Below are 288,358 nucleotides of genomic sequence, written 5' to 3'. Positions count from 1 at the left end.
ACAACAAATCATAGGATTGCAGCACTTAGGTTAAAACGCAGTAGGTGGGGAAAATGAACAGTTCGTTCTGGAGTGCGTAGATAGGAAGGGCAAATGTATCTTCCTCAGATGGAACATCCATTAGAATTTATAAACATTAAGGAAGACGGAGTAGGATTCTACGCTGTCTGAAGAGAAGTGAAGAGCTGAGCCAGGGTCCCAGGCTGGGCTCCGCAGAGGAGGCGTGACCGGCGGCCTGCGCTTGTCCTCGATGCGCTCTGTTTCCTTTGGAAGCAAGCGCTCATTTCTTGTTATTTTCCATGAAAGTAGCACCACTGGGAGCAGCCTTTCCTCCCCCACCATCTCTGCCCCCCTGCAAAAATAGGTCTTTCACCAGAGACGAGGACAATGAATTTGACAACACTGAATACTCAGTTACTTTGGGCTGTCCACATACGCTTCCATGTTGCCACCACTCCCAGGAAAGCTCACGGAGCTGGCTTGCTTTGCACTTGGACATTTGAGACCATCACTTTGTGTGAGTCCTGCAGTCAGCCCAGCCCAGGCTGCCTGTCTGACTGAGCTCATCACAGTTCTTCTTGCAAAGACGCTGCCTCTAAGGTTCTGCCTGGTTCCCAGGAGCTCCTGCTGGGCAGCTGTGTTGTTTGCACAGTCAGTTTTGTCCCAGGACACTGGCCAGAGTGCATCCCAGACAGCCCCACGAGGCTGAAAATCAGAGGGTTTCTGAGCATCAAGACCTTCAAACCATATTCTGATTCTAAGTCACTGGAAATGGCTCCGTTTCCCTGCAAATACAGTGGGTGAACATGGAGGGAGGGTTTGTCACCTCTCAGAGCAAAACTGAGGGTCAACAGCTGCCATATCATTGCCATGAGTCCAAGGATTATCACAGTAAGCTTGTGACAGCCGACACAGGGCAGTGAGACCAGCATTCAACAAGACCCGCAAGGAACAAAGGAACATATGTGCATAGAACAGAGACGGGAAAATGCTGGAAAAGGTAGGATTTGATCTTCCCGGCCAAAATGAGGTAAGGGCTATGGAAAGCCGCTGGGATCTTTCTGCCACTGAAACAAAAGAAAATACAACTTCTCCCCAACATCTGTCTCCTCCATTTTCCCAGGGACCGAGCTACGTGTGTAGGTGCCACTCTGAACGGTTAGGGCAGTACTCACTCTGCAAATGTTCACAGAGGACCTGGTAACTGTCAGCCATCGACCAAAGCTGTTAACTTCCAAGATCTGACCTTTGGTTTGAGACAGTGACGGGCCAGAGCCGGGACACCTGGGGATGAGCCGCGAAGGCCCATGGAGCTTCACACTGTCATAACGACACACTACAGGAGGTCTCGTCCCAGAGCTTTCCAAACTGACTTCTTTTTTGCAGATATACAGTGTGCTTTTCAACCTCTGTAATCAGGAGTTGCAAGGATTCAATTTCAAAAGTTGCTTCAGACTCATTTCTATGTGTTTTCTGGCATAGAAATTGTGGGAAAATGTACAACAATCTTTAGAATGCTGCATGAAACAGCATCATATTATGACAGTGGCCTCTACTACTGATACCTCTTGAGATGACTACACAAGACGATGCTATCGTGTCTGTAAAATTATTCTTGAGTGAAAATTGCCTTATCTTGCTGCCGTCAGATGATGCCCTCTTCTCAAACGGACCACACAAACGTCCTGTCTGAGGAGGGAGGCCTGAGAAGAAATCCCATAGCTCCACGCCCACGTCTGTGTATTTAGAGGACACCCCCTTAGCAAATTCTCCCTGAAAGCACCTGGAGTCCAATACAAGCAGCTCAGCATCGCACAGAATCCGAGCCCGTTAGCAAGGTGCAAAGTGCCATCACACTTCAAATTAGGTTGACGTGGTTTTCAGTTGGTGATATTTTAAGTCATTTCATGGAATATGGGGCATTTTAAACTGAAAATAAATGGAAAGACCTAGCGCTGAGAAAGGTAGCGAGATTAGAATTCCGTCTTCAGCATGAATAGAACAATACTGATAAAATCATGACTCGATTGCAGTGACATCCTGTGCATTATTGCCATGGATCTTGGTGAGAAGTCTACGTGGTGAACCTGTGTGCAAATATTTAATAAGAGAAACTGACTTAGGAAGTTGAGGCTCTCCCAGACTCACTTAGCAGTTCCATAAAGTGTCATCCTGACCAGACCTTTGTCCCTAAAGGTGAGGGTTTTCTCTGCAGGACGGTTGCTTTGGGAACAAAGGAAAACAATACTTCCAAGACTCAGGACAGACACGCAGATGTGAAGGAGGTTGAAAGAGGGAGATTCTCAGGGGAAACCTTAACTCGGACGTCACGGCCACCACGTGATGATGACAGCACCCACGGAGTTCCACAAGAAAGCAAACGGGTGTGGAAGTGTGAAGCTGCAGGCAGTTCCCCATCACACATGGAGTACTGAGCGCGAGGAAAGGGTGGTGGCCCATGTGCTTGTCGGATAAGCCCGCGAGCACGGACATGAGTTTACTTGACGAGTTAGTACACTCGTCACTTGTCAGAGGGCACTGCCCTTTAGGCAAAACACTGACATTACCGTTGTGTCTCATCACCTGTGCTGAAGTACCCTGAAAATCCAAATTGTTTTTGAATGTTTATTTATTTCTGATACAGAGAGAGACAGAGCATGGTGGGGGGAGGGGCAGAGAGAGAGGGAGACACAGAATCGGACGCAGGCTTCAGGCTCTGAGCTGTCAGCACAGAGCCCGACATGGGGCTCGAACTCATGAAATGCGAGATCATGACCTGAGCTGAAGTCAGACGCTTAACTGACTGAACCACCCAGATACCCCACAAAAGTTTATTTATTTAAAAAAAATATTTTAACGTTTACTTACTATTGATAGACAGAGAGACACAGCGCATGAGCAGAGGAGGGGTAGAGAGAGGGGGAGACACAGAATCTGAAGTAGGCTCCAGGCCCTGAGCTGTCAGCACAGAGCCCGACGTGGGGCTCGAGCTCAGAACCAGTGAGATCACCACCTGAGCTGAAGTTGGTCTCTCAACCAACTGAGCCACCCAGGCACCCCCTGAAAATCCAATTTAATGTGCTCCAATGAGAGTGCGGGAAAGAGGGGTGAAAAGGAGGGGGAGAACAAAGGAGGAGGAGGAGGGAGGGAGGGAGAGGGACAGGAGAGCCAAGCTGTTTGAGCACACTAGTGATGGATAGTTCTCTCTTCCATTCTAATCAATCAGGTTTTTTTCTTTTTCTTTCTTTTTTCATTTATATATATAGAGAGAGGCACAAGTGAGTGAGGGGCAGAGAGGGAGAAACCCACGAGGGACAGAGGGAGAGAGAGAGAAGCAGGCCTCACCTGAAGTGGGGCTCGGTGGGACTCAGACTCATGAACTGAGAGACCAGGACCTGAGCCAAAGTCCAATGTTTAACTGACTGAACCGCCCAGGTGCCCAATCGGTTTGTTTTCTGAAGTGAATACGAGGTAGGAAAAAAATGCGGTGTACTTAAAAGGCAAGAATAAAGCATATGAAACAAATTGTGGAGGATTACCAAAAACATTCCAAGAAGTAAGACTCGGCCACCTTGCAGGTCCCATAATTGGTGCCTGACATTGAGGAGAGATGTACTGCACTGTCTGGGAGGTTGTAACATGAACGTTCTGAACCTCCAAGACTTTGCTATTCAGTGGTGTCTGCTATAGACTTCTGTAGGCTGTCAGATGTCTTTCATGTTCTGTTTTTTGTTTAGTGGTTATTTTACTTTAATGCTCGACGCACAAGCCTCATGTCAACCACTGCTCCCAGTTGATGAGTCTCGTTCTGCCTTTTGAAGGGAGCAAAGACACCGACCATCAAAGCGGTGTCCATCCGGCCCCTCAGGAGGCAGTTCCGTGGCTCACGGGGCAGCCGTGGAACGGAATCTGGAAGCTGCTGTTTCTTGAGCCGCGTTCATTAGCACGTTAGTTATGGTGCAGACAAGCACGGGGGTATGTCGTTCACATGTTGGCGACTCAAGAAAACCGCATGAGGTTACGTGTTCAGTGTGGGCTGCAATGTGCTTGTCATCTAGCGAACATTTCTTAAGCCGTTTGGGAGGAAGCAACTTTGCCCTTTTCTGAAGAAGGAGAAACTAGCGGCCAATATGGTCTAGCATGCTGGTGATACGCAGACATGCAGGCTGAATTCCTTTAAAGCTGATGTGAAAAACAGAATATCATCTGCATCCCAGACTGTGCGTGTGCTAAAATGTTGGGGAAAGACACACAGTAATTGGACAATAATTACTAAAAAGCCAGATCCAAATTATCTGTCATTATAATAAAATATAATTCAGAGAAATTGTCTGAAACCTCCCCAATGTGCAAATGAGTTTTGGAGGTGTGCAGTGTGATCTGAATGTCCTCATTCTCATCAGAACTGTCCCTGAGCTGAGTTCCCTCCTCTTCCAGGGTCCGGGTGGCCCCCGGTCTGGCAGCGGGGGTGGGGGTGGGGGGGGTGGTCTCGCCAAGCTCCAGAGTTGGGCCATGTTCCCAGGGTCTCCTGTGTGCTGCCCCGGCTCTTGCTGTTCTGACGTTCTGTCCTGTTATGCCATCAAATTTTCCTCACCGAAGATCTGTTCCAGAAAAACACATGGCACTGAAAGTAACAGTCAAGGTGTTTACAGAAATAAATAAATACAACAAGTCCCACCAGGAAGGTTTCCTACTACCAGTTCAGTCACTAGAAGATATAATAAAAGAAAACAAAGCTTGTTTCTCAGCACATTTGCCTCTTTGTCGAACTGGACATTAACAAAGACATCCAAACATCTGGTTTTAACTTTTGTCATTTTTTTCCAACTCATTTTCTGCTGAAAGTCTAGTAAACCAAATACTTTGAGGGAAAAAAAATAAGCCTGACCAATGGAAATTATTTGAAAACTAATTAGCTATTTAGAATGTTTCAGCTCCGGACACTTTGATTTCCTTCTGGCATTTTGAATACACGTCCAAAGCACAGAGAAAGAATAATAAATTCTGTGATTTTGCTAATGAGAACCGGAGCAAAACAAGGGCGAGCATTTTGCAAGTGCCTGAATAATCAGAGTGGTTATCGAGTATCGAGATGGCCCTGTACCTGTGGTGTTTACTTCTACAGAAACCTCAGAACAATGAATCACAACAAAGTGAGGAACCATGAGAGGTCAGCCAGACCCTTTTCTGTTTCTCTGAGGACTGGGCCCAACTCCTCCACCAACAACGAACACACACGTGCATGTGCAGAGACGCACAGGTGCACAGACACCCTGCACACACAGAGATACCCACACACAGACACAAGTCCACACTTGTAAACTCCCTTTTGCTCCTCGGGGCCGTGTCCCAGGGACACTAGAGTAGAGCTGCCGTGTTTAAGGCCAGGCACAGACAGTAGACTGCAGACCCCTGGTGCTCTGGGGATGAGCACGCCTTATGGGGTCTCACATGGACAACAGACCCCGAGTCATGACCGATCTGTCGGCTTTATTCCAAATGCAGGAGGGCGAATTTGCATTTGTTGCACACTAGATATTGCTCCCAAAGGTGACCCACCCTCCCTACGTCTATGTCCAAACCTCTGTGACTTCTAGGATTTGGGAAGGGCAAGTGTCAGAATGCTGCTGTGCCAACCGAGTTCAACCAGGAAATAGTGTCTTCGCCAGCCTCTGAGGGCAGGGAGGAGGGTCTCCCAAGTACCCGTGTGCTGAGGGATGGGTGTTCAGTGCAGATGCAAAATGTTCCATGACCTTAGGAACATGGTTGATCATCAGATTAGTTCCTTTTTTTTTTTTTTTTTAATGTTTTTAATGTTTATTTATTTCTTTGAGAGAGAGACAGAATGAGCAGGGAAGGGTCAGAGAAAGAGGGAGACACAGAATCGGAAGCAGGCTCCAGGCTCTGAGCTGTCAGCACAGAGCGCCACGTGGGGCTCGAACTCATGAACTAGGAGATCATGACCTGAGTCCAAGTCAGAGGCTTAACCGACTGAGCCACCCAGGCGCCCCCAGATTGGTTCCTTCTACAAAGAAGGCCTCGATCCCATCACCAGGAACACTGGGAAAGTCTGGCCAGGCAGCGATGTGTGATGTGTTTGGATTCTTGAAAAATATCTGGAGAGCTGGACTCCTGAGTGGACTCCCTGCCCTTGTTCAGACGCGGGTGCTTGTCATCTATGGCGCATGCCCCATGTTTCATGCACCCTCAACAGATCAGAATCACTTCTTGGTTATTCAGTTTCAGGCTACGGACAAAGGAGGAATGATTTTTGGGAAACAGGGGGCTCTATGAATTTCTCCAGCCCTTTGAGATGCCCTGCCTGGTGAGAGCAGAAATCTCCCAACCCTGGAGCCCAGGAACGGTCTTCTGCAGTAGGGATACACTTCCGGTTTATCAGGGCAGACGATTGTGAGGTGGTCAGGGTTCACTTCCCCTTTATCAGGCCGGACGATTGTGAGGCGGGCACGGGTCACTGTGGCCCAAGTGGGTTTTTCCAATTTCAGGTTCTGCTCGAGTGAAACGTGCTGCAAGGTGGCCCGGCAGTCCTGCGTGGCTGTGCCGTGGCAGGTCCCGGGGACTTTCCCGGGGACGCTGGGATCGTCTCCTTTCCACGATGTTGAAAGTGTAGTAAGGACGTGTAAGAAGGCGCCGGCCTTACTTCCACAGACGGTCAGTTCTTGAGTTCGAGCCCCGCTTGGGCCACTGCTCCGCGTTCCCAGGACCTGGAACTAGGACTGAACACGGGGGACGCGTTCGCCGAGCGCTGGGGGCACGACTGCTCGCTCGCTCGTGGGGGTCTCCTCGCCAGGAGGCTTCCGCTGTCGCTTTGGAAGGAGGAGGCCGATTCGGGCCGCGGTGACGGGAGCGGAGCGCCCTCGGGAGTGGCCTGCGGCCGCAACCCCAGCTACGAAGGGGAAATAGTAGCGTCGCTGTCAGGGCGAGGGGCCGACGGGAGGGGACACGCAGGTCTTTGTGGGCACAGGATGGAGGCGAGGCCGTAGAGCCGCGGGCCCGTGACGACCCCCCGCGCCGCCTGCTTTAAATGCCGCCGGGAGCCTATCAGGCCCACGGGCCCGGCTGCAGCAGGGTGACAAAGCGGCTGCGACCCTGCCACGAGACCCACCGAGGGCACAGAGGGGGCGGTGGCGGGCGGAGATGAGCAACGGTGGCGGCTGGGGAGCAGAGCGCGTGTGCTCGGAGCCTCACCGAAGCGCCGGCCGGGACACGGGGGCCAGGCTCGGGCCGCTAGCGATGTGCCCAACACCTTGGGGCGGAGAGGGGTGGAGGAACAGCCTCTGCCCGTGACACTTCCACCCATGGAATGCCCCGCTGACAAGGTGTACTTCTGAGCCAGGTGATCCTCACAGTATCTTCCTGGTTTCTGGGGATGGTCACAAGCGGGGATGTCGGAGTTTGCATTCTGCAGACAAAGTAGCTCGGGGCAGGGGGTAAGGGAGCCCCCTAACCGGGGGCCGGGCTCTGCCGTCACCTCTGCCGCCCTCGGCCGGGCCCCTCCCGGGCCGCCCTGGCGAACGCGGGGTCGCAGGTAGGGCATGGCCCGATGCTCCGCCAACGAGCCGCACGCTCCTGATGACATGCGGGCTCTGGGACACGCGCCGGTTCTTACCAGTTCCGAGCCTTTGCTTTGTAATGATGAGCCTTCGCTTTTGCCCGTAATATCTATCCGGGGCTTTGTTCACACGCGTGAACACACGTGTGCAGACATGTGAGCACGCGCCGGCCGGCATGCAGGCACGTTCACACCCACACCCACATGCAGGCCCGCTTACACCTACGCTCACATGCAGGCCTGCTCACACCCATGCTCACATGCAGGCACACTGACACTCACACTCACATGCAGGCCCACTCACACCCATGTGCATGCACACTCACACCCACGCACACATGCAGTCCCGCTCACACCTATGTGCACGCACACTCACACCCACACGCATGCCCACTCACACCACATGCATGCGCACATACACCCACACACACATGCAGGCCCACTCACACCCACGCACACATGCGGTCCCGCTCACACCCACATTCACGTGCAGGCCCGCTCACACGGACACACACATGCGCTCCCCTCAGTAAACATTGGGCCAGTTTTCTCTTCTCTTGCACCCATGGTGGTAAAACTAACATGATGATTAGTAATTTAGCAGAAAATGAATGTGTAGCCGAGTTATCTACGGCTAGTCTCCACACGTTCACAGTTTGAACAGCTGCCGCTTGTCCCGTAGAAATCTTCTCTGAAACCTGTGCCAACGCACCTGGGTCTCAGGAAGTCTGCTGAGGGGATCAGCCTTGGCCTGACACCTTCTCCGACAGCCCTGCAGGGCGTCCCGATTGTCCTTCTCACGGACGGCATGCCAGCACACTGCAGTTGCAACCCAGTGACCGGGCTCCAGGGAGACAGACCTGGGAGTCTTCCCTACGCAGCTGTCAGGTTGGGCCCAGCCTGGATCCGAGTCCTCAGACGGACAGCAGGCCCCGTGGATCGGAGGGCCTGCCTCACGAAACTGCTTCAAGCCACACGCACGTGGGTGGCACACAGCACAGCCGGGCACCTACTCCCGTGGCCCCTCTGCAAGCAGATGCTTCACCAGGGGTGGGGTCACCACGGAGTCGAGGGTGATGTACAGAGCCTGGGCCAAGCAAATGAGCTGGCAACCTGTTCATGTCACAGAGCAGCCATCCTGTGGACCCCCTGAGAGACTCTGGGCATTTGGTGCCCAGATGTTTGGCTATTTTTCTATTTCCAAGAACAAAAAAAAAAACAAACAGAAGAAAGCATCTCTGAGGAATGTCCAGCCTTGTTAAAGAAACAGATGAGCAGTTTTCTTAGTAAGTCCTCATTAGAAAGCACTTTCAAAGCAGCCACATGCCCACAGCATGGAGCTAAGCACCGAACTGTGTTCTCCAGAGACCAGAGCTGGAGGGAACAGCAGTCCCGAACGCAGGGCCAAGTTCTCATTGAAACCAGGGCCTGAACTCATGAACAACATCGTGGCTTTGAGTGTGAAGCTTCCTGCCAAATCTTTGCTTATTTTGTGTCCTCAGACAAACTTACTGACAACTCAGTTTTTGGACCTGCTTACTTATGAAATGCCAGCTTGGGTGCAGGAAGGAATTGAGGCTCCCTGAGAAAGCACAATGACCCTCCACCCAAGGAGGGTGGGGGCTCAATGAAAAGATGTAATTACTCTGTGGAAATGTCAAACGTTGTAAAACAGAATTAGTGATGAGAAGAAGTGAGAAAACCCCCAGACTGCAGTGGAGTAGGTCTTCCCTCATCAAACACATACTCAGACGGGCCACCTTGAGAGCGTCAGTGACCCTGGGTATGCTTGTCACCTTTAGTCATTACCTCTTGTTAAAACTAGGCTCCCCACCCCATCAAAAAGATGCTTATCTGTGCTCTGCTTCCTACTAAAAATCTAAAGTCAACTTACAGAATTGCTGAATAGTTAGCAAATGCTAAAGTTGTCTCTCAGAAACCCTCTGGCCCTGGCCCTGTCCTCCGTCCCCTTTCTGAATGTAAGTCGGGGCCACCTGCCCTGCGGTGCTGCCTCAGTCCTGCGACACTAATTTATCAGGCATTTCCCATGAATTCATTACCCCAAGAAATATTTATTGAGTGAATATTCTGTACCAGGCACTTCTCTTTCAGAAATACCCCTAAGTGAACAAAGACACAAATTCCTGCTCTCCTTGACAAGACAGACAAAAACATGCTAAATGAGTGAAAACGTGTGAATGCTAAATAGTGATAAAGTGATCATGTGGAATGTAAATCAGGAAGGGGAGAAGAAAACGTACAGGGCAGCATTTCAGGCACATTTTTAGGATGGAAAGGCTGTGGGAACAGTCAGGGTCAGGGGTGCGACCTGAGAGATGTTGAGGGAGAGGTGGTAGCTTGATGTCCAAGGTCAGTTTCAGCCTGTGTGCGGAGTTGATGGGCCGGGCGACCTCCATGCCTTGAGAGGCCGGCTACAGGCCTGATTTTGCAGCCCTCAGCACTCAGGTAGACCTGGAAGGCTATGGGACACCACACCTGGGGACCTGGAGGGCCATGGGACACCACACCAGGGGACCTGGAGGGCCATGGGACACCATCCCGGGGGACCTGGAAGGCCATGGGACACCACCCCGGGGGACCTGGAGGGCCATGGGACACCACCCCGGGGGACCTGGAGGGCCATGGGACACCACCCCAGGGGACCTGGAAGGCCATGGGACACCACCCCGGGGGACCTGGAAAGCTATGGGACACCACCCCAGGGGATCTGGAAGGTCATGGGACAGTACCCCGGGGGACTTGGAGGGCCATGGGACACCACCCTGGGGGACCTGGAAGGCTATGGGACACCACCCCAGGGGATCTGGAGGGTCATGGGACAGTACTCCAGGGGACCTGGAGGGCCATGGGACACCACCCCGGGGGACCTGGAGGGCCATGGGACACCACCCCGGGGGACCTGGAAGGCCATGGGACACCACCCCCGGGGGACCTGGAGGGCCATGGGACACCACCCCGGGGGACCTGGAGGGCCATGGGACACCACTCCAGGGGGACCTGGAGGGTCATGGGACACCACCCCAGGGGACCTGGAGGGCCATGGGACACCACCCCGGGGGACCTGGAGGGCCATGGGACACCACTCCAGGGGGACCTGGAGGGTCATGGGACACCACCCCGGGGGACCTGGAGGGCCATGGGACACCACTCCAGGGGGACCTGGAGGGTCATGGGACACCACCCCAGGGGACCTGGAGGGCCATGGGACACCACCCCGGGGGACCTGGAGGGCCATGGGACACCACTCCAGGGGGACCTGGAGGGTCATGGGACACCACCCCGGGGGACCTGGAGGGCCATGGGACACCACCCCGGGGGACCTGGAGGGCCATGGGACACCACCCCGGGGGACCTGGAGGGCCATGGACACTACCCTGGGACCTGGAAGGCTATGGGACACCACCCCAGGGTTTGGAGAGAGAAGAGAGTCTTAGGTCCAGCCTGTGCCACACCCACCCCAAGAGGCGACACTAGGGAGGGTGAGGCTGGGAGGAAGCTGGAACTGCCAGTGAAGAGGGAGCAGGCCCAGGATGGCTGGTCCTGGAGGCAAGTGACAGAATTGCTCAAACAGGACAGACTGGCACACGGGGTCCAATGCGGTTGATGTGCACAGTGAAATAAAGATTAAAAATTCTCCATTGGATTTTCTACCACCGGGCCTTTTGTGGGAGTGAAGGGCAGTTTCAGGGAGTGTGGAGGCCTGAGTAGATGAGAAAATGGAGGAGAGGAAGGAAGAGGTGAGAGGCAGAGCAAATACATCATTCTTCAGAAGACTGGGGCGTAGTTGCAGAGGTGTGTGTCATCAAGTTTTCATCTTAAAGACAAGGAAAATTATTTAAGTTTGTGGATGGAGATTATCCGATAACAAGAAAACATGATGACGGAAAATAGAAGGGGTGCTGGGTGGAGGACGGTCCTAGGGTAGCTTGAAGGGATTGATTCGCTTGCGCGTGGTGAGAACTTCCCCACCGCAGCAAGGTGGGTAGAGCGCAAGGCTACAGGGGCAAGGGCTTTGTTTCTTCTGTGAAGGGGAAGCATGGAGAGGGGCATGAGCTTCTGCAGGGGTGGGGAGAGAGAGAAGGTCCTCTGGGAGGCCAGAGGCCACACCCATTCCCCCCGCAGGGACGCCGCCGCAGGCTCCAGAGATGTTTGCCCAGGAACCTGAAGGCTGGTCGGGCCTGGGGTGGTTTTCTCCACCCGTGTTCAGGGTCCTGAGAACAGGATTGAAGACACAGGGAGGTTGGGCCAAGCAAATTTGTGTGCAGGGAAGAGGGCTGAGAGAGCCAAGGAGGACACAGATGACAGACGACATTTAAGCTGAGCGGTTTGGGGACAGAGGCTGAGACATGGGAGTAGAGAGAAGGTCAGTGGCTGAGGGTCTGAGTCAGGAGGAATGTGCTGCAGATGGAGGCCCTTCTTCCTTGATTTCTCTGTTCTGCCCCCTCCCCCTTGGAGCAGAACAGAAACGCCCTGCATTTTCTGTCACCCCCCTGAGACCCGCCTCAGACGCCCTTCCCGTGATCACTTTCGAATGTTCAGTTGCCGTGTCTGTATTGGGTGTTATAATTCACTGTCACAGTCCATCATGGATAATATTCTTGTCCCTTGTTTTCCTGTATTAAACCCTCATGCACTGCATATTTAACCGATTTGAACATCTGCTACATTTCATTTATCTAAAACCTGATCATTGCTCTAGGGTTTCTTGAGACCTAGAAGTGAAATATCAGCATTTTAAATCCCACTAACCAAGATAAAGATTCCCTGCTCTGAGAAAGAGGGAGAAGGAGGCAGGAGAGGTGAGGGAAGAGGGTAGGAACAGAAGAGAAAAGAGAAAGACGCCAGAATGCTAATTTATCCAGCTATCACACAAACAAGTTTCATTCATCCAGTTAATTGGAAACACAACTGCTGTCAGGGATCAATTATCACTACATGTTCCTTTAGTTAATATATATTTATTTTTACAAAGCAATGTCTTGACTCAAGGAACACAAAATTTAACCAATTTAATGTTCCAGAGAAAATCTTATTATACCAACAATGGATGATATTCAGGCATAGAAAAGCTAATCATAAGACATGTCACTCAGGAAGTAGCCCCTGCATTGCCCATCTGATTTTTTTTTCACTAAAAAACATACAAATTAAAGACCTACTACTTGTCAAATACTTGCCAGGTGAAAGGGATATAAGCCAGATGCTATTTGTGCCCTCAAAGAGTGCAATAAATTTCTAGTGTAAATATTTTATTAATGCCCAGCTATTATGAACTTAGCCCAAGGAAAGAATGTGTTTGTTACTCAGGTCAACAGTGGGGTCTTATTGCCAAATTCAAATAGAATATTCCACATTTCTGACTCGAGCTCAGGTAGGCTTCTCCACTCATGCTCCCTTCTCAGAATTTTCTAAGAGTGTCTCTCTCAATGGGGTGCATTGTAATTCAACTTCTCTGGCCATTCCTCCTCTGACCTCATGTTACTTTCTTCTCTGTCTATACTTCCAGTATATTCAGAGAGATATTCAGTATATTCAGTATATCCAGTTATTCAGAGAGAATTGATCTATTGTTTTCTGTGCCTCACCTTCTATACTTACCCTGGATGACTCATCTTCTGATGATTACTATTATTAAATTTCCAGCTCATATACCTCTCCTAAACCATGGTTCTGTGTGTGCACCAGTCAAGACCACACTCATGCCGTCAGCATTGTCACCATCACATCACCATCATCATCATCACCATCATTACCACTGTCACCATCATCACCATCACCATCACATCACCATTGCCACCATGATCATCACCATCACCATCATCACTATCACCATCAACAAAACCATCATTACCATCATCAGCACCATCACCACCATCATCGTCATCATCATCACCATCACCATCATCATCACCACTGTCAATCACAACATCACCATCACCATCACCCTCACTATGATAATCAATACCATAATTATCATCATCACCACCACCATCATCACCACCATCATCATCACCACCATCACCACCATTATCACCATTATCACCATCACCACCATTATCACCATCGTCATCAACAATACCACCATCATCATCATCACCACTGTAATCACATCATCATCATCACCATCACCACCACCCTCACCATCATCATCATCAATACCATCATTATCATCATCACCACCACCACCATCATCATCACCATCACCGTCATCATCACCATCACCACCATTATCACCATCATCATCAATACCACCACCATCATCATCACCACTGTCAATCACATCATCACCATCACCACCACCCTCACCATCATCATCATCAATACCATCATCATCACCATCACCAGCATCATCACATCGCCACCAACACCAATGTCAATATCAGTATCACATCAACATCAACATCACATCAACTTTATCACTAACATTTGTAAAGTAGTTTTAAGTTTTTTAAGTCATGTTTGTAAACATTACCTCATTTTATGCCCCTAAAAATTCTGAGGGGTAAATACAATTTTCATTTGACTCTTTGAATCAGTAAATGTTTAGTTTAAATGCTCTAGGATGGAATGAGAGATATTAAATGACACCAGCCCTGTGGTACAGACAAGATCCGACAGATAGCTAGTTGGAGAGATAAGCACATACACAGATAATTATAATAGAATGAAATGAGTACAAAGAGATTTACAAAATGTAATGGGGCCACGGAGAAGGTGAGTCTGACACAGCTTGTTAGCAGGCTGTGAAATGAGTCCTCTGGAGCTAAGCTCCAAATACGAGTAGGAACTGCCCGAGTGTGCAGGGTACAGAGGAGGAAGTAAAAGGCATTCAGGCAGACAGCACAGCATGATCAAAGGCAAGGGAATGAAAGGCATCAAGAAGAAGAAGGCAATTATAAGTGGTTTGAAGTTATACATTTCAAGGTGTGGAATGGACGGGTAAGCATCAGGAACTTTAGGGAAGCCTGCATGACCCTGCCAAGGAGCTGAAGTTGCTCTCAGGTGAGGAGGGGGAACTGTCAAACAACTTTTGGCAAAGGCTTGCTAAGGTCTTAGTTGTGTTCTAGGCGACGTGTTTGGTGACTGAGCAGAGGCTGAGTTCTATAGACACAACCCCAAAATGTGGAACCCAGGTAGATGCTGTTGGAAAAGATGGTGGAACCTGACCTCTGGCATCCATATTGGAGCTAGCTGGGAAGGGGCATCACTGAGGCATATGTAGGAAGTTAAGGAACAGGGATCTGATGGCTGCAACTCAGATGATGCACTGGTAGTAGACGAGAGGTAAAGGATGAAGACTTCATTCCCATGTGAGTGGGTGTGGGGTGGCACTGTGGCAGAATGTGATGGAGGAGTGGGGAGCAGTGCGGGGGAGGGGGGAGAAACTGAGATTCACTTCCTGCAGGGTGCAGAGTGCCGTGGGTGTCAAACAGAAGGCACACCTGAGCTGGAATGGCGACTCTCCGAGCTGGCGACGACTGCAGCCTAAGGGTGCTGGGGAGAGAAGCAGGGGGACGAGGGGCAAGATCACAAAGTAGCAGTCAGCAGTCAGCAGTCCGGCCAGAGAAGAGTTTCAGAGATTGAACCAGAAGTGGAGATCAGCATAAACATTATCAGAAGAGTCATTTTGGTGAAAGAAATGGTCTGAGCAAAGGTGTCATGGTAAGAGAATCCAAGGAACGTTTGGGAAATAATAAGAAAATTCAGCTTGACTGGAGTAAAGCTGTATTAAAAAGTGTTCTAAGGTAAAACATAAAATATAAAGAATAAGTGTAGTGGGACTTGACTAGACTTTCTGTCAATAGATATTAACTATCTGCTAAATGTCTAACAATGTGGAATAAATGATGTAATGAATAAATGAATGCTAGTTCCTTCCAACTAGGTTAGTCATTGTGCACACCACTAAAGAGACAAATGACAGCATCAGCTCATGGGACAGTTTGGGCCCCAATGTAACCCATTGGAATGTTACTTAAATAGTAAAAAGAGCCTGTTGTCTCTTTTCTAGCAAAATAAGTAACATTCCGAATAACTGTAGAGCCCCGAGGGCATTCTCTCTTAGGTTTTTGACTTCTGTCAGGGAGCTGTATGTTGATTTTCCCTAATTAATGTTAGTCTCAGGCCACTGGGAATAGTACGTCCATCATCTCCCAAATGAATCTCTACCTCACCCAATTCCTGCCACTTGTGGCCACTCAGAATTGAAGGCAGCCACTGATCTGGCTGGCAGCTACCACTCAACCTCCTTCATTCATAAGCCCCCATACACGTCATCATCATCACCATCGTCATCACCACCACCATTGTTTCTTTGTCAGCTGGTAAAAAAGCCCTTGAGGTTGGACATCCAGAATTTCTTTTCTATGACAGACCAAGGTTAGCCACCAGCTGTATTCTCCTCTTGGTGTCTCCTCAGAGCCCAGTATGTGTGATGGGTCAGTGTAGACTTTTGAATAATTAGCTTGCACTAACTATCAGTGTTCCCCATGAATCCAGAGACACTGATGCCACTTACAGGGGCAAATAATTTTCAGGACTGCACACGCCCACCTCTGTTCTGTGTTATGACTGAGAATCATCATGAATCATGATTTTAAAGGCATGTAACCCTCCACATTCCTCTTCACGATGGACATAACTTTCCGTATTTAAGCGGGAAGGACCTGATTCAAAGAGTGGGTAAGTCGCTTGTACCACATTCACAGGTTTTGGGAGATGAGGCTGGGATTCAGGCACAGGCATCTGATTTCAAAGCCCATCCTCCTTCTGTGGCTTCTACTCCTGAGGGGACTCTGTCGATAAGAAGTAATACAGAGGGGCACCTCGGTGGCTCAGTCAGTTAAGTGTCCGACTTCGGCTCAGGTCATGATCTCACAGTTCTTGGGTTTGAGCCCCACATAGGGTTCTGTGCTGACAGCTTGGAGCCTGGAGCTGCTTTGGATTCTGTGTCTCCCTCTCTCTCTGCCCTTCCCCCACTCACACTCTCTCTCAAAAATAAATAAACATTAAAAAAAATTAAAAAAAAAAAAAACGAAATAGTACAGTGTGCATAGCAGTACAACAGCAGCACGAGAACTGTAAATGCTGTGCCTGAGAATAGGCCGGGCTTTACAGTTGCAAAGGTACTTGAGGTGAGCTCTGGAAGGAATGGTAGGAGGTGGGCAGCTGGTGTGGCGATAGAAGAATACACATGGAGTGGACAGAGGGCCTGGGACCGGAATGAGGGACGAGTCTCATAAACCTGTTAAGTCACGTGTATGACAGGTGGGCCAGTTTGGTGAGGCTGAAATGTGACTGGAAAGGCAAGTAGGACCCAACGGTCCCACGCCTTCGGTGCACCAAAGTCCCGACACTCCTGCTCTCCGTCTCTTCCGCTTGATTTTACCTCCTGACTGCTTTGTATTCTGCTAGCCTCTCTCTCCCCACACTAAAACTAAGCTACATGACAACAGATCTTTCTGTCCACTTAGCACTTCGAATGATGCCTGACCACAGCAGAGACTCAATGAATGTTAGGTGAACAAGTGATTTTGAAATGTAAGAATGGAGATATCAAGGATATTTTAGGGTGGGAACAAAATACGAAGCTGTGTGCTCTGAGTTAGTGGACCCAGGGGGCGTGGCAGAAGCAGGAAGAGCACCCAGAGGTAGAAACACAAGCATCCAGAAAGGATCGAGGGTCACAAATTTGAGGAACAGCCCTGATTTGGCCTGGAGCTCAGCCAGAATCACGTTCCCTGGTTTTGGTCTGTCCTCAGGCCGGCCAAGAGAGTACTGTGAGAACTTGTGGATGTGCTCACTGAACATTTTGATGAACTTTGGGTTTTGGTGGATAGCAAGAGAACAGAGACAGGCATATTCTTCTGTTTTCTGTAAAGGCAGTTTCTGGGTCAAGGATATAGTGCTAGAAGGACAACTTGCAGGCAGGTAGTGAGGACTGAGCTCTGGGTGCTGAGATTTGCCCACGTGCACCGAGAATGTTAGGCTGCGAGTCTGGTCGTCCTCCATCCACCTTAACCAACCTGGTACTCTGAGAAAGCCACTTAGCTGATCGTTAGTTAGCATCTGCCTTGCAGGATGTTTTTGAATATCAGATGCATTTCATTTTATTTAACTTCAAGTTTTTTTAAGTTTATTTATTTTTGAGAGAGAGGGAGAGAGAGAATCCCAACCAGGCTCCATGCTGTCAGCACAGAGCTTGATGCGGGGCTTGATCTCACAAACCTGGGATCATGACCTGAGCCAAAATCAAGAGTCAGACACTTAACTGACTGAGCCACCCATGCACCCCTAATATCAGATGTATTTTAAAGGTAAATATCTGTTGTATAAATTGCCACTGCACCACTTCCAAACAGCAAAACCGCATGCATGTATATTTACACGAGTGGGCTGAGGTCTTACAAGGCAGGGGAGGACAGAGGCATGGCGACTATAGAGACAGATATACATAAATATGGGATACTCCCTCAAGGATCCTGAGAGCGTTTTCTCGAGAGAAGCATGGCACAGTGGTCAGTACTCGCACTCTGAGACACACGCCAGTCACGTTTTGTCCAAACGACAAAACACTCACTCATCGGGCTTCAGTTTTCTCAAGCATGAACGGAGGTGATGACAGTACCTACCTCACCGTCTGGTTTTGTTTTGGATTAAACCAATGAGCATCCGTTAATGTGCTTAGGACACTCCTGGGACATGGAAGTGCCTGAACAAGTGAACTCTGACTACCCCCACCTGCAGAGACTCACAGCCAAAGGTGTGTTTCTTGTCTCCTGACCATTCACTGTGGGCACTTGGCAGACAGACTCCACAGGACGATCCAGAAACTGGCGGTTCCAGGGTATCCTAACACTCGATCTCTCGCCCCAGATTTCTTTTTTTTTTAATTTTTTTTTCAACGTTTTTATTTATTTTTGGGACAGAGAGAGACAGAGCATGAATGGGGGAGGGGCAGAGAGAGAGGGAGACACAGAATCGGAAACAGGCTCCAGGCTCTGAGCCATCAGCCCAGAGCCTGACGCGGGGCTCGAACTCATGGACCGCGAGATCGTGACCTGGCTGAAGTCGGACGCTTAACCGACTGTGCCACCCAGGCGCCCCATCTCGCCCCAGATTTCTACAGGCCGCCAGCATAAAGGACAAAGAGCAGAGCATGAGGAACTCATTTCTTCTTGACCATTGGGACCCGGAACTGACACACATCACTCAGCTCACTTCCCTGGGGAGCCCTGTCTCACGGCCCCACCTCGATGCAAAGAGGGTCTGGGCAGTGTCCTGGTCTGGGCAGTCACAGAAGCACCATGGCTCTGCAGGTGTGCAGATAGCAGTGTGACTCTTTCTATTATGCCATTTTGGAAAAGATGAAGTGTTAGCTACATTTTCGTGCACTAGCGTGATCTCCTAACTGAGTTATGATATTCAAAGAACATGCTGTGACTTAATTGATGAAATTATAGACTAATCATCCCCAAAGGAAAAGAAAATGCTATTTGTGGGATCATCCCACACTTTTCACCTCACATGCAAAAGGTCCCACATTTTCATTACTGAATGAGTATGTTTAGAACATGCCTCCAAAAATGTAACATACAGTCCCTCGTCCTAAGTATGCATTACACCTGTTTACGAGTACCTTGAAGATGACATGTGAATCTAGAAGTTACACACATTTAGGCCAAATAAAGAGTGGTCTAAGCGTAAGCTGGAGCCTGCAGGACCCCAGCCAGCTGGAACCAGGGGAAGGAATTACCAAGTGACAGGGTGGGTCCATGGAAGGTCCACCATCTGGTTTCCGAAAACTGCAGTTGAAGAAGTACCCGGCCTTACAGAGGTATTTATGACGAATATTTAAGAATTTTATTCAACACTGGAACACTACTCAACTATCAAAAAGAATGACATCTTGCCATTTGCAACAACGTGGATGGAACTGGAGGGTATTACGCTAAGTGAAATAAGCCAGTCAGAGAAAGACAGATATCGTATGATTTCACTCATATGTGCAATTTGAGAAACAAAACAGATGAATATAGGGGAAGGGAAGGAAAAATAAGATACAAACATAGAGGGACGCAAACCATAAGAGACTCTTAAGTACAGAGAACAATCCTAGTGGTGATGGAAGGAAGTGGATGGGGGATGGGCTAGATGGGTGATGGGCATTAAGGAGGACACGTCGGGACGAGCACTGGGTGTCCTATGCAAGAGGTGAATCACTGGGTTCTACTCCTGAAGCCAAGGCTACACTGTATGCTAACTAACTTGAATTTAAATAAATAAATTAAAAAAAATAATTTTACTCAACAAGAATTCAATATGGCAAGTGCAACATTTGAGTAACAGTTCCAGAAAGAGAACAGAGGAAGTGCAAAGAGAAAACTATTTCTACAAAATCAAAAGATTTCCTAGAAGAGAGGCCATCCACTCCCAGAGTTAGAGGTCTATCTGATGTTCTTAGAAAGGAGTAAAAAACCTCAGACCCAAACAAATAATCATGGAATTTTGGGATAAGAGTAAGTTTTTAAACTTCAAAAGGAAACAAGAGGACCATGTGATTCAAAGGGAGGGAGGTGAGTACTGAGATTCGCAGCAGCAGTAACAGAAGCCAAAGGAAATGGAGAAAAACTTCTTTCTGAGGGAAAATCCTTATCAAACTAGATTGACACCCTGTGCTGTGCCGTCACTTCGCCAGCTCGTCCCTGGGCCAGGCCCATCTTTCCGCTCCACTGCAGGACGTGGGGCACTGGCTTCGAGCAGCCGGATGTCTGTTAGGTTCTTTCAGTGAGAGGTGCCAGAATGTTGGAATTGGGACGTGAGCAAAGGGGAGTCCTCCGCCTGTCCCTCACATGTGCTCTTGGACTCAGGAGCAGGTGCTGGGTGCCAGCTCCTCCCTTCTCCAGCACTGCCCACACAGCCCACCGGCTCAGGTGACATGAGGGGCCAGTCAGCAGCCCTCCTCAGATGCTCTACAGAATCCCTACCTGAACCTCTGGGTCCACTTCCCTGGACTGAATGCCTTCTGCTGAAACACCTGTTTCTGTTTCCCTGACAGGACTCCTACGTGCTTAGTAGCAGAGTTGCGATCAAACATAGGATTCGGGGATTGGTTTAACTGTCCTTGGAACCTGTTGTGCATCAGAGTGATTTTTAAAAGCTCATGTTTTGTGGAGCACAGAGAATTTGGGGGGCAGTGAAACTACTCTGTATGATGGTGTAAAGATGGCTGCCTGTCATTACCTACCTGTCTAAACTCACAGAATGAACAGCAGCAGTGAGCGATAAAGTAAAGCATTGACTGTGGGTGGTCATGCGGTGTCCACATGGGCTAACCAGTTGTAACAAGCATACTGTCTGGTGCGGAAGTTGAAAATGGCCAGGCTGTGCAGGTGCGGGGGCAGAGGCGACGTGGACAATCTCTGTGCCTTCCTCTTATTTTGATGTGAGCTTAAAAAAATAAAGGCTTTTAAATAAAAACTAAAGTCTGATAAAAACATGTCCCTAACTGGGACTTCTGGCTTTTGTTTGTTTTGTTTTCCAGTAGGTGTTTTACCATTAACTCATTCCATTTCCTTAGTGGATATAAGTGTATTCAGTTTTGTATCTCTTCTTGAATCAACTTTGGTAAGATATGTTTCTCTGGAAAATTGTCTACCAGATCTACATGTCTATATTAAATCATTAATAAGTGGATAATATAAATGAATAATTTACTGTTAAAATTTAATATGAAAGTGCAGGTTATCCATTTTTTTTTCTTGATTAACATTGCTAGAGGCTTGTGTAAGTCTTAAGTCTTCTCAAAGAATAAATTTTATATCATGCTGAAATAACTTGATGCTCTGGTTTCAGAAAGAAGGTCTTCTGTGTCTATTGGCTCTCGGTTGTAACATAGGCCCTGTCCTTTCTTCACAAGATAATTTTCTCATACTAAACTTGTAGGTAAAAAAACTAAGGATCAGCAAAAATTACTCATTATGGGGAATATTACTCAAAAAAGGACAGAGAGAATCTACATTTTCATGTTAAAATTTTAATAGTAAATTATTCATGAGCAGTGAGTTTGTCTATTTCCAAACGAGTGCACTTGTTATTGATCAGAAAATATCATTGGCCAACCTTGCATATGGTTTACATGAATTTCAGAATTAGCTTTTCAGAGCGCCTGGGTGGCTCAGTCGGTTAAGCGTTCGACTCTTGATTTCAGCTGGGGCAGTGATCTTGTCATTTGTCAGTTCAAGCCCTGCGTCAGGCCCCACACTGTCACTCCGTACTCTCTCTCTCCCTCTCTCTCTGCCCCTCCCTTGCTCTCACCCTCTCTTCCCTTTCTCAAAATAAATAAACTTTAAAATAAAAAAAAAGAAACAGGTTTTCAAGTTCCACCAAAAATTCTATTGAAGATTTGATATTTTTTAAAAAAATTTTTTTTTCAACGTTTTTATTTATTTTTGGGACAGAGAGACACAGAGCATGAACGGGGGAGGGGCAGAGAGAGAGGGAGACACAGAATCGGAAACAGGCTCCAGGCTCTGAGCCATCAGCCCAGAGCCTGACGCGGGGCTCGAACTCAGGGACCGCGAGATCGTGACCTGGCCGAAGTCAGACGCTTAACCGATTGCGCCACCCAGGCGCCCCGAAGATTTGATATTTTTAATTGAAGTAATTGGATATTTTAATTGAATTGATTTAGTAGATTATTTTGGGGATAGTTGACAGCTTCGAAATGGTGAATTCTTCTACTCAGTATGATTATCTCTTTAGGTATTTTCAACTTTTATGTTCTTAGGCTCTATAGTTCTGCACAAATGTATTTGTGTAGTTCTGCACAATTCCGGGTAAGTTTATTTCCAGATACTTGGAGGCATGTTTCAGAAAGGATTCTTTTGAGCCTTTAGAATTGAAAATGAGTTGCCTGGTTAATCTTTGGCTTTACCGACTTTCATGTAAGCCTGGATACAGCATATTGCCTGATTAGGTGGTAATTACAAATATTCCAGCATTTCTTTTCATTTGGGCAAATTTTCCCACAGAGTAACCATATAAGCTCTTGCATAGAAGCCTTGCTGGAGAAGGAGATTAGAGGTCACTTTTCCGTATGTAAATTCTCACTACTCTCCACTTACAGTCTGGAACACTTACCTTCTGCTGTGCTACAGTCCAGCTTCAGAGCTTGGTCATGCAGGAGAATCACCTGGGGAGCTTTAAAGATCTCAGCGCTCAGGCCACACACCACGCCAATTAAGCAAACACTCCGGGGTGGGACTCCGCGTGGGCAGTTTGCAGATGTCCCCAGGTGATGGTGGTGTGGCCGAGACTGAGAAGCACCATTGATGCTCAGTGTGGTCCTCAGGCCAGCAGCAATGGTGTCCCCTGGGAGCTTATTAAACATGCATGGCCTCCAGTCTCAGCCCAGACCTATTACATCACAATCTGTGTCTAGCAAGAATGTGTATGCACATTAAAGTTTGGGAAACACTCCTCTAAAAACTGGATCTCCTGAGTACTGTATCTCCGGACTTCTGCTGAGCTGGGGAGACCGTGGCCAGGCTTCCGTGGGTGGAAAAGGGCTCTGGGATTCCAACTTTCTCACACAGCAGCAGGGCTCAGACTTGACTGTGCTCAGAAGCACATGCAAAGCCTCTGGGCTCTATGCAGAGATTTCTGTTTCTGATTCGGGAGATTTGGATGGAGAATTTGGAGAATTTGCATTTCTAATGCATCTCAGGTGACATCCATGCAGCTCGTCGGGGACCACACTTCAGGATGCAGTGATACAGACTCAGACAATACCTGTGTTCTCAGCCTAACTTTGCCCTCACACTCGCACACCTATGACCCACCACTCCCAGGTCTTCCTCAAGACTTAACTGGGAAATGCTTTAACCACAGACTTCCCGAACGTGGCTTCTCCAGTATGTTCACTCTGTTACACCTGCCAGTCTGTTTCCTGTTTCCCAGCTTCCTGTTTACCCTTCATTTCCCATCTGCTTTTTTGTCTTGACTTGAATTTCCTTACCTAGTCACATCTTTCATTAGTTTTGTTGGTTTCCCAAATGTTTTCATGTATTTGATCTCTCGATTTCTAGTCTTGCCTTGTGTGTCCTACCTTATTGCAAGCTCGGGCTGTATTTTGCTCTTCTTTTTTCTAGTTTCTTAAGGCAAGAACTTAGATCAGTGCCAGGCATGGGGAGCCCTGTCCAGTTCTGCACAGGAGGGACCTTCCGCATCCTTTTTGTTCCATCCGTCTGCTCTCTGCCTGGAGCCTTCCCTTGAGGGCTCTTACCTCTGGGGCAGTGTTTTATATGGACTTGGTGCTAAGCACTGGAGTTGCCCTAGGACTTATCCTCTCCGAAGTTATGACCCTATCTGTTTTTCAATTTGGGAGATTTCTAAAAAAAAAAAAAAAAAAAAAAATTGGTATGTTGATGGCTGTTTCTTGCCTCCCAGAATTTTCCTGAAATTAGTTTATTTTAGCTTCAATTGTTTTCTGACATCTGTTTGGGATCAGAGGCAAAGGAAGATAGATGTGCGTTCAGTAAGTCATAAACTCTTTCTTTAAAGATTGTTATATACTTGACTGGTGAATGGGCTTATAGCCAACCCAGATTCTACCTCTGAGACATACAGGAAATACTCATGTTTCAGGAGACAACTGAAACACTACAACATAAATATGTGTTATTTGCTCATTATTAGGGTCCTTCAAGAATTTCCCCAAGCTACAGGTACATAATGAAACAAGATTGTCATTCTCAACACACACACACGTATCCCAATAAACTCTGATGTGGCATTGTCTCAGTAATTGAAGTATCTAATCAAAGATGTATAGTGCAATTTTATGTAGCTTTCCTACCAAGGAAATTTTTTGAAGGAAAGCATGAGAAGAAAAAAATTAGCCAATCAAATAGTCAAAGTACACCACTGAGTTTGAGGAACATGAATCAAAGAGGTACTTTCTTACCATCTGGCCACATGCAAATGGGCTCAAGCCTTATTTACATGCATCATTTTTGAAATTTGGGAAGATATTCATAAGCTTTACTATAAAATTTAGTACATTAAATATGAATTTTATAAGACAGAAAAATATACGACGATCATGTCTATTCTGGTCATTTTACCTGAAGCATTCAGCTCGCCCAGATGCACCCTGAGGACAAACCACCTGAGTAATCACTACAGTTGCAGACAGGACCAGAAGAACAGAGTACCAGCACCCTGGAGGCTGTGCGAGGGGATTGCATGCATGAACCAGAGGAAATCTGCTCATTTCTGTGTGTCCCCAAGCTCGGGACTTCACTTGGCTCCATAGCCTTTGCCAACTGCCCACCAAGGGAATTTGGTCACAAATTGTTAGGAAAATTCATAGTCATTGTAGGAAAAACAATACCAAGTGTCGTATGAGCTCATTCTTCACTAGGGAACAGTGTGTTGAAATCATACATATACAGAGCTTTGCTTATGGAGCCCAGTCGTTACAATCTCTAATACCCTAATACTCTAATGCTTGTAATTACTAATGCAGGGTAAACGTTATTACAATGGCCTAGTGTACTAAGAATAAACATTTAAACTCGTGAAATTTCTTCTTGTAGAAAATAGAAATACGTGAGGTTTACAACACAACATGACTTAACCTCCTCTCTCCTGCTGTCTCTTCACCTCTACCGAAAAATAGTTACCTACCAATGGAGGGCAAGCAGCTGAGTCACCGCCTCAGAACTGGAGAACTCAGAAGCCACCCTGTATACACCACCAGCAAAGGTGACTGTGGACGGCTGACTTCCCAGGGCCCAGCTTGGCCCCGGCGGCCCAAGGGGCACCGGGCACCGCCGCCTGCCTTCCCGACCGGAGCTCCGAACTAATGCCAACTAATGAAGTGCTGAAATTCCTTCCTGCCGCAGTTTCCTATTCAAGACATCAGACCCCACATGAGGTCACTGCCTTCAGAGCTGCAGGCCGCGTCTGGCTTCCTAACTTCCTGCCTAATGGGGCCGGCTGCACAAATTGGACTTTCCGGGTTTTATTGTCCCCCAAGGGGATTACTGCTGGATTATGTTCATTTATTCTTTTTCACTCTTTATCTATTATTTACATGAGGAAATATTCCTGTTTTTCTTTCTGAAAATCTTCAGTTATTCCTGGCATTAGCAGAAGAATTTTTGTCAGTTTTATAAACGGCCTATTACTGTACGTTTCTTAGCCAGAGCTCCACGTGGACCCTACTGTAAGTTAGAATTTACGAGGTACGGTAATTGAGGCTGACAGTGGTGATACAGGATATTGCCTTTTTATTTCCCCGTTTAAAACTCTCTGCGTGGAGAACTGACCCTGGAGCCCTGAGAACAGGAGGGAGGGTGAGAGCTCCGCAGCCAAGCCCACGGGGTCCCAGGCGCCCCAAGGTGACCTCCTTCCGAGGAGGGTCCCCCCCGCCGCGAGTGCGCACCCCGTTCCCGAGGAGGGGGTCACCCCACTGCGTGTGTGCACCCAGGCCCCGAGGAGGGTCCCCCCGTGTCGTGTGTGCGCACCCCGCACGTGGCCTCCAGAAGTGTCCTCCAAGAGGCGAGGGGACGGCAGGAGGGCCGCTCTTGTGTTGACCCGGCCTCTTCATTCTGTGTGGTGACACAGAGGATGTGACCTGTCGCCTCGGTGGCACGCAGGTGTAATGCTTAAGTTAGTATTTCCAGGTTGGGGGGTCAGCTGAACAGGAGAGCCACGCGGCCGGGGTGCTGATACTCACTGCTCTCCCGCGGTGCCCAGCTCCTAGAGCAGCGTCTCCACTGGCGCCGTCTCTCCAAGTCCCGGGCCCCGACCCCGCGGCTGTGCTGTGACTCGCCCCCACTGCGTGTCCACCACCACTTCGCCATCTTCGTCTGCTGGACCCCTTCCTACCTGTCCAGACTCAGCTTTCGTGTCACGTGTACATGTCCTCGCCCACCTCCTCGCGCCAGGCCTGGGGGGCCCTGCCCGGCGAATGCGCGTTCGCCTCGGTTGGGGGGCGGGGGCCTCCTCGCGACAGGTGGTTCGGGAGACACTTCAGCCCTGCCTCCAGCATCACGCACACACACTGGGCCAAAACAAGCAAACTCTCTGACTCCCTGTCCTCCCCCGGGACCCTCAAATGGGGACGAGTGTCCCCAGGACTGCGGGTGAGGAGCGTGCGCTGTGACTCTGCTGTTCCCCACCGTGTCCGCCCGGCCCTCTGCCAGGAGGGGACCTTCTTGGAGCATGGGCGCAGGCGTTATGCAAATTTGACTCTCCTGGGAAGTGTTGGGCTCCTGAACATACACGTGAGAGAACAGGCAAATACTTCACAGGGAGTGTTGATTCTGGCCACTGCTAAGCCCAGAGGTACGATCTGCATTGCGTTGAAACCGTGTGGAGTGGCACAGTGTCTGTACAGGCATACCTTGTCACTCTCTAGGTTAGGTTCTGTGTGTAAATGACACTTCACCCCTAAACATCTTAGAGGAAAGCCCACTTATTTTTACTGATGGGCAGTCACTGCTTCTTTGAGGGGAGTCCCTACCCTGCTGGGTGGACACTCAGTGTCCCAGTGCCCGCCAACCACAGGCCACCTGCCATGTGTGGGACAGCAGACCCACTGCAGGAGGGACACGCACCCAGCTCTGCTAGGTCCTGGGCAGCCACTTCCCCCTAACTTGTGAGCAGGAACAGAAGGCACTGAGAAGGCCTGCAGGGAAACTCAGTTAAAACAACCCAGGTAGAAAAGGATGGCTTTTCCACGAAAGTTTCCTAGATTGATTAAGAAAACTCAGTCCAGGAAGTGGACACCAACCCCCCCCCCCCCCCCCCCGACGAAGACGAAGTGCCAGCTCCTCCATGCCCAGCAGAGCCAGCTGGGTCAAGTCACTTCCCCTCTTGGGGTTTTAGCTCTGATGGCCGTGCCAGGAGGTGCTAGCAGGGCTCCCTGTGCGGCCGTGTGAGGCTAAATGCAGGCACGACTCACTTGGAACAGCACCTAGCAGCTACCGACCTTATGTAATTGGTGCCTCTTACTAGTTTCTTGCATCTCCTCCCAAAACCTTAAAATAAAATACTTAATCTAAACGGTAGACATTTTTGTGGTGTGAGTTAGGGATCCAGTCACCTGCAGAAAAAGGTAAATTCCATTTCCAGAAGAACAGAGAACTTAATCGTGAAACAGTCTCACAGTGAAGGAATTGTCCAATGGTGAAAATTCCAGAAGCGCAGCTGGGTGAGGGTCAGTCAGTGCAGACATTCTGGGCGAGCCAGGGAACCGGTCCTGCCTGTCCTGAGTCCCCTGCAGCAGACAAGAGGTCACCAAGCATGACCTGTCAGGAGCAGGTGGATACAGAGAACGACTCCAGGGTTTGGTTCTGGAAGTCCCAGGGCTGTGAGGCCCACGCTTCCTCAGCCCTCATTAGACTCCGAGTCGGGACCCTACGGGACTCCTGGAAGCTTTCTTTCTCCTCTCTGGCGTGGACATGATTAGGATATGCCTGCCTGCTTCTGAAGGGGGCCGTGTGGCCCCACCGAAATTGCTAGAGGAAGAAATCTGTGAAGCCAAATGCAAATGCCAATCATTCCTGCTATTTTAAATCCTCGACTAGAACACAGGTGTCCTGCCTACCTCCTGCCTTTCATGAAACGATTAAAGCAGTTGTTTTAAAAACATGGAAAGTTCAGGATTAATTACGATGTTTCTCGCCATCCTAAGGGGTAGGAATGTGTACAGAGGCTCCTACGTGAAGTGGCACATACGTGTGCGTGCATATGGTGGGACGTTGGCTTAAAAATAAAAAGTGTGCTTATGAAAGGTACGAAAGCCAGAACAACTTTGCATTATATATAACGAAGTGCTATTTTCTCTACTTGAAGTAAATTTCAAAACTGCACTCTTCCTTAGATAGGCAGGTAGCTGCGTGGGCCCCACACTGGGTAGGGACTCACACACCTGAGCAAGTGTGATTTCCTAAGGCTGTGGCTTCTTTGTTCTAAGTGTCTAAATTGTGGTGGCAGGGACGGGTCCTCTTGTGAGCACACAGACGGCCACGGAAGAGAAGCGTGGTCCACACTTTGCAGCTAGAACTAGTAACTGGCTTCAGCAAAGCCCTCTACTGTCCGTGCACTCTCTCAACACCTGCTTTTGAGCACCTACTGCTGTAGAGGCCCCCTGAGCGGTGCCAAGAATGCCCGGGGGTGGGGGGGACAGAGTGGGCCCTTTTTTCAGGGCTCCGATACAAAAATCGCAGTAACCTAGGTGTTGAGTCAACCAGGGGCCAGACTCAGGCACCAGACGTAGAGTTAGATCATGTCCATAATAACAATTACAGACAAGGGCAAAGAATGTGCTAAGTGCCAGCAAGGTGCTGCTCACCTTCTGTCTCATTCGAACCTAACACCAGCCCCGCAAACTGAATCCACTGCCTTTGCTCTATGCCCCCGCTCCGAGCTGGGGGCCCTGTACCTTGCACACTTCTGTCTTTGCTGTACCCCCCCCCCCAACGCAGCTGGGGGCCCTGTACCTTGCACACTTCTGTCTTTGCTGTACCCCCCCCAACACAGCTGGGGGCCCTGTACCTTGCACACTTCTGCCTTTGCTGTACTCCCCCCCCCCACCGCGGCTGGGGGCCCTGTACCTTGCACACTTCTGTCTTTGCTGTACTCCCCCCCCCCCACCGCAGCTGGGGGCCCTGTACCTTGCACACTTCTGCCTTTGCTGTACTCCCCCCCCCCACCGCAGCTGGGGGCTCTGTACCTTGCACACTTCTGCCTTTGCTGTACTCCCCCCCCCCACCGCAGCTGGGGGCCCTGTACCTTGCACACTTCTGTCTTTGCTGTACTCCCCCCCCCCCACCGCAGCTGGGGGCCCTGTACCTTGCACACTTCTGCCTTTGCTGTACTCCCCCCCCCCACCGCAGCTGGGGGCTCTGTACCTTGCACACTTCTGCCTTTGCTGTACTCCCCCCCCCCACCGCAGCTGGGGGCTCTGTACCTTGCACACTTCTGCCTTTGCTGTACTCCCCCCCCCCACCGCGGCTGGGGGCCCTGTACCTTGCACACTTCTGTCTTTGCTGTACTCCCCCCCCCCCACCGCAGCTGGGGGCTCTGTACCTTGCACACTTCCGTCTTTGCTGTACCCCCCCCACTGCAGCTGGGGGCTCTGTACCTTGCACACTTCTGTCTTTGCTGTACCCCCCCCCACTGCAGCTGGGGGCTCTGTACCTTGCACACTTCTGTCTTTGCTGTACCCCCCCCCAACCGCAGCTGGGGCCCTGTACCTTGCACACTTCTGTCTTTGCTGTGCCCCTCCCCCACCGCAGCTGGGGGCCCTGTACCTTGCACACTTCTGTCTTTGCTGTACTCCCCCCCCCCACAGCTGGGGGCTCTGTACCTTGCACACTTCTGTCTTTGCTGTACCCCCCCAACGCAGCTGGGGGCCCTGTACCTTGCACACTTCCGTCTTTGCTGTACCCCCCCCACTGCAGCTGGGGGCTCTGTACCTTGCACACTTCTGTCTTTGCTGTACCCCCCCCCAACCGCAGCTGGGGCCCTGTACCTTGCACACTTCTATCTTTGCTGTACCCCCCCCCTCCGAGCTGGGGGCCCTGTACCTTGCACACTTCTGTCTTTGCTGTGCCCCTCCCCCACCGCAGCTGGGGGCCCTGTACCTTGCACACTTCTGTCTTTGCTGTACTCCCCCCCCCCACAGCTGGGGGCTCTGTACCTTGCACACTTCTGTCTTTGCTGTACCCCCCCAACGCAGCTGGGGGCCCTGTACCTTGCACACTCTGTCTTTGCTGTACCCCCCCCACTGCAGCTGGGGGCTCTGTACCTTGCACACTTCTGTCTTTGCTGTACCCCCCCCCACTGCAGCTGGGGGCTCTGTACCTTGCACACTTCTGTCTTTGCTGTACCCCCCCCTCCGAGCTGGGGGCCCTGTACCTTGCACACTTCTGTCTTTGCTGTGCCCCTCCCCCACCGCAGCTGGGGGCCCTGTACCTTGCACACTTCTGTCTTTGCTGTACCCCCCCCACCGCAGCTGGGGGCCCTGTACCTTGCACACTTCTGTCTTTGCTGTACTCCCCCCCCCCCCACAGCTGGGGGCTCTGTACCTTGCACACTTCTGTCTTTGCTGTACCCCCCCAACGCAGCTGGGGGCCCTGTACCTTGCACACTTCTGTCTTTGCTGTACCCCCCTCCCCACCACAGCTGGGGGCCTTGCACACTTCTGGAGTGGCAGGGCCACCACGAGAACCCGGGGCAGGTACTGCAGAATATCCTCTGGTGACTGTGAAGAAAACAAGTCAGGTGCATTGTTCACAGTTACTCGGGTTAAGTGTGGCTGAGTCTCTGGATCGAGCGTGTGATCTGAATACCATCCCGCAGGCACCTCAGGCCAGGGCGCCGTCTGGGAGCGGGTGGAAGCAAATGCAAGCCTTTCACAAACCTGCTGCCCATGAAGGGGGCGTACAGCGATGCCCACCACGCAGCGGGGTCCGCGGGTGACAGTGGGGGGCGACTGCAGGAAGCTGGGGGCCCTCGGGCTATGGCGGCACACGCGCACTGAGTCTTGCAGCCGGGGCCCCTTAGGAGCAGAGTGACCTCGGGGCCGCCTGTGGTCCTAAAGCCTGCCGAGAAAACGGCTCCCTGGCCGGTAGTGTTCCTGGACACGCAGTGGGGCATGGACGTCCTGCAGTGACGGTGCAGGTTCTTCCTTGGGGCTGAGACTCCCTGGCGCCCCGAGCACAGGAGCACTGACCTCTCAGGAGAGGGCGCTCCCAAAGGGTGCAACCTGAGCGGGTGGAAGGGGGGTGGGCACAGGGTAAGTGGGGTGCGGGGCTGTGGGAGGGGGGAGGGGGGACGGGGACATGAGGGGAAGACGGTGTGAGGGGGTAGAACCGTGTGAGTGGGGCGGGACTATGTGAGTTGGGGGTGAGGCAGCGTGAGTGGGGGGTGGGGCGGTGTGAGGGGGCGGGGTGGTGTGAACAGGGGGGCAGGGGAGGCGGTATGAGCGGAGGGTGGGGCGGTGTGAGCAGGGCGGGGTGGTATGAGGGGATAAGGGGGTGAGGGGAGGCAGGGCAGTGTGAGCAGGGGGTGGGGCGGTGTGAGGGGGGAGTGAGGGGCAGTGTGAGCAGGGGCGGAGTGGTGTGAACAGGGGGGCGGGGAAGTGTGGGCAGGGGCTGGGTAGTATGAACAGAGGGGCAGGGCTATGCGATGGGGCAGGGTGGCGTGACCAGGGGGGCGGGGCGGGGTCAGTGGAGGTCGGCCACAGGGCAGAGCAGATACAACTTGTCTTGGACAGAGAATTTCCCTGACAAAAGTTTTTCATGCAAAGTTAGGCAAATACGTGCAAATTAAAAAGATGCAAACAACGGATTTCATACTCACGTTAATTTATAAAACGGATTCTTGGACCTGAAGTGCATTAGGTGGAAACAGATCCTGGGTCTGACCTGGTGCCTGCTGGGGGCGGGGGGGGGGGGGGGGGGGGGGGGGGGGCGCACAGCGTGCAGACTTCCCACCCGCGGTCTTGAGACCTGTTCGTTCGTAGGCTGCGGATATTTTGCTAATTTTTGATACACCACGACTTTCCAGTAATGTGTACAGTGTCCAAGTGATGTGACCTGTCTTCCTGTCCAATGACGAATAGTAATGCTGTTTGAGATAAATGAACAAATTGGGAATCGTATTTATCTACATTTGGTAAAGGTTGATATATGTTTTCATTTAATTGAAACCCTGTCTTCTGTCCACAAAGACTTGCTCGGGAGACCAGTAGGATGATAGGAAGTGGGAGATGAGCTTCAGCACAGAGTGGATCCAAAGTCAGTCCCACATCCTAGAATCCCTACAACCCCACGGCGGGAACAGCTGCGTAGCTAGGATTTCATATAATTTAAATGAGGAAATAACTTTGTATCGCTTTTGCATTTTAATTGCATCGTTTATAAACAAACTGCCATGACCCTTTCTTCGAGACCATAAACTGGGAAGGTTTTTCAATATTGCCTTTACAACGTTTCAAAGTGGTCTGAGCACATTTTGGGTAACAATTTTGGGCACTGAGATTTTAGTTTATAAAAAATTATTCATTAAAATGTTAGCATCAGAACACCTTTTTATCCTCATAAAACTAAAAAAAAAAATCATTGTATTCCATTAAACATTAAAGAAAATGCATGAAGTCATTTGAAAGAGAACTGTGATTTTCCAGTTCACTGCCTGTCCCTAAAGGAACATATCTTTAGGAGCACCTGGAAAATACTTGATGGTGTGTCGTTTCTGCCAAAACAGCTTCTACAATTCCAGCATCAAGGGATTCACTTTCCTCCACAATAAATGCTGGCTTATTAATGCTCAAACTAATTCAAGGGAAGAGATTCTGAGACACAAAATGAAGGGGATTTAATAAATAAGAACATGAAAATATACATAGATAGCCAGGCATCTGTAGAATTGATATACTTAATCTGGTATTTCACTCGGTGTTAATAAATTATGATATGTATAGGTGTGAATGTTGCTTCATAGACACATTATTAATCATTGTTTATTATTAACCGTTGTTAAAATTCCTTCTAAAGTCAACCTATAAGAATATTTCAATAAGCCAAAATTAAATAAACGAGTAGCTCAAGGAACTGGCACCATTACCCTTTGGGAAATTAAAAAACCAGAAACACCACGTCAGATAATTATGAAGAGATCAACCAGCCTAGCTTGTCGAGCATATTTATCTCAATTTGAAATACCTACAAACATAAGTGACCAAAATCCGTCTTTAGCATGAACACTATAATTAAAGACGTAGGATCTTCAGTCCCCTGGGTGGAGAGGGACGTGGGCGGAGGCATGTTGGAGGAACCGGATCAGGGGTCAGACGCTTTTCACAAAGACCCAAATGAAAGAAGTCAGGTAGAGAATGTGGGCTTACACAACTTCTTTTAAAAACAGGCAAAACTAAAATATTTGTTTTTAGAAATGCAGCTTTTATAGCTATAATAAGAAATGAAAGGAACATTTCTTTTAAACGGAAACAAAAAATATTCAGGTTATAAGACTTAGAAAAAATAATCCTCAGCACGTGTTCCCTGGATCCCATTTTCAGAGTAACTGGGCATAGTTGTTAAAAATGCAGATGCTTGGGGAGCCTGGGTGGCTCAGTCGGTTGAGCATTTGACTTTTGATTTCGGCTCAGGTCATGATCCCTGGGATCAAGACCCTTGTCGGCCTCCATGCTGAGCGTGGAGCCTCCTTAAGATTCTTTCCTTCTGCCCCCTCCCCGCTCGTGCTCACTCTAAAAAAATATGCTTTAAAAAATGCAGACCCTTGGTTCAACCAAGACTCTGAATCACAAACTCATGGGTGGGCCCACGTTCCTTGGTTATTTATTAGACTCATCAGAATTATGTGTTCTGAGAGTCCTCTTTTATTTGTACCTTAGAAGAGTTGCAAAAGACTGGGATTTTCTTTCAGCAATAACCTAATTTTAGATAAGAGGAAATATGGAAAAGAAAATATATCAAACCTGCTAACAAGTTTGAAGAACGCAGAAGGGAGGGTGGTCCATGAGGAGCAGTGCTCATTGCTCCGTGAGCCTGTGGTGAGCGGTGAGCAGGGTAAGAGCACACGGGAGCACGTTTAGGGACCCAACGTCCTCCTCCCTGCTGCAGGAGCGTCATCCCGGAGCCAAGACAGACTGCAAGTCAGAAATTCATTGCTAGCAATGTCATGAGATTTGTTTTGTGACAAATAGATTCGTGATTTTTAATGCCGACCATGGCTGCTAGTAAATGAAAAATCTTCTTCAGTTTGGCACTCATTGATACTTAAGAAGCTAGAGTTCGTAAATCACAAGTTGGACATTCCTTAATTAGTGGGTAACAATTCCTTAGTTAGCCAAGAGGCTTCTTTTCTTTCTGAGAGAGCCCTCATTCCCCAAGATCCTGACTCATCACATCTGATCCTGGATGCCTGCCTGCAGAGACCTGCCCGCCCCTGTTTCGGGTACCTGGCCAGTCCTCCTGAGCCCTCCCATCACTGGCTTTGAGACCACCAGCCCCACAGTATACGGGAGACACAACTTACAATGACATACGTGAATCTCTAGTTCTCATTATCTAAAACCAGTGATTTTTAACTTCAAGCACATAAAGTTAAACCGACACCCACCGTCTCCTCAAAGCTTCCCTTCCCTAATGGCCTCTGATTTTGCATAGTAACATCGTTAAATGTTGCCCTACAAATTTACACCATGTACTTATTCTCTAAGATTTAACTCGAGCTTTTAAATTCATGTCCAAAATTCTGCCTTGACAAATGCCAAAATTGGCACAGCGGTGCATTTCTTCTCATTTTTCATCTCATTTTTCCCTTCACAGTTTACATAAATGGGGCAGGTGTAAGCTATTTGACTAGTCGGGCTCTTCGAGAGCCTTGAAGGTGCAGCCGCGGCTCCTCCCGTGGGACCAGGTTTCCCTTTGCCTGGTGGCCAGACGGATGCGCGGCTTCTCCTCTTCACCCAGCAAGCCTGCTGCCTTCCCGGGCACTTTCGTCCTGTCCGGCCCGCCCAGTGGTGAGCGATGCACACAGGACCCCTCACGTCCGCAGTATCTGTCTTTAGTTTTCATAGCTTTCCTTTGGTTTTTATTTTGTCCTTTCCTGTTTCAGAGACGTCATGCCTCGAGCCCTGCAGATCCCAGGCCGTGGGCAAGGACTCCAGCCACGGCCCCTCCTCAGGCTGCTTGCCTTCTGGGTTGGAGTGGAATGTGGCTCCTCCAGGATTTCAGACACATTATTTATAAGGATATCAAACACGTGTAAGCATTGTTCTTTTTAGATCACTTTCATGGCATTACTTATGAACTCCCAGTTTGGGACCCTGACCATCTGGCAATCATACAAAGACTACATTTCGTAGGATGGGATACTGGCAGACCCGTCAACTTTCTTGGTGGTTTTGCTCCCCGGTCACTGCCTGTCCTAACCCCGCTGGAACCCTCGCTTTCTGCTGTCAGGACACCCACCCAAGATATGAGAAGTCACCAGAGGAGGAAGGGGCATTCCCACTCAGGTAGTGCTAAAGAGCACTGGCTCCAGATTTCTAAGATAAATGGACTCTGTTCACAAATGCACCCCCTTCCAGGGCACATCCAGTCACTTCCCAGACTGCAAAGAAAAGTTACTGTAATCCGAGTACGTTTTCACCCGGCTTAAACGGAATTGCCCCACAGCTTTTCAGGATGCTCTCTGACCTGTCATTGAACTCCTGCAGGATGACTCAGGCATCACTCAGAAATGGGACACCAGCAGGCTGCAGAGGTCCAATGGTTAATTTAATTCATATTTACTATATATGTTAAACATAGATTAAACTTTTTCTTTTAACTTTTAATTGTTCTATGTTTTCTAAACTGAAAATAATCCAATTAAAAATTTTTTGAAAGATATCCCCCAGAAATACACACCAGGCATATGATATTCGAAATTACTCCGCAGAGATAGCATTCCGAAGGTAGAAACGTGTGGTACGTGGCAACAATTTGCAGTTTGCAATCCATTTTGGTGAACGCAGTCTCCAAAATGAATTCCTTTACACACATTGTTCAAGGGTATTCACGCAGCCCCTCTTCTCTACCACGTCTAGTCTCCTTCCTGCTCCTCACGTCAAGTTCCTCTTATTATCTGCAGCAGTGACCACAGACGAGCCAGATGCGAGTTCAGGAGCCCCCAGCCTCAAACACAGGGACCTCATGGGTGGGGATGTCATGCATGCTTCGGATGGATGCGTTGTCTTGCTCAGGGAAAGGATCTTTCTCAGGAAAATGGGTGTCTGGACAACCATCCACACAAGGGGTATCGGAGAGAGCTTCCTGGCACTCACTTCCCACGCTCACAGTCGACTCGACGTCTCCCGGCTCGAACTGTGTTAGTAGATGCACCAACTATCCCTTTGCATCCAGCTGCTCTCCATGTGTTTTTCATCTTTTCATTGCTTTTTCTTTTTTTAAGTTTATTTATTTATTAAAAAAAATTTTTTTTAACGTTTATTTTTTATTGAGAGACAGAGAGAGACAGAGCATGAGCAGGGGAGGGGCAGAAAGAGAAGGAGACACAGAATCGGAAGCAGGCTCCAGGCTCTGAGCCATCAGCACAGAGCCCGACGCGGGGCTCCAACTCAGCAGCTGTGAGATCATGACTTGAGCTGAAGTCGGACGCTCAACCGACTGGGCCCCCCAGTGCCCTAAGTTTATTTATTTATTTTGAGATAGAGAGAAAGAGAAAGAGAGAATGAGCAGGGGAGGGGTGGAGAGAGAATCCCAAGCAGGTTCCACAATGTCAGTGCAGAGCCTGACGTGGGGCTGGATCTCACAAGCCCCAAGATCATGACCTGAGCCAGATGCTTAACTGACTGAGCCCCCAGGCGCCCCGCATCGCTTATTCTTAACACAAAATACAGTTCACACATGAGTAATCCATGGAAACCCAGTCATGAGACGATGGGGAAGGACCAGCCCGGAGTCGCACGGCCTGCAGCACGCAAGAGCAGGCGGCCACCAGGGCACCGCATTGGGCACCAGGAAGCCCCTCGCTGCAGCGGCAAGGGGTTGGCGCTCCCGGTGAGGTCCCCGCCGACCATATAAAAATGCAATCTTGGAAAAGATGTGGTTTTGTTGGTGCTCATTGAGTATATTGTACTTTTTGCAATTTGGAGCCCAGCATCTCTGGGATCTCGATTATTTTAAGTCAATGCAACACAAACCTCTTATAATTAAAAAATACAATTTTGGCAGATTGGAAAACTGAAGAAACATGATGCAGTGCACTGAAGCAGCGCTGGGGACAGGCACGTGACAGACGGGACAGGATGGGAGCCCTTCTAACTCATGTCTTCCCGGTAGGACCGTGCTAAAACAATTCTCGCCAATTAAGCCCTTAATGAGCATGATGTTATTTCTAAACTGCTTAGTTTTTAGGAGATCTTTCAAATGTACATATGCAACCATGACTGCTCGTCTTAGTTTATGAAAACCTGGTTTTCCTAAGTCTCTTGGGAATAACTGAATAGTTCTTATTGTATTTAAAAACTCTTATCTCAGGGGTGGAATTAATTAGAATTCCATAGAAAATTTTGGTGTCCGGCGTATCCTACTTTTAGTTCTAACTATAAATTAGGACAAGATCATAATACTTTCTTTATTTCTTTAAAACCTTAATTTCCTTTTAAAAAAGGACAGTAGGACATATATCACAGTATTATTGTGAGGATTAATAAGATACATACAAAGCACTCGGAGACGCACGGACACCATGATCATTGTTTGAATGGCGCCTCCTCTGAGTCTGTGGTCCCTGTGACACGGTCACTTGAACCCACTCTGGTGTTGCCAGAGGATGGCCCTGCATGGGAGAGGTCCTTGGTGAAGGAATGAATGAATGAATGAATGAATGAATGGTACATATTTGTTTGTGCTGAACACGTAATGTTTGAAACGCTTTTACGTGATTTGTTATACCTGCTGGTATTATCATCCCTAATTTACAGACAAAACCAAAATAAGATTGCAGACCTGACTTTTCTAGGGTCACAGGCTCTGGACAGCAGCCGTGGGGCTTTCCACAGGCACCGCGTGGATCCTTCACTTAGCCCGAATCAGGGCATGCGACTTCTTGTCGCCACCTTAATCCACAGGGTCAGCTAAGTAATTCAGCAAAGTCGACCTTAAATTAACTGGAGCGTTAGGAGGTCTAAGGCGGCTGTGAGATTGTTGACATATTTACTAAACCACGTAACTGGAAGTCTGTATACCCAATAAGCAATTCTGCCAAGCACCGAGGCCTCTGAAATGTACCCTCCTAATGTAGTATTCTGCAAGGGTTCCAGGATTGAAAACATTCTGCTACAGCCAAGAGCCCAAAATCACAGATGGGAAGGTTGCATTTTGAAGTTCGGTTCGCGCTTTATTTACATGGCACACCCAGACTGTGTCTTGATGTTCTGGGCCTTCGATGACCTCACTGAGAAACCCTAAACGGGCCAGTACTCTCCTTTAACACCGTGGCTGCCTGTTGCCTCTCAGCAAGCTTCTCATTTAGTCCGTAATCTGTGGGGCGCACAATGACACCAGCTGCCCTCGCCTCAACTTGCTTGTATCGTGGGCGGGAAATTAAGAACAAAGCACAAACTGATGGAGGCCATGGGTGGAAAGAAGTGACCCTTCGGGGTTACAGCCCCACAGGAAGGAGCAGAGGGGCCCCGTGGACCCGGAGACCTTGCTCGCGGCTCCTCCTGCTGCATCTGTACCACGGGCTCCAGAAAGAGGTGCAAGAAGAAAACACTAAGTGTTTAAAATAAATTCTTAATTTCATCATTTAACGTTTTTTTCTCTCTGTGTTGTTTTATAATGAAAATTATATTGGAAACCACCCCAAAATAAACACATCTACAAATAATCAGAGTGTGCAGTCAAAAAAATGTTTGGCAACCACTGATCTGTTGGGTGAGAATTAATAATAAATACGTACCCTAACCGGTGTTTCCATCCAGTCCACACGCTGTGGCCGTGGCCACGTGGGCGGACGAGGCGTTCTTCACCAGGAGCAGGCACACCGCCGCTCACGCTACGCTCCATCTGGAGAAATGCCATTTTTACTCTGAAAGCAAACCGGAAAGTCGTTTCGCTCAGGAGTGCTCTTTGGTTGCGTCTGTCTGTGGTGCTCCTCTCAGGGTGCTGCCGGACGGGGTCCCCGCCTGCAGAGCACGCCCGGGGGGCGTTCCCATGCTCCCTTGCAGCCTCACGCTCCTCGGCCGGCCACACCCCAGCTCCCCACTCCCACTTTCCAGCCTGTGTCTTTTTCATCCCAAACCGTGGATGGCTTAGTCTCTGCGGCAGGTTTCTCAGGGCTCCTTCTCCTCATAGGCATTTGTTTCCCAGACGACACACGTCGCAGCGACTTCCTCCTTTCTCTCCGCACCTGAGTGCCTTCTGTCCTGGAGGTTCCTCAAGGGCTCCTCAGCAGGGGTTCACAGACACTCGGGGAGCGTCGGGGTTCTGCCGTCCTGGGCCTTTCCGCACCTCCAATCAGCACTCGGAGCGTTAGTTTTACCGCATTTGTATGAAATTATGTTTACACATCTGGCTATATAAAATCACATTCGTCTTAATATTTTCAATACTAATTTATAATATAAACCTCATAAAAGTGCAAAAGTCATGTGTAAATACAGATATAAAGAGATATAAAAACGTGAAAATGTTAAAAAGGAGTTACCTTTGGTTAATGAAATTTATTTTTCCTTCTTTGGTATTTTGTTTATTTTCTACAAATCTGAAAATGAAATACATTAACTTATAATCAATGACTGTAACGGTGAATATAACTTGTAAAATGAAAAACAAATACATTGCACAGGGCATTCTTCCGGGTAGTCGTTGAAAATCAAAAATCATTATGAGTGACTAATCTCAAGTATCTGGAAAAGAAATACTAGCAGAGGAAATTAGGACAAATTCTCACTTATTCAGAATGATTTGATAGATCCGTTTAATTCACAAATTTAAAGGTACAAATCCTAGAGTCAGATTTGGTGGCCCTGACTTCCCACACGAGGAGACTGAGGCCAAGGCATCTGTCAACTGCACACGGGGTCCAGTCAGTGCTGCCTGGAACCAGCTGTCCCTGCACTGATGCTCTGGTGACCCCACACCCAGGGGCGCCCATCGTCTAACGGCACGCTCCTTCTCCCTGGATTCCTTCCACAGCCACCCACGCTGGGCTCCTCTGGGCACACACAGAGGACTGTCCCGGGGCAGATCCTGAGGCTCATCTGAGCTCAACGGGAGAGCACCAGGCAGACCAAGAAGGAGCAGACCGACGCCGTGGGCCTTCCCTCGCCACCCTGGTTGGGTGCTCTCTCTAGAAGCTGAGTGTTCCGTCAACCACAACCGTTCACCTGCCATACCCACCTTCTCGGCACCCTCCGTGCCCGCATCAAATCTTCCTCGCCAAGCCTAGCTCAGCTTCCACCACTCCCCACACCACCTGATCATTGATGTTTGCTATCGCTCGTACATGCCACATCCAGCCTACTTCATAAAGATGGCAAATGTGCGTTGGTGTGCTTTCTCATGTCCTTGGCTGAGATACAATAATCACTCATGCCCCCTCCTGTGGAACGTCACCATGTACACCTCGTGACGTGCCCCTGGCCACCCCCTGCCCGCAGCAATTGCACCTTTGTGGACATCTGACCCAGAAAGGGTGGATCCCATTCTAGACCCCAGCATTTACGAGTGTAACAAAGAACTCATGAGCAAACAGGGGCAGTCCAGCCAGAAGGCCATGTAAATCTGTCCTTTTATGAATATCTGTTGAATGATCTCCATACCACGTAGTTGCATCTAGAAAGGAAAAACAGAAAAATGAGCCTATGCAATCTGCAATCTTGCCCTGCAATCAGATGAGGCAAGCATAGGAAGAAGAAGAAAGAAAGAAAGAAGAAAGAAAGAAAGAAAGAAAGAAAGAAAGAAAGAAAGAAAGAAAGAAAGAGAGAGGGAGAGAGGGAGAGAGAAGGAGGGAAAGGAAAGAAAAAACTCCCTGCTCAATTCTGTCTAGCCAAGAGGTGAATATGCAAACACTACCGTGGTGAGTAAAGTGGTTTGTCAGGAACAGGGTGGGGGAGCCCGTAAAACCTACATTCATTCAATTTAATAACGTCCTGAACAGTTCATGCACTATTGCCACCCACATGCCACAGATGGGCAAAGAGCATGTGCCCTCTGGCTGTGGAAACAAAGTCCAGGGCTCTTGCCTTCCTCATGGTGTTCCCAGCCCCCGAACTGAGCCTGCTAGGCGGTTGGCACTCTACGTACGTGACATCTTTGGCTGAGAGGGAGGGATTATTAATGCAGCAGAACTATATTTGTATCCAGAAGAATGTACAGGTAAGAAGAAAATTGCCTTTGCTATAGAGGTGTGATGGGAAAGCTGTTAAGAGCAAAGAAATACAAACTTAAGGTCTAACTTCACCAGGTTAAGTTATAAACTGTGAAGTGCACACATTTTCAAGACAAAGTTTAAAGATAAGTTTGGGCATTTGTATATACCCGGGTAACCACATCTCAAAGAGATATGGGATATATCCCTCACCCCAAAAAGTTCCTGTTCTTTCTTCCACTCAATCTCACCACACAAACAGTGCTATTTTGGTTTCTAACACTGCAATCTGTTGGTCCATTCTTGAATTTTATATAAACACAATTCTACAACATAAGGTCTTTTTGTCTAGTATCCTTTATTTAACACAGTGTCTGTAGAAGTCGCCCATGAATGCTGCCCATGCCAGTACTTTGCTCCCTTTATTTCCGGGGAAGTGTGGTTGACTTACTTGCTTGTTGATGGAATTTTCATGTGTTTTGGGCTATTATGAGCACGTTTGCTGTGGATAGTCTTTTACAAGTCGTTTGGAGGCCATGAATCTTCATTTCTCTTTAGTCAATATCTGTGAAAGGAGTCAGCCAAAATGTAGGTGTGTGCTGACTTCTAGGAACTTACTAAACCCGGGGCATCCGGGTGGCCCAGTCAGTTCAACGACCGACTTCGGCTCAGGTCATGATCTCACAGTTCATGGGTTCGAGCTCCGCATCGGGCTCGGTGCTGACAGCTTGGAGCCTGGAGCTGCTTCGGAGTCTGTGTCTCCCTCTCTCTCTGCCCCTCCCCTGCTCACGCTCTGTCTCTCTCTCTCTCAAAAATAAATAGAGACATTAAAAAGAAAAAAAGAACTTACTAGACCCTTTTGCAAAGTGGTTGGACCATTTCAGCCTTCCACCAGAGACGTGTGGCGGTTCCATTTCTCCGTGCCCGTGCCACACTAGCTGTTGTCAGCTTTTTTAGCTCACCCACAGCAGGTGCAGTGTCTTCTCTGTGGCTTGTCAGTGTTTCCCAGATCTGCTGTTGGCCCAGGAAAGTCACTCAATGAGGAAAAGGGGTCCTCTGCCCAGAGGGAAGTCCCCCAAGTCCTCGTGAAGAAAGATATTCGTGAATCTGAGCAGGAGGGGGCCGGCGTCAGGAGCCATGGTGGGGTGACGGCATGGCCGTTATCTCGGCTGAGAGATTGGAAGGAAGCAGGACAGAGGTGGGTCCCAACCTAGAACCTTCCTCTTTCTGCAGAATAGCTCTTCAGTCAATACTGAAGAACGACTAAGCACTGAATTTCTGATAAGTGGAAATTGTCTGCAATGAAAGCTGCTGTGATTGACTTATTTTGGCATTTTACTTTCCAAATTCCTTATCCAGGAATCTTCTTCTTTTTTTAATCAAGAAAAGATTTTTAAGTTGACTTATTTGTTTTGAGAGCAAGTTCACACAAACTGGAGAGAGGCAGAGAGAGGGTGAGAGAGGGAGAATCCCACGCAGGCTCCACACTGTCAGCGCAGACCCCGACACAGGGCTCAGACCCACGAACAGCGAGATTGTGACTTGAGCGGAAAGAGCTGACGCTCAACTGGCTGAGCCACCCAGGTGCCTCTTATCCAGGAATCTTCCGTCACTTATCTCCTCAGTAAAGTAGAATGACAGCCTACAAAAAGAACATCTTTTTAAAGTTCATTACCATTTGCATTTGCGATAGATGTAGAATGTATGTAAATTTGTGGACGGTTGATATGTCAATAAGGGACATGCCAAATGCCCAGGTGACAGTCTTACTGCCGACACGTAGCAGATCCTGATTTTATGTGAAATTTGTCAGCGCCCTCAAGGAGGTACTTCAGACATTGGGCACCGGCCACAGAACGTGGAAGCCGGAGACCGAGGCCAAGGCGGTGCTGGTGGCCCCATCGCTCGAGACAGTATCACCCCCTCTGCTGGTTCCGGTGGAGGCGGTATGACCGTGTGGACGAAAGGATGACGGTGCCCAGCGTTATGTCCTAGGCATACGGTGGGGCTCGGAGACCTAAAGACAGTGGCGTCAACAAAATCCCCCGAGGCTTCTGGAGGGCTCTGTCTCTGCTCCCACCTGATTGCAGCAGTCAGGAAAGAGAATTGTAGAGAAGGAAAGCAAACAGGGAAGAGACTGATGCAAGAAAAAGACAAGCAACTTAAGTCTCTGCAGATGAGAGTCCAGGTGAGTGTCTCAGGCAAGTGCCCCAGGTGAGTGTCCCAGGTGAGTGTCCCAGGCGAGTGTCCCAGGTGAATGTCCAGGTGAGCGTCCCAGGTAAGTGTCCCAGGTGAGTGTCCCAGGTGAATGTCCAGGTGAGCGTCCCAGGCAAGTGTCCCAGGTGAGTGTGTCAGTGAGGGTCCAGGTGAGTGTCCCAAGGCAAGCCATCCATCTCGCAGAACATCACGGTCACATTCTCCGGCCGGTTCAATCACTAACTGTGGATAAAGGCCTAGCAGTGAGCCTATGAATAGCATGTTTTAGATTAATGGCAAATTTCTAACCTAATAAATAAATACTGGTTAACTACTGTGCATTTGATTTTCAAGAAAGCCCTTCGTCAGCTGTAGTTATGTCAGCACTTTGTCTCCTGCGCCTGCACGTGGGGCCACCAAAGCCTTCATCAGCTTTGGTGCCAGATAGAGACTCAGCTCCCAGGGGTCAGCTCCCTCTCACCTACGAGAGAGAAGCACAGCGAGGGAGGCCGGACACACACTAACAGCTGCTGCCCCTGCTTCTGCTCTCGTGCACGAAGCTTTACCCGTCGCGTTTCTTATTCTGTCATAGTCCCGTTTTACAAAGTACAGATTTATTTTTTAACAGTTTTCAGCAAGTGACCCTAGTTGTTAAGCCGACAAAAAAATTCATCTGCTACTTTCACATTTTTATAATGTTTGCTTTATTTTTGAGAGAAAGAGTGTGTGCAGAGTAGGGGCAAAGAGAGAGGAGGACAGAGGATCCAAAGCAGAGATACAAAGCAGAGAGGACAGAAAAGAGCCCGAGGCAGGGCTTGAACTCACGAACCCGTGAGATCATGACCCGAGAGTCACCCTAAGAGTCGGATGCTCAACCTACTGAGCCGCCCAGACACCCCTACTGTTACATTTTTTATCTCTTTTTTTATTTTTAAGTCTTTCTTTAAAGTTTATTTATTTATTTTGGGAGAGAGAGAGAGAGAGAGAGAGAGAGAGAGAACGAGTGGGGGAAGGGCAGAGAGAGGGGGAGACAGGATCCAAGGCAGGTTCTGTGCTGTTAGCAGAGAGCCTGACGTGGGGCTTGAACCCACGGACTGTGAGATCATGACCTGAGCCCAAGTTGGACACTTAACTGACTGAGTCATCCAGGTGCCCCGTACATTTTTTCTCTCTTTAGACTCCAATGTCATCTTTTCAGCCTTGGCTGTAAAATGAAACTAATGAAAACTGTGGGAGTATCACAGATGTTGACTACAAACCGTTGCACTTAAATTATATCAGTATTTTATTCACTGTCTTCCGGTGTTGACAGAGACTATGCTACGTACAGTGAAGTCAGAACGAAATTGCCTTTTTCTACCTGTTTTCACGGCCCTGTTTCATATTTTCCACGGAGAAGCAGCCTGTGTTCTGGCCACTGCAGGAGGCAGCATGCCAAGTTCTGGAGACTCCTGATAAGTAAGTCACGGTCATGGCCCCTTGGGAGCATAATAACCATAAAACTAACTATAGATGAATTTACTAGATTTGCATCTTTTTTATTATGCGCTTATGTGGACTGCATACTTACTAAGCCCTCAGATGTTAGATTAATTAGGTTACGTTGGGATAAGACCAACAACTGCCAACTCCGAGGACGTCGTTCTCTGACAGGAATTTGCTCGAGCGGGCCGGGCCTGTCATCAGGAAGCCCATTTTTGGTAAAGACCGAGTTTTGCGATGGCTAGTGCAGTCCCATCAGCTGGAATATGAAATGAAATGACTTGAAACTCATTCCATCATCTGTGAGATACAGTCTTGGATGTAACTCACACTGGGGAAAGGACATAAACCTTTTATTAACTCAGTGTAACACAAACACGGCTTGTTACTGGTTTTGCAATATAATGAGAATTCATACTCGGTACAATAAGCCTATTTTACAGCTATAAGAAGATTCCTGGTGGGAAGACAGTTTTTAATTAGATAAAATAGAAAACAGACCCTCTACCGCCCTCCCTGCATTCTCCTTGGCATCAGCTTTGCGCTCACAGGTGCCGTGCAGAGCAGGGGTGTTATGTGCAGAAGGCAGGGTGAGGGTGAGGCGGGTCAAGTGTGGCATGAACTTGGGGCACCAAGCGCTGGCCATGCTCTTATGGCATCAAAATTGAATCGTTTTTCAAGCTCTATAAAAACCACTCATTTATGTGCATTTTCCTCCAAAAAATGTTCCCCCCCCTTGGGTAGTCATGGATTTTGTCCAAGGCAAAATTATGTTTAAAAATTTATGTCCACCAATAAACCAAACTTACTTTGGAAATGCACATCAACCAGAGTGGTAATATTCTGCTGGAGACAAGACAGCGTAGGCCTCTTGTAAACGAGCCAGACAGGCCTGCCGCGTTCACTTCCCCGCTTCTCTAGTCCTCGCCTCTTTGTCTCAACAGCCCATCCCCTGAAAAAATCAGGAGGATCTCTCAACAAGACTTGCCTTGAGTCAGAGGCAGGATATCCGGAGGCCAGAATGACCTTCATGTGACACGCTCTGAGGGTCCCCACACACTGTCCTGGACAACAGACCTGGCAACTTCTCATTCTTCAAGGCCTCCAGCCCACTTCCTTGGGTAGATGAACTTTAGCAAAGGAGCGGGACCTCGAACACTCGCTTCTGAAGAGATTTGGGTATTTGTACACAGAGGTTAGGAAAGGTGGGACAGGGGTTATGGGACCGTAAGCATTTAGGGAACTTTGGTGCACTGAGTGAGCCCAAATGTGCGATGAAAATACTGAAAATGAAAGCACCAGGAAGCAGTGTGGACGTCAGGTGGCTGCGGACACGTTTTCCTTTCAGAGCGTGGATCTCGCCATTCCCGTGTCCACGCTGGTTAAGTGAGGGTCACCGAGACTGATAACTCACCATCTCAGGATACCTGATAGAAGCAGAAGGTGAATCATCCCCAGAGGCCCCCAAAGCTGGTGCTGTCCCCCAGAAGGCTAGTGCGGTCTCAGAGCAGGAGAGCGGAGGGTGCTCTCGGGTCGGGAAAGGCCCACTCTCCATCTCGATTCTGCCGTGTGTTACCCACACCTGCTGTACCTCCCGGGGGCTGTTGTCGCATCGTCTTCAGGGTTGGGGGGGACACCTCCTTTGCGGTGGGAAGCAGAGCTGAAATGCACATGTGGGTGTGCCAGGAAGCTCCTGAGGGAACACGGGCCCCCACCCAGCCACGGCTGCCTCCCCCTGCTGCCACTCCAGGACAGGGTCCCCGGCCAGGGGAGGGGCTTTGCCCTGGAAATGCTGGAACGAGGCCAGTGCAGAGGAAACATGAGGTTCTCCAGCCCATGTGCACAACCACAAGGGAGGGTTTGGGGTCCCGCTGGTCTGGGTTCAAACCCTGGCCCTGCTATGGATGAAACAGGTGATCCAGACTGAGTCACTAGAACTCTGCAGACCTCTGCAGTCCTCCTCAGTCAGAAGAGCATCCTGTACATCCTAGGCACTTACAGAGCCCAATCAGAGTTGTTCTAAACAAGAACACAGCAGTTTGCACAGAGCTGGTGAGCCTAGAATGTTAAACAGACGCTAATTGTTATTTTTTTTAATCTTTATTTTTGAGAGAGAGAGAGAGAGACAGAGTGTGAGTGGGGGAGGGGCACAGAGAAAGGGAGACACAGAATCAGAAGCAAGCTCCAGGCTCTGAGCTGTCAGCACAGAGCCCGACGTGGGGAACTCACGGGACTGTGAGATCATGACCTGAGCCGAAGTTGGACGCTCAACCGACTGAGCCACCCACCCAGGCTCCCCAACAGACGCTAATTGTTATTATTCATTTAAAAGTATTTCTTATCCCTGAGCTTAACTTAGCGAGGAGGACAGCAGGTGCCTCCTGTCCCTGACAATGGGGAGCCCAAAGGCCCAGAGAGGGGAGGGTGGGCGCGGCTGTGAGGCTCCTGGGGGGGCGCCTCCCGCTTGCACTCACCACTTGCACAGGTGCATGGGGGCGTCTAAGTCTATTTTGCAGACATGATCTGTTACCACAGAACTACTCTTGTTACTTTTACGACACTGACGTTCTCCTGAGTATTTCCTAGAAGAATTTCACTAAACCATCAGGAAGACTAGCGGGAAATGCCCGCCCACTCTCTGAGCAACAGGAAATGAGTTATCACAGTGGTTTTTAAGTTGGCCATAAGTGTGAGGTCTGTTTTGAAAAGATGCACAACTAAAGACAAAACGATTCACTTGAAATTGTAAAATAATGTACATGGTTTCCTAATTACCTTCGCTGTTGCCTCAATCAATTTGTCTTATGTGTGCACTTTGAGAAAAGTCACTTGAGCAAGGACAAACGAGGAGTTTTGAACACACGGTATGAATTAGAAGCCTGAAAAGAGACTGCACGGAACTGACCCAGGTTAGGCACCGACGGTCCCTCCAAGGCCCCGGAACTGATTTGGCACAGGAGGAATTTGCACACACACACTCTACAGTGTGGGGCACAACCACATGGCCGATGAGTGCCCGAAAGCAGTGCCTCCCAGCCTGAGTGTGCCCTGGATGGTCAGCTGTCCCAGCACACCGTGGCCTCTGACTGAGCACACCCAGCCTGTCCCACCGTGCCCCCAGGAGCACTGTCCCACCGCATCCCTGGGGGAGCGCAGTCCCACTGATCTAGATTGCAGGTGATGGAGACTCTGTAAGACCCTTTTCTAAGATGGTCAGTGGTATTTTCTGCATCACACTCAGCCGCCAGTCCAGTGACAGCTTTCCCTGTGGCCTCCCCTCTAATTCAGTCCCGTTGGGTCGGCGGGAGGGGCAAACAACATAGCTGCTCACGGAGCATCCATGGGCTTTTGCTCTGAGCCTGGCCTTCTGGTGGCTACACCATTCCCCAATGGGATCACCGTAGCCCCCAGTAGGATCTTGGGATGAACTCCCTGGGCTCCAGTAGGGAACTAGAAGTCTCCTAGAGGACCTCCAGTCCCATGATATTTAATGAGTTGCTCGCCCCCATTTCTTCCAGCCGCCGCCAGAACCCCATGCTTCTCTGTCTCATTAAGAATCTGATTAACAAAAACATTATATAATTTCCAGGTGAATTCAAAAACATACTGTCTTATTCCAAAAAGCCTCTATGTATTTGTCCCGATCATCAGAAAATTTCCCTAGATCTCCTTCTATCCGTCTTAAATCTTATAATGAGAAGGGCATTCGTATTCTGACCATAGCAGTGCCCCCTGGTATTCCAGGTTCCAGGCCAGGGAAACACGCCTGCCCTATTTCCAAGGGGCCTGGATTAGGTGGGCAGCAGGGAGCAGAAGTGCGTGTTTTAAAACCTGGATATATGGGTTGAGGACTCGAGGAGGAGGCTGACGTGGAAGGCTTCCCTTCCTCCCTCTCTAGGTCTGCTGTGGGCACAGGGAAGGGGCCTCTAATGGGTTCCCCTCCTGATCGCTGGACCCTGGAAGGGGCTGCAATAAGCCAGGGCTGCCCTTGCATTGCATGAACACGTCCCGAGTTTCTCTTAAAGCCCAAAAACATTGAATGTAGGGGACTTCCCCCACTTCCCCTCACGTTTACAGAGTAAGTCCACTTGTAGGGTGGTATTATAATTGATACTTCCCTCTGGCGGCCAGGTTTCCTCCTCCGATTTGTATTGGGGCCAAGTCTCGGTACAAAAGAAAATGTGTTGTTTTTTCTTCAGGGTTTGTGGATCAAAATCCTGCCAATTTTTCAGAATGCATCCGAAAGGAGTATTGGCTCTGGTTGGGGAACTGCCCGTCTGTAGGATAAAGAGGAGAAGGTGTCCCTTATCTCCATGTCCGAGAGCCGGCCAGGAGAAGCCTCATCCTGGCCCCGAGTTCTGGCTGGCTACGTGACTGGCAGCCAAAAGCCCGGTCAGTCTCGAGGTTCTGGGAGTCGTCGCTGTTACCAGGCCTGACCCTACCTCCTAGAGCTGACCTCGTCTCCTCCGATTTCTCATACATCTCTGTTTCCCGCTTCCGGGACTTTGGGGGTATCGACTGCGACCAAGCAAAACTTCCCTGGTTGTAGAAGGATACGCCGATTTGATTTTGGCCCAACAGTAATTAGCATAACGATAATAATGAAATTGCTTCTCTTTATAAATACAATTTAAAAGGCTGGTAAAAACCATTATTTGTAAGGATAAATTCAGCCTCTGGGGAGGCTAATGGGCCAAAATCTAGGTCCATTCCCTGCCTTTCTCGGCAATGCCCACATAGATATGTTCCGGCCACGTGGGCGTCCACTGTGTCTCCGCCGTAAAGTGTCTCCTGACGCTGCCCCAGGACCTCACACGGTTGTGACTACGGAGTAAAGAGTAGACGATGGGGTGCCGGCCCACAGGCAAGGCAGGAGACGGTATTAAACATGGAAACCAAGCTCATATCCATCCACGGGATGTCTAAGTAAACTCACGCACCCACATGAGGGAATGACGCGTCCACGGGGCCACTGACAAGAATGAGCCGAAGGCCGTGGTCTCAGGCGGGCAACGTCTGTTACAGGTCTGAAGTGGAAAACAGCAAACGCTTACCGGTCAATGTTCAGAGCATCATCTCTTTTTGAACCAGAAGTACATGTGGAGGGAGGCCAGAGCGCAAGTACAGATCTGAACACAGCACAGACAGGTTGGGAAGGTGCACGCCGACCACTAACCGCACTTATCACGGGAATCTAACTGGAGAAGGACACGGATGCCTGTGCCAAGTCTCTCATGCGGACACAGCACACAGCGTGGCTTCTCGGTGCTTCTCGGCTGTGGCACATCCTGCCCCTGCACGGTGTTCAGCAGCATCCTGACCAGTCGCCCCCCTTCCACAGTGAGGACGAACAAAACCATGTCCAGACATTGGCCAATGTCCCCGGGGGCAAAACGGCCTCCAGCTGAGCCCCACACATGCACATGTATCTGTGGGATCTTCTGTAATTTAAAAATAAAATGTAAGGTGGGCACCTGGGGGGCTCCATCGGTTGAGCGTCTGACTTCAGCTCAGGTCACGATCTCACAGTTTGTGGGTTTGAGCCCCCCGTTGGGCTCTGTGCTGACAGCTCGGAGCCTGGAGCTGCTTCGGATCCTGTGTCTCCCTCTCTCTCTGCCCCTCCTCTGCTCGTGCTCCGTCTCTCTCTGTCTCTCATAAACAAATGTTAAAAATAAAATGTAAGGTAGTGTGATAAATTCTAAATGTACAGAGGCACAAGGGGGAAGACATCAAACCCACCAACTTCCCTCCTTCTCTGTCTCTGTTTCTTCATCCCCCAAAACTGGGTAATGTGAAGTGATTCACAGGAATGGTAAGAAAATCGCTTGGCATGTAGCAGCCTCCTAAGGACCGCCAGTTCCTTTCTGCCCCTTGAATCTTGGGTCTGCCCACCCCCTGGTGCTCTCACTCCTCCTGCCTCCTGCTGGCGCCAGGCACACAGTAGGTGTGCCATGCATGTGCCGGTGGGGTCAGTGGGTGGAGTCGGGACAGCAGGAGGAAAGCCGGTGAGCTCATCACAAGCAGCAGAGCAGAGTGGTTTCTGGGGGATCGCAACCTTGTGACCATAAATAGAATGAATACAGTGAACATTGAGGAGAAACTATGGTTGTTTTATTTATGGAAAAAGTGTCCCACAAAAATAGATGGGATGTTTAAAATTAGCACTAAGTAACAAGAATTTGCTAATTACCAGTATGAAATATTAAGTGGTCTGAAAGAACAACGAGGAGGGAATTACAAAGCAGAAATCACATCAACATCCAGAGGGGACACGTTAATAGAGTTGCACTTTCCTATAAAGATGAATTACTAATTAAGGGTAGGTTGTAGGAGAGGCAGACGGGGCTCTGCGCTGGTGGCTAAGGCACAGCTTGTGTAATCAGAAGTTCATTGAGAAACTAGCTGCGTGATCAGGTTAGGACACACATTCCTACGCCTTCTCCCACAAAAGAAAGTAATTTGGTCCGAATCTCTCGGGTGCAGGGGAAAGACTCTCATCTGTTTGCAAAGTGAAATGGCGTGAGCCAGAGGCGGAAACGTAAGATAAGAACCCAAACGTAAAACTGTCGGCGACGGCACGCGAACACCCCTGCTTTACAGAGCTCCGGCAAACCTTCCGAAAGCAAGTCGGGAGTTGTGTCAGTTTATACGAAGAGCACGGCACACGTTGCCCCGCGACTTCCCGCACCGAAACAGACTCTGGGAAAGAGGTAGAAAAGCCGCAGGCTCCCCTTCCACACAGGCCCACGTGCCGTTGCTTCCGTGTGGTGCGTAGCCCGGTGCGGGGCCCGCTGCCCAGGCTGAGAGCAGTCAGGAGCCCTCTGTAGCCCATCTGGAATAATCACACCAAGGAAAGGCAGGCTGCTATGTCCTTGCTACGTATGCGCCGGGACTGCAGAGAATGTTAAGAATAAAACACTCTTCTCCAAAAACGCTTTTTGTTGCTAAGTTCTAAATAATTGCTGAGGTTACCGTTGAGTTTAATAATAAATGTGAACTTCAGATTAGCATATTTTGTTGTGTCCTCTTTCATAAGTTGTTCTCACACGAACATTAATTCTGAGAACTCGCAGAATTGGCTCCTGTGCACGCAAACCCAGGGACACGTGTTCCTGCCTTTCCCGAGGCATGCTCGTCAGGACTGGATATTGCCCACCTGGAATCCAGTGGGGCATCCCTGCGTTTAAGCAGCAGAGTCAGAGTAGGCATGGTGACCGTGGCTGTAGATGCAAAAATAATAGAGAGCTGGGGTCTATCTGTCTGACGATCGGAGGTTTTGTGTTTCAAATGGGAAACAGTGAAAAAACTGAACTTAAAAACGAGTGTGAGCTGCGAGGTGTAGTGTCTGTCTGGGAAGTGCGGGCTCTGACCAAGCAGTGAAACCCTTTCCTGATTTGAACCGTATCTTGAAAACTGACATTTTTTCTTTGCTGAGTATGAGATGCTGCTTTAAAACAAAAGAACAATTCAGAAAATAACCATTACCAGTGATGACTGCCTGAATATTAACAGCGTGGTTGTGTGACAAGAGAGGCAGGCCACCAAAGGGTCCCGAGCCGCGGCGCCCAGCGCACTGGGGTCAGCACCTCGGGACACAGAGGACAGTCTCACAGGTGCACCCAAGCAGCCGGGGGTCAGGTGTCCATGGAACCTCGAGAGTGAACGGAGGGCGAGGGCAGAAGAGAAAACACAGAAACACAAAAGGGGGAGCTGGATATTCCCCTACACTCTCAAAGGACACGTGTCTCCGTGTGCCTGTTACCTTAAAGCAAAATTAAATTGTAAGCATCCTAGTAAGAGGCCACGAAAGGATCAATTGCAAAGGTGTCTGTGGAGAAAAAAGTGGTGAGCATTACATTAAATAATTCTTTAATAATTACATAATTCTTTCTAGAATTTCTACTTTTTAATTTATTATTGGTACATTATAATACTACAATTACAAATTTATATGTAACATAATCAATAGTTGTTTCTGTGACCCCTATTTTAAAGATTTTGTTATAAAAAATTAAAATATATACAAAAGTACAGATGAGGCGAGATCATGTCCGCAATCAGTAGAACTGTTCTCCCCCAAAAGGCACATTGAAGTCCTAGCCTCCTGTGAATGTGACCTCGTCTGGAGAGGGGGTCTTTGTGGATGTGATCGAGTTAAGACGCAGTCCTACTTGAGTGAGCGCTAACCCTGTGACCGGTGCCCTCATAAGAAGAGGGAAGTTTGGCCACAGAAGACACAGGGGAAACAACCCCTGAGGAGGGAGCAGAGGCCCTCGGGATGGGTGTGTGAGCCGAGGAGAACACCGGTGCTGGAGACCGACCTGAGCCTCTCCCCCCAGAGCCCCCGAAGGAACCAACCTCTGACCCCTGGCTTTCTGACGCCAGCCTCCAGAGCTGTGGGAGGACACGTTTCTGGTGTTTTAAGACACCTACTTGGTGATTTCTTACCGCAGTCCTGGGAAGCTGATACAATACCTGACATTTGTCTACAAAGTGCCGGGGAAGGAGGGTTACAGATAAGATTGGGTGAGTTATGAATTAGTAACTCCTGATACACGGTGTGATACGCTCTCAGGAAAGCAGTATACGATTTGCCACTTGGTTGTTTTTTTGTTTTCAAAACAAGTGAAATAAGCACTTTGTTCTCCTGCTTTTTTCCTTAACATGCACTGGAGATATTTCTCATTCGTTTTTAACTGCACCTTACTTAGTCCCCTGTGGTGAAACACCAGGCCTCCTTTCTTCGGTCAGGCTCGTGATGGTCACTGGGCTGTGTTTCCAGGGTGTCTGCTTCCTTGGGCTGCCTTGCGAAGAGTGTGGACTGTGTCCCCCAGGATCTTGCTTGAGGGGCCAGATCCCTGGAAGTAGAACGGCTTTGTCTGGTAATAAACGATTTGGTGTTTTGCTGGACGCGGCAGACTTCCTGCAGCATTCCACCATCAGTGCGAAGGGCGCCTTCTCGGATCACCAGCAGCGCATTAATCTTTTCGGGTGAATGATTGTATTCTAGTTTAGTTTTAATTTGCGCTCTCCTCCAATGAATGAGGTTTAACATTGAGAAGCCACGTAATTTCCTCCTCTGCGAACAGTCTGTTCATACACCTAAGTGTGTTTTCCTAGGTCATTGCTCTTTATGTCCTGTGTTTTTAGCAGTCCTTATATTTGGGGAGTATCAATGCTTTCTGTGTAATGTAAGTCATAAATATTTCCCCAGTTTGTCATTACAGCATGTTTTTACCCGGCAAGCAGCTTTCATGGAATCACATTTCCCTACTGCTTCTGTATTTGGCACATAAATTATAAAGTAAGTCACCGTGCTTTCTCGTAGCGTTGTAGGAGTCTATCCCCTAAATCTGGTCCATTGGAACTGATCTTGGTACACGGTGGGAGAAAGGGTCCAGGCTTATCTTTTTATGCAAACATGTCCCTATTCTCAACTGGAGGTGGACTACAGCTGCCATCCCCTGCAGACGTCCTGCAGCCTCGGTCCTCGGGGGCACCGGGCCAGCACCCCTTGCCAGCTGGCTGGAAACGCAGATGCTCAGCGCCACCCAGACACTCGGAAGATTCTGCGGTTAGAACAGCAGATTCAGGCTTGAGAAGGACCGATGTTAAAAACATAGTTTATCTTTCTTTCTGAGTTTTTTTCCTGAAAGAATAGACAGATTTAAAAACATTATTTTCCGTTAACCCGGCCATACGGGTACCCCACACTCACACACTTGAAACTTTGAGGGCCCTACTATGGCTTTACGGGGGGATTTTAGTGTGTGGGGGGAAGTTAGAGTGGCAACGGATGAGCCACTCAACCCAAGGATGACAAAATCCTCAGTGAGCGTGAAACCACGTGCGCTGCTCTGACCGCCACACCCCTACAAGTCCAGATCACCCTGTCCTAATTATTTAGCTTTGTTTCAGTTTCTATGTTTAACTTTTCAAAGGCGCTATACCGTAACCAGGATCATGTGACAACGTCCCTCGATATTATGTGTCCGACCTCACACACAGCCTCCTCCACTGATGCAAATATGACATTGTGTAATATATAAAATTATCTCTGTGCCCTCCTTTCAAACTCTGAGGTCATCATTACAAATGATGACAATTCATGTTTCCACAAGCAGTTCTCTTTAATTTTTTTTCCTTACAAAAGTATGCCAGAATTTCTAGGCATAGAAACTGGAAAACTTAGTGTGAACACATTCGATTCCACGCTGTAAAGCTCGCCCGTTTTTCAGAGGGGCTGTGCCAGCCGAGATCCTGAGACAGCTGCACATGGCCACCTGCAGCTGACACCCCGCCTCAGCCCGGCCGGTGACTGCCCGTCCTGGTGTGAGGGGACACCCGTCACCTCGTCCTAATCACCCTGATGAACACGCTCATCTGTGAAGCGGCCAGTCTGGCCTCTGCCCGTTCTTGTCTTTTACTCATTTGGTTGTTGTCCTTTAGCTGGTTTGTGGAGCCCTTTACACATTTTAGATACTAATTCTTCACACGTGAGATATTCTCACAGTTTGCAGGTGTGTTTTTATTGTCTTTATGTGTTTTATGAGGATTGGTAGCTTTTAACTTTGATGGAGTTGAATTTATCAACTTTCTGTATAATTTCCAGTATTTTTGTCATGCCAGAGAACTCCTTCTCTAACCTGGGTTATAAAACACTCCCCTGTACACATTTATTTATTTAAAGTTTATTTATTTGAGAGAGACAGACACAGTGTGAGTCGGGGAGGGGCAGAGAGAGGGGAGAGAGAATCCCAAGCAGGCTCCACACTGTCAGCACAAGCCCGATGCGGGCTCGAACTCACAAGCTGCAAGATCATGACCTGAGTCAGACGCTTAACAGGCTGAGTCACGCAGGTGCCCCTGCTTTTATTTTAAAAATGTCAGTGGTTACATTTACATTTAAATCGCTATCTGGATTTATTTCGTTGAATGGTGCCGAATCTAGATTTATATTTTACTTCTCCAAACAGATTTTCGGTGGCTACCCCTGAAATAACACACTGAACGCCCCTCTGTTTCCCCGGTGACTCTCATCATGACTCTCACAACCAGCCCCCGTGCAGGTGTGGTCGGCCTGCCATGCTGTGGCCTGAGCTCCTGTGGTTGTAAAGCTTGGTGGGATTTTTCACGTTCACTAGCTCAGAGCACGTTCACAAGCGCTCTGATGATGTGAACTGTACCTTTCGTGACCACGATGTAGTGCTTCATTTATTTAGGCCTAATTAAAGTTATTTTCAGTGAGGTTTTAAGTTTTTCTCCATAATTAAAGTGAAAAAAATAATTTTTCATGTTGCTGTTGTAAATGATACAACTTTTACTGTTTTATAACTGTTCCTCATTTCAATAAGATTAATTTTCAACTGTTGGTCACATATCTAGCTCCCCTGCTATCACCCCTTCTCCATTCTCACCTCTGGGCATTTCTGCAATTACCCAGGTCAACAGCACAGAAATTCCAAGGGTCGTGAAGGTCTTTCCAGACTGTTCTCCAAAAGCTCACATAGATTTTCACTCCTACCACCAACGACATGACCATACGTGAGATATTATCATTTATAAAGCATGAATTTAATTAACGAAAGAGGCACTAATTCTCCTGTGTATGTTTCTGTGGTTTGGACGCTGGGTTCCTGGACTGCACCCGCCCTGCCAACATGACCTCCTGCCCGAGGGCAAGGCCAGGCATTCTGGCTCCGTCCCAACCTCCGCTTCCCTCTTTCCTCCGTGTTTTACCACAAAAGCAGAAGAAACCAGACTGTACCCTCCGCGCTCTGGCTGGAGACCTCAGCCCGCTTTCCCAGAAGGTGGAACACGCTTCCGCAGCCTTCTGTCCCCTCTGGTGCGGCCGCGTCCTCCCCCCTCCTCCCTGAGACCCTCGGAGTCCTTGCTTGTCCGTGTGCCCACTGACCATCTCTTTGGAATGTTCTGGGCTTTCTCTGCCACGTGCCCCAGACGCTTGAAGCCACTACCCGCTGTCCACCCGCAGCCTCGTCCACACTCACAGGCCTGTGACCGCAGTAGCACTCCTCCCCGCTGCTGGACCTGGGATGGTTCGCTAAGGTAACAGGTCCACAGACCCGGGACTGAGAACAGGAGGGGACTGTTACCACGGAGCTGGAGGCAGGAGTGTGGAGGCAAGGCGCCGCAGGGTCTAGGGAAGCACCTTCCTTGCCCAGCGGCTTCAAGGTGGTGCTGTCCTTGGCTCACAGCTGCCCCAACTTTGCTTTCGTGGCCACAGTCCTTCTCCCTGGTCTCCGCCTTCCTATAGGACACCAGTCATACTGGATTAGGACCCACCTGAAGGCCTTGTTGTCACTCCAATCTCATCAGCAAAGACCCTCCCTGTTTCCAGGTTGGGTCCCAGTCCCAGCCCCCAGTCTCGTGAGTGAGACATTTCTCAGGTGGTAAGAGGACATCTTTCCACATGTTCTGCTCACTGGTATGGCTTCCAGCAACTACCCGTTTGTATGCTTTACTCGTTTCCCTCTGGTAGTTTAAGCCTGGTTTATGTCAGAAAGTCTTGGGGCGCCTGGGTGGCTCAGTCAGTTAAGCATCCAACTTCGGCTCAGGTCATGATCTCACGGTTTGTGAGTTCGAGCCCCGCGTCGGGCTCTGTGCTGATGGCTCGGAGCCTGGAGCCTGCTTCCGATTCTGTGTCTCCCTCTCTCTCTGCCCCTCCCCACTTGCACTCTGTCTCTCTCTGTCTTTCAAAAAAATAAATAAATGTTTTTTTAAAAAAAGTCTTCAGCTGTGAGTTTGAGGAAAGAGTTTGCTGCTTCTGAAAGCAGCGAGGTTATTATTTGGGGCTGGTTAACTCACAGCCTCCGCCTTGCGGTCGGGCTCTGAGGTCCTGCACATCTCTGTCCTCTGCCATCACACTCACTTCTTGGAGGTCAGCTCCTGTCAGGTTCCAGAGCAGTTAGTTACAGGATGTCCAGGCCCCAGGGGTCGGCCAGAAGCATTAGCACGATGGGGGGATTAGCTCCCAGGGCTGGGGAGAAGTGCTGACTGAGCCTGTGGTCTGTGCAGCCGTACCCAAGAAATGCCTCAGCTGAGGACCCTTAGGAGGCTTCACAGAGCAGGTGCGTGAGGCGGTGCCTAAGCACGTGGCCAGCCGGGGTCCCTGACTGCAGCTCCCCCAGACACCACACCCCACGGCAAGTGCCTGTGGCTGGCCTGGAGCAGGTGTCCGTGTGCAGACGCTGCCTGAACCAGCCGCCGTGGCCTTGGCCGCTCTCACTGCACAAACGGTCTGAACGGCGGGTGTGCTTGAAAAAATTGACGTAGAATTAAATTTTAATGTAGTCTAACTTATGACTTTTCTTATCAGATTATTTCAAGTGTTACTGTTATATGTGTTTAGATTTAAATGGTTTCATTCATTCTATTTAATACTTCCATTTCCTTGAACTACTTGGGAATAATTTCAGCCTCAAGGAAAAGAAAACCCACCTGACAGTATGTTAAACACAGAGGGATTCTGGTTTCTTCCGGGAACAATCACCGTATTATTTCAGTTGTGCGGTCTCAGGCAGGTGTTTCTGTCACTTCTGTGACCAGAGCCCTCCCCTCTGCCCCTCAGTGTTGGGGGCTTTAAGAGTAAAACAAGAGGGTTTTGGACCCAGAGGACATTAAGCTCAGTGAAATGAGTCAGAGAAAGACAAACACCTAATGATCTCACTTGTATGTGGAATCTAAAATAGAAAGTAGGAGCAGACTTGTGGATACAGAAGCAAACTGTAAGTGCCACAGGGGAGGGCATGGGGGAAGAAACACACACTCAAGGTACAGACTCCCAGCCATGAAATAAATAGGTCATAGGGAAGAAAAGGAACAGAAAAGAATAAAACAAGAAGTTGCTGTTTTTCATGAATCGAAGCCCACATAATCCACGAAAAATTCTATTATCTTTTTATTTAATGGGAACTCCTGTTAGATATTCATAGCAGCTTACCTGACAAGTTTAGTTTTCCATGCGGTAAGGGTGTTTTTTTTTCTGTTTTCTTAGGGTTTTATTAACAGGTTGGGGTCACATCCTGGGCTGGCTGGGGACTCAAAGCATCCACACCTGTGGGTCCCGCGGAGCCCCGTCACCCTCATCGCTGTAGCTCAGACACAGGTGGGTGAGATGAAGTTTTGAGAGTGTAACAAACAGAGGGAGGTGTTTTGGCCAGAAAAGGGGAAACCAGGTGTGATGCCTTCTCCTTCCTCCTGTTTCGACTGGAGAAACCAGGTAAAGACACCAAAGTGCCGGCTCGGTTATGAGGAGCTGTTTTTCCTAGAACCCATCACCCCGGCCACCGGCACCACGTAAGACAAGCCGTGGGACGCGCAATGAGGCGACCCCGCCTGGGACACAATGTTCCCGGCCGCTCACCTCACGCGCCGCAAAATAAATTGAGGAAGTGATTCTTCTCCCACGACGACAGCCCGGCCTCTGGTCGAGCGCATTCTCGTTTCCTGTTTACTCCGTGGCCTTCGTCACCTGCATCTGTCCCCGGCCGGTGCGGCAGAGTCTGCTTAGAGCTGCTCCGGGGAGGCTTGATGGGAAACGTTTTACTCTATTAAGGGATCCTGTCCCTTCACTCCAGGCTATTCTCCTTTCGCTGATCAACCGTGTCCAATTAACCCGGCTCGTGCTTCCTTCCTGTGTCCCCTGGTGGCTGTGCCCGTGGCCCGCGCACCTGTGCACTGGAGGCGGCCAGGGCGGCCTCGTAGCTGACCCCGCCGTGCGGTTCCCTTCCCGGCCCGTGCGGCTTCCTTGCTCCTCTCCTCACCAGCACCAGACACGCTGCTTTCCGCTGTCTTCGCGGAGTGGAATTAAAATCCAAACAAAGACCTAGTGATGATTAGGGGCCACTTGTCACCGAGAGGGTGGCCTGAATGCAGCGGGTGTGTCTCTGCACCGCGGCCCGCGTCAGCAAGGGGCGCAGGAGAAGCTCCACTTGTGGTGCCGAAGCCGCCTGAGGACCTTCAGATTTCTGCAGGGCGGTGTGGGTGGACCCCAATGGCGGAGCCACCGCGCCAGGACCCTGTGGCCCCCTCGGCACGCCAGAAGCCACCTCTCACCGCGGGTTGGCAGGGTTTGCAAGCAGCCGGAGGAGGAGGTTACAAAACCCTGAACCGAGCCGGAGTCTGCAGGGCCTGCCCAGGCAGGACACGTGGGAGGGAGGCAGGCTCATGGTCAGGGAGCTTTGACCTCACTGTGCTGTGCTCGTGTGCGGTAGTCAGCCGGGGATGCTAACCTTGTCGTTCTGGCCTCCGGCTCATGGGATGCAGCTCAGAATGTATCTGTTACTTTTCACCATTGGGTCTTCCTTCACGTGAGCACATATGGGAGGCGCTTGTCCAGATGCCGCTGGGTCCCAGGCTCCCAAAGGGCCACCAAACCTCTCTCCACCCTCAACATTGTCTTCTCAGCTCCGCCTCTCGTGCACGACAGGCCCCTCCCCCCAGAACTGTCACCCAGCTCAGCAGGGGTCGGGCTGAGGAGGGAGAGTTTTCTCCGGGGGGTAAAGCGCCCACTGAGGGGTCAGGTAGGTTGTGGTGACGCAGCCCTTTCTCCAGCCTCCCTCCTGAGTTCTCCAGAACTCAAGACCCAAGGCTATTGTCCAAATAAAACGTAGCCCTGAAAAGTTCTCTAGCAGTCGGCAGGTAAACTGCGTCAATTTACAAGTGAAGAAACAGTTTGGAAAGAGTAGATATACGTGTGGTAGACCCCCTCCAGGTAGGATGCAGTTACAGGTATGACGGGTGTGGACGAGGGTGCAGGTGTGGACATGGGTGCAGGTGTGGACGCGGGTGCAGGTGTGGACGCGGGTGCAGGTGTGGACGTGGATGTAAGTGTGGATGTGGATGTAGGTGTGGACGTGGATGGAACTGTGGATGTGGGTGTAGGCATGGAGGCAGGTGTTGGTGTAGACGTGGGTGTAGGTGTGGACACAGGTGTAGGTGTAGACGTGGGTGTAGGTGTGAACGCAGGTGTCGGTGTAGACTCGGGTGTAGGTGTAGACGCAGGTGTAGGTGTGGATGCAGGTGTAGGTGTGGAGGCGGGTGCAGGTGTGGACGCGTGTGTAGGTGTGGACACAAGTAGAAGTAGATGAGATATGCCCAGACAGACCGAATCTCCCTGAGTTCCCCTGATAACCGCGCACGGTTTGTGTCACCGGGTAAATGTCACGCAGCGGGTAGGCGGATCTGCGTGAGCGTGCGATTCTCTGTCTCCAGGCCCGGGAGTGTCCACCTCGCGGCACAGCTGCGCCTCCCTCAGACACACAGACGTAGTCAGGGCAACACTCCCCTTCCGTCTTTCGTTATAATCAAGGGCCCTCGCTGCTGTGGAAATGTGTGTCTGGAGTGTGCCTCGAACCCCGTCCTGCACGGCTCTCCTCTCAGGGCGAAGAATGGACACACAGCCATTGAACTGAGAGCTGTGAGGGACAGCCATCGTGGGAAATGACAGAGGGAGACACTCTCGGATGGACAGAGGGCCAATTCCCGCAACGGTAAAACACGGTACCTGGGATTGCAAAACCAACTTAGCCTGTTGTGTCGGCCATGAAAAATGTGCCTCACGGACCTCCCAGCACAGCAACCCCAGGGCACGACCTGGCCAGGCCCTCGCCGGCGCGTTCTGCAACCCACGGCCTTGCTTTGGGGAGGCCGTCAGTCCCGCCGCTGCTCCAGCCGGGGTGGTGCATCAGGCTCCGGAGGAAGACACTGGTCGGCTGCGGCTCAGGGTCCCCCACAGCACCGCGGAGCCTCCCCGGGACTCAGCCTCTGAGGGCTCGCTCTCCCAGACTTGGACCCCCTCCCAGTGGGGCGGCGTCTCCGCTGATGAAACCTCTGCACGCGTAATTGTCTCGGCACCTGCTTCCTGGGGAGCCTGCGCTGACACACAGGTGTAGGGCAGACGCGTGAATTACAGAGCGCGTGCAAATGTGCAGACCGTGGCGCTTGGGGCTGACGGTGGTGAGCCTGCAGCAAAGTGAGGGGCCCGTGTCGCCCGAGGACCCGGTGCTCAGGAGCTGAGCTGGGAAGGAGGAAACTCGGCGTCACTGGAGGCCAGGTAAGGAGAGCAGCAACTTTCAAAGGAAAGACCAGGCAGGCGGAAAGCATTTGACCTTCCCCTCTAGGAGAGGCATCGCGAGGCGGTGGAAACTGAATGAACTTGCTTGCTGGACAGACCCCAATGCAGACCACCCCAGGCTGACTCCTGAACTCCACAGCCCGTCCATGCGGCCCACAAGCCCTTGTCTGCATCTGTTCAATGTCCCGGGATTGCTGTGAACTCCACCATGACTTGTGTCCGGAAGGTCTGTCTCAGCCACGAAACAGCCCTCCACAGAGACGTTTCCTCTTTTCCTGACTGGAAGAACTCTCTGAACACCTACAGTTTCAGATACCCATGCAGACTCTGTGGCCTCTTGCTTTTTCGTACGTGATGGGCCTGGACTGGAAAAGCCCGGTGTCCTGGTCCGTTCGGTCTTAACCGAGCGGGACAAGGGAGCAGCTGATACAGACATTGATTCCTCAATGTCTGGAGGAATTCCTCATTGAGGATTCTTCAATGTCATGATTCCTCATGGTTCTGGAGGCTGGACGTCCAAGACCACCGGTGGGTTCCGTGTCTGGGGCGGGGTGGGCTGCCTCCTGGTTCATAGACACATTGTCTTGCGGTGTCTCTTTGTGGGGGAGGGCGGGGAGCTCTCAGGGTCTCTTCTATGAGAGCTGTGTGGGCTCTGCCCAGGCCCCTCCCAAAGACCCCAGCTCCTAACACCATCACGTGGCAGGGGGGAGGCCAACACATGAATCTGGGGGGGCTCAGACACTCATTCTATGACATTCTACCCCTGGCCCCAAATCCAAGCCCTGTTCACACGTGGCATCCGCTCATTCCACGCCTGCAGCCCCAAAGTCTTAATTCACTGCAGCATGCAGTGAAGGCACGTGGTGCAGACGTTCTGTCCACAGCATCTGGCTCCAAGTGCTCCCTGTCCTACGGCAGGACTGGCAGAGGCCGCCCCAGCCACTCGGGAAAGCCCGGCCGTGGCGGGGACCGGTAATGGGGGCGAGAGCAGGGAGTGTCCCCACTGCAAGGAGAGGACTGAGTTTTGAGCCCCAGTTGGCCTCAGATCAGAATGGAAGCAACCCTTTGAGACCCCGGACTGGCCAGAGGGGCTCCAAGGTGCCAGCACCACGTGCCGGACTCAGCCCTAGGCCTCAGCCCCAGCTGCACGTGCCACAGAACTTCCCGTGTGCTTTGGAGCACCTTTCTTTATTCGGCTTTCTGGGCTGTGTGCCCCTCAGGGCACAGATCTGGACGCACACGCTCTGTGTCCTAAGCACCTGTCACAAGTTCTAGAGACTAGCAGGTGCTCAGTGGAGTCACTGAAGGAACTAGCAGTTCCCGAGGACTCAAGTCCAGTTCCTTCAAGCTCTGCAAACCCACCCTCCCTTTTAGGGCCCGAGAGGCCTGAAAGCATCTGTATAAACAGGGTCATGTTGTTACTTTTCACAAAAGTAATGAACTTCAGGCTTTAAAGTTTTATGGCTGGCGAAGTTTTAAATAGTTAAAAAGATTTTGCACAGTTTTAGATAATATCCTCTGATAACAGTATATCTGGGTGGTATTCGATTAATGGGTAAATCACATGCGGTCGGATAGAAATCCAAATCTTCTAAGTCACATAATTACATTTCATTATTCTGGTGCATTACTCGGTAATACGAGGACGTCCCCTGCTCGTGACTATTTAACCTAAGGAACTTTCGCTGAGTCTATTATGCACCAGGCGCTGCTCCAGGAGTTTGGGAAGACAGATGAACGGCATTGTCCCTGGCTTCAGGGAGCCTCAACAATGAAAGGAGAACACACCATTGGCTGTGATCGCAGTGGGTCCTGTCCGAGCACAGACGACAACTACCTTCCCAGGTGTGCTGGGAGCACCTCACTGTGGGGCCGCTGGCGTTCATCTGTGAAGACACATCAGACAGTGACCCGCCTCCTCCCGTGTTCCCACTGAGCCCCTCGTTGTAAAACCCGTGGCACCGCCCGCTGCGTGGTTCTGGGCTCTTCTGTTAGTCTGTGTGTACTAGAAGCTTTATAAGATTTGGAAAAAAGCACGATAGACTTTAACCTTCAGATGAAACTGTCCAGCACTGAGTCCTCAAAGGGTGTCATGTTGGGCATGGATAGGAATTCACGTACTTCATCTCTACTGGCTCTTTCGGCCATGCAATGACACAGACGTGGAGTTGGGTTGGCAGTCATGTAACCAGCACACCACAATGATGCCAGATGCCAGTAACGGGGCAGTGTGTGCGCTTGGGTAGAGGAGGCAAACCCTGCTTCCGCTCAGTTTTCACTCAAATTTTGAAATGCTTATTTTAAAAAGTCTAATTTTTTTAAAAAAGAAAATTAGGGGTGCCTGGGTGGCTCAGTTGGTTGAGCATCTGACTCCTGATTTCAGTTCAGGTCATGACCCCAGGGCCATGGGATCGAGCCCTGCATCGGGCTCCATGCCGAGCTTAAGATTCTCTCTCTCCCTTTCTCTCTGCCCCTCTCCCCTGCTCTCTCACTCTCTCTCTAAAGTAAATAAAATGAAAAAATTCTTAATTAAAAAAATAAAAGGAAAACGGAAAATTAATAACCAATTCAACTGCGACACTCATTTGAGGCTTAAATCCAGCTAGTGTGTGGCTAACGGCTGAAAGACAGTTTGGGAGAGCTGGCTGAGGCTGTTACCCCTTCAGTTCAATGCCACAGTTGGCTGAGACATGCTGTTTGTAAGGTTTAGTTTCTTATAAAATCCCTTGGCTTCGGTAAATCAATTTATTTTAAAGGCAGTCTAGTGATGAGAAATTATGTACATTTTACATTCAAGATCCAGATTCCAATTTATATTAATAGTTATCTGACTGGTGAGTGGGAGAAATAAATTTCTGCTCTTTGCTTTTATTAGTCCATTTTGAATTTAGAGACCACGTTCAAGTTTCACAAAGGTCAATAGAACCACTTTGCCACTGTGTTTCGTGGTTCGCGGAACATTTATTTTTTACGGGTCCGTTAGGCCTTCTGCACCCAAAAGCTGCACATACTACTTGGGAAATGACAGTCTGAGGTGCGGAAGCCTGGTGGTAAGCTCTGTGGCACATGCGTGGTACCGTAGCAGCTGAGGGAAAGCAGCACAGAGATGATTTTGCAGCGGTTCAGGGGGACAACATACCGTGAGGAATGAGCCGAGAACACGCTTTCTCGAGATGGGTGTCTGTCCCGGGGAGGTGACACCCCAGTCACCCCAGTGCACGCGGGCTTGCACGGCAGTGTCCAGACTGTCTACACCTCCCCTTCCTGGCACACAGCCAGACTTCGAGTCCCAGCTACTCTTGCTTTGAGGCCTTGAGTGCAGCCACACAAGGGTTCCGGCCGGTGGGCTGAGTGGGGGCCGTGCCCACACCCCGAGCCTGGACAGCACATGCTCACAGTGACCCAGCTGCCTCCCCACTGCCTGTGTATATTCTGCACAAAGCAGGCCTCGGAAGACTCGGGGCCAGGGATCACAGATGCCTGGACCGCTGTGTGGACGGCTGTGCCGGGGAAAATACACCCTGGGTTGTGGAGTCACTAAAGTTTTGGAACAGTGTCACGAGAGCGGCCTAAAGAAGAGCCAGAGGGTGTGTGGTAGTGAACCTGAAACGTGTTCAGGTCTTTCTCGGTCTTAACAATGGTCACATGTATGTCTTGCAGCTCCAAAGGGTAGAATTAGGGCCAATATATAAATATTGCCAGGAAACGGATACTCACTACTGCTGTAGCCAGCATAGAACTGAGTAAAAGGTGGGGAACATTCCAACAAGTTGGTCTCCTGACAGGGAAGTGTCCAGACAAAAGCCGAGCCCGTGGCCAGCTGGAGGACTACGGCGGGTTAAATTACCAACATCGTGGACCCTGTGCCACAGGGGCGGTCCGGGAACCACCCTCGACAAAATGCTTGTCTGTAGTCATAACGATGCTGAAAGTTATCGATAGGCCCGCGAGCAGGTCCCTGCCCGGCATCCGGACCGCCTCCAGTGTCAGGTGCTAGACAACAGGTCCAGAAGGCTTGTGTCCACTCCCGTGCAGTGTGCCGGGAGCTGGGACAAAAGGCCAACATAACTGAAATAAAACTAAGCGATTCCAAGGAGGAGAGGCCGTTCTAGTCTGCCTCTGACCTCAAAGGCCATGCAATGTTCTAGAAAGAGGTCTGGCAGCAAGGACCCAGTGAGGCCTCAACGCCAAGAGTGATCTGGCCTCTCTTGGCCTCTCACCAGTAGGATAAATAGAAGTGCAATGCTCACCCTTCCATTTTGTGAACGTAAGCTGATGCCATACATGTGGACACACTTTGTAATCTGAAAACTCGTGCACACACGAGGCCCGGTAATTACCCTGTTACACCAAATTCCTGATGTGAAAGGTCTGTGTCGTTCACCCCTGAATCCATAGGGACTGGAAGAATTCTGGCCCACAGTGAGCACTCACAAAGTATTTTCCGACGTTAAATAAAGGATGAACGAGTAAACAAACCAAGCTTTTCCCATTTTTAATTAGGTGGAGGTTCTGGTGAGATGAAAACATGAGGCTCGTTCAGCGATAAGAATCCCCCCTTCTTGCTCCCTTGCTCCTAGACAGGCCCCTCAACACCAAAAGTCATTTAAACCACATCCAATTGCATGCTGTGTGCGGTGGTGCCTCTGGGCAAAAGTTTTTAATTTTCTTTGGTTTTGTGATTTTTGTTTCATGCTGATCTGAGTAATTCAGTGTCAAGAGGCTATTCTCCAACAGGTCACAGTTCATGGAAAGGACGCAACGGACGGAATGGGAGAAGATATTTGCGAACAATGTATCAGATAAAGGGCTGGTATCCAAAATCTATAAAGAACTCACCAAACTCCACACCCGAAAAACAAAGAATCCAGTGAAGAAATGGGCAAAAGACATGAAAAGACACTTCTCCAAAGAGGACCTCCAGATGGCCAACAGACGCTTGAAAAGATGCTCATCGTCGCTCCTTATCAGGGAAATACAAATCAAAGCCACACTGAGATACCACCTCACGCCGGTCAGAGTGGCTAAAATGAACCAAGTCAGGAGACTGTAGATTCTGGCGAGGATGTGGAGAAACGGGAACCCTCTTGCACTCTTGGTGGGAATGCAAACCGGTGCAGCCGCTCTGGAAAACAACGTAGAGGTTCCTCAAAAAATTAAAAACAGAAATACCCTATGACCCAGCAATAGCACTGCTAGGAATTTACCCAAGGGACACAGGAGTGCTGATGCAGAGGGGCACTTGCACCCCAATGTTTATAGCAGCACTTTCAACAATAGCCAAAGTACGGAAAGAGCCTAAATGCCCATCAACTGACAAATGGATAAAGAAGATGTGGTTTATATATACAATGGAATACTACTTGGCAATGAGAAAGAATGAAATCTGGCCATTTGCAGCAACATGGATGGAACTGGAGGGTATTATGCTAAGTGAAATAGGTCAGGCAGAGAAAGACAGATATCATATGTTTTCACTCATATGTGGAACTTGAGAAACTTAACAGAAGACCATGGGGGGGAGGGGAAGGGGGAAAAATAGTTACAAACAGAGAGGGAGGGAGGCAAAACATAAGAGACTCTTAAATACAGAGAACAATCTGAGGGTTGATGGGGTGTGGGGGAGAGGGGAAAGTGGGTGGGGGCATTGAGGAGGGCACCTGTTGGAATGAGCAGTGGGTGTTGTATGTATGCGATGAACTAGGGAATTTACCCCAAAACCCAAGACCACATGTACACACTGTATGTTAGGCAACTTGACAATAAATTATATTTAAGAAAATAGAATGTGTCTGGGTCCCTATGGCTGGAAGGTTGCTCCTGAACATGACACTTGGGTCTTTCACTTAAAGCTGTGCAGCCTTTTCTGGGGCACAAGTGTCTGACTCTCGGTTTTGGCTCAGGGCATGATCTCACAGTTTGTGGGTTCAAGCCCTGCACTGGGCTCTGTGCTGAAAGGATGGAGCCTGCTTGGGGTTCTCCCTCTCTCTCTGCCCCTCCCCTGCTCATGCTCTCTCTCCCTCTCTCAAAATTAATAAATAAACATTTAAAAAATATATTTAAAAAAACCGTGCAGCATTTTCAGACTTGAAAGCAAGTGCTTCAGAATTCGTTCTTATGACTCCCCCCGTCTCACGGGGGGCATGGAAGCCTTGTGGGGGTCATGGGGGTTATGCTCACTGACTACTTGTTTTCATTGTGAGCAGTAGCATTTTCGGAGAAGTTGAATATTCAAATGGAAACAACACAACAAGCGGCAGGCAGGTCCTCTGGTTTCAGAGGAGTCATTGACGCATCCCAAGCTAGTCCCACCCGATGTGATTTCTCGAGGAACCAGCTGGCCGTAGTCACAGGAACTGACTTTAAAAGTGAAAACCTGGGGTGCCTGGGTGGCTCAGTCGGTTAAGCGGCCGACTTCGGCTCAGGTCATGATCTCGCGGTCCGTGAGTTCGAGCCCTGCGTCGGGCTCTGTGCTGACAGCTCAGAGCCTGGAGCCTGTTTCAGATTCTGTGTCTCCCTCTCTCTGTCCCTCCCCCGTTCATGCTCTGAATCTCTCTGTCTCAAAAATAAATAAACGTTAAAAAAAAAATTAAAAAAAAAAAGTGAAAACTTTAGGGGACGCCTGGGTGGCTCAGTCGGTTGAGCGTCCGACTTCAGCTCAGGCCGTGATCTCACAGCTTGTGAGTTTGAGCTCCATGTCGGGCTCTGTGCTGACAGCTCGGAGCCTGGAGCCTGCTTCCGATTCTGTGTCTCCCTCTCTCTCTGCCCCTCCCCCATGCATGCCCTGTCTCTCTGTCTCTCTCAAAAATAAATGAAATTAAATTTTTTTTTTAAAAAGTCAAAATTTTAGTTAATTCTCTAGGGATTCTTACCATGGATGTCGAGGCAATTCTTTGAGGTCCCGGGGCAGTTGATGGAGCTTTTACAATTTTAACTACTTATAGGATAAAAGCAGCAACAAAGACACAAAAGGCAGAGGAAAACTAAATCTTGAATGATTAATGCAAATACAGGAAGAAGACAGAAAACCCAGATTTTCTCAGGGAACGCCACGGTCACCCACACAGGGCACTGCTCTCCGAGGGCCACCCAGGGGTCTTGGGGCCTCCTGACCTCACTTGCACGGTGTGCCCTAATTTACTTTTGAGTGTGTTTTCTCCCTACAGAGCCAAAGAAATCTTATAAAAGTCAGAGGAAAATGTTCCTCAACATTCCTTTGCATCCTAAAATAGTAAATTCTGTATACTATTCTTTCTATTGTGAGCTTTTAATGTTTTTCATTGTGAAATTATATGTATCCACATAAGCTACAATTTACACTTAACTTTTTGTCAGGGAGAAGACTCTATAACTCTGAGCAGAGAGAAAATGAACAAATGCAGGCATACTGTTTCCCAAAAAACAATAATGACTGTAAGAAAATATGGTGGGTCCTGAAGGCACTGATCGTTACAATTCTGACCACGTGGGGAAACCCAGAGGACAGTTCTTACAAGCAGGACCCTCACAGCTTCAGACTCATGACCCTCAGGCGAGGGACCCGTCTGCAATGTACCTACAACGCACCTGTTCCCAACAACTGTAAGACACGGCCAGTTGGAAAACCCCGAGACCCCAGTGCCTCCCCCAGTGTCCTCACCTCTGCTAACCCCCGCTGTGGAGTCCCAGGCCCCTGGTGTCCGTGATCTCCAGGCACCCTTCACAGTTTTCTTTGCGGGTTTGTTTCTGTCTCTGCAAGCTGGCGCTGAGGTCTGAAACCTCATCCCTGGAGCATCTGTCTTCTTGGCATTTGAGAACTGGTTTCCTGCTCTTCTCCACAGAAAGCACCACTGTCCCCAGTTTCTTGTATGAAGCAGTGCTGTAGACCCAGATTCCTGGTCTTCCTGTGTCATCTAACGTTCAAGGCACCAAACGTGTGTGTGTTTGGGACCAGCCATGCCGCCTTATAAGGCTCCTGGAAGGATAGCGTGTAGAGATGTGTATTTGGGTGCCGTGCGCACCTGTCCGGAGATGGGCAGGGCTGTGCGCACGTTCTGGGCGGCGTGGGCAGCGGCAGGGCTCTGGCGGGGAGGTTCTGCTGTGTGAGCTGCTCTAAATTGGCACAAAATCTCAAGAATCAAACTGCTCGAGACCCAGACAGGCTCAAAGAGGAGATCGGCAGTGGTCGGTGTGCACCAAAGCCCCACTGTCTGCCCCACCTATTAGGAAACCGTGTAAGATTTCTGCAGCTGTCAGTGACTAAGACGGAATTTCCCTGCAGAAAGGCAGGGTCATAGCTCAGAGGAGAACTGTTTTGATTTGGCAACAAAATAATATTCATGTCTTGCACTGGGTGTTCCTGGTTTAAATTTCTTAAAAAAAAAAGTTTTGACTTTTTAAATTTTTTTTTTCAACGTTTATTTATTTTTGGGACAGAGAGAGACAGAGCATGAACGGGGGAGGGGCAGAGAGAGAGGGAGACACAGAATCGGAAACAGGCTCCAGGCTCTGAGCCATCAGCCCAGAGCCCGACGTGGGGCTCGAACTCCCGGACCGCGAGATCGTGACCTGGCTGAAGTCGGACGCTCAACCGACTGCGCCACCCAGGCGCCCCAAAAAGTTTTGACTTTTAATGTTACGGCATGAATATGTGGGTGTGATCTAAGACCTGTTTTTGCCAGAATTATTTATCCTATCTGTTCTTCTCCTGTGAGATTTGCTGAGGAACTTGTAGCTCTTAGGACATGGGCCCCAATTTGTCAGCCTGTCTCTTCTTCCTTTGCCCTCCTGTTCCCTGTCCCTGTCCATGCATCGCCTGTCCCTCATCACTCCAGTGCCTCTGCCGAGCCCCACGTATGCATGATTCTGGTGCATGTTTCGTCCTCCCTTCAGACACATTTGTCTTACACATAGAAACATTCATTCATTCATTTAACAAAATATGTTCCATGAAGAAGAAAGAAAGGCATGTAGTCCCTGCTGTGACCTAAGACTCCTACAACAGTGACAGACCAGAAAACAAAGTAATAATAATAACAATGCCAACCATGCAAACAGAGACAACCTTTGCACTGCCCCCTGCTAAGGAAGGGAAATGTCCAGTATTGTAGAGGACAGACGTCCAACAAGGACTTGGCTTAGGGACAGTTTAGAACAAGTAACACTTGAGCTAGATCATAAAGGAAATAAAAACTTTGCAAACTCCAAGGCAGATCAGTGGTGTTCTGGGAAAAATGGAAGGCATTTTTGAGGACGCAGATTTATGCAAATGCGTGGTGTATTTCAGAATATAAAGAAGTTGGAACGAGTGGAATATAGTGAATTAGAGAAGCATTAGCTGAATCATATAAATTCCACCTGAAAGACCAAGATGAACTTTTACAAGAGAATCACTATCCAAGTTATGACTTAGAAGATTCACTTAGGAGGCAAGCTGGTTGAGAAGGGGAGATCTCGGGTGGACAGTGAGGGTGGCTGCACTTGTGGGGACAGAAGGCCTGCATCTCGTGTCAGTTGGGGCATTTGAGGGGGGGCAATAAGGGGGAGGGCTGCATCAACGGGGGCTTGGAAAGTATTGGCAGGTTTCATATCCGATCTGTGTCCCAAGGAGCACGTCCGGGAGCAGGCAATACTGACCCCAGACCTTTTGGAGAAAACAAGGAAAGGAGACAAGAGGCGGCCTCTTCTCTTCCTAGGTGGTTTTCCTAACTGCCCCGAGAAGCCCAAGACGAAACATCTGGTCACTGCTGGGTGCCGCAGCCATCAGCCTGCTGTGACGGGGCCAGGATGCCCGTCTCACGGGCCTCTGGAAGGAGGCACCTCATTACCTGTGGAGCAAATGTCTGCTGGGGAAATGAGACAACGGGTGAATTCCCTCCACGTTGTCTGCACACTCACAGGGACATCAGATGATGAGCCTCCTGTGTCTCAGGTGACTGAAGTGAGCACACCCACCTCAGGACTTAGGTCTTCTCTCTTGGGGCGTGCCTCACCCCCCTTCTCCTCTTTCACACCAGTTCCTGCACCTGTTGCTTTCCCCCATGGACGTGGCTCCTGCCTTCACTTGCCCATCCCTCCCAGACTTAGGCGGGAGCCAAGGTGGCCCCTTCAGTCTCCATAAAATAGTGAAGTGTCCTGTGCAGTGGCCATGGAGGCCCCACGGGTAGACGTGGTTCTGGGAGGGTGTTCGCGTGCTGTCAGACACACCCCAGACCCGCCTCTTCTCTTCTGTCCTGAAAAGAGGTGAATTAAGCAGATGACCTCTATTTGTGTGCATTTCTCAGTTAAGAGGTTCCATTTACAAAGCAAATCAGGAGAAGGACATTTTTGCTGGACACCCTACTTTATTTTAGACGACTTAAGCATTTTCAGTCCCTCATTAAAAACACTCTGTGAGGTAGATATTTTTGTCTTTATTTTGCAAATGTAGGCAGTGAAATCAGTGAGGAAAGCAACTCAAAATCAGAATTAAAACGTGAGAATATAGTAAGAAAGGCATTTGTACCAAAGCCTTTGAATTCACGTACAAAGCTTTCCCACTGAAAAGAGAATGGGGTTGTCTTTCTACACTTCACATACAACACGGGTGTTGGTCAGGGGATGAAACAATCACAAAGCCCAAACTCAGCATGTGTGAAGGGACCATTTAAGACCAAGACCCTCGGGGCGCCTGGGTGGCACAGTCGGTTGAGCGTCCGACTTCAGCCAGGTCACGATCTCGCGGTCTGTGAGTTCGAGCCCCGCGTCAGGCTCTGGGCTGACGGCTCTGGGCTGACGGCTCGGAGCTTGGAGCCTGTTTCCGATTCTGTGTCTCCCTCTCTCTCTGCCCCTCCCCCGTTCATGCTCTGTCTCTCTCTGTCCCAAAAATAAATAAAAAACGTTGAAAAAAAATTTTTAAAAAAAAGACCAAGACCCTCAAACACATCCTGCGCCCTTTTACAAATGAGGTGCCCGGAAGATTCGCAGCTGGTCATGAACTACTCCATCGACAGCTTCTCCCTTCTCAATGAGAAAAAAAAGAAATACTTAGAAAAGTTGATGTGCGGGTAAAACACTTCAGGTGACAGAATCCCCTTTACAGCCAGCACCTCGGAAGAAAGTTCCAGAAAGCAGCACGTCCGTGCGTTCTGCAGCAGTTCTGCGTCTCAGCAAAATCGTCATTTAGGTGATAGAAATACTAATGTCCCATTATTTTTAAAACTATGAGTTCTTCAGAGGGTGCTGTTGGCCATGGCCTCTCTTGGCAGGTACCACCCACCTTCTTACCCAGACACCCACTCAGCTTTCCGTTCAGCGATCACCCGATGGCAAGCCTGATGGGCTGGGCACCAGTCAACAGGCAGAGGACCCTGAACAATCAGGGGGCCGCCTTGCGGGGGCGCAGGCAGCCAAGCAGTCCACATAGTGCTCTGACTCTGGGGTTGGATCGGATGGGAGACAGGAATCCATGAGAGAGCAGAATCCATTCTGTGGCGGTGGAAACAGCTTTCCGGGGGAGTCTGCGTCAGGACTTGACCTCCGAAGACAGACAGGACCCTGACACCGAGGACCGGTGCCAGCACCACCAGGGAAGCTACGTGTGGGAACACGCCGCTGCCTCTGGTGAATGGGAGCGGACCGCCCTGCACACGACAGCCAGAGAGGGAACGCTGTGGGAAAGGCAACACCGGCAGGACGGAGGGGCTCGGAAGTCGAGCGCAGCGACAAGCTTCGGGTCCCACAGCCAGGAGGGTGTGGACGCACTGGATGTGGGCTGTGAAGAGAAGCAGGGGAGGAACTTCTCAGGTTTTTAACCCTGGTAGGCAAGGGAGTTGCTTTTTTATGTTTATTTTCATTTTACTGAAGTACAGTTGACACACAAGCTCTCTATTAAGATCGCAGGTACAGAAGAAAGTCCAAGAAACTCCATCTTGGACATCGTAATGAAGGGACTACAGGATACTGAAGACCTGTTGGTGGGATCAGGTTTGGCATAATCCGAGGAGCTCTGAAGGGCTCTCCATCGGAGACATTTTCCTTATGAGTTTGCTTCATCAGTGACTTTCCGGGATCCGTGAGATGGAACCACTTGAATTCAGTGGACACCTGATAGGGGTAGAAGACACCAATGTCTAGAAAGATCCCAGGGACCAGGCAGAACGGGCAGCTTTGGGACAACCCGACACACCAAACCAACCTGTCATGATTCCATCCACCTTCACTATTTTCTTGAAAACCAAACATATTGGTCACCTGCTATGGCAGATGCTTTAAAAATATCTATTCAATCTGTATTACTTATTATCCATATTGTAGTTAATAACAGCATTTCCCCAAAATACAAGGATTGAGGTAACCTGCCCAAGGTCAACTAGGAGTGTGGCATAAAATGTAATTACCCCATACACAGACAAATACCCTTCGACCAAAAATTCTAATAATAATTTACAAGGGATTTTTTTTTTATGGTCGGTGACTTCTGTCCATGAACCACGTGACCGTCTTTTGTGTCTTCCCTTCTAAAGTTAAGTCCTCTGTGTTCAAGCTGACATCTGTCGAGCTTCCGAAGAGATGGAGCTGTTTGGAAGGCTGCTCCATACTGCTCTGGTGGCTGTAAGCAGCCTAGCACTGGGAATTTTAACAGCAAGGATATGCCTGTGGAGGCTTCTCAAGGGTGAGAGAGCCCCCTTTACAGATGGTCAACTGGACCACACCAAGTGTTTATTAAAGGATTCTTCAGGGAGTTACTTCATCATTTGCCTACTTCATTCCAGTTGAAGTTTTGAAATCTTAGGAAGTGTTTCCACAGGCAGACAGACTGTAGTCTCCTTCTCAATCCGACTTGTTCGACATTTCCAACAGTGACCTGGATTAGTAACAGGTGATATGATAAAGCACAGATGCGTCACAACTGAGAAGAAAAGCACATTGTTAATAACTGAATCAGGATCCAGGTTATCCTTATAATCTGCAGTTAGCTGAGAAAACATATTTGCTGTCATTAAGCCTGTGCGTTTAGGACTCTCTGACGGTTCAAAACAACTTTTACAACAGGACAATCTGACAAATTCCCCAAGCAGGGGTGCCTGGGGGGCTCAGTAGGTCAAGTGTTTGACTCTTGATTTCGGCTCACGTCATGATTCCAGGGTCATGGGATCGAACCTCATATCGGGTTCCAAGCTGAGTGTGGAGCCTGCTTGGGATTCTTTCTTCTCTCTCTGCCCCTCCCCCATGCTCACTTGCTCTCTCTCTCTCTCTCTCTCAAATAAAAAACAAGAAGAAAAAAGAATTGCACAATTAAAATTAAGAATTTGAACAACAATAGATATGACTATTAGCACTAAATTAAAACCATGAAAATTCTCAAGGTTTCCAAAGAGTGGTGGGCACACACAGTGTAACCAGCCAGTAGTAAAGCAGCATTTCGTTTTCTTGTGTGACTTCCTTTAGAAGTTAAATGTTGTCCACAATTTATATCATATGAAACATCAAATTAACAATCTGGAAAAATAATCATAAAAGCTATTCTGTCGAACCCTTTCCACATCCTCATGCAGCAGTTAGCTACCACCACATAAACTCAGAACTTAGTAACCTAAACACAGCTCTTATGTTGCTCTGAGTCTGCAGGTCGGCTGGAGCTCCCTGGTGGAGGGCAGACACACTCATGGGCCCAGTAGCCCATCACCTACAAAACCAGTCTTATTTTTAAATTCCAATTTATTTAAAGTAAAAAACAAACCAAAAAAAAAAAAAGCAAAACGTTCACCCATTTCTTCCACCACCTCCATATCCCTCCTCTGGCAGCCACCAATCTGTTCTCTATATCTTATGAGGTTAGTTATATATATTAGAGTCCATTTATAAGAGAAATTATACAGTGTTTGTCTTTGTCTGACTTATTTCACTAAACATAATGCCTTCAATACCCATCTCTGTTGTCACAAATGGCAAGATCCCATTCTTTATGACTGAGCAATATTCCAGTGTGTGTGTGTGTGTGTGTGTGTGTGTGTGTGTGTGTGTGACATCTCCTTTACCCATTCATCTGTTGATGGACACTTAGGTTGACTATTATAAATAATGATGCAACAAACATAGGGGTGCACACTTCTTTTCAAAGTAGTGTTTTCATTTTCTTTGGACAAATATCCACACGTGGAATGGTTGGAACATCAAGTAGTTATATTTTTAATTTTTGAGGAAACTCCATACTGTTTTCCACAGGGGCTGCAGCAACTCACATCCCCACCAACAGTGCACAAGCATTCCCTTGTCTCCGCATCCCACCAACACTTGTTATCTCTTATCTCTTTAATAATAGTTATTCTGACATAGTGTGGGGATATCTCATTGTAGTCTTGATTTCCATTTCCCTGATGATGAGTGATGTTGAGCATCTTTGCATATCCCTGTTGGCCATCTGTATTCTTCTTTGGAAAAAGGTTTATTCAGATCTTCTGTCCAATTTTTAATTAGATTGTTTGTTGCTATTGAGTTGTTTAAGTTCTCTAGTCCCCTATCAGATATATTATTTGCAAATATTTTCTCTCATTAAGTAGGTTGCCTGTTCCTTTGCTTTTTTACTTTGATGTTATGTCACTTGTTTATTTTTGCTTTGGCTGTTGGTGTTAGATTAAAAAATCGTCACCAAGACCTACATCAAGAAGCTTACCATCTATGTTTCTTCTAGGTGTATCATGGTTTCAGGTCTTATGTTCAAGTCTTGAATCCATTGTGAGTTGATTTTTGTGTATGGTGTTAAGATAGGGGTCCAGTTTCATTCTTTTGCATGTGGCTGTTCAATTTTCCAAACGCCATTTACTGAAAAGACTGCCCTTTCCCCATATCCTTGGCTCCTTTGTTGTAGATTAATTGACCACATGCACATGGGTTGATTTCTGAGTTCTCTACTCTGTTACATTGATCTATGTGTCTGCTTTTATGCCAATACTACATTGCTGTGGTTACTATAGCTTTGTAATATAGTTTGAAACTGGAGAGCATGATGTCTCCAGCTTTGTTCTTGTTTCTCGAGATTGCTTTTGCTATTTGGGGTCTTTTATGTTTCCTTCCTTGTAAATTTTAGGATTCTTTGTTCTATTTCTGGAATAAATGCCATTGGAATTTTGATAAGGACTGCAATGATCTGCCTATTGCTTTGGGTAGTAGGGACATGTTAACAATATTAATTCTTCCAGTCCACGAGCATGGAGTGTCTTTCCACTTATTTGTGTCTTCTTCAGTTTCTTTCATGAGTGTCTTGTGGTTTTCAATATACAGACCTTTCACCTCCTTGGTTAAATTTATTCCTGGGTATTTTATTCTTTTTTGATGCAATTGAAAATGGGACTTAATTTCTCTTTCTGAGGGTTCATTATTAGTGTATAGAAATGCAACAGATTTTTGTGTATTGGTTTTGTATCCTGCAACTTTGCTGAATTCATTTAATAGTTCTAACAGTTTTGTTTTGTTTTGTTTAAACAGAAAGCTGTCTTGTTGATCTGGCTGGGTCCTCACACATTGGCTGGCAGGGGCTGGTACAAGTCATGAAGCCAGTGACCCCCACCCCCCACCAAAGCCCGTGCCGGGCTTTACCACGTGGTGACCCCAAGGTACTGAGGAAGAAGAGAGAAGCATGTGAGGCCTGAGGCCGGCACAAGGTGCTCCTGTGTCCCCTGAGTCTAGCGCCAGTCACAGGCCCCGAGTCCACAGGGGTTGACGAGACAGGGACTGATTCTTAGCTTCCGTGGGAGGGGATGCAAAGCCATTGCAGGAGGACAAGAGCTGGATAACGTTGCCAACTATCTGCCATTTGTGAGGTCATTAAAACCAGTTCTTTAAAAAAAATTTTTTTTTTCAACGTTTATTTATTTTTGGGACAGAGAGAGAGCATGAACGGGGGAGGGGCAGAGAGAGAGGGAGACACAGAATCGGAAACAGGCTCCAGGCTCTGAGCCATCAGCCCAGAACCTGACGCGGGGCTCGAACTCACGGACCGCGAGATCGTGACCTGGCTGAAGTCGGACGCCTAACCGACTACGCCACCCAGGCGCCCCTAAAACCAGTTCTAATAGTAACAACGAGCATTATGAGTTCCACAGTCAGAACGGACCCAGTGGCCACGCTGAGCTGTGTGTGCAAGTGCCCCAGGTGTGCACTCGTGGGCACTCTTACCACCTGCTTGCTCACCCCTCTTGAGAAATAAGAAATTTGAGAATCAGAAATTAAGCCGCTTGTCCACTACCATTCCGTCTTAATGCAAATAACTGTACCCTTTTTAAAATACTACCACAAACATATATAGATTTTATATATCCTGTATATAATGAGCTCAAAATGTATGTGGAATAAAAATGATAGATGAAGTAAACATGTAACAATTGTTGTCTAAAGGTCTGTCACATAGTAAGCTTGGTCATTATTTCAAGCATATGGAGTCCACATGAAGAGACCGTACACACACAGGGATGGTTTGACACGCTGGGAAGCTGGACAGCAGGCCCCGAGTTTCTGTTGTCACTCGGAGAGTGGAGAAAAATGTGTATGTGGCACGTCTGTGCTAGAACTTGGGGCAATGACACATGTCGAGTCACAAGGACTCAGCTATGGCTCCGCACGTGTACCGCGCATTTGCCCGTGGGAAACAGGTGTGGCCTTCCCAGTTTGCAACCAGCTTGCCTCAACGTATCCACACCTCCCTCTCCTGAAGAGCGAGTTCTGTGAGCAGAGGACCCCAACCTTAGAGCATATTTCGCTTTCTCGAGGAGCGGGTGGCCTCTAGGGTCACAGCTATGGGTGAGACTGAAGTGAGTCTGCTTGCTCACTCTGAAACGTTACGTGAAATGTTTTTCCTCTCAAACCAGCTGTACAATTAGGTGGATCAGGACCCCAATAAAAAACAGATGCTTCAGGAACAAGCTTTTCCTGGGAACGTAATTTCAAAGTCCGAAGCACGGATTATTTCCCCAAAGCAACGTGATTGTTGATCACATTTGGGTTCCCAAGAACGTTGTTTGAAAAGGCCTGCTGACGAAATAGATCCATGTACTTTGGCTGTGATCAGTGCCTCATGAGACTGGCTCTCCTTCCACAGGGAGCACAGAGTCTGAATCTCCAGAGCTCCTCGGTCAAATTAATTCCATCCCGTTTACATATGTCGACCTGCTAATTAAGACACTCATACACATTAGTTAACATACAATATATTAAGATATATGAAGTCTTACTGAGTTTTGTTTTCAGTTTCAATCTAAGATGCACTTTGGCTTTGTTGCTCAATCTGTTCTTACAGCAACACAGCCTTGTTGTAATACAACAGCTTTTTAATATTTTTAATATATTATAAGCAAACTCGGATATACTGTGCCTATTTTACATACAATTTTTACCTATTTCTACACTCCTGGCCTTAAAATACTAACTTTAACAATAATTTCAAGAATCCACCTTTAGCAAAGACATGAAATGCTTATTTATCTGGAAACTTTATGAAAACCATACACGTGCTTGCTCATAAATGTGAAATGCATATTTCACAATAAGAACTCTGCAGAGCTGACTATTTTCAGGTAGTAACCCATGAATCACATGCACAGATTCCAATGTCAGTGTCTAAGTTCTCCTCACCAAGAAACTGATGAAAATTTCCTGATTGGCTACAGTATGTTTTTATAAATGAATCGGTGGGAAAACTTATTTAGATCACCATTTTTACCATGTGGAAATAAAAGCCAGATGATAAAAAAGGGGGTCCCAGAGGCCCCTAGCAGGGAGGGGAGGGCACCAAACACCCTGGAAGGGGAATCGCTCAACAATTGTGACGGATGCTTCAGTCAGTGCTCCCCTGGGGAAGGTCTCAAGGATGGACGGATACTGGTCCCCAGGCAGGAACCAGCAGTATGAGAATGACAAGATGGGGGGCACATAAGAGGACAGGGTGGTGTGGACGAGGAGGACAGGGTGGTGTGGACGAGGAAGATGGTGTGGTGTGGACGGGGAAGATGGTGTGGTGTGGACGAGGAGGACAGGGTGGTGTGGACGAGGAGGACGGTGTGGTGTGGACGGGGAAAACGGTGTGGTGTGGACGAGGAGGACAGGGTGGTGTGGACGAGGAGGACGGTGTGGTGTGGACGGGGAGGACGGTGTGGTGTGGACGGGGAGGACGGTGTGGTGTGGACGGGGAGGACGGTGTGGTGTGGACGGGGAGGACGGTGTGGTGTGGACGAGGAGGACAGGGTGGTGTGGACGAGGAGGACGGTGTGGTATGGACGAGGAGGACGGTGTGGTATGGACGAGGAGGACCGTGGGGTGTGGAGGAGGAGGACTCTGCGGGATTCATAGGCATGTTGGGTACAGAACTGTAAGTCCTGGTGACAGATGGGGCACATTTGAGTCATGAAAGAGGCACAATCCACGGAGCTGAGGTTCTGTCTAGGAACGCGATGCGATACACCCGCTGCATGCGCCTCCGAAGAGAAAGGAGTCCACGCCTCTGCACACGTCCCTGGGTGCTCCTTTGTTTGAAATTCCTTCTGCGCTTTTCAGTAAAATTCAGGGCTTTTTCAGGGCTGTTTCAAAGGAGATCCCATAGACGACCACGTGCATAAATTCACTCTCCCTGACTCTCGTGACCTCAGGTGTGGCACCAGACTGCCACATCCCACATTCCATCAGGGTGAGCTGTTAATTCGTCCACCACTGTGGCCTGTGGGCTTCCAAGAAAGGAGAAGGTGTCCTTTCATCTCTGACCAAGCGTCTCACATTTTCCTGCATAAAAATACTGCATGTTGAATAAATGCTGAATGAACATATGTTTATATGTATCCAAATGTATCATAAATTTATATACACAGATGCTGTTGGGTACACCATCTCTTATATTTTAGCACATTTCCTGCCTGAGAACTTGCAGACAATGTTCATTCTGGCCTCAGTTTGCAGATAAGCTCTGCTTCTCCAAACACATCCCTTTCTCTCATCATCTCCACTTTCGTTCCTGTTGCTTTCTCCTCAGGAATTTAGTTCAAAAAGGAAGAAAGAAAGATCACATTTGGCTTTATGGACTGAATGACTGTGGGTGGGCTTTCGGGAAGTGACTAGGTCAGAGGGGGAGAACCCTGTGGAGGGGACCCCTGGGGGCTCCCTCACTCCTTCCCTGTGCTGGGACGCAACAAGGAGAAGGCCTCTGGGAGACAGGAAGAGGGCTCTTGCCAGACCCCAAATCTGCGGGCATCCTGACCTTGGGTTTGCAGCCTCTGCTGTGGGTACCAATGCCTGTTGTTTAGCCCCCGTCTGGGGTCTTTGTTACAACAAGCAGAGCCGGGGAAGGGCCTTGGGCTTCCTGATGTCAATCCCCTCCGGCTAGATGGGATTTCCATCCACCCAGTCCGACCACCAATGAAATATGCTTCTAGCCACACTTCCACATTTAAAACTTGGGAGATTTAAAAAGGAATTAAAAAAAAAGTCAGGGAAAAAAAGAACAAGATTCCATAAACTCAGCAAGAATTCTATTTTTAAAAAATCTCTCATTTACAAGAAATTGAAAAGATTTAATTTCCAGTATCATCAAAAGATTGCTTCAATAATTAGAAAACTGTTTCCTTTGGAAGCACTTGAGACCAACATGTAATTTAATTGCTGTCCATTACATGAGTGACAGTGTAGGCAGCAAGTTTTTAAAATGCAGCTGCATTTCATCCACAGCTTTATGATCATTAAAACATGGCATTTCATAAGCTAGTAGATTTTTTTTGTGTGCGAAATCTGCATTTAGCATTTTGAAAGCTTAGTTTTGTCCTTCAAATTCATCACGGACGTACTTCCCTTCCCGAGCCCTGAAGTCCTCACTGCAGTTGAACTTGCGGGACACTGATGGCCACCCGGGAGACACTACCCACGAGGTTCCCTTCCAAACCCCAGGCTGCACACCCTCTGGAACTCTCCAGAAGCCCACCACGATGAGTGAAGTTCTTCACGGTCCCCCAAACTGCAGTCTGAAATGCACACCTGTCCCCGTGAGTGATGCCCGTCTAGACTCTCGCCTGACCCCTTAGCAGCTGGTGTGTGCAGCCAACTCCCCACCGGCTGCTGCCAGATAAGCCGGGACAGCGCCCGGCAGGGCTCTCTGGAGGCCTCTAGCCTCTCCTGGCCCATTTGTGACACCCTCATGGTCATGCTCCTCGCTGCCCATGATCCATGTCATGTGACCTCCTGAGAACAGAGCTGGCCAAGCCCCGCTCGATCTCATTGTGCTAACCCACCCTTACTCTCAAGACCCACACTCTGGTGGGACCCAGAGACATGGGGCCGGAGATACAGCTGCAGTCTGTACAGAGAGAGGGAGGCTGATATACTGGATCGTCTGTGATGTCTGCAGGGGGTATTGGCCATGTCAGCTACCAAAGTAGGCATCTGGCGGCATTTCTCAACAATATTAATGCTTAATGCTATTGCTGTTTGCATTTTGTAAAATGACATCATCACTATCAAGTCAAGTGTGGCCACTGAAGCAGTGACTGAAGATTCCAAGGAGCTTTATCACCTGTGCTTGGTGGAAAAGCAAAACTATTTTTATAGGCTCTTGCTTGATCAACAACAAGTTTCTCCTCAACAATGGAACTTACACTTTTTCTTAATATTTTTTAATGCTTATTTATTTTTGAGAGAGAGAGAGAGAGAACAAGTGGGGGAGGGACAGAGAGAGGGAAACACAGAATCTGAAGCAGGCTCCAGGCTCCGAGCTGTCAACGCAGAGCCCGACCCGGGGCTCCAACTCACAAACCGTGAGATCATGACCTGAGCCAAAGTCGGACGCCCAACCGACTGAGCCCCCAGATGCCCCTGGAACTTATCCTTTTAATTTAAACTCTAGCAAGGAACAGCTACATAAATTTAGGACGTGCTCTCTAGCATATTATGTATAACAGAATCAAGTGTAATTTCAGTTCTGTTACTGTTGACGTCCTGTAGCCATATGCCTCAGGAACACACGTGTACAGGAACATGCTGGGCCTATGGACGGGCACACCGAGGCAGGAGGCTCACCCAGGCACCCACTGGATGGAGTGCTGGAAGGATCTGCTGTTGGAATTGGCTTGCTTTAGGTGAATTAGTTTAAGGAAGCAGGACTTTGCCGTGTGCAGGACACTCCCAGGAGCCGGGTGATTTTCCGGCTGGGCCCCAGTAATTCTCGTGCAGAAGGAGGACGACTGAGGTAGACAAGCAGCTGGCACCCACTCTGGCTGGGAGAGGGGCACTCGGCAGTTTGTGGCTTGGACGCGCCCGGGCCAGCTCCTGGAGGTCAGGGCGTGCTTCTCCCATTCTTGAAACTCCCAAGTGCAAATCCTAACCCCTACACTCTGCTAATTACGGAGTCACGGTGGCCAAGAGAGGTGAAGTGACATGTGGAAGGTGAGACCTCACACCTGAACCTGGGATCCAGGGCCCTTAGCAGGCAGTCCTTCTTGCATCACTGTCCTCACTGACCCAGACAGGAGGACGGCCTCTTCCGTGTTGGGGCCGCCGTGACCGCTGGTTCCGTTAGGCCCTTCTCATTACTGCCCCTTCATGGCTTCACCCCCAAAAGCCAGCCCAGGGACAACTCTGAATCATGCCCTCTGGGTCTGGGTCACACCCGGTCACTGGCTTAGGGTCTGACCTTTGAAGACTGGCTCTGCTGACTTCGGCAAGCTGCCTCCCCAGTGAGTACGCGGCCCGTCTGTGCCACCAGGGCTTGGGAGCCTGGACTCCGGCCCCTTTTGCGAGGTGGAGGTGGAACTGAAAGAGTGTGAGAAGCTGTCACGTCGGTCCTGCTAACACGTCACTGCGACTCTGGCCCAGTGCCCACTTCCGGCTCTCTGGCTCTACCAGGGCTTGAGGCGGCAGAATCGGCCAGTGCCGGGGACGGGACGAGCCTGGACTCTGAAGTGTTCTCAAGCTTCCAGAAGATGAGGACCAGTGTCCCCATGCACAGCGTGGTCCCCAGCCATCTGTGGACAGGGCAGGAAGCTTCCCTGCCAGGCTTGGGCCTGTCCCCCAGCTCCTGTGCTCCAGGGGGGCCCAGCCTGTCCCCGGCCACTGCCCGGGTCCGGCACGGAGGCCACACCGGTAGGGGCTCAGCGGCGGCCGTGCTGGGTCCAGAAGGCCCCTGAATGAATTTGCTCATGCAGGGTTGGGTTCGGCCAGTCTCCCAAAACTTGTTCTTTTCTCCCTCAATATTTAAAATTGATCAGGTAATACACACATGTTTTCTGATCTTCAATTTCACTGAAACTGGTGAATTATACTCTAATCAGAAGTATATTTTCTCTCTTCCCCTCTCTCTTGGCTTTCTGAGGATTTTCAGGGAAATCCCCCGTGACTATTCCCAGAATCACAGGGCTATTTTGATAACCAAGTACAGTGTTCATTCAACAAACATTTGTGAAGTTCTAAAGGCCATGGGTCCCTGCCGTTCTCATTATCTTGTTGACAGGAAGGAGCCATTTGGGGCTCTTGTGAAAACATAGGCGACGCCTCCCGGACGCCGCCCAGCACAGGCTGCAGGGTTCTCCAGACGCAATGCTGGGAGAACTGTTATGCCCAGAATTCGTGATCCCCAAAGACCACCAGGGAGCCGAGTCCGATGCAAAAGCAAAGAGCCTTTATTCGAGCTAGCTCGAGCTCAATCACCTACCTGCACTGGCGCAACAGTGAGATACCGGAGAGAGAGAGCGAGTTTCAAAAGCACAAAGGTTTTATAGGGATCATGGCCTTAGCCGATTGGCTGGGAAAGGGTCGTGGACTCAGCTGATTGGCTGCCAAAGTGTGGTCCCAGATCAGCAATTATCAGCGTCACCTGGAACTTGTTAAAAATGCAAATGTTGGGCCTGGTGGTCACAGACCCACTGAATCAGAAACTCTGGGGGTGGGGCTCAGCAATCTGTGTTTGAACAAGTCTTCCAGGAGATTCTGATGCACCTGAAGTGTAAGAACCACCGTGTCTGAGGGTCTCTAACATGTTTGGCCTCAGTGTATACAGAACGTTTCTCACTGGTCACCTATTAACCATTAGCTGTCAGCCTTGCTGTGCTATATAAATACCTAGCACCAAACACCATCCCCAGAGACTCTGATTAGTTGGTTTGGGGAGGGGTAAAATGCTCCCAGGTCATTCTAAGCCTGGACAGGGTTGAGGGCTCCTGCCTCTGGCCCCTACCTGAGAGAAGCCCTCCCTCTTCCACTCACACTTTCCACGCCTCTCACACTCCCCTTCCTCCCCCCTCAGACTTCGGAAGAATGCATCAATCGGTAGCCTGCTTTCTTAGAAAACATAAGTTACTCAAGGGGAGGAGGCATGTTCTGAGGTTTGAGCGGGAACCTCTTTCTGCGGCCATGTTGGGGACATAGTCACTAGTCAGCCGGCCTAGGTCTGCTCTTTCAAGAACGTCTTCCGTGGTTACTCCCAAACCTATGGAGTAGTCCTAGTTTGACCATCATGGCGAAACATGGGCGTATTTCTATTTCCATCCGTGGGTTTGACTCTCCCTTTGTGGTGTTAATAAATGTGTTCCTGTGGGTGCAGGAAAACAGGGAGAACCTTGGCCCTTAGATGGTTGCCATATGTCAGGACCCCGTGTTCACACGGGGAGGCTGAGGCTCAGGAGGTTAAATAATTTGCCTAGAGCCGCACATGAGGAAGTGGCGGACGACAGTTTGAACACAGTCCGTTTCGTCTCCACAGCCTGTGACATCATAGTTGGATTTTTCTAATACACGGCCTCGTGGTCCCTGGTGGAGAAGTGAGAAGTCAGAGCTGCCAGTGCTTGTGTTAGTGAACTTTGTCAGAGATGACGAACATACGATTATGTCACCATCTGCTTGGCTCCTTCTTCACACCAGGTATCATGCCGAGTGGCTTCTCAGACACGGGCATTTGAAATCCTCTTGATTAGTGCACATTACTAGCCCTACTTTATTGAAGGAAACTGAAAACAGCCCTGGTTTGTCGGTGGGGGTGTGGACGGCCGCCGGGAGAATGTCTGAGCCCCCCGTGGTCTCACACCCTTCCACCCGCCAGGCTGACACACAGCTGAGAATCACGGTTTCGAACCCGAGCCCACATCTGTACGTCTACAGTGCATGTACGTGTGCTGTCTGTGCTCCCTCTCGTGACATGAAGCACATCTGCCCACACGGGCACCATGCAGGATGGTCTGCGGAGAGACCTTGTTCTGGTCCCACTCCGGCCTGGTGACCCAGGGGCCTATGCTTTGGACCTTCTCAACGTGAGGGAGAGGCACGGGGTGACCGTGACCGTGGGAAGCCTCGGGCGAAACCGCAGAGAATGTGAGCTGTGGGAGGGCTCGCAGGCCCGGCGTGACCTCTGGGCTGTGTGCTCGTCCCTCCACTGCCGGGTTCCAGCGCCCCGCAGGCTACTGCTCCTGTTTGCACAACCTCCATCCCGCAAGGCACCTTCTGTGGCTCCTTCTGGGACAGGCCGGGCGGCTCCCTCGGGCAATCACTTGTCGGTGCGCCCAACACCAGGTCCCAGGGGCCGCATGACAGGACCTTTCCTCCAAATCCTGCACCTAGGCCACTGCCTAGAACGCAGTGGACGCTCATGTCCTCTCTGCTGAATGAATAAGAATTGAAAAGACCAATTGTTTTCATTCAGCCTTTGGTCAGTTGAATGTATTATGGCTTGAGTTTGGACTGCATGTTTCCTTGGTTGTGTTGAAAGCATCAAAAACTTGGAAACCTAGGTCAACAGAAGTTCTGAAAGACATTCAGGAGAATCGAGAAACCACCCAAGCCTTCTGGCTGGATGGGATCTGATTCACTAACTGAGAATGGGGTCAAAGGGTGCATCCTGTCACCGTGAATCGAGTGTTAATTTCTGAGCATAAAAATATCCAAGCACAGCTACTGCATTTTTAAAACGCTTGGCAAAGTGGTGTGTTTCTTTAATTGTAGTACTTCTCCCCAAATTAAAGAAAAATTTCATAGCAAAAGCGTGACATTACAGAAATGAAGAAAATATTTTTGTCCTCTGTTTTTCTTTTTTGCCCTGAAAACCCCCATCTCCTGGCAGGTTGATTTACTTGCCCCAACCCTTCACCACCAGGATGCACCAGCAGGGACCCCGGCAATTCCGGAGGGAGCCCGCCGACAGCGACTGTCCTCAGTGGCTTCCGCCAGCTTTGAAGAGAACACACCAAACCCCGTGATTTGATACATCACAAAACGCTGTAGATGTGGTTTCTCAATTCACACGTATAACACAGAAGCCTTAGCAGAGAAAAGCATTTTAACATGTAATTCCTTTCCATGTCCTGGGAACAGTTCAATTCTGAAATCAATGACAAACCCTTTGTGTGACCTACTAAGTAAGGTCCAAGCATGAAATTTGAAACCCCACATTTTAAAATATTTATGCCACTCACATTGAAAACCTTTTTCTCATTTATTCCTTGAAACAAATTTTGATTCAGTCATTATCCCCGTATTCTACAGATCAGAAACAAAGACACGGCAGAAGCAAGACCCTCACAAATCTCCCAATTCAAATCCTCCTCCCTTCTTCCTCAGTTCTTACTGAGCCAAAGTGATGGGCGCACCATCGCGCTGATTTATGTAGAATAAGTTTACGATTAAAATTACATTTATTCACAGGACATTTTATCAAAGAAATTCCTGCCTTCCAAAGCTCAATGATGATTTCTGTCTCTAGGATGAAGTACTTTGAAATTCTATAATTCCTTACAAATTCACAGATAAAATGTATCTGTAGCAAAAACATTAAAGTGTAGAAATTACATGAAATGAGCCTTGACAGAAGAGAAAGAAGGGTGTAAGACATAGGGCTTCACAGCTTTTATCTTAACTCCCAGGGTAATGGGAAGATCTTATGTGGATACATCAATTCTTTTGCTCAGAAAAAAAAGGCGGGGGGAGAAATGTGAGAACTAGACCAAAACTATATATAAACATCTGAATGAAGGGATCAGAGAACCTCCAAGACAATGAGTGATCGTGGGGCCCAGGGAGGCCACCTCTTCCCCTGGAGGCACCACTGAGGCCCAGAGAGCATGTGTCCAGGTCCGCTTTCCCCAGACTCCTGTGGGGTGAGTCTGTCCAAAGTTCTGCTCTGCCAAATCTTTGCACAAGTTTTTGCTAATATTTTTTTTCGTCATTTGGCACAAAATTGGGAGTCCATGACCTACCATTGATGAGGGTCCCTGCTAGATTCCCAGGCTGTGCACAAAATGTACATCATCTTCCCAGAAGATCGAGGAGCGTGTTTAACGAAAGTCAGCATTCATTCATGATAACGGAAAAAACAAAACAAAACAAAGCAAAACTCGTAGCAAACAACAGATCAAAGAAAGTATAAAAATCTGTTCAAGGATGTCATAAGGAAAGAAAAACAAAATACTATCACAAGTGATGAAGTTTTGGGTAGTGGGGGTGCTCAGAGCCGGCAGCCAAGAAAGAATTCTTGGAGAAGTGATTTTGTTAAAGCACGGGGACAGGACGTGGGGGCAGGAAGAGCGGCCCTGGGGTTGTGAGGAGAGACTGGTCATATACTGTGGAGCTGGGGGAGGTGAAGGCCAAAGGGAGGCCTCCAGAAGGACGTTCATGTGCGAACAAGGACTCAGGACATGCTGGAGGCCCCGCTAAGGTTGTTTTCCTTCTAGTGAGGCATTAACATTATGACAGTTTGCCTCAAGTATTTGTCAATGCACCGAGGGTTATAACTTTAACTTTATCTGCCATTTCCTTCTGCCTTGTTCCCCACATCACTATGGAGGGTGTTGCTGCGGCTCCAGGAAACTGAGTCCACAGGTTTCCGGAGATTGGGCTATTGATAAGATTGCCTTTGCCTTGTAATTTACCAAGACATTTGTAAACTGATGGAGACTCAGGTCGTGTATGACTGTGATCTCTGTCAGTTAGACGTTTGTTTTCTGTCCTCTCCTTTGTCCTTGAGCACCAGGAGTGCCTGAGGAATGTCACACACATCCCACCTGGGTGGGGGGGGGGGGTGGTGCTAGCTTGTGCTGGGCCCTCAGTCTGCCCTATGCTCCCTCATCACAAGTGTTATTCATGTCAGTGAGTTGGCAAAAGCCTTCTGTCAGACTGACAGTGACGCCACGATATCCACTGTCACATCTATACTCAGCACTGTCCTGGAAGTCCTAGGCAACTCAAAAAGGCAATAAGAAGTGATGAGGGAACATAAGGCAAGCTGACACCCCACAAAAAGGCCACCCCCAGGTGGAATATGTGTGGTATACCTCAGGCTCTCCTGGCTGCCCAAGAATAAAGGAAAGTGGAAAACCAATGGGTAAGTGATAGAGGTCACAGTCCCGCGGGACAGTCTCCATCAGTTTACAGCTGTTTTCATGATTTACAAGAAAAAAGGCAACCTCCAGAAACCTATAGACTGTGTTTCCTGGAGTCCCCAAATCACCCACCCCTCCATGGTGATGTGGGGAACAAAGGCAAATTAAATTCCCTTATAACCTGCAACCCATGAACAAATACTTGAGGCTGGCAGAGTAAACCCCCCTCCATGAACTCCCTACTGTCTTAATGTTAATGCTTTGCTAGGGAGAAAAGTAAGTTCAGCTCAACAATAGCCAGGCCTCCAACATCTAGTGAGTCTTCTTTAGCATATGAAAGTCCTTTTGGGAATGACCCCTTGACTTTACCTCCCCCCCCCCCACCGGCTCCCAGGTCTGTGACCAGACTCTCCTCACTCACAAGCCCAGTGCAGCTCTTTCTGCCCATGGGTCCTGTCCTCGTGCTTTAATAAAATCACCTCTTTTGTACCAAAGATGTCTCAAGAATTCTTTCTTGGCTCTTGGTTCCCGACCCCACCACCCCTCCAAAACCACATCAGCCATTTATCAGAAAGTTAATAAAATTATTTATTTAGTCAAAAATAAATGGAGGGATAGCTCCCCCGTGGTCTTTCAATAGCTCCTACAGGAGCCTACAGGTGCGGGAGAGACAAGAATCACGGATCACATCACGGGTCTGTCCTAAACTAGAGCAAAGCTGGAATTGCCATTGGATGAAATGGGACAAGTCTCGTCCAAACAGATTTGCGGGGGTGTGACAATGGACACCTGCAAGTATGAGCTGCCACTTAGTCAGTTGGGAGCACATGCTGAAGAGCTGCTGGCCGATGTGAGCCTGAGGACGTCTGCCCGGAAGTGCAAATACAGAGGAGTCTTCAGTATGAAGGTGGTATTTGACACAGTAGGAGATGAGATTGACGTAGGGAAATGTCACAGAGGAAAAAAGGCTCGTGGATGGGACCCCATGAACCCCATCGCTTAGGGCCAGGAAGAACGAAGCTTTGAGTGACACCCTGGAAATGCAGAGCAAGATGGAAGAGGGACGCTGGGAGAAAGTCTGTTGTGGGGGTGCCCTGAGCTAGATGCTACCCACAGGTCATGCAAATTGAGGGCTGGGGTTAACAGGAGGGTTTAGCAACACCAGTCATATATGTAGCATTGATTGTAGGTAAATATACTAGAAGCTTTCCAGGGATTGCTCTAGGGTGTGAGTTAATTCATGGCTAGTTTTCCTTTCTATGTTTCTTTTTCTTCTCTTTTAATACATTCTGAATTTTCCAAGTTTCACATAGAGATGAATTATTTCATAGTTCAAAAATTATGTTTCACCAAGAGCACTTACAATTAAAGTGTAACTTCTTCTTTGAAAAGATACGGAAATAAATAAATGGAATGTGTATGTATATGTTCACGCAATGGAATGTACATGTATATGAACACGCAAACAAGGTGGGGATTAAATGTCTCGAAAGAAACGGGTGTAGGACATAAAACATGTAATAGATGATCACTATTTCTTGTGGTCAAAAATTATTTGAAACATCCCAGCTAATTTCTGCCACCAGGCTAATGTCTACATATGCGTATTCCATGCAACCAAGTCCCCCTTTAGTTGTCACTGATAGGGTGTTCCAAGCAATGCCAAGGGGTTGTGATTGGGCTTCCGTGAGCAGGAAGAAGACGGGGAGACAACATAAAATAAGAAAATGTGGGTTCCCATCCCCACTACTCTGTCCAAAGCAGCTTTGGGCATGTCACCCACATTACATTCCGTGGTCTCTTTATGTATAAAGCAGAGATAGCTCTATTTGCCTTATTTTATCCAAAATTTATGAAAGAATCAAGATAATCAAGTTTTGATACTGTATCTGCAAATGTTTTGTTAAATTGAGTAACACACATGTCATTTTATAGAGATCATTTTAATTTTCATGGTTACTCTTTTCATTCAAAATTGTAATGAGAAACTTCCCAAGTTATTTGTCACAGAGAGTTTGGGCTGACATAACAAAATACCATAGACTGGGCAGCCTAAACAACCAGAAATTTATTTCTCACATTTAGTTCTGGATGTGTGGATTGGAGTCCACAATCCAGGTACTGGAAGATGCGTACTGTTCTGAGGCCATCATTCTGCTGTGTGGTCACCCGACCTCTTCCTTGTTCAGGCAGAGGGACACAGGGCTCTCCTGTAAGGACACTAATCTCGTCACAAAGGCCCCAACATCATGACCACATCGAGCACTCATCACTGCCCAAAGGCCCTGTCTCTAAATACCACCACTCTGGAGGGGTGGGGGGGGGGGCGGATTAGAGCTTCAACTTATGAACTTGTTGTGGGCGGGGAACACAAACATTCAGTCCACACATACTTGTCCACTTAAAGACAGAGTTTCCTTCCAGTTACTCATTCATTGGAAAGAGAAAACTTTTTTTTAATAGTAAGAGGATAAAAATCTCTGTCATCTCAATTGACCCAGGGTCTTCAAAAGAACAATTCTATTAAAGCAAAACTTAAAATCTCAGTTTTTATTTTCCATAGTTCCTCACCAAACTCAGCTTAAACCCATGTGACTCTATGAGGGTGTTCATTCCTTTTTTAAATGAGTTTTTGACTCTCTTAGGACATCTAAGATATTAGCATTAACACTTTTCAAATGCCATTTATTGTCACTCCAAAAATACATTATTTGCAGAGCTACTGGATGACAAGCTGGAATAGCACATCCTTAATGGCTTAAGTAAAAGAAAAATATATCAATTAAAGCACAGTTCTTTTATAAAAAGACAATAATTAACCAAATGCCCACGTGTTGGCAGATACTGTTAATTCACAGCAGATTTAATTTGGTGGCAACACCACTGATTTTGGAAGCGAACATAATTGGTGCTGCAGACAGGCTGGTACTAGAAATAGGGTTTTCTTATGTTGGAGGCTGAGATGTACTGTTGACTAAAAACATTCATTTCTATAACCAGCAACCCTGAAGGCATTCTTCACAGAGAGGATCAGAGAACATTCGTCTCCATGGCAGCCCAGCCTAAGCATCTGTTCTTGCTTTTAGATGCTGGATATTGTTCAGCTGAGAGGCCGCTGAGGCACAGCTCTGTCACCAAGACATAAGTGATTGACTTAATATCCCAGCTTGGAAGTTGGGTATTTGAAATGTAGCAATACAGATAATTAAGCATAGCTACTCTTCTCCCAAAACGGTGAATGAGACCAAAGTCACAGAAACAACCCATTTAGTCCAGCTTGCCAATCCCACAGGGCACTGCGCTGGGTGCAGAGAACACGTGATGAAAAGAGACTGGTTCACAGCTGCCATGGGTCCAAAATAGAAAGTGCCAGGTGAGGTAGGACAGGGCCGGGGAAACTTCGTGAGGGGACACATGACCCGGCCTTTGAAGACTAAGTCAATGGAATATTCCCAAGGAGGGATAATGCTGGAGGGGTATATAGATGTGTGAATAGCTCCATTTAACTGAGTGCACGGTAGTTAAGGGGAAGTGGAGGAAACATCAGTCCAAAAGGTGGCTAAAGCCCCTGAGAAGGATTTTGGAGTCAGGTTATACGTATATTTAAAGCAGATTGGAAGTCAGTAATGTTTTGAGAAGGGAATGATATGATCATAACTGTACCGTGTGTATATTTTATCAGATAAACTAGAGGGAGCTGAGCAGCCAGAGGACATTGGTGCCATTTGGGGACAGTCCAGGCAAGGGGTGGTAAGGGCCCAAATAACTGTAACTTCAAAGGGAGTGCTGATCAAGGAAACTTGTGGGCAGTTCCGCAGAGCTTGATTTGACAGGACCTGGGGTGTCCACCACATGGAGTTTCCATCAGAAAGGGGGCCCGGACTCACAGTGAGGACTTGGGCCAGATCAGCAGCAGAATCGAGGAACACAGAAGGACTGGAAGTGAGATGAGTAGGCACGTAAGGACAGTAGCAGCAGTCGCTTGGTGATGCCTCTGCTTGGGAGATAGGCTCCTCTTGAAGGGGAGGCTGTTCGTGGCAGCAGGAGCACGGGAGCTGCTTTTCGGAGGGCTGGGGTCTGGCCCCTCTGCCCCTTGGAAAGAGGGCCTGAGAACACCTGCTCAGCTCTTTCAGAATGGAGAAAGGAACGTGATGAAGTTTCGCAGTGATGTTGGGGTTCGGAACTGGTGGCCAAGAAAGCATTCTTGAAGATGTCTTTGGTGCACAAAGGTGATTGATTAAGGCACAGGGACAGGACCCGTGGGCAGGAAGAGCTGCCAGGACTTGAGGAGACACTGGTTATATACTATGGGGTTGTTGGAGGTCAAGTCCAGGGGAAGTTCCCGGTGAGATTTCATGCTAAAGAAGACTCTGGATATTGGAAGCCTCACTATTGTCAAGCTTAGGTTGATTTTCCCTCTAGCAAAGCATCAGCATTGAGACAGTGGGGAGTCCCTGGGGAGAAACGTTTTCTCTGCTTGCCTCAAGTATTTGTCAGTGGGCTGCAGGTTATAAAGAAATTTAATTCTATCTGTCATTTCCTTCTGCTTTTGCTCCCACATCATTCCCCCCTGAACAAGTTTGACCCTTAAAATCTTCAGGGTTGCCAGGGCTAGAAGGTCTTCTCTTCTGTAAGTTCTTCCTGCTGAATAAGGGTGTAGAGATGTCCCCGCCTATGGGTCGACATTGGTCAGTTGGGGAAGATATAGGGGAGTTATGAAAGGCAAAAACAGCCAGTTCAGGGGAAACAGCAGATACAAGCCTTCTTGAGTAGAAAGGTTCATCTGTCTTCTGGAAGTTATGGCAGTGGAGCAGTCCTGACACCAGGCAGGGAGACAATGGAGAAGACAACAAAATGAAGTTAATAACAAGAAAAAGCTTGAATAAAAAACCTTTGTCAACTCCAGTCCATTACTGTCATTTGAAGAGAAATTTGAGATCTTCCACTAGTTCACAGGAGTTAGAACATGTGTCAGCTGGCCTACTAGATTCCTGTGAGGAAGGTCCGGGTTTAATTCTTGATACGTGAGCCCATGAGGAAGGCACCTCTAATTTTACTACAGTGGGGGTACATAATATGACCAGTGGGGGCCCCTCCATTTTGGAGTTAAATCCCCCGCTGTATTAGACTTCCAATCCTTTAAATAAACCAGGTCTCCTGCGTTTATATGGGGTGGGTTGCTAGTAACTGTCAGATAAGGTTTAGCGAGGATACAGTTTGCATATTCATTTAGAAATATATGAATTAACCCGGCCTTAAGTGAATAATTTAATAAAGCAACGTAGCCTGTATCTATTGACAGGCCTATGGTGAGAAAAGGCTTCTCCAGGTACCACTGTTGGGGGAATCCGTCCCGTTTTATAGCTGTTTAGCAGCTGGTTCTCACACGGAGAGACGGGACACCGAGGCTCTTCCTTCCAGGAAGCGGCTTTGTTCGTGCCGGCTCGGGCTCAGCAGGTTAAAACCCCACAAGGCTGAGCCCCGGCGCAGTGCAGTGTTGCCTTCTGTGCAATTTCTACTTCTTTGTCTCCCATATATGGTGACACATAGAGTCTGATTGGTCACAGTCCACGTTACTGAGTCGTGTCAGAGTTAAGCACAGGAGTTGATTGGGCCACGTTGCACGTTGCCTTCCTCTGTTCTGAGGAGGCTTCGTCCACATTCCTTAGGGAGGGGACCCTACCAGATTCTCCCCTTGGATGCTTGGACCCCTTATGTTTGGTCAAAAAACATCATCTTGGTAAGAGGTTTATATTTCTGTAACATCATCACACGCGTGGCCATTCTCCTTTTGACCATTACCTCAAGGAGGCTGGAGACGGGTTGTATAACCAGGGAAACTAGGCAAAATAGGACTAAGCAAACTCCCAAACTCCCAAAATCAAGAGGATAATTCCCATGAGGGTTTCGAATCCCCTGAGAGTTGAAAACCATCCTCCAAATACCTCCCTGGGGTCCCAACCTTTCCAGGTCAGGACAGAGACACGAGCAACCTTTCTCATTCCATCTGGGATCTCCTCCATGACTTTTCCTTTATCACCTATCTGTAGGCAGCACTTGCTCAGGTTAAACTTTCCACAAACTCCTCCCTCATAAGCAAGCAGGTAATCTGAGGCCAAGCAATTTTGATGGATGGCATTGAGCACTTTGGTTTGCTGCTTGGCTAGCAAGTTAAGAGCTCTGGCCGTCTCACTGGTTACAATTCAACAACCGCTTGAAGTCTGATTAGGCGGTTTAGCATGTAAATGGGAGTGCGGTAGCCCCAGGACACATCCTCTGCCCAGGTGGCAGGGTCATGATACTGGATTCTATGCCCCGGAAGCCATTCATCACCTCTCCAATTGCCAATTTGTAGGGCACGTCTCCCTGTCCCCATACACTTGGACTCCCAAATGTTCCCCTCTGGCAAGCGGGAGCAGGAAGGAAGATGGACGAATAGTTCCCGGCACGCATGACCCTGACCAGCCTGAGGGAAGTACTGTATAGGCTGTCCTTCCACAAATCCAGTACAGTCCACCTGGGAGGATGGCTGCCATTCGATGGCTGCATGGACATTGTCCCAGGCCTCTCAGAGACAGGAGAAGTTAGACAAAGGGTGGGGATCTGGTTCTAGGAGATCTGGGTACCCCCACCATTTGCCGGGAGGTTGATTACAAAATCTTTGGCCGAGGCATGTTAAGCTTCCAACAGAAATGGTGAACTTTCTTCCCCATGAGGCAAGGCAGTTTTTCCCAATAAGTGAGGTTTTGAGGAGCCAAACCTGGTAGTAGGACAGGGGTATTCTGTTCCACTATCAGGTTCATGGGGATCTACTTCTCTAGCCTCCCATGGCCATTGATCTCCCATGTTGGTTCCCCCACATACACAGCAAGAAGAGCTCTTCAGGGTCTGGGCTATCGGTTCTTCTAAGACAAGGAACAGGTTTCCTGTTGTGGCAGAGGTGGGGGGAGGGCTACTTTTTATTTACTCATAAAAGGAACGAAAGACATCATGAGTTGAGGCTCAGAGACCGTAACCGTCTTGAAGTACAACACAGTTCCTGGGTCAGGGCCTCGCCCACATATATATACACCAATCCTGAGGCCATTTTCCCATTTTGGGTCTCCTGGGTTAAAGATAGTAAAATTAACGGGCTTACAGGCTCCCAGCCTACAGCTGGAGGTTGCAGCCCCCTTTTGGAGGAGTGCTACCTTATCTTTACCTTTCCAAGTGGCCCAGGAGACACAGCTCCAACAGGAGCCGTAAGCCCAGTGCCCACCGTAACACGTGGATGGGGGCAGGAACTGTTCACACATATATTTGTCATTGAGCTTGTATTCTCATTCCCACAGTAGACCTCTGCAATTGTGAACCAACAAAGGGTTTTTTGTTATTAGCCGAACACACATTAAAAAGTGCAGATACTGGCAGGTGGGGATTAGTAACCTGGGTCAGGCTGATAACCACCCCCCCCCCCCGGGGAGTGTCGAACCTCCAACCATTCCTCAGTTGGGGAGCACTGCAGGTCAAAACAAGTGTATCGACCCCCAGGTGGCTGATGGAATAGGTGATCTGATCGTGTCTGCAGGGCCCCAGGATCGTTCCCTGGCACGAGAAGTGGGTGTGGTAGAGTCAGGTGCAAGCAAGTCCCTGACCTCACCTGGTTGTGCGAATACATGGGTCACATGATGAGGAATCTAGGTGTACAGAAGGGGTCCAGATGAGAAGCAACCAACACCAAGGAGGCATCCTATCCACCAAAGGAAGGTGCGTGCAAACAGAGACCTCTCACCACACTCCCAGCCGGCTGGGGCGGCCTCGGCCAATCCCACGGTGAAGAGTAGAGCAAGAATCACAATGACAGTGAGACACAAGGGTTGACAGTGCATCACAGTAAGGAACAGATATGGAAAATAAGGCCAGTCTTTTGTTTCTCCGCACTGTTGTTTCCTCAGGCTTCTGCCGTGCGTACATCAGTCAGCTTCCGAGTGACTAAAGCAGGGCCGCAGTCTCCTGGAGCCCCTGGAGTTGCAGATTGCTTCTTCCGTGTGGTCAGCTTGCCCGGCATTGGTGATCAGGAACGCACTCCCAGTTTCGAGAGGCTGGTTTCACTCTACTGTGGTGAATCCAGGGACCCATCTCAGCTACCTTTACTGTAGTAAGGGTGGACAAAATGACAGTGAACAGCCCCTCCAGAGGCGTTTTAGGGGTTGGATATTCTACTCCTTCACCCATACAGCATCTCCTGGTTTAAAGGGGTGAGCATCTATGATCAGACTCACGGGTAATCGGTCCCTAACCCAGTGGTGTAAGGTGGTTAGAGTAAAGCCAAGGGCCTTCATCTGTTGCCTTAGGGTTAGATTGCCTGTCTCATTTAGATCCCCCCTTATGCCTTGATAATGGCAGGAGGGTGCCCAAAAGGGATTTCATAAGGGGAGAACCCCATCTGCTTCTTCAGCCTCCCAACTGCAGCTGTAGTCTGCCTCCCTGAAGGTCCCTTATCTCTCCCTGCCTAATGTTAACGCTTTCCCCATTTATTTCTCCCCTGGAACAGGCCTGTAACTGGTTAGAGAACAGGGATGGAATTCCTGGCTTCTTCAAGCTGATAAGGGACGGTATGGGGGTACAGCAGTTAGAGTCTACCCAAGAGTCGGTCGAGTGGCCCACAGAACGGTTTGACAGGAAGGTTGGCAGGCATGAGACCGCATAAACACCTTTGCAGACACAAAGAGAAAAACACAAAGTAAAGATTATACTGACCTACAAGATGGCATCTTAAGATAATGTCCCCAGTTCCCAAACCAGTCAAACAATCCAGGAGAGACCCTGACTTTGTCCAGTTGTGCCTGAATGTCATCTATTGGTTCTAAGACTCTGTGATAATTATCAGTAATATTGAAACAACACATGTCAGGGGATCTCTCATAACACAGGTGATGGAGAAGCAGTAAGGAATCAACAGTGGTTCCATTCTCCAAGAGTCTGGCCCTAATGTTATTTAATTTTTTATTTAAAGCATCTAATGCTTGTGAGGTGTTATTTAGAGCTTTGCTGAATATAAACAGGCAGTTTGCTTTATCTCGAGGTATAAAACGTTTTCAAGACCCGGGAGTCCTACCAGAGAAAGAGTCAAGGCAGCTGTTTACCATTATTAATTTGCAAATGTTTTGGTATGCTGAACCTGGGTATTATTTTATAAAGTAGAGTTTTTATTGCTTCTTGTGCCTTTTCCATTTCTTTAAAGGGAAGGCTTCTACCCAATTAATAAAAGTATCAACTCATACCAACAGATGTTGGCATTCCTTTGACCTTGGCACGAGTGAGACCTAATTGTCACTCTTCCCTGGACAGCCTCCAGTTCCTTGATTGCCTGGGAGAGCAAGTTTGGGGTGGAGAGGATTATTTTTAAGACAGACTTCCCAGGCTGATACTACTTGCTGAAATGTCCTTGACAGATTCTTCCCAGTAAACATACTTTGGGCCGTTTGATAAGTTGTATCCCCCCGCTAAATGAAAGGCCTGATGCCGGGCTTTAATGATCTTTTAGCTCTGTTAGCTCGGTAATTGTAATTGCCCCTTCTCTGTTTGTAACCATCCGAGGGCTGGAGACAGCGTCCAGGAGTCAGACCCCAGTTTATTTCCTTGGAAGAGTAGGTGGGATTGAGTCTCCTTTAAAAATTGATATAGCAGGCAAGCTATTTTCCTGAAGCCTGGTATCTACAGCCTACAATGTCCAGTAATGTCCCAAAACTCACACAATTGTTTATCTATCCTGGAGTTAGTAGCACTATAGTCTCTAATTCAGTTATAATGTCCCTTCCTAGCAAGGGAGTAAGGGTCTCTGGCGTTATCAGGAAAGAATGAGAAAAAAATTAGTTTTCCCCATATGCATTCCAGGGACAGAGAGAAAAATTTAGTTATAAGTTTTCCGGAGACAGAAAATTATGTTGTATTTGGATGGCTGGCCAGGAGTGGAAAGGAGGACAGAGAAGGTAGCTCCGGGATCAAGAAGGAAATGAACCGGCCTTTTAGTTACCTGAGTTTTCCAGTTACCCAAGGTTACGGGCTTCCGATAAACAGCTGGTTCTGGGGAGCCACCCTGAGGAGCCCCAGGCCCCATGAGTCCCTTCTGAGGACACTGGTTATCTGAGCCCTGCAGATGGGGATCCCCGAGGGCCTTCAGACCTCCAGGGACTGTCTGCACACAAGGGGCGTGGCTTGCGGGGCCTTGACTTCTGTTGTCCCTTCTGAGGGCAGTCTCATTTCCCGTGCCCTCACTGGCCACATAAGTGGCATTTGGTGCCAGGACATCCAGAAGTCTGGTCTGACACAGTGCATGAGGCCGAGACTAAGGCCTCAGATTTTTCTTAAGCCTCCTTTCCTGTTTTCTTTTTTATTTTGATCTCGGTTGTAACCTCCCCGATTGGCAGCTCCTAAGAACTCCTCCAGGGCCCCTTCGGGGCCAACAGCTGATTTTTGCATTTCCTCTGAATATTTAAGACTGATTGAATGAAAAATTTGTCCTTTAAAATTGTCTCAGCCTCAGGGGTGTCATATATTTATATTTAAATATATGTTTATATATTTAAATTTAAATCTCATATATTTAATGAGAGCCTCCCTCAACCTTTTCAGGAAGGCCCTCAGGCTCTCACTCTGTGTTTGTAAAACAGTGGCTTAATTCAGCATAATTTAAGGGCTTAACCTTAGACCTCCTTAACGTCTCTAAAGCACAAACTTGGAAGTGGGGGCCATGCAATTTCTCAATGGGATGGGCATAGTCCCAATTAGGATCTTGGGATGGAACTTCTTGGGCCCCAGTAGGAAACCGGAAGTTCCTTATAGGACCTCCAGCCCCATGAAAATTAATCAGTTGTTGTTGTTGTTGTTTTTTCTCAGAGTTTATGGATCAAAATCATCCCAATTTTTCAGAATGCATGCCTGAGAGTATTGACCTTGGTTGGGGAATTGCCCATCTACAGGAAAAGGAGGAAGAGGCATCCCTTATCTTAATTTTCCATAGCTGGCCAGGAGAAGCCTCCTGTCCTGACCCTGATAGTTGGACAGCAGAAGAAGCCTCATCTCCTGGCCCTGCATTCTGGCTGGCTGTGCGACTGGCAGCCAAAAGCTTTGTCAGTCTTGCAAGGTGCTGGGAGCAGTCGCTCTTATACAGGCTTGACCCTACCTCTGAGAGCTGACCTGGTCTTCCTTGATTTCTCCTATCCCTCCGTTTTCCACCTGCAGGACTTTGGGGGTACCGACTGTGACCAAGCAAGACTTCCCTGGTTGTAGAAGGATGTACTTTTATTTTGGCCCAACAGTAATTGTCTTTAGAAACATATTTTAAAAGGCCGGTCAAAACCATTTTTTGTAAGGATAAAATTGGCCATCAAGGCGGGGCTAAATGGGCCAAAGTAGAGATCTATTCCCTTGCCCTTTTCAGCAGAGCCCACAGAAATATGTTCCAGCCATGTGGATAAACATGTATACGATGTATACATATTATTACAAATTGGCAGACACTGGGCTAAGCGTAGCAAAATGGCTCCTACGTATTCCAGTAAAAGCCCCCTATATATCATAGTTGTTGATCCCCTATGTGGCACAGGCATCCACTCCCATGCTAAACAGAAACAACAAAACGTGGAACATTTGGAGTCCGGCAGTGAGGACATTGTCACCGTCTCCCCAGGCTTTGGATCAAAGCAGGGGCAATTTCAACCAAGGCTTGAATAAAACAACTCAAAAGGGCGTGCGGTCCTGCCCTTTCAGTTAAAATCATATTTTTCCCCCATCTTTTTAGGCAGACAAAAGGGGGAAAAAAGCTTTTGTTTACCTCTTTTTTTTTAAATCAGAAGCTTACCAACAATCCAAGAGAACTTTGCTTTTTTAACAGAGAGTAAAGCAGAATTTTAATCTTATACTAGTGTATTTTTAAAATCCATTTATTTTAACCTTAGTCCATCCTGACCACATATAAAATTTCTTTCCAAAGATTTCCTTTCACAAACCTTCTACGACTTTGCTTTGCTTTGAGATTGTGACCTAAGCCCTTTTTTCTCCAAACAACCAGTCTCATTTGGGACAAAATTACTTTCTTTAACGTTCAACAGAAATGTATTCCCATTCCTTATATCTTTCTTACATATCTCCTACTTTTCTACATATGAGTTTCTTTCCTTATTTTTATCAGTGTTAATTACATTTAGCAGAATTTTAACTCTTAGAAACCTTAGTCTCCAGTGAAAACTAAGTGGTAACCAATTGTGGACTATCTGTTACATTGGAATTTTTTTAGATGGCAAACTTATGAATCCATTAAACACAAAGAATTTTTGTTACAGATCTAAACATTCTTAGTTAGTTAGTTGGTTAGTTGGTTTTTTAGCAACCTGGGTAAGGTTTTGGAACACTTCTATATATTCATCAGGGTTATCTGAAAACTTGCCCAGGTCCTTTTGATTTGCTTAGAATCTTGCAAGGAAAATGGAACCTTTATGGGGCCAAATACACCCTGAGGCATTTCAGTCAATAGATACTTTGAACAGGACTTGATTTTAGGGGGAGAATTTTTTTTTTTTTTTTTTTTTTTTTTTTTTTTTTTTTTTTTTTTTTTTATCCCTGGCAATCCTGGATAAGGAGGGCATGAGGGTCTAGCAGGTGGCTCTTCCCGAGGAGAGGCCTCAGGGGGCGAGTCTACAAATTCTTGCCTTTCTTGGCCCCTTGAAGGCAAAGAAAGCCTGCACATAAGGAACTTCTGACCATTTACCCTCTCCTCTACAACATAGATCTACCTGTAAGATAGTACTGTACGGGACACCTGCCTCAGGAGGCCAGGGCTCTCCATCCTCCAAGAGAAACTTCAGACGCCTCTTAGCATTGGCGGGTTCAGGATTAAGCCCTGGCCTGGATCAGACTCCCTAGGAAGTCTGATGCTGCCGTAAGCTGAACGAGGTGACAACAGAAGCACAGATTGGGGCTCAACACTCACTTCAGCCCTTTGGTCAGGTAGGAACCTTTCCTTCCTTTGTCTCATTCACACACAGTCCACACAGCAACTCCAACCTGCTGCCCAGCACCCAGCACCTTAGAATTGGGGCTTTGTTCCTCACTCCTTATGGAACCATTCAGGCACCTCTGGGAGGTGATCAGGCTCCCTTTCTTCCTCTTAGGGGCAGATCAACCAAAATGAACCTGGGTTCTTACCAGTCTGATGGGTGGCACTTGCTGAGCTGGTTCCTGGGCCTCACAGGTTCCATTGCACACACACAGGGTCCTCGTCCCAGAGCGCCAGAAGGCTAGTCTCCTTTGGATCAAGTGATCCGCTGGTGCCAGGTGAGGTCACTTCTCCCGGGGCTCCGAGGTTCACACACCGATGATGAAGGAGGTGGAAATGCACTGTCTCCAAATCCCCAACGTGAGCCCCCATGAAATGTAGCAGGATTCTTGCACAGAGAGTCAGGATACTGAGGCTCTTCCTTCCAGGAAGCCCCTTTATTTGTGCAGGCACGGGCTCCGTGGGCTAAAACTCCAAAAAGGTTGATCCCCAAGAGCAGTAGCCTTTTATGCAATTTCTATTTCTTTGTCTCCCATATATGGTGACACATATAGTCTGATTGGACATAGTCCAAGTTACAAAGTTGTGTCAGAGTTATGCACACGTGGATAGGTGTTGATTGCGCCATGTTGCCTTCTTTGGTTCTGAGGAGGCCTCAACCACATTCCTTAAGGAGGGGCTCTACCACAGTTTAAATAATCCTATGCTCATGGGTTCCTGTTATCCCCACAGAATAACAAGCACAAAGGTTGTGCATACCTGTGCTATTGTGACAATTTCTCTGAAGTTTACCTCAAGTTGTCCAGTTTAGGAAAACAACATTTAAAGACTATCAGAACTAGAATTTAACATCTACAAAGGTGCATTATTAAAACATAATTTTTCTCTCTAACAACCCTCATTTCCAGAGATAGCCAAATATAGATTAGTTTGTTTGTAAAACAAGTTCAGTTTTAACAGACTTGGCCTAATTATTTACATAAGCTCAGCAAGAGTAATGACTGATCATGTAGATCTTTTAAAGTTTGATTTGCTGGAACTTTTCATAAGGAATCTACATTGAACTTTTTAGTAGCCTCCCCAGGCCAGAAGCCAAGCCAAATATTTGCCATCAGACATGCCTGCAACATCTGTAGATTTGGGCGAATTCATTCTATGAGGTCCCAAAGATATCCTGGGTTCCTGCACCTGCCAGGAAGTGACCTTCTTTACTCACCTGGTGAGGCTGCTGGGAACTCTGTCAGCAGGTGTCAGGCCAACATTTCCAAGGGGCTTTATTGGCATCAGGCTTCATAAAGTCAATCTTAGTTCTTTAGAGTTGTCTGGTCATTTCTGAGTCTATGCATGTATCTCACATTTGACGTTCCAGTCTGGGTCTTGGTAAAATAACCAATGTTTCCAATGGTGTCTGATTCCAAGGAGAAGATTCTCATTGAACTTATGCAAATAACTGTAATTGCCATGGAAGAAAGAACACTCCCGGAGTTTGTGAATTCCAAAGTGTTTAGGTAGAGAAAAGTTAAATGCTTTAGTATGTTTACAGAGGAATATGTTATCCTATTATTGTATGTCATGGATATCTTGAGAAAGTTTCCTTAATATGGAGAGCACATATTGGAGCACCGGTAAGATTTCCAACAAAAGTCACAAAACTGTAAGAAAAAGGCTCAAATATGGACATGATTCAAGATCTGATGAGAGTTCCTTAGATGCAATTGACAAGGAAATTCACTTTCTGTGGCACACAACACTTACATAATTGGAATATTAAGTGATGACCTTATATCAGAACATGTTATAAGTAGGAATTGCATATAATCTCTAGAATAGTTATAGCATTTACTCAAATGTAACCTAAAGTTTACCATTATTTGACAGGGCTTTCCACTTAACATACCAAAGAAAAAGTCCTAATCGGTCAAAAAGGCTTCATTTATAATATAAGTCCTAGTAAGGCTTGTTAAAAACCTTAGAAAGTTATAGAGCACATTCTAAATAGTATTATCAATCATTATAAATCTTTACTTATTTAACCAGGATGGCAATATGAGATTTCTGAAGCAAATATGTAGGGTTAGATAGCGGTTAGCAAAACTTAGCTCCTTTGACATTGAGAAGTTTTAACTAAGCAATCAAAGACTTGATAAAGACGAAATCTAAAGCTTTTGTATTTCAGATGGGCAAAAGAGAAAAAAAATTTTGCATATTATTTTTTATTAAGAGCAGATCAGGGTGCCTGGGTGGCTTAGTCAGTTAAGCATCTGACTCTTGGTTGCAGCTCAGGTCATGATCTCAGGCTTCGTGGGTTTGAGCCCTGGGTCGGGCTCTGCACTACCAGTGAGGAACCTGCTTGGGATTCTCACTGCCCCCTCTCTCTCTCTGCCCCTCCCCACTCATGTCTTCTCTGTCTCTCTCAAAATAAATAAATAAACTTAAAAAAAAAAGAGCAGATCAACAATCCAAGAAAACTTTGTCTTTTGAACAGAGAGAAAAGCAGAATTTTAGCCTTATACCAGTGTATTTAAAAAATCCATTTATTTTAACCTTAGTTCGTCCTGACCACAAATAAAATTCCTTTCCCAAGATTTCCTTTGGAAAGTCTTTTGGACTTTTCCTTTGCATTCAGAATTTGTCCCAAGTCATTTCTCTCCAAACAACCAGTCTCATTTCGGACAAAATTATATTCTTTTACCTTCAATAAAAATGCATTGCCATTCCTTATATCTTTCCTACACATCTCCTACTTTTTTACTTATGGAGTTCCTTTCCTTATTTCCATCTGTCTTAGTTACACTTAGCGGAATTTTAACTCTTAGAAACTTTAGTCTCCAGTGAAAACTAAGTAATAACCGATTGTGAACTGTTACACCAGAATTTTTTAGATGGCAAGTTCATGAGTCAATTAAGCACAAAGCATGTTTTCCAACAGACCAAAATATCCTTAGTTTCTCTGCAATGAGAAGTCAAAAGCAGATAAGCCTCATCTTTAGTAATCAGTGCTTTAGCACTTCATCTCATTTAGGAAAGACCTAGATGTCCAATGAATTTAATCCCATTTATCATGCAAGCAAAACTTTAAAGTTTCAGGTTACCAAAGATTTTGAAAACTATCTTAATTACCCATGAAAACTTTGAGACAGAATTAACTATTATTCTAAGTCATCTTTTTGCTAACAAATTACAACAGAGATAGCATGAGCTTATTTGAACTTTAGCAAACCTAGGTAGAATAAAAGTTTCATATTTAATGCTAATAACTCTAAAGACACATCTATCTTAATTAAACCAACAAGCTTGAATTAGTTTAAACACCAAATATTTTCCACTTGGGTCCACTTAAGAGACAATCAACATGTTCTCCATTGTCAGTTTTTACCTGGGACATCAGTGGGGGAATCTGAAGTGGGTGGTCCAAGGGGGTGCTCTTCACTCCTGATGCGGAGGGTGGACTCGGAGGGTGGGAGGAGGAACGATGGTGCCCAGGGCACTGAGGATGGTAGAGGAACCAGTTATGCAGACCACCCCCAAGGTGGTGCAGACACAGGAGGAGGGGGAGGGGAAGGCAGAAGAGATGAGGTGCTAGCTGACGGCAGAGAAAGAAGATTCCTGGTTCTAACCTTGTCAGCTGGAACAGAGGGGCACATACCACATTTTTGTTTTGTTTTGTTTTGTTTTCCACTGGCTAGTGGGATTAGGCAGTCCATGTCAGGGTGGAGAAGACCAGGAATTTCCCCAAAACAAAGAGAGTTTTGGCAGCTGCTCTGCTTGGGAATATTCCTTAAAGTCCCCATCCTGGGGTAGACTAACCAGTTGGCTCCAATTAGAGCCATTAACCTGGGAAATGAATGAGGGAGAAGCCACCACTATTAGTAACAGTGAGAGAGTTAGCACCCCTTCATTAGGGATGGCCTTTTTCCTCCAACAACTGAGTTCTATCAGGAGGAGGCCTGCTAGACATTCAATATCAGGAGGGAGTTTACTAGCCAAGCATATTCAGACAAAAACATTCTGCAAAAGGCCTTGATATATGGGTCCTGATTTAGAGCCATGAAGTCCTGGACCAAGGGTACATCTGTTCACTTGCCGTTTCCTGCAGAAGAGATCTTACTGCCAGATCCTGTTATGGGCATGCAGTGTTACAGAAGATCAGTCCTTTCCCAAATTTTGCAGTCCAAATTGCAAATCCAAAATTGTGAGTTAAAAGGCATCCCAAGGGAGAGTTCCTGGGAACTGAAGAGAGAAGATCCATTACCACAAAAATCCCCCTGCCCATGACTCCTGAGTGGCATCCCACTCACAGGATATGTCAGAGGTTCCTGAAGTGTCAAAGCAACCCAAGGTGGCTTTAATTCATTTATTATATGAATAAATAATTAATTTATTATATGAATAAAATCCATATGATCACCGCTGCCATTAGAGGCCCATGTAGGAGGCAGGCCTGCCCTCCCCTCGCTTCCCCACTGCATTCTAGACTATAAATGGGTGCTGGTATATGGAGCATGTGTGCCTTGAGGCAATGCTGCGTTGTACTGTGGCTTGCCTTGCTGAGAAGGCCACAAAGAACCCACCATTTTTAACTCATGGAAAGCACTGGAAAAGTTTTAAAAAACCAATTATGTAGTTGAGGACAAAGATGGAAAACAGTAAAGCTAGAAATCCATCATGATCTAAGCAACATTCCAACACGTGTAGTCCCTACAGTCAACTTCCTAGGAAATGGTCCCAAGTTGGGTTTTAATTCAGTCAAGTACTGGTTTTGGCTGGCTCTGAACAGAGGTCCTGTGGCCAGAAACAGCTAGACCAGGGATGTGGAGGGGATCGTATTACATGAATGAGGAGGAAACCTCATACAGGAGTCTTAAGATTGGGAGCCATGATAGTGCCTTAGGTGATTGTCCCATGCCCAAGACAGACAACTTTGTATAAGGACAGGAATGAAGAGAGGGGATCAAGTTTCTGGGTCTTATTACCATTCCGGCCAGGGTACTAACTTCCAGCCAAAAGGCAGGCTTTCTCCTCCCCATAGAGTAGCCATGGGCTAGAGGATTGCAGCCTGAACAATCGACATGAAAGCATTCCAGTAAGACCAAACTTCTCAAAAAGCCCCTGAAATGAGAGTAAATGAAGAGAAAGTACTCACCAAGACTGCACTGCTCAGAGTCCAGATGAAAAGACTCATAGCCCCACATTGGGCGCCAAATGATGAAGTTTTAGGTGATAGGGTTTGGAGCTGATGGCCAAAAAAAGAATTCATGAAGATGTCTTTGATGCAAAAAGATGATTTTATTAAAGCACAAGGACAGGGCCCATGGGCAGGAAGAACTTCCCTGGGACCATGAGGAGACTATTTGGGAGTTGGGGTAAATAAAGTCCAGGGGAAGTTTCCAGTGAGATTTTCATATGCTACAGACTTCCAGGACACTGGAGGCCTGGCTATTGTCAGGCTAAGGTTGTTTATGCTATGCTATGCTCTATGCTCATAGAGTATATGCTCATAGATATGCTATGCTATGTCCTAGCAAAGCATTAGCATTAAGACAGTAGGGAGTTTCTGGAGAAAGGTTTTATTCTGCCAACCTCAAGTATTTGCCAATGGGCTGCAGGTTATAAGGAAATTTAATTTTATTTGCCATTTCCTTCTGCCTCTGTTTCCCACATCAGAAGGCACATGAAAAGGCATTTAGCACAGACTCTGGGATGAGAGGATCAAAGACAGTGATGAACACATCACACAGGCTGGTCAGTACGAGCTTTGGAACATGAGTGTGACTACAGGAGTCACGAGTGGGTAACTTTGGCCAGCTACATGCTGGGACACACACCTACGATGTGCCAGACACTGCATCCATGCTGACTGTCCAGGAGTGACCGGGAGAGAGACAAACCCTCCCCACTGGACTTGCAGTGGTATGGGACTAGACTGGAAACTGGTTTCTGGAAGCATTTAGAGAAAGTGCTCACCGTGAGACAACTGCCAGATGTTTATATGAACACACGCACCTTTGGTCCCTGCAATGGTGATGCTTCCCAAGCTCCTAGATGGCTCCTGACATTAGCTGTAAGATGCTCAAAAAGTCTTTGCTGATTAATTTCCTTAGAACAGAAACCTGAATGTCTTGGGGTATATGCTCTCCTGACTTGACTAGTTCACAGTGCTAATTGGTGGCCTGTGTGGAATTCAAACCTACGTGTGAACCTCCAAAACACAACTCATAACCACTAAACCTCCACCAGCCACACCTCTGCCAGCCACACCCCCAGGGCCTCTGGGGTGTATGCTGCCCACACCACGAGGCAGCTCGAGCCTGGTTCCACAGATACAGCCTGGGAACACTGGGGCTTCATCAACTTTCTCTGAATGCCTGGGATCACAGGACGCTTGGCAAGCAGAGGCACACGCAGGTCTCCGCACACCTTTCCACCTGCGAGTGGGAAAGCAGAGGTGGAGGCATGGTGTGTAACTAATCGAGCTCAGAACTATCATTAGAATCTTAGTTTCTCGATTTCTACTGCTCTTTGCCGCTCCTGGGATGGTCAGTACTTGTTTGTCAAGGTGCAGAAACCAGCCCACAGCAGGGAGCACGGAGAGTGAGGAAGAAAGAGGGTGTGCTTGGCACTCCCTGGAGCCTTCAGAACTGGGTCTGGGCAGGTGGGACTTTTATTTGGTCTTACACAGTTTCAAGTCTTCTTGGGCTCAGCACAGAGAAGCTATGTACATTATATGAAAAGGAATAGTCTAGAAGGAGTAGGAGCCTCTGCAATAGCGACTTACATTTTAGACATTTCTTCAATATTAGGACATTCTCACCTGGGTTCATCCCACACCCCTTCCCCACCCACCTCAGGGAGAGCACCCCTGAGCGGAAGGGCCTGGAACATGACACTACACCCAGACCTCCTGATCGTCCTCTTCTGGCAGAGTAATTGTTTCCACGGCGCTGCCCCTCAGAGCCTCACGGGAAGAAATCAGCTGATTTCCACTGCCTGGTAATAAAGGTGCAGGTCTCCGCTGAGCCTCGTGCTTGTGGGAAGACGACTCTCATGTTTGCCCAGACCCGCCTGCAGCTTGCTCTGGGATGATGCCTCCTTATGCACTCTCCAATTTATTCCACGCCCAACACATTTCTAGGAAGCATGAAACACTAAGGAACTATTGGTGCAACAGAGACTGCCTAGAAGTATGATTAAACTAGTGTGTTTTTTCCCTTTCACTCTCCGCACTTGTGATCTTTCCTGTCCTTGGGCAGAAGTAGACACAGATATACACACGCACACACACATCTACTTGCAGACACGTATTTGTCGTCAGATCCCTTAAGTTTCTCTTACTATACAAAAATGCCAGACCTGGAAGAGTTTCTGCAAAGTGATGGGCTCAGGAGACGGTAGGTATGTGCCCAGAGAGGCCTCTGCACAGGCAGAGCCGTGGGGAAGGAAGTCGCAGGACAGGAGTTCAAAGCCTGTTCTCCCCGCTTCTGACTCTGCAGGCCAGGTGCTGTGGGGGTCCCAGCAGCGTGACTGAGCCCTTGTGAGCCACTGTACCCAGCCTGGCAACCACAGCAGCTGCCTATCAGGGAGCTTCAGGGACACAGATGGATGTTCCTTGGCCTCTGCAGGTAACTGGGGCTCCTGCTGTGGTTGAGCCGAGGGCTAAGGAGGTGGGAGAGCCAGGGAGGGAGGCCTGCAGGGGCCCTCAGGTGGCACCTTTGCTGGCTCTGGGTCCGACCCCCCGTGACAGCCCAGAGGAGGGGAGGGGACACCCAGAGTTGACTGTTACCTCCCAAGAAGCTGAACCAGCCTGAAACCAGAAGGATTCAAGCACTCAGTCTGGGTGTTCGCCCCCCGCCCCCGCCCCGTGGGTGCATAAAAGCAAAGTGAACTGTGTTTGTGAGGCAGGCAAGAATAATTATAAAAACCTCAGTCTCCCTCCGTCGCAACCAAAGCTTAAAACGTATGTGACAATACAGAGGTAAGCTTATAATCAAGCTTTAAGTACAAAACACATATCACTGTCTGCACAGTGCAAATATGACCGTATAGCCACGTAACATAGAGAACGGCCCAGGAGAATTTACACTGGGATATTGGTGGTGGCCACGCTGATGGTGATTGTATTGTTCAAGGTGATTTTTGTCTTCTTTATTTTGCATACTTTTTGTAATACAGTCTCATTACTGTGGTAAAAAAGGTACATGTATAGGGACAAAGTTGCTTTCAGCCTGCATTTTCTCTTGAAGATCAGTTTCATACACTTACAGTTGTTTGCTTTCCTTCCAGAAATTTCTTGCTATTCAAACTAGCTATCAGCAATTTTCTCTACCCTATTCAGAGACATTCACAGAATGGGAAATTCAGAAATTCCATGTATCATTTTGGTATGCCTGAGTAAACACCCCTTTTGGTATTACGAAATAAATGTGTTTTTATTCAGTGGTAGGTGATGATTCATCTAGAATTATGTCTTCTTTTATACTTTGCATTTTACTGAAACATCTGAGGATCATATAAGCAGTTGCCTCAAGGTTAAACAGGTGAGATACAAAAACTGTAACACTGAACGAAATCTTCCGATTAAAAGTTCAAACATTAAATACAATGGATCCCATGTGAGAGCCAATTCAACTCCGTATTCTGCATTTTGTAAATAAAAGACCGAAAATTCAGGTGAAGAGATCATTACAGTCCCAGCTTGTTCTATTACTACTTTAAAAATCGCCGTTTGGAGAAATCGATGTCAGGCTGCAGAAAGGCCCAGACGAGAGCCTCAAGCCGAGGGTCGCGGGAGGCGGCTCCGTGGGTGGAAAGGTAGCACAGGGGCCCTGCACAAACAACGGCACCATCACAACTGTGTTACATCCAAACGTGGAGGCGGTGTTTGCAAGTCCCGCGGAGGGTGGGACCTAAACCGAGCACCAGGCCCAGAGCCCTGCTGTCCCGGGGGGCCGTCAGTGCTGGGGGGCCACCTGTCTTTTGGCTGTAACGAGAGGAAGGACCTGCCCCCGCCCAACTCCCGTGGTAGGAGACCCGTGTGCCGCCTGGGACAGTAGCACAGTGACAGCTCCACACACACGGGGCCACCGCGGTGAATTGTAGCAGCAGCTCACAGTGGAGAAAGTCAAGAGGTGCGGAAACGGGGACACCTCGGGCCGTGTGTCGGGAGTGGCAGGAAACGGGGGGCGGCTTGGAGACTCAGAAGCAGGGACGAGATCTGCGGATGTATCGGGGCACGGCTCACTGGGACTCATCTCCTCGACATACTTCCTCTTCAGGTAAAGGTGACATTGAAGAACTTAACCCAGGAGAAAACAGAAGGCCAGTGACACGCTGTGACAGCTGAATCCTGACACTGTGTCCCTTGTGGAGTCAGGGGAGGCCGCCCTTCTCCCCCAGGACACTGTGCACGGCCGAGCCTTCCCTGCGGCCCCTCCAGGACCTAAGTGGTTCTCTTTTCTCCCCCGCCCCCCCATCCCTCTCTCTTGTCTTTGTGTCTCCTTTCTCTCCTGCTCTCAGGCCTTCTCTCCTCTTCCGCATTCTCATCACGTAAGTGGTTTCTCAGGGGACTGGTACTTTGGGGATTCCGCCCGAAAGCAGTCCTCGTCAGTGGAGGGGCTGGATGGCTTCACTCGTGCATTTCGATTAGCCGAAGGGAAGGGAAAAAAGTTGTAGGATATGCACTTCCTGGAGTTGCTATTAAACACGGTAATTACCTTTTCGTCCAGAAAGAGCACTTTGCAGCATCTAACGTCCAGTAACTGAGGTCCTGGGAGCAGTCGGTTCCCCTGTGCAGCAAGGACCCAGCCTCTGCTCTCCCTGTGGGAAGAAGCGGGATGCTGACAGCTACACCCTGGTTTTGCCCTTTCAGCCGGAGCCGATGGCCTCACCCCAGCTGAGCCTCCAGCCATGCCGACGCAGCGTGTAAATGGCTATACGACTTTCTAAATAGTTCTGTGGCCATATTGTCTCTGAGGATAAATTCTTAGTCCACTTTTGCACTCAGTTCCTAGTTAACGTTTGTTTCAGAGAGACAAAGACAGCATGACAGAAAAGTCGGACTTCCAGGCTTTGGTAGGCAAAGAAATAGTATTTTTTTAAGTTCTCAATTACGATAAAAACCCACACACTTCCAGAGTGACCCCTCGAAGGGATTCCATGAAGGAATTCTGGTAAGTTGCAGACCCTTGACTGGCAGGGCTCTCTCCCTTCCGTGGACAGTCCTCTCTGGCTGGCGGTGGCACTCGGGAGGGACACTCACAGGACAGCTGCCTGCTGTCCAGAGCAGGGCGCACTGTTTATTGACCATCTGCACTTAAGCCCCGAACCGCGCATCCTGTGGTAGCAAGGTGAAAAAGGCCAGTTCCTCCTGAAGGAGAGCCAGAAGCAGATCCTGGGTGCTCGATGCGTTCAAGGGCTGTTCTTACTCAACAAGCGCTGTATGCGGACGACAGGGTAGAACCCAGGGTCTGGTGGGGGTGGAGGTGGTCATGGCTCTAGCGTGGATGCTGTGAGTGGAGGGAACAGTTCCCCGGCACCTGTGCTCATAGTCACGTCCGTGCTGGGGCTCGGACTTGAAGGGCTCCGACTCCGACATCCAAGACGGCCCATCTTAGCAGATGACGGAACTAGACGCTCACCAACAACCTATCACTACAGTAATTACGCTTTGTTTTCAAGGTTTTTTTCCTAGCCTTTAAGTTGGAGGGACACCTATATATCATTTCAAGGAAAACAAAGACAAAGAAAGGGTTTCTCTCTGGCTTTACCTGGTATTTATACCACTTGATTTGATTAACTCGTAAAGATTGATTAGTCTCCTAAAATCTAACTAACATGATCTTCTGTATTACGTTCTGATTGCTTCTTTCAAAGCCACACCTCAAACAGGCTGGAACCAAAGTTACGTCTGTGGTTATTGCTTATATGTACTTATTTCCATTAAATCACAAGTCCAAATACCACACCTTATTATAATCTGTTGTCAGAACAATTCTGGCCAGATGCTGAGCCCTCAAAGCCTCCTATTTCCTTGTGTGAAATGGAGAGTAAGAGAACCAGAACTTTAGCAACACGGAGTTAGTGACTCTGAGACCTCATCTGTTTCCTATGAAGTCTGCAAGGATGAAGCATCGCCCCAGCCTCCCTGTCCTGGGACCCCGGGATCGGCCACGTCCCTGTCCTCCATCCTGGGTCTGCTTCTGCCTGCATGGACATTGTGGTGTCCCTGGGGGTCAGCCCCCTGCCCTGATGGACACTGTTGTGGCCCCGGGGATCAGCCTCCTGCCCTGTTGGACACTGTGGTGTCCCCGGGGGTCAGCACCCTGCCCTGTTGGACAAGGTGGTGTCCCCGGGGGTCAGCCCCCTGCCCTGATGGACACTGTTGTGGCCCCGGGGATCAGCCTCCTGCCCTGTTGGACACTGTGGTGTCCCCGGGGGTCAGCACCCTGCCCTGTTGGACAAGGTGGTGTCCCCGGGGGGTCAGCCGCCTGCCCTGCTGGACACTGTGGTGGCCCCAGGGGTCAGCCCCCTGCCCTGTTGGACAGGCTGATGGTTGCAGAACTGCTAACCCAGGCACCTGTCAGGCCAAGTCTGGAAAAAACCCAGGCCCTCTTTGGAGAAAGAGTGAAAACTTTGTTTCTAATAATTTTATAACTCTCTACTCACTTTTTAAAGGACAGAAACACTCTATACGCAAGTAGAAATTTGCATGCAGCCCCTCACTAGGTGTGGCACAAAAGCACATTTCCTGATTTTCCTTTTCAGCTCAGGTTGCCCGAGGAGGTGGTCATAACCAGCACCAACAGCGTGACTTTTATTTGCAGTGGAGAGCCGTTAAAAGGCTTTCACAAGAATCGAGTGTGTGCGTGTGTTCCAGGACTTTCATTTCAGTCCCACATATTAGACTTGCAATCAATATTTGCCGAATGCTACATTGAATGACACAGAAAGACATTTCAGGGTGGGAAAAAAAAAAGGCTAAGCGTACAAAAGCAAAGCCAAGAGAAGGGTGTTCTCTTTCTTCTCACAGAGCATAATGTGCCACGGAAAATACTGCTGCTAATTAGGAATAGCTCTCAGCCCATTTCCAGGGGTGGTGCTGCTCTCCAGCGCATTGTGGCCGCCAGGGGACATGTGGGGCAGAGGGCCCCCCACCCGGGCCCTGAGAGGTGGGGTTGTTCTGTGAGGTCAGGGCGCCTCAGCCAGTGTGTCTCATGCCATGACTTCATAGAGCAAAACGTCCACAGGTCAGTTCTATCTTCGAAGAGATATTTTCTCTTTCATTTTATTGCACATCTGCCTCTGGATTTTCTTAACTGTTTCCTCATACGTGTTTTTTCTGTCGTAGGGGAATGGTTGGAATCTCTCATCCATATCTGCGTGCTATGGATGGGTATTTCCTGTGTCTTCTGCTGTACCTAGTCTCCAGATACTTATCAGTGCCTCTGTAAGTCACTCTTCTGTGTTCTAGGAAGAACAAATCCCTGAAAAGCGGTGTGGCTTAGTGGGAAGCGCACAGTTTTTGGTGTTGAACAGACATTTGGGTCAGACCCTTACAATGTCACTTCTTACTCCTGGGTCACAGTCAGTTTACATGGTTTTCCAAGGTTTGGCTCTCTCCTCTGAAACAGGAGGCAAGAGTAGTGCCTGACGGACAGGACAGGGCATCTCACGTCCCTGCACACTTACCTTCTTCTCTAAGGAACCAAGGGAGGCCATCTCCAGGGTTTGAGAGTCTCTGAGGCACAGGACAGGCAAAATGGGTGCAGTCTGTTGCCTACACCAGGACGAAGGTGCTTCTAGAAGTTTTCAGTGACAGAATTGGCCTCAGAGTTACTCTGTCCATGAATACAGCTGAGCTGAGGGCCACAGAGACCCTGGAGACACTAAGCTCTACTAATGATCTTGGATTAGTTTTGTCTTAAACCACGTATTTACATTTAATTATCGATAGAAAGCTGTTCATGGTGTTCATGACCGACAGACATGCGTGTGTCGCTGTGCGTCTGTTCGCTGAAGAGCATTTGCTCGGAACCCCAGGGAGTGTGGCACCCCCACGCGGTCATGACACCAAAGACAGCCTCGGCCCCATCGGTTTTCCCGCTTTGCAGAGCTCTGGACTCTCCCCCCAGAGGCTCTCTGCCTATTCAGCCAGACTTTGCTGTTTGTTTTTTATTAACCATGCATGTTTTGGTCTGTCTGTAACTCTGCATTGACCGCTGCTTCTGCGTCTGGGGACGTGGGCTTTGCCCAGCCTTGCTCCGTGGTGCCACACAAAACAGCTGCAGGGGCCGACACGTGTCCACAACTGACTTCGCGTTCACGCACCCAGCTTCACGCACATTTCTCTTAAGAAAAAGTGACATGTGATGCGATGTCATGTGCTTGGACGCATAGGGAGTTCCCAGGACGAGGCCGATGTTAATGGAGGGAGGCCCCTGGGATCCGCCTTCTTCGCTCCCCTCCTCCCCACGGCAGCACCCGGCTCCCAGATTTGGTGAGCAGACCTGCCGGCCGTGGGTGCGGCCTCGGGGCCATGCCTGGGAACCAGGGGCTGTACCTGCTGGCCCCACGGACGGAGAACCGGCGGGCAGGTCGTGCCGCGGAGAGCAGAGGCACCTCTCTCTCCAGGCAGCTGTGTTTCAACCCTCTGTCTTTAGAATTTGTTGGGTTTTGTTGTAGAACTCACCTGCATAAACCCACTTTCTAAAATGACCAAATTATCCTTAACTAAGTTCTGGTAAGAATCTTCCTGTTTAGAGAAGTTCAGAAAATTTACGTTTGATTTTCAACAATGGTAGGGAACACCCACCTCACAATCACCCAGCTGCCAGAAAAGTGCGGCATTTCCTCCATGAAAGTAGAAAAGAGTGCGACCAGGCCTGCCATTTTTCAGAATCTTCTTTTCATTCTGGTTTTTCATATGTTTGGCGTATATTAAAAAGTATAGTATTCAGGGGCGCCTGGGTGGCGCAGTCGGTTAAGCGTCCGGCTTCGGCCGGGTCACAATCTCGCGGTCCGTGAGTTCGAGCCCCGCGTCGGGCTCTGGGCTGATGGCTCAGAGCCTGGAGCCTGTTTCCGATTCTGTGTCTCCCTCTCTCTCTGCCCCTCCCCCGTTCATGCTCTGTCTCTCTCTGTCCCAAAAATAAATAAACGTTGAAAAAAAAAAAAATTAAAAAAAAAAAAAAAAAAAAAAGTATAGTATTCAAAAGAAAGCCAAACATCAACAGGCAAATCCATATCTACGTCAGAAACACACCATTTATAAGAGCACATATGTCTGATAATGTGCTCTTTAAGGGAAAGATGATGTTTAAGAGCTAAGTGACAAGCAGGTGCTGTGATGGGTACACCATCATCGTTGTCTGTCCCACAGAACTGTGTATATTTAGGGGCACCTGGGTGGCTCATAGGTTGAGAATCCCGACACTCATTTTGGCTCAGGTCACGAACTCACAGTTTATGAGTTCGAGTCCCGCATTGGGCTCTGTGCTGATGGCACGGAGCTTGCTTGGGATTCTCTCTCTTCCTCTCTCTCTGCTCTCCCTCGCTTTCTCTCTCTCTCCCTCTCCCTCAAAAATAAATAAACATTAAAAAGGAGTTTCGCATACTCGGTTTTGGTTTGGGTTTTCCTTTGTTTTTATTGTGGTGAAATACACAACACAGAGTTCACCGTCTTCACCATCCCTGAGAGTACAGCTTAGAGGCACGAGATCCGTTCACTGTTGCGCAGCTGTCTGTCCCCATAGCTTTTCACCTTGTAAAACAGAAACTCTGTCCCCATTAAACACTACCCCCCTCCCCGCCCTGGTGCCCATCCCACCTCTGTCTTCACGATGTTGACGACCCTTGGTGGCTGTGTAAGTGGAATCTCCTTGCAGTTCTTAGGAGAGAAGGAAGAAGAAACATTCATTACAGGAGCTTTTCATTTTATCGGAGCCAAAACCAGAATGATTTTCATGATGACAATGAAACATTTTAAGTCTGATTTTGTAACACTATATGAGTACATTTCAAAATGGCTTTTAAAGTAATAATAATAATAACTTTAAAAACCAAGTTTTCACTTTATTTTTAGGTGTCTAAACTTAGCCTGAGCCCTCTGGCTGGTTTTCATAAGCTTGAAAGGAAGCCAATCTCCTTATAAAAAGATTTCTTTTTTCTTGGGGAGTTTATGGCTCAAGGCATCAGTGACAGGAGCTGGAGATGTTTTGCGTGCTGCACTGAAGGCTGAACATACCTTAGTCTGGAACTTAAGAGGACCGTGTGGTGAACCGAACACTGGAAGCTGGCTACGTGTGGCCTGAGCCGTGACACTCAGCACGGTGGCTAATATCTCACATCAGCACTAAGTTACGGTTTGTCAGAGAACTCGTGAATACTGCAAATCTGAATGCCGTCAGACTCTAAGAAAATGCCTAACAGCTGCCCTGCGTGCAGGTAAGCGGCTACTGTGCGGGACAGCGGGTCCCGGGAGCACAAGGCCCTTCGGGGTCTCGTGCGGTGCCCGTGATGGTGCCACAGTGGTGGTGACGCTTCTTCTGTAGCCGCATTAAAACCCAAGCATATCCTGCATTTCCACTGTCCTCAGACACACAGGAAACAGAATGTGTTTTACTTTGAATGATATCAGAGGGTGCGAGGGAATTTTAAAAAAGGAAAGTAAAACAAAATTCCAGAGCCCCACGACACTAGGACATACAACAAACTGGAGAGAATCCACAGATACACGTAAAAATAATTTGGCCTAATAAAGCTTGCTTGGTCTAAGAAGACCGTGAAAGCCCTCTCAGCCAAACAGCACAAATAATTCTAATCTCATCTCTCAGAACTGTATTTTTGGACAACGGAACATCATAATATTGGATAGAATCCACAGTAAACTGATTCCGCCTAAGGCTTTAGTGAGTGTGTGGTCCTTTACCATGTGCAAAACACACAGTTTGGTTTGTTAGGGTTTTGTAATTAAATCAAATCTCTAAATACATTGAGCAGAATAGATATGTGTGCAAAAAACACTAATTAATGTTCAGAGAGCATAAGTGTCCGCTTGGCTGTTATTCAAAATATCTCAGAATCGGCTTACATTGAGAAGCCCAATATAAACATGGTATCTTTAATCTTTTCTACAACAACTCTTTGTTTTCCAAAGTGACTGCCCTTGTAAGCTGCCTTCCATACCCATGTGTGAGCAGCCCACGGAGGGAGCCAGCACGGAGGGGAACCAGCGGAGGCTGGAGACTGCTGACCACCCAAAGCAAGAACAGCAATGTTTTAGAAGAAAAACACTTCTGTGGTCTTTGCTCCGAAGCGTAGAATTGAAACATGCAAACTCAATCAGAATCCATTTCCCTGAGGAGAAAATTCTCCAGCTCGGGAGGCGACTACCCTGTGGGAAGCCGTAATTTCCAGGGAGGCACTCGTCCTCCTCAGCGACACTCGAGGGAAGAAGATGTTAGTGGAAGGCAGAACCCCAGGCTGCTCGGGCATGTGGTTCTGCAAGGTATGCCAGCTGGGGCTGGGCGTTGAGAGGAGCGGATTTCCCAGAGGAAGGGAAAGACTGGTTTCCCGTCAGCCGGCTTGAGGGCCACGTCCCAGAAGCTGGGGAGGGTGTGCACAGCCAGATAAGGGATGACTGAGGATGTGGAAGTCCTTAGAGGGCAGAGTAAGTTAAGGAGGGTGCGTGTGGGTGGACAGGCGTGTCCTTGTACACCGTGTGGATGGGATTAGACAAGGACTAATCGGATGTCATGGAGTCAGTGTTTCACCTCATTAGTTCTCAAGGGCCAAAAGTTTCCAATTCACATATTTCATTATGTTCCTTTAAGGTGATTTGTTTCTGTCCTGCTTTTTACTTGTTGAGGCCCTAAGGCCTGTCTCATAGCAATGGTGGCTTTCCAACCTCACATTCACCTATAGTCACCATTGCAGAGATTATGGAAAAGTAACAGGCCAGAAGTTTTAGATGCCGCATCTTGTCTCGTTTAATAACTTTGCGTGCCACCCACACCCAGGGGCCACGTCAATCTCTTCTGTGTCTTTCCAACTGTATGTGCTACCAAAGTGAGAATTGCTCGATACTTTTAGATTGGTCTGTATGTGGATTGTGACCTATGGGTTGCGCACTAGAGCTGCAGCTGCAGCTCTGTGCCCTCGAGGAGATTCCCTCGCAGAACAGGCGCAAGATGGCCGTCCTCCGCCATACCGAACCTGTTGCATGGGAACTCTGTCGTCTAACGGCACAGCTGGGGCGGCTTCGCCGGCAATCCTAATACGGCCATAAAGTTCACAAGGTTCATTTATGACTTGGAGGCAGTCACTGAAATTCCTGGTCTGCCCTGTGGTTGTAAAAAAAGGAGACTATCTGTCATTTGTTTGTCAGAAATGCAAAAATGAACTACAGTTGAGCCATGTTCTTGTCTAGGTTAAAAAAGCAGTAGTCTCACTCATTGCTATTACTCAATATAGTAATAAAAATACACTAAGTTAGTGTTAACAGGATGCTTACCTGAGCACGGGCTTCCCCACAATGTCAGAGAACATTAGCAACTTGGCAGACAGCATTTCTGTCTTGCACAGAAGGTAGAGCAAGACATCCAAGAAACCAGCTTGGATGTCTCCAGTCCACCTCAGCTCAGACTACTTATGTTAGAACTCTCGATCTTTGCCTCTTCTCGGTGGTCCCTGGCTCTCCTGTCTACAGATTTCCCTGCTTCTGTCAGTGCCCCCTCCCCATCTCCAGTTGGACACCACCTCGTCTGCCTTAATTCCATCATTGGGTTTCCACCTAAATATCCCTTGACATCGTTCCTTTTACTCCACCAGCACCTCCACACCATCATCTCTTGCCTATATTTCCTCAGTAGCCTCCAAAAATATATCCCCACACCCATTTTTTCCTCCACCCCAACCCCATCTCTATGCTTCAGCCAGAACGACTTTTGTAAACATAAACTTGAGTATGTTATGCCTCAGCTCCACCCCCATCAGTAGCTTCCTCCCTTTTTTGATCAAGCTCAAAATCCTAAGTGTGGGTTTCTTCAGTTCACCAGGGAAACTGGGCAAGGTGGCACTCCTCTGGGTGGACGTGCCATCTGCCAGCCGCATTTGTGTTACCCTCTGGCAACGGCAACAGCGCCAATGACATGGGACACGCCTGTCACGAGCCACCCAAACTCTGCCCCATTCTGCCTTTGCCCTGAACGCACAAGCTGAAGGTATGATCACACATGGGATGTCACCACTTTTGTGAGATGGCAATAGGGAAGATGGTGGACCATGAGCTGACTCTAGAGTATTCTGTTCAGAAGAGATACAGGCCAAGTCTGACACCCACAGAGCAGGAAATACAACTTCCCACAGGGAAGTGGGGGGGGGGCAGATTCGGCGGCATGATGACACAAGATGCCACATTTTCTAAAGACTTTATCTTCCAATCCAAGGTGCTCCAATCAAGAGCAGAAATGAAGGCTCGATGCATGAAATAACTGTTTGAAGTCCAGACTGATTCTCAGCAGGGTGGTCTTTCGCTTGACGATGAAATGGGGACCCACAGTGTGCACTTCCACAGCAACAGCTTCTTGGTCAAGAGCCTTAGGCTCCAGTTACACCCCCAGCATCCAGTCATGGTCCGTATGATGATGGAAAGGGCCACAGCAGAAAGCACCCAGAACATGTTGAGTCTGCCAGGTAGGTCCCTGCAGGTTGAGGGCTGGCATCTGCCACAGCTGATCGCCCGTCTGTGGCTCAGTCTTCACACTCGTAGAGGACACAGCAGCCCTGAATCACATTTGTCACCTGAATCCAACATTAACATGGTAAGTACTCCTCTGCACATGCAGGTAACAATAGAAACAATTATGTGAGCACATAAATGTGCTTTATTGGGGAAAAGTCTCACTTTTCAAAATAATGTAATGTCTGTTTATTTTTGTGTTAATATATAAGCACGGTCAACAGAAAAAGCCAAATGTAGGGCTCATACAGAAACACAGCTCTCCTCTGAACCGTTTCTGCCTGTTCTAGTGAAAGACTTCTCAGAAGTAATGACCTTCAATTGTAATATTTATCTCAATATTTGGAGTCAGATGTCTCAATGTTATTTCTCGCGATATTCTTACGATGAGTCCTGGTGTGATGGCTTGCTCCCTTCGTTGTCTTGAAAACCCAGTGGATGCTTTCAGTGTGGGAAGTCCAGTCCTTAACTTCTAGACATTTGTTTCATTTTAGTCCTTTGATGCATAACTTCTCTGTTTTCTATTTTCGAGCTCCTATTAGTAGAATGTCGTAGCTTCTGAAAAGAGCCTTTTATTCATTGCTTCGGGCTCCTGTGACCCGTCGCTGTGACCGGGAGCCCTGAACGACAGACATCCACCTCTCACGGCACCAGAGGCTCCGAGGCCCAGCCCGGGGCGCTGTCTGGTGTGAACCGTCTCTGGGTCTGCCGAGGGAGGTCTTCTCACGACAGAGAGTGGAGTGCTCGCCCACGTCCACACTGTCACCCGGGCGCTGACCCACCACGAGGACCGGCAGGCCCCCAAACACCAATGTGCCGGCGATAGGGTTCCAACATGTGAATTTTGAGGGGACACAAACCTGTAGTCAACGCAGGAACCTGAACATCGTGTGTTGTTTTGTTTGTTTTCACTAATATTCTAAGTCCTTGTTCTTTTTTCTACTTTCTGAGAAATTTCTTCAATTTTTGCTGCCACACTTCTACTCACTCCGACTTCTGCCGTCTTCTGTGTTTCAGCTCTCAGAGGCTTTCTCTAAGTACACTTTTAGAACATCACTTTTCCCCTTCTGAATGCAATGCGTTCTCTTTTCGCTTTGAGGGTCGTCATTTTGTTTCGTTTTGTTTTGAAGCTTCTTCTGACTTGCCGATTCTGGAAAAATGCCAGCAACACTGGCAGAGTCTTGGAGTCTCTCCTGACCCCACGTCAGAGCAGACAGTCCTTCCGACAAAAGCCAAGCAGCAAGGTGTCTTGCGGGCCGCGAACCTGGCAGGCCAGCGGGGCCCGGCCGCGGTGAGCGGGGCTACCCTTCACAGCTCTGTCTCCTCCGCGTTTATCACCCTCCTTTCCTTGTGTGCGTTGTTCTTTCCTTCCATCTCTACCTTCTGGGTGTCGTAGAACAGTGACAGGGGCCGGATCATTAGGCGAGCTACCCCAGATCCTCTTGAGGCCTTCCCTTTTTTCAGAGTGACCCTCTACCCTCCCGCCTACATGGTCACCAGCTCTGCCTCAGTTACCCAAACTGCTCGGGGAAGAGAACCAGCATGAAAAAGTCAAGCAAATCATGCAACGTAATGAAGCCGGGAAGGGTTGAGGGCAGGATTTGAACCCCAGTCTATGCAATACCAAACCCTGTGTTCTTTCCATTGTGCCACAACGGGACATTATTTTGTATTTAATTTGTCCCAATTATGAAGAGAAGACTCGAACCTGAACACGCGCAGTCAACCCAGTTGGCGGCTCCTTCAGAACGAACCATTTCACTACAAACTGTGGCAGAAGGTCCAAAGCCACGGGAGTTCTGGGTTCTCCGACACCCAGGAGGAATCTTCACACAACAGTCCCCCCCACGGCCTGTGCTGAAGAAAACAGCCCCACGTGTTTGTTCCTTCACTATTTTGAACAAAGTCAAAAAAGCTGAGAACCTTAGGAGTAACATTTTAACGTGCAGTTTGTGTTGTCCCTGTTAAGTTTGCATTCTGTGTCTGCAAAGCAGGGTTCATCAGATTACTAATTTGTATGTGAAACTGGTCATTTTTCCCCAGGTACTTCGTCTTGATTCTGAACAGTTGCCATCTATCGTCCCGGGTCACTAGGTGCAGCTGGAATTGCCCGGTTTGGAGCACGTACACTCTACTCTCTGTACTGACTGTGTCCAGCCGTTCACGAGCCAGAGCCGCCTGGGAACCAGCCTGGCACAGGACGGGGCTCCCTGGGAGCCTGCGGTGCAGGCGGCTTAGGTTACGTCCAGGCTGAGCCTGCAGGGACCAGAGGTGGGAAACTCTAGGTACAGAGACGTGGCAGGGAGAGAAGACATGGAGGAACTTCTGGCAAGAAGAATAATGCTACCTGCCCACCTCACAGCCGCCCTTCTTCCCTGTTAAGTGTCGCCTACATTACGGGGCCCAGCCATCTGCTCAGCTAAAAACCATTCCCCAGCCTCCCTTGTATCCAAGGTGGCTATTTTGTTAGTCTCTGGTCAGCGAGACCTCAGATGGAAGAATTTGGGAGGGAGACCAGAAAGGCTTCTTGAAGGGGTGACGGGAAGCTAAACAAAGCTGTTTGCCACCCTCCTCCCTCCTCCCTCCTCCCTCCTGACTGGAGGCAGATGCAATGGCTGGGGTTAGCAGCCACCTTGTGAGCTGGAGGATAGAATCCGAAGAACCGGAGAAGCTAAACCCAGCCTGGGTCCCGGCCAGCAGCCCATGACTGCCCTCTTCTGGCTCTGCCCCACGAGGGAGTAATCTTGGTGCCTCAGTCCCTGTTGGTTTGGCTCCTCTGCTGTTACAGGGGAACCTGCAGTAAAAGTGATACTTTGTGAATGGCAGTGGGTATCTGAGTAGCAAGGCACCCATTGTGCTGTGAAAATTGACACCAGAAAGAGGGAATCTTGCAGGGGCCATCCTCAATGCTTCTCAAAGAACCGAGTCTGGGTCCTCTAGCGGCTGCAGACACTGGAGCCACAGCCCTGGTGTGGGTGGCGGTGCCTGGGGCCAGCAGACGGTGGCCGAAGCGGCAGGCTGGGTGGGGACGGAAACAGGACTGAGGTCCAGGGAACAGATGCCCACCCAAGCATCCGTCAGGCCCTCGGCACACCGGCCAGCTCCAGGAGAGCTGTGTTTTCTTTCCCACAAAAGAGCGAACACAGATGTTTTCCAGCTGTTGAGGAACATTGTCAGAGTAATAGTAACATATGTTGGGTTCAAACATATGAAATTGCCGATATTTGATTTTTCCATGCCCAAAGTATGAATTTCATAATATCCAACTCTGTGTTTTTGACATTATTTTAGCATTTGTAATGTTAAATAAAATTAGTTTGCTCTTGCTTTCATATTTTACATTGTTTATATTAATTACTAAATATTTATTTTTCAGGTTATTAATTCTTATTTTTATTTTTGAAATTTGTGTTAACATATTTATCTTTAAAATAACTTACTCCCTTGTATATTCAGTCATTTTATGAATTTTATATTTCTAAAATGCTTATTCTCTAGCTCTGACTCACCTTTGTTTTGTCACTTCATGCTGTTTATTCTGTCCGTGATGATCCTGCCATGGACCAAACGGGTAGCAGGTACAGGGGGTCAGCAGTGGGGGGACTGTGAGCCTCCTCTGTCTGCCCACCTGCCTGCTCTCTCCACGACCCCGCAATCATCACGGCCAGTCTGAAAGAAAAATGAGATCTCAACATGGGAAAGTGCATATGTGAGCTCTCTAAGCACATCTATTCCCTCCACGGATGAGAACACGCTGGGCTGCTGGGTCTGCTCTGGACACTGGACAGCCTGCATGGTCCGCCCTCAGGCCTGCAGGCTCCCGTCCCGATGGGGGAGTCCGAATGGACTGGCTTGTGCAGATTCCTGCCGACTGGACAGACGCGGTACTGGAAGGGCCCCAGCGCCCAAGTTAGTGCTCAGACACCAGTGTGGCCTGCGGTCCAGCCTGGCCGGATCTTCCTACTTGCAAAGCAAACTGGCAACAGCACTTTTTATGTAAACTTTACTGTTAGCTTACTTTCTGATGCTATGAGGGCCAAGCAAAATGTGTCTGTGAGCCAGATTTACCCCCAACGGCACTGCTGGGCCTGATGAGAAATCACAGCGTTTGCACTTTGGAGTCTCTCTTCTGCTTGTGGAGTCCTTGGATGGCGGCTGAGCCTGGGAAGGAGGCCCCAAGCCCCCGGCAGTGAGCTCACGAGAAAGTCCATGGACAGACACCTGCCTGTCCCCATTGACTGAGCTGTCTTCTGGTGGCTTACCCTGCAGCAGAAGACAGCAGCACCGACACCGATTAAGTAGGACGAAATGGCAGGGGAAGGAAAGAGGTAAATAAATACAATTAGCATTTGTGTGTTTCTTCGGGGTAAAAATGCACAGAAACAGGACAGCCAAGCAAATGCATACTTTTTTACTGTTTGAGGACTGGACTCCAGGTTGTAAGCTATCCCTTCATGTGCACTGAACTAACCCACAGGTAAGTCCTGAAACTATTGCTATTTTTGTTTACATCTAGTTAATAGAAGTTGGTCTAAGTCACCTGCCTCCTGTGTTTTTCCCTTGGATAAAATGATGTGGGCAGAAGCCTAACCAGCTTGGATCCATGGAGACTGTAGAAAGCAGAGCACAGAGGGCATGTAGAATTCTAGAAGGGATGTGGGTGTCTGTCTGCCTCCAGCTCTGCCCACCACCCTCTCCACCTTCCCTGTGCTTGCCAGGCATGCTGGGCAAATCACGCCTTTAGAGCCCACCTGGGCCTTGGTCCGTGGCTGAAGGCAGCAACAGAGAATACGAGTAGAGATTCACCTGCTTCTCTCATGGAGGCTCAGCCCATGTGAACACGCCCTGTGGGTCTGGATTTGTGGGCTGTGCTGTGAGCAGTATGGCTGAAGGTACTTAAATCACGAGAGTGCTTATTACGTCTTCTTAGAATCTCACTTTTACTCAAAGATATCGGGGACAAATTGTTGGGTTTGTATTTTTAAAGAACTGAAACGTTCTTGAATAAGTGATGGAATTCATACACGTCTAGTGTGATTCGTGAGACCTGAAGCGATCGTTGTAATGCTGCCCCACTGCCTCACGGTGCATCCTGGGTCCCGGGTCACACAATGCATTCCAGGAGCACGTTACTGTCTGTGGGAGGGATACTGCAGGGAATGTGTCGGAGTCACACAGAAGTCCAGGTGTTTGGTTTCATTTACATGAGGTCAGGCTCATGACAGCATGGCCTCTGCCTGAGGTCCTGCCTGGACCATCTCCTTGGTGTTTGCTCAGATATTGAACTTCCAGTTTTACTCAAAATGCCAAATTCGATCTCTTAACTTCTGTGATTTGGCAATTCTCCTTGCATTTCTTAGTCCCCCGAATATGAGCATGGCTTGGGCTCAAACACTAGAGACCTGTGTACTGAACTTTTATACAGGAAGACATTGTACAAAGGTTGAACATACCTCGTTTCTGGCCATAAAAGAAATAAACAAGGAAGCAAGAAAAAATATAATGGGCTCTGTGAGAGAGTGAAGGTTGCCCCAGGTTAGCCCAGCCCCAGAGGAGTCGCCTCTCTGCCTGGATGTCCCCACCTATAAAGTCTGGGATCACCTGCCACCTCTTCCAGGACAAGCCCTGCGTGATTTACGAGACTCCAAATCATCTGTGGACCTAGCAGGGTTTTCAGATGCCAGGCAGTGAGTAAGAGTCTACTGAAGATCCTGTTGGTGAATCACATTTCCTCTCTCTGTCTCTCTGTCTCTCTGTCTCTCTCTCTGTCTGTAAACTGAGGACCCTCATTTTCTATTTGTGCCCTGTCTCCATGATTAATTAAGATTACGATCTTATTGATTAGGGCTCAAAATGATGTTTGCTACAATGTCTAATGTACCGATGGAGCTAAGAAATGTCCATTAGTCATTGATATCACAACCGTGTTCATAGGGCTGTGCCCATCTGCTGACATCAGCCCCGCACAGATACCGCACCACTAGTTAACTGGGTGACCTTGTAGAAGATTTAACCCCTTTCTTCAGGTCAAGGTTGTTTTATCCAGCAGGAGTCATAGACACAGTTATCCCTGGAGCCATGAGAACTTCAAGGTTTAAAAAAATGGCTCCAAAATGTGAAAAGAAACTACAGAATCAAAAGTAATCAATCTGTAATTGTATGACATTTTTCATGTTCACCACACAAGCCGCAACACAACTTGCATGTTCCTTATTCAGTTGTGCTCACTGTGTGATGCTGGTGAACCATAATGTCCACCCTGAAGTAGGCTGAGCGCCTGGGGTCCTGGGGCCTTCACAGCAGCGGCACTCCCCTGGGCCGGCCTTCCTCCCCCTTCTCGATATTCTAAGTCAGCCTGGGTGGCTCAGCTGGAAAGTCAGCCACTCGGCCCTGGCCCGAGGTCCTGTGGTATCTCCTTACATACTTCCATCCATTTGGAAGCAAGTGAGTCACTGAGTTAAGGTTCTAAGATGACGTTGCTAATATTCTCACTGTTCAAAGTTGAAAGTCTGCACTGACAATGTAGGTAAATTCTAAGGTAAGAAGCATCTCTGCCTGCTTTCTATAATCCGAGAGCTCTAATCTAGTCCTACTTGAAAAGAGCAGTGTTCAAAACCCGGATAGGAGCACAAGCAGTGTGCTACAGTAGAAACAAGATGTTTATCGGTTCAATCATGACAGAAGTTTCTCTCTTCATTCCCTTAAGGGGAAAAACATGAAATCGTAAAATAGGATTACCAACTAAGGTGGATTAGGAATTTATTTGCCAAATCACGCTCTAGACCAATGAGTTTCAGTAAATTTTGGTCAACAAAAATCATCATTTTAACACTGAAACAGTGTTTCCCAGCAGATAGCAGAATTGTACTATAAGAAGGAATCACACGTTTCAGTGCTTAACTCTGCAAACTCGTGTCCTCAGCAACTACAGGACAAAAATGGGATGGTCTGTACCAAATCCCATAGAGCCTGGCAGTCTGGGAGCCAGGTACACTTCATGCAAATACTAAGTTGGTAAAACAGAAAGGGTCATGAATGAGCAGGCTTTGATGTCTGTGTATGGAGGTTGTAAAATGTGAATATCCTGCAAGTTAAAAAAAAGCCTCCAGCATGTCTATGTGTCTCAACCTTGACAAGTGGCTTCTATCTTGATCTTTGGTTCTCTAACATTTGGCGAAATAGCATCTTCCATATGGGGTGGCCATGAGAATTCAACATGACCTAAAACTGGCACCTGGTGGAGGTGAAAATACTTTCAGCTACCTTTTTTTTTCCCTTCCATTCCCATCATTATGTTGCATTTCTTTCAATATGTCCCATAGTCTGTGTTAGAACGGTCTAAGTCAATTCCTCTAAAATGGAAAATTTTCTAAAGATTTGGATTATTTTATCTATACAGTAGAAAAAATACAGGAGGCAAACACAGGCAGAAAGAAGCCAAAATGTCTGATATCACAACCTTATATTACAACCTTGAAAATATAAACTTTATGAATTGTGTAATGTTGAAAATATTTTTAGAATTGTTGATAATACTCATCAGAAAGTCCTCATTTTTATTGTGGTAAGTATATATAACATGAAGTTTACCATGTTAGCCACTCATCCCGGTACTGTTGACTGGCATTAAGCCCATTCACGTTGTTGTGCGGCCATCTACACTGTCCCTCCCCAGGACTTTCTTATGTTCTCAGATTGAAACTCTGTGCACATTAGACACTAACCCCCCATTCTTGCTCCTCCCAGCCCCTATTCTATTTTTCAATCAACATTTTATTTTCTGTCTCTATGAATTTGATCACTCTAGGTACCTCATGTAAGTGGAATCGTGCGATATTTGTCCTTCTGTGACTGGCTTATTTCACTAAGCATCATGTCCTCAAGGTTAATCCATGTTGTAGCAGGTGTCAGAATTTCCTTCCGTTTAAAGACTGATAATCATCCCACTGTATTTATGTATCACATTGTGTTTATCCATTTATGCATTGATGAACATTTGCATTGTTTCTGCGTTTTAGCTATTGTGAATAATGCTACTATGAATATGGTGTGAGAATATCTGCTCGAGTCTCTGCTTTCAATTCTTTTGGTGGATAGGTCATACGATAATTCTGTATTTAATTTTTTGAAGAAACTCCATACTATTTTCCATTTTCCATTCCCACCAACACACAGGAATCCCATTTTCTTTACATCCCTGTCAATTGTTGCTATTTTCTGTTTATTCAGTAAGAGCCATCCTAATGGGTATCTCATTGTGGCTTTGATTTGAGTTTCCCTAATGGTTAGTGATGTTGTAAATCTTTTCATGTGTTTGTTGGCTATCTGTATAATATAAACAGATATTTTTATATTTGTGTATATTATATAAACTACTCGAATCTACTAAAGTCTTTTGCCCATTTTTTAATTGATTTGTTTGGTTTTATTATTGTTGTCGAGCTGTAGGAATTCCTTTTGTATTCTGGATACTAATCTCTTATCAAGTATATGATTTGCAAACATTTTCCCCCATTGTATGGGTTGTCTTTTCAAGCTGTTGGTAGTGTCCTTTGATGCACAAAAATTTTAATTTTAATGAAGTTCAGTTTACCTATTTTCCTTTCTCTGCCTCTGCCTTTGGTGTAATATCCAAAAAAATCATTGAAAATCCAGTATCATGAAGAGTTTTGTAGTTATTACATGTAGATCTTTGATCCATTTTGAGTTAATTTTTGTGTATGATGTGATGTAAGGATCCAACTTCATTCTTTTGCATGTGGATTTCCAGTTTTCCCAACACGATTTGTTGAAAAGATTGTCCAGAATGTCCTCATTTTAAGAAAATTGATCTTAGAAGGAAACATCGTGAACATTTTTCAATTTAAGTACTAATTTTTATATTAAAACACAAAAATGTTTGCCATTTTTCGAGCACTTACGCCATCCGTGCCACGTAGTGTACCAGAGCCTTTGCACACGTTGTCTGTAACGCTCTGAAGAGCCCTGTGAGATTTATACTTTTAACAAATGTCTATTCAATGTCCAATATACTAGCTACTTTTCTAAGCGCTTTTCTAAGTGAAAAAAAAAAAAAGCAAATGAAAATCCCTGGTTTCATAATGATTAATTCTAGTGGAGTAGACATATAATAAATAAATAAACAAAAATGTGTAGAATTACAGGTAATTGGTATGCTGAAAAGAGTAAAGAAAGGGTATAGGGTTTACTGAGATAACGAAGGGCTGCAATTTAAATACAAGGACCAAGTCTTGTGAAGACGATGACTTTGAGCGAAGACTGAAATTGGTGAGGCACTGAGCCCAGGGACATGAGAAAAAAGGACATTCTGCCTTCCAGCGTCACTCATGCAAAGAGCCTACGGAGGCCAATCACATTCCCGGTCCCTCTGGTAGCAACAAATCACAGAGGGTGTTGGAATCCAGGCCAGCCCCGAACCTTTGCTTTTTATCACTAAACCACACTTATCGGTCCATCCTATGGGAATATTGTGAGTTTTTCAGCATGCTGGTTAAGTCAGTGTGTTCAACTGATGACAGAGTGAAGGAATAACTTCTATTTCCCAGCAGCAAAACGGCAGATACCACTACTCCCTCTGCCTGAAATAGCCCTCCGACCCACTTTCCCTGAATAACCCGTATTCGTCCTTCCAGTGCTGCTTCCGCAGAGGCCTTCCCTCCTTGACCACCCAGCCAAGTGGTCACCCCGTTAGTGCCTCTAATAGAGACTGACCCCTGCCTTCTTCTTCTTTAGCATCTTCCTCTATCCAGAGATTGTAAATGCCGTCGGAGCAAACGCCAGACTCTGACATCTTCTCACTGTATCCAGTGCTTGCCACTGGCCCAGGGATACAATGGATAATCTAGAATAATGAAGGAATTTAATAACATGCACAGAAATACACACCAGTGAAGTAAGTCAGCATAATGAAACCCTGTTGAAATATTAACACGTGGGTGTCTATTCCGTGACATCACGATCGTTCACCTATCAGGGTTTTATTCCATGCTGTTGCCGTGCATCACATTGTGAGCCCCACCAGGTCAGGACAGTGCTTTCTTCTCATCTTGGATCGCTCGTTCTAGCACAGTGCCTGGTGAATGTGGCACTCGCAATGAATGCTTAGTGAAAGAAACATCAGGGACAGGGTTTAGGTAACTTACTGCATCCTTACAGTGGTAAGCCACGTTCCAAATTTTACTACCTCTGATGTGAAATTATATCTTCTCAACAATCAAGTCTTTTATGTTTATACTGTAGATATGATATAAAAAGATAATGTGGATTGTTTTAGAAAGAGGTAGAAATGAGTCTGCTTCATTAAATGTTTCTCTCACCAACCACTGAGTAGATGAACTGGCTTAGTGCAGATGAAGGTGACCCACTTGCCCAGGTGACACAGCCCCATACGTGGGGGTGGTCAGGGCTCACCTCCTCGGGCCTCAGATGTCACACCTCACATGTGGAGACAGTCTGGCTGAACATCTCAAATTTTAGATGGCCCCTGAAACTCATTCCAGCTCAAAATTTCTACACTTCTAATTATACTATTCTTCAAGATTCTTGGGAATATTGTCATTTGAAATATGATATTGGTAATGTCCCAAGCCAACAAATATTCATGAAAGATTCCCACCCCCCCCCCCCCACTTCCATGTGGACCATATGGATTTAAAATCTCTTTCAAGTGCAGTATTTGGATTTTGGAACAAATACAGCATTCGTTTTTGGAACTAAAGCACTTTCATTATATGTACTTGGAGCATTTGTAGGCAAAAAATATATGTACTTTAAAAAATGAAATGGTGTTCAGGCGTATTGAAGCTTTGTAGCTACATCAAGGATAAATTCAAAGGCATCGGTTGTGCCGTGAAATGACAGACAACTAACATCATCAAAGGCAGGAAGAGCCACATCACAGTTCAACAGCACGGGTCTCGGTTTGTCGGCCTTGACACTAGTGACATTTGGGACTGGATGGTCCTTCAGTGTGAGAGCTGTCCTGTGGATTGTAGGATCTTACTAGCAGCCCTGGCCTCCACCCACTAAATGCCAGCACGCTCCCCCAAGTGTGACCACCAAAATGTCATGGCAGAAATCACCCATGGGTGGGAACCCTTAGGGTACATGGAATGACCCCAGGACACATGACATTGGAGAGAAGCCCCCCACTCACCCTCCCATGAGCTCACAAAAGTGAGCATAGTATATCCCCCAGGAACAGTAAAAAGACCATTCACAGTCACAGACTGTTAGTGAAATACTTCAGTACCCGTCTCCCAGGGAACTGCGCCACACCCATATGAATAAATGAATTGCAGCACCCTGTATCTGAGATTTAATTAAATGTCCAGAGATGTTGATATATTTGCCAAATGTCACACAGTTACAATTATTTGCATAACCTATGGAAATTCTCATGGTCTCTCTGGATTATAAAATAAACCCCACATTTTAGACTTCTAAAATTGGAACAACTAAAGCACTTTGTTTAGACGACTAAAATTTAGTGAAATGTAGCAAAAGTCTTTCTCTTATCCTTTGGAAATTAAAAATGTCACTGTTCCTACACACTAAAATCTCTATGCACTAAAACATTTAAAGGGTTTAAGTTCAGTCATATAAATTGAAATTTGGCAAGTAATCTCCTATCAACATGGTGTGCTAAATATAAAAGGAATTTTGACAGAATCTCGTTATCTTCCTCCTCCAAGTTGCCCTGGCCCTAAGCAAGTTAAAAAGGATGTGGACAGACACAGTGAGCAGAAGCAGGGTGGGAAATCTCGGGGGGCAATCCGAACACAGCTACACCTCTCCAGCCGCCCCTGATGCATCTCCTTCTCCCCATGAAGCCATAAAGAGAAGAAGCGGAAAACGCACCGCGCCCAAAGCCAAGACAGACTTCCCACATAAGCCTGGCCTGTGCAGAAACTTTTCTTACTATATGGTAGAGGAAGTCTGGGTACAGAAGTGTGCCCAGGCTTGGCTACACAAGACTGAGGAGTCCCTCCGCAAGAGAAGAAAGAAACTTGGGAGCTCTTGCAAAATCTCCCCCTGCATTAGGAATGCAGAGGAAGTATTATCCAGAAATTCTCCCTGTCATTCTGCAATATTTACAGGGCTCTCAGCTGCTGGCTTCCTCACCCACACAGGACTTCTTGGGCTATTTTCATGAACAGCTGTCTCAAGCAAAACTTTACATTTTCAGGAAATTGGTTGTTAAAGCCACAAGGGTAGGAGTTGGCAACAGGAAGTTGACCCCTGGGAGGTACAGTTGTCACAGAACAGCTTTGTAAAGGGGCAGAGAAAAATCTTGGTAACAGTGCATGCAGGCAACTGCTAGCAAGAGTTGAGTAATCATTCATAAACACGCTCTGGGATGTGAAGGGAAAACTGAGAAGAAAATCATGGGAGCGAAATGGTATTTTTGGAGAACAGAAAAGAGAGGAACTTTATAAAGATCACTAGTGATACAAAGAAAGCTTGCAGGAATATAGAAGCACAGTAGGAACAAATTATATAAGACAACTTCTCTGAACTGAAAAGCAGCATATGCAGTCATTCCAGACAAAAAACTACCAATGAGAGTGACAACAGATACAGGTGTGTGGACAACAGGAATAAAGAAAGAACCTAAATTTTACTGGTAACAGGATGAGAGGGAATTTGCCCACTCAGCAACTAAAGTATAATTTTCCCTTTGATGGTGGGGTTCTGGGCTGGTGGTGGGGGTTCTGGGGTGATGGTGGGGGTTCTGGGGTGATGGTGGGGTTCTGGGTGATGGTGGGGTTCTGGGTGATGGTGGGGGTTCTGGGGTGATGGTGGGGTTCTGGGGTGATGGTGGGGTTCTGGGTGATGGTGGGGTTCTGGGGTGATGATGGGGGTTCTGGGGTGATGGTGGGGTTCTGGGGTGATGGTGGGGGTTCTGGGGTGATGGTGGGGTTCTGGGGTGATGGTGGGGGTTCTGGGGTGATGGTGGGGGTTCTGGGGTGATGGTGGGGTTCTGGGGTGATGATGGGGGTTCTGGGGTGATGGTGGGGTTCTGGGGTGATGGTGGGGGTTCTGGGGTGATGGTGGGGGTTCTGGGGTGATGGTGGGGTTCTGGGGTATGGTGGGGGTTCTGGGGTGATGGTGGGGTTCTGGGGTGATGATGGGGGTTCTGGGGTGATAGTGGGGTTCTGGGGTGATGATGGGGTTCTAGGGTGATGGTGGGGATCCTGGGGTGATGGTGGGGTTCTGGGGTGATGGTGGGGGTTCTGGGGTGATGGTGGGGTTCTGGGCTGGCGGTGGGGGTTCTGGGGTGATGGTGGGGTTCTGGGGTGATGGTGGGGTTCTGGGCTGATGGCCAAGAAAGAATTCTTGAAGTGGTCTTTGGTGCAAAAAGGTGATTTTATTAAAGCATGGGGACAGGACCCATGGGCAGGAAGAGATGCACTGGGTTTGTGACAGGTAACTGATTATATACCCTCAGGTTGGGAAGGGATTAGGGATAAAGTCTCTAAGGTATTTTAGAAGCAAGGTTTCCAGGACCTTGAGGGGCTAGGTTAGGAAAATGCCATTTATTACTGTTTAGTAAAACCTCAGGCGTGAGACCCTCTGATGTATCAGGGGCCATAAGCTTGGAGTATAATTGCCAGCATATATCTTGGGGCAGTTGAGACAAAGGAAGTTTCCAAAGGAATTTTTATGTTACAGTAGACTTACAGGGTCCTTGAGGTTGGAGTAATGTCAAGCTAAGATTCCTTTTGGCCCTAACAAAGTGTCATCCTTGAGGCAGCTGAGCTACTAGAGGGAGGTCACTCTGCAGGTTTCAAGGACTTGTCAGTGGGCTGTAGGCAGTAAGGGAATTTAATTTTTCATTTGCCTTAGTTTCCCACATCGCCATGGCAAGCACTTAAACCCCTTTCTTTGTTCTTGGGTGGCCAGGAGTGTCTAAGGAATATCACAGATATTCCGGGGGGAGGGGGTAGGGGTGGGGTGTGGAGGGGGTGTTGGCCTGTACTCTGCCCTCAGTTTGCCACAGGCTCCCTCATCACTTTAAAACCTTAAATGTCTGGGGCGCCTGGGTGGCGCAGTCGGTTAAGCGTCCAACTTCAGCCAGGTCACGATCTCACGGTCTGTGAGTTCGAGCCCCGCGTCGGGCTCTGGGCTGATGGCTCAGAGCCTGGAGCCTGTTTCCGATTCTGTGTCTCCCTCTCTCTCTCTGCCCCTCCCCCGTTCATGCTCTGTCTCTCTCTGTCCCAAAAATAAATAAACGTTGAAAAAAAAAAATTTAAAACCTTAAATGTCAAGATATAATGGAATAGGGCCTACCAATGTCTGAAAGAGAACATATGACTACATGACGTCTTCATCATCAAGCTGTATTTGATCTAATAAATAGAAATAGATGAGTTCAAAACAATCCCACTCATGGACCTGTCCTGAAAAATCTCTCCAGAGAGTAATTCCAATCCAGCATGACATGAATCAAAGTGAAGAGTTCAAGAACGGAAAAATTATGACAAGACTACCAGTAAGTATGGATGCCAATTAAACATACATGTATCCAAAGAAATCTGTTCACAAAAACAGACTCATATCAAACATATTTTTCAATCACAAGATATAGAATGTGAAATACAGTGATGTATGTGATGGATGGAACTGTGTATTCCTCAAATCTGTAAGTTGAAGCCCTAACCTCCAACATTACTGGATTTAAAGAGGGCCTTTCAGGAGCTAATTAAGATTTTTTTTTTCAATATATGAAATTTATTGTCAAATTGGTTTCCATACAACACCCAGTGTTCATCCCAAAAGGTGCCCTCCTCAATACCCATCACCCACCCTCCCCTCCCTCCCACCCCCCATCAACCCTCAGTTTGTTCTCAGTTTTTAAGAGTCTCTTATGCTTTGGAGGAGCTAATTAAGATTACATGGGGTCATAGGGTATGGCCCTACTCCCAGAGGGCTGCTGTCTCTACAGGAACAGGAAGAGCCAAAGGAAGCACTTGCCAAGGCAAGACGTATGCGGACACAGCAACAAGGCAGTGTCCGCTCACCAAGACCACTCAGCTCACCCAAAGCTAGCCCTGCCCCCGTCTTGACCTCAGAAGGCTAGCGTCCAGAACATAGAGAAACACATGTCTCTGTGCAAACCACCAAGTCTAGGGCATTTTGTTACAGCTGCCCCAGCAGACCAATACAATGTACCATAAAGTGATTTCTAATTTTAAACATAGATTTTAAGAATAGAATATTGTCAAACTAAATGTGACATTTAGAGGAACATAGGCTGATTTTAATAAAAATAGACAGTAGTATAATTACACAGGCAATAAATAGCATCTAAGATGTTGGTCAATAATGTTTTATTATTAACTTTAAGAAGTGGAAGTAAAGTGGGGCGCCTGGGTGGCCCAGTCGGTTAAGCGTCCGACTTCAGCTCAGGTCATGATCTCACGGTTTGTGAGTTGGAGCCCTGCGTTGGGTTCTGTGCTGATAGCTGGGAGCCTGGAGCCTACTCTGGATTCTGTGTCTCCGCCTCTTTCTGCTCCTCCCCAACTTGTGCTCTGTCTTTCTCTGTTTATCAAAAATAAATAAAATGTTAAAAAAAAAAAAGAAGTGGAAAAGGTGGAAATAAAGCAAGCATGTACTTAATAAATTATGGGAAAAAATAAGGATAGCTGTCTGAAACAAAAACAAAGAATTAGAAAACAGAAAACTAACCAAAGTTATACAATTCAAATGTAAATTCTTTAAAATAAGCAATAAAATAATTATTTTATAAGAATATTCAAGAAGTAAAAGAAAATGCAAAGTCACAATACTAAAAACACAGTTAGGAAGAAGAATATTTTCTATTTTAGAGATATAACCCCATATATAATGTATTTGCTAATTTAATACTGGGTATCTTAATTTAATGATACATTTTGACCAAGTAGTATTTATATCAAAAATGCAAGGATAGTTTAATACTAATATATGCATTATCAAAATTTATTACACCCATTGGTCAAAGAAAAACATATTTATAGATCATAAAACTGCCTTATAATAAAACCCATCATCTATTTATAGGGGAAAAAATCTCCTATTTATACAAAAATTGTGTTTAAAACAAATCAATTACAAACCATCATCAAAAACCTTAATTCAGACTAATACAAGAAATTCATTCTTAAAAAATAAGTAAGCAAGGGTGTTTATTCTTAAAATCAAGAATAAACAAGGATGCCCAATATTATCACAATTAGTATAAGCAATAACTACAATGGAAAGTATGTTCTAGCCTCTGAGCTGAGGTAACGACAAAGAATAACCCTAATCCTCACATTGACCAGTGAGGGTGACTTTATTTTCCCAATTTAATGGAAACAAGGTGGACGCTTTTCCAGGGATGTGACTTGTAAGGGTCCCGCAAACATGCAGTGTGGGACTGTGTTTGAACTTGGTCTTTGTGAGTCTGCTACTTTGACCACTTGTTCTGATTTCATTGCTCTGGGCATTCTACTTGATTAAATAAGACCAAAAAAAAAAAAAAAGGGAAGAATAAAAGAAGAAGAAAAAAGAAAAAGACAAGAAGAAAGAGGCAAACATGGAAAAACAAGAGACAGGTTACTGCTACTTGTAGATCATGTGACTATTTACCTGCAAAATCCAAGAGAGCCTATTGGAAATTAGTAATGAAATAAGGTGATCAGACATAAACAAATGTGAAAAATCACAGATTTTTGGTATCAACAAATATAATGAAAAAGATTATTCTGTAACTGCAACAAAAAACATAAAGTACCTAGGAATGCACAGCCATAAATGTGAAGGACCTATATAGAAAAATCTGTCATTTGTTAACAAGGAAAACTCTAAAATAGACTCAAGATGTATACAAATGTTCTCCACATGATGAGTGTTTTTCCAATAAGGACCATGAATTAAAGCATCAAGTGCAATAGAAAGACATAAGAATCTCTAAAATTATTTATGTCTTTAGGTATAATTGGCATACAACATTGTATTAGTTCCAGGTGTACAAATTAATTATTTGATAGATGCGTGTATTGCAAAATGATCCCCACAGCAAGTCGAGCTAACATCCATCACCACTCAGTGACACATCTTTTCTCATGATGAGAACTTTTAAGGTCTGCTCTCTTAGCAACTTTAAAATAGTCTTATCAAGTGTGGTCACTCTGCTGTCTAGTACATCTCCATGATTTACTTATTTTATAACTGGAAGTTGGCATCTTGTGACCACTAAAGGATTAGATTTTAAGTAAACGCACTGATAGTGGGGTTTTAGGTGAAAGGCTATATCATGCAGTCAGCGCTGATGACAAATTTCTCAAGTACAGAATATCCACAGATATTCATAATGCTAACCTTGAAGCAGGATGCTGAATTGTTTCTGAATCACCAAAGATTAAATTACGTACTATAATTTGTGTTTCCTGTATTTTAATAGATTTAAATTCTTTAGAAACTGATGAGTGATGAAAACTAGCTGGTAACTTCAGCCAGTGGCCTCTGTTGTGTTCTTTCTTTGCTGCATCATCTGCTGTCCTGTTAGAGTTCATATAAAATCTATTCTTCCTAAAGAATTATTATATTCCTGATTAATCAGGTAATTTCTCTCCCTCAGCGAGACTTGGAAAAAGATTCTTCCCTGCTGAGATATGAGTAATGAAATCTGGATACTTATTTCCAAAAATATAGATTCCATTTTGCAAAGTATATTTTTATGAAGGAATTTAAGTCTGTTTCAAAAGACTTACGGGTGGTGTGTTTTCACAACTTTGCTAATTTACACCTGACAGAGTAATGAAGGTATCGAGCCTGAACCCTTAGAGAAGGTGAGTGGGGAGTCTGACACGCAGTCACCTCCAGGTGCCAGTGCAACTTCTGACATTTGAGGTTTGAAGTGTCAAGAACCCTTTCTAAGAAGCAACCTGACAGAGAGGAGGGAGGTCTCCCAGGCACTGAGTAGTTTTTGAAGATCAAGCATGTGTCACACAGGATCCCGGTGACCAAAGTGGGTGTCCTGGACAAAACATGCTTCTTGGCTGTGACACTCTTGGGGTAAAGCTACAGAATTCCTGAGAGTACATACTGTTTGAAGGTGTCTAGTGCATCCTAAGTGCCCTCTTGGGTGTGGGTTACTTTTACCGTTTTCTAAAAAATATGCCTAAAAAGAGAATTTACATGAATATATATTTAATTTTCAGTATTAAAATTATTCTAATAGCAAAAGTTGTATACTATAATAAATCAATTTTTATCGATGGTTATCTAAAATAAAAAGAAATATAAAAGCCTTGGATTTTGTTTGTTTTTTTAGAGAGAGAGCGCATGAGCAGGGGAGAGGGACAGAGGGAGAGAACAGAGGACCTGGGGTTCTGCATCTACAACCCTGGGATCATGACCCAAGCCAAAATCAAAAGTCAGATGTTCGACCAACTGAGTCACCCAGGCATGCTGGATTTTTATGTTTTAATAGAAGAGCTCATTTTTTAAATGTGAAATAAGAATTTTGCCTTCTAATATCTTCAAAAGCATATGAGGAGAGAAGAAAGACATGAATTTCAAAAAATAGATATAACTACATACAATATATCATGATTTTGTAAAGTACATCTTGGAAAAACATAACAATTATTTCAAGAATTATACCATTTTTTTGTAAAAACCCTATATATTATTGACAAAGGTGTAACTTTAGGAAATTATTACTTCTGGAATTGAAATAAAAATTAAAAATTAACACCAAAGAGAAAATAACTCAATAGCTTGAGGCAATATTACAGAGAAAATGCAAGTCAGTGAAGAGTCAATGAGTTATGCATTTGATACATACCAAATAAAAACATAATAATCCTTTGGAAATATTTATTTGAAAATAAATAAAGAAAAACTTGTCAAAGTTGATTATAAATTGATTATAAATTTGATTTGATTGCAAGTCACTATTGGTAAAAAGAAAAAAAAGAGATACTAAGGTTGTATGAAATCAGATTTCATACATCCCTATGTTCTAAATATGAGGTTAGATAACAATGACAAATGTTTTACTCTTCTTTTTTTAAATTTTTTAAATGTTCATTTATTTTTGAGAGGGAGAAAGAAAGAGCATGAACAGGGGAGGGGAAGAGAGAGAAGGAGACACAGAATCCAAAGCAAGCTCCTGGTTCTGAGCTGTCAGCACAGAGCCTGATGGGGAGCTCGAACTCACAAACTGAGAGATCATGAGCTGAGCCTAAGTTGGACGCTCAACAGAATGAGTGACCCAGGTGCCCCTATTCTTATTTTTCAAATTTGGATAAATGTGATAGTATCCAAAATCTATAAAGAAGTTATTATACTCAACACCCCCCAAAACCAAATAACTCAGTTAAGAAATGGGCAGAAGACATGAATAGATACCTTTCCAAAGAAGACATCCAGATGGCTAAGAGACACAAGAAAAGATGCTCAACATCATTCATCATCAGGGAAATACAAATCAAAACCATGATGAGATACCACCTCACACCTGTCAGAATGGCTAAAATTAACAACACAAGAAACAACAGGTGTTGGTGAGGATGTAGAGAAAAGGGAATCCTCTTTCACTGTTGGTGGGAATGCAAACTGGTGCAACCATTCTGAAGAACAGGATGGAGGTTTCTCAAGAAACTAAAAATAGAACTACCTTACAATCCAGCAATTGCACTATTAGGTATTTACCCAAAGGATAGAAATATACAGACTCAAAGCAGTACATGTATCCCAAAGTTTATAGCAGCATTATCAACAATAGCCAAACTATGGAGAGAGTGCAAATGTCCATCAACTGATGAATGGATAAAGAAGATGTGGTATCATATATAAGATATATATACATATGAATATTACTCAGCCATCAAAAAGAATGAAATCTTGCCATTTGCAATGACTTGGTTGGAGCTAGAATATATTATGCTAAGTCAAGTAAGTTAATTAGATAAGAAGAAATACCCTATGATTTCCACTCATATGTGGAATTTAAGAAACAAAACAGATGAACATATGGGAAGGGGGGAAATAAGAGAGGGAAACAAACAAACCACGAGAGAATCTGATGATAGAGAACAACCTGTGAACTGATGGAGAGAGGTGGGTGGGAAATGGGCTTGAGGGCTGATGGGCACTAAAGAGGGCACTAGTTGTGATGAGCACTGGATGTTGTATGTAAATAATGAATCACTGAATTCTACTGAAACCAATATTGCACAGTACGTGAACTAACATTTAAATAAAATTTAAATAAAAGTAAAATAAATAAATAATAAAATATGAAAAGTTAGCAATAAAATAAATTAAATGTGGATAAATTTGCTTTGATTCCATTGCAGGATCATACACTAGCTGATCAGGCATAGTTAATGATCTATTATGGAACAGAAAAAAACCTCCTACAAACAGAAATCTACTTTTTAAAAAAGTTTATTTATTTATTTTGATATAGAGTTAGAGAGAGAGAGAGAGAGAGAAAGGCAGTGAGGGAGGGGCAGAGAGAGAGGAGAAAGAGAGTCTCAAGCAGGCTCCACACTGCCAGCACTGAGCCCAACATGGGGCTTGGTCCCATGAACTATGAGATAATGACCTGAGCTGAAATCAAGAATAGGATATTTAACCAACTAAGCCATCCGTCACCCTGAAATCTACTTTTTGTATGCTAACCGTAATATGATTAATTTCTACTTCTCTGAAATATCCAACTAACAAAGGTGTAACCAAAAGTTTTAGCCAACAATTAAGGTAACTCCAGCTGTGGGTCTTGACCTGGACTCATCAAATAAAGTTCAAGCTAAGTTACATAACAATATGTGAATACTTTTAAAGTAGCATTGCCTTTTAGTATGCTGAACCCAACAAGCCATTAAAAGGATTATACATCACACGAGGGCTATACAAAGTAGGATTTATCCCAGCAACGCAAGGATAGTTCAATATAAGAAAATCAATGTCATACACCATATTGATATAATGAAGAAAACAACACACACCCACCTAATCATCTCAATAGACACAGAGAAAGCATTTGATGAAATTCATTACCTTTTCCTCATTACAAAATTCTCAGCACACTAGGAATAGAACAGAACATCTTTAACATAATAAAGGGCAATTGAAAACCACACAGTTAGCATCATACTTGTTAGTGAAAGACCAAAACTTTCTCTCTAAAATCAGGAACAAACAAGGATGCCCCCTTTCACACTGCTATGCCATGTAGTCCTAACCAGAGCAGTTGGTCAAGAAAAAGAATAAAAGGCATTCAAATTGGAAAGAAAGAAGTAAAACTATCTCTGTTTGCTGATGACATGATTTACATATAGAAAATCCTGTAGAATCCACATTAGAAATAAACTATTAGAGCAAACAAAAAAATCCAGCAAAGTTGCAGGGTACAAGATCAACAACAACAAAAATCAATTGTGTTTTTATACATCAGCATTAAATAATCTGAAAGAAAATTAAGAAAGTAATATCATTTACAATAGTATCCAAAAGAATAAAATATGTGGGAAGAAATTAAATCAAGGAACTTGAACACTGAAACTACAAAACATTTCTGAAAAAAAATCAAGCCTTCAAAAATGGAAAGACATCCCATGTTCATGGATTACAAGACTCAATATTATGAATATGTCAATACTTGCAAAAGTGATCCATAGATTTGAGCAGTTCCTTTCCAAATTCTAATGACCTTATTTTGCAAAAATGGAAAAGGTGATTCTGAAATTCATATGAAATTATAAGGAACCCCAAAATAGCCAAAAAAATCTTGAAAAAGAGAAACAAGGGAGGAGGACTTACACGTCCCAATTTTAAAACTTATTTCAAAGCATTCATGAATTCACCTACTCACCAGAATTTATTTGTAACCTTGAGTCCATACTTCAGCACTTGCTTCAGGGCTACTTGCAGATATGCACAGAGAGGCAAGAAGTCTGAGCTGCTTGAGGCCCATGTTCACAGCTGAGGTCAAGGCTGCCCTCTGCCTTTTTGTTTCAGCTCCTGTCTTGGGACAGTGTACTATTTACAGCACATATAATGTCAAATCTTTGCACTTTTTTGTTTTTGTTGGTGATTTTGCTGTTTAAATGGCCCCAAAGAATAGTACTGCAGTACTGTCCAGTGTTCCTGAGAGCGAGAACAGAAAGTCCATGTTGAAATAGCCCTGGCATACATATTCTAGGAGCTCTATCACGAGCATCTATATCTCATCTTTACTAGTTGTTAGTTTTATTCGTTATTTTTATTGAGGTTATTCAGGCACAGAGCAGCCATTTTTTTCCCTCTCCGCTCACACCGTTCTACACTAATTTCACATCTCTGTATCACATGCGTGAATGTGTAAATTTGAAACTTTCAGATTAGACAAGTTCTGTCGTGTTCCCACTGCTGCACCATCAGCACTGACCCTGTTTCCCCCTCTAGACATCAGCATGCACTGCCCATCTTCCTCAAAGATGTATCTTGCAGTTCAGGCCAGATCAATATTTAGCATTCACATTTTGGTGACAGCAGATTCACTTGACATAAGACATAATAAACTGTGGTACTGTTTAAAAAGATTTTGTGGTTTCTAGAGTTAATAATTGCCTTGTTTTTTATTTGGTTTACTAGAGTAATACAATACTAAATCTTCCCTCAAGGCTTTCAGGCACATCGAATTTTCTCCCAGTTACTTCTTGGAGACAGAACTATCCACGCTGGGTATCCTCTAAACTAGACACACAAATGCTTTTCTGGGATGGACCATACATCATCCTGGGAATGCCTTTTCTTCTCTCCTGCATCCCTGCTCCCCTCTTAGGAAGGGCAATGAGATGGCAAGTATCTTTGTCTGAACATATTTGATAATATCTGAAAATACTTACATTCTGCCCTTCATTTTGATAGTTTGACTGGTATGGTATGGAAATAATTTCTCACGAAAACTTGAGTTGCCTTTCAATTCCAGTGTTGTTTTGTGAACTATAAATGGTTCTATCGCTGGCCTTTTGTGGTTTGTCTTAGAGACTTCAGCTTCACCACCATTCTGAAGTTTCCCAGTGTTGTGCTTTCATTTGGCTGGATTTTCATACCTTGTGGTGGGCCCTGAGTTTTTTTATTTCAAACTATCTTTAAGTTTTGGAAATCTGTTTTTTTTGTTTTTTTTGTTTTTTTTTTTTTTTTTTTTTTAACGAATTCAGTTATTTTCTTCCCTCTAATTCCTCTGCCTGCTCATTCTGGAATTCTGATTTGGTAATACAATGAGCCTCCAGGACTCATTTGAATTTTGTAGTTTTTCTGTCGTCTTTTCCATCTCTGCATTTTATCTGTAGCTTCCAAAGATTTCCTCAATGATACTTTCCAACTCTTTTACTGAGTTAACTTTTGGTTATATACATATACATACATATGTACATATATATATGTATATATATGTAAAATCTAAGGGTTCATTGTTGTTCTCTGAATGTTTCTGTGTAATGACATCTTGTTCTCATTGAGTGGCTCTGATACTATCTCCAATCTCCCTCAAGATGGTATTGATTATTTTCTGTTTTCTTCTGCTTACAGTCTTTAGACATGTATCTTTTGCTTATTGTCTATTTGTTTCCTGCCTTTCCTGCTAATATGCCTGGTAACCACTGAGTTCTTTCATAGTTAAGAGACAAATGTTAAACGTAGAACACCCCATTCCATGCCACTCACCATCCCTGCAGTGGACTCAACCCAATCCCAATCTCAACTCAGAGGTCAAGCTCAGATTTTTGTTCCAGTTGCTAATAAGGGCTCTGAGTTCTAGGAATGTTGTTTCTCTCTGGGCATCTCTAGGGCTAGCTATGCACCTGCCCACTTCTGTCCTCCTCAGGAGTGAAGACGCCTGAGAGATAGGTGTCTACTTCCCCCAAGTTTATCTGTCCAGGTAAAGCTGCATCAATGGCTCCAGATCCTTCCATCCCAATGTAATGTGATATAGCTTTCAGTCTCTCTTGCTAAAAAAGGAAAAATTACAAGTTTAACCTTGTAAACAGAATGGGTGTAGTGGGAAGAAAGAGGAAGCATATGGCATCAAACATCTCAGAGAAGGTTGGCACCTCCAGGAAGGGGGTGTCTGGACTTTGCCTGCCCTTCCAAGCCCTGGGCACTCACACCACAGAGCCCGGGCAGCACCTGCATGTAGATACTCCCTACAGGAAGATTTAGAAACTTGGCCTGCTTCAGGGAAACAAAATAAGAAACTGCTTAATTTTACGTAAAACTCAACATATACAAAGAACACAAAGATACAGGGGTTTAAGAATCACAGTCTGGAGGTGAACTCCAAGTGTGGATCAGACAGCAACATTTTATGTTGTCGGGTGATCATTTTGACTCATGATGGGCACCAAACGTGCTTGCCCTTTATTCAGAGTCAATGGAGGGATGTCAGCTCTGAAGTACAAAAGTGCTGGCATTTAGCAGAGCCAGCTGAGAGCCACAGATTGTGTATCCAAAGCAATTATATTTTTAAACATGTTCAAAGTTATTTTTAACCTTTTATAGTCCTTTCTGGTTTTCACTGTTCAGAGACTATTTTAAACCCTTTCTTTATTAAATTTGGAGATGTAGATGAGGACACTTATGGCAAATTGTGAATGAAAACCAAAGGGGCCACCCCACAAGAAGAGAAGCCTGTGGGCTGAGAAGAGGGAGGGCACACCTGAGGGTCAGTTTCCAAGGACAGATCCCACCCACAAGCATCTACCCAGCCCGGGACCCTCTGCCTGTGGCTGATGTCTCGCCCTGCTATGACCCCTTGGTGTCCTGTCTCCACATTGAGTCAGCCACAGGAAACCCCTTTATTTCCACTCACAGTGAGTGTGCCAGTGTGAAACATACCTAACAGAGCTTGGGGGGTTGTACGCTCATCTTCCTTTCTTGCCCTGTGAACTGCCTGCCCATCAGCAGGTCTCCTGGCACCTTCTCTCTGTGCATCTTGGCCCTCTCTCTGGGTACCACTGAGTACCTCTGTGCACCCCTGCTCTTCTCTGTGCACCCCTGCCCTCCTCTGTGCACCCCTGCCCTCCTCTGTGCATCCTGCCCTCCTCTGTGCACCCCTCCTCTGTGCACCCCTGCTCTTCTCTGGGTGCCCCTGCCCTTCTCTGCACACCCCTGTGCTCCCCTGCACTGGGGAGCCCTGGCTGCACTCGGACTGCTCCAGTCAGCTCCCTGAAGCTTCCTCACCGCTGATACATGGCTCACTCTCTATTTAACAGCAGGAAGAGGCATCTTCCTCTGGACTTTCCTTGTGGGCATCTGGTCCCCTTTGCACTTCCTGGTCCTGGGCACGCAGCCTAGTCCTCTCCCAGTGTCCCTTTCTCTGGAGGAAAAGTCTCTTCCCCAGGAGTGCAGTCTCCCTTCCTTGAGCCTGCTTTCATTCTCCCTCTGCTTCTTCTCAGTCAGCTGAAGGAAGAAGCTGTGGATACGGATCACAGTGGACTGAAGGAGGGGCGGTGGGGTGGCTCTGTGGGAAAAGGGATGAGGCAGAACAGACATGTCCTCCCAGGGTCCTGGGGGCAGGGGTTCCCCAGGTAATGGAGAGCAGGATCAGAACTAGCAGAGTGGAGAAGTCTGGAAACTGACTCTGCTGCATTGACTTAGAAGAAATGAGCTTTGACAGGTTCTAGTGAGGATTCCCTACTTAAAAGAATAAGAATCCCACAAAATATCCTATCTGAATCTCTTCCAGAAGAGCATATCAAATATGAACTCCCATTTCATGTGTGTGTATATTTTTGTATCCAAGTGTGGAATAGATTTAGTTTTCTTTCTGTTGTTGTTGTTGAGGGTTTTTTAAGTTGAGGTAAAATTTTCATACAGTCAAATTCACGGATCATCAGGGTACATTTTTAAAGGACGTTATGCTTTAGAACAGTGTGGGTTACAGCAAAACAGGAAGGAGGCCTAAGTTCCCATTCACCCCGTGGCCCCATCACAGACTCTCTCACGGTCAGCACCCCCACCAGACGGTACATTTGTGACCAAGGGTGAAACGACACCGACACATCGACATCACCCAGAGTCTATAGCTTCCATCATGGTTCAGACTTGGTGGTGTTCATTCTGTGGGTGTGGACAAATACAGAGCGCTGTGATCGGACAGTATGGCACCACGCAGGGTACCTTACTGCCCTGAGGATGCTCCGTGCTCCACCTGTTCACCCCTCTTGCTGCCTCTTGACCCCTGGCAACCACTGACCATTGTCTTTTTCCCCCAGTTTTGCTAAACATGATTTTGGTGTTTTGATAAATGCATACAGCCCAAGCCACCGTGCTAGTGGGTTTGCTTCCTGATTCTGCCGTGCACATTTATCCTCTCACAGACTGGCAGCCAGAAGTCCAAAATGGGCTTCGCTGGGCCAGAGTCAAGGTGTTGACAGGGCCTGGCTCCCTCCAAAAGCCCTGGGGCAGAGTCTGCTTCCCTGCCTTTCCCAGGTTCTGGAGGCTGTCCACGCCCGCAGCTCACAGCCCTGCATCCCACTGCCTTTCTCCCCTTCTTACAGGATCTCATCCACTTGCCTTCTGTCTTCACACCTCCCTCTGCACACCTCTTGTACGGCACACCGATCCAGAAAGATCACATCTGCAAAGCCTTCCATATAAAATGACATCCACAGGCCCAGGGATTGGGACTTGGATATCTTTGCAGGCTGCCATTCAGCCTACCACACACGTCGAGATATAAAAACATTTCCATCACCCAGAAAGCTGTATAATTCCTACCAGAGATGGATACCGACCTACCCAGGCAACCATGGTTCTGGTTTCTATCAACACGATTGCCCATTCCTACTCGGCTGTCCTGGGCATGTGTCCTCCAGCCAACACAGTTTCTAGGACTTATCTATGCTGCTGTGGGAATCACTGGTTCATTCCTTTTCATCGTTGAGCAGTATCTATAGTGTGATTACATCATAGGTTTTCAATCTATTTTCCTACTGGTGGGTATTTGGATTTCTTACAACCTTTGGGGTTATGAGAGAAGTTACTATAGACATTCTTGAGCAAGTCTTTTTGTGGACACACTTTTTTCATATGTCTTCAGTAAGTACTACAGTGGTACCACTGAGTCATATAGTATAAGTATATTTTTACCGTATAAGAACCTGCCAAAAGTTTTCCAAAGTGATTGAGCCATTTCTCGCTCCCTTGGCAACGTATGAAAGTTCACGTTGCTCCCCAACCACTTCCACATTTGGTGTGTTTAAATTTTTAACTTCAGCAAATTGCAGTATCACATTGAGATATTAATTTATATTCCCTGATATCTAACACTGTTAAGCACCTTTGTATGTTTCTATTGCACACATGTATATCCTCTTTAGTAGAACATCTGCCTAAGTCATTGAATCATTTTTATTTAGTTATCTATTTTTTACTCATTCATGTGAGCAGTTTGTATATTCTGTTTATGAGACCTTTGTTGGATATATGTATTATGAATATCTTCTCCCAGTCTATGCTTTACCTTTGTACTTTCTTAATAATATATTTTAAAGAAAGATTTTCAAATTTTGATGCAGATTGATTTTCCAACTTGTTCTTTATGGGTTAGTGTTTCTTTTTTTCTCTTTAAGAAATCTTTGCCTTCTGAAAGGTTGCAGAATATTCTCCTATGCTCTCTTCTAAGAACTTTATAGTTTTGGCTTGTATCTGGAATGTGAATCATAATTTATCTATATGTGTAGTGAGAGGTGGGGATAGAAGTGGTGGGTTATTTCCATTTTTTTCTCCTGTTGTTCCAACATCATGCAAAAAATACCCTTTCTCCATTTAGTTTCTTTAGAAATTTGTTGAAAACAATTTATCATCTACTTGGTGTCTGTTTCCGAGCTATCTACCTGTTGCCTTGATGCAGTTGTCTATACCACACTGTCTTTATTAATGTGGATTTTTAGTAAGTCTTGGAATTAGGTAGGATGGTTCCTTTTCTTTATTCTTCCTAACCAAAAGTATTTGGGCAAATCAAGGTCCTTTGCATTTCCATATAAATTTTAGACTTAACTTGTAAATTTTTATAAAAACAGCCTGTTGGTATTTCAGTTGGAGTGTGTTGAATCTAAATAATAATTTGTGGATATTTCAACTCTTAACAAAATGAGTCTCTAAATTAATGATAATAGTATTTTTCTCCATTTACTTAAGTATCTTTAATTTCACTGTACAATTCTTTTCCACTCTGATAAAATATGCTTCTGAATATTTTATATTTCTTAATTCTATTATAAATTTTCATTTCATTTTTCACTTACTTGATGCTAGTATGTAGAAATATAATTAATTTTTATATTTATTTTGTATTTTATGGCCTTGCTAAATTCATTTATTATCTCTAGTAGTTATTTTGTATATCTCTTAGAATTTTTTACGTAAACAATTGTGCCGTGTGTAAATAGAGCCCGTTTTATTTCTTCTTTTCCAATTCGTATGCCTGTTTATTTCTTTTTCTTTGGTTGCGCTGGCTAGTTGCTCTGATGCAAGGTTAAATTTAAGTGGTCAGAAAGAACATCCTTGTCTTTTTCTTCCTGATTTTAGAGAAATAGCCTTCAATATTTTACCATTAAGTGAGTTGTAGGTTTTTCATAGATGCTCTTTGTCAGAGTGAAGAAGTTGCTTTTTATTTTTTTGTTGTTTGTATTTATTTATTTGTTGTTTGTATTTGTATTTTTATCACAAATAAGTGTTTAATTTTGTCAAATATTTTTCTGCATTTATTGAAATCATATATTTCTTTTTTATTTTGCTAATATATTGGTTCATACTGATGGATTTTTCTTTTTCTTTTTTTAATTTTTTTTAATTTATTTTTTATTTTTTTAATATGAAATTTATTGTCAAATCAGTTTCCATACAACACCCAGTGCTCATCCCAACAGGTGCCCTCCTCAGTGCCCATCATCCACCCTCCCCTCCCTCCCGCCCCCCATCAACCCTCAGTTTGTTCTCAGTTTTTAAGAGTCTCTTATGTTTTGGCTCCCTCTCTCTCTAACCTTTTTTTTTTTTTTTCCTTCCCCTCCCCCATGGTCTTCTGTTAAGTTTCTCAGGATCCATATAAGAGTGAAAACATATGGTATCTGTCTTTCTCTGTATGATTTATTTCACTTAGCATAACACTTTCCAGTTCCATCCACGTTGCTACGGAAGGCCATATTTCATTCTTTCTCATTGCCATGTAGTATTCCATTGTGTATATAAACCACAATTTCTTTATCCATTCCTCAGTTGATGGCCAGATCCTATTGATGGATTTTTCAAGTGTTAAATCAACCTTTGGATTTCTGGAATATATCCTACTTGGCAATGTTATATTATCCTTTTATTTTACCATGTTTTGATATCAGGGCTGTATGGGCTGTGTGAATAAAATCAGTGGAAAAAAATATGAAAGTATTTATTCATATCTTATTGTTGTGGAGTTTAAGTTAGTTTCTACTATTTCTTCCATCATTCTAGAATTCACCATTTGGCTCAAAGTTATCTTTTTGGTAAGGTTTTTTAATAGTCTTCAGTACAAAAGTTCAAATTTTAAATTAGACATACGGCTATTTAAATTTAAAGACTATCCAGACAGACTATTTAAAGACTGTCCATTTCACTTAAGTTACCAATTTTATTGGAATAAGTTTGTTTATAACACTCCCTCATAAACTGTCTAAATTATGTAAAACTTGCAGTGACATTCTCTCTTCCATTTTTGATATTTTTTGTTATTTTTTTCTTGATTAGTCTCACTATAGATTTATCCATTTACTCGACTTCACAAAGAACCAACTTATGGTATTTTGTCTTCATGGCTTGTCCTTCTCTACTTATTTCAGTTTTTTACTAATTTCTTTCATCCTATTTATTTGGTTTTAGTTTACTTCTCTTTATCTAGTTTCTTATGTGGAAATGCAGGGAAAGTTTAAATTGCTGTCCTTTTCTAATATCATCATTAGAAGCATCATTAAATTCCCCTGTAAATGCTGCTATTATTGTAGTTATTTTCATCAAGTTAAAATGTTTTCTAATTCTCTTAGTGTTTTACCTCTCACCAATGAGTTATTTAAGGTGTGTTGTTTAATTTTTAAGTATTTGCAGGCTTTTCTAAATTTTCTCATAGTTGATTTTTCATTTGATTCTCTTTTGATCAGATAACAGAAACTATAAGGTTTCAGGCTTTCAAAAGGTACTGAGACTTATTTTATGACCTCACATATGGTCTATATTGGGAATGTTTCTGCTGCACTTGAACAGTACGACTACTTCCTAGTTGTTGTGTGGGATGTTCTATAAAAGTAAATTGAGGGGCGCCTGGGTGGCTCAGTCGGTTAAGCGTCCAACTTCGGCTCAGGTCATGATCTCATGGCTTGTGAGTTCAAGCCCTGCGTTGGGCTCTGGGCTGATAGCTCAGAGCCTGAAGCCTGTTTTGGATTCTGTGTCTCCCTCTCTCTGCCCCTCCCCCGTTCACACTCTGTCTCTGTCTCTCTCAAAAATAAATAAACATTAAAAAAAATTAAAAGTAAATTGAGTTGTGTTAGTTGATAGCATTATTCAATTTTCCATATCCCCACTGTACTTTTTTCTAGTTGTTCTATCAGTTACTAAGAAAGAAGTGTAGGGGCATCTGGGTGGCTCATAAGTGTTCAACTTTGGCTCAGGTCATGATCTCACAATTCATGAGTTAAACCCCACGTCAGGCTCTGTGCTGACAGCTTGGAGCCCGGAACCTGTTTCAGATTCTGTGTCTCCTCTTCTCTCTGCCCCTGTCCTGCTCATGCTCTGTCTGTCTCTCTCTCAAAAATAAATAAACAATAAAAAATTAAAAAAAAAAAGAAAGAAGTGTTAAAAATCACCAATGGTAACTTTAGATTTTGTCTATTTCTCCCTTTCATTCTGTCAGTTTTCTTTTCATACATTTTGAGGACCTATATTTAAATATATTCACATAATGATTATTATGTCTTCCTGAAAAACTGACCATTTTATTATTGTAAAATGTTTCTCTTTATCTCTGGTAACAATCATTATCTTTAAGTCTACATTGTCTGGTACTAAGGTGGCCACATCAGTTTTCCTATACTCGTTGCATGGTATATCTTTTTCCATAATTTTACTTTCCATCTTTTTTTAATATATTTAAAATCTCTCTCAAGCAGCCTATATAGTACGTCTTATTTTCTGTTCAGTCTATTTAGACAATCTTTGCATTTGAATTGGAATATTTGGCCCATTTACATTTAACATAACTACTGATACGGTTTGATTCACATCTTAGAACCCTAAATCTGTCATGCTAATGAGGCTAAACTATCCTGATAAATGAAAAACTATGTAAAAAAAGCCAAAGAACTTCAGCTTATCATCAGCTAGCCCTTGGTCCCCAGCAGACCTGTCATCCATCCACAGATGAATGACAGCCCATCAGAGACCAGCTGAACTACCTCATATCAGAAGAACCACCCAGCTAACCCACAGAATTGTGAACTAAACAAAATGGCTATTTTTTAACTGCTAAGTTTTGAGGATTTTTGTTACACAGCCCAAACTAACTGATATATTATCTCACTGACCACTGTTTACTTAGTTGGTTGCTCTAACTACACCTTCCTCTCATTGTCCCATCTCCACCTTAGTCCAACTGTCTCTCTGAATGGCACTTCTCTCATGTTATATCTATAGAAAATCTGTTAAGACCAGTTCTGACAAAACAAATGAAAACAAAACAAACAAAAAAAAAAACTTCTGCTAAATTTTATTCACTGAATGATTTCATTTAAGTGTGTTCAACTTCTAAGATCTCTGCTCACCTTCAAGCAATGACATGTTTTCTCATGTCATCCCAAATCACCCACCTAAACTTTCATTTTAATCATTAGGAGCCTATTTTTACATATATTTACCCATTGTTGACTTTTCCGCCTTCTTGCAAAAATAAAGATTTCCAATAATCCATCAGTTATAGTACCTTCTCTAAGCAGACAAAAATATCACCTATGCTTATTTTTGAATGCTATTATTGAATCAGTATATAAGTAGAGGTTATAATGTCCCTGTGAAAAATTAATAGTGCTAAAAATAAAAATATATAGAAATACCTGTGTATTTATATATGGGTGTCTTAAAGTTGCTTTCACAAAGAATAAAAGTATGCCAGGGAAAGAGTGAGACTGGTCAAAAACATTGTTGGTCATCAATCCACCAATATCTTAAATGTAATAAGTTTTTTATTTTTTTATTTTATTTTTTTTTTTATTTATTTTTTTGGGACAGAGAGAGACAGAGCATGAACGGGGGAGGGGCAGAGAGAGAGAGGGAGACACAGAATCGGAAGCAGGCTCCAGGCTCCGAGCCATCAGCCCAGAGCCCGACGCGGGGCTTGAACTCACAGACCGCGAGATCGTGACCTGGCTGAAGTCGGACGCTTAACCGACTGCGCCACCCAGGCGCCCCTAATAAGTTTTTGTATATATCTCGTGGACACACCATCATCAATATGTATCATTGATGTAACCCTGAAGCTCACTTCATCATACAGCTGGGTCACAGTATGAATCCCGACTTTGCCACCGTCTGTGCAGAGCGCACCAAACTGTGGTCATGTTACCAATACTTGTAGGAGTCCCCATGCCCTTACTTATTACTGCATGGAACAAGAAGATTTTGCACATAAATATTTTTAATACTTCATGTGTAAATAAAAAAGAAATAAAAAGTCAATTTAGTAACCTTTTGGAACCCTAAATTATTTTCTAGTGTAAAATTCAGGGTCCCTAATAAACAACCCAGGAGACTAGAATATTAGGTACTGCTTTTGGCTAAACTGTATCTGTTTTCATGCCCTCACATTCTCAAAACACAAAGTTTTATTTATGGGAACTCTATATAAAACTTGCAAAATTGAACAAAAATAAACAGATATGGTTTTTCTTTTGAGTCATGAGAGTTCAAAACTTAACAGTTCAACACTGTGTTCACAGGACCTTCTAAAAGAACATCAGGGTAGACATGGCCAAGATGGAGAACACATGCCATCATCACTCCTTACCTGAGTCATAGAATTGTTGTCTTGGACCTGTCACAATTAGAGACTCTGAGTTCCAGTTTCAGCAGGAGGCATCCCAAGGGTGTGGAAAATAAGATTTCTGGCTTCTAGGCCCTGAATCCACAAACCGTGAAACTCAGAACATCTGGAAACATTGAGTTGCGTGTTGCAAGACAGAGGTGGCTTGGCTCTGGGAAGGGCTTGCACTCCATCCATCTACTCGTGATAGCTGTTGGGCACAACCACCGAACTCTAGGACCTAAGCCAGAATTAGTAACCAGAGATTGTTTTTCATATTTACCTTCATTGATTCTGTTCTGAAGTTGCTAATTACTTATGTAACTCTGGAAAGTCTGGAGACACGCACATAAGGACGGAAGGTAGTCACAATTTCCCTTAGACAAGTAGGGTCAGTTAACACCATTTTTAGAGTCTAGTGCTAGGAGCAAAAGACTGAGCTGCAAAGCTTATAAAGAGTGTGAGAACTCATGGTTAGTCAACAACCAACAGCACAAAGAAAACGAAAGCTTAATTTAAAGCAAAAGAGATTCCCAATGGCATACTGTCTTCTGAGCCGGACTGTCACATTCCTCGATGCCATTTTCCACTCCCTCACTCATGTGGTTCGCCCTTTTCTGAACACCTTTTTCTTCCTCCATTTCTTTTTAAGATTTAGGGAATGACAGTTGGCATATTAGACAAATGTGGACTCTGGGAAGTGCAGAGGATAGAAACAAAAATACTTCATCCTTCACACGAATCACCACAGATTTCTCAAGTTAGATGGCTTTTTCATACTGGCATCGCAGTCCTGGTTCCAGACTAGAAGTGGCACACTGTGTCAGCAGTGGAACCGCCATGAACTCCCACCCCCGCCAAAAACTCTGAGTATCCCTGGGACCCCAAAACCGCTGGTTCTAAATGACTAGACTGGAGGTTTTATGGTTCCTTTAGGGCTCTAAAGGCTTCTCTTCTGAAATGTAATTGCTTCTCCCCAGCCTTGGACACAGGAAGAGCGTGGGAGGAACCAGAGTGTGGCACCCCATGGTAAGACAGAGGTCTGGTCGCCCTTTCATGACAAACATCTCATGCAGCTTCATAACTGAAAGACCTATGAGATGGCTTCCCTGTCACTGTCACCCAATCGAGAAGCGGCCTCATAGGTCCTTCCCATGAAGCGCTGACCATTAGAACCTGAGAATTCTGGCTGAAACTCATGGAACCAACCTATGAGGCCCCTGGTGCTGTGATTTGAAAAAACAAAGGTCCACGGTGGCCAGCGATGAAGCACAAGGAGACCCACAAGTATCCAATTCGAGGACCTCTGAGCACATCCCTGGGGTCCAGTGGAAGTGCCTGGTGAGGGGCAGGTACGAGCGATGGGTGCTGGCACTCCCCAGGCTTGGCCCACGGGACGTGAGCCAAATGCCGTCACTCTTCATGTCCCACAGCTAGAGACACAGCTTCCTAGGGCTCCCAGTCCCCTTCAAAAGAGACACCTTACAGTAATTCCCTCCACGCTGGGATTCTCATCGGTTTTCCCCAATATCCCAAAGTAGCAACATGTTACTCTTTCTTCTTTGCTTCTTGGGATTTGAAAATCAAACATCACATGCTAAGCTCCTCTTCTTTCCCATGCTGAGGGTCAGGACCCAGAGTATTCTGGATCAGCCACAGTGTTGTCTGGACCTGTCAGCCTTCTTAGATGGTGCTGATAACAGCCAGCTCTCAACCTGCCAGGTGCCTCACCCATAGTTGCCCGGCCTCTCCTGCAGGGGACACGGGTGTGACAGAAGCACTTCCCCTTTTTAAAGGGGCAGAATGTGTTCTAATCTTGTTGTTTTAGATCCAAATAAATCTATTTTATTAACGTTTATTTATTACTGAGAGGCAGAGCATGACCAGGGGAGGGGCAGAGATAGGGGGAGACACAGAATCTGAAGCAAGCTCCAGTCCCCGAGCTATCAGCACAGAGCCTGACGTGGGGCTCCAACCCACAAACCGTGAGATCATGACCTCAGCCAAAGTTGGATGTTTAACTGACTCAGCCACCCAGGTGCCCCTAAAGTAAATCTATCTTAATATGTAAAAAATAATACTATTTTAGATTCTTAATATATTTTTTGTTTTTTGAAACAATTTTCAGCCTTCCTGAGAAACACCAACCTATGAGTTATGTTGAAAAAGAGGATAAATTAGCATTAACCATCCTTACATCAGAGACCGTGTTCATCATTTTTCATTCGTGGGCTACCACTCACAATAACCCTATGTGATAGGGATGTTGCTCCTACTTTATAGAGGAGGAAACTGGGAACTTAAAACTTGCTGAAGGTCACACAGCCAGGCTATGGCCCAGAACACCCTGGGATGCTGACCCAAAAGCCAGCACCCCACCGCCCCAGCCTTGCTCCCTCCTCTGTCCTAGGTGAACGTGCAGTTACGCTCATGGCCATCTTGGATCCGGGAACATAAACCCCTGAGAAATGAGTATTGAGAGATTGACCCCACACATTTCAGCCAACCTTTTCTCACGACCTACCTGGGGTTGGGACGTGTGTACACATTTCCAACCCACAAATGCAGAGGACAAGAGACCTGCCCATGTTGTCTGTTAGCAGCGAACCTAGGAGTCTGTGACACGTGTCTGTATGATCATGGACAGACCACATCGTACTGCAGCCAAACAGAAGGTCTGACATCTGCACGTGAACGAGAGCACGATTTCCTTTGGAAATGATACAAGTATTTGCATGTATTACTTAAATGAAGTTTCTATAAACCACCTTTTACTTTATCAGTTTAAATTTGTATATAAATATAAGAAAACGTTCTACGGAAAGTGTACATTATACAATTTATGATATTCCTCACTTAAAGCTTCGGCGACAGGTGGCTCCGGGTGCACACAGGGCTGTGGGCTCCAGCCACTGTGCCCGTGGGGTGAATTCTTCTGCTTCTCCGGGGGTCCTGTGCCCAGCACCAGCCAAGCACAAGTGCAGTGAGGTTGGATCGCATCTACAGGGGCTCAGAGCTGCTGTGTGCCCTCAGGGTTCTCCCTGTGGTGTCTCCATAGTGTGCGGAAGAGGTTCAGAGGCTTGTCTTCCAGACGACCTGCTCTGCTTTCGGTCCTGCTCTGGCCTCTCTCAGCAACGTGTGGGGCTTCTGACTGACACTTCAACAGAATGACGTGGCTTTGAAGGAGCCACGTGTTTGTCTCCGGTGGCTGGGTCTCATCTACATCCTATGAGTCTCCCATAACAAGTGATCAGCATCCTTTAGTTGGAACCTATCAACAGGAAGATGGTATCCACTTTGGGCCCGCAGGTAGACTAAGTACGGCTCTTGATGGCCAGAGCACGCATCCCAGTGTGAAGCCCCACCTGGAGAAACAGCCGGGATGAACAAAGGAGGATGGGAGGGCGTGGTCGTCCAGGTTGCTGGCTGAAGTCCAAAGATGTCTGCTTGTCCTGGGAACAGATATGTATTACCCCCAGGCCCACAGGACAAATGACTTCTGAGCAGAGAAACAGGAAACTGAGACAATCATTTTCTGCCTGTGTTTCTTTCTTTTATATGTTCTGCAAACGGGAAAAGAGAGTCACCCAAGTTTATAGAAAACTTTGGGAATGCTAGTCTCAAGAGCGTATAAACTCCTTTTTCTTTCTTTTATTAGAAAAAAAAACGAAGCAAACTTTTTTAAACTGTCCGTGGCATGGAATTCACAAGATACTGCATGGTGTGGCAAGAACCCCCAGCACCCACCCACGGCGCCAGCCCTCCGTCCCCAGAGCAGCCCCACTGCCGTGCTGCACGTCTTCCCAGCTGGTTGGCTCACAGACCCTTGACTCCAGCAGCAGCAGCAGCACCCGCAGTGCAGTGTCCAGGCCGGAGCAGTGGGGGTTGGATTTCCCACCTGGATTCTACTTATTAAAAATTTAAACACTGTGTTACTCGGAGATTTCTCCTTCACTGAGACATGGAGAATTTCTGTGCAAGACGGAGTGAGCAGCCTCGCCTGCCTTTGGTGAGATGCTCAGTGCCCCTGGAGAGCAGCCCAAGTCCGACCTAAAGCAAAACCCAGACTTTAATCACGCTCTCATAACCAGCACGTTCTGCATTGATTGCATGTGTCCATGAGCAGCCTGGATTATGCTGGGTCAAGTCAAGCGATGCTGTGTCAGGGCCCAGGGCGAGGCTGGCCTTTCTCCAACCTCCCTGCAAACACAGTGCGGGCTGTTTATACCCTAGTGCTTTTTCTGTCACTTCCTAAGCCACTGTGGGGAAGATGAAAAATTCTAGCAGCAGTGATGCGTAAGTAATTCGGCCAGATGCCAAGGAAGTGGCCAGTGGCCCTGCCGGCAGAACTGATGGTACGATTTTGCCTTTATTTGGTGCCAGAGGAGGAGAGAAAACCAGCAAGCAAGATGAACGGAGGCTAACAATATCTTTCTCGATGAAAAGCTCACGTTTTTTTTTGAATCTTGAATCTGGTGGCTAAGGACCGTATCCTCGCATTTTGTTGCCGGCGAGAGAAACTGCTCTAGCTGTGCCGCGTCCCCGGGTCGTGCCCGTGATCACGTCCCACAGGTGAGGGCAGGAGGCTCACGTGAAACACGGCTCGTCTAATCGGCGTTCGCTAAACAAGGACATCGGAGGGTGCCAGGCGCAGGGCCACCCGACCCTTCCTATCGGCCACACGCCTCCTCTCTGATTTACACGGCAGCCTGTGCCCAACACCACCTGCCACCGGGTGGGTCTTCCTCAGAGAGGCAGGAGAGGGCTCACATTTTGTTAGACCTGCTCCTTGAAACAAGCCTCACAGCAGATTCCACAGGCATCTGTTTGTTGTCCTTTTCTGAAAACAATATAAAAATTAGGTTCCTTAGTCTTTTTCTCCTCGGATTATCACTATTGCAGCCATGACTTAGATTCCAACGTGAGGGTTTCTCTCTTCCAAAACAAGCGGATAAGTTGCAAGGCAGTAGGAAACTTGAACCTTAGAGGATAAAAAGCCAAAAAGAAATTTCTTTTTCACAAAGATGAGAAAACGTTTTGTCCAAATGACAGAGATGCGTCCCCTTGCCCTGACACGGACGGGGTCAGGCACCAGTCTGGTGCAATTTGCCGTGGGCTCTGACTCAGTTGACATCTCACAGCAGTTCCTAACCTGAACCACGTGATGGAGGCCACGCAGAAGTGCTTCTAGAAGCTGCCTGCACCCAAGAGGAGGGCTCTCTTCTGCAGCCCCAGCCGCCCCCCTGCCCAGGCCATTCCCACCCTCTTGCTTGCACACGCAGGCCTTGGTGGCCCCATGGGACAGGCAAGAGTCCAGATCTCATGCCCAGAGGGCCCTCCAGGGCCTTCTGGCAGCAGGAGCTTCCCACCGCGGGGCTGACGGTCACCACTCTGGTTTTGTCAGTCCCAGTACGCAAGTCAGTTACACTAAAGCCTCCCGTCGTGTGTGGGTTGACAGGTCTGACTAGAACAGAAGGTTATTTAGTTAAAAAGTGAAAAATGCCATTTACTTGAGTGAGTGATGAGTCATCCGACGATGCAGCTGAATTTGCATGGAGATGAATGGGTCCTAAGAGGACTTCTGATTTCACTTTCTTATTCCACAGTAGAGGCCCAAGAGGGTTAGCTGCTCAGCAGGGTCAGAAGCTAATTAGTGGCCCAGGGACCCACACCGGGCTTGAGTGTGACGACCTCTGCGGGGGCTGTGACCCGAACCTGAGACGGGCCAGCTCGGAAGACGTGGACCTCGTCCCCCTTCACACCCAGGCTCCTTCCCACTGACATGATGTGCACAGCTCCACACGCTCTTTGCTCGCTGCGCTTTTCGGTGTTTCAGACCAGAGACGGGTGGTTTAGGGACATCCAGTTTCCTCAGCCAATCTGGATCTAAGTTTCCTACTACGCTCTCAGATGAGGGTGGCTGGTGAAGGGACATACTCCTTGAACACCGACCACTCCCACTGTGTGAATATCTGTTCAGTGAGGAGTCAGAAGCCCGTTTGAAGTCTATTAGATAATATGCAAAGCATAAGCCATCATTTAGACCCTCAGTATTCATTCAGTATCGGTGCAGGGTACAGTGACAAATACAAAAATCGGGGCATATAGTATCTTTTGAGTAAGCACTTTCTGGTAGTCCCAAACAGAGAGAACCCTCCTCTTGGCATACTAACTGCTAATTTGATTAATTAGGCCAGTTGGATAACCTTTCTGTGATAACCATTATGATGCTATTTAAATAGCTTCTTATATTGGGGTAGCACTTTCAATATCACCTATGCAAGTGGTTTTGATTTGAAAAGAATTAAAAGTCTAAAAATGTCTACGTTGGTGCAGACATTGATCCAATCATTCAGAAATAGTTATGGCGTGTCTCTTACGCTCCAGTATCCAGCCAAACACGGAGCCTACAGAAAACAAAACAGATACATTCTTGCTCTTGACGTGCACAGTCTAGAAAGAGTAACCAGAAGGCTTTTCCGAGTGCATGCCTCATCAGAGGTCTTCACCAGGCAACCCCAAGCTGTGGGCACTTGCGTGTGCAAGCTGAATTGAACACGGCGTCCTTTGTAACACACGTGCGCACCTGGGGTGAAACCTGAGGGGCCGGAAATACGAACAAAGAGGTGCTCTGATGGTTTGGACCTGCTCCCTGCACACCCCAAAGGGTCACTCTGCTCTTCAGAGATTACTGGCCTAGGGAAGCATACCTTGTACCTGCTCACTAAATTGAACAGCAGGAAGGGGCCATTTTCTGCCATGCGTTGACTGCATCCGCACGAGCTACTTGGGGCAGAAACTGACAATGAGATTCGCATTGGATGACCTCACTTTTATGTGCGAAAAATAGTTATTTGTCCTTCTTTCTCCTCCCCTAAATTCAAAAACATCCTTTTCATAAAGCACAAGGGGAAAACTCAAGTAAATGCTAAACAAATGCACTTAGGAATAAAAGCTGTGAATGGAAACCAAAGTGACGTCTGTGCGAGATTCAGGTAGCCATCCTGGGGAAGCAGCAGGCTCGGGGTCAGAGAGGCCTCTGCGGGGGAAGGAAGGGGCCGGGTGGTGGGAAGAGGCGAGCGGGACCCCCCACCCCGGGTGGGCTGCCAGGCTGCAGACAGACTAGTGTTTTTTAGTGTGAGGGACGGACACTCGCGGGAAAGCTGGGAGTACGTACTTCCCTGGCCACGCAGCGAACCCACCTCTGGACACCCTTCAGGGCGAGAAGAGGTTCTGAGGGAGAAGCAGGTTCCAGCCTGGCTGCAGCCCCCGCCTGAGGGCTGGCTCACCCAGACCTGGTCACAGAGGAGGGAGGCGTCGCCGGGACCTGGTCACAGAGGAGGGAGAGGCTCACCCACAGCCCTGCCCAGAGGAACAAAAACACATTGTCTTTCTCCTCCTGACCCTGGGCCTCAGCTGTACTTTGTGCTTTTTCTGTTTTCTCTGGACTCATTTAAGTGGAGGGGCATCAGGCAGTTTTGAACTGCACTAAATGCTACTTTCAGTCAAATTCTCCACGAGTTGCTGAGGCTCAGCAGCTGACTGTCCAACAAGCCCCTAAACTGAATGTGGCCTAAATGTGTGTCTTCTCCATGTGAATTAAATTCCAGATGTTCTACAAGCACAAAAGATCTGTGTTGTCCCCGGGTCAGAAAAGGGGCAGAGCTGGCAGTGAGGACGTGGGAGCCCTGTGGCGCCCGTGCGCTGACCCCCTACGAGCACTCGCCAGCTCACTTTCTGACCCCGGGGGCGACATAGCCGGAGCGTGCACTGTGTCACCCTCCAGTCCCTGTGACATCTTCCTGGACAAACTCACCGCGTCGCTCCCAAGTGATACATCTCTTGTTAAGACTCACAGAAGGAAGTTTCAGTCCTGCTACTGGCTCCTTAAGGCAGCAAGAAGATGTCATTAAGGCTCCAGGACCGGATCTTCATGTCTGCAAGCACAGAAAATCATCACACACGTGACTCGAGCTGTGATGGAGACCCTGTGACCCCATGTCAAATTGCACACACCCCTCCGTTTCTGTGCTCACGGCATTTCACCGTCTGACACATTTTGTATTTACCTGTTTATCATCGTTCCTTCTCATTAGCACGCCAGTCCCCAGAACAGGGCACCACATAAGTGTTTGCTGAATGAAGGAGCATCTGTCTCTAGCTCAGCACAGCCATTTGTGTGTAGCACACACCTGTGAGTGTTCATGGCTGGGGAACTGGCAGTGGGTCTCAGCCCCCGGCAGGCCCCGCAGCGGGGCTCAGCCCCCGGCAGGCCCAGCATTGGGGCTCAGCCCCCGGCAGGCCCCGCAGCGGGGCTCAGTCCCCGGCAGGCCCAGCATTGGGGCTCAGCCCCCGGCAGGCCCCACAGTGGGGCTCAGCCCCCGGCAGGCCCAGCATTGGGGCTCAGCCCCCGGCAGGCCCAGCATTGGGGCTCAGCCCCCGGCAGGCCCCGCAGCGGGGCTCAGTCCCCGGCAGGCCCAGCATTGGGGCTCAGCCCCCGGCAGGCCCTGCAGCGGGGCTCAGCCCCCGGCAGGCCCAGCATTGGGGCTCAGCCCCCGGCAGGCCCCGCAGCGGGGCTCAGTCCCCGGCAAGCCCAGCATTGGGGCTCAGTCCCCGGCAGGCCCCGCAGCGGGGCTCAGTCCCCGGCAGGCCCAGCATTGGGGCTCAGTCCCCGGCAGGCCCAGCATTGGGGCTCAGTCCCCGGCAGGCCCAGCAGCGGGGCTCAGTCCCCGGCAGGCCCAGCAGCGGGGCTCAGTCCCCTGCAGGCCCCGCAGCGGGGCTCAGTCCCCGGCAGGCCCAGCATTGGGGCTCAGCCCCCGGCAGGCCCCGCAGCGGGGCTCAGTCCCCGGCAAGCCCAGCATTGGGGCTCAGTCCCTGGCAGGCCCAGCATTGGGGCTCAGCCCCCGGCAGGCCCAGCATTGGGGCTCAGCCCCCGGCAGGCCCAGCATTGGGGCTCAGCCCCTTGCAGGCCCTGCAGCGGGGCTCAGTCCCCGGCAGGCCCAGCATTGGGGCTCAGCCCCCGGCAGGCCCAGCAGCGGGGCTCAGCCCCCGGCAGGCTCAGCATTGGGGCTCAGTCCCCGGCAGGCCCCGCAGCGGGGCTCAGTCCCTGGCAGGCCCCGCATTGGGGCTCAGCCCCCGGCAGGCCCAGCATTGGGGCTCAGCCCCTCCAGGTGCCTTCAGACTTCGACTGCACCATTCACCTTGCTCGTTACGCCCTGACATACATCATCGTTGTCTGGCTGGAATGCTACACTTGTAATCGTTCTCCGGATCCAGGTAACCCTCCTGCATCAGTCACAGCGCCAGGCTGGCTTAACGGGGCCCAGGTCACTGGTCGAGGCGGCTTGCCTGAGGCTCTCTGTCCAGGGCCGTCGGAGGAAGCAGGGACTTTAGTGCCGAGATGAGGGGCCTTCAGGCGGGAGCTGACGCCCACATGTGCCGTTCCTGCTCCCCAACATGCAGCAAGATTGGCCGGGCCTTTCCTCACACGAAGAAGGACAGGCTGGAGGGAGGTCTGTCCGCTCAGACCTCCAGTCTGTCCCTGCCCAGCTTCCTGCTTCTGTGTCCTCCGCCCCCAGGGCTGCTCTGCTTGGGACCAGCTGGTGTCTTGCTAGGGCCCCGGGGCACCCTTGTGGCCAGCCCTCCCCAGGCACACCCCTTGCTGCTGCCCCACCCGTGTCTCCCGGGCATCTGACCAAACAGCCTGCTCTCTGCGGTTGGAGGTTTATCCTAAGTGTATTCCTCAACTATCATTTCAGGGGAAACCAAAAAGAAAAGAAGATAAATACCCATGTTCATCTGGCCGTCTTAAACCAAAGCCACACCGTTCATTTCTCTAAACTGTATTATCGGTATAAAAATAATTATCTCAGGGCGCCTGGGTGGCTCAGTCGGTTGGGCGGCCGACTTCAGCTCAGATCATGATCTCGCAGTCAGTGAGTTTGAGCCCCGCGTCGGGCTCTGTGCTGACAGCTCGGAGCCTGGAGCCTGTTTCAGGTTCTGTGTCTCTTCCTCTCTCTGCTCCTCCCCTGCTTGCTCTCTGTCTCTCTGTCTCTCTCTCTCTCAAAAATAATAAACATTAAAGAAAATTAAAAAAAATAATTCTCTCTTCTCATATTCTCTTGTTCTCTCGAGACAGATAGAGACAGAGATGTAGATATGTAGATCCTTCTGTCTGTCCAGCAGGGAAGAGTGCATATATTTGAATTCACTGTTGATAAGAAAGCTATCTTATCCCCTTTCATATCATTTTCAGTTTACATGGGAAGCAACTGGCACACTTATTTGAAAAATACAGAGTTCTGGGCTGCACCCAGACCCTGACTCAGGGGCTCTGGGAAGGCCTGAAAATCTGCATTTTAAACCTCTGCCAATTCATCTGACACTAACGTTTCGCAGGGCACATTTTGCAAAATAAGCTCCAATGTTTTGCGCAGAAGATAATAAATACAGGTTAACTGTTTCACATTTAAAAATACCATTCTTTGTTCCTATTTACAAACAAGAGAATAGAATGTAATTAGTTGAAGCAGAAAAGTAGCTCTTCAAAAGGTGTAAGATTGTAGAAATATCTCCCAGACAGCCAGGGTCAGACGCTAAGCTGCGCATCAAGCCATCTTGAGGCTCTTGAAAAGGTTGTACTGCCTGCAGCCACTTGGCATCCGGGAGGCTGGGCCTGGGTGCCACCCCCGGTGGGTCATGTGGGGTCTCACTGACACACAGGAGACAGAGGGAGGCGTTGTAAGACGCCTCACAACCGCAAGCAGTGAATGTCTGCCACAGGATCTAAAATTACCCCAGTGACGTTTTCCTCACTTTGCAGAGATCATGAGGCACTTCACGCTATTGACACGTGTTCAAAATGGTGATCGCAATCGCTGCCTTCTTACAAGGCACCTGGTTCTCCGGTAGATTCCATCCATATTCACAGCCAGAATGTATCATCAAACAGCCGGCCACTGGCCATAATATTACATGTGTACTGGGAAATCTAAGGAAAAAAAATCATCCCAGTAAATTATAGTAACTATTTGTTGCTAAGGTATGGCAAGAGGTATCTGTTTCCCAGCAAGACTGGCCATCCCCTCAGTGGCACTGAAGGAAATAAAGCTGAACACTTTGGGGGCGCCTGGGTGGCTCAGTCAGTTAAGCATCCAACTTGGGCTCAAGTCATGATCTCACGGTCTGTGGGTTCGAGCCCCTGTGGGGCTCTGTGGTGACAGCTCAGAGCCTGGAGCCTGCTTCGAAATCTGTGTCTCCCTCTCTCTCTGCCCCTCCCCTGCTCGTGCTCGTGTGCTCTCTCTCTGTCAAAAATAGGTAAACATTAAAAAGAATTTAAAGCTGAACACTTTGGGGTGGTTAGAACTTTAATAAAAATGTAAAGAATTTTTAAAAATATGTTTTTAGAGGGGATGTCTGGGTGGCTCAGTTGGTAAGCATCTGACTCTTGATCTCAGCTCAGGGCTTGATATCAGGGTCGTGAGTTCAAGCCCTGGGTTGGGCTTGGTGCTGGGCGTGAAGCGTACTTAAAAAAAATTAAAATATCTTTTTAGAGGCATATTTACTTTCATGTTTGCAATAATATTAGGTCTTTAATAACTATGAGCATTGGATTAAAAGTATCATGGGGTGACTGGTGGCCTCTGGTTGGTTATGCCTCTGACTGTTGATTTCAACTCAGGTCATGATCTCATGGTCATGAGATCGAGCCCCTCGTCAGGCCCTGTGCTGAGTGTGGAGCCTGCTTGGGATTCTCTCTCTCCCTCTCTCTCTGCCCCTTCCCTGATTTCTCTCTCTCTCAAGAAAAATAATATATGATAAAAACAGAGAGGTAGTCCATAAGAGGCTCTTTTTTTAATTTATTTTTTTAATGTTTATTCTTTTCTGAGAGAGAGAGAGAGAGAGCACAAGCAGGGGAAGAGCAGAGACAGAGAAAGAGAGGGAGACACAGAATCCGAGGCAGGCTCCAGGTCCTGAGCTGTCAGCACAGAGCCCGTTGCAGGGCTCAAACTCACAAACCGCAAGATCGTGACCTGAGCTGAAGTTGGATGCTTGACCCATTAAGCCACTCAGGCGCCCCCATAAGAGACTCTTAAATACAGAAAACAAACTGAGGGCTGCTGGAGGGGAGGAGGCTGGGGGATGGGCTGGATGGGTGATGGGCATTAGGAGGGCACTTGTTGGGATGAGCACTGGGTGTTATATGTAAGTGGTGGATCACTACATTCTACTCCCGAAACCAATACTACACTATATGTTAACTAACTAGAATTTAAATAAATTTTAAAAGGAATACACACACACATAAAAAGTACACAAGCCATAGCACAGAGACTACCCCGGTCAGTGTGGCCACACAGTGCTGTGGACTCAGGAAGCAGAGATCTAGTTTAAATACGTGGTACTTAGATACAGTAATGCAACCCATTCTCTAGATAGAGATGTTACATCACAGGCTCAAGGTTTCCATAGTTGAACTGATATGGATACTGCTGATGTGTACCTAGCAGGTCAAGTCTTAAGACTAACACTGGCAGGTTCTAATCCACTTTAAGGAAAACATTCTCTTCTCTCATCATTTGGGGGAAGAAGGCTGACATTTCTGTTGAGACCAAACTGCTTTCTGTGACTATTGACTGTCTGAAATAAATTGAGATGTGAAGCAAAGCCTACTAGACCCTTGAACATCATCGTGTTTTCAAAGGAATCAATTCACTTCTTCAAACCCATGGAATTATATCAAATCAACTATTAGCATAAAGTAATTAATTTAATGCACGTTTCATTTTATTATTTTGAAAGGGTTATGGAATTATTTAAAGAGATGTTTTAGCCTCTAGTAGAGGAAAATCTTGTACATCGAAGACATATTCTTCAATTAAATGGCCAATCTCATTCAACATGGATTTCAATCAGACTCTGAGTGACCGCCTGCCAAGGAAATATACTGATCTATGGATAAGCAAGAAATTTTCAGGAGAAACCCTTAGGCAAAATAAAGGAGCTGTGTTTTATTTAAAAATGTATAAAGATTCAAGAATCTATACTAGAGACAGCAGCAGAGAGAGCCAGGGACAGAGAGCAAGAGAGCTGTGTCTGCCTCTCAGTTTATATGAAGTGTGTCAAAACAATCGGGGGCTCTCCAAACTATTTTGGAGGCCAAGTGGAATGGGGAGGGGCTCCTGATTTATTCTATATAAACACAAACTGTGTTTTTTTCACAGTGAAGAGCAAAAACAGATACTATATCATACTGTACTTTTAGATGGATATTAGTGGATGTTAGCCATTCATACTGTAAAATAAATGTTTATCTTGAAAAAAAAAAAGAATCAGGAGGAAAAATGCTAAACAGAGGAATGCCTGGTGATAAAAGCCCAGACTGAAGCCTCCTGGCCAGCAGAAAGACTGAAACTGAATGCTAATTAAAGCTCCATTTAAAGGGAGGATAAATTAACAGAGTGGTTACCATAGCAACGGAGGGAATCTAAGGATCAGTGTACCCGCATAAAAACAGGTAACGTTGTGGTTGGTACACTTGGCGAGTGAATTTATCTTGACAGTTCACCGGACAGACTCTCACCTGATCACGTATCACTCTGTCTGGGTAAGACTGGGCCACACAGGACCAATGCATTTTTCGCCAATTACATTAAGAAATAAACTAAAATAAAATGGTCAATACGTGTAAGACAGATTAATTTTGTTGGCCACCAATGGGCACTGAGATTTCCCAGGCAACCTCAGTCCAAAGATTCATTCACTTCACTGAACGTCAACGACACCAGTAGGCCCTGGGGCCTTGGGTGACCTTGCTCCTGACCAGCCTCCTTCACTTCCCAGACGCTGGGTCTCGGACGGCCCTGCTCAGGCCCCAGCAGTGGCTCGACCCGGGTGGCTTCAGCTTTTACCTTTGCCTTAGTGGTCCTGTGGATGGCACAGCTCCTCCTCTGTCTTTACCCAGTTGGTTCCCCAGGAATGCTGTTAACCACTCAGATACCCAACTCTTGTTTTTGTTTCTTTTTTTTTTTGTTTTTGTTTTTGTTTTTTTTATAAAATAAGTCTATTTATGTGGTTACCTTTAAAAATTAGCATAAGAAACTATGGAGCCTAGTGGAAGAGGCTCTGGACTACACATCAAAAGCCTGAACCTTGGCTTGATTCTGCTACTTGATAAGCCGTGTGATCTTAAGAGACTTAACCTGCCTAAAGAAACCCTACAAAGGGGACGGCATGAGAAGAGATCAGTAATTCTCAACTTTTATTAAGCAGCGAAACTTCTACATTTTTTTGCTAAATGTAAAATCAAGCAGAAGCCCAATTTGAAAATGAAAGCAGAGTTGTTCTAACTTAAGCGAGGGGGATTGGGGCCCTAATACCAGAAGATGCAGACTTCCCTGGAAATCATGTGGTTCCTTGGGGCACTCGAGACACGGGCACCAGCTGCATGCAGTGCCCTATGATGATCAGTTAACTCAAAACCACGAGTGATAAATGGAGGTTTTCACACAAAGACACGTCAAGCACAAAAACCCCGGTTTCTGTAAAATGGAGGTGCCTCAGTTCTTGATGAAAGACGTAAAAAGACAAGAGTAAGCTGTGATCTGTGTGCGGAATAACCTAGATTCACATCCACAGTAGCAGCCCCCAATCACCCCAATTGATTGGCTGGCAGGTTGGTTCACTGATGCATTAAAGTAATCTCTGGTAAGGCCAAGTTTGAATGAAGGGACCAGGAAGGCCAGTGGAGAGGTGGGGAAGTATTTTTGCGTACACAGGCTGGCCACGGCTGTGCCACCACTCAGACGGCAAGCCCACACCACCACCAAGGTCCTGCTCCTTTTCTGCTTCACACATTCCAGGTTTCACTTTTGCCTTAATGGCGTCAACATGGCTTTGCTTGGAGCATAAGAAACCGTGTGTGTAGCTGATCCACAAGGCACCACCTCCTTCACATCTCAGTGTCATTTACTGAAGATGCACAGGAGATGTGTCCTGCGGGTAGAAAACAGCTTCTCTTTGGCCTTCTGATAGGCTCTGCAGACTTTCCCCATGTCTGCTCCAGTGGACTGAACATAATCCACCTTATGGTCCCTTCCTTCCAGCCTCTGGTGCCGTCCAGCCATCGGGAAGCCCAGTAGGACATCAGACGGAGGAGGAAAATTCGGGTAGGTTACTGTCCCCCTGCTCCCTCCCCTTGAAGTCCCCTCGGGCTGATTTGCCTCTCACCTAAGTTCATACCCTTCTCATTGTTGTCACCCTCAGCCTTTGGGGTGCAGGGGTGGGAGAAGGCCCTGGGTACTGCAATCACCCTGTGATTTCCCTATAGCCTGTCCATAACTTGGTAAATAATCATGTCATCAAACTCTCCCCTCCTTATTCTTTTTTTTAATACTTTAAAAAAAATGTTTATCTGTTTGTTTTTGAGAGAAAGAAAGAGCATGTGCACGTGTGGGAGGAGGGGCAGAGAGAGAGGGAGACACAGAATCCGAAGCAGGCTCCAGGCTCCGAGCTGTCAGCACAGAGCTGATGCAGGGCTCGAACCCATGAACCCTGAGATCATGACCTGAGCCAAAGTCTGAGCCACCCAGGTACCCCTCCCCTCCTATTCTAGTGGTAAATAAGAGAGTAAGTAAATAGCCATCTCTAGCATAGTGCCCCCTATTGACTGACCAACTGGCCCTCATGAGCATTGCTCTCCAAAACCTTTACCAAATTCTCACCTGCATGTTGCTTTCAGTTCAAAGTCCTCCTGAAGACCGTGGGGCTCCACCAAGCCACTAACCTTTTAGCTTAAAGGGCAAAACTGCCCTGGAAACGTATCCAGTACGCACTGGGGGCAGGGGCAGGAAGTGCGAAAGCACACAGGGAGCTCCCAGTCTACAGAGGGGGCTGGCCACATGCTACAGACACTCACCAGTACCCCATATCAGATCTCGCTTGAGACGATTCTCTACCTGAGAACGGGGAGAAAACAAGAAAACACCGTCAGTCTGAGGCAGCCAGCTTGTGGCCATGATGAAATGCCCAAGGGAATGACACCCTTGAGCCACTGACTAAGGCCAGAAGCTGCTAACCTAACACCTGTGGGTGTGGAAGTGGGTGTGTCTGTAATCGTATGTAAACATAGGTGTGGAAGTGTATGCATGTGTGTATATGTGTTTCACATATGTACTTTCACGCTGCTTTTGAGTTTTCTATACAAAAATCATCGCTAAATCGTTCACTGTCAACTTTTGGGTCAGCTCGAGCCAGACATGATAGACTCATTGGTGATTTGATCAGAACGTATGAGTTGCCAACTTTGAAAGTAAAAAGTGGAGGCCTGGACGCCGAAGTGGGGAGGAGAGGGACAGGGTGGAAGGTCGGGTGTGATCTGTACCGAATGTAAGATCGAGGCGCACGTGTTGTAGAATTTCCGGTGGCACCAACGGAGGAGAAAAGACAAAGAAACACTACGTTTGCCTTGAACAGAAGGGAGGCGAGTTGGTGAGGATCTTTTGCACACCTAGAAATCAACAGACAACATTTAACACGGTCTAATGTCCTGAAAACAAGGTAAATTGGTGCTTCTAACCTTTCATGTGAATGAGATGTTACTAAAACACAGACTCAGACTCTCTAGGTGGGTGGGGTTGGGAGGTTTCCCAGAGGATGCCAAGCTGGTCCAGGAGTGCGAGGAAGCAAGGTCCCGACTGGCGTCCGCAGCAGCCGCAAGAGAGGGGTCTCAAGAACTGAACAGCCTCTAAGTCACATGTGGAACGTAAACTGAATCAGGGTATGTGTGTGTTGGCTTAGGTCTCTTTGAGACTCATTGATTTGATCTGACCGATACAAGTCAACAGTTTCTGCAAAGGGCAGCATATGCATAGACAATGTGTGCATGATGTGGACGGGGTCCCTCCTCCAGAGAGGATGTTACAGAAAATGATGGTGATGATGATGATGGTACGGGTGCATCTTTCTCGAGCAACAGAAAGGAGGTACAGTAGACTTTTACATATTTTTCCCAAACCCCTTACCCTCACTGTCCTAGTCAAGTCTAGCTAGAGTCTGCTTGTGGTGAGGAGGCTCGAAAATGCAGAATTCCACAGCAGTGAACACAACATCCTTGTTCATCTGCAAATATCACAATGTTCTTATACAGCTTATTATAGCTTAAATACTAGCTTTTAAATAACTACTATTGAAATGTCAAGACATTATCAAAATAATTCTAAAGTGTCCACAAGTGTTTTAAAAATCCATTTCTACAGTGACATAAATTTAAATTTACCAAAAAAAAAATGAAGTGATTTTCCTTATGAAGTGTTTATTTGCTTTAAAAATTAGCCACAGATTCTTTAAATGACAAACATCCTCAGCATAGTTAAGATTCAAGTCAACTTAAATTTCACCCATATTCTCAGGAATATACATTAGCAATTACAAGCATATTCTCAGGGTCAGCCCCACAAAAACACTTTATAAAAAATTGAACCAGACATTCAGATGGAATTTCTGCAGATGCCAAACATTTGGAAGCATCTGAGTGATTGACTCCATTTTTCACTTTTCATCTAAATGTTTTTGCCTTTTGCAGAGTAGATATTACCATAGCATATATCAGTTTCTCAAAATTAAATGCATTGTAAAAGATGGAGGGAATTATAATCGCCAAAACCTACATGTGGGACTGTTCTTTGACAAAGCTGCTAACGTAAAGGTTCAAATAAAAGTCAAAACTGTAAAGAGCTCTTTTACTTCTTGTACATGCAGATTATACTAGAAAACAGCGGGACCCAGGCAAGGCCTTGGGATTGGCTTATTTTGTACCCACTGTATTCCATCAGTCTGATTTCAGTGTGCTGACAATGAAACAGCGGTAACAGCAGTCATGAGGTCTAAGACCTGCCCACTGCTTCAGCATCTATATGCTAGTTTTAGCAAAACAGATCCCTTGAAACTGTGTACTGCTAACACTCCAACTAGAAATGCCTTTAAAATGACAGCAATCGAGCCCAGGAGTGGCTGTGTCAACCTAGACCTTCATTGGATCAGTTATATCTTCAGGAACATTATGGTTATTGATAACATTTGATAACATTTAGTGAGGGCCCCATCTGAAGAAAGTCAGATATCAAAGATTCTAAATAATGACAATTACATTTGCTTTCTGCTATATATACATTCAGCTTTTATTTTATAATATAAATGAGATACAATATCAATTATTAAAATGTGCAAGGTTTTGATCTTAGTAAAGTCAAAGCAATTTAAAGACCCGAAAATAAAGTGCCCTTTTTAAAGATGGGATCTCTTGTCAAACTCAAATGTTCCCACTCTGTGGGGAGAAAATAATCACCCATTGCCATCTGCCAAAATCCTGTTGTACAAGATAGTGTTTACATTTTTGCTAGAACACTATTAGAATAGGCCCTTCTTACCCTACTCTGTTTAATGGGCGCTTTTATAAACAGGTACTAACAGTTACGTGCGAAATGACAACAGTATAACACATTGTGTTGCATACATAGCAGCAAGAGTCATTATCACAGCATTCGGCTTCTCAGTAAAACTTAGCAAGAAAGTCAGGACGCCAGTGAAAGCGCATCACGCCCAACTCATGAACCAGGCGTCCACTAAGGATGGGGGGGAAAACCTGTTGGCCTTTCGACCCTTTGGACCTTAAAGCCTTCGAAAAGGATCCATCACAGGCACCGTAACTACCATCTGACTGAGGTCGTTTGTTCATACAGAGGAGAACAGGGTCTTTTCTGAACACCCGAACGCGAGCTGAGTGGGGCCACAGCACACCAGTTACCAAGATTTCGGATCCACGTGACGGCAGAAGTTCCAAGGACTTAGGAAGACCTCTCTGTCTTCACTCCTCTCTGACACCTGGGTGTTGGAAACGTGCCACGTATGCCTGCCGGTCCCCTTCCCATCCGCACTGCCCTCCACCCTGGGCTCACCGAGAGGCAGCAGCACCCACACGTTTGTCACCCCGATGACATGGAGTCTTAGAAGACACGGATTCTCCCTCTACAGCCTGCACATCTAGGAATGCAAACCAGCGGCAGCTGAATGTGTGAGCGAATCGAGGGTTCTCAGCACCCTGCTTGGCAGAGAATAGAGCTGCTTCGGTTTGACGTCCATTGAAACTCGAAGTTCTGTCAGAAACAGAGCTTCACCTGTGTCTGAGGGCTGCTGAGTGTCCTGAATCCACTTTGCCTACTGGATCGCACGGCGACAGTGGCAAAAAGAGTCAAATGTTTCCATGATCGTCAGAGGTTCTTACGAGTTCACATCCCTAACCAGCCATACATATATCACTTCACCCAGAAGCAGGTTGTGTTCTGCCTCACATTCCAGCAGTAACCCCCCCCCCTCACTGGTGTGAGCCCCCACATGCTGCTCTGAGCCCTCATACTGGTGTAACCCACTTCACTGGTGGGAGCCCTCACACTGGTGAGAATCCACACTCACTGGTGTGAACCCTTACCAGTGCTCTGGGATCTCACTACTCTGATCGCCAGGTCTGTGGAAAAGCATATTTTTCTTACTCACACCGATTCCAACCTACCTGTTGTGATAGAACGGGCTTGCTGAGGGGCACTTGGCTGGATGCTGACCAGGGGAGCACAGGTCTGGGTGACACGGGCCATCCCCAGCCTTGGCCTCCAGGCCTTAAATAATTTTAATTTAATTTAATTTAATTTAATTTAATTTAATTTAATTTAAATAACCTTCCCCCCCAGGCCAGCTGCAGAGGACCCATAGGGACCTCCAGGCCCTTAGAAAGGGCAGAGCCTGAGCGACAGCACAAATAGACCCCTCCCCACAACTAACTTAAGGGAAATTAAGTTTTATTTCATGAAGCCAGTAAAATGTATGAATTGGTTGATAGAGTAGTTTTCTCACCCCCAAACAACTATGACTTGCTTTGAGAATATCTTTGGAATACAGCACTTTTATGGCACTTTGAGAGTGCCTACATGACACCAGTCATTACATATGTCACTTTTGATCAGGATATTACATGCACAGAGAAAAAATATATGGAAGTGGGTACATTGGTGTGTTCCTCGGCATATATGACTCCATTTTGGTCATATATTCCCAGAGGCCACTTGGTCATGAATTTGAGATGGGCTGTTACCAAACAGGATGCTCTGTTTTCCCATGCTGGTGTAGGGTGTGGACATTTAAATGTACTCCTGTTGTTGCCACCAGAAGGTGTGATATTGGAGCCTCAAATGGCAGGTAAGTGTCACTAAGCTTTAACACCTCTTCTCTAGCTGGGTTTCGTGACTAAACCAGCTCCAGGAACAGTCAAGGCCGTGCTCCCTTAAAGCCTCCCCGCTAATAGTCTCTTCCTCTTGGCCATGGGACAAGAAAACTGAGCAAGAGTAAGCCAGTCAAGTTATAGAGCACCCCAAGCCTTCATACAAGACCTTTGGCTCATCTCTTGTGGACTTGCACTGCAGTGTGGTTTTGCAGACGCAAAAACGTGCATCGGAAAATGAAAAGGGGGGGGGTGTGCTTCCTCTAGGTACGAGGGAAAGAATTTAGTAAAGGGCTGAATTCCATTCATCCAGAATAAATTGCTAGAGAGCACGCACACACCATAACTGACTAGAGATGACACTGGTTACACTTGCACCAGAAGGATAGGTCCTGTTAGAGATCTTGTCTTCCGAAATGCTTCATATGCTTTCTAGCACATTCCTAGCACACTAATAACGTATTCTATAACAGCAATAATAGAACACATTACATTTTTTTATAGCACATAAAGTTAGCCTTTATTAAAGATAATTGTTTTTCTATCTAATAAGATCTTAGTTAGACTGTTAAATGATCAACATAATAGTTCAATTCATGTAATAGCTCATTTAAAAACATGTGGTTAATATATATCTATTTTATCAGTTTTGAAGGCAGTTAAGGGTCATCTCAAATTTTATACCTTTTCAGGAAGAAAGAAAAGTCATTGTGTTGAAACATTGGAGCTTTTTGCTGTTTATAAACTGAAAATGTAACTTGCCCCCTCACAACATAGATCTACAATAAAAGTAGGTTAAACACAACTCTTCCCTCTCTTGTTAGTTTTCTTTCTACGATCCAACATACTTTTGTCAAAAAGGAAACAAAACTAAATCAAATGTAGCAAGAGTTACTTTGCCAATGATGCTTAGAATACAGCGTTGCTGTCTTGTCTTTTGGCTCCTTCATGATGGAAAGTTGTTCACCTGCTGAAGTAGGGAATTAGATTATTTAATATGAATATATCACCTATTCTTGCACAGAAGCAAATGATAAAACTCATAGTGAATATTTCAGTGAATTGTCTTTAACTCTTTGTAGGAACACTGAATTTTTTGTTTTCAGACTATTTTTGGTAACAATCATAGAATTTTACAGCTTCAGACTTCAGAGACCATCCAGTCCAACCACTTCATTTTACAGGAAAGAAGTAGAGAGACTAAGCCATTTTTCAAATACAACTTCATATTTTCTTCTTCTTTTTTTTTTTTTTTTTTTGTAATTTTGATGTTTTTATTTTATTGTTGAGAGAGAAAGTGGATGTGCACAAGTGAGGGAGGGGCAGAGGTGGGGTACAGAGGATCTGAAGCAGGTTCTGTGCTGACCTCAGAGAGCCCGAAGTGGGGCTCAAACTCAGGAACCAGGAGATCATAACCTGAGCTCAACCAACTGAGCCACCCAGGAACCTCACAGCTTAGCATTTTCGTGTAAATCAGTTTACATGTATTTTGCCTTAAACAGCACAATTAATTTAGCCAATCAGAATGTGTTAACAATGGCTATAATACCCATAATTCTGGTGAGTGAACTCCAAGGAGTTCTTACTGACAACACCATAAATTGAACAGTTCAGTAGACCTTATAAATCAGTGCACTTTTTTATTAAGTTGAGAAAGTCTGTAGAAGTGATTTATACAAAATCAGTGGTTCCTGGAGTCATTTCAGCACAGAGCTTTGCAAAAATGAATGAATTAAAACATGATTGTCTGATTCTTAATTGCCAGATCTCACGAAACTAAACACCAACCAGGCACCAGTTCTCCTGCTGTGGTTTATGCATGTAAGTATCTACTGAGATGAGCTGAAGTGTTGGTGCATACAGTTGGGCAGTAGAATTGAGTCATTCAGGAAATCCATTTGTCCCATTGCAAACCACAAAGAAAAAAGGATAATATTAATTGCTAGCAAGGCCTCCTTGGTTGGATGGTCGGTTGGGGAGGGGGAAATAATCCTAACAGGAATTATTTAGAAAAATCTTAATTTTAAAAATTAATTTTAAAATTATTTTTTATTTCTAGAAGTGTAGTCGACATGTAATATTAGTTTCAGGTGCACAACACAGTGATTTAACAATGACATACATTAGAAAATGTTCACCTTGATAAGTGTAGCCACCATCACAATATAAAATTATTACAATATGATAGGCGGCATTTCCTGTGCTGTACCCTTTCATCCCCAGGACTTATTTATTTTATAACAGGAACTTGTACCTTTTAATTCTCTTCATCGATTTCACCTGATTTTGTAAAATAGTATTTAAAAGGAAAGACGCTGTATAAATTTAAAATAATATGTGACTGAGCTAATTTCTTGTTTTTTTTTTTTTCATAGCATTTTTTTTTTTTTTTCCAAAAGCAGTTTTACACCAAAATATTTTACAACAGAGGCTTCACGCGCTCCTGCTGTTAGGCGGGTCTGGGCCCCTGCACCCCGGGCCAGTGCTGAGTGCACACAGAGGGAATTTTTGTCACTAGGCGGCGCTCCTGCAAGAGAGTCACCCCCGACTCCAAGGGAAAGGCAACAAGGAAACAAAATCCCATTTTATCTGCCTAAGAACTGTTTGGTATGAGTTCTCTCTCTCTCTCTCTCTCTCTCTCCTCTCTCTCTCTCTCGTATATCTTAAAAGAAACGTTCACATTTTAGTCATAGTGCTTGCCAAAAAAACAACACCCTATTTCCTTTTAAAGAGAGAATATAAACACATCCCCCCAAGAGATGCGGGTGGGGGGGGGGGTGGGGTTTAGATGATCACATTTTAGTATCTTCTGCGTCTATTCTATTTACCCGGGGCTCACTTGTGTTCCGGAGGAAACAGAACTAGTGACGGGAGACAGAGACAGACGGAGAGATAGAGACAGAGACACACGGAGACAGACAGAGACAGGGAGATAGTGACACAGAGACAGAGAGACAGAGCCAGAGAGCCAGAGAGAGCAGAGACACAGAGAGACATGGACACAGAGAGACAGAGAGACGTGCCCGGAGACCCGGACGCAGGCAGAGTTCTGGGGGGCCCGCCCCCGCGACCCCCCAGGCCGGCCAGGGGTCCGCCCCCGGTGCCCCTCCCCCCGCCCGCGGCATCTGTGCGCAGCGTCCCAGGGCGCGGCCCCGCGGGTGGTGGGGGCCCTTAATCCCTGCGCGCCCTGCCTTCGGGTTCGTGCAGAGAACACCTTCCCGGTCGCATCGCCGACTTGGAGGGCGTCCAGCCCTTGCCCAGAAAGCGCCAATAAAATGGGAAAGCGCGCAATTGATTGATAATACATTTTACAAGAAAAATATTACATTGTTGAAGCCTCCCCAAAGTGCCTGTCTGTCCCCAAAGAACCCGAACTTTCGGAACGACCTGGCCTGGGGGGGGGGGGGGCGGTGCCCCGGGGGCTCCTGCGGGCGTGCGCAAGGGAGGGGGCGCGCGGCGCGGTCCCCCGAGGGAGGGTCCCGGCAGGTGCGAGGCGGGGAGGGGGCCCCGCGCGTCCCGCCAGGTGCACCCCGAGGTTCCTTGCCCCCGGGGCTGCCCCGCCTGGGACGGCGCAGGCCTGCGGGGTCCCGAGAGTGGAGCCCCCAAAGAGGGCAGACGCTAATCGACTTATTAAATGTGAGGCGATCAGGCAGCTCGTGTTTTAAGCCCAAGATCCACATTTAGACAAAAACAGAGCCGAGTTCCTGGTAAAGGCGTTTCTTCTCATCCTGTGACAAGTGACAGGAACGGAGGGGAACAGACTGGGGAGGGAGGGGGGCCGAGGGGCGGGGGAGGGGCAAGGGAGGGGCGGGGGAGAGGGGAGAGGCGGGGAGGGAGTGCAGGGTGGAGGGAGAGGGGAGGAGAGGGGCCTCGGGGGGGGGGGGGGCCCGGACGGCGGGGGGAGACAGGAGGGGGCGGCAGGGAGGAGGGGGGGCGGGAGGGAGGGGGGTATCTGACGAAGATCCGCACGGGGGTTCGAACACTCGAGCGGCTTCTAATTAAAGACCCGCGCGGAGCCCTCGGGGACCCGCCTGACGTCGGCGCGGGGATAAGAAGCGGCGGGTCCAGCGCCCGGGGCGGCCGAGCCACCGCGTCTGCGCCCCGCGCGTCTGTGCGCTCCGCCCGCCAGGTCTGCTCGGGGCATGGAGTAGCGGGGCGCGGGGACAGACGCGGGGACAGACGCGGGGACAGGCGCGGGGACAGACGCCGGGACAGTCTCGGGGACAGACGCGGGGACAGGTAATCCGGCCGTGCTCCGACGCGCAGGTGGACTCCCGGGCGGCGCCGGCAGGTGTGGGCCGGGGGTTTCCCGAACCCGACCCTGCGGGCGGCTGGAGCGGGGGTCCCTGTCGGGGACTCCTCGTCGGGGTTCGGGGACGTCCGGCCGGGAGGAGGGGGCGACGCCACACAAAGGCGCCGCTGGGAACTCGGGCGCGGCCCCCACTCGCCGGAGGGCGCGGCGCTGCCCTGGCGGGAGGACCCCAGTCCACGGGCCGAGTCCTCCCAGGATCACCCCTCACTCCCCGCGGGCCGGGGTCCTCCCGGGGTCCTCCCGTCTCCCGTGGGCCGGGCCCTCCCGGGGACCCCTCGCTCCCCGCGGGCCGGGCCTTCCCGGGGTCCCCCCGTCTCCCGTGGGCCGAACCCTCCCGGGGTCCCCCTCGATCCCCTCGGGCCAGGCCCTCCTGGGGTCCCCCCGTCTCCCGTGGGCCGAACCCTCCCGAGGTCCCCCTCGCTCCCCGCGGGCCGGGCCTTCCCGGGGTCCCTTCGTCTCCTCGTGGGCCGAGCCCTCCCGGGGTCCCCCTCGCTCCCTGCGGGCCGAGCCCTCCGGGGTCTCCCCCACCCCCCCCCGGTCTCCCCACGGTCTCAGAGGTTAAGAAAGTTGCGCCGATGTCTCCCGCAGCCAAGTGCAAGCGGAGGTGCCATTTCTCCCGAAAGTTGGGAGGGCGGGGGCAGGACCCGGGGCGGGGGCGGCGCCCCGAGTCTCAGCTCCCAGCATCTCCGCGCCGGGGCCTCCGCGGGTCCCGGGGACACCGCGTCCCAGCCGCCGCCGCGGGCTCCCATCCGCTCGGGGTCCCGGGGGGGGCCGCGGCCTCGGGCTCTGCCTGCCCCCCCCAAACCCCCGCCGACTTTCTTTCCCGCCCCCGCCTCCCACGCCCTGCCCCTGCAGCGCGCCGATCTCCCTGCGGCCGAGCGAGCGCACGATGCGCGGGCCGGGACGCCCCCTGCTCCTGGGGCTGCTGCTGGTGCTGGGGGCGGCGGGGCCCGGGGTCGCTGCGCCCCGGGAGGCGGCCGACGGACAGACCCTGCTGCGGCTCATCGCGGAGATCCTGCAGGAGCTCCGGAAGGGCCAGGCGGGCGAGGCCAAGAGGCTGCAGCTCGCGGGCCGCAGGGAGGCCTCGGACTCCGCGCTGGACCCCGAGGAGCAGCGAGTGGGTGAGTGCGCTCCCGGGGTGTGCGCGGGGCCCGGAGGGCCCGGGGGTCCGGGGCGGGGCCCGGGGGGATCCGGGGCGGGGTCTGGGGGGGTCCCGGGAGCCCCGGATGGGGGTGGGGACCTTCCGCACGTGTGCGGGTCCGCCGCGTCTCCGGAGACACTGAGTCGTGTTTGCTGGGAAATACGGTCCTGGAGAAAACGTGTATTTTAACAGGATAAACCCATTTCTGTTGTTTGGGGGAAAACAACTAGACAATGTGTTTTCATAAAGAGAAGCAAAGGGGACTTGGGTGACCGACAGCCCTGCTCCGCTCCGCTCCAGGCGCGGGACCTGTTGCCCAGGTCGGAGCTTGGCACAGAACTGTCATGTGTCACTTCGGAAATGGAAATACTTTCAGCAGAGCGCTTTCAACTGAGGCAGAAGTGCTGCAGAGCGGCCCCCCCGCACCCCCGCCAGAGGCACAGCCTTCCCAGAGTGCCTGCCCCGTGGGAAATTTCCAAAGAAAGCTTGCGAGCTTTTAATGCTTTCATGACACAATTAGGTCAAGTGTGATAAGGTCAGTTTGATAGAGGCTGACGTTCAGACCAAGTGGGCAGGGTCCGCAGGGAACGTTCCCCCCGACCAGGAGTATCTGTGAGAAGACAAAGTGCAACCACACGCCCTCCTAGCAAAAGTTACCACCCAGAGCGGACGAGTGAAAAAGCAGAAACCAAGCCTGGAATCAGAAAGAGTGTCAGTGGGGCACTGCCTGTTCCCCCAGTGAAAACTGACAGCTGTCTTTCCCCCGGAACTTTACCTTTTACCTTATAAACCGAGTAAATGGCTATTTCCATGCATGTACACCAGCCTTGGCAACAGGTGGTTTTGAAAGCATCTAGTCCTTTTCCTAAATAGATACCTAGAAAAAGAGAAGTTTCATGACATTGTTTTTGGTTGCTGTTTGAAGGACTGGGTTTTCGTTTTAGAACTTTGAGAGCTCGTGGGATTTGGTTCCCAAGCTCTCCAAAATGAGAATGTCTAAAGCGATTTGCTGCGGGAAACTAACCGCCACCCACACACATTTCTTCATCCTGTAACTTCGCGGTCACTGTCTTTTCCATCAGGGCAGAGACCAGACAAATAATATTGAAGCTTTGTGAACAGTTAATAGTTTATCTGGAGAAAAACATGTCCCTGATTACAAGTCTTCACACAGCAATCAAGGGGGCTCCGATCGGCTTTATCTAGTGCAGGGTAACCTGCGCTTTCCAGCAACTTTCCTCAACTTTCGCTTAGATCACGTGACAAAAATGCTTCTCTCAAGCGATGCCATAATTACCTCCTTTCCCTTCAAACAGAAATCGTCCCTCGAGATCTGAGAATGAAGGACAAGTTCCTAAAACATCTCACAGGTGAGTGTCCTCACCTCTCCCCTGTGCCCCATCCCTGGCGCCCTGCGAGCCTCATGACATGCTTCTCCTTCCGTGTTCCAGGTCCTCTTTATTTCAGCCCAAAGTGCAGCAAACACTTTCACAGACTGTACCACAACACCAGAGACTGCACCGTCCCCGCATGTAAGTGACAGCATCCGGACGGCTTTGGGAAAACCAGCACATGTAGATACGATTCTCATGTCCTTCTGTCTATACAGTCCCCTCCTTCTAAATCTCCTGTGTGCGAATATATTTCCCCCTATTAACTGTGGAGTTAGGGCGAGCAGACCACGGAAGAAGGTAACTGCGTTCTGCAGCAGCTAGTGCCAAATGGAAAATTATTTACATTCGCTGGAATTAATCACCTCTTGGAACCGGCTGAGCTCTTCCACTCACATTCTTGTTTTGTATAGGAATTCTGGCATGATGTCTGTGTTTGTGTCTACTCAGTATGACAAACGAGCGCTAAGAACGAGTTGCTCAGATGACTAGGGTGTAGTTCTGTGCCCTGGGGCATAAAGAATGTGTGTGGGGCCCCCTACCCTGACCAGAGACTTCCTTGTTTCCGTTAGGGATTACAGCCTCGTTATCTAAGGAAGGACTTCATCGCTGTTTTAAACTTCTGCTCTTCTGGCTGGCCTGTCGCTAACCCACAAATGCAGAGTTCGCGCCTCAATCTAGTGCTCGCCATAGCTTTCCGATCATTCGTCTGTAACAAAATGTATTCTGTTTCTCCCAAAGTGGCTGCTAGTGCTCCTCACAAAACATAGAGTGATGGCAAGTGACTTAGGAGCTAGTGACGTCTTCGTTTGCAGGGACTGCACCTTGATTTCATGTAAGGCTCACGGGAGGGAAGTGTGCAGACATCAGGTGTCTTACTGGCTGCTTTCGGAGACTGTCCGACCAGACTTTCCCGCCCTGCCTTCAAAAGACAAAATGTAAACACATAAGCCACTTTACAGGCAGTGGAAGTTTTTTTCTGCTTAGGCAGCAAAGTTTGCCCCAACAACAGAGCTGCCAGCATGGAGGTCCCCGTCTAGGCACGCGTGACGCGGCCAGTAAGACCAGGAGCATCACCTGATGCGGGAGGCTCCCTGTTGAGGCGGCGGGTGGCGCCCGGGGCCTCACGGGCTCAGCCGAGGCAAGCAGCACGTGGGCACGCAGCTCTGACTTACTTTCCAGCTCTGTCTCAGCCCACCCATCGTCCAGGCCATTTGCAGCTGGCACGTGTTCTTTTCCCAGTTCCTTCCTCTGAAACGGCATCACCTTCCGTTTGAGAGTAGTTAAGTATTCCAGGGACCAGAAAACCTTCTCGTTTTTATTGTTTAAATGTGTGTATATTTTTATATTAAATCCCATCTTAAAATCACAGGGTCACAGGTTCTAAATTTGCAGATGGCCTCTGGGGCGGTCACTCCTGATCTTTCTTTCATTTATGGACGCACAAGCAGACGACCTGCTTCAGTTGCTTGCGCCCTGACACAGAGACGCCACCGCTTGACCTGAGGACAGTGTGTCCACACCCACTGCCTCCTTTGGCTCAGAGCAACTCATCCGTTCTGCGAGGTGGCCGCCAGGGTTTATCACAGCTCCTCTGGGAGGCGGGGGCAGGAGGCGCGAAGCCCACAGACGCGTGCACTGGGCGAGCAGCTGCTTGTGCCGATGTGGCTTGCACCTCTCTCTGCCCACACAGAGCTGGAGAAACGAATCCTGGGAGGTCAGGACTGAAAGGAACCAGAGCCTTCTTACTCAAAGTGTGGTCCCAAGGGGGCGGGGGCTCTTTGGAAGAGCAGAACATGAAGTTTCTCCAGACTGCACCCTCATAGGACCCCCAGATTATTTTACGGTTGGAGAACATGTGGGTTGGTGGGAGGCGGGGGTGGTGGTCAACCTCATGGCCTCTAGATGTGCTGCAAACGGGAGCCCTTACCTTGAGCACACACAACACTGCATGCACGTGTGCTGTATTTGGGAATACTGCACCGGAGAGGACTTGGTGTGCGAGGGAAGAGGAAAAAAATGCCAGGAACCCAGATGCCCCAGTCTCCAGCTGTTAGACCTTTCTTTTTTTCCCCCTTTGAGCACAAACTATCACGTCCTCTAAATATTTAAGAGCGTATTTGTAGGGGTAGGTTAACCGCTTGTCCAACACGTTGTGTAAATTCATTGTTGTCAGTTTACTTATCAGAATTTCAGTTAAGAGTATGAATTCCTCCATTTCTAAGTAGGATTTTGAGACTCTTGAGAAGTAATTTATAAACTGCTGTAGCTTTTCCACATAACTTCAAGCTGAGGAAAGCCCTTTACGGCCATGGTCACTAAACCTCACTTGGTCCTTCTGAGGTAGCACCTATGGAATAATTTAATAGGAAATTAAGTGAGATATTATGGAAAATCAGCCTGTACTCAGAAATTAGCTCACTGCTTCCTTCTGTTATCCAGCCCAGGTCTTTCTGCTCTGTTACTTGAGTTTTGACCCACTGTCTTTAAGTAAGAGGGTTTTGTGTATGATGAACCCAGGTGGGGACCCAGCCTGCACATGCCCTGGAAGGAAGCTGCACAAAACCAAAGCCATTTTGAGGAGCTTGGGAGCCACCGCGGGAAGAAAATGGGCAGAAGACTCTGCATCTGGCCTCCCACAGGCTTCCCGTTCCATTCACCTCCTGCCCTGTGATGCTAAAGCCCCTGAAATACCATAAAAGATGAAATCAATGACTTAGAGCCCATGATTTCACATGACAGTCTCTGTATCACTTCCAGGGAATTCAAAATATTTAAAGAAATGGCTTTAGCAGCGGATATTCTTGTTAAAAAAAATGCTGTAAGGGTTGTTGACGTAACTGACAAGGGTCTGTGATTTATTTTCACTACAGACTATAAAAGATGTGCCAGGCTTCTTACCCGGCTGGCTGTCAGTCCTATGTGCTTGGAGGGATAAGGTAAGCCGACCACAGAGTCACTGGCACACACACCAAGGACCGGAGTCCAGTTTGCGATGTGAGAAATTCAGGGGTGTTTAGAAACACCCCCCCCCCCAACCTTTGGCCTAAGTAGCCTTACTTTGAGTCCAGTGACACTCAGAATATCTCCAAATAACGGCCATCAGTGTAAGGTACTCCGGCTACCTGCACACAGTACCCCAGGCAGCTGTTGTGAATTTTTCCCGTGAGGGCTCCGTTGGCAGAGTGCTAACTGGAAACAAAACCCATTAGTGGACTAGTTTCAGCATGTTAGTGCATAAAACAGGAGGCACGTCTAAAATCACGCCTGTTCACTTTTCGGCTTTCACTCATTCACTTACACTCATAAATGAGTGTATGACTAACCATATCCATGCAACTTTTATAGACATTATCTGGCAAATGTTTGAGTTGGAGTCTATCATCATGCCAGTTAGCTTATAAGGAATAGCCAAGAATAACTATTCTCTTCATATGTTTCTTTCATAGGCTCCAACGGTAAAAATATAAATGCACATCAAGAGCTTATGAACTAAATTTTTTTACCTTGGCCTCTTGAGGGCTGATGTGCGACCTGTAACACCAGCGGTCAGCCACACAGATGGCTGAAAGGGCTTATTTTCCTGATGCAAATACCGTGGGTTTCAGTCGCAGAATCTTACATTCACCGTGCGTCTTGTGGGTGCTGGGCATTTCAGAAGCCAAGTCTACCCGCACCAGACATGCTTCTGGTCCTCACATGGCTGTTCCCAGACAATTTATCTGCTGTCCAGAAGCATTAATAAAAAGGGGGTAGGATGCTGTGTTTGTCCAGGGTTACCCTCATTTGTCTCGTGTGAGGGGAGAGAAGTCCTGACGCTCGCTGTGGAAAAGCCGGTGGTGATAAGTTAACGTCCAGACAGTGCGGAGTGGCTGAGCCAAACCTGGGAGCCGGGACTGGCCAGGCAGGCACAGTCAGCCCCGTCCCCAGCACCACGTTGTCCCCGCCAAACGCCCACGGTAACGAGAGGAGCAACATGGGGGTTGGGTGGAGCATGGGGTTGAGCGGGGGATTACGAGGCCACGTTTTGTGCCGGTTCACGGACACTTGTGTGGCACTCTGCACTTGGGGAGAAGGAAAAGCATGGTTTTGAATGCCAGAGCTGAGAAATGTCGTGCCCTAACTTGACCTCACCTTCACTTCCATCTGAGTCCTATCTGGTTTCTTCCACTGCCCACAAGGCATACAGAAGAGGCTTCTTTTTTAAAGCAGTGGATGGACTCTCCTGTCTCTGCAGGCGATATGCTTGGGAAGAGGATGTTGTTGTTCGTATTAGGCCTTGCTTCATAGTGAGACCACCAGTGTTTGCAGAGATGAGCCAGGCACGTCCTTGGAAAACAACTTCCATTCACTTAGGGGCAGGGAGACCAAATGCCCTGTGGCCATCTAATCAGGAACATGCTCCCGGTCTCTACACCCATTAACTGTGCCCCCCCACAGTTGGTTGCTCCTAGAGGGGCAGCAGGGTGTCCTTACTAGATCAAGAATGACTGTCACGACCTAAGGAATGACGTGGGTGTGGAACTAGAACCGAGCGTGGTTCGACCCCTGCATCAGTCCCGGGATGGGCACGTCAGGGCTTTGGATACTCATGGAAACACCGAAAAGGGAGGGAGTCCTGGCGGGAGGCGATGTGGTCTCGGGAAAGGTGCTGATAGTTGGTGCACTTCCCCACCCTGACCCACCGAGTCAGGGTCCGGCTGGATGGTGGGACAAGGGAGACGAGGATGGTGTGTGCCCACAGGTGTGATGCCCAAAGGCCACTGCGCCCACTGTCACACTTGTCAGGCTGTAACTGTGTTCATTTTGGTCAAGAAATGGGTAAAGTTGGAAAAACACAGACATTTCTGCTAACTATAATAATTTCCTAATATTTTTTAAAGATTAATTTCTGCTAATTCCAGAAGTTTTAAACTGCAAGAACAACGTTGGTCACAACAACGTAGACAGGCAGGGCCCTGCGGGTTGGGTGAGGACATCAGTGAGACACAGGAGGGCACTCGCAGAACACAGCTGCTCTGGTGTGGAGGAAGCGGGGCTCAAACACCTGTCTTCTGCTGCCCTGGCAGCTGCACGGGACGGACACGGCTGCAGAACAGGGTTCCTCGTCCGGCTCCAGACCGAAGCCTTGTCTTCTCCGAGGCTGAGCCTGGAAGCAGCCAGTGTATATGGGGTCCGAGCACAGGGACTCTTCACGTTTGTGAGCTGAGCACAAACCCCCTTGCCTCCTTCTTTCTGAAGCTCACTAACTGATCCCCTCCAGCCAAAGGGAAACCACAGGCTCCCAGCCACTCTCCCTCATAGTCAGAGACCCACTCGAGACGCTCCCACACACACTTCATCACCTGGTGCTGCAGCTCAGGGAAGCTAGAACCCTGAGCTCTGGAGTGTTTCCAAGGAAATGTAGTTCTGAGCAACAAGGACCTAGTTCAGTCTACAAAATGCAGCCTACTTTCAGTAACCCTGAAGCTTACCATTATTTTTTAAATTAACGAATGATACACCAGTGGTTCGGGTATACTGCATGGAGTGCTAGAATAAAGAGTTTATTCTTGGTTATCGGTTTTGCAAATGCTCATGAAGATGGAAGTGTGAAGGCCAATCGACCGTGTCTCAGGACTGCCACCAACTGTCAATCGGAGTGGTGGCCCCAGTTACCGAGGACTTGACAACACACACATCAGGAGTTAAGGACTGTCTTCAGACTTTAACAAGCGTTTGGTCGTATTTAGGGAGGTTTTCACCCCTTAGCACAGTGAGCATGTAACAACTGTAGGACCCGGTTATTTTCCACAATAAATGGACTATGCTTTTTGGAACAGCGAAATATACATACATGCAGCCCTTGATCCCTTGTGTTTATAAACACATTATGTTACATAATTCAACATCTAGGTCTTCTAGAAGCGCTAAATGTGGATGGTTATATCTGAAACCATGTTTTTCAGCCGTGAACAGAGGGCAGAGGGACGGCAGCCCGTGAACCATGAGAAGTGCCTTGGGAACCAACAGGGGACAGAACCTACTACCTTCACGAACACATCCCCTTGTGAACAAGAGATTTATTTTTGCAGACAGACTCTTCCATAATTCCTTTGAGTTGTGTATGTCGACACTGTTGGCAGATATGTATTCAGCAAATCAGCGTACCTGACGTTAATACTGGCCACTTGTGATTTTGGAGAAAAAGAAGGAAGGATCCACGCCTGATGAGCAGGGCTACAAAGTGACAGAGAAAGCGATTTCCTTTTCCTAATTAGGTGAAATCTCAAAGAATATTTCTTTAGAAACATAAACAGAATCCGAAACTATATTTTCATACAGCATATGGTATGATTTAATATTTTTATTACTTTTACAATTAAATTCCCAGAGTATTATTTGGAATTGCATGAAAACCCACAAAAAAACGTGTCACGTTTTGGAGACAGTGGAGTGTAAATCTGTGAACATACCCAGGCTCATTTCATTTGTCCTTTGTACAATAAATGTAAGATAGTATCCAGATATTGTGCAATATGTAAATACTGTAAATGCTGAAACAAGTAATAAACAGTGTTTATTATAATGAAGTCTTAAAAGTGACTCTTTACCTCTGATGAGTTCACTGGTGGGAATTCATGATTTACAGACCTATGAAGAGATTGCAACACTGGCAAGAATGTCATGGAATACAAAAGCCATGAATACATGAAGTGGCAAGGCTATGGATTCTTGGAAGGGACAATTAAATTGACTTTTTTTTAAGGAGATGCTACTATGGAACTGTGGCATGTCTTAAGATAGAGCCTGATATGGTGATGAGTATTTAATAAATATTTAAATAAGAATGCATTTCCCGTGTGACATGGTAATCATGAAAACACTAAGAGGTAAGACTTCCAAGTGGCTCTAGATGTTTACAGGTGGATCTGTTTTGAACAAATGATCGCATCCAATTTAACACAACTGAAATCAGCAGGAGTTTCTCTGTTCACATGACTTCTCGCCTGGATACAGCCGTAAGGACAAAGTAGACATGAGTTGTGGGATGTGTCTGAGGTTCATATTTAAGATACGTATTCAAATGGTAAAGAAACAAACTATAGGGATTCATTCATGATCACGAAGGCACAGAGTATGACATTACTTTGAGATTATTCAGCAACTACTGACTGATGAGGGCAGAGTGTAACTCTGAAGTGCTCTTTCTCATTCCTATTTTCTAATGGTGGTGAATTACCTGATCTTTCCATCTCAATTCTTTCCTTTTTAGGGTATCATCACCAATTTCTCAATACATTTAACCTTGAGAGGTTCCTACTTGTCTGAGGAAAAGTTTTCAGGTAGGACTCTCTTCGGGTGACTCCACAGGGAGGCGGACACACGTCCTGCCAGGGTGGTGGGAGAGGCGGCCTGCACATCCTCCAGGTGGGAAGAGACTCCAGAACTAAATGCCCCCCGCTCCGCCCCCGGCCCCTCAGGGCACCCTCATGGGGCAGCTGTTCCTCTACACTCGTTCTGCTGAGCAGTGATCCACTCAGACTCTGGGTGGAGACCGATCGGTGAGTGGTGTTTCTCCCAGGACTCCGGACCACCAGCTACGAATCAGGGTAGAGGCCGGCTGCAGAGCAAGCTGTCACCCGTCTAGCCATGCCACCCAGGAGGGCTCCAAGGAGCAGACGGTCTCACTCCACAGGTGGTGGGGTCAGGCAAGGACATTTATGGCTGCAGGGGCCTCCTATTTCTTTCACAAACACTTTATCATAAGTGGAAGCAATACACTTATTTTTGTCATTTTACTTCCTAACACTGAAGATAAACATGCATAGATAGCATCACAGACCATCTGAAAGGGACAATAAAAGCACTGTTTTCTAAATCTTCACTTATCAATAAAAAAGCAGGCAGACTTCTATCTTAGTTGTATTTTTATAATCTCCCCAGTTTATTTTGAAAACAATCTTTTCTGCCACAAATCCATATGAATTTTAGATTAGTTACCTCAAAGTGCACAGAAGTTACCTGTATTTGTCTATAAATCAAACAACAAAGAAAGAATACTTAACGTATCAATATTTAAGCATTCCAACATAAAAGAACTTTTCCCAACTTTTTAATAATTTTTTCTCCACCTGAGCTCATCTACATTTGACATTTGGGTCACACAGCATTTAAAAGCAAAACCAGCATACAGTGACTTTCCTTCTGGATGGAATTAAATTTCCAGAGGCAAAATGGTTCAAATGGAAAGAAGCTGACTTCCCTGTGAAATAAACCGGACAGACAGACAGACAAAAACTAGCAAGCATTAAATATTCTAAAGATGGACACCTAACTCTCTTTCCCACTTTCTACGTCAACGGTGTGCACTGTGAGCTGGGGTGAGCTCCCACGGATGGCCCGCTGGGCTGGATGGGGGCCCTGGCGAGAAGGGGTCATGAGGCAGCGGAGGGCATCGTCCCCGTCGGTGGTCTGCAAACTCAGGGAGGAAGAGGCGGAGCTCGTGTGCCCACACGGCCTGAAGGGGATGCTGGAGGTCTCTGTGCTCTGGGGGTCGTGTCCCACGATTTTTGTAACCGGGGCAAAGTGGGAGTTCAACTCGTCAGGAACGCTTTGTGTACCCCACAAACTGGATGAAACATTTCTATTTATTTGCCAAATACAGTAACTGATTTCCATCTACAAGCATTTAAGAAACAGGGTCAACCGAAGAAGCAGCTGCGACCTCACTGTGGCTCCTGTGGGGCTCGCCGGGGGCCGGGGGCACGGGTGCGACATCAGCAGGCCTTCTCCAGGAAAGCTCTGCAGCACCTCACACACTGCTGGTAGACGGTCTCAAAGTCGGACTCGTTCCCCTGGAAGCACAGGGGGAAGAAGTGAAAGCCGCATGACAAAACGCCCTTAGGAGAGCCTCATCTGGTGCGGCACACGGCAGGGCAGGGCACACACAGGGGCTCATCTCTGTGCCACCGCCACACAGCAGCGTCACAACGGAAGGAGAGGTGTACTTACATAATAGGGGTCTTCAATAATAAGCTGTTTCTGTGGATCATAGCTCCCAAGGAGTTCAATTTTAGCTTTGCAGTTTTTAATTTGATTACTCTTTCTATTCAAGTCTCTGTAAAATTGAAACATGAACTTAGTTTTCTGATCTACGGTTTCAAGTTAAACAGGGACATCTGCTAGGGTTTTATGAAACATCCGTATCAAACCCCAGCAAGAGTGACCTGATTTAGAAAGGAAACCAAACCCTCGGTCGACCCGAGTGACCCTCCATATGCCAGGGTTTCTGACTCAGGCGAGAGGGTTTGCAATAGCAGCACATTCTCACGGAACACTCTGACGCACGATATGCGCTGCGAGCCGGGCAACAACTACATATGCCCTGTGAAACACATGTTGGAACGATTAAATCAAAAAGCTCCTACTTCAGAGACTAAACAAGGGTGGCAGAACGGACCTCAAAGAGCCACGTGAACCAAGTGCCCAAGGGCCGCAGATCCCACCCCAGGTGTCCCGACACATGCACCGGGTCTCCCTGTGTAGCCCCTGCTCCTGCGTTTACCCCTCCAGCCTCTGCCCAAGCTGCAGACACAGCTCTCCTGCCACCGCCTCCTCCGCTCCCACCGCGGCAAGAACAGCGGCGACTTTCCAGGCTGCATCTTGATCGTTCCTCCGTTTAGTTAGCAACCCCCACTGAGCACCTAGGATGAGTCAGACCCCGTGCTAGCGAGGGGGAGGCAGACCCCTACAGCAAGCGAGCGAGCTGGCCTGAAGCGTGGGCTCCGCCAGCTCCGCCCCTGCACTGGGTGCCCACCGACCCCCGGGACTGTGCCAGGAGACAGACCGCAGGAAGTTTCGGCCGGATACCGCTGATACGGTCAGTACTGTGTCAAGTGAGAAAAATGAGAACAAATCGCCGAAAAACAAAAATAGAAACCATGTATCTCAGTGATGTTCCTGATTCACCGAGACAACAGTAAGGCTGTGAATCCTATCTGTCCGCCACATGTGGAATACCTGTGAATTCGCACGGACTTAAGGCAGTAGGTCCCCGAGGCCACACTGAGGCCACGTCCCAGCCCTTCCGTGTGCTGGTGAGTGCTGACGGCAGCAGGCGGCTGCAGTCTTGGTTCTCAGCATATTAACACGAAGTCAGTAAAGCTGGCTGTGTGACGAGGGTCGCAGTGCCCTGGGCTTACAACTGGGAGTTCTTCATACTCTCTTGGCTCATCTAACCTGCAGTGGCTTCAAATTTCTAATGTGCATTGTATTCACTTATTTTGGGCATGACCACATTGTATCATGTTGTTTGTTAGGTGTAATTCTGTGTTAGCACACGCAGTCCACACTAGACCCTGCGGCCCTGGGGGCAGGTGGCATGAACGTTTTCTCCTCAGCGTTCCCCAGCACCTGGCACTGTGCCAGGCGCACACATCTCAAGAAACACCGAATTCCTTGCTGCCCAAATGCATGCATGTCCCCTGGGGTTCAACAGACACGTAAGGAGATGGGGCACCGTGGGGACTGCGGCTCACGTGAGACCCACAACAGGCTCTGCTGAGGGAAGCTGAGCTCAAACCCCCCCAGCTCGGCCTGCGCCAGCTGTGAACCCGGGACCCACCCTCTCGGTGCCTCTCCGATTCGACGCGGAACAACGATGTGCAGGGCCCACAACGCACCACATCAGTTGGCCACTGTTACCTAATACCCCAGCCTGTCTGCTTCTGCTTTTCAATCAGTTAAGGCAATCAACAATTTAAACAGAGTGAAAAGTTTCCTTGTTGCTGAGTTTCCTCAGTCTTCCTTGCTGCAGGATGGGGGACAGCAGGTATGGGGAGGTTAAGAGGAGAAACACAGTGAAACACCCATGGCCCAGGAATCACTACAGAGGTGACAGCTTTACCCCACCCTCTGGCAAAACCAGCAATGCCTGACGCGGACCAGGCTGTCCCTTATCTGAGGGCGTGTCTCTTGGTAAACACTCCGGGGAGACAATTCTCAGTTACCTTCTGGTCTCTTACTATTGTAAACAGGTAATTGTATATATTGTGACCATCATTTCTATGAAAACTTTACTAAAAAAGTCACTTTAGACAAATTATCTGACCTATTATTAAATAGACAGTTGAATAAAAATACCCTTAAAACATGAGATTACCTTAGATTGCTTTCATCCATACAAAGTATATAATCAAACGTGGCAAAGTCTTCCTTGGTAACCTAAAATTAAATAAGAAGTCAAAAAACAGTGTTTATAACAATCAAGTCTAGAGGACCCAAAGCAGTACAAAAAAATTTTGCTGTGTTTGAATTTGGTACCCAATTAAGTTAAATAATTTAGGGTACTTTAAAGTTAGAGTTAACCTATTTTGTAATGTTGTATCGCAAAGAAATTTTATACTATTAAGTTCCTTGGAATAATAGTAACATAGTATAATATGTAAACAAAGTTTATACTTCATCTGCGATTTCTTAGTGACAAAGTATAATTCACGTCACATATTAAAATGTCCTACGTCCAACCCCCCTCAGTGTTTTACTCTATTTTTCCTTGTGCAGGAACACAATATCCTAGGCCCCAGTGACAAACACCAAACTATAGAGATGGATGGCTGTCCCTGTGGGGCCCTGTGCAGGGCAGGTAACACGCCAGAGGAGATATAAACCAGGCCAGGCCAGGCCAGGCAGAGAGTTCTGGGGGAGGGAGGAAGATATACGTTAAGTAACGTGTTCAGAGAAGAGTCCCTAAGAAGGAAATCTGTGAGTAACTGTATGTAGGACTTGGCTCTCCCGTGAGAACCCATGATCTGAGCAAGACACAAGAAAGGATGCCACTCGGTACTTTTACCGATTCTAACCTGAAAACTTACAAGTTTTCCAACATCACACTCTATCAACGGAAGCCCACTACAATGTAAATGGGAAAATTATTTTAAGATTTTTAACTATTATAAATAATGATGCAATAAGAAAGAAAGGAACATAAACAGGTCACAAAATGAAGGTGAAAATAATTTCTAAGAATGTAATTTCTCAATAATAATCTTCCTCTCTAAAAAAATCCTCTAAAATACAGGAGTACCAGGAAACTCAAAAATAAGATATCAAAACCCTGGTTAAACAGAGCAATGATGCTATTTAACAGCCAGTGTAGTGAACGAATAATAAATATGCTCCTTATTCTGTTAAAAATGTAAGTTTTGGCTGTTAGTATGCACTTGATTAGTTTCTGATACAGTGTGTTACTCAAGTGCTGAGGACTACAAGTTGTTAACATTCCCAAGGTACTATGTTATTTCAAGTTCTATTAGAACAAATACTACACGCTATTTTCACAAAACGGTTTTATGAGAAATTTAATTTAGGATCAAATATTAACATTACTTTTAATTTTAGAATTATTGCAAGTATAGATAAGACAGTCTTAGAACTGACATCTACCTATAAAATGCATACATGTTTAGATATTAAAATACTTGAGAAAGAATAAGAAAACCTATAATTAATATCTTATAAAAAGCCATTTGGGGGTGCCTGGGTGGCTTGATCAGTTAAGCGTCCGACTTTGGCTCAGGTCATGATCTCACGGTCTGTGAGTTCGAGCCCCATGTCGGGCTTTGTGCTGACAGCTCAGAGCCTGGAGCCTGTTTCAGATTCTCTGTCTCCCTCTCTCTCTGCCCTCCCCTGTTCATGCTCTGTCTCTCTCTGTCTCAAAAATAAATAAACGTTAAAAAAAAAAAAAAAAAAAGCCATTTGTGTGCTCCTGTGACGAGGTTTTGAGAGGCCAGAACCCCAAAAGGAGTCCCCGCCATGGGTTATGCGTGGCAATATTTACCACTGAATATTAAATATTTAATACCACTATTAAAAAATGAAAATGGTGAAGAGTGGCCTATTCTGTATTTCTGCAAATCTCTGTAATGTCTGCTTCCTGGAGGACAGACAGGTTCTCCTCTGCGCGTCTGTTACCTGATGTGCAACATGCTGAGTGCGAGTGCACAGTGAACCCAGCCTCACACAACATAAAGGTAGTATTTTCACGGCCACTATAGATAACTGTGGATGCTCTGTGATACTAAAACTCAGTAGTGGTAGTTTCTTAAAGGTTACTTGCAATATAGAACATGGAAACATATCAGTAAATTTTTATTACTTTGTTCAAGTCTACTGGTCAGTCTGACACCTTGAATGGACTCCTTAGCATGTCCATTTTTTTTTAAGTTTACTTATTTATTTTGAGAGAGACAGAGACAGCACGAGTAGGGGAGGGGGAGAGAGAGGGGGACAGAGAATCTGAAGCAGGCTCCACACTGTCAATGTGGAGCCCAATATGGGGCTCGAACTCACAAACTGTGAGATGGTGACCGGAACAGAATCGAGAGACAGACACTTAAGCGCCTGAGCCACCCAGGCGCCCCTATGCATGTACCATTTTGACCTCATGGACACTTTGAGAATTTGAGGGCAGGGATTCTCAAAGTGGGGGGCAGATGGCAATGTCTGTGGACATCCTGATTGTTATGATGGAGAGGAAAGGGGTGCTCCAGTATCTAGTGGGCAGAGACCAAGGACGCTGCTGAACATCCCAGACCACAGCTGTCAGTACCGCCAAGGTGGAGAGCATACTCTAGATGCGGAGAAGCCTGGGCAAAGGGCCACTGCTGGAAAAGAGAAGCTCCAAGGACCAGGGAGCAGAGAAAAACTGGACAGAAGGGCTGACGAGACAAAGACCCCAGAGAGCAGCGAACCTGACGCTCAGAAGCTTTCTTCTCAAACCATTTGCCACATTCTTAAACGACTCATGGCAAAAAGCTAAGAAGCCCCAGGAGGAGGCTGCAGCTACTCAGGGAGGTGGCAGCTGCCAAAGAGGGGCCCTCGGTACACTCCTGGAAGGTTCCACTGAGGAGGGACCAGTCCCTCAAGGCCCAGCCTCACAGGGGGACCGACAGTCCACCACAGCCCAGGCCTCATAGGGGGGACCAGTCTACCACAGTCCAGGCCTCACAGGGGGACCGGTCCATCACAGCACAAACCTCACAGAGCCACGACCAGCCTGTGAGAAGGGTAGAAAACGGAGAAGATGACGTAAGAAACTTATGTTCAAAATACACGTAAGCTGAATCTCTGAAGAGAAAGCCGAGAAGAAAATGTAAAAAGAAAGTAACGAGAATTTTCCAAAACTAACAGAAACCACCACGAGGCAAATTCAGGAAGCATACTTTGGCTTACCATAGTAAAAGTGCTGGAAACAAAGAATCCATAAGGAAAAACCTAAAGACAGCAGAGGAAAATAGAGCAATTTCAAAAAACAGAGACAACTGATTCGATGAATCCAGCCAAACCATTAAAGCAGAAATACTATCAATATTTGACCAACTTAGGAGAGCAGAGAAGGAAGGAACATCGCCCGGCCCGTCTCAGGAGGCTACACAACTGGGACGTGTGTGCTGCTGGGTGTGCCCCCCACCCAGGCCTTCCCCAGCAGAACCCTGTAGGTGCTCACCGTGGCATCGCCGACCTAGAAACGCCGCGGGCGCCCATCCGCGGTGGGACGGACACGACTGCGGCGCGACTGTGAACGGCCCCGAAGCGAGAGCAGGGGACGACCGGAGAACCTCCCAGAGAGGAAGGCCCACAGAAAGAGCACACGCTACAGGTCCCACGGCCACAGACATAAAAGGTGGCAAGAATCTGAGCGGTGACCTCTGCAGTGGGGGGAGCGGCCCAGGCCCCAAGGACCACGGACGGCCACGCACGGTCAGGGCTCTGCTGAGAAAAATGTCTAACAAACCAAACGTCCCCACAGACTAACCAGATGTGCGTTCACACACTCAAAAACAAACGAAGCACCCTAAATACATTTATTAAACCCAGGTGGAAAATATTGGGAAATCTAAAATTTTAAGCAATATGACAGAATAGTTCTCACACAGATAGTGACAACCGCTAAAAGAAAGCCTGTAAACAATCACAAGATGCTAAAAGGTAACAAAGACCTGAGGGGATGCTAATTTGCAAAGCAAATCTCATCGGTGTTACCAACCAGACAAAAAAAAAAATCATCCTTGAGAAAATTTTCTTAAAAGCACCAGGGAAAAATAAAAAAGCAAAACAAACAAACAAACAACAGATGATGTGTGAATATTATTCCTAAAACCAGCAATTACAATTCTCCTTTCAAAATTTAAAGTTTCTAGCTTTGTTTTTTAAGACGTGTATTTAAATTCTTCATTTGTACCCCAAATTATATACTCGTATACAAAAAATAATCCAGTCTTAAAAACAGAAAACATGAAAGTGTGACGGCCCATAATTATGAAGGACTTCGAAATCAGCGGGTTCTGTCAACCCTGGAGATTAGAAGGACATGTGATACAAAAAATGTTTTCCTGGGGCGCCTGGGTGGTTCAGTCGGTTGAGCATCTGACTTCGGCTCAGGTCACGCTCTCGCAGTTGATGAGTTCGAGCCCCAGGTAGGGCTCTGTGCTGATGGCTGGGAGCCTGCTTCAGATTCTGTGTCTCCCTCTCTCTCTCTGCCCCTCCCCTGCCCATGCTCTCTCTCTGTCTCAAAAATAAATGAAAAACATTAAAAAAAATGTTTCCTGTCCAATGAAAATTCCATTTAAGAAAACGTCAGGCCCTTAAGGAAGTTAATAACTTAAATAGTAAACTGTTAAACACACAATCAGCTAAAAGCCAGAAATGAGCAGTTCACAGATTCCAGAGTAAACTTATCTAAGCCAATATAACGTGCATACCCCTGGCTTCTGAGACATCACTAATGCACCAGAAGTGTTTCTACGGCACTTTTGCGAATTTTCTGGCTCACACCTCTGTATGTTTTTATTAAAACAAACAAATAAGCCAATGATCAAATTCCTGTTCTACCACTTTGAAGCTGGGTGACCTTTGATAAGTATTTTCTCTCCAGAACTCAGTTTCTTTATCTGCAAAATGGGTTTACCAAAGACTCCCTTCCCTAACAAGGTAATGGAGAGGACAAAAATTGAGATGATCAAAATTAAAAATACAACGCTGTATGGCAAAGCAATTTGAAAAGCTTTAAGTAAAGACATGATTTAGTATAACAATGACTAAAGAGTCTTTGTCCTGTCTTATACAAGGTTCTCCTCCAAATGCGAAGACTAAATTATGGCTCTCACACTGCCAGCCATACTTCTAAATACGTATGTTTGACAAGTGATTTTCAAAACATTCAGTGGCTTCTCATTTTAAAGGCTGTGTACACAGCCTGTACATTTTGTTAGGTTGGATACAAAAAGAAGTTAGAATATTTAGCCAGATGTTTTAAAAATCCAATGAATTCTCCATAAAATAATCATAGTGATAAAGTAGCTTCTCCACGTAACAATGTATGAAGCATTTTGTACCAGAAATGAAGCAGATCCCTTTAGCAACTAGTCCTTGTGGTTGTGGAAGGTTCCAGAGCACACACCTGCAGGAGCCTGCTAGCGAGGGAGCACCACGAGCCTGCCCTGAGCCCTGACGGCTCACTGATGCTGTGGCATGGAACCCTCACAGTCTCCCCTGTGGTTATGCAAGAGTCCAGAACTGTGCAGCTCAGCTAGCCGCTTACCAGTTCCAGGGGGCTACTCAAATAAGTTAACACGTAAACTCCACTTCCTCTGTCACACTGGCCGTATTTCAAATGTACCACAGCCTTTACTGGCTTCCACACCGTCTGAGCGGACACAGGAGGGTTTACTGCCCAGCACTCCAGACTCTGAACCCAGGAGTCCAACCGCTGGGATCAGTAACACCCCACATTTCTAAGACACTTCACAGTAGAAAATACATTGTTGTATATGTTCTAGTACTTTATTCTAGCAACAAACTTGGAATGTAACCAGACTAGTCACCAGGAAGATCTCAGAAAATAAAAAGGAGATTCTAACTCCAGCCCTTAGGGAGGGCTCTCTCCAGTATCAATTGCGTGATGATACGTGTTATTTCGCTAAGTAAATTCCAAGATCACGCACATCTTTCAGAACTGTGGAGTCAGCAGTGAAACAAGAAGGACACACTGTGGCTACTTAACCGGGCCTGAAATAACTGCTCATGCACACGCCAGTGTGGTTAAGCCTCTCACAACTTCACAAGTCACGGGACACCAGTAATAGAAATTAAATGAGAACTCTGCTACCTGTCGTGCTTTATGGGCTGTGCTAATGCCATGATTTCTGAGGCAGCTCACAGCTCTTGGATCTGGTGACCGGCCCACGTTCCAGTCAGAAACAGCGCCGCTGTCAATGACCCACTGCAACACAGAACACACATGTGCACTTTCAAGTTCCGATACGGTACCTGCCGGGCAACGTGAGTCATGGGAATACCATGCTTCCTCATGCAGTTCTGCCCTCGATAGTCAGGAGGGTTCCCTATTTCATATGTGGATGTCGCTGCACTGTCTATCCTCCACTGCAGGAGAAAAAAAGAATTTTTTTCACAATTTTCTGCCCCAAAGGCATTCGGGTTGGCCTCTTTAAGACAGAGAATGGTACTTACGTTATCTGAAAGATTTTGCTCAGTTACAAGCTTTCTGAAAACTGCTTCTGCAATGGGTGATCGGCAGATGTTACCTTGAAAAGAGGGAGTGCAGAAAGTGGGCATCAGGTCTGATGCAAGGGCAGATGCTGGATCCCCGCAAGCACTTCACCCCGACACCCAGCAACGGCACCTCCCCCAGGAGAGACCGCTGAATGGCAGGACCTCTGGGGAACAGCCGGTCACTCTCCATCTGTCCAGGTGCTCAAAGTACAAATAGCCAAGATGTCAGAAAAACAATTACCGCCCAAATCATCGTTTTCCAGGTTGCTATCAGTAGCCCAGAAGTGAGTCGTGAAACCAATGAAGTGGGTTGCAAGGAGCCTACTTTAAAATGAAATACAGTAGCATTAAAGATACGGATATCCAAGTATATCGCACATAAGGAGGGATCCTGTTTCATAAGATACACAAACAAGTGGATTCAGCCATAACGGTAGTTCAGCACAAGATTTCACTGCGCGGTCTGTTGCAGGGCCTGCCCCAGTGCCACGGAGCCGGCCGGCTGAAGCAAGGCCGCTGCCCTCCGGGCCAGCAAGTCTGCTCGGAACTTCCGACATCGGCTGCAAGCTCAGGGACCCCCAGGGCCACCCTCGCTTCAGAGCAGCCAGCTACAGACTCAGGGTCCCCACAAGTGCAATAATTCTCTAGAAGAACACGAAAAACTCAGGAAAATGCTAGACTTGGGATTATAGGTTTATAACAAAAAGATTCAAGGCAGAACCAGCCAGAGTTAGAAAGCAGAGGGCAGATTCTGGAGGAGTTTCACACGTGAAGCTTTCTGGTCCTCGGGCACGTGTCACTTTCTCGTCATCCGTGTGGGACAATACCCAGGGCACTGGGGCTTAGCTCACCAGAGCTCCAGTGCCAAGGGCTCACTGAGTGTCATTAAGTAGTCGTGACTGATGAAACTATGGGCCTGAAGCTGAACTCATTCTCTGGCTGCCCCCCACAAGTGCTCACACCCCCAGCCAGACTCCCCCTCTCAGTATAAACTGCACAGGGACCTCCTGGAGTAACAAAACACTATTACCATAGGGAATTCCAAGACGTTGTACGTTACCACCCAGGACCCGGGACAAAGGCCAGGGAGGGCCTAATTCCTTACTACACTGGGGGAAAAGATAAAAGACATAAAATCTACTCTCAAAATACTTCTACATGTGCCAAGCAATGTGTTACAGAAAACTCAGAGTTAGCTATAGCAAAACAAGAAAACAAATGTGGACAGACAAGCAGTATACCACAGAAGCACAGGAAATTAAAGATTCTAAAAGCATAAACAAGATAGTAAGAAATTTCTTACCAGGAAAAAAAAAAAGGAAGATGGAAGGGAGGAGAAGGACCTTTCCGGGCATTTAAGTTAAGGGTTGTATGAATAAGAGAGCAGTGAATGTGTGCTGGAAGGCCTGGTTACAAGGACCTTAACTGTGCCCGGGAGGTGGGCCCAGCAGGTCCAGTGGGAAGGAACGTCCAACAAACATACTCTGCACGTGTCCCACACAGGAGCCCAGCGCTGTGCAGGGCCTGAGGATAAAGGCTCTTCTCACAGTCAGGCAGACAACTGCAAGACACTCAGCCCACAGAGGTCAGCACGGAAACACTAGGACTAGACAGGAACTGAGTTAACAAAACACACACCACTTGATGCATATTAGAATCTTGGGGTTTGTGTTAAGCATGTAGAATTGGATCTTGTAGAATGTTGTGAAGCACAACTAATTCCCCATTACATGAAACCGACACTGACTTTACTACAATCTTCTTCAGTTTCCACGTTAGTCTTCAATCTAATAACGTACTTATAATATTTTTCCCCATAAAGATTGTGGTTTCCACAGCAGTGAACAAAATCTGCCAACCACTCAACCATGAAGGGGAAGACAGGAATTGATCCCCAATGTCCTCTGTAAGCTAGTTTGTACTGTGAAGTTTTTCCTTTACACATTCTGAATTTTGTAGAGTTTTTAAAACAAGTATCACCCCCACTATGTTAATTATTGTAAGGCTCTGATAGATGTGTAATTGTTTTACTTGTCCCCATGTACCCTGGGAATACTTCTAAAGAGCAACCACTCGACTCAATTTAAGACAACCCTTGTTATTTTGAAACTCTAGAATAGATGCTTACAATCTCACATCTAAAGACATAATTAAGACTAGTCTCACCCCTTTACAAATAATTATTAAACAGCTTAGTTTCCCCACAAGACAAAACCTAGGGTTATTTACTGCCTTAAAGTTAAGGCATATTCACCCAAAATTACTTTTTTTTCCCAGAGAGTTCTATTTACAGCAAGGTATGAATAAGTATAGATGGGGAAAAATTACTACTACAAAAATTAGAAGTCATACTACTTATAAAATCAGCAGAATCCTGCTTCCTTGTAACTTGCTCTCTTTATTTCAAAGGTTGATATCACCAATTATTTAAAAACAGAGCTCATGAGTAAAACACAGTAATGCAGGTTTCATCTATGGAAAAGTTCTAAAAACTTAAAATGTCATCTTCCGATTTCTTTGGAAAAAAGATCTGTGAAGTCTCAAGTTTTGTTGTTTTTTTTTTTTTCCCCCAAATTAGGCGGATAATTCATACTCGTACTGCACACCTTTATTTCAAGGACTGAGACTCACAAAAGAAAAAAATGAAATTCTCCAAGGGTAGGGGCTGTGTCTCTTACCTTGAGCCACACCCCCCCCCAGTGCACAGCACAAATGAAGTATCAATAAATGTCAATTAATTGTTGGAAAGAGGTAATCTGGCACCACTAATGTTATCATTTCCAACCACACTGGCGGTGGCACAAACACCAGTGCCTTCGACAGTAAGGCACCATCTCTACCGCACAAAACACGGAACGTTCAATCATCTTTCCAAACTAAGCACTGCAGTTCTTTCTTGCCATTAGCCTTACCAATGAAAACATCTGACAGTTCTCTCTACACTTCAGTGTGAAAAGAGCCTTACAATTAAATGCTTTGAAGGAATACATTTTTTACATTTCAAAAACATACCATTCTTATTGCTCTAAGTACAGGCCATCATGGGAAAAGGCCTTCATCAGGCCCTCAAGTGTGCCCAGAACTTGACGCCTCCCCCGCCCCCACCAGTGAGGCCCTCTCTGGTCCAGCACATGCCCCTCTGCACCCCTGGTCTCACCCCTCCCCAGTGTAATCTCAACACAGCAGCTGAACACTTCTTTCTAAGTGTTCCTCTGCTCAATGGCTTAATCCTCCAGTGGCCTGTGTCCTTCAGAGTAAGCCCACGTCCTCACAGGCCTCACCAGATCTGTCCTGTGTAGGCCCTAAAACAGCATCTAAAAACTAGGATTCATTGCTCATCACCTTTATTATGTATGGCTCCCGGAGCCAAGAATAATTTTTACCTTTTTAAACAGTTAAAAAAACTCAAAAGTAGAATAATACCTTGAGACACGAGAAAATTCAATGGAATTCAACTGGAATTCAAATTGCAGTGTCCATAAAGTTATACTGGAACACAGCCAAATGTTATTGCTTATGTATTGTCTAGGTCTGCTTGTGAAAAGTACCAAATATTTACTTTCTGGCTCTTCACATAAGGGGTTCACAGACTCCTGCCCCCGAGCACTCATTTTATGTAAGGAATTCGCTTTCCTATGCATCCAGAATGGTTCTAGTTATGTATTCATGGTGGCATTCAAATTACCTTCAAGAGCCTTCAGGTACAGAGGAAGATCTGGCTGAAAAGGCTCCTGGGTCTCCAGGCCAGTGTTTCCCTGCCAACATGAACGGGACCAGCACTCTCACCGCAAAACTGTCCACCCACTTTCTCCTGGGCCAGGACACTTTTCCAAAGATCCAAGGCTTGTGTTCTCACCTCTTCCAAGTCTTTGCCCAAATGTCACCTTATAGATGAGGCCATCCCTGACCCAGTCTTGCAGAGTGGGCCGGGCAGGTGAGAGGGGTCATGGAAGAGAAAGGACCTCGCTTGGAGAGTGGGCTGGGCACGGGAGGCAACCCGGCTAGGAGAGCGGGCCCAGCAGGTGCGCGGCGCGGAGAAACAGCCCCGGGGCGCTCCATCCCACCCTCCCCGCCCTCCTCCCGATCGCCGTCCCTGGCCCAGCGACGAACCCCAGACGACACGAGACCCACCCCGACCCTTCGGGAAAGCCAGAATGGGGCTAGATCACGTCGGCTCACCCAGACACACGAACAGCACAGACTTGGACACCGGCTCGGCCATCTTCCCGCGCTCACACCCAGGCGCCCACTGAGCGCGTAGGGACTTCTCCCGCGCAACGCAGGCGCACCTCGAGCGTCCCGCCCTCCGCGCCTGCGCAGTCCTGCCTCCCTGGGCAAGGGTCCGGGCCGTGCGCCTGCGCAGTACGGAGGCGGAGGGCGGAGCGTCACTGGAGGACTGAAGAGGTTCCGCGGTGAGGGGGCGGTGTGGGGGCGGGGCCCGGGGGGGGTAGGTCAGGAGGCGGAGGAGGGGCCTCAGAGAGGAGGACGGGCGTCGAGCGGAGGGGCGGAGTGGGGGGGGGGGCGGGGCCGTGAGTCACCTGGAAAGGGGAGGGTCCCAATGGGGGCTGATTGAGGTCCCGGGCTCTGCGCACGGATCATCTCGGGGTGGGGGAGGGCGCCTGGGGCGCATGGTGAGGGTGCGCGGACGACTGACCGATGCTAGAGGGGTCCTGAGCGGGTGCCCGAGGGTCTGCGGAGTGTAAGGGTCCCTGCGGGGCGGGTCAGGCCTCTCCCTCCTTGGCTTCAGGTGAACGACCCCCCCCAGACCTGGGCTCCCTCCCCAGACCTGGTTCCACCGCTCCAGACCTGGCCCCCCAAGACCTGGCCCCCCCCAGACCTGGGCTTCCCCCAAGACCTGGGCCTCCCCTCAGACCTGGGCCTGCCCTCAGACTTGGGCCCACCCCAGACCTGGGCCGCGCGGCCCAAACGCAAGGCCCGCGATCAGGGGTTGAGCGGAGTCCGCTCGGGACCAGGGAGCACTCCCCGGGCCCCCGAGACACCTGCCTCGCCCTGACCCCCAGTGCTCAGGTCACACACAACCCTCTGCCTGGCGACAGGGCCCTGGGCTGGGGGACCCAACTGTAAAAGACTGGACGCCTTAGAAGCCGCCCTGGGAGGGACGCGGTGAAGTCAGAAATCCCGTGACCGCGCCGTGCTTTCGTCGGGGGTGTATGTGGCGGGTGCTTCGTCCTGGCAAAAGTGGAGTGTTCACCTGCCCCTTACCTGTGTCAGGTGTGCACCTGGCCAGGCGGTCCCCGCCCCGGGAGGCGGGGCCGAGCCAAGGGCGCTCTTCCTCTTCCTGGGGAGGTGTCGGCCGCTCGAGGGGCGCCGGAGGACCAGGCTCTGGGGTCACAAGTGAGTACAGGTGTGGGTGACGCCGCCGAGCCGCACCTAGAGTCGGGACCCCCCACCTCTCCCCTTTAGAAAGTTTGGCTGCAGAGGGTCAAAGGTTGGGGAAGAGGGCGGGAGAAAGGAGGGCGTCCGGGGATTTTGCTGTTGCGTATTATCAACAGGTCATTCCGCAAACTGTCAAAAATTAACCAATTCTGTAGACTCGTCCACAGGTGTTTCCGTACACAGAAAAGCTCTTGCTAAGTTTTAATTTTGGCTACTGTAATTCATCTTATGTTATTTGTAATTAATGTTTGAAAAGCACTTACTACTCTTTTTCGTCCCAATTTGTTTCAATAAGTGACTCTCTAGAGCCCTGCGGTGCTGTGGGTGTGAGGTGAGCTTGACTGGCGGGGGCAGGAAGTCAGCAGGGCGCCCTGGGTCCCCTGTGAGGTTCCGGGCCCTGCATGCGACCACTTGGCCCTCCCTGCGATCAGCCAAGCCAAGCCGTTTGGGGCACCTCCTGTGGTAAGGGGATCTCTGAGCAGAGAGGCGGTGGATAGCTCTATAGCTCTGGGGGCACCGGACGTCTGCGAGGCTCCCTGCCGCGGTGGGCTTTCCTATTTAAACAAGTGCGACAGTGCTCTGAACGGGTAGGTGACCACAGGGAAATGACATGTACCTGCTGTCCTGAAACATACCTGTTTCACTTCAACAAATGTTTCAGTGTTGTCACTGCTGCCAGAAGGGCTGAGTTGGAAAGAATGACACAGACCTGGGCCCCTTGCCCCCAGGGAGTAATCTGATGGGCCCAGACAGTTCTACTGGTAGGAGAGAAGGTTTTCAGGTTTTGTTCTGCTTACAGAACATGCACGTCCTGCATTCTTGTTCTCAGGAATGTTTTTATTGAGATGTGGGAGATGCCTAGTTAATAATAAGTTAGAAGATATGTATTACATGCACAATGGAGAAATCACAGGTCTCCGGGTGCCCTTTCCTTCCTTGTGTGGGCCTGCTCTTGGAACACCTGTGGAGTGCCTTACTTCTGAGGTGTCCGCAAATTACTATGTTGAAGGTTAGAAAAATCAAATAAGTTATAGCTTCCATCCTGTTGATCTTGTTTAAATTAAGGAGAAATTGGTTGTTTGGTTTACTAACGTCCTATTTATTTTTTTAAGTTTATTTATTTTGAGAGATAGAGAGCGTGTGTGTATGTGCACCAGTGGAGGAGGGACAGAGAGAGAGAGGGAGAGAGAGAATCCCAAGCAGGACCTGAACCGCCTGATGCTGGGCTCAAACTCATGAAGCATGAGATCATGACTTGAGCAGAAACCAAGAGCTGGAGGCTTAGCCGACCTAGCCACCCAGGCGCCCCTACCGACATTCTAATTAAACAAAAGTTTCTGTAAAATGAGAAAATACTAACCTCATCTTTTGTAAGATTAAAAAATAATAATCTTTCCTCATCAAGAGTGATGTGATGCTTTTATTCCACTTAGGAAGCATTTACTCTCAGGAGTGCTCTCACTCTTTGGAAATAGGATGCGGGGCTTCAAAAGGAAAGCTGGTATGGGTCCAAGGGAAATAGGGCTGGCTGTGTTGCTGGAATGACTGCTGGTCACAGAAGTCCTTCTGCATATTGCCTTGTTTGACATCGTCGTATGCAACTTAAAACCTAAGCACGCTGAATTTTCTATTTTGGGAAGAGTCCATTTTTTTTCACCAAATGATCAGACCAGAGTGGCATGTGTAGTCCTGCTCTGGATGAGGATCACTTTTTAGTTTGAGAAAAGATAAAAGTGAGTGTACATCAAGGGTTTCCTAAAGCTGAAGGTTAAGTGCTCACCGCTCCCTACCCTTTGTCTCCCATCTGCAGCCTGTGGTTGGGGGAGGAGAAAGGAAGCTTAGGGTACACTAATGTTTGGGGTTCAAATGCTCAATTTGGTTTAAAGTTTGGACTGCAAGGCTGCTGATGTGAGCAGAGAGACCGGTTTTGATTTCTGGAACTGACAAGTTTTGTCCCTTGAGTCAAAGGAAGAAGTTAAACCAAGGCCACAGAAAGATAAGAATCAGTTGAAGAAACAATGACCGGCCTTAGTTGTCTGGCGGTGGCTTTCAAGACCACAGTGTTCTAACAAAGCTTCCAAGCTCAGGTCATTATGTCAAAGCCCTTTAAAAAATTACTTGGTTGCGTGAAGGTTTTTATTTATTTATTTATTTATTTATTTTATTTTGGCAAAGATTTAATCAACTTATTCTATATATTTCCTTTGCAGCTTTCTACTTTGATTTTGGTTGGGGTTTTATCAATTCAGTGAATTAACCTTTATTTCATGTTAGTTATAAGGCTTAATAATTTGGTTAATATCTAATTAATGGACATTTGGAAAACCATTTCTAAACTTGTAAACTTTTCCTATAGGTACCTCTCTCATAGTCCAGAGTCCATTGGGGAAAATATTTTAGTGGACGCTGGCTGACATGAAGGAAAGTTGGGAAACCCCGGTCCTGAGTCCAGGGCGGGGGGTGGAAATGCTTGAAAGTGATCAGTTTCTAAGTTACTCTAAGCAGGGGTCTCAGGATTCTGTTTTGCAGGGATCCAGCCCCTAGTTTATGGCCCATGATCAATATGGAAATTATTTCCACAGCTTAAGCTTGTTTCAAGCTTTTGAAGTTTCCAAAGTAAACATTTTCTCCCCAGTATCTTAGAAACTCTTAATTAAAAAAAAAATTATCTTAGTATAGACATTTTCAAATATTTTAATCGCTTTTTTTAAAGCTTATTTATTTAGAAACAGCATGTGCACAGGAGGGGCAGAGAGAGAAACAGGGACAGAGACAGAGAGAGGGAGAGAGAAGATCCCAAGCAGACACTGTGCGGTCAGTGTGGAGCCCGACTCGGGGCTTGAACCCATGAACTGTGAGGTCGTCACCTGAGCTGAAATCAAGAGTCAGACGTTTAACCAACAAGCCACCCAGGTGCCCCTTAATCACTTTTTCAAGAACATTTTAATCGAAATTTCTTAGCTTGAGGTGTGGCAGCCAGTCACTGTTAGGAGGAAACTCAAATATTCATGGAGAGTTTGCTTTGGCTTGGGATTCAGGAGACAAGACTTTTGTGCATGTCCAGTCGAAAGGCTTCTTTAGCAACGAATGACCTGTATCGTTATACCTTTAGTGGTATAATAAGACCAACATTCTGACCAGACCATGCTCTCTCTATACCTTATGGCACAGCAGAGGAAAAGTGGGTGAGCCATGAGTTGATGCTGAGGACAGGAACTAAGATTTATATCTAAGTTGTTATTATTATTTGTTGGCTCTGACAGAGAAATTCACTATATTTAACTATGACTAAGCAATATGATTTTGTCAGCAATTTAATAGGATCTGTGCTATTAAAGCAAATTAGCCATTGTCTTCCATAGTTCAGCCGAACACGAAGGCATCCTGACCAAGACCGGGCCTGTCAACCCCTGGTTCACGGCTACGAGGGCTCACAGACCACACTGCATCTGAATTCCCAAGTCTGATAGCCCCCTTCCCGTGTTTACAAAAAAGGCTGCGACCTTTGCCCACAGCAGGATGTTTGCAATAGCAGCTCTCAACTGTGGAATTTGCTTATTTGACTGGTTTAATTCTGCTTGCTTGATAGGGTTCACAGCAGAAAGTCTTCTGAGGGTAAGATTTATGTACTATTTACTATGTTTTAGTTGCAAGTGTCAGAAAATCTGATCCAAATTGGCGTTAGCAGAAAAGGAAAACATACTGGTCCATGTGACTGAACAGTCCAGAGCTGCTGTGGCTTTAGCTGTTGCCCAGTCCGAGGCTCCAGCAGGGCCAGCAGAGCCCAGATTCTATCTGCAACTCTGGTCAAGTGCCCTTCTGTGTGGCTTTGCCCTCAGGCTCTCCCCTTGTGGTGATAAAATGTTGTAGCAGGTCCACACGGAAGCGCCTGGGAGAGGGGAGTTCTGCAGCTCCGCACAAGCACTTGGTGAGATGCAGATAGCAGATCAGCTTTGGTTTGAAGCTCTGATGTGGCAGGAGATTTGTTCTGACTTTCAGACTTGGGTCACCTGCTCAGTGCAGGATCAGTGAAACAGACAAACTGTGACGGTTCTGAAATAAGAGACATAGATGTTCAGCAGCAGAAGGAACCCATTTCTGCCACAGGTTACCGATCGATTTCAGTAAGTTGTATGGAGAATCGAGACATATGAACAAGGCACTGTAGGGTGCAGAGGTCAGTGACATATGCTGCTTCTGCCCTGGAAGGATTGTAGTTTAGTGGTGGAAAAATGAAAAGGTGAGAACATGAAGTGGGAAGAAAACCAGTTGGGTGGGCGTAAGCCTCAAATCACAAACTCGAGTGCCGAAATGGGAACATGTGTCACGAGCCTTCATTTTCTACCAGGCGTGGCTGTCTTCGTTCTCTCTGGTGGCAGTCACGTTTTAGAGTGGCCCCAGGTCTGGGCTACCACTGCCCACTCATTTAGCTTTTGGTGTTCAGTTACTACTAATCCTGAAGATGCTGCTACGCTGGCCCTTGCTGCATTCGAAAGGCTCTGACAGTCCAGTCTGCTGGAGCATTGCCCAGTTTCCTCCTGGGAGCAGAACTGCCCGCCCACGCCTTCTGGGTCAGCAGGACCTTGGTACGGGAGCCACATCGGCCCTGCGCATGCATGGAGCTGAGGCACTCTGCCCACTGGTCTCGTGGCGTCAGCCCTCCTTGGGTTTCCTTCTCTTTTCTCATCCCCCCGTTCTTTAGAGGACCTGGAGAGGACGGACCTGGAGAGAACTGCTTTAGGGTGCTACACCATCAACCTGTCCCTTGCTTCCCTCTGGCCCCCTCTCTCATAAGGTCTGGGAAAAGCTACAGAGGTTGAGAGGCAGGGAAATTTTGCTATTACTTAGCACATTTTCCTCTAAACCCACTGTATTTTGTATGCAAGTGAACTGTGTCTAGTCCTCACAGGGATTTGACCTTCAGTTCCCAAAAGCCACACAAATACTTTATCATTTAACACATATTCATTGGGCACTTAGCTATATGTCATTGTGGCATGTGCCGGAGATATTACAGTTAATAAAATAAAATAGTCAATGTGCTTACCCCATGGGGCTCACATTGTAGTGAAGGATATGTACAAGAAAGATCAGATGGATAGGTGGGTGTGTAGGTAGGTAGGCAGACAGACAGACAGACAGATGGTAGATACAGACAGATAGATATAATTGATTGACAGATAAATAGAATAGATATGGATGCAGACAGATATATATGGTTAACAGACAAAGCAGTGATATAGGCCATGGTGCAGACTAAATATGATGGGAAAACTTTGAGGGGTGTAAGCAGTGGGGGACTGCTATCTTAGCTATTACTTAGACGGAACATTTTTTTTGCAGAAATTACCATAGGGGCTCAAGACTAGGAACAGAGAAAGCAGCCAGGAGACTTTGAATAGACACAAGAATTTGTTTTCTTTGGGCCAGGCTGCTGGTAGGGAGGAGTGAGATATAATCAGATCTCGAGCATATGTTGAAGGTTTATATTCTGATAGGGTGTGCCAACGGATTGGTGTGGCTGTGAGAGTGACAGAGAAGTCACAGTTAGGCCAGGTTTTGAGTGTGAGCTCCCGGAGGGATAAAGCCTGCCTGGAGAGAAGGCTCAGGGAGAAGGTGAGGAGAAGGGAGGGCATCACAGGCAGCTTTGTATAATTTGAACTGCTTACTTGACACTTCATGCCAAGATGGAGAAAGTAATTGATGATATCGTGAGTCTGGAATTTAGGGGAAGGTTAAAGAGTAGATAAAACCTGGAGATTGTCAGAGATAAGTGGTGCTTACAGTTACAGGACCTGAGATCTGAGTGTAAATGGAAAAGGATGGGGCCAGGGGGACAAGAGGGTCTTGGCGTCAGGGGATCAAGGCAGCGCTAACAGCCTTGGTGGCTGCTGGGTCCTTGTGAGGCCACTGAACCAGATGTGGGGGCAGGTGTGTTCCTGTGCTCTTCAGCTCATGGACTGGTTTGTGTGAGCCACAGTGGAGAGGCTCTGCCTGCCGCCTCAGGAAGGGACAGTCCCTCCAGGACAGCAGGAGATAGGAGGCTACCCTGCTGATCCAGAGAAAGCACTGTAACCCTGCTCAAATGGCATGCCCACAAGATCAGCCTGGTGACGGGTTAGTCATTCGAAGGGGTATGCAGAATGGTTTCACTTAGAAGCAGCGTTTTAAACTTGGTCTTGAAGAATGAGTTGTATTTCAAGAGGTCAGAGGTTGGCACTGTTTTTCCTTAAGGGGCCAGATAGCACATGTTATTAGGCTTTGTGGGCCAAGAAACAAAATTGAGGACATATGTAGACACTCATATAAGAGAGAAAACAAACTACCACAATTTTTTAATTGATTAAAACTGAAATAGAATAATTGAGAAGTTTTTTTTTTTTTTGTAATACAAATCTTGTGATGAGACAAATGTGATTCTCTTTTTGGGAGAACATTTTGCTACTTGAGATTCGAAGTTAGTGTTACTTATCATGAAAATAAATCACAAATGTTCAACTGTTATGCTGACTATGATGTAATTTTACCTGTAACATCTTTGAAAATGTGTTTTCACACATAATATTTTTATTGTGTTTTAATTTTTTCAGCCTTTAAAAATGTAAACACTGGCAGTGCCTGGGTGGCTCGGTCGGTTAAATGTCCGACTCCTGATTTCAGCTCAGGTCATGACCTCACAGTTGAGAGGTGGAGCCCTGTGTCTGGCCCCTTACTGGGCCTTGAACCTGCTCAAGATTCTCTCTCCCGCTCTCTCTGTCCTTACCCAACTTGTGCTCACACATGCGTGAGTGCTCTCTCTCTCTCTCTCTCGCTCTCTCTCTCTCTCTCTCACACACACACACACACACACACACAATATTAAAAATGTAAACACTGTTCTTAACTCCTAGGCCATAGGTGAACAGGTGGTGGCTGGACTTGGCCCAGGGCCATGGCTTGCCAACCCCTGTGGGGTCCCTCATCAATTTACTGCCCCTTACCTCCCAGGGTGTCCTTCAGTGTGGGCTCTGGGATCCTTAACAGAGCTCCTTAAAGTGTTACTCCTTTAAAGCGGGCACAGTGATGAGCTTCCTCAGTACAGGGTGCAGGAGGAATGTGACAGGAGGGACAGGCAGGCGTCAGCCATGTGCCAAGAGGACCCGGGTGGATCCTACCCGCCCTCCCACAGGCCCAGGAGAGGACCCCTCTAGGACCAGGAAGCCTGGGCCTGGCCAGATACTCCCCCCTTGGCCCCTCCACTCAGAAACCAGATCTCCTCAGCTCTTTCTGGCAGCCAGACTCCCACGGCTGGCCCGTGCCACCAGCTGCTGACTGCTTGTACCCCAGAGGGTGGCCCAGCAGCCCCCGAACAGGCCCAGCCTGGGGGAACATGGCCCCTCTGCCACCTGCAGGCACCACATCCTCTCCAAAGAGGTGCACACCTCTTCCAAACTGGTCCTTTGTGAGGGCTGTCTCAGCCTAGGGTGCCATCCAGAATGGATAATTCTCACAGCCGACCTCCCTCTCAACCAGCTCTGCGCATTCCACCTCCTGCTTGGACCCAGGCTCTGCACCTGCTCTAGGTGAGCAGGGCGGGGGTGTTATAGCTGTGAAAGACAGCAGAGCTAGGCAAGTGACGGAAGCGCAGGATAGGACCCTAGCACCTTGAATTGTTCCAAGATGTACACTGATGGGTGTTGTCGGCATAGAGAAGATAGATCTTTTTTGTTTGAGAAAGAATGTGCATGCTCTCGAGTGGGGGATAGGGGGTGAGAGAGAGATCCTAAGGCCAGCTTGGGGGGTTGATCTCAGGACCATGAGAGCATGACCTGAGCTGGTCAAGAGTTGGACGCCCTAAGCGACTGAGCCACTCAGGTGCCCCGAGAAGAGGCATCTTTTGAAAGGTTTTAACATTTCATGAAAAAGCAAAACACTGCTTTGCTTTTTTTAGAAGGACTTGCAAATAGTGTATTATAAATACTATTTAATCAAAGAAGTAAGAACGTTAACATATAGTATCGTATTTGATAGCATTTTTACCCATGTTTCCACCTCTCCGAACTACCTAAGTGATTAGAATATACGTATATAAAACAAGTCAAATCTAGTCCTAAGTTAGAAAATGAAAATTACAAATACTTCTCCCCCATCTTTCTTCTTCAAAATTTAGAATTAATTTTTAAAATGTAATAATTGGGTAATATTAGCTGCAATAAAAAGCCTCCATATCTCAATTACCTAACACAGTAAGAGCCACTTCTCCAGCACGTAATAGTCTAGTGTGGATGTTCCAGGTGGCGGACAGCTTTCCCCAGGCGGTGACCCAGCTGGTGACCCAGGGGACCCAGGGGACCCATCCTTCCCCCCTGTGGCTGTGCCATCAAAGTCCTCTTCAGCCAGCCAGTGATGGGAAAGAGAGGGTGGAGAAAGCAATACGTCTCAGCTGTCGTGGCATAGAAGTGACACACGTCACCTTCTCTGGGCACCTGCCTCTCGGGGACAGTGCTCCCTGTAACACAGGAAGCACACATGTGTGTGGGCAACTAGCTGTCCAGACACAAAACCAATAAAGCCAAACCCTCTGTATGCAATTCATTCAACCCATGAAGAGTAAGGTTGTGAGGCCTCATCTTAGAAACCAGCAGAAATTAGGAGCTCAAATACTTCGTCTAGTTATAATGCAAATTACAGTCAATGCATGTACCTTATGAACAGAGGAAGTTGTATTAGTCAATTTCGTAGTTCTACTCCTGTTTGCTGACTCACATACCTTCTCCTTAGCAACCAAAATGGAAATGAAGTCACTCCTATCTCAGTATATGCTCACCAATCATGGCTTTTAAAAGCTATCAATTGCATCAATACTGTACTGGAAATTTGGAAAGTTGGAAATGCCCTTTACCATATATGTATTTTCTTGATCACTGTGGAATAAATATCAAAAAACAATCGTATGTCATTATTGTGTCGCCTGAAGTCATGGCTTATGGAACCACCTCCATAACATGTACTTTAAAGGGCCAAATGTTGGGGTGCCTGGGTGGCTCAGTTGGTTAAGCATCTGACTGTGGCTTAGGTCATGCTCTTGTGGTTTGTGAGATTGAGCCCTGCATTGGTCTCTGCACTGACAGCATGAAGCCTGCTTGGGATTCTCTCTCCCTTTCTCTCTGCACCCCCTCTGTCTCAAAATAAATTAAAAAAACACTTAAAAAATAAAATCAATAAATGAATAATTGTATAAAATATAAGCTGTGCCTGTATAGTTCTTTTTTTTAAATTAAAGCATTTAGTCACAATAATAGTTAAAAAGATGATAACAGTAGAAAGCCCAGAGACATGTTCCCATAGAAATAAAAACAAATGCTGAAAAATAATAATTGTTTTAAAAAGCAAGCAGAGATACAGATTTGCGGCGTGAGCACAATTATAGACTAAAGAATATGATGCCAGAAAAACAGGCAAAGAATATGGACAGAAAATGTGCAAAACAGGACATGCAAACAAACTAAAGAAAAATTCACTGGCATTCAGATAAACTCAAATGAAATTTGTCACCCTGTTTTTCTGACGTATGGCCTTTGCCTCTACCAGTGTCCCCCATGACAGTGGACGTTTTTTATGGTAATACCCAGTGATCTAAACCTGGGTGGTATTTTTCAGAGGCAATTTATAAAGTAATATAAGCTAACAAATTATGGGTTGTTTTTATTCGTCGATTCCCAACCCCTAAGATTCTACCCTAAGATAACGGTCATCCAACAGTGGTATCTCTAAAAGCTAAAAATGGAAATAATCTACATATTTGGCAATAGGAATCAATTGAAGCATACACTGAAATGCAGACAGTAGTATTGGGGGATATTAACAGCAGGGGTGGCTTTCCCCCCAACATTGGCATATGTATACTTTTTCCATTATGTTTACAATGTGTTTATGCCATAATTTCTGATCATATAAAAATATAGAAGTTTTTTGTCATACTTGGTTGGGCCTTTTGTACTATGAATTTGAAAAGTAATTCTCCCATAATTTCTGGTTCTGTTATGGTTTGATTTCTGGCATTTCAAACTGTTGATGAATTTGGAGTTTATCCCCATGTAGCATGAAGCTGTGGATGAATTTTCATTGCTCCCCCCCCCCCACCGCCCGGCAAAAGATCACTATTTATTGTGTAACACAGCTTTTCTGCATTGATTTAAGATGTTATCTTTATTATACATCAAGGTATTTTATATATTTGGGTCAATTTCTGAATTTTCTATTTTGTAAAATTGGTTTTTCTGCCTATATTTGCATCTACTATCAAGTAAATTATTGACACTTTATTTTATTTTATTTTTAATTTATTTTTAACGTTTGTTTATTTTTGAGAGAGAGACGCAGAGTGCGAGTGGGGGAGGGACAGAGAGAGAGAGGGAGACACAGAATCCGAAGCAGGTTCCAGGCTCTGAGCTGTCCGCACAGAGCCCAATGTGGGGATTGAACTCACGAACTGTGAGATCATGACCTGAGCCAAAGTCGGACGCCCAACCGACTGAGCCACCCAGGCGCCCCAATGCTTTATGATATGTTGTGGCTTTGGCAGAGCTCGTCCTCTCATTATTCTTCTTTTAAATACTTTCCCTATAGGGGCGCCTGGGTGGCGCAGTTGGTTAAGCGTCCGACTTCAGCCAGGTCACAATCTCGCGGTCCGGGAGTTTGAGCCCCGCGTCAGGCTCTGGGCTGATGGCTCAGAGCCTGGAGCCTGTTTCCGATTCTGTGTCTCCCTCTCTCTCTGCCCCTCCCCCGTTCATGCTCTGTCTCTCTCTGTCCCCCAAAAAATAAATAAACGTTGAAAAAAAATTAAAAAGAAATACTTTCCCTATACTTTCTTGCTTATTTTTTCCATATGAAATCGAGCATTTCATTTAATTAAAGATACTTGTAAAACTTAGAAGATGAATTTGATTTCATTAAGACAAAAAGTAGAAAAACATAAGAAAATTCCAAAGACAAGTGCCAAACAGCGAATCAATATTTGTAACTCATGTTCCAGAAAAAGGTTAATTCCTTTACTTTATAAATGAATAAGAAACAGAGAAATACCCCCCAACAGGACACTATGGAGAAGACTTGATGGAAATGGAAAGATGTGTAACATCACTCATCACAAAAGAACAAATTAAAGTACACTGAGAGCTTCATGCCAGAGAGAGTGGTGCTGGCACTGCCACTGACCGTAAACCCTAGAAATTAGGCAAACACACCGAATGTCTGCTTTCACATATTGAGTGATGGGTGAGTGTGCCCGAGATCTCAGAGAGGAGGGGAACCCCGCGATTGCCCCTTTTCCTGCACTTTCTGTTCTCTTGCTGAATGGAGGAGACAACGGAGTTTGGGGAAGCCATGCATCTGAACTGGCAAGGCAGCCTCACGGAGGGGAGTAGGCCCGAGAGATCTGCTGGAGGACCCATGAACCCTTGGCGAGTCCCAAACCCTACGTTTACGCGTAAAACTTTCAAGATGGCGCCAAGAACAGCTACCAGGAAGCTGTGAGGTGAACTGTTTTCAGTTCAGCGAAGGTTGTGGGATAACAGTTCCCACCGTCTGCTCATTAAGCCCTGAGCACACTGGGGAGCGAGCCCAAAGAATCACACCACACTTGGAGGGCTCACATCAAAATGACTGTACACGCACCGAAGCAAAACACAGAAGCAGGCCTTGGAAAGATTGATATGCAGGTCAGTCCCTGCATAGCCTGCTGCTAAGGGCATCAACTCTGTTTAAGGAAGACAACAAAATCCAGACATTCAATGTGGTGATATTCACAATATCTAGCAACCATCAAATTTTACCAGAAATAGAAAACAGGAAAATCTAACCCATAGCAAGAGAAAAATCTGTCAAAAACAGATCTGGAAAGGCCAGAGATGATGCAATTATCAGATAAGGATAAAAAAAGCACCTTTTAAAATATGCTCAAGTATTTAAAGAACAACATAAACATAATGAGAACAGAAATGGAAAGAATAAAAACAACCAAATGGAACTTTCAGAGCTGAAAACAATCTCTGAAATGAAAATTCCATCCGATGGCCTGAATAGCAGACTTTACATTGAAGCCTCTTGGCTTCTTTGGCTCTTCTGATTCCTTTCCCTGTGATAAAGAGATGGTCTATCCCCACATACTTCAGGTCTGGGAGGATTATCTGCACACTTGTTGGAACAAGTACATGCTTGCTTGCATGAGTTTATGAACACCCAGGAAAGCCTGACAGGTAGAATGCTGTACAAACACATTGGAGTAACCACTCAGTTCCTGAGTCTCTTAGGATTTTACTAATAAGGACAATCTATACAGACAGTTCAACATTTTTGACAAAAGTATCCAGATACAGTAAAGTTCATATTTTTTATTTTGGACAGTTGCAATAAATTATATATTTTTTATTATGCACAGTTATAAATTAACATCTTTTGTTGATTCTTTAAATTTTAATATTTTTAAATTACCATTGGGGTAAATTAAGAATTACACAGAGAAGGTGTATAATTGAGAGATTGGACCATATTTTGTTTAAGATCCTTTAGAATCCCATGATTTTATAATTTCTGGGATTTTGAGAGTTTAGGGTTTCCCAATCTCAGAATGAATTTAATTTATCAGGAAAATAGAGATGAGACAATAATTTCAGGATTTCCAATTCATTTTATTTGTCTGGAAGGATACAATTTATTAATGCTCAATTGTGCATGAGAAAAAATGAAATTATAATAATTTTCTAACTTGTATGTACTAGATTTTTTCATTAAAATCTCTTTTTTTAATCTTTCAGTGAATAATCCCATACCTTCCAATCTGAAATCGGAAGCAAAAAAGGCGGCTAAAATTCTAAGAGAATTCACAGAAATAACTTCCAGAAATGGACCTGATAAGATCATTCCTGGTAAATAAAATATATACCATTCATTTCTAAAGTTGTTTTGTTGTTTAAGTTACTTGGTGCACTTCCTGACGCCAGGCAGTGGACCCCCTAAGAGCAGCAAGCCCACAGAGTAGTGTTTCCCTCCTTCTCTGGGGGACCCCCACACCTCCCTTTGCCTTCTGCCTTTGTGGAGGCGGCCTCTCCTGCCTCCCCTTCATGGTGTCCACTTTGGTTTTTCTCCCAACTCACCTGTTCTTGTCCTCAGTTTCTGAGGCCTTGTAAGTTTATCTTGCAAACTCACTAGCTAATCTCATAAATAAATTTTAATTTTGGGTTTTCTCTTTCTAGATAAGATATTTACATTTTATAGTGGTTTAACAAGACATTAATCAATAATTCCCAACACAGCTACATATCATATTCCTTGGCTCATTAAAATACAGTGCTTAAAGTTCCTGCAAACCTGCTGAATCAGACCCTGGGAGCAGTGTGGCAGGAATGCGCATTTTTAACAATGCTTCCCATGTGATTCTAGTGCGAGGCTGACCACATAAGACCTGAGTCTAGAGATGACCTTTTGGGAGCCACTACCTGCCCATTGCCACTAGCACTTATCTCTACAGGGTGTTTCGTGGACTACTCGTCTTTGCCACGAGGCAAAGAAGGTTCACATGCCGACTACCTTGGGCAGTGCTGCAGACTAATTTCCCTCTTAACCACCACGACTCTGATCCAGCATGACAAAGACTACTTGATTTTTTTAACTACTTTAACTTCTTAAGTCGGATGTTTAAAGTTATTTAGCAGAACTTTAAATATTAAAAACTTTTAAATTTGTTATATTATTATTATTATTATTATTATTATTATTATTATTATTGTTATTTTGGCCCAGCCACCACTTCCATCATAGGAAAACAGTGCTTCTTAGAGCCTGGCTACTCAAAGTGCCGCTGGGCATCACCTGGGGGCGCGTTAGAACCGCAGGACCTCAAGGCCCCACTTAGACCTAGTGAGTCAGAATCTGCATTTTTTACAAGATCTCCAGTGATCTATATGTACACACAGGTTTGAGAAGGACTACTTTAGGACTTGAAGAAAATTCAATCAGAAAAACTGAATTTTCAGTAGCAGTATTCTGAAGCAGGAGATAGAAGACATTTCTTGATATATATCAGCATCTGCGTATGTGGCCCGTTAGCCCGATTTATGGAAAAACTGGATTTCCTAACACAGAAACATCTGAGTATGGATTACCTCTCATGGGTTTTGTGCAGTAAAATTCCATCATGACTTTCTTCTGCCTGCAAAGACCACCTGACTCCCTGTCAGTGAGTGTAGCTGGGAAAGTGAAGACCAGTTTACGTGGCAGCCTGGGTAAGAGCTGACTCCCAGGTGTGCAGGCTGTGTGTGGTGGGGAGGAGAGGGCCCCAGGGGCTGCCAGAGAGCCAAGCCTCTCCTTTCCTAGAGCCTTCCCTAGGATGGGGGGTGGGGGCATTATGTTTAAATTAACACTAGGGTGATCTATTATATAGTGGAGGATAAAATCTACAAAAAACAATTTAAAACAAAACATCTAGACTGTAGACCTTAGCGGTACGAGGTCACACTCGGGTGTGAGGGGCCTGAGATCCGTACAAGGACATTTAGAGGGTGAATCTGTACTCAGTGCATCTCTGCCATCCATGAAAAGCTACTTGGCAAATCAGTTAGGCATTACTGGTATTTTAGTGTTCCTGAATTTGGGTAGAAAATCTATAAAAACAAACCTGATACTTAAAATATGTTCATCTACTTTTGCTGTATCTAAATAGAGGCAATCCTGACCATACACACATTGAGAGTGGAGTCGAGGTGTGGACGAAGATGTTCTACCAAAGTGGGGTTGTAAAAATAAACCTATGTGATATACAATACAGCTTTCAACCGCATTACAATATACTTATAACGTTTTGAAATACAAAAAGGAGGCACTGGATGCCTGGGAGGAGCACTGGGTGTTGTATGTAACTGATGAATAACTAAATTCTCCTCCTGAAACCAACATTGCTCTGTTAAAAAAAAAACAGGGACATTGGGGTCCAAGGGTAATTTCAAATGTTGAGGCTTCCCTTGTTATTTGAAGGGAATAAATCCACAGAATTTTTGTTTTGTGAATAAATCCACAGAAAAGGGAGGCACAGTGTTTACTAGGCACATATATTAATAACTCGTTTTATGTGATGAACTTCCCTGAAATGTGAATAAACCAGTGGTTTCTAAATTGAGTTATATTCTCAGTACACTAGTAGTTATGTGTTACTCAAATACTCAAATAGATCATTTTACAAAGTTAAAAGTCTTTTAAAGTGGCAAAATCACTTGGTTTTTCTGTGTTTGAATCCAGATTTTCATATTAGTAAAAGGTGAACTAACTGTATGGATTTCAGATCAAAGTTCCACAGCTTGCAGCAAGTTTCTCCTTAGTACTTAGTACAGTATGGATCTTTATATTATGAGTTATGTTCTCAATTAATTGAAATCTCCAAATTATTTGTCCTGCTGGTAGATGTCACTGAAAAATCTCATTTGTATATCTCATTTATCACAGCGGTTGCAGGATGTTTGAGCGCTTGTGACGTTAGGTGTAGCATTGGAAACCTACAAGGAAGGAGGTGGGACAGGGAGGCCCAGGTGCACGTGCTGCGTAACCGAGTTTTTTTCAGCTCATATGTCCCACTAAGGCTCATACTGAGAGCCCTGGGTCCTGCCAAGGAGACTGCTGTGTGTACTGAATCTGCTCAACCCCTGAACGTCTATCCAGGAAAGTCCATTAAAAATGCTCACCTGCTCGTTATCTTTAATTTTGCAGCCCATGTAATTGCTAAAGCCAAGGGCCTTGCGATATTGTCTGTGATAAAGGCTGGATTTCTAGTAACTGCTAGAGGAGGCAGTGGGGTCGTGCTGGCGCGTCTTCCCGATGGAAGTAAGTTGATTGTTTTCGCTTTGAACACAACTCACAGGAGCGTGGTAGGTTTCTTCATCCTTCTTTGTTCAGCCCTTGGCTAAGAATCAGAAACAACCAAGTTCTCTTCTCAAGCACTACCCACGTTTTAACGGGCAGACTTCCCAGCAGTACAACCAGCCCAAGTAGAAGCACATTCAAAGGCACTTCCCTTCTGTGGGCTCAAAGTCTGTGAGATGTTTCCACAGTGGTGACAGGTAGCTCTCTGTGAAGGTGGAGATCTGTCAACCTCTGGGGTCTCAGAATCTCAGGAGGACTTTTCTACTGGGCTTTTCTGCTGTTCTTATTTCCCCTGTATTTCTCACTTTTGAGTCCAGATGCTCAGCCCACAGAGGGTAATTTAATTTTTTTTTTTTAACGTTTATTTTTGAGACAGAGAATGAACGGGGGATGGTCAGAGAGAGAGAGAGAGAGAGAGGGAGACACAGAATCGGAAACAGGCTCCAGGCTCTGAGCTGTCAGCACAGAGCCCGATGCGGGGCTTGAACTCACGAACCACGAGATCATGACCTGAGCCGAAGTCGGACGCTTAACCAACCGACTGAGCCACCCAGGCGCTTCTCACAGAGCGTAATTTAAAAGCTGCCCAAATGAAATAGCAGATTCCCTGGGGCACCTGGGTGGCTCAGTCAGCTGAGTGTCTGACTTCAGCTCAGGTCATGATCTCACAGCTCTTGAGTTCGAACCCCATGTCAGGCTCTGTGCTGTCAGCTCGGAGCCTGGAGCCTGCTTCCGATTCTGTGTCTCCCTCTCTATGCCCCTCCCCTTCTCATGCTCTCTCTCCCTCTCTCTCAAAAATAAATAACATTAAAAAACAAAACAAAAACAAAAGAGAAGCAGCAAATTCCCCAGATCCTGGCCAGATGGGCAGTCTTCAAACAGCGACAGCTCCTAACATAGGAAATGGAAAACAACTTTGGGGTTATATGACACTAATTTCTGTAATACAAACTCCCCTAAGCCTGGGTAGATTAGTTCTAAATATATTCAAGCAATATCCTGTTACCTAGAACACAAATTAGGTTAGGAAACTAATAAGCATCTGCAGAAAGGACTTTATCTAGACCCTCCCACCCTCCCCCCATCAGATTAATTTTCTCCCTAATTCAAATGGAATTATTGTACTAAGTTTTAAAATGTAAGGAAATTTATCTTGTTAAAATCTTAATAATCTTGAACAGATACCCTATTTCTTGTGCTACTACGCAAAAAAAGACCAGTTTTTGCCCTCAGAGATTTACAATAGAAATGGTTTATTATTGTGTCACCCTTAGAAGTGATTATAATAAACTTTTTTGAATCCTTTCGCTCTGTTATATCTACGATAGAACTCTAACTAAAAACTAGAATTACAGCTCAATTATTTTGTAAAACGTTATACAAATGTTGAGAGTTAAAATTAGATATGTTTAGTAGGTGAGGATTCAGTAGTTTTGTGTTATGCACGTTTGTAGAGAAGGATCAGGGGGCATGAATTTGTGAGTCTGTGGGACTCAATATCTAATACCTTTCAAATATTTTTAACTTAAAATTATATAGGCCTATTAAAGAACATTTGAAAACACAGGGGGAAATACCAAAGTCTCATTATTTTAAAAGAAATGCTATCTGTTCACATTTTAGCATTTTCCTTCCCATATGTGTGTGCCAAGCAGTTTTAATGTTAGAGTAACGTTTGCTTCTTTGTGTTTGTTAGAGTGGTCTGCACCGTCAGCCATCGGCATAGCTGGGCTTGGTGGAGGCTTTGAAATAGGAATTGAGGTAAGTGTGTGAAAACACAACTGCAACTTACTACGTGAAGCTTGAGAGAGTATCTACTGTTCTCATTTCACCATCGATGGAATATATTTTATTCCATGTGTTTCCCTTTCTGGATGAATCCCCACTGCTAACATTCTAATGTCTACCGGTATCTTTCATCGAGAGTGGCATTTTGCTGGGTCCATCTCTAGCATGTCTGGGGAGCAGGAATGTCTCAAAGCGGATGAACTGTACTTGGCCACTTGTGACTTGCTCATTGCGAAGCTGCTAGCCTCTGCAGCGGGTTGTCGAATAGGCCAGAGCTTAGATCCTGGGCTTACCGGGCTTAATACAGTGTATCTTCATGGGTGGCAAAATCCAGTTGTGTTATATCTTCAGGTTGTTTCAGATGCTTGGAGTAAAGACTGCCTTTGCATGGTTTCATGTTGTGACTTGGTTCCTGACGACCATGGCCTCTCAGGCAGGCCCTGAGCACCCCTGTTTGCAGAGGTCTGTTACTTAGAGATTACCTTCTGCATGATGCTAATCTTTCATCCATGGCGGTATTGCTAAGTCATGGGCAGATCGAATCTCCTAATAGTCTCAAATCACTTTCTTCTCAAGTTCTGGTCAGTTTTGTCCTAAGCCATCTTTTTATGCATTTTCTCTGTGGCCACAGTTTTAAATTCCCTTGGCCTCATTAGACACTGGCCTTTCCACCACTCTTATCTCACCTTTATGTGACCTTCTTTACTCCCTGTTCCATTAATCTGTATTATAAAAAGAGATATATATTTTAGCTTTCCCTATCGTAACTGCCTTTTTGTTGGATATTCAACCAGACCAAAGCCATACAAAGCATCGCCCTGTGTGGGCAGTACATTTTCATCCCTGCCTGCACCTCCTTGCTGACAGGCGGTGCTCTCTGCATGGATGATGCTCAACTGGTGGTGTGAGTGCCCCCCCCCACCTCGTCACCCCTCTCCCTCCACTGGAAGCTGGGTGGTGCTCTGGGCCTCAAACAGCATTTGTTTCCAAGCTGACGAGAGATGAAGTAAGGGTGACTGCAGGAAGTTTAGCATATGAAAAACTGAAAATGTGAAAATGGGACTCCCCGTGATGGCTCCTTGGAATATCCGGGTTTGGGCATGTTAACAGCCTTGAAAACAAGTGTAGTAACGTGTAATCCTATCATTAATATGTGAAATAGAAAGATTCAAAGTCAACATTTTATAGAGATATACTCGATTATCTTCCAAAGGCAGTGTGGGGTAGTGGTTGGGCTGTAAGAGCAGAGACTGTACCAGACCCGGGAGCACCTGCAGCCCTGTGCACTGAGCGGCCCTCTTCTCCCGGGATCTGCGATTTTTCACTTGTAAGATAGAGGCAACAGTAGCCTTCCCTCTTGGCTTATTAAGTGAGTGCATTTAGAGTGGCATAAACTATTATAATTTTTATTGTGAATGTCCTCTTTACCTCTGCAATACTTACTTGTGCTTGTGATTTATAGAAACTTTTGATCTTACCCTCATGGCATATAGAAGAAATTAACCCTGGACTTTCATTTAACTAGCATACATGGAGGAAAATCATTAGCTTTTTAAAATGCCTATTTCAAGTAGAGATTAGAGGAATTGCCTAGGGGTTAGAAAGACTGGCTTTATACTTCTTAAACACAACCTGACTTTGCCTCCCTGAGGCCCACAGATATGTCCCAGAGGGTAATCATAATGCGCAAGCAGTCTGTTCTTTTTCAACGTTGGCAAGAAGTCTTGTGCTTCTCCACAGAGCATTCTCAGACTTTATCATGAGCACGAGTTTTCTGCTGCTGCTCTCACAGAGCTCTCCGGCCCACTTCGAGTGAGCGAGGAAGCAGAGGTTCCCTTGATACAGCAGCTCTTGTGAAGCAGGACCGTTCTTGTCAGCAGCGGCCCTGGCTTCCAGTAAAAAGGCAGCAGACCTGTGGCCAATGGCGAGCCAGATAGACACCCTCAGTTACGGAGAGAAATTAGTCCCCAACCACCTAGGGCTCATTCAGGTTCCTCTACTGGCATTCTTCTTTCCAGCAGCAGGTTCCCAACTTGACAGAATATTCCACACAGGTGTTAGCCTGTTGGTTTTCTTATCTGGACCTTAATGTAGATTGTGAGTACCTTGAGGGCATAGATGTTCTCTCTTCATGCCTAGTCCTCAGACTGGCCAAGTATCGAGCACAAAGTAGAAACCCAGAGTGAGTCTCAATGTCTTTATCTTAAGCTTTCAAGGACACAGAGAGCACTCACATAATCAATTTATGCTAGTAAATATTTGTTGAATAATGTAATTATCTGCCATTCCGTTTTAGAATGGATGAACAATAGCAGTTAACATTTTTGTAAAACTTTTGCATATATTCTTATAGAATCAGTTCCATCCCATAGCCATGGAGAACGGTTATCACTGCTCTCATTTCGCACATGAAAGAACTGGGTGATGTGAGTTCCCCAGTAGGAGGTAGCCAGACAGTGACAGACAGGCCATTCAAATGGAGGGTTCTGGCCCTGAAACCACTCAGCAGGTTGTTTGTGGCATTGGGTGCCGCGTTCCTTAGCGGTCCTGGTGTTCAAGCCTCTGTCCATAGGTAGAAGGACTATGTGTTCTTGGTTCCATGGATAATCAGGTGAGAAGTCAGCCCTGGGTCTCGTCACTTGTAGTACCCTGTCTGTTCCTGACTATGACTTCCGTCTACATAATTTCCCATGGATTTTAGGCCAGGTAGGCAGGGCACACGTGAGTATATTCAATATACGGAGACATTAAGCATCTTGCCTAAGATCACACAGCAAGGGTATGGTTGTCCTTGGTTGGGTTCACTAGATATAGAGCCTGAGACAGGGCTTAGGGTACATGTGATTTCTTGAGCAAATGTTCTCAGGGCTGAAACCGTAAGAGACTAAGGAAGCAGGACAGAGAAAGAGTAGAGTTGGAGCAAGGGATGGTCCCAGGTAAACTCAACCTGGTCTGACAACAGGAGAAGGCAAATCACATAACAGCCTTGTTAAGCCTCGAGGCAAGCGGGGTGGCGTCTGGGCACCACCACTCTCTCCGTCCGCGGGCAGCAGGTGGTGTGCCTCTGGTACAGGGCTGAGGGAGCCAACAGCACCAACCACAGCAGGGGGAGCCAAAGCAGATCTCTTGCATCCAGGACACTCTGTGATCTCTCAGCCCATCATGCTGCCTCCTGTAGGCGATAACATCTTTAGGACATGTGAAATATGAATGTGATCTGCAGGAACTTTAGATTTATGCTCTGTTTTGGAATCCAGACCAGGTTAAGGTTCTGAAGGTATATGAAGTTAGGGACTAGGTCATCTTCTGACAGGATCTGGTGGCCTTCCTTAGCTCAGACATTAGTTAACACTAAGATTATAGTACTGATTCAATTATGTAAACTACAGAGAATTTCCAATGTTTTATAATTCACACACAATTCATTAAAAACAAAAACGATCTGAAAGTCAATGGTCTAAGGAAAGATAATGCAAAGACTTGGTTTAAAGACTATTAGCATTTTCTTTTCAGGACAGTCGTAACAAAGTCCAAAGCTCTGAAAACACCCATATATGGATCACTCAACTGTTTGTTATAGCAAAGGCCAGAGTTCACCATGGGCCAACTCTGATCAGTCTTGCTTTCACCCAATAGTGTGATTTGAGAGAAATGATTTAGCTTTTCCAGAGAGAGTTTGGATGAGCTCTTTTACTTTAATAATGAGGAGGGTGTCCAGGTGTAAGCTAAGGAAAAATTACTGTTAGAGGCTAGGCTCAACTTCTGAGCCCACTAAAGTCAATGTGCAGAGAAGGGCCCAGTGGTGTAAGGGGTGGAAGGTGTCTTGGCATGCAGAATGTCAACACTCGGTTTGAATGTTGAGGCTGAGGGCTGTGTCCCAGAGGGCTTTGTCCCCTGAAGGCTGTGTCCCCAGAGAGCTGTGTCCCCTGAGGGCTGTGCCCCCCCCCCCAGAGCTATGTTCCTAGAGGGCTGTGTCCCCCCCCAGGGCTGTGTCCCCCCAGGGCTGTGTCCCCAGAGGGCTGTGTCCCCCAGGGGGCTGTTCTCCCAGAGGGCTTTGTCCCTGGAAGGCTGTGTCCCCCAAGGGCTGTGTCCCCTGAGGGCTCTCTGTATTTCTGGGCTCTCATGGGGCTTGCATACAGCTCCGGCAAACTTGAAAACCAAATGCCGTCCTTGTTGGCATGTCTTGAGCCATCTCACGTTCTAATTTTTGCCCTTAGAGAACTAACTTAGTAGGAGGCACTAACTAATGGTTAACTAGTTTCCTTCTGGCATTTCGAATTCTGAGGCCAAAAAGAAAGTGGACGTGCAGTTTACTGGTGGTAGGCACGTGGCCTTGCCAGGGATTTCAGGGTGCAAACGTCATTGAGAACCCTTGACCTTCTGCCCTCACTGTTAGCTGTGTGGTCTTTGCTTGGCTTTCTTGATGTGTTTAGTTTAAAAGAGTACTTTCGATCTTTCTGATCTACCTATGTTTGATGTGTTCTGGCTATCACTGTGACAGTCCTCTTAACCTTACTAGACCTTTGTCGTCACCCGCATTACCAGCTTGTCGGGTGGACCGGGGAGGTTTGTATGGAGCCCCACAGCACATGGTCGGGGGTGTCTGCCACACTGACCTGTGCAAATGTCCCTTGTGTGAATCCTCAGCTCAAAACAACAATGACCCTTCCTTCATATTCTTTCATTGTCTACATTGAAATTCTCGCTGCATTATATGGTGTATATTTGAGTTCTAATCAACATGTATTTTAAATGATATTTAGACAATTATTCTTAAATGAATGGGCTTTTTTTATTTTCAGGTATCAGATTTGGTAATAATTTTGAATTATGACAGAGCAGTAGAAGCTTTTGCAAAAGGTGGTAACCTGACACTTGGAGGGAATTTTACTGTGGCAGTTGGGCCCCTGGGAAGGTGAGTACTACGACATAGTTTCTGAACAGCTGTTGGAGGGTAATGGCTTAAAAACTATACAGTTTTGCATTAGGAGGAACTTTGAATTGAAATGAAACTGATTCATGATTTACATATGTCCCAGAGGGTTTGAGCCTCTTTAGAAGAAATAGAAAACATAGGCAGTGTGATAAAATGAGAAAATTTAAAACTAGAACACACAAAAGGAAACTAAATATTTCAGAAATGAAGGCCATCGTATCTACTGGAATTGAACATAAAATGTACCTTTCAGCTTTGAAGGAGCCAGGTCAAATTGAATTAACTGATAAAAGACAGTATTGATCAAGAAAGAAAACAAAACTTGTCTTCAAACTAGTGAAAACTTAAAATGAAAGTGTCTCACTGGCTTGATGTTTACAGTATATATGCTGCATTTTCCCTCTCGGTTAACAAACAACTATTCTGGGGTCAACTGAGCAATTTAGAAATTCTGAAAGCTCAGACTGTTTACAAAAGCTAACACAGTACAATCCTCTGAAAACGTTTCTAAATTCCATGAAAATAGTCAGTGTAAAAAGAACCCACAGTCTTTAGGACTCTTGAAATGTACGTTGCTGTTTTAAGAAAGGAAGACAAGGTTGGTAATTATCAGCTTTCCATGAATTGGGTACAAGGCGGTCCTCTGTATATCACATCATTTTTTAATGGTTTTAAGTAACAAGTCCTTCCCCTGCCCTGTCCTTGCTCTAGACCACTCTAAACACATCTAGCTCAGGCCAATAGGAAGTAATGCATGAAAACAAGTGGCCTGAGATTAGAATGATGTCACTCTTTGGAGGGAGAAGTGCAGTGCTGTTCAGATAATCGTCTTTAGGATCGGTCCTCTTGCCAGTCTGGTTCTCTCCTGCAAAACCTTGTATTTCACAGGAATTTGGAAGGAAATGTTGCCCTACGGAGCTCCGCTGCCGTCTTCACGTACTGCAAATCTAGAGGACTCTTTGCTGGCGTATCTCTGGAAGGCAGTTGTTTGATTGAAAGGAAAGAAACTAATCGAAAGTAAGTGCAAGCCAAATAATTTTAATTTGAGGAAAGGGTGATGAGAAAAATAGTACGTCATAGATTCACATAGTTCTTTGGAGTTTACAGAATAACTTCGTATATTCTTTTTTTAAGAACATATTTTAAGAATACGCAGCATTTGACTCTAACTATTTCTTTATTTAAAGATTCAATATAAAGCAATATGTACTTAGACAAAATCTAGAAAACACACACAAAAAATGATAAGGAAGGAAAAAAATGCCATTCTACCCCTTTGAGATTAACACTGCTCAGTTTGCTTTATTGCCCGACAATGTTTTCCTAAGCATAACTTCCCTTGTTTTGCCACATATGATTGTAATCATAATAGATAGAATTGCAAATCCTTTTTTCCATCCAGCATTGCAAGAATCATAAGTGTAAGTTAATGGCTACATAATATTGTATTAGTTGGCTGTATCATATTCAGTATATTTTTCAAACATCTGTAAAAGTACCTAAGTTACAACTTGTAGGTCAGTCAAAATATCCATCATTATGAGAGGCTGTCTATTATGACTCTCTGCCTTTGTCGTTTTTCCATAAGATGGAGATCAATTTTGATTTTTAAAAAACGGATTTAGAAGTATTTTGACGGGTGGAGAAGAACTTGTACTTTAAACTGGCATCTGGCTAAGTTTTCCCCAAACTGCTTCTCTACATCGCCACTAAAACGTGTCTGGCTTCTCAGAGGAAGATAAAAGGTTGACTGACAAGAGAAACTTCCTTCAGAACGTGGCAGGCAGAGATCCCACTAGCTGGGAGCTTGGCAGGAGCCGACAGTGCTGTCTGGTTACAGCAGAGGAACCCCTGCCCCCCAACCTCATCTGCCTGCTTTCCAGGGAAAATCTGCACAAAATTTACTGCTCACTCAAGAGTTTGCTAGCACACTGGGGCACCTGGCTGGCTCAGTTGAACAGCCAACTTTGGCCCAGGTCATGATCTCGTGGTCCGTGGGTTTGAGCTCCGCGCTGGGCTGTGCTGACAGCTCAGAGCCTGGAGTCTGCTTTGGATTCTGTGTCTCCCTCTCTCTCTCTGTCCCTTCCCCACTTGCACTCTGTCTCTCTCTGTCTCTCAAGAAATAAACATTAAAAAAAAATTTTTAAAGAGTTAATAAGCACATGTGACAATATTCAGTGTAAGCCACAGAAACTGGAAAATAGGAGGAGTGGGGAAAAATAAAGATTTGCAGAGCTCTGTGTCTTATAAAGTCAAGAGAGATGTTTCTACTTCTCGTTTTTGAAGCATTCTTTTAGAAACTTCTGATTTCAGGCCTTCAGAAGACTTTCTCACTAAAGTTCACGTAAATCTGGATAAACTAAACAAACATACTTCTTAATTAATTGCAGGGCTTCCAAACATGTAAGGCAAATCTTTATATAGTTTTGATGCAAATAAACAGTTTTAAAGAAATTACAAAGCCGTATTTGTTGGCCCCATTTTTGTAAGAAACTTAAAAAATAAAAGCCTGTAAAAATGTATATGCTTGTAGGTATATTTGCATAAGCGTAGATGTATTTGCATACATGTGTTTATATAGATGTGTTTGTATATGTGATTTGATTTTTATATTATTGGAGAAAGAGTATGTGTATCAGACTATTTATGGTGATTGGCTCTACAGATGATCTTGGGGGAGTGAACTTAGGGGCTTAACGGGTTATAGCTTGTAGTTAGTGTTGGAAAAATAGTATATATGAAGTATTAGATGTGAGTATATCCCTACACACAGGTATGTGTCCTACTTTTAGCTCTAGGAAAGCTCTATGTCTATAAATGTTCTTAATTTGATATTCCTTATTAGGTTTTATTGTCAAGACATCCGAGCTTATGACATTTTATTTGGAGACATGCCGCGGCCTGCTCAAGCGGAAGATCTCTATGAGATTCTCGATTCCTTTACTGAAAAGTATGAAAATGAAGGACAGCGAATCAACGCAAGAAAAGCAGCAAAGCAACAGAGGAAGCCTGCTGTAATGCGTGGTTTTTTTGTGTGTCTCTTAGCAGTCGCAGGAAATAGCATATTCTGCCCTTGATATCAGGTTCCTGATAACCGACTCCACTTCCCTTATACTCTCATTTGCGTAAAGTCCTTGTGAAAATGTCATACACCTCTGATGTGTCATCTGTACAAACCTCGAGGAGAAACATAGGTTGTTTTCCATACTTGCATCTCTGAGGAGAGGACTTTGTACCAGTAGCCGTGCTAACGGTAGCTGCTGACACACAGGTCTCAGGCCTCCGAGCATCGATCGTGCGCACCAAGTTCCACGAGACCCTTCGGAGTCGTTTGATCCCCATCACAGGGCATGAAAGCCGCCACAGCAAGCCTACGTTGTCACGGCCTCCCAGGGGCTGCCGAGCCAGTCACCAGGTGGCTGTGCCCGCGTAGGTTGTCAGCGGTGCCTGGATGAGGCGAGGTACAGAAGGGCACCTACTGTCAACCCCTGCATGTGGCGTCCGTTTCAACTGAGTGTGGCCCGAAGCACACTACCTGTGCTCACGTAGGGTGCTTTGTTAATAAGTGCATGGGGTAAAATAGGCCACATACATTCTCCAGAAGAAAAAAGCCTCGCATACTCCATGGTAATAAAGTATTTTAAAATCATGTGCATTTTTTTTGTCCCTCCCAGGCTAAAGAATTACCTCCGAAACCATTGTCAAGACCACAGCAGTCATCTGCACAAGTCCCGCTGAACTCTGGCTCCCAAAGTAAATATTTTTGTCGTAATTCAAATATAATTATAATTAACAATTGTTAAACTTTAGTATCAAATAGAACTAAAATGTGTTGAAGAGAAAAACAAATGCTCAGACTCCTCTAAATACAAAGGTATTCTCATGACTGTAACTTGTGAAAGCTTCTTCTCATTCAGAAGAGGCTTTCTCTAATTTACAAAGATTTATCTTTAAAATTTTTCTCATTTATTTTGTCATTTCTTCCAAAGACTGCTATCCTGCTGATTTGAAATAGGAACAAAATAAGCCATTTTTCTTGTATACTCATAGATTTATATTCTGAATATTGATCTAAGCCATATATTCTCAGGAGCTCAGGATTTCATAAGGCTGGTTTTAAACTAGACGAAATGTTTAAAGCACCAGGCTCTGGCCTCCATCCCTCTTTCCATTCATCGTTTGTATGACAATCACTCTTGGAATTCTGCTCTATGGGCACAGAGGGTAACAGTACCTAGCAATATGGTAAAGGAGGTGATGTTTCATATAGTGATCCACTATTATTCAAGAGCATTGTGCAGTGGCTTTTGCGAGTACAAAGATGAAGCTACCTTACATCCTGTCCTTGAAGAACTTTCAGTCTAGTACGGGAGGTGTCCCATGGGGAGAAGTAACTGCCATCACCAGAAGGAAGCATGTGATAAGGTCTGGGAGGAGGAGTAGAAGTGTCAAAGGCTCTAGAGGGCAGGAGGATGGCCCCTCCTTCAGGCTCTGTATCCACCGCCCCTTCACCTGCGGACCCACAGGCAGTCTCCGCCCTCATGCTGGCTCCTGGCTGTGCCGTTAGCTTGCCTACATGTCCCCTCCCTGGAAGACACTCAGGAACCAAACCTGTCCTTTATTACCCACTCTTACTGTGTGACCTGGCTGTTCCTTTGTCTCCTGGGATGCCGTATTCTTTCAATAGGGATGGTCTATTTCTGATTCATGTTCAGGTGATTAATTTGCGTACACTCATATTTCCAGTGAGTAACAAGATGTGGGCACTGGAGTCTATTTTTATTTTAAAGCTGAGTGATTACATAAAATTTGACCTCTGTAGTTATGTCTTAAAATACATGATGTTTCTGAAGTCTCCTCACTAGGAAAATACATGTCTGTAAGATGCATGTGTAAAAATCTTATGAGGGCACCTAGGTGGCTCCGTCAGTTAAGCCTCTGACTTGATTTCTGCCCAGGTCACGATCTTGCAGTTCTTGGGTGCAAGCCCTGCATCAGGCTCTGCACTGACAGCGTGGAGCCTGCTTGGGATTCTGTCTGTCTCCTCTGTCTCTGCCCCTCCCCTGTTCTCTGTTGCTCTCTCTCTCTCTCAAAAATAAATAACTAAACATTAAAAAAATTAAATCTCAGGGCACCTACCTGGGTGGCTCAGTCAGTTAAACATCTGACTCTTGGTTGTGGCTCAGGTCATGATCTCACAATTGGTGACTTCAAGCCCTGCATCAGGCTCTGCACTGACAGCGTGGAGCCTGCTTGGGATTCTCTCTCCTTCTCTCTGCCCCTCCCCCGCTCATGCTGTCTCTCACTCAAAAACAAATAAATATTTTTTTTAATAAAATTAAATCTGACCTATAAAAATAAGTTTTTTATTAAAAAACAGGATCTTAATTCTTAATTACATATCTTCACATATATAATTTTATATAAATGCATAATAGATGGTTTCTGATGCATTCTTTTCTTTTTCTTTTATGAGCTGCTGCCTTTCCGTCATTTCCCCTCCTAACTCACATGGTGCCCTCTCCCGTACTCATTTCAGGAAATCCATGTTGACAACACGCGGTGTAGACGTCTGTGTTTCTCTCCACATGTATCTTTCTTTGATAGTCCTACTCACAGGCACACGTATAAGAACATATATACACATGGAAAGAATATTTTGTCTCGTAAAAATGCTGCCATATTATACATGTTTTACTCTATCTTGCTTGTGGGTTTTATTTATTTTGCTGAAAAACACCTCATGGAAACATCTGAATCAACTGGTGCAGCTCCAATTAATTCTTTTTAATGGCCTTTTAATATTCCATGGGGCAAAAAACTTATTTATTCAGCTGCTCTCCTACTGATAGGTATTAACATTATTTCAGTTTTTTTCCCATGCCAACCATCTCCAATTTTACATCTTTGTAAATTTGTGTGTCTACATATTGGTACTTTCATTTATTTCTTTATTTATTTTTGGAGATAATTACCAGGAATGGATATAGTAAGTCAAAGGACATATTTTTTAAATTTCAACAGATTAGGTAGATTGTTTTTTAAGTTTTTACTACTACAGAGTCTCATCAGCCATTGCCCACTGTATACACTTCCCAGCATGCACACTCCCCACTGTATACACTTCCCAGCATGCACACTCCCCACTGTGTACACTTCCCAGCATGCACACTCCCCACTGTGTACACTTCCCAGCATGCACACTCCCCACTGTGTACACTTCCCAGCATGCACACTCCCCACTGTGTACACTTCCCAGCATGCACACTCCCCACTGTGTACACTTCCCAGCATGCACACTCCCCACTGTGTACACTTCCCAGCATGCACACTCCCCACTGTGTACACTTCCCAGCATGCACACTCCCCACTGTGTACACTTCCCAGCATGCACTCTCCCCACTGTGTACACTTCCCAGCATGCACTCTCCCCACTATATACAGTGCCCACTACATATACACATACTGCCCACCATAAGCACTCTCCTGCTTATAGCTCTCTGCATCATATATGTTCCTCACCACTGTTAGTGTTAGAGCATTTGCATGTGTTAGGGTTGGTTATATCTCCTTTTTATTTGGATTGTATTGCCCCTGTCAGTTAGTGACTTAAAGGTTTCTTGATATAATTGCTGGAGTTTTGTCTTTAATCTTTTCTGAAAACTTTCTTCATTTCATTGGTCGATTTTTTTCTATTGGAGTATTTGTTGCCTTTTCCATTTGTAGAAGCACTTTGTACATTGAGGACTTTGTCATTCGGGCTACAGTTTTTTTTTTCTACACGAATCATTTGTCTGGTGGCCTTGTTGTTCATGCAGAGTTAGTCCCCCCTTATCCGTGAGGGCTAAGTTCCATGATCCCCGTGGATGCCTGCAACCATGGATAGTACTGAACCTCATATAAACTATGTTTTTTTTCCTATACATACATACCTGTGATCAAGTTTACCTTATAAATTAGGCACAGTAAGAGATTAGCAATAATAAAATAGAAAAATTACAATGACGCACTATAATAAAAGTCCTATGAATGTGGTTTCTCTGTCTCTTAAAATATCTTGTACTTTTCTCCCCCTTCTTGTGATGGTGGGAGGTGATGAGATGCCCACATGAGACGCAGTGAGGTGATTGACACAGTTGTGAGGTGGCATTAGGCTTCTTCTGACCTTCTGACAGTAAATCAGAAGGAGGATGAGCCACTTCTGGGCCGTGGTTAACCGCAGGCAATTGTGAAACAGGAAAACTGTGGATAAGGGGGTCTGCAGTATGCAATGTGCAATTCCAAAAAATAATGCTATGAACTTAGAGTAATTCTATGACTTGGGATATTAATCACAATAACATATAAATTAACTAATTTGGCGTGTTTATGATAATCTTTCCATTTTATGCTTTCCATTTGCTGAGGCATTTTTCTGTCATTCCTAAGATTTCATAGTGTCTGTGGCTTTCTTGTTAAATTTATTCCTAAGTACTTTATAATTTTGGTTTGCTGGGTGAATGGAATGTACTTTCCCATTTCTATTTTGGAGTGCTTATTTTTATGTTGAGAAAGTCCTAATTTGCATGTATTTTGTCCTATATCTGATCACTACCCAAAATCTCTTATTTCTAGTCAGTTTTTAAAATTAGATTCTTTTGGAATATTTATACCCTCTTCCCCGTGCTGCCAATGTTTATTTCTATATTCTTATGTCATAAGCTTCTTAGGCCGCAGCCTGCATATTGTACTTGTATCCTCAGGGTACCCGACACTGCCTAGGGTATGAGAGCAACAGTGTGAGAGATACACTGTCTGGCTCGAGACATGTTCCTTCTGAAAGCCATTTCCGTTCACAACGGGACATACAGGCCATCCTCCCCTGGCCTTCCTGAGGGTTTTTGTTCCACACCTGAGTAAGAAAAGTAACCCCCAAGTCATCCAAATCACACTGTGCTACATTGTCTCCAAAATGTAAGAATGGTGATGTAATCTGAAATATAGATACTGACGTAGTGAGTGAGTGACTGAGGAGTAGCAAGTCGAGTCGTTTGGACAGTGGTTCTTTGTTTCTCTGCTTTCCACAAAACTGAAGAGGGACGATGGGATTGTCGTGTTAGCTTATGTAACAACAGTAATTAGTATTATCACTATATATTGCTTATTTTAAGAATCACGTAGCTATCTATCACCAAAACAGAAAGTTATAAAAGTATCTTATTATCTTATAAATATTTTATTATTATGTTTTAATTACAGATAACCATGTGATTTTTTGACCTCTCTCTCAGAAGGAACATCAAATAATTCTGTTACATTGCTGCAAAATGTATCCTTCTAGCCCTCTCTAGTTTTTATAAGAACCAGCCTTCATAGCACCTATACATTTAAAAAGGAATATTAAAATACAACTTGACGTTGAACCTCTGTCATTCTAGAAATAAGAAATAGTCATCCTGCTTAATGAGCTAAAGTCTCATCCATCTATCGAGCTGTGTTTCAAATAAAAATTTACTTTCCTGTTTAGTAAGTTAACAAATTTATAATATATTTAAGGTTTTGGTCAATTGTGTACCAGTAATGATTACAATAATAACTCGATCTGTAAGAAATTATTTAACAGTCTTGTGCTTACTTCAAATAAAATTAAAAAATAAATTTCTGTACAAATTTTTGTTGTAGAAACTGTTCTATAAAATATAATATTAATATATTAGTATAAAATCTTTGGGACAGGGTGCCTGGGTGTCTCAGTCGGTTAAGCATCCGACTTCTGCTCAGGTCATGGTCTCGCAGTTTGAGTTCGAGCCCTGCGTCAGGCTCTGTGCTGACAGCATGGAGCCTGCTTCCGATTCTGTGTCTCCCTCTCTCTCTGCCCCTCCCATGCTCATGCTCTGTCTCTCTCTTGCCTCTCAATAGTAAATAAATGTTAAAAAAAAAAAGTTAAAATCTGTGGGACAAAGGGAATGGAAATATGACTAAAAGGTTAAAATGAGCATTACATAATTTCTGATATCTGCAAAAGCTTGGTGCTTTTTTCACCGATTTCTTAATTTTGGCTCAGGTCATGATCTCATGCTTTGTGAGATCGAGCCCCACGTTGGGCTCTGTGCTGACAGTACAGAGCCTGCTTAGGACTCTCTCTCTCCCTCTCTCTCTGCCCCTCCCCCACTCATGCTTGCTCTCTCTCTGTCTCAAATCAAATTTTTAAAAAACTTTGTTTTTTAAACTCACAATGGTGAGTACAGATACAGTATTAATGATGTGTATTTTTACTGTGATATTTATATTCTGTTATCCCAAAAAGGAGAGATGTAATTATTTAATTTAAATAATTGATATTGAAATATGCTACAAAGCATGCCCTTTATAACTTTTAGGCTTATATTGAGCAATTTTAGGTGTTAATTTAAAAATATGCAAGTGAATACATGCTGCTTAAAAATTATTTGAGGAGTCAAGCAAACAAGAATGTTTAAAATCACTGGTTTGGGGATTACAAACTTTTTTGAATTCAGGTATTTTATGATTGCTCTGGAAAACAGATATGTGTGCATTTTCCATGAACATATATGTCCAAGGTCGTGAGTTGTAGTGCTTCTGATCATGTGCATATCACGTATTTACTCTCTGCCTATGCTCAGTGTATTTCCTGGGTTTATTCAGGCTCCTCTTGATTTATTTTTATTTATTTATTTATTTTAAAAAATTTTTTTTCAACATTTATTTATTTTTGCGACAGAGAGAGACAGAGCATGAACGGGGGAGGGGCAGAGAGAGAGGGAGACACAGAATCGGAAACAGGCTCCAGGCTCTGAGCCATCAGCCCAGAGCCTGACGCGGGGCTCGAACTCCCGGACCGCGAGATCGTGACCTGGCTGAAGTCGGACGCTTAACCGACTGCGACACCCAGGCGCCCCAAGGCTCCTCTTGATTTAAAGGGTGATAAAATAATGAGAGTTCTATCACTGAGCAATTTAAAGTATTTGCTCTGTTGTGCTCGCTTCAGCAGCACATATACTAAAGTATTTGCTTTGCAAGGGCAAGATTAGGCATTCTTGGCTATTTTATATATGCTAATATTTTATGTTATTTATCTTTTTTAATATATGTGAATAAGTTTTCTAATTTTTTTTTTTTTGCAGGTAATGGAAACAAATATAAGCTGTACCCTGAACTTTCCAGCTATCAGGAGAGAGTTGGTAAATAAAATATCTACATGTTAAAAATTACTCATATTGATCTTATAATCACAAAATTTCTAATTAACCTGGCAGGTTGTAAAAATCTCTAGGAAGGCGTACATCACTTCTTTGACTTATAGAATATGCACGTTATTCTGAAAAGTACCTCATTTAAAAAATGCTGTGGCTTTGCTCCCTTACTTGCTTGTAATCTGAGATTAGCAGCGTGGTGGGGAACCCAGGAGGGACAGTCACCTGGTATGACGCGCCTGGCTCAGGAGGGAGCTGACTCCAGGGCCCACGGGCTTGTCGGAGGCTGAACTACAGGATCTTGTAAAACCTTGTCAGGAAAGAAAGACAAAGTTTGTGAATTACAGCTTCGTCATCATCACATTTGCTCTGGGTTTTAGCCCCATGAATATTTTTATATTTTTAAGGATTTTTAAAATTTTTCGTGTTCAGATATTTTGCCATTATTGGGAGCTACTTCATAAAACTCATTAGGATTTGCTGTGATAAAAAATAGTCCCTCAACCTGTCTTACTTTAATCTTTAGAAAATGTTCTTTGAAAGAAGTAAGCAATTATTTAGAAATGTGAACGGGACACACAGTGAAGGCAGAGGTTAACCAGCTGTAAAATAGCCTATTTTTCACATCATCTTGTATCACTGGAATCACAGAACCATATACTCCTGGGTAAGCAAACTACCTGGGCATTATCTGTGTGGTGGAAACAGATTGGCAAGGTAACTAAGTACCCATTTAACAAAAAATTATAAACATATTTCAAAAATGTCTCTTAAGCAGAGTTCCTTGAACAGAAGTCAACCTTTTCCTGCTAGATTAGATTTTCTGACTTTCCTCTTTCTTCCAGCCTGGTTTCAGTTGTTTGGAGCCCAGTTCTGGCCATCCTCTCCCAGGTAATTCCCTTCAGGGAGTGGATGCAGAGGCCTGTGCTCAGAGCCAGTCGGATGGCCTGGGCTTGACTTTGGGAGAGTGCTGTGCTGTGGTCTCAGGCATAGTGAAAAAACCCTGACAGGTTTTAAAAAATGTATTTTGTTCTTGAAAATGTGATTTACAGCCATGGTAGAGATTACCGAGAGTGTTAAATGTGACCTTTGGACACATCCTTCGGAAGCAAAAGGGGTCAACATATAAATGTTTATGCCCAAGTAGCATAAACATCTAAGACTTTATATTGTGGTCTTTTATTTTTAAAGACTGTTAGAATTAGACCCATACTTAGGTATCCTGCAATTAAAGGGGTTCTTACATTTGAGGTCAACAGACAAGCTGAGTTGCTTGGGGAGGGGACCCAGCAGGGACGCTGAGAGACAAGGGATGACAGACGCTGTAGACTTAGCAAGGGGTGCTTAGTAAGGTGACAGTGGGGACTGCAGCCCTTTCCTAGGGATCTCTAGAGCTCATGCCCATAGCCCAGGTGCCTAGAGAATGTTAGAAATACCCCCCAAAAGGCACGGAGGGAAGTGTCAAGTTATAACAAACAAAACCCTGAGTGGGCTCTGGAAGGAGACTCAGACTTGAATTCAATACTTTCATCACTAGCTGTGTGATCCAAGGATAACGTTACCGGCCCATGGTTGGTTGGTTGGTGGGATTTTGTTTTTATATTTGAGGGTAGGATGAGTTAAAGTGTACAAACAGTGGGCACTAGGTTAGTATTAATTTATTTTGTCCTTTCTCCAAATAAAAGATTTTGAAGAAAAAAAATGAAAGGGAAGGCTTAAAGTCTATTTTTAAAATAAAACTTACTTCACATTATTGTGTGTTTAAAAAGCAGCTGTGAAAGCAGTTAAACTCTTGCCAAGGACCCTCTCACATCCTGGCAGAGCATTCCTGGAGAGAAAAGTCACAATGCACAGGCCTGAGCTGAGGTTCAAGCCCATTCACCAGGACACCCAGGCCCCATCTTAACCTGTCCCATGCCCACCGACAAGCTGTAGTTCTGCATGGGCTGCTGGGCATAGCAGTAGTTTCCAAGCTGCACGTACTTCTGTTTCGCACCCTTTGGAGGCTCTGGCTACGTGCTGCTTGGGCCTGTCACAGAGACAACCGGGAAGGTCCACAGTCTCTGCAACAGGCTGTGTCCTTCGACGTCAGTATCCATTGCCTGCCTCCTATCCATCCAGTAGTTTGCAGTGACAATCTGGGCACACCCATTGCAGGGGCCACCCTGTGCTGCGTGGATGGCCAGGAGCGCCCCGGAACTAAGTCTCTGGATGCCAGTAGCACCCCCCCCGAGTCGTGACAACCACAAATGCCCAGACATTACCTTTTGAGAACTGCATGTCTGGTGACCCCACCTAGTGGCCTTATCTGCCTCACTCACTACTGACTCTGACTCTTCTCCAGAGACCATGGTCCCCAAAGTGACAGACCCCACACCTGGCCTGAGGCGATGTGGGTGTGAGAGTTAAATCAGCCATGCAATTCCTCACTACATGAAATGTGTCACAAAACCAAAGATGTGTTCTCCTACTTCTGCCTGCCTTGAAATGGACCTTCCAAAGGCTGAGATTCCTCTCCTGAATTATGTCTGGGGCCAGATGTATTTATTGGCTGCATATGGGTTACATTATGCAGACTCCCATCAGAAAGCCACTGGGAGTAACTAGTGAAGTCCTGTAGACCCAGTCTTGCTAATTAGGAGCCTCAGGGCAGCTGCCAATCACTCAAGCTGATTGTAATCTGTTTCCTGTTAAGCGTAGTCCTGATTTGGGAGAGAAAAATAAGCTGTATTTGAATTAAACTTGAATTATGATGAAAATGACTAATTGTTTCAAAGAGCCTCCATATTTTTTAAACACGGGAATATAAAACTTGAAGTCATGTAACTCAGAAGAAAATGCATCCGTGAATTCCAGACATTTTAGCAATTGGTGGGGTCTGTTTCCAAGGTCCCCAGAGGGCTCTCCCTTCCTGGAAGGACATACCTCCTTTCAGAGAAAAGGCCCGCCTATTTTTAAAATAAATTATTTTGTGGGCATTAAAATTTTCCTCATGGAAATTATCCCTAATATACCAGTAAAGAAGAACTTTAAGTCATGTTGATTGAAGAAAAAACTAACAGGTTACATCATTGAATGGCCTGTGGACAGTCACCTCCAGGGAGCACCTGCCTCCCCCCCGCCCGCCATCTTGGCCCAGCCTCTGTTTGCATGTGGAGGAATTTCCCAGCAACCGCTTGAACTGCCGACTCTCCTAGGGCACACCGTGTCTGCCTATCCGGGGCACATTCTTCTCTAGATGTGCCAGCAATCTCAATGTACCAACCTCCTCAAACCCCACAGCACTGCCTTGTTCTCCGCTGCATCTCAGAACCACCTGCCTTGCCCTTCTACACCTGTTCCACCACCACTTTGTCTTTAGTTCATTTGGAAACTGCAGTCCAGAGGAAAGTGGACAACACCTGAGTGAGAGGGCAGGGACTGAACTAAGTCCGCCGTCCTCTCTTTCATTTAGTTCATAATATCTTTCTTCCTCTAAGTATTCATCGTGAAATATTTTCCTAAGACTGGTAAAAATCAGTTCTGTTATCAGTGATTACCCAGGGCCATCATCCAACATTCTTATCATTTGGAGAGTCCTGATAACTCAGTGATGCAGAAAAATATGCCAGTTCTCCCTGAAAATTTGCCTAACAAAAGTAAAATGCCCTGATAAATCCAAGTTCAGTCTGTTGAAAACAATTTAATACTTTTGTGGCTGCTGAGTACCTTGGGGTATGATGTCAATGGTGCTTATGAGTAGCTGGGGACAGACTTCTGGGATTCAGATCTCAGCTCCCTGGACAAATTGCCTAACACCTTCCACCTCAGTTTAATGTTCTGCAAAGTGGCTGCCTCGCTGGAGATGAGGCCTAGAGGGGCACATGTCTTGTGCTGTTACAGTGCCCGACTCTGTGAACAGGAGGCCGCTTGTATTATATACTCAGGGCTGTTGCCTGTTACCACTGTGATCCTCTTTTAGTGCATTTCTACTTTTTGTACCTAGTGCTACAAACACACACCTGTATGGCTGCTAAGATGGCTATGACTTCCAGAACATTCCTGATGTTTACTAGCACTCTTTTTGCTTGCTTCTTTGTATTATCAGATGTGTCTGACAAGGAGAAAGGAGGAATTACTTGAGGGTTTTCGTTCATTGTTTGCTTAATAGAGGTTGAGCTTTATGTATAGAGGTGATAAACACAATTATTGATAAGAAACTGATTTTCAGAATGATTTTTTTCTCCAACGTTAACCTACATTCCACTGATCTAATGACGAGGAGGCCTGACACGAGAACTTGCTGTGTGTCCCACGTCCATGCAGCCTCTCAGTCACTTGTCACTTGTCACGTAGGCGGTAATGACCAATGTGTGTTGGCTGCCGCACGCACTGGCTTTAGGAATATGCAGGTAAAATATCACCATTTTACTCTTCTGTGACATACTTTTAACTTCTTCCTTAAAGTGGACAGACGAAAAGTTAATACAGTAAGAACCTACAAATATGCAGAACGTGTCTGTATTATAGAGAGAACTAATGCCAGTAATATCTGTAATGTAATTATATTAGTTGTTATTAGGGTTATTTCTCTGGGAGAACTCGAAGAACCACATGCCACATGCTTTACAGGAAGAAGTGTGGCCCCATCTTGCGTGAGATACAAATTCAGTGTTTCAGTCAATGTGGCTTAATTAAAGTGCTGATTACTTTTATTTCTTACTGACAGGCCAAATTGGGTTTATTTTTTATTGTAACAGTATAGGTTGAAATAAGGAACTGGCTTGTAGAATTCGGTTATTTATGTTTTCAGTGTATCCGCACTAAGATGCACTTAACAAGCATCTAATTGCCTAATAAGTGCACAAAATACGTGAAATAGAAATATAAAAATTCCAAGGAGATGACTACACAGAAAGTATGTTTCTTTTTATTTCTTATGATGCTCTACAGTTTCTAATATTTAATGTCTTTTCCTCATATTAACTCCTCAATTCTCAAGGTATTTTTTCCTAATACAAAAGATTCTACACATTGTGTCGAAGCTCTTGTGCGTGTGCAGACACACTTCTTGCTGTGCTAGTTTGAGTTTATCTCTGTTTTGAGAAAAAGGATATAGTAAGCACAGAAATGAAAACAGCCGTGAAGCCTATGGGGAAATGTGCTGAATCAGCAAAATTTGCATGTCAGTTGGAACCCTCAAAACCAAGGCTACGCAGCATGATTTTTCTTTTTAACATTTTATTTTATTTTATTTTCATCATGATAAGTCTAATCTCGACCCCTTTTTTCCCCCATCCCTCTACCCACGTCTGCTCTGGTGACTGTCAGTTTGTTCTGTATAGTTAAGAGTCTATTTCTTGGTTCTCCCTCCCTCTCTCTCTCTCTTTTTTCTTTCTTTGCACATTTGTTTTGTTTCTTAAATTCCACATATGAGTGAGATCATATGGTATTTGTCTTTCTCTGACTTATTTCGCTTAGTATTATACTCTCTAGCTCTGTCCTGGAGTATGGTTTTCCAGTCAAATCATGAGCATAGATGTTTAACAGCTACAGTTCAAGGAAGCCATAATGGTTGCTCTGTTAAAAGGGGGGAAATGTGGGGCATCTGGGTGGCTCTTTTGCTTGAGTATCTGACTCTTGATTTTGCCTCAGGTCATGATCCCAGGGTTGTGGGATTGAACCCTGCTTGAGATTCTCTCTCTCTTTCTTCCTCTCCCTCTCCCTCTGTCCCTATCTGCAGCAGCCCCCCCCCCCAATAAAAAAAATAAATAAATAAAAGGGGAAAAATGTAAATACAGTTGACCTTTGAAAAATGGAGTGTCGGGGGTTAGGTGCACCAAAGCCCATATAGTTGAAAATCCACATAAAACTTTTGACTTCCCCAAAACTTAACTATTAATAGCCTATCATCGGCCAGAAGCCTTACCAAAAGCATAAGTAGTAGATGAACACATATTTTGTATGTTATAAGTATCATATGTTGTATTCTTATAATAAACTAAGCTAGATAAAAGAAAATGTTATTAAGAAAGCAAGGAAAATAAATTTACAGGGCTATGCTGTTTATCAAAAAATCCACATGTCTGTGCACCTGTGCAGTTCAAACCCGTGTTATTCCACAGTCGGCTTGTAGTGTTACCTTACAGGTTATTCAAAATGCAAACAATTATAACCACAGATATTTGCTAAATACTTAGTTAACTATATAATAACATACAGTTTGACTTGTGTGGATTTAGGAAATGTTATTACCAAACATTTGCTCTTTTCAAAGAAGGAAATCATACAGACCACATGCTGTGAATTCTGCCAGAACATCAAGTCCTAAAAAAAAGTTAACTTATATCTTAGATACACACTCTTCTCAGGGTTTCCCATTAAGAATGTGAATAATTTAAATAATTTTGTTTGTTTGTTTTAGGCAATTTGAATCAACCCATAGAAGTGACAGCACTATATTCTTTTGAAGGACAACAGCCAGGGGATTTGAATTTTCAAGCTGGAGACAGAATCACGGTTATATCAAAAACAGATTCTCATTTTGATTGGTGGGAAGGGAAGCTTCGAGGTCAAACTGGCATTTTTCCAGCCAACTATGTTACCATGAATTAAAGTTTATATTGTTTTCTTCTTTGAGAATTACAAAACATTTATTTCCACACTGATAGGATTTACTATCCAGTTAAGCAATGTTTAATATATACTTTAAAAATACTTCTCTTTATTCCATAAACTTTTATCCAGTATATAAAAGATTTTTTCTATCAATAAGTGGTTAACTTACATATCTTTAAATACTTTGTACTAATTTTATAATACACTATTTAATAGTTAATATCATCCATTCATCAAGGTCACAGCCCTTTTGTGTTAATTATCAAACATCAATAAACATATGAGCGGCTATGTATACGGTAATTGCCATTATAATTTGAGAATCTTAAAGGTCGGAGCATGAATACCAGTTCATGTTATTTCTATTTGCAAAGTGACCAGAGAAGAAGAAATTAGCTTAACGAGGGTATTAAGTAATCCTTCTAGTTGTAGATATGAACTAGATATATGAATCCTGAAAAATGATCTTTATCTCTTCAAAAATTGCATATATGTGTATTGAAAGCGGAAACCTCCTATTGCAAAGAAGTTCAGCCATTCTGCATTCCACAAAGATGACATTAACTTTTCTTCTGTGTGAGGTTATGTTTGTGCATTTCTGGAAGAAGAATCAACTTATGTTGACATGGCCCAGTTGTTCCTAAATAAATGTTTTTTAAATGGTAAGTTAATGACTTGATTTTGGTTTCTTTACTTTCTCTGTGTAAAGTTAGAGGCCCTGACGTTTGCCTGAAGGTTAAATAAAACCCACCAGTGCGATTGGCTGCCTAACTTGTTTTCTTTTTGGCTTTACTAATATATACTTAACAAACACAATTATAAAATATTTAAAGGCTACAATGTGATGATACGTATACATACATATACACTAGGGAAGAGTTACCAATGAGTTAATTGGCACACCCGTCATTTCACAAGTTTTTTTGTTGTTTTGTTCCTTCTTTGTTTGGTCTGATGAGAACACTGAAGTTGTACTCTCTTAGGAAATCCCGATGATTTATGAATATAATACTGTATTGTCAAGCATGGTCGACATGCTGTACGTTAGATCCCTGGAACTTATTCCTCCCATAGCTGGGAGTTTGTAAGCTTTACCAATATCTCCTAATTTTCCCCATCTCCCAGCCCCTGGTAGCCACCTCTCTACTCTCTGTTTCTATGAGTTTGGCTTTTTTAGATTTCCATACAAGTGAGATCATGCGGTATTTGTCTTTTTCTGACTGATTTATTTCACTTAGTATAGTGCCCTCAAGGTCCATCCATATTTTCGCAAATTCCAGGATTTTGTTCTATATGTGTGTCTCACATTTTCTTTATCCATTCAGCCATTAATAGACACTTAAGGTTTTCTATATATAATAACATGTCATCTGTAAACAGTGACAATTGTGTTTGCCCTTTCTAATGTGGCTGCCTTTTTATTCATTCCCTAACTGGAAGCCTGTATTTCTCACTCCCCTTCATGTCCCTTTATTTCTTTTTCTTTCCTAATTACACTTCTAGGACTTCCTATACTATGTTGAACAGAAGTGGCAAGAGTGAGGATCCTTGTTTGTTCCTCATCCTAGAGGAAAAGCGTTCGGATTTTCACTGATGAGTATGATGATAGCTGTTGCTGGTTACATGTGTGCATATTGTCTAATCTCCACATAGTTTTGAATTTTCCAAGTTTTTTTTTTCTTGTGATTTCTTGTGACTGTATTCAGAAAAGATTGCTTGATATAATTTCAGTCTTTTGAAATTTATTAAGATTTGCTTCGTGGCCTGACGTGTGATCTGTCCTGCAGAATGTTGCATGCACACGTGAGCACAATGTGTATCCTGCTGCCGTAGGATGGAATGTTCTGCATGTGTCTGTGGGTCCACCTGGTCTGACGTGTAGCCTGGGTCCAGGGTTTCCTCACCGATTTTCTGTCTAGATAATCCACCCACTGTTGGAAGTGGGGGATTGAAGTCTCCACCACCACCACCCATCCGGACTGTATTGCTGTCTATTTCTCCCTTTAAGTCTGTCAATGTCTGCTTTATATAAAACCCTTTTTAAAAAAATTTTGTTTGTTTATTTTTGAGAGAGTGAGAGAGGCAAAGCTTGAGCAGGGGAGGGGCAGAGAGAGAGAGGGAGACACAGAATCTGAAGCAGGTTCCAGGCTCTGAGCTATCAGCACAGAGCCGCACTCAGGGCTTGAGCCCACAGACTGCGAGATCATGACCTGAGCTGGAGTTGGCCACTTAACCGACTGAGCCACCCAGGCGCCCCTACATTTATTCATTTTTGAGAGACAGAGAGAGAGTGTGAACAGGAGAGGGGCAGAGAGAGAGGGAGACACAGAATCTGAAGCAAGCTCCAGGCTCCGAGTTGTCAGCACAGAGTCCAACATGGGGCTCGAATTCACAGACAGTGAGATCACGACCTGAGCTGAAGTCGGACGTTCAACCGACTGAGCCACCCAGGCACCCCACTCATGTGCGTTTTTTAAAGTCTGTTCAGTCACTTATGTCTTTTGATTGATGAATTTAGTCTATTCACATTTGAAATAATGTTTTATTGTTATGGATGTACTATTACCATTTTGTTCATCATTTTGGGGCTGTTTTGTAGTTCTTTTGTTTCTTTCTCTTCTTTTGCCCTCCGCTTTAAGATGATGGTTTTCTTTGGGGCTCCTGGGTGGCTCAGTCGGTTGAGTGTCTGACTCTTGGTTTTGGCTCAGGTCATGATCTTACGTTTCTTGAGTTCAAGCCCCATATTGGGCTCTACCACTGATAGTGTGGAGCCTTCTTGGGATTCTCTCTCTCCCTCTCTCTGCACCTACCCCACTGGCGCTGTCTCTGTCTCTCAAAATAAATAAATAAACTTATAAAAAAAAAGATGATGGTTTTCTTCATGGGTAGTATGTTTGGGTCCTTTCTCTTTGTCTTTGTGCATTTACTATAGGTTCTGCTTGTGGTTTACCTCAAGGCTTACACACAACTTCTTAGTGTCACAACCACCCATTGCAAGCTGATAACAAATTAACTCTGAATGCATATAGAAGCTTTTTTACAACCCCCCCCCCATTTTGTTTTTGATGTCACAATTTACATCTTTTTACATCGTATATCCATGAAAAATTATTGTATTTATAGTTATTAATACTTTTGTCCTTTAATGCTTATACTAGAGTTCTGTGACTTTCCCCACCACTATTACAATATTAGAATATTCTGAATTTATATATTTACCTTTACCAGTGAGTTGTATTCTTTCATATGTTTTCCTGTTATTAATTAGTGCCCTTTCATTTCACGTTGAAGAACTCCCTTAAAATTTTTTTTTTTTAACCTTTTATTTATTTTTGAGACAGGGAGAGACAGAGCATGAACAGGGGAGGGTCAGAGAGAGGGAGACACAGAATCTGAAACAGGCTCCAGGCTCTGAGCTGTCAGCACAGAGCCCGACGCGGGGCTCGAACTCACGGACCGCGAGATCATGACCCCAGCCGAAGTCAGCCGCTCAACCGACTGAGCCACCCAGGCGCCCCATGAAGAACTCCCTTTAATATTTCCTATTAGGCTGTTTAAATGGTGATTAATTCCTTCAGCTTTTGTCTTTCTGGAAAGGTCTTTCTCTCTCCTTCAGTTCTGAAGGACAACTTTGCCAGATACTATATTCTAGGTTAGCAGATTTGTCTTTCCTGTCAGCACCTTGAATATATCACTCTGAAAATGCCCTTCTGGCCTACAACATTTCCCGTAGAAAATTCACTGATAATCAGGGGTTTTCCTTCTACCTAACAGTTTGCTTTTCTCTTGCTACTTTTAAGATTCTGTCCTTGCATTTAATTTCTGGCAATTTAATCAGAAAGTGTCTCAGTGTGGGACTCTAGATGCGTCGCCTTTGGAACTCTGTGTAGGTGTTTCTTTCTTCAGGTGAGGGAAGTTTTCAGCCACCATTGTTTGAATAAGCATTCTGTCCCTTTTCTTCTCTCTTCTTCCTGGAACCCTCTGATTCATCCATTGGCCTAGTTGATGGTGTCCCATAGATCCTTAATCTGTCTTCACTCTTTTTCGTTCTTTTTCTTTTTCTTCTTCTGATTGGAAATTCTGTCGCCCTGCTCTCGAATTTGCTGATTCTTACTTCTGCTCTATCTAGTCTGCTATGAAACTCCTCTATTGAATTTCTCAGTTTGATTACTGTATTCTTTGATGAGGACAACAAAGGCAAAAGAAATGTAAGTAAAATGAGAGTTCCTTACAATTTGCAGCCCTCATATGTCTTAACCGACTGAGCCACCTAGGTGCCCCAATATTACACTATATGTTAACTAACTAGAGTTTAAATAAAAACTTGAAACTACAACAACAACAAAAAAAGATAAGGTGCAGAATTTCAGCACTTTGACACTATAGGAGAAAACGAAATGGAAAAGTTGGAATTGAAAAATAAACCAAGAAGGCAATAGTAGAATTAATAGTAATTTTGACACAGCAAAAAGAGAATCACTCTTCTGAAGGTCAGAAACGAATATTCGTCAAAAGCACGGGAGAGACCCGTCTGTGTGCTCATGTCCTGCAGCACTCCAACCGGATGACAAGAATCGAGGGTTTAAATGTGACGGGACTGGCGATACTTCTCACCGCTTTCTTTGCAGGTTTTCACAGCTGGTTTTTGTTGTTCGTTGTTTATTTCCACGTGCAAGCTTTACAGTCAGTCTGACCGTCTTCAGAAAAAAAAGACTTGACATATTGTTTTAGTGGCATCGTGTTAAATTCTTACATCGACACCGGAAAATTGGTACCCTTACGATGCTCAGTTGCCCGAAGCGAGGGTAAAGGATGCCTCTCCATTCGTTCCAGGCTAATGTGGTTATTTTAGGGATGTTTCAAAGTGCTCTCATATGTAACTTGCAAATCTCTTGTTAATTTTACATCCCGGCCTCGATCATTACTGTGGATATTTAAATTTGTCACCTACCTACCTTAGTTATAGCACCTGCACTGCTCCTGCAAAGAGCCCTGATGGGGAGACCGAGTCTTGTCTAGCTGTCTGCCTCCAGTGCCCAGCACAGCACTCTGTTGTTGAATGAGCTTCTGTTTCTCACTGAGTAGAAAACAGAGAGAAAGCAGAGAGAGTGGGAGTGTGCCAAGGTTTCCATGGTCTTACAAAGACCTAGAATCTAAAACACATTCTTCTGATTCTATAGTCTACATTCAACAGAATTAAATCAAAATCCTCCACCTCTGAACATGTTTTACATTTTAGACTTCACTAAAAGTCAACTTTTGTAAAAAGATACACATTTTTCTCATCCAAAATTCTCATGAGCATTTTTTAGATTTTACCCACAATTTGGAAACTTTACCAAGGGCTTCCATTAGTATTGAAAATACTTGGGGTGCCTGGGTAGCTCAGTCGGTTAAGCAACCGACTCTTGATCTCAGCTCAGGTCTTGATCTCAGGGTTGTGAGTTTGAGCCCCACACAGGGTGTGGAACCTACTAAAAAAAACTTCGAAGACAACCCACAACAACCTAGAGACACTAAGCACCTTGCGAATTTTCCTTTGCCACCTGTGGTACAAAACATACGTTTCCCACATGCTCACTCTTACATTTCAGCATTCCCAATTTCCTACTTATTTGATCACTAAAACAATCTAAGTTCCCATTCAGCTGGTTAGGACATTTGAGAGTCAGCACTGCATGCTGTCCGTCAGAACTGCAGACATTTACAAAGATTGTAATACATCTTGGCAACTACCTCCTAAATGTTTCCAGTATCAACAGGCCAATTCTTTTTGTAGAACCGACTTAATTTTGTTTAAATGTGGTTTGCCTTACTGCTTCTAGGAAAGTTAAAATGAGGCCATAGGATTTCCTGAAAACGTCTCCAACAAAGTGACGGACTCAAGCGATCGGGTGGGAGAGAGACAGCAGGCGGGTTCAAATGAGGAACCAGATGTTCTACCCTCTTCTCTGCACGAGAGCTCCAGTCAGTGATGTGTTTTCCACCCAAAGGTCAGATCACTCTGCCTAAAACCGGGCACGTTTTATATCTGACTGTCATGGAATTTATTAGATGGCTACTCTTCCCAAGAGTTTGAAGTGTGAATATTGGCCTTAGTTCAGGTCCCTCACTTCCTTTGACATGGTTCTGTGGGCAGATAGTGGACTCTGGGGAGTTAGCCCACCACATATAGGGTTTGGCAAATTACTCACTATGAAAGTTTGGAAATTCATTCTGCCTCTCCTGGAAATACCTGTTTTGCAGGATTGAATGGCGTTGCTCATGAGCAAAGAGGTCAAGTGACTGGCACTTTGTGTGTATTCAATGAGTATTAATTTCCTATTCTTCCCTGGAACACTGGACATTTCACTCAGCTATTATGGGTGCACACTGTTTTCCATGCAAAGGCAATACACAGATTTTTTAAAGTTAAATAATCCTCACGTTGTATAATGAAAAGTCTTGCACTTGCAGCCCTTGGGTGCCTCAATTGGTTGAGCATCTGACTCTTGATGCTCTCCTAGTTCGTGAGTTTGAGCCCCACATCAGGCTCTGTCCTGACAGTGCAGAGGCTGCTTGGGATTCTCTCTTTCCCCTCTCACTCTGACCCTACCCTGCTTGTTCTCTCTCTCAAAATAAATAAATAAACTTAAAAAAAAAACAGAAAAAAAAAAAACCTTGCACTTACCAACAGAAGGTAGTGCCTTAATAAAAGCAACTCGTACCTTCCAGAACCTCCCCTGCAACCAGATTTGCCCTAATGTAATGATAAAAATATAATGCAGTCTGCAGTATCTCCTACTTGGATATAACAACTCATTTCCTGCCCCCCCCCAAAATAAATAAAAATAAACAAATTTTACAGGCTACAAAGAAAATCCAGCCCATTCCTTAAAATAAAATGAGATAGTAACAAATGTACCACACTGATGCAAGGTTTTAAAAGCAGGGAAAGTTGGGGGGCGCCTGCGTGGCTCAGTCGGTTAAGCATCTGACTTCAGCTCAGATCGTGATCTCATAGTTCGTGGGATCGAACCCTGCGTCAGGCTCTGTGCTGACAACTCTGTGTCTCCCTCTCTCTCTGCCCCTCCTCTTCTCATGCTCTGTGTCTCTCTCTCTCAAAAATAAACATTAAAATTTTTTTAAAAAAGTAAGGAAAGCTGGTGGGAGAGATGAAGGGGGATTTGGAAACTATTAGCTTAAATTTTTCTGTAAGCCTAAAACTGCTTAAAAATAAAGTGTTAGTTAAAAAAATAAAATGAAATCAAGCCATTTGATCTTATTATTTAAACTACTTATAAATAAAATTTTAATAGTTGAAGAAAAACATAATTTCCATTTTTATAGGGCAGTATTAGCCCATGTGTTCAAGATCAAGCATCACCATGTTTATGTCATGTAATTTAAACTGTTCAGGAAAAGCACAAGTTACAGACTGACGTTCTCCGGTGCCTCCCAGAGGTGCCTATAATCGCTTCCGGGAGAGAGCCAGGATCTTTCTCATCTTTTTCGTGAGCAAGAGCTCCTAAAGGGCACACAAACGAAAGCATATATCTTGGAAGAATGTCCAGTTCCATGTGGGGTTGGATCACGGAACTTCTGAGTCTCCGGAAATTGTTACCATGGCCACCTGGCCAGGCTTGGGGAGGGCTAAAAGAGCCGACAAACATGAGCAGTCTGGACACCTCCCACGAGAGCGGGAGCAGGAAGGAACTGGAAGTGCTGCTCCTTCCTCCTGGGCCTCTGTCCATCCAAACCCATGCACATGGCGTCTCCCCGGGTCACCACTTCGAAGGTCCAACCTGTACAGCTTTACAACCAATGTAATGTTGGGTCCGAGGTAGGGGAAAAGTGTTTGAAACACTTTGAAAGACTATTTCCCACAAGCACAGAGAAGATGAAAATGGTGATGAGTGTCTGGTTTTTAGTCACACACATAAAGAATTTTCAACTGGAGGTTACCAGTGAAACCATCTATTAGCCAACTGATCACTACACTGGGGTTGGGGAGAAATGCACTCAGCAAACAGAGTGGCGGTTTTGGCCATTTCTGTGAAGATGGGTGGTCCAGTCTTCTTCCTAAATGATACAGTGGGTGCCTGTCCTGTGGAGATTCTTCTAGAACAAGAGAGGGACTGGTAGTTACGACTGTAAGCTTTAGGGGCTCCTGGGTGGCTCAGTCGGTTGTGGGATCAAGCCCGTGTTGGGCTCCCCACTCAGTGCAGAGCCTGCTTAAGATTTTCTCTCTTTTCTGTCTCTCTCCCTCTGCCCTTCTCTCCTGTGCTCATGCTCCCTCCCCCCACCCCACCCCACCCCCCCAAAAAAAGAAAGAAAAAGCAAGTTGTGGACCCAGGCTCCAAGACTGTGTGATTTTGAAGATTTTACTCAGTTTCCTCATCATTGATGATCACATGAAACACTTAGAACAGTGCCCAGCAAGTTAAGAGCTCATGGATATTAGTTCAAAGAATATTAGCAATTATTAGTCCATTTCTTTGCCTCCAGAAGAATTCCCAACGCACTGGCTTAACCAACTTTTTCAACTATTCACTTGTACTGATCGTTCAGAGAAGGTATATCAAACAGGGAAGAAGCAATTTTACTCTGTGTGTTGCCATATGTATGCAGGAGGTGGCTCAGCTTCCACAGATGCAGGCAGGGCTGTCTCCTCTCTGGTCACAACACCTCCTCAGGATACAATTCTGCAAGCCTGAGTCCTCCCGGGCTCTCTCCTGCAGGCTCCTCCCCGGACCTGTGTCCGCAGCTGCACCTGCCCGGGGACTCTGGTTGGTTACGGCTGCAAGAGGAGAGGGATCTCATGGTGAACAGGGTGGTCGGGTTTTCTCCTCTCTTTGGCACTTTCCCTCATCAACGAGTCAAATGGAAACAAATCCCGAGGAGGACTCGCTTTGTTTGCGGAAAAACTTTTCTGAGCACTTCTGTAACTTGATATCTGGAGTCCTGGGGATACTGGAGTGAATGGAGTTATCCTAGCGGACAGAAGCATAGTTCCTAGGAGATAAAAGATGGACAACTACAACAATTTTAGATAGTAATAAATGCTACAAAGAAAAAACTGAGTTCTGGGATGGGGCGAGAGTGCTATTCAGGGGGTCCAGAGGTCTCTGTGAGGTGAAGATACTCAAGTGAGAAACAGAGAGGGAAGAGAGGTTGGTACTGGAGAGGTGCACACGAAAGGTCTCCTGAGCTGAAGCACCAGCGGACACCAAGCCCCCGAGCAGGACGAGGACGGGGAGCAGACTGCCCCGTGTGACCGTCACACAGGGCGGCTCGGGATGGGAGCGTGTTACAGAAAGAGCGCTGACCACAGGGCGTGGGCTGGTCCCACCCTCCTGCCTTCTCATCAGAGGAAAGCCCGGGAGGATTTTAAGCAAGGTGTAAAATGACCCAATGTAACGTTCAAATAGAGTATTTTGGCTATTACGTGGAAAAAAAAGTGCAAGAGGGCAGATGTGTGGCCGAGAGGCTGGAAAGGTAGAAGGAGGAGAGAGCTGGCTTCCCAGGGGCTCGGAGGAGGAGATCCTGCCCCACGGGCTGTGGGCCGAACGGAGGGAGGAGGTGGGATGTCCTCTGGGCTTGGCCCTGGCTGCTGCCTGACCCTTCCAGATGGGAAGGCCTGGTGAGGGACAGGGCCAGAGCCAGGACACCCCCCCCACCCCTCCTCTTCACATCTGGGATGTGAGGACAGGAGCCTCCAATGAGGTGGGGAAAACTGGGGGCTAGGGGTAGATTTGGGGGATAACTGCTGTGTAGGTTGTGAGCACCGACAAGACAATAGGCCAGGAGAGCACTTGATACGCCCTGGAGGGGAGCTTACAGGACAGGGAGTGGAGACCAAGAGGGAGAGGTCAGAGGACAAGGGTGTTTCTGGACCAGAGGGGATGGCTCAGTGGGGTGAAGGCGTTTCTCAGGCGAGGAGAAAGGTTCCAAGCGCAGGCTCCAAAGCCCTTAGCAGGGTGAGGGGGCTGGTGTGCTGGTGGGTGGGTGGGTTTGCTGAGGAGGGGACCTGAGGGGGCGGGTGCCTGCGAACAAACCCCGCAGAATCAGGCCCCCAGCCTGAGCCCCGCCCCTGCCAGGCGTCGGCTGTGCGTCAGGGCCACCCAGGTGGGCAGGTGCCCACCAGCAGGAGCGGCCGAGCAGTCCTCACCTGTGAAAATGAGGGAGAATAAGCGACAATTTGGAAAACATCACAATACTGAATTTTAAAAATCAGAGTACAAGGCAGTGACAGTACGATTCCACTTTCCTTGAAGAAAGCACGTGTGACAGAAAAAGAACCGCTGAGGGCTTTGACCTGGACGGTTTGTTGCCCTGTGTCGGCTGGAAGTCGGTATTATATTAACAGAGGAGTTATTTAAAGACAGAAATCTGACCAGCCGCCCACGACCACGTGTGGGGCCAGGCCTCCGGTCCCTAGGAGAGGGCACGGTGATGGGGACGCGACCTCACCAGCCCCGGAGCTGCAGGGGCGGCAGGGTGTCCCCAGTGTGTGACCTGCGGGGCCGGGTCTGCGAGGTCTCGGGTTGGTAAGGACGCAGCCACAGGCCGCCCTTCTGGCCTCCCTGACCACCCAGACGGACGCCCCTTGGAAAAGCTGCGGGCACCTGGGTCCTAGCCCCCAGAGCAGGCCCCAGGCCCCAGGCCCCAGGCCCCAGGCCCCAGGCCCAGTCCCGATCCCTCCCCTCGGCCAGGCCCTGACCCCTGGCGTGGAGGACGGAGGGCCCGGGCCTGGCTGTCCCTGAGGGCGGCACTTGTCCCCTCCAGAGCCAGCAGCCCCTCTCCCCGCACTCCTACCTGTGCGGGGCGGCACCTGTCCTGCACCTGCCGCTGAGCCCCGTCCCAGCAGAGCTGCTTCCCAGGCTCGGGGAGCACCCACGGCCCGTCACCGGCAGGAGCAGGAGGCCAGCTGTGCAGGCGGTGCAGGGTGGGGGGTGGAGGGTGCGGGGCTCTCCTCGGTCCTGTCTCAGGACCAAGGGCCCAGCGTCTTGGAAAAGGCTCCAAATTTGCGGTTGGGAAGAGCTGCTGCAGGCTGGGCAGGGGCGGGTTCCGAACATGGGTCCGTGAGAAAGAAGGTTCCGAACTCGCGTCCGTGAGGAAGGAGGTTCAAGCACTGTCGCTCTGCCCTGGCGGTCTGGGGGTCTACGCCCTGCGAGGCGCAGACAGGACGCGCAGCTCAGTCAAGCCTCAGAGGCCACGCCCCACACCGGGTTTTGGGGGAAAGCGCTGTCCGCCTTCAGAACCCACCTCCCGCCTCCTTTTCCAGAGTTTTCTCCTGTCTCAGTCCTGCTTTGGCAGATTTTCTTTGCCTCCGTGCTCTTTCTGACCGCACAGGCCTGCCCTGTGACGCTCGTGTCATTGCACACCCAGCACACTCTTGCAAAGAAACGCCTTCTAAAGTGGTGAAAATGCGTGCTTAAATAATTTTGTGGGACTGCCTGGTGGCTCAGTCGGTTGAGTGTCCGACTTCGGCTCAGGTCGTGATCTCGAGGTTCATGGATTCCAGCCCTGAGTCGGGCTCTGTGCTGACAGCTCAGAGCCTGGAGCCTGCTTCGAATTCTCTGTCTCCCTCTCTCTGCCCCTCCCCTGCTCAATACGCGCGCTCTCTCTCTCTCTCTCTCAAAAATAAACACTAAAAAATTAAAAATAAACAAAAATAATTTTACCACTGCAAGTAACAGCAAATAACAGAAGACATGGGAATATTGGATTCAATGTATCAGAATTTCTTTTTCTTGAATGACAAGAAGTGGGGGTAGGAAATCCAGAGAGGGCGGGCATGTCACTGATGGCATCGGAAACCCTGGAGCATTCTCTCTGGCTGCACGTGCAGAGCTTACTGTCACGGGGCATTCACGCATTCATCCCTCCATCATCAACACACATGCACTTAGTAACCACCACGTGTCAAGCACTGGTTTGGGTCCCTGGGGATACAAAGTGGACAAAGAAATTTCTTCACGGAGCTTCACTCTTCCCAGGAAAGATACACAATAAATGAACATAAAAATATTGAAATAATGTTTAAAATGGAAACTGTAACATAAATAAATAAAAACAAATATAAAATAAACAAATATAAAACATACATACAATAAACAAATGTAAAACTACAACCACAGTATATCAGCTCCTGACAAGGGCTGTGGAGCAGCGGTGAGGCCGCGAGGCACAGCCCGTGGAGGGCGTCTGGCCCCCGGACACACTGTTCACATAGACGCAAGTTTTTCCCAAGTTTTCTCCTGGGTTTTGTCGTCTCTCCTCTGCCCTTTCTGACCCTCTTCCCCGGCAACTGCTCATCTGCTCTCTGTCACCATGGAAAACTTTCACATTTTCTATAATTTTAATAAACAGACTCGTTAGTATGAGCTCTGTTGGGTCTGGCCTCTAGAGTCAGCATAATTTCTTTCCAGATTCACCCACCAGTAGCTCCTGCTGTTTCACTGCGAGAGCTGCGTGTACCCTGCTGTGTGGTTGCCCCGAAACTCTTACCCTTTTGCCATAAACATGCTCTCCCGGTTTTTGGCTGTAACGGAACCAAACAAACGGTGCCATAGACATTTTCGTACAGGTGCTTTGCATGGGCACGTCCATTATTTCTCTTGAGTCGGCGGGCAGGGACAGAGGTGGCCACAGGGCAGCTGGTGAGGCCCCCGCACCACGCGGGTCACAGTTTCTACCACCCAGAGGCTTGCGGTTTGGTGCCACGTACTTTTAACTTCATTGCTTCCGCTCCCATTGTTTCCCTAGTGACCCATCAAGTCGACCATCTTGCTTGTGTTTGTCTGCCGTCATTTATCTGCTTCAGTGATTTTTCCAACTCAATTTCCCCCATTTTTATTTTGGCTTGCCTATTGTTATTGAGTTCTGCGACATCTTTCTATGTTTTGGATAAAATCAGGTATAACATTTTCAATTATTTTCTCTCAGTCTGTGGCTTACGCTTTCGTTCTTTTCACAGTGTATTTCAGAGAGATGTTTTAATTTTTATGATATGTCCACTTCATCAATTTTTCTTTTGTGAATCTGAGAAGTCTTTGCCTAACCTCAGCCTCAGAGAGTTTCTCTGATGCTTTCTTGCAGCAGCATTTTATAGTTTTGGGTTTTACATTTAGGTCGATTATCCATTTGCGAACATTTTTGTGCATAGCGAGAACGGAAGGAGCAAAATTCTTGTGGCTTTTTTGTTGGCTTGTTTGTTTTCTGTGTTGATTCTTTTCCTTGTGTTACAGCAGGAACTCACTGGGCTCCCTAGACCCAAGGGCTGCCCTTCCAACAGCTCTTATCTTCTGAGCAAACTCCCTGTGTGCATTCCCTGTCTCCCTGTCTCTTCCCCCTTGAGCTCGCAGTAAATGCCACCTCCTTGCTTGACCATACTTCTTACGCTCCTTCATTTTTCCATCCTTGGTCTCATCAGACTGTAGTTGGAATAATTTATTCAGTCATATCCTTCTGTTTCCGATTCATCTTCAGTTGTGGCCAATCTGCTGCTTAATGCACCATCAAGTTTTAAATTTTAACTCTCACACTTTTTATTTATTGAAGTTTTACCGGTTTGATTTCCAAATATGCTTCCTTTCTTTCTTATCTCATCCTTGCTTCTGCTTTATTTGTGTGACCATGATTACTGTATATCTTAATGTCTGATGACTCCTATGCCCGAAGTCCTTGCAAGTCTGGGTCTTTGCTTTGTTCAATTCCTTGCTGTTTCTTATTTGTAATGCCTTGCGTCTGTGCTGCTTTTGTGTTTTTTTTTTTTTTCAATAGGAAATGGATCAAATTCCTGGCAGTTGTATTTATGTCTTGGCTTCAAGTGGCAGACCTCCAGAGAGAATTTGTTTCTGCTAATGGCCTGGGGGCTTTCATGGCCCAGAAGTACTTCCCACTAATCGGCCCCATTGAGGAGTTTGGACCACACAGGTACCACACGCCTACACCCCACGCCTGTCCGTGTGACCAAAGTGCCCTTTCTCTTCTGTGTACAGACCTAATTTCCCATTTATCCTTACAGGGAATGCAGAACTTCACGGAGTTCTGAGTAATTCAGGGTCTCCTGCAAGCCTCCTGCCCCACAGGCCTGGCTGTGTCTCCCGTGTTTTGCTCGCTGTTCACCGCTCGCACCGGAGTCTGACTTGGGCCCGGGTGGCCCACGTGGCCCCCCCAGGAGGATCCCTCACCCTGCACTCCTCCTTTGTGCTCCGTCACCTTGGCCTCCACAGCACTCCTGCTTCTCCTCTATTTTCTGGTTGACGAGGTCACCAAGAGTTTGGAGCTTGACTTACTGTTGGAAATGGAGTCTTTTAAAATGTTTTTCATTTGTTTTCATCTTTAAGTTTCCTGAGGTGCCTCACCGTGATGCTGCCTCTGGGTTTGTTACCATTTTGGAGGTGAACTTATTTTTCCTCTACTTATTTTCTGATTTCTGTACCCATTCGTGCTTCATCTTCTCTGGTATCTCACCATCTCTTACTTAAGATTTCACTTTTCCGCTTCATGACCATCTTTTACTATAGCAATTATTTCCTTGATTTTTGTGATTGATAAAATGTTTAGTTGCAATACCAACCTATCAGAAACAATTTTGGATATTACTTAGTTTTGCAGTTTCCTCCCTCCGTCCCCCCTTCCTTCCTTCCTCCTTCCTTCCTTCCTCTCTTCCTTCCTCCTTCCTCTCTTCCTTCCTCCTTCCTTCCTTCCTCTCTTCCTTCCTCCTTCCTTCCTTCTTTCCTTCCTCCTTCCTTCCTCCCTCCCTCCCTCCTTCCTTTTTTCCTTCCTTCCTTCCTCTTTTCCTTCTTTCCTTCTCTGTTTCCTTCCTTTGTTCCTTCCTTCCTCTTTTCCTTCTTCCTTCCTTCCTTCCTCCTTCCTTCCTTCCTTCCTTCCTTCCTTTCTCCTTCCTTCCTTCCTTCCTTCCTTCCTTCCTTCCTCCTTCCTTCTTTCTTTCCTTCCTTCCTTCCTCTTTTCCTTCCTTCCTTCTCTGCTTCCTTCCTTTGTTCCTTCCTTCCTGTTTTCCTTCCTCCTTCCTCTCTTCCTCCTTCCTTCCTTCCTTCCTTCCTTCCTTCCTTCCTTCCTCCTTCCTTTCTCCTTCCTTTCTTCCTTCTCTCCTTCCTTCCTTCCTTCCTCCTTCCTTCCTTCCTTCCTTCCTTCCTTCCTTCCTCCTTCCTTCCTTCCTTCTTTCCTTCCTTCCTTTCTTCCTTCCTTCTCTCCTTCCTTCCTTCCTTCCTTCCTTCCTTCCTTCATCCCCCTTCCTTCCTTCTTTGTTATGGTTTTCCATTTTCTTCTATGTTCCTAATCACTGAATGAGTGGGATGTCATAGGCCAGTATTCTCGAGAGTTTCCTGTGAGGTGAAAGGAGCTGTTCCTTACGTGGTTTGTACTCTGCAGAGACTCACTCTTTTCTTCTGTCACAGAAAGACACTGCTTTCTGCATATGTGGTTGGTCTCTGACCCCTTGTGCACACCCATCATTTCCGCCATGTGAAATGAGCTGGTAAAGGGTTCGGTGTTCAGCAAGCCTCCCCAGTGGCCCCTGTCTAACTTTCACTCCTCACCATCAAAAAGTGGGTCTGGTGGTTCCTCCACACCTGCCTCCACGTTCTCTCTCCTCACTGTGGCTTCTCCCCACAGAGCTGTGTCTGACCTCCGTTCTGTCTGACATTCCCTAGAATTCATATGGAGAATGAAGATTACACCTGCCCCCCTTGTTTGTTGAAAATGGAGTTTTCATCAGGTTTTAAAAAGGCATTGCCCTTGTGGCTTTTCAGTGATCTCCTAGGGAGAGGGGGAATCCTCACTTATTCAGTTACCTTCAATATGGAAGTCTGGACTGACATGTTCAAATGTTAAGGTGGCAGTATTTTCATTTGAAATAGAACAAATATACAAATGTTGCGTCAAACGCATTGTTTCATGAATTGTATTAGTTAGGATAAGGCAAAAGGTAGTCTTTTTGTAAAAATCTATGTTGTGCAGACTCTACAAAATATAGACATGAGCGCTTACAAATATAAATATTTCAAAACTTCAGTAACTAAATTTTGGTTAGTAGGAATAAAACCAAATAAAAAACTGTATTATTTAAGTTTCATTTCCATGCACACCCTGAGATCTGTATCATGATGTGAAGGACAAATTCTGGATGTGAGTAGTTTTCATCACAGATACTGTTTCACAATTATAAAAATCCACTAACCTTTGGATACACAGAGATGTCCTTGCCACTGGAAGTAGGCTGGATATTTGAAATGAGAGTAAACGTAAGAGTTTACCAATTATGGTAAGAGCAGAGGACTACATTATCAGCTTTATAGAAAGTCACATAAAATATTTCAAATTTGGACTTCATAAATATTTTCTCAAACCAGGTGGCAGTAGTGAGTGAAAAATAGGTCTTTCCTGCTCTCTTTCTGGACTGTGTGAAATAGATGAATACAGCAAGAGAACAATCCATTGCTCTAGAAGGCTTTTAGAGATAGAAGTATTTTTTTAATACTTTCTTGATTTTGATTATAAACTAATGAGAATTTAATAACGAGAAGAGGTAAAATAATTGTGATTTTTCAAACACATGAGTTGGTATTTGGAGAATGACTTAACATCAAAACCAAAAAAATTAAATTCTCTTCTGAAATGATTGATGTTTGAGAAATAGTACTTAGGAGATCTAGACACCCACTTTTAAGAAAATACGGCAAATATTTGTGATTCATGTGATTCTTTTTGTTTTTATTTTTTATTTTTATTTTTAAAAAAAAATTTTTTTTTTCCAACGTTTATTTATTTTTGGGACAGAGGGAGACAGAGCATGAACGGGGGAGGGGCAGAGAGAGAGGGAGACACAGAATCAGAAACAGGCTCCAGGCTCTGAGCCATCAGCCCAGAGCCTGAGGCGGGGCTCGAACTCCCGGACCGCGAGATCGTGACCTGGCTGAAGTCGGACGTTTAACCGACTGCGCCACCCAGGCGCCCCATGATTCATGTGATTCTTAAAGCTAGCATTACAGGAGAAAGATGCTGTTAGTGCCACAGAGTGTTACAGAGATTCCACAAAAAATGGATTGTATAGATTGCATAGATCAATCTGGAAGTCAGGTTCAGTGTTTGATGGATCTTCTCTAGGCCACAAAACAATGCTACATACAGTCAGTAAGACATTGTTGATTTAATTTCACTTAAGTTAAATTTGGGAGGCTTATAAAATAAACACAATCTGAGAAGTGCAATGCTACCCTGTAATATAAATACTACGGAAAATTAGAATAACAATTGGCCTTCCTAGGCCTATGTCTACTCAAAATTTTCATTAGCATGTTGGGTTTCACTATAAATGTCTTGATTATCATATTCTTAGATTAAGCAAATTTGGCAGGGATCACAAGTATTTAAAGTGACATTTCAGTCTTCGAATGTCTTTCCAAACTAGAGGACAAGGCCAAACCTATTATGATTTAATTCAACCAGGGGAAAAATAAGCCAGAATTTTCTCCCCTCCCCACAGCCCACTCCCCAGATTGAATAAATTGCAGCAGCAAAGGGATAGTTTAAAAAAGCAAACATGGTGGTTTAGGAATTTCCAAACCCTCAGGTCACAGTCAGTCGTCAGTAAAATATCTATTTTAGGCAAAGGAAAGAAAACGGTTTTGTGTTGGGTGGAGATTAGCAAAAGGGCAGAGTAAGACGCTCAGCATAATTTTCTCTCCAAAAAGCAATGAAGACGCTTGACAGGATGATCACAAGCGACCATTTCTGAACTCTGAAAATTAACCAAAAGCATAAGACAAGCTGAGGAGAATTTATTCAAGGAAAGCCACTGAACCTTGGTAAAAGCAGAGGATTTCTGTGTTTGCATGTAGTGATGCCCCTGCCACCCCTCCCCCCCAGCCCGAGCCTCCCCCCCTGCCGCCCCTCCCCCGACCTGCACCACTGGAGCCCACAGAAAAACCTGGAGTCCAGAGCCACACTGAAAACAGTCTGAGAAGGTTGCACCCCAGCTGCCTGAGGCTAGGACAATGGTGGGAACAACAGACAAGTCCCACCCGCCAAAGGGAGATCTTTGGACTGACACGGGACTTGACAAGCCCCACGCACTCCTGCAGAGCCGAAAGTCTGTGTGTACCCACCCCCACAAAGTGCACTTCTCTCCTCTTGTGCAAGCCCGTCCCTTCTGTCTCTGCAGGAGCTGGGAACGAGGGTGTTTACATGACCAAAGAGACAGACCACATGGATTAAAATGTCTGTGGTGACTTAGGTATTTCTGGGGTGCAACCAGGGAAAGGGGGGACGTGTCCAACTTGGGACGGTCTGGAGTTAGACTCTGTGCCTGAGTCTAGCCTCTGCTCAGAGTATTTTCAGAACTGCCTCCGCATCACACAAGACCCCAGAGGGACAGCAGAGGTGCCCACACTCACTTCTCCAGAGCGGTTTGCACCACATTCCCCGAGGGTCTTTGGAAAGCCACCATGCAAATAAAACCTCACTTTAAACAGTACCAAAGAACATGAACGTGACTTAAAATGAGCAGAAAGCCACACAGTGCATTCACCGTCTTGCGAGCGAATGGTGTCTGTGAGCCGAAGGGTTGGGAGGAGAAGGAGTTGGCCGGAGAGTGCAAAGGTAACAAAGAAGTTCTAAAAATAGAATGTAACACAAGTACTGCATTCTGGTTGGTGAATTTCCCGTTTAATGGTGTTGGATAGCTATTAAGAAACGACTTTACGTGCATACGGAGGTTGAACAAGCAGGAAAATACGCTGCGAATATGGGAGTCATGATTCTCATCCTTGGAAAAAGAAGTTACAAGTACAGGCCAGGGTACGACAAGAGTAAACCCAAGTCTTGGATTAAAATCAGAGGCATCAATATGAATTCATGGCTTCTAAATATGCACAGGGATAGTTAAATGCAGGAATGTGTGTACCATGGGTTAGTCAGTCCACATACCTGATTACAAGGGGGAAAATATAACCTTAGTGTAGAGAAACCCAGCACATGGTACATTAGCAAGCGGTCAGGGCTAACACCCTCAGTGATAAGATATTGAGGGACAGTGTCCATAGGCACCCTCTTCTCATGAAAGACGTGGAGACACTGAGGGACGGTTAACAGGGAGAGACCAGGGCGGTGCGGCAACTAGAGGCCATGTGGGACCCGCACCTGGATCTTGGAACGGTGATGACAACCACAGAAAAATATGAAATCCATATAAAGTCTGTAATTCAGTTACTAGTTTAGATAAGTGTACTATGGTCACATAACATACTAACATGAGAGGAATGTGGATATACGGGATATCTATGTATTATTTTTGTAAATTTCCTAGAAGCCTAAAACTATTTCAAAGTAAAAAACACAAAATTGCATTAGAATTTTTTTCCTACAGTTTTTTTTTTTAAAGGTTTTCATGTTTAAGAGCTGCTTGAATATGCCTTTCAGGCCCGAGTCTCTGTCATTCTTAGGGGTCATGGCTAAATGCTGTACTTGGCTGGGTCGCTGTTGTGTTTGGCTTTTCTGTATGTTTTATATGCACATTTACATTATTTCATAATTGTGTTTTTATTATCATAACAGTGAAAACAAAGCTGCCTCTCTTCAGATATACATTCTGCGGCCACGTCAAGCCAAGGATGGAAGGTGGAGACAGCAGACTTTGCTGGAGGCAAGGGGCCCTTCTCTCTGGGTTTCGCAAGGGCCACCTGAAGGTTATATGCAGCCCTTAGGCTGTTGGCTCATCAAATATTAGACAATATTTCTGGGAAATCTACCTAGACTTTGACATAAGTTTGAAGGAAAAGGAAGTCGGTCTTGAGTGATTTCTTTCTTTTCTTGACCTGGTCCAAGCCATGCTGGGAACACACTATTCCTTGCTCAGGGGATCCTGCCGGTCCGAATCTCGAGACTTCATCTGGAGTCACATACGAGAAGTCACATATGAGAAGCTGGCATTCCTCGCTGGTCAAGGCCCACACTCATGTAAGTTCTGTGGGGCCAGTGTACGTGCTGAAAGGCTGATCTCTTCGTCGGAGGCCTCAAAACTTCCTGTTGGTCACAGAGCAAGTCAATGGACTTGTGTCATGAAGAAAGTGGATTAAATAACCCAAGTGAAACAACGAACGAAAGTTTAAAACTCCTGTGATTATATTAGCTAAAAATGCAATGTTTTACCTTAACATGTAAAAATGTCTACACTTTCACATAAATCAAAAGTATGATGTGTGTTTTGGGCTTCGTGGCTTACCAGGCACTTTTAAAACCGTTCCCTTCCTTAGCACTTACAGCTGAACGAGTGCAGTGCTGTTGTGCAACTCCTGCTGGTGAGGAAGCCGTGTTCACACACCGCCTGACCTCACGCCACCAGCCAGGGCACAGCCAGAGCTGCAGGACAGGCCGCTGTGCTGTCCAGAGCCACGCGGGGCCGCAGAGAAGGGTCAGCAGGGACACCCGGGACCTGCTCTTCTCAGCAGGGATTATCAGCCATATCCCGCCAGGGGCCGGGTTACCAAGTCCCTTCCGGGGCCTGCGTTTCAAGTGACTGGAGTCTATGCACGTACATTGTAAGTCAACATGACATACTGTCATCAGACAAATCCCACATCTGGAGCGTGAGTGCTGGGTTGCATGCCGGCCCCGCCACCTACTAGCTCCAAGATTCATCTAGACGACTGGCCATCTTTGAATCCGGTTTCTCATCCGCAAAGTAGGTACAAGACGAGATAATGAACATAAAAAAATCCCACTGAGTGCTGGGCACATAGGAAATGCTCCAAAGCATTGCTGAAGTATTATTACTATTGCCCTTGTCACAGAAAATGTCCAGCTTGCGCTGGTGATCACCTTTGCCCCACATGCTTCAACACAGCAGGTTGTTCAACTCCAGTCACCAGTGGACACGGAGTGTTTTATTCAGTTTTCTGCCTTCCAGCGTCCCGGAACATGGGAGGGGGACCCCCTGGAACGTCACACAGAGTTGTTATTTCAGGAAACCGTGCACCCAGCATTCTAACTGCAGCTCCCGTCACACGTTTAATGAGGACAGGCCATGAGCTCAGTCCTTGGAGGGCCTCACTCTAACTTAGCTAACCTCTAATGCGCACTGCATTTTCCGTGCCGGCTTCCGCCTCGCGTCTCCCACCAGACAGCAGTTGCTCCCTGCGGGGACGGAAGCTGTGTTGCGCTGTTCTCTAAGCTCAACGTACCAGCTGACGAGCAGGAGTGAATGCCAGTTAGTAACTGGGTGTTGGGTAAGTTTTGTAGTTCCATATGAAGATTTTATACCTACATTATGTATTAAGATCCCTTCCTCCGAGAATTTAATACAGGAATCTGTTATGTGAAATGCAGATTCGATCATCCATCGTTCAGTTGACATGTGCTTATTGAACATCTACTGTATTCCAGACAGCATTCGAGGCAGAGAATAGAAGAGATGAGCATTCCTGCCAGTGTGTGTTGGTGTGAGGGTTACTGAGGAAATGACTGGAAGCCGTATCTCTGGTGCAAAACAGAAGTTGCTTGCTTTCCTGTAATTTACCAAGACCTAGAAAAATAGACAAGAATGCGTTAGGGGCGATATTCGGTGGAAGTACCTCTTGGTGATGCCATACCATGAAATAAAAGTGAAACTCATCTTTTTTTAATCACTTAGGTCTTAGCTTCCATGAAAGACCCTCTCCTTGCTGCCCTGGACACCTGGAGGCCAGGCGTTTCCCACAGCCAAAGCGCAAACCTGCCAGATGGCGGCCTTCCTTATGTCCGTCTCTCTCCCAGGACTGGGCTCCTGGTGTCAAGGCTATGCCCATTCTCCACTCTCTCCTCAGTGCACAAGTCAGGTCAGCAACCTGCTCAACTGGACTGAACCAACTGGGTAGCTTGCTCACATCCTTGCAAAAAAGTCAACAACCAACTTAATTAAGGCTGAAAAAGACATTAACATATGGAGCATCTTTGAGCCCCTCAAAGACAACCAACAGGCTGGCAAGGCTCAATTTTACTTGGTGTTTTGGATTTTTATTTCCCTGACTATTCTAAAATGATATTGCTTTATTCCCAGAATAAGCACATGCAGAGAAAGAATCCCTTGCCCTACAGACCTCAGCTGCTCTGCAATGTACCCGTCCATGCAAACACAGCCTCCATCTGAACTTATTTTCCTAATTACATGCATGTAATCTAAAAAAAAAGCAAAGAATGTGGGAAAGGATAAAGTTTAAAATAAGCTTTAAACGGTAGGAATGCAGGGGACCCTGAGAATGGTGGGGGGAGTGAGTTTAACATCTCCGTTTTAACGTACTAACCTGGTAGGACCCAGGCAACCGGGAGTTTATGCTGCAGACATGAAATTAAGGATGCAGCAAAGCAATGAGATAAACTGATTTTATTCTAATATAGTTAGTGAATTTTATTTTTTATTTATTTTTTAAATTTTTTCCTAATGTTTGGTTATTTTTGAGAGACAGAGAGACAGAGCACACGTGGGGGAGGGGCAGAGAGAGAGGGAGACACAGAATCCGAAACAGGCTCCAGGCTCTGAGCTGTCAGCACAGAGCCCGACACGGGGCTCGAACTCACAGACCGCGAGATCATGACCTGAGCTGAAGTCGGACATCAATCGACTGAGCCACCAGGAGCCCCGTTAATGAATTTTAAAGTATGTGAACTTAGAAAAATACAGCTATGTTGGCTGTACATGTACACGTTAAAAACATTTAACTTTTGCAAAACCTAAAGTTCAGGGTTGTATTTCTTCCATTCTGATAGTGTTATTTTGTTCACAGCCATACTAACATTTTACTTTTCAGTATTGAGAAACTGAGATATTCCTCAGCCATTAGAATTTTGCTTATAGCAGCAAAATAACAGCACGGAAGGGTGCCTGTGATACACTGTTCAGGTGAAGTCGAGGACCCACACCCCCTGTGCACTGCGACCAAAGCTGAGTAAGCTGTGTGCATCTTAAGAAACTGGAAGGAACGTGGAGGTGGAAATATTTCGTATGTTAGGGTGCTGAGGTTGTGCAACGAGACTTTTTTTTTTTGTCTAACATTTTATATCACGTCTTATTTTCTTAGTAATGCTAAGAACTAGTATAAGAATTCAAGTACAAATTAATTTTTTCCCAAAGAGTAAGTATAAACTTAACCATGGTATCGCTTCTTCTTGCTTTGTTCTGGCTTACCTTTGCCAAACTAGCTGCAATTTCTCTCCTAGCACCTCCAAGGAGATTATAATTATATTGTAAATCCTGAAAAAGAGACTTCTCATGAAATTGTACTGGTGACCCCTTAGAAACAAGGTCAGTGCATTACAGTGTGGACGGGTTAGTGTTACGTAAGTCCTACAACAAAGTTAACTTAGAAGTCCGCACATCAGTCCACACACCTAGAGAATAACTTTCCTGGAGCACGTGTTAACAGATAACCTTTTATTTTAAGTCTTTAAAAGCAGTTGTCTTTCACCCCGTAGAAGTAACAGCAAATGTCACGGGAGTTGTTTGCCTCTCCCTGGTTTTGTATGATGGACTGAAAAAGGAACTCTTGCCTGGACCCTCTTCTGAAACTAGCAACGCCCACTGCCCAGGCCAGACCTGCGGCTGCAGCACTTAGGTGGTGCCCAATGGACCAGGTTCTTCGTTTTCAACAATATTTGAAGGGTTTCTTAAATACAGGACTTTTACAAGTTTAGTTGGAAAAGATCGAGTTCATGATATATGCCTGCAGGCATAAACCACATAATTCAAGAAACAAAGTGATTAAAATCCCTAACTTCTGCTTCCTAGGAGATTATGATGGTTTCACTAAGGTGCCTGTGTTCTGCTAAATGAAATACATTTTCAGTTTAGACCCTGAGAAGCAGCCACTGAAGAAGATGCCCTCTCCACCCACCTCCTCAGTGAGCACAGCTGACTATGCAGAGGTCACACACCTGCCGGGTGGGTTACAGATGGGTCTTGGGCCAATTCTATTGTGGTTGGTGACAAGGGATTTGAAATAAGAACCAACAAAACCGTAGCACAGTGAAGTCCACAAAAGTCAGACTTTGGGCCCAGAAAGAAATCTACCCTGGACAAGTTATTTCTCTGCTGCTGACCGTGTTGCCTTTGCTGCAGCCCAAGCTCCCAGAAAAGAGCAAAGATAAGGCACCTGCCTCGTATCCCAAGGAAGAGCTGCCTGGTCGGACTCCTTCCCCACATTCTCACGGGAGACTCAGCCCTTGTTCACCCACGACAAGGACAAACGCACACCCCCCAGCTCCTGGTTCTTTGTCCCGTGAACGTTAGGCTGAAGTGCTTTCTCTCCGCTGACCTGCAGAGCCAGTGCTTGTTGAGCCAGACTTTGCCTGAGATTCTCCCTTCCCCCAGGCCCTGACCTTCCGCCCTCCTTTGAGTGTGGGAAGAGGAACAACGCCCCGACCACTTCCCTGGGGAATGGTGACCTCGAGACACAATACCCTCTGACCTCCTGCCCCCCCCCCCCCCCCATCGTCCGTGGCCCGCCCAGCTCTTCCCAGCCTGTTCCTTCCTCCTCAGGGCGGAGGAGCCCTCCTGTGCCTGACCTGAGATGTTCAAAGTCTCCGGTCCAGAGGACCTTCCCTCTTGCTGTAAAGTCTCCTCTTTGTGAAGTAAGCTTCTCAAAGCCCGTCCTTACCTGCGTTGGGGTTTGTTTTATTTTTGTTCTGTACATTTGTGACATTCTGTTTGATTAAATTGGTTGACAATCGCACAAATTCCTTAACCACAATGAGGAATGCATGATGGAGGCTCACTGTCTATAAGGCGGCAGGTATGTGGACCAGGGACCCTCCCGCACAGAACTCACAAACACGCTGGAAACAAATAAAGCCAACAAATCATTTGAAAATGTGTGGATGATCAGGGCGCCTGGGGGCTCAGTCGGCTGAACGTCCGACTTTGGCTCAGGTCATGATCTCGTGGTTCGTGAGTTTGAGCCCCGCATCGGGCTCTGTGCTGACAGCTCGGAGCCTAGAGCCTGCTTCCGATTCTGTGTCTCCCTCTCTCTCTGTTCCTCTCTCTCTCTCTCAAAAATAAATAAACATAGGGGCGCCTGGGTGGCGCAGTCGGTTAAGCGTCCGACTTCAGCCAGGTCACGATCTCGCGGTCCGTGAGTTCGAGCCCCGCGTCAGGCTCTGGGCTGATGGCTCGGAGCCTGGAGCCTGTTTCCGATTCTGTGTCTCCCTCTCTCTCTGCCCCTCCCCCGTTCATGCTCTGTCTCTCTCTGTCCCAAAAATAAATAAACGTTGAAAGAAAAAAAAAAATTAAAAATAAATAAATAAATAAATAAATAAACATTAATTTTTTTTTTATGGCTTAGCATATGGAAATACAGTGAGCCTTGGAAGTCTGATCTGCAAGAACAGGTAAGTCTCAACTGGCTAAACGGGAGTGCTAAATCTTGGTGCCCAGAAGTATGGATTTCATTATAGAGGCAGGAGGTGGAAATAGTTTTTGTAAATTCAGGCCCTCGAAAGGTGACGACTGTAGCACTTGGAAAGGAGACCAGCCTTGCTGAAGTGCACACCTGTCTCTGGTGGAGGGAGGCAGGCTGAAAGAGAAGAAATCCCACGATGCTTCACCCTGTGGTTTTAGTTCACTCGCCTCTGTGGCCCCCAAGCCCCAGTTCTAAAGGGCAAGCCTGGGACCAAGCACAGCAAACACATGTCCTCTTTGGGACAAAGGGCTGTAAATATGGCCTGGGTTTAGTGTCACTTAGGCCAAGGTCCAGAGCTTCAGGACTTTACACGATTCTTGGCAGAATGGTTGGGGAGTGGCGGTTGTGGAAGGGCGACGGGGCAGAGACTGCAGGGGAAACCCCAACTCCCAGTGGATGGATCCCTGAAGGCAAGGGTGAGGGAGGGGGAAAGACCCAAGCAGCAGGAAGAAGGGGCGCATTTGCTTAAATATGGGACTTGGAGAGCAGCCCTCTCTGGGAAGTGCCAGGTGCCCATTGGCAAGGGGATCTCGAGGGGAGAGCTGGGTCTGCAAATCAAAGGCCAGGAAGACACTTGCGCTGACCCGAAGTAAAGTCCAGAAGAAGAGAGAGAGGCAGGTCCTGGGGAGGGGTCTGTGCTGGACTGAGCACAGGACCGCTGTGTGAGTGGTCAGCCGAGGAGGGAAAAGCCAGGAAGATTTGGTGAAACGAAATCTAGGAGAGAAAAATAGTCAAAATGAGAGCACCAGCGGTGTGACCAGCTGCCACCGGGGTGTCAAATAAAGCGAAGACGGAGGGGAGGTCACTGGCGTGGAAGTCGTTGAGAGTCTTGCCAACTGCTGTCCCAAGGGTGAGTTGAGGGCAGGATGAGGGATCCCACAGGGGAAGCAGGGAAGAGCCAGCTCTGAAGGTGACGAAGGGAAGTCAAAAGCAGTGGGCACGGAAGCGGGAGGCCTTTCTGCAGGGGTCGAGACTGCCAGGCGGGGGGGCATAATCGAGGGATGGGGGCCCTGGGGGGCGGCTCGTCTGGACAGTCCCCCTGCTGCCCCGGGAGGCAAGATGCGCAGGTGTGGAGCGCGCGAGGCGGGGGCTGTCCTCGCTGCCTGACTTCTGTTCTCTCAAAAAAGAATCAGCACCTTGTCTGGTGAGATGTGGGGGCTGAGAAAGAGGGGCAGCGGTTGGTCGCTGTGGAGACTGGACGGCAGTTTTAGGGAAGTGGACGCAGCTGCCAGTGGCAGTCTGAGACTGAGTCCCCAGTGGGCGGCGGGGGAGGCCCCCAGGGTGAGGGGCCTGGCAGGGCAGTGAGGCTGGGGTCCCCGCAGCCGGGAGCGCCAGTCCTGAGCCAACAGGAAGCGTCTAGGTGATAAATGTGGAGCTCTGAGGTGTGCAGCATAGTCACGTGACCTGATCCAGTTAGGAGGTGAAGTTTGGTGAGTGGCTATTTGCTAAGCCCCCCTGCAGCCCCCCTGCAGGGGCCAGCTTCTGCTCAGAGAACCTTAGAGGTGTGCAAAGAGCAAGTGTGGGTGAGGTGCCAGGCCTGCTGTGGGGCTGGAGATAAGCCAGCCTCCCAAGCGCAGGGGAGAGGAGGGAAGGGATTAGAGAAGAGCTGCTGAGACAGACAGAGAAGCCCCACGTTTCTCTCACCCAGCACGAGGGTGGTTCAAGTCCTCAAGCCCCAAATGGGCATTAGTTTCTAAAAGCTAATAACCATCTCGATATCCCCTGGCTAAATATAGGGATGTGAACCCCGAGAGATAATCTAGAGGGCGAGTGAAATGTAATAAAAGGTACTCATTTCAGTATGAATTCTCATACTACGACCTACGTCCAATGATGGCAGTGAGTGTAAGAGAATTGCGCAGAGTCACTCTTTGCAACGTTGAGCAATCATCCCAACAAAGCGCTAACGTTGTGGGAACACATCATACCACCTACGCGGAGTATCGAGTGAAGGCTTGCCCTGTCAGAGTATTTTCTCTAAGTAACGATTAAGGTGAGGCAAACATGATCTATACATATGAACAAGCACCGGATGGGGCATGGAGATACAACCAAATGTTTGGGGCAGAGAGGAGGTCGGCCAAAAGAGGAATTTTGAGTTTGGTTCTTTTTTACATTGTCGTTTCGGCATTAGATGTTGTCTCTAGTTGGTTAAAGGTGCACGTAATCAGCAGGGTGTCACAGCCGTGCTGTCCCGTGAATATCTACACAGGCATGTGTGTGTCTGTGTCTACACTGCACGGGCTTCTCCCTTTGAAAACCGATCGTCGTGAATCCATTGAGACACGAGTGCCAGGCTCCTGACCCTCGAGGAGCTGCTCTTCTGTCCATCTTCAGTCTCTGAACCGACAGAGAGAGAGTCACCGTCTATGCTGCCCTGTCTTTTGTTCCTGCTGTGCACCCAGAGCCAATCAAAATACCCACAGGGTCCCAGCGAAGAACTAATTTCTACTGATTCTGTTATTCGTTAAACATAGGTTATGAGCTAGTAAGTGAAAATACATTTTAAGTCTTGGGGATTTTTTCAAACCAACCTTCTCCTCGGGCTCATGGTATGTTATTAGTTATGGGAAAATGTCTATATGGGCCACAGAAGGGCCAAGACTGTGTAAAATTGGAAGGTTAAAAATACTTTCTAAAATAGTCCTCTCTTTCTTTGCCTCCCCCAAAGCTAGAAAATTTTAGGAGTCAGATGTTTTCTGAAGGGAAATAATGTCCCTGGGAGCACTGTTTATAATTCTGAGTAGTAGAGCTGAGCCTCTGTGGCCTATTTATAGTCACTCTGAGCTCTGGGTGGAGGTCGGTGTCCTGAAAGGGGCTTCTGGAGGCAGCCAGGAAGGTGTGAGCCTCCAGGCCTTGGGAGGTATAGTGAAGGCTTTAAACGTTTTGCAGAGGCAGAAAACGCTGGTGTGTCAATGTGTTGCCGTGGAACACAGTCTGGGGGGTGAGGGGTAGAGAGATCTGCTTGTGATATGGTCAAGGAAGTGAAGGTCGCTACATGAGAGCCAGACTACAGTATGAAGACCCCGGGGTCCTAGAAGTTGAGGACATGCACCCTGCCAACCCCCCCCCCGGGGGGGGGGGCTCTCTCTCCAGAAAGACCACCAGGTGTCCACAGCGAACACCAGAGCTGTCCACTCTCCTGCACAGCTGGGCTGGCGAGAACAGTGCAGCCAGTTCAGGAAGTTGTACCCCCATTTCTCAAAGTGAAACGTACCAACCTAATGACCAACAGTTGACCCCTAGATATCTCCCTGGAAGATGGAAGACTGTCATCTGATACTAGGTAGGGTATGCCTGCGAGCCCAGAAATACTTATCTCAGCTTTGTTCACATTGGGCCCAATTTGGAAACAACCCTGGGTGGGGGTGGGGGGGGGTTCCTGGATGGACACACTGTGTCATACATACATCTGATGGTAATGATGGTGTGTGGGAGAATGTTACCACCAGGGCACCCTCCCTGGTCTGAATACCAGATCTGTAACAATTTGGTTAGAATGGAAACATTGCTAACAGTGTTCAAACAGCCTGAGGCCCTTGGTGTGGGAAAAGCCCAGATACAGGATTCAGCGAGGCTGGCCAAGAAGCAGCGAGGCAGCAAGGAGGCCTCGGGAAAGACTCTTGATGGTTTTGAACACCAGGTTTCTTCACAGGTGTGTGAAGTACCTGTGTACTTTTGTATGAAGTACCCAAAAAACGTAGGTATATAATTGATACTCAATAAATACCTCTGCTTTCCTTCTTAGTTCTCTTGCTGAGAAAGCGGTGCCAGTTTCCTTTGTTTATTCCCTACCAGTGACTGCAACAGTTACATTCTCTCCAACTTAATTCTCTGGATAAGGGAGCTGGTACTTCCAGCCTGTGGCCCTGCTTCCAGAGAGGCTCACAGGGCTGGGTGCTCTCTGTACCGGCTCAAGGAGCTCGGTTCTGGTAGTTACAGACGGTTAGGGATGGGGTTTTGAGGGGAGGGAGATAGAAGCAGGTGCGAATAGAGGAGAGAAACTGGCTGCCACCTGGCCATACAGGCAGTGACAGCAAATCTCCAGGTTGTGGGGAGGATGTCAGAGGACCCTTGGTCCCACCGCTGGCCTTGGACCTGCCATTGCGAAGGTTCTGCTGGTCTGGGAGATTATGCCCCATGGTGAAGTAAGCACATGCACTCTTTAAAAGCTTTACCTTTTATTTTTAATTGTGATTGAACCACACGATGTGAAATTTACCACCTCAAACTTTTATAAGTGCGCCGTTGAGGGTGCTAAGTACACCTCCGCTGTTCTGCGACACATCCTAGAGTTTCGTCTTACAAAACTGAAACCCAGCGTCCGCCAAACCCTAAGCTGCCCTCCCCTCGCCAGCCCTGGGCAATCACCTTTCTGCTCTGGGTTTGTGTGACGTTTGACTCCCTGACACTCCTCATCTGAATGGGATCACCAGCATTTGTCCTTTTGTGACGGGCTTATTTTACTTCGCAGACCATCCTTGAAGTTTATCAACGTTGTACCATGTGTCAGAACTTCCTTCTTCGTTTTTAAGCTGAACAATAGTCCGTTGTACGTTCAGACTGCGTCTTCTTTATCTATTCCTCTGTCAGTGGACCTTGAACTTGCTTCCGCCTCTTGGCTATTGTGACTTCGGCCGCAGTGAACGCATGGGAGTGCAGTGTCTTGGGGCTCCTGCTTTGCGTTCTTTTGGGTATAAACCTGGAAGTGGGATGCTGGGTCGTGTGGTGTTTCTAGTTTTAATGACCTGAGGAACCCGCATACTGTTTTCCACAGTGGCCGGGGTAATTTACAATCCCACCAGCAGTGTAAATGGTTCTGATTTCTCCACATCTTTGCCACCATTTGTTCTTTTCTATTCTTCTCATCGTCATTACCTTCTCATCGTCATGACCTCTCGATGTGGGTTTTAGTTGCGTTTCTCTAATGATTCGTGATGTTGAGCACACTTTCCTGTAGTTATTGGCCACTGTGTATCTTCTTTGGAGAAATGTCTATTCGAGTCCTGTGCTCATATTTAACCAGGTTATTTGTCTTGTTGTTGTTGCTGCTGAAGCAAAGTATTTTTGAAGACCATTAAAACCCATTTACCTTAGATGCATATGCCTATGGTCTGTCATCTGGTATTCACGAGTACACACGCGTGTAAAAAGAGAGAGAGGAACCTCATCTTGCGGTTTCATTTAATTCGGTGTTTCTCAGCCTCAGCACTGCTGGCATTTTGAACTGAGTAATTCTCTGTCGTGCAAGCTGTGCACTGCAGCACGTCTGTCCTCTGCCCGCTGGAGGCCGTGTCGTGAAAAGCGTGTCTGCGGACCCTGGCACCGGCTCAGGAGTGAGGGCAGCGCACCCTGGCTGGGAGTCACTGACCCAGTCACACGAGGAGCCAGTGGCCCTGTGATAGGGGGGGTGTCACTGCGATCGCTCCTCTGGACGTTGCCTAGCACGATAGAGACTTTCTTAGGCCAGCGACCCCCACTCGGAGGGGAGGCCTCGCGTGCGAAAGTCAGAAGCAAGGCAGCACCAGGGATGCTTTTGAAGGTTGTCCGTTGGCTACACTTTGGGTACAAATGGCTCGGAAGGAAAATTCTGATACTGTGGAGGAATTTAAGCTTTGTTTTTACCCAAAAAATCTTATCAGCAAATGGTTTGGAGCCAACGGGGAGATACAATTTGTTCGTAAAACAGCCGGTTTAGTATTATTTCCATTACATTTGACATGTGTACTGTATTCTAAGATTATAAAAATAAAATCTCTCTCTAGACTACCTATAAATATTCTTAGAAAAAATAAACTCTGTATGTAATTGCTCTTGAATTTTGGCACACACAAATATTCTCCAAAACTGAAAACACAAACGCTTTTTAAAATTTTTCCCTGGTGCCCACTTCAACAAATTAAGTCTATTGTTTACCAAAAAACTTTTTAACACAAATGCCATGTCTTCTTACTTGCCTTAATTATTAAAGCAAATACCAGACGAGCCATTCTCATTTGGCCTCCAAGATACCTCGGTATTATCATCGTGCATTCATTCTATAGCACATACGTGTTGTGCAGTGTGTAGCATAAGCACATGACTCTATTACTTTCATAGGTAGACTTGGAAGTATGCAATAGTATTAACAAAAAAATAGTGTTTCTTCCAAGGCTTTATAGGAAATAACAAGGGATTGAGATTACATTGTGCATTAGTATTTTATACGTTGCTTTTTTACATTTTTAGTAGTTCCCCCTTTTTTCCCACTTTGAAATCATTTCTCATAGTTACACATATAGATTATTTCCAGGCTTTGCTGTTCGGTGCATCAAGGTCACGTACAACTGTGGGTTTATGATTTTCTTGTAGCACCGCACTCGGCCAGAGAAAATGCCGAAATACTAAGAGGTTATATTTTAAAACTTCTGATAAGTATTAACCAACCATTTAACAAAGTCATACAAATGTGTTCAACATCAGCAGACACATATGTATTTCCAGTAAGATAGGTTTTCAAAAAAATGACAGAGGAATGCTGCTAATAGAATTAGGTAGGGGTGGATATAAAGGTGGGTATATTTTTGTTCATAAAAATGACTCCGATAAACAAAGTAGTTGAAATAGCCAATATCCATGTGTTTCTCAGAGACTTTTTAGATTTTCCAACAGAAAGCTAATAATTTATTCATAAAATAACACGAATGCTTTTGTCTTGTACAATTTTTCTTATTCACGCAAGTGACATTTTTTTCTTAGTAGCTATTATTACTGTAGACTAGAAAATAGGGCAATGTTTTCAAAATCTTGTTATCTTTGGTATGTTGGTTACAGAATTCCATATGCTGTGACATATTCTTATCTAATCAAAAATAAAAGCTCACTTGTTTTTTTAATGTAATTTCTTTAAATTTTTTAAAGTAGGTTTTATGCCCAGTGTAGAGCCCAGCGTGGGGCTTGAACCCATGACCCTGAGATCAAAACCTCAGCCTAGATCAAGAGTCGGACATTTAACTGACTGAACCACCCAGATACCCCTCTTGAAATTTTTTTTAAATTAAAAACGATTATTGAGGTATAGTTGACATAACATTATATTAGTTCCAGTGGACAATTTAATGATTTGATATTTGTAAACATTGCAAATGATCTTCACAGTACATCTGGTTATTTATTACCTCACATAATCACAAAAATTTTTGTTTTCTTGTGACTTGTATTGTTTTTGTATTTAGTTTATTCACATAACTTTGTTAATCTTCATTTTTATAATTTCTAACCATTCTCTTCTTAAACTGGTCTCTTTTTTAAAACACTTTTTAAAGTTTTTATTATTTATTTTTGAGAGAGAGACAGAGCATGAGCAGGGGAGGGGCAGAGAGAGAAGGAGACACAGAATCCCAAGCAGGCTCCAGGGTCTGAGCTGTCAGCACGGAGCCCGTCATGGGGCTCAAAGCCACTAACCATGAGATCATGACCTGAGCGGAAGTCGGACGCTTAACTGACTGAGCCACCCAGGCACCACTTAAGCTGGTCTTTTCCTATTGACCTCATTGGTGATTTTTTTTTTTTAATTTTTTTTTTTCAACATTTATTTATTTTTGGGACAGAGAGAGACAGAGCATGAACGGGGGAGGGGCAGAGAGAGAGGGAGACACAGAATCGGAAACAGGCTCCAGGCTCTGAGCCATCAGCCCAGAGCCCGACGCGGGGCTCGAACTCACGGACCGCGAGATCGTGACCTGGCTGAAGTCGGACGCTCAACCGACTGCGCCACCCAGGCGCCCCTCATTGGTGATTTTTTATTGTGATGGAATTGAAATAACTCTGAGAACAGCATAAGGAGCTCTCACCTACCTCTCACCCTTTTACATCAGTTGCTTACATTTTCTCCTTTTGCTTATTATTTCAGTAACTATATATTTTCATATATGTGCTTATTATTGTTTCTGAACTTTTGAGAGTAAGTTGAAGATATTGGGTCACTTCATACCTACATACTTTGGTGGATATTTTTTAAAAGTGAGAACTCAGAGTGGAGGACTATATTTGTTACCTAATGCTATATAATGGATTACTCCAAAGCTTTGTGGACTAAAACAACAAACATTTCTGTGCTTTAGGAATCCAGGGGAGACGTAGCTGGCTGCTTCTGCCCCCAACGCTTGTGCAAATCCACAGTAGTCTCATCAGGCAGAGATGTGGTCTCATCTGAAGGCTTGGCTGTGGTCTGCTTTCATGCTCACTCTGAGTTTGCTGGCCAGGTCTGCTTCCACTGGGGCTGCTGGATTGAGGGCCTCGGTGCCTTTGGCTTTTGGCTATTGCCAGTGGCCCCTCTCGGCGTCTTGACCTACTGGCATCTCCAGAGGTTGGCTCACAGCATGATGTCTGGCCTTCATCAGAGCAAGCAAGAGAACGGGAGAGCCAACCAACGTGGAACCCAGAACCCTGCTGCAGCCTCAGCTTGGAAGGAGCCTGCCCTCACTTGTGCACATTCTGCTTATTAGAAGCACGGCACTGGGTTCAGCCCACTCTAATGAGAGTTTGCACAAAGGCATGAATACCAGGACCTGGGATCACCGGGGGGCCATCTCAGCGGCAGCCTGCCACAGGAAACATTCAGTCAGTTCTGACCACCCATCTCCAGTAAGCTTCTAATAAAGCTTAATAATTGCCCTTGAGAGCTGAAGGCTACCACACACCCAGGTCAGCTTGACCACGTGTGCTTATGTTACAAAAAGCAACAAAACAAAACCCAGTAATACTTTCAAGTATCTATGATAGAAACATGTTTCTACTGGTTAGTTAGTTGACTGGAGTATTAGTTCTTCTTTAGAATAGTTTGCATTCAGCTTCCTGGAGCCTCCAGAGCACAAAGCACATGCATACCAGTGTCTCTTCCAGAAACAAGAACAGTGAGGCAGTGATAAATAAGAAATAGTGAAGTAATATGCACATTTTCTTTGAAAGATGTAACATCCTGTTTGTTTTCCTGTCAAGGAAATTCCTGTTAGGGAATTCTTGAGTAAGACCCGGTGGGCTGTTCTTATACCTGAATTACTCTTAGGCGAGTGAAGGAAAGGAGGAATGTTTACCCATGACCGCCCTGCAGGGTTGCAGGTGTGCACAGAGGACCACACGGAGATGGAATACAGAGGTCACAGGCATGGGTCCGGCATGCTGGGCCCCTCTGGACCTGACTCCTGCTTGCTCCTGCCACCATGCCTCTCCTCACGCACTCCTGGCACGCTGCTGTAGGGAACTATGTGTGGCTCTCAAGTTCTAGTATTTTCTGCCTTAGCCCTTACTAGCCCAGCACCCAGTTTTGAATGAATCAATGTATTGATTCTTCTTTTTGGGTCAATCATAGTTCTAGGCATCTCACCAGGCAACACATTTAATCCACGCATTGGCCCTAACAGGTAATAGTGTTATTTTCTGTTACCTAGAAGAGACTGAACTTTGGGAAAGTATGTCCAAGCTCTGGAACTGAGTGTGGGCGGAAGGGGGCTGTGATTCTTCCCATTCAAGTCCAGCTGTTTCCTGATGGACCTGCTCTGTTTTGAGCTCTCAATAAGCCAAGGGCACTGAGAGAGCACAAACCGTCGGCAAGTTTCTTCTTTGAATCAAGATCATCTTTTTGTAATTTTTATTGCAAGAGAAATATCTGAGGCCTTTGTCAGATCAAAATGTTGATGTTAAAGGTGTGTCTGTTTTTCTGGAATACACTGCATTTAGGAATTTATGACTCAGTAATGAAAACTTCATCTGGCATAGCCTGAGGCGTTTGAACTCCCAGACCAAGAAAGATTTGTTTTCCCACAGCTGACACAACCTGGCTTGATCACGGTTTAGAGGAACGCAACACCCCAAAAAAGGACCCTAGCATTTTGGAGAATTTCGTTTACATGACACTAACCCCCAAATGACCTTAAATTCTAAATAAAAGTTCCAAGGGCAATTTGTATAAGAAGCTTGTTTAAAAAAAATAAATTATGTGACAGGTTTATTATATATATTACAAACTAGACTGGTGAGCATTTTACTCAACATTTTAAAATCTTTAATCAAGACATTGCAGTACATAAAGCTTACATAACAAAATCTACCAAAAATCTTTAAAATCCAAACATGTTTCTGAAAGAAAGCATGGTGCCACATAAGTTTACGCGCTGAGGCTGTCAGGGCGGTTACCCTGTGCTGGGATGCGTGATACTCTCTTTCATTGTCTCATTGTTTTGCTTACACAACAGTCGCCACTCACAGGAACTTTCAAAGTGCCATGTCCTGTGGCGTTTGGCAAGTGAGGTCTGTTTAACAGAAGGTGTCAATAAAGCCAAGGTCATGATATCCAAAAATAACCAACACTGCATATTTTAGTTAGTGTTTTCTATGCCCTTTGCTTGAATCCACCCTCCTGGGGTCTCGAGTCTGGCAAACGGCACCCCCCTTTTTCCAAAAGAAGAAATAAGCAGCCTGAGGCAGGCAACGGGCTGCTGCTCACCAGGATCAGAAGAGGAAGAGCAGAGAGCCTGTCATGCTGTTCGTTACACAAGTTGGGGAGTGCTGAGTGCGCCAGAGCATTGCATCTGAAATCATTGGCATTAACAACCCAACAGGCCCTAGGTCGAGAGGGTTGTCTGCTGACATTGAATGTTCTTTCTTGGGAGTCTCAGAATTTCAGCTTGTTTTGTTTCTAGACATTTCCAAACAGATCATTTGAAAGATCAAGGAAGTTTGTATTCATTGGGAATGAAAAACCTGACGCACTTAGGCAAAGCTGGGTGTCAGAGCACAGCTTTTGTGACCACCCCTGGTAGCCTCACTGGGCCGCACGGAGGAGAAACTGCCCCGTGACCCCAGAGGGCCTGGACGGGCCTGTGCGCTGAGCCCCCTGCTGACCTTCTGCAGCGCCTGGCCAGGTGCGGGAAGAGTGGAGCCCCAGCCACCTGCTGGGGTGGAGACAAGGCAGGTGCTGGTTCCACGGCCGCGCCGAAGGCACTGCTCGGTCTCCAGTGGAGTGTCTGTCTTCTGAGCATAGGCTTCAGCTGGGGAGGGAGCACAGAGTGGTGTAAACCTCAGTGGGGCTGCACCAACCGGGGTGAACGGCAGGCCTTCTGCTGGGCCTGCTTTCCAGTTGTAGCCATTTCTTTGACTGTTGCCTCAATATTTGCAGCAGTTGGTACTTGGGGCTTCTGAAAGTTACTCTCCAGGCACCGTGTCCATCCATCTACTGTGTACATTTTCTTTCTCTCTCTGTCTTAGAGGCTGCATGCAGAAATGGAAATGAAGTCAGGTCTGAGGGGTCACAGGTTTCCCTTGGTTCCCTGGCAAGGGATGGGACTCAGCAAGCTCACGGCCCTAGTAATGGGATTCAGCTCTAGAACGAAGAACAGGGGGGCGGGACGCAATCATCGTCTTGCCAAGGGCACACCCCCAGCCCCTCAAGTGCCTTGTTTGACCCTTTTTTGCATGGCTCACTGTGTGTGCGTGCACATGTGTGCGGGTATGCGTGTACATGCACGTAGTCAAACGTGTGCACACACAGGTGTGTACCTGTGTGTTCGTGTGAGTATGTGTGCACACACGAGCGTGCATATTTGTGTGTGCCTTGCACAAGTGTGCACACATGTGTCTGTGCTTGTACATGTGTCCACATGTGTGGGTGTGTGCATATGCACATGTCTCTGCGTGTGTATGCGTGTGATGTGTGCGTGTAAGTGTGCCGCATTTGGTGATTTGGCCTCCAGAAATCTGGCAAGAGTTTGTCTTTTCTTTCCTATATTTTTATGTGGGTATGTACGTTTTAATTTCTTAACACGGACATTTTGCAGTTATCTGGGTCACTCCTTCCAGGGAGGGTTTAATTGCTTCACATCTGGAATATCTCAAGTTCGTCCTTCTTGGATTCAGTGTCGTGAGGGCTCTTCCCCAGGGTCCGTTCAAGTGTCTGGGGCCAGCATGTTGCTCTCCAGTCACGTGGTTTCAGGCGAGTTCCGGCTCAGTGAACTTAAGCTCCTATGCTTCAGGCTTTTTCTCTTACCTCTGTTTGCACGTCGTTCCCCCTACTGCCTTCCCACCACCTCTGTATCGAGGTGCCCCGAGATTCCATTTGGTTCATTTCTTTTGGGCGACGGAAATCAAGGGCATGGGGTCGGTCAGCCGGAGCTCTGGTGCCGTCTCCATTGATTATTTGCCAAATTAAAGCTGTGTTCCCGCAAGCAGCTTCCTTTATGTGGTCTTGGATTTCTCAACAGTTAAATTTTTACATATATTAATAACTGTAATTAAAGAGTAGTTTAAAGTTCAAACAAGACACCCTGTATCAGCCCATTTTGTAAACATTAAAGCTCAAATCCTGCTATTATCTGGTTATAAAACCCTCCATTCCTTGACTCTTCCTTGGTTGCTGCATTAGATATCGCATTAATTCTATCCTTTCTATTTTTTAAAAAATCATTATGTTGAACATGTGACATTGGTCACATTTGACTATTTTTACCTATGAGAGTGGCAATTTCATACAACTTAAAAACATATCAAAGTGATCCATTGGCTGAAACTCTAAACAGAGCCAGTAGATGAACAATAGCCCATGAATGCTATTTGTGTCGCATTTTGCTAGGGGCTTAATTACTTGATAATAATCACACCTGCTGGTTTGTGTTCATGTCTTTTTCACCAGGAGGTAGCTTCCCTTAAAAGTCTGGTGATTCTTCATTTTCTGTTCACACTTAACAGTGTCCCATCAGAGGGGCACCTGGGTGGCTCAGTCGGTTGGGCGTCCAACTTCGGCTCAGGTCATGACCTTGCGGTCTGTGAGTTCGAGCCCCGCTTCGGGCTCTATGCTGACAGCTTGGAGCCTGGAGCCTGCTTCGGATTCTGTGTCTCCCTCTCTCTCTGCCCCAACCCCACTCACGCTCTGTCTCTCTCTCAAAAATAAATAAACGCTAAAAAGAAAAAAACACACAGTGTCCCATCAGAAAGGTGAATGGAATCTTTGTAGTGACAAAGTAAGGCTTGTTCCGGGGTTTCTTTGGAGTAATTTGACAGGGAGTCAATCTTTATGCTGGAGATTTCCTGAACACTGGAAAGTGGGGTCTTTGGTCTAGACTGCGTCCTTTTCTGGAAGAAAAAGCTCCTCCCCTCGCTGGATAGCAGGTGCTCGCTTGCTGGTGTTTTAAACGCCGTCTGTGTTCTCCTCTGTGCTAGGGTCCTGGAATCTCACCGCCTGGGCTTCTGTGCCTCGTCTCCACTCGCCTCTGACAGACTGTGGCTTCCTTTATTTGCTTGTTCTGTTCTATACACTGATGGTTTCTTGAGAGGGAAGGGTGACTGACATATGTGAGCACTGGTCTGTCATTAACTCAGAAGGCTTTTTCTTCTAATAGCAAAGCTTGAAGAAAAGGGTTAAAAATATTCAGTGACTCAACTTTCTGGGGCAATATGAACATCTTGAGGCACTAATTTACTGAGTTTCCTGAAAGCGATGATAAGGGAATAATTAATTATTTAATCTCTGCTTTGTTTTAAACATATCATGCAGGTTTGTGTGGTATTTAACACTCAAAAAGTGCAGATCACACACTTTTCAATGCCATAAAGTGCCACCGAATCTTTATTTGAGGAAAAAAAAAATGGACGCTTTTTCTCTATACAAACGAAGATATTGTACTTTGAAAAAAGCTATTTGGGAATTCTTATATCTTTCTTGGTTTTCTTGAAGTTTTTGGATAAAAGAAAATGACCAGATACTTACCATATTGTTCCTATTTAACGTCTCGCTGGGGCAGGAAAGTGATGGAGCTCTGTTAGCGGGAAACAGGAGAGAGGGTAACTCTCACTGCCGCCCTTACACAGAGGAGGAAAGTGAGCTTTGGAAATATCATTCAGTGGCTAAATTGAAACCAGAACCTAATCTTCTATTTAATAATTTAATATTCTTTCTCTCATACCATGTGGTAACTCTGCGTACTGTATGTTGTGCCAGTGGCTCTGAGGGCTCTGGACGGCCACCGCCCCCAGGGGCTGGCAGACGGGTGTGCACTGTGATTTCACTGCACTCCTGCCTGGGCCTGGGTCCTTCCCCTGCAGTCTCCAGGAGCCCCCTGGTGGCCGGGATCCCAGCGCAAAGGCGGGTACTCAAGGTTCCCAGTAGGACCCCTCCTCTTCGTCAGACTCACTCACTTCCAACAAACTGGCTCCCAGAGAAAGGTAATGTTTGGATATTTGAGAGGCTGGATGCCTCTCTCATCACCGGAGTCAGTGGTTTTCAACATGTGTTGAGGGAACTTGAAGAAGCTTCATAAACTATTAATTTTATATTTAAATTCTGTCTAAATAGTTTAACCACTATGCCCTTCATTCTGAGGCATAGTTTTTCATGTTTCCATATTTCTGAAGTCAGGACACATCTTACAACTGATGCTCTGCACTTACTATGATGTGGTCTCTTATTGTTCTGAAAAACCTAAGTTTATCGGTGATGAAGTTTCAGTTAATAGGGTCTCAGAATCAAGAACATCCAGGTTGTAATCATTAGCCATTCCACAATGTTTAAATGCAAGAGGATTATATATTTTTTTGTAAATTAAATCGTATCTAGCAGAAGGTCCCACATATCAAGATGTGGGAAATCCCGGTTCACAGCGGTTCCTTGATTCTGTGAGAGCACTGGACGTGTGTGTGACCTTCAAGCCGGCAGGATCCACTTCTGCCAGCCCTCCTGACATTGCCCCCTTTCTTGTGCTATGCTTGCCCAGCGGTGCCTCTCTGTTTGGGTGCTGCCCCTGGTCTTGTGGGAGGGATATTCCTTGCAAGACTCCACAGCAGTCAGATGCTGGCCCCGCAGCCACGCGAACCCATCTGGGAAATGGCATTTGACAAGGGCTTAGACTGCGGGGAGCCTTGATACGAACTCCCCTCTCCTGACAAACTCCACCTCAAGACCTTTCTTTGGCTTTCCCAGTAGACGGTCCAGCGTAATGCTTTAGATTATTCCGGGTCTTCCCAGGAAGGACCTTGGTGAGAGTCATACAAGCAAATTGCTTTTTCCCACATAACTCTCCCCAAATCCGTTTGTGTGTGTGTGTGTGTATGTGTGTGTGTGTGTGTGTGTGTGTGTGTGTGTGTGTGTGTGAGACAGAGAGAGAGAGAGAGAGAGAGAGAGAGAGAGAGAGAGCTCCAATCTACAGAAATATATCTTGGCCTTTAGGAAATGGGGTGATGGGAAAGGAGATGTCTTATTCTTTCCTGTGCAAATCACACACACAGATTGTGAATTAGTAATTTCTCTAATAATTCAGTCTGTAACACTAGGCATTTAAAATTGTAATAGCTTTAAAATTTGTGTGTTTTGAAATTTAGCATCAATGAAATCATCAAATGTTGTCAATTAAACCCTTATATTTCTGCAGGCCATGGAATATATTTCCTCACCATCTCTATGTACATATTTGCTGCTAAATAGGAATTGTAGACAATTTTTATTTTGACTACAATCCCCTGGCAACCACCAATCATTTTACTGTTTCCATAGTTTAGGCTTTTCAAGAATCTCATGCAGTTGGAGTTATATAGTATGTGGCCTTCTCAGATTGTCTTCTTTTACTTAGGAATATATGTTTGCAGTTACTCCACATCTTTTTGTGAACTGGTAACGTGTTTTATAACTGAGAGATGTCCAGTTGTATGGGTGTACCACACTTCGTTTATCCATTCAACTATTGATGACAATTTCATTGCTTCTGTTCAGAGATTATGAATAAAGCTCCTGTAAACATTTGCCTGTAGGTTTTGTGTGGACATGACTTTTTAACTCAATTGGTTAAATACGAGCACAATGACTGAATTGTACGATAAAACCATTCTAGCTTTGTGAGAAGCCACCAACTGTCTTCATGGTGGCTGCACCACATTGTGTCCCCCCCCCCCCCCCCCCCCCCCGCGATGGGGAGAGTTCCTGCTGGGCCACGCCCTCACCAGCACCTGCTGTTGTCAGCATTCTGGACTTTGGTCATTCTAACAGTGTGTAGTGCTATCTCATTGCTGTCTGAATTTGCATTTCCCTGGTGACAGCTGATGTTGATTATCTTTTCACAAACTCATTTTTCATCTGCACACTTTTGCGTATCTTGCAGATTTCTGTTCAGGTCTCTGCCCACTTAAAATTGGGTTGTTTGTTTAGTTATTGTTGTTTTAAGGGTTCTTTGTATATAGATACAGATCCTTTCTTAGATATGTTTTGCAAATATTTTCTCCCGTTCCATGGCTTGTCTTTTCATTCTCTTAATAGTATTCTCAAGTCAGAAGTTTTTAATTTTATTTTTATATTTAAGTAAATCATAAAATGTCGAATTTTGGAAAAGTCTCCAATAGTAGAACTCTGAACTATAAAACTTTAATTTTCATTCTAAAGTGTGTGGGCCTTTATTCTATTTATTTATCTAGAACTATAAGACATTTCATTTGGGGGTCTTCCTACAGTGGGAGATGTGACACTGACATCAGGATATTAGGTACTATCACAAATGTCACACAGACTTTTTTTTTCACCACTAAACAAATATCAGTGAAATGTAACTGGAACTTAATCCAGAACTTGTTTAAGGGTACCATGGCAAGCTTCTCTTTTGCCGCACAAGGGTTCCTAAAGCAATTTCACGGGGGGAGCCACTGCCTGTTAAGGCGGTTCATGGCCTCTGTTAAGTCTAACTATTGGGAAGTTTTCCTTGTGTGGCGGCATTGAATCTGGACGCCCTGTGACAGGCATCCGTGCTTCCATAATATGACCATGTGACCTTTCTACATGACCACACTTTAAGTTTCCGGGTGGCTACATGCTTCTGCAAGAAAAGTGTCATTTTTATGCTCCTGATAAGTCGAATATTCCACTGCAGTATTAAGTTCCATTCCAGTGTGGAAATGTGTTGAAATCAGATTTAAACCACGGAGCTTGAAGTTTAACTTGTTGATGTGTAGCCATTTCCAGATTTTGACTGCAGTGTTCAAAACCACCAGTCATACTTTGGGGAAATATTATATTAGAAATGAATCATTGTTTTGAAACTGATAAAAAAAAATGGAAAGGAAAATTTCACCATCCTGTCTAAATATTCCAGTGGAAGGAGGATTCCTTACAGCATGTGAGGAAACAGTCTCTTCCAAACTTTCTCAGCATTAAAAAAAGTTTAATGTCCTTGCAAAAAGTAAGCTTTGATCTACTTCTTTGACTAGTCAAAGGCTATAACTAATATATCCCAGGACAGCATTGTGAACAACACCTACCCCACCTCCATGAAATCCTATTTGTTAAAGATTTCGAAAAGCCAAAGTATAAAGGAAACATATCAGATTTAGTGGCCAGGGGGGTTTCCTTTCATTAAAATCCCACTGTTGCAAGGCAGTAAATTATGTACCATTATTGCTTTAGTTTAAAATAAGCTGTTTTTTTCTCTGTGCAGTTTTGTGATTTTTAGAACATGGATTTCATGGGGGCGACTGGTTGGCTCAGTCGGTTGAGCATCCGACTTCGGCTCAAGTCATGATCTCGCAGTTTGTGAGTTTGAGCCCCGTGTCGGGCTCTGTGCCGACAGCTCAGAGCCTGTTTCAGATTCTGTGTCTCCCTCTCTGTCTGCTCCTCCCCCACTTGTGCTCTGCTTCTGTCTCTCAAAAATGAATAAATGTTAAAAAAAAAATAACGTGGATTCCGTGATCATTAGTGTCAAGTTACAAGCTCAGTGGAACAGGAAAGAAAATGACAAATATGCTGTACAACTACCAGCAAGTGAGACTCATGCCTGCAAGATGTGAGAAGCAAGCCAGCCCAAACAGGGTGTGGGAGAGCAGGAAAAAGGACCAGTGGCTTGTGATATTTCGGCTTTGAGGGTATTACACATGTCAGTACTTCTATCTTCACAGACCTCATCACGGCCTCATGGACTGGAGCTCACGGCACACCCTCACGGGACAATTGGGGAGATGGTCACGAAGCTGAAGGATCAAGGTTAAGGGAGCCAGCACGGAGCACACTCACATCTCAAGGAGGGTTCCTGCCCACCCATGGACACTTCTTGTCTGTCTAAAAGGTGGTGTGCAGCTAGGCACTTCTTTGAAAGAGTGACTCTATGATTAGCAAATTATAGCTTTATGTCAACATAATTACATTTCATTCTGGGGAAATGCCCATTGTAAATTAAAATAGACTTTATACACATATACTAATTTGGTGGGTATTTGATATTCAGAATCACTTTGGCCGTTTAAATTAATTAGACAAGTGTGCGCTGACTCGAAAATAGATGATCTAGGGGCGCCTGGGTGGCTCAGTCGGTTAAGCGGCTGACTTCGGCTCAGGTCATGATCTCGCAGTCCATGAGTTCGAGCCCCGCATCAGACTCTGTGCTGATTCTGTTTCGGATTCTGTGTCTCCTTCTCTCTGACCCTCTCCCATTCATGCTCTGTCTCTCTCTGTCTCAAAAATAAATAAATGTTTAAAAAAATTAAAAAAAAAGAAAATAGATGATCTATAATAGACTCAGTCGTTCTTGTTTGTAGTATTATCCCTGCTCACGTTCACATGTGTGTGTGTTCTCTCTCTGTCTCTCAAAATAAAAAAATACACATTAAAAGAAACAAGAAGAACACACACCACTCTGAGAAAGTCTGAAACAGAATCACTGATGCTCCAACACCCACTCCAGCCAGGCCTGCCCCATACACTTGTTTAGTCATTCCAACTTCAACACACAGCACACACTTCCAGTTGCTCAGGGGGGAAACTGGGAAGTTGTCACCGTCCCTCCTTTCTGCATCTTCCATATCCAGTGTACAAGAAAGTCCCTTGTCTCTTCATCTGAAGAGTAACCTGAATATGATCTCACTGTGTCCACGCAACAGCCACCGCCCCTTGTCATCTGGACTATTGCAACTGTTTCCAAACAGGTCCTTGCCTTTCCTTGTATGTAAGGTCTATTCTCCCTCAAAACGCCCACTCCACCTAAGCACTTTCCCCAGACCTTTACATGGCTGCCCCCTGCATCATTCATATT

At 46.3% G+C, this 288,358-nt stretch overlaps 3 protein-coding genes and 1 long non-coding RNA gene across 15 annotated transcripts; 2 read left to right on the top strand and 2 right to left on the bottom strand.

Annotated features, from left to right (window-relative positions):
- Nucleotides 1-157,257: 157,257 nt before the first annotated feature.
- Nucleotides 157,258-161,709, bottom strand: LOC147582175 (uncharacterized). The gene is made up of 2 exons (XR_015248814.1): nucleotides 161,610-161,709; nucleotides 157,258-159,413 (listed from the first exon to the last, which is right to left on the bottom strand). It is a non-coding gene; the product is annotated as an uncharacterized LOC147582175 (long non-coding RNA).
- Nucleotides 161,710-178,663: 16,954 nt separating this feature from the next.
- ALKAL2 (ALK and LTK ligand 2) lies at nucleotides 178,664-188,110 on the top strand. Of its 3 annotated transcripts, XM_086699899.1 has the most exons (6): nucleotides 178,683-178,937; nucleotides 179,866-180,131; nucleotides 181,468-181,521; nucleotides 181,603-181,683; nucleotides 184,416-184,481; nucleotides 187,491-188,110. In XM_086699899.1, the coding sequence occupies exons 2-5, from the start codon at nucleotides 179,900-179,902 to the stop codon at nucleotides 184,478-184,480; spliced, it is 432 nt and encodes a 143-aa protein (XP_086556025.1). In that variant the 5' UTR covers nucleotides 178,683-178,937; nucleotides 179,866-179,899; the 3' UTR covers nucleotide 184,481; nucleotides 187,491-188,110. The 3 variants fall into 3 exon arrangements, with proteins under 3 accessions (XP_086556026.1, XP_086556024.1, XP_086556025.1); XM_086699900.1 differs by lacking the exon at nucleotides 181,603-181,683 and having other exon boundaries at nucleotides 178,664-178,937; XM_086699898.1 differs by lacking the exons at nucleotides 184,416-184,481; nucleotides 187,491-188,110 and adding an exon at nucleotides 184,063-184,397 and having other exon boundaries at nucleotides 178,665-178,937.
- Nucleotides 188,111-189,445: 1,335 nt separating this feature from the next.
- Nucleotides 189,446-204,459, bottom strand: ACP1 (acid phosphatase 1). 5 transcript variants are annotated; one of them, XM_086699895.1, is made up of 8 exons: nucleotides 204,319-204,459; nucleotides 203,634-203,785; nucleotides 203,275-203,483; nucleotides 199,054-199,127; nucleotides 198,853-198,966; nucleotides 192,686-192,747; nucleotides 190,537-190,642; nucleotides 189,446-190,379 (listed from the first exon to the last, which is right to left on the bottom strand). In XM_086699895.1, exons 2-8 carry the CDS (start codon nucleotides 203,723-203,725, stop codon nucleotides 190,302-190,304), a joined length of 735 nt encoding a protein of 244 aa, XP_086556021.1. In that variant the 5' UTR covers nucleotides 203,726-203,785; nucleotides 204,319-204,459; the 3' UTR covers nucleotides 189,446-190,301. The 5 variants fall into 5 exon arrangements, 4 of the variants coding, with proteins under 4 accessions (XP_086556021.1, XP_086556022.1, XP_086556023.1 ...); XM_086699896.1 differs by lacking the exon at nucleotides 198,853-198,966 and adding an exon at nucleotides 198,692-198,805; XM_086699897.1 differs by lacking the exon at nucleotides 198,853-198,966.
- On the top strand, nucleotides 203,646-244,560 carry SH3YL1 (SH3 and SYLF domain containing 1). Of its 6 annotated transcripts, XM_086699892.1 has the most exons (12): nucleotides 203,646-204,450; nucleotides 217,287-217,397; nucleotides 220,228-220,341; nucleotides 222,077-222,141; nucleotides 226,971-227,083; nucleotides 227,993-228,121; nucleotides 229,950-230,118; nucleotides 230,779-230,857; nucleotides 237,229-237,285; nucleotides 238,143-238,188; nucleotides 241,562-241,688; nucleotides 243,701-243,906. In XM_086699892.1, exons 1-12 carry the CDS (start codon nucleotides 204,267-204,269, stop codon nucleotides 243,707-243,709), a joined length of 1,203 nt encoding a protein of 400 aa, XP_086556018.1. In that variant the 5' UTR covers nucleotides 203,646-204,266; the 3' UTR covers nucleotides 243,710-243,906. The 6 variants fall into 6 exon arrangements, with proteins under 6 accessions (XP_086556018.1, XP_086556020.1, XP_086556015.1 ...); XM_086699889.1 differs by lacking the exons at nucleotides 238,143-238,188; nucleotides 241,562-241,688 and having other exon boundaries at nucleotides 203,650-203,842; nucleotides 204,153-204,450; nucleotides 243,701-244,560; XM_025927433.2 differs by lacking the exons at nucleotides 238,143-238,188; nucleotides 241,562-241,688 and having other exon boundaries at nucleotides 203,999-204,450; nucleotides 243,701-244,560.
- The last annotated feature ends 43,798 nt before the right edge of the window (nucleotides 244,561-288,358 follow it).

This window comes from Puma concolor, chromosome A3, assembly GCF_028749965.1.
Source record: "Puma concolor isolate L17-30 chromosome A3, mPumCon1.1.hap2, whole genome shotgun sequence".
NCBI classification, from domain to species: Eukaryota; Metazoa; Chordata; class Mammalia; order Carnivora; family Felidae; genus Puma; species Puma concolor.
Note: the sequence above shows the minus strand (reverse complement) of the source record. Positions and strands in the feature narration are given on the sequence as shown.

Coding starts and splice junctions, on each gene's coding strand:
- ALKAL2 (XM_086699898.1), top strand. CDS start 179,900: ATGCGCGGGCCGGGACGCCCCCTGCTCCTGGGGCTGCTGCTGGTGCTG. Junction 181,522..181,602: donor GTTCCTAAAACATCTCACAG/GTGAGTGTCCTC, acceptor TCCGTGTTCCAG/GTCCTCTTTATTTCAGCCCA. Junction 181,684..184,062: donor AGACTGCACCGTCCCCGCAT/GTAAGTGACAGC, acceptor TGATGAACCCAG/GTGGGGACCCAGCCTGCACA.
- ACP1 (XM_086699895.1), bottom strand. CDS start 203,725: ATGCGCCCCAGGCGCCCTCCCCCACCCCGAGATGATCCGTGCGCAGAG. Junction 203,484..203,633: donor TGGGACCCTCCCCTTTCCAG/GTGACTCACGGC, acceptor TCAGTCCTCCAG/TGACGCTCCGCCCTCCGCCT. Junction 192,748..198,852: donor TGACTCACGTTGCCCGGCAG/GTACCGTATCGG, acceptor ATTTAATTTTAG/GTTACCAAGGAAGACTTTGC.
- SH3YL1 (XM_086699889.1), top strand. CDS start 204,267: ATGTGGCGGGTGCTTCGTCCTGGCAAAAGTGGAGTGTTCACCTGCCCC. Junction 220,342..222,076: donor GGCGCGTCTTCCCGATGGAA/GTAAGTTGATTG, acceptor TGTGTTTGTTAG/AGTGGTCTGCACCGTCAGCC. Junction 230,119..230,778: donor AGCAACAGAGGAAGCCTGCT/GTAATGCGTGGT, acceptor TGTCCCTCCCAG/GCTAAAGAATTACCTCCGAA.